Source organism: Marmota flaviventris, chromosome 3, assembly GCF_047511675.1.
Source record: "Marmota flaviventris isolate mMarFla1 chromosome 3, mMarFla1.hap1, whole genome shotgun sequence".
Lineage (NCBI taxonomy): Eukaryota > Metazoa > Chordata > Mammalia > Rodentia > Sciuridae > Marmota > Marmota flaviventris.
Genome location: NC_092500.1, coordinates 43,121,096 through 43,409,453, shown reverse-complemented (window position 1 = coordinate 43,409,453; position 288,358 = coordinate 43,121,096). Strand labels below are relative to the sequence as shown.

Below are 288,358 nucleotides of genomic sequence, written 5' to 3'. Positions count from 1 at the left end.
CCCTACCCATTCTTCTTCCTCCACTTATCTTCCTTTGGATTGTTTGTGTTTGTTCATTTTTTTGTTTTTGTTTTCTTTTGTTCTGTTGCAGTACTGAGTATCTAACACAGGGGAGCTCTACTCCTGAGCTACATATCCAGACATTTTTATTTTTATATTGAATTGCCAAGGATGGCCTCAAACTTGTAATCCTGCTGTATCAGCCTCTTGAGTAGCAGGGATTATAGGCACGTGCCACCACACCTGGCTATGATGTGTGTTTCGAATCATAGTATAGTTTTTTTTTGTAAGATGAAAATATATTGCGAGATTATTTACTGAACTTGGTCCAAGACTTCAATGTTTAGATAAGTCAGGATACTTTTAAAAAATTGCATGTAATATAAAATGTTTCTGTTATATATGTTACATATTAGAATTATTTATAGTCTTCAACACAATATTTTTTTGTTTACTATGGGAAGATGTCCAAGTAAATTATGTTTTTACTTTTCAAGTATTTGTGTGCAAATAATAAAATATCTGGGACTCCATTCAAATTTCTTTGGCCACACATATCCATTCAGGATAATTTGGATGTCATTGACTCATATTTCATTGTTTTAAAATATTTATTTGATTCAAGCTTCTTTCAGTGTATGTGGTGTTTCCTATTTTATTTTTAGCTCAATCTTTGGTAAGCACATTTGTAAAATACTGATAATGCAAAGAATATTTATAAAATCCATAATTATTTTCTTTAAATTTTGAGAAAATATACACTTTATTTTTACATTTTTTAATAAAATTATTATATTACTATTAGAGTGACTTGAAGATACATTGATTTCTTTTTAAAACAAATTCTGACATGTTAAATTTATTAAATTATTATTTAAGGATTATTAAGCAATATTACTAAGTATAAAGTTGTCTTTGGATCATATTTGTGGTTATATTAGGAGAAAAGGAAATTTGGAATCTGAATTCTAAATCCTCTTAAGATTTCAATCTTCATTTCATTTTGCCTTATCTTATGCTTATGCTATACTATCCAAAATCAGCTTAATCATAATATTGTCATGGGGAAAATATACAATAGATAGCCCTTACTCAACACCAAATCTGTTAGGTCTTGAGTTTTTAAATACCACCCTCCAGAACTGTGAAAAATAAATGTTTATTATTTAAGCCACCCAATCTATGGTTATCTGTTACAGTAGCATCAACAGACTAAGACATTGGAATACCATTGTTTTCACAAGGACAATGGACCCTCTTTAGCTTAGCTTATTATTTTATCTAAATGCCTACTACAAAGCCTCCTTGTTTCTGGAAAATTTTCAAAATTTTCATATAACACATCAAGACTATTGATATCTCCTGACTTATCAAATAATAAACAATTTTGCAGTCTACTGGCATAATGATTTTATATATATATCACAAATACTAAAAAACCTTGTGACAAAAACAGCAGGATTTATTATGTGTAGGTCCTCTGAACATGGATCTTTACAAAGCCGCAACTTGATTGCCAAAGGCAAGTATGTTATCATCCTTGACTCTCTGAGGCTGTGAGGCTAACAATTATCAGAATTCCCAGTTCTGCAACAGTAGGATGCAGCAAAAAATGTTTCTAGCTCTGTAACATTTTAGTGCACAAAGAAGCCTCTTGATAAATCACAAGCCTTGAACAATGTATAATTTCCCTATAGTTTAACTTCCTGATTGCAAGACCCTATATAATAAACTTTCAGAGCTAGTTCTAGGTTACTATTCCTCAGTAAGAGGGCAGTGTCCCACGTGGTCCCAGCTTGCTTAAAAATGTTTCTGTTTTCTTTGTTTCTCTCCATCTCCTGTCTCCTCCACTCAAGATACTTTATTGAGGCTGCGTGGGTCGTAGCAATGGTCCTTTCAAAGATAGTATCATAAGGGGCATCCCATTTATTTTGCCTTATTCTGTTTTTTACAGGCAAGTGACTTGATCCAGCCCACACAATGGAATGAATACAAGAAGGTGGGACTCACTTGGAACCATTTCAGAGGCTGCCTGCTGCAATGATATTCTCTTTCATAATTCTAGAAGGTTAGTTCAATTAAACAATAGTTACTAAGGTGCATAATGTGTGTCAGGTAGTAGGCTGAAATAAAATGATGAATTATGGTGTTTGCTTTGAAGCTTCATAACCTATTTTGGAAACCAATGGGTCTGATGCTATAGCACAAGCTCTGTGGGAGTACAGACTCCTTACCCAGTCTGTGAAATCAGGAAAAGCTACCCAGTGGAGGAAATTGACTATCTTTTGACACATAAGAGATGGCGACAAGGCAACATATTAAGTAGAGGAAAACATCTTTGCAAAGTCACTGGACATGACATAGCATAGTGCATATTGGTATGCACTCATTATATTGCCCATCTGGGCCCTTAAAAGAGACTGCAGCATGATATGTTTGCTCTAGAACAAGTACAAAGCACACCACAGTAAAGTGATATTAAGCATCATTGTTCAGCTCACTTGCCCTTGGCTCCTGCTGAGTGCTCAAGCTGCTTAGGACGAATTCCTAGAGGGATACTCCTCAGAATCTCTTGCTCATAACTGACAGCAGCTAAACCCAGGCTCCTGGGGAAATTAACCATAATTACAAATTACCACACACAAATTTCAAAGTGATATGTGAAGATGGAGAACCATCAACAACTGTCCCACAACCCTGCTTTTTTTCAATAGGCAAAACACTCAAAATACAATGATGTTGCACAGTTTCTTTATCTATGGGAAAGTTTACATTTGCACTATTTATGAAGCCAGTTAATGTTGCAGAAACAGTTTAACAAAATGTTATAGCAAACCTTTTTTATTTACTGTTGAGGAGCACTTGATATTATGAACTCATCCTCTTCCTCTTCTACCTTCTTTCCATTTGGCTCATATGGCACATGCTTTGCTCATTTATGTCTATCACATCTGAATGCTCACTTGGGTATATGTGTATATATATCTTCTCAAATCTTCTATAAATCAGTAATTGCTAATCCTTAAAATTAAGCTGAATACCATATATTTATCTAATGTCAGAATCTAAAACACAAATCCAGATTGTATCTGATTCATTCCAGTGGAGAGAGGAATCTATTAATTCTTGAATAATTAGGTTTCCTTCATAAATGCAATTATCTCATTTCTGCGTATCTGCCTGCTCTGGAAAGATTTAATTGTTTATACCTTCTAGCTCCAACTTTCCCATGGTTCTAAAATTACATGGCATCAATTATTTCCCTATCTCTACATGACTTAATAGCTATAGGGTTTGGGGGACTAAAGCAAGGGCAGGTACTCAGGGAAGAACAGATGATGTTCTTTATCTTAACAGAATCCTGAACCTTCCATGTTTAAAAGAAGACAAATTTCTATGAGAGTATCAGTGGTCAATACTCCCTTAGGCTTATAAATATGACACTGTATAGAAGACACTTCACACTATTCTGCAAAAGGAAAGGAAAGTGGCAACAAGGAGGAAGGAAGGAAGAAAATGACTGTGGAATGCAGTAGATCAATTCCTTAAGAGGATTAAACATACAATTACCACATGATTCAGCAATTTCAATTATGGTTATATATTAAAAAAAATTAAAAGCAACAACTAGAACCAACCCTCGTAGAAGCATTATTCACAATAGTTAAAAGATGCAAATAACCCAAATGTCCATCAATGATAGAAAGGATGAGTAGATAAACAAAATATGGTATATCCACACAAGAAAATACTGTTTATTAAAGGAAGAAAATTATGACACATAGATGAACACTGAAGACATATTTCATCTCATTATGTGAAATGAAACAGGCCAGACACAAAAGGAAATATTCTGCAAACTTCCATTTATGTGAGATACAGAGAGTAGTCAAATTCATAGAGACAGGAAGTGGATTGGGGGCTGCCAGGGATTGGGGATGGAAGAAATTATCGTTTAATGGATACAAAGTTTCAGTTTGGAATAGTGAAAATGTTTTGCAGATGGATGTTAGTGATGGGAACCCAATGTGAATGTAGTTAATGCAATTGAACTCTGCACTTAAAAATACTCAATGTGCAATTTTTATGCACATTTTACTACAGTAAAAACAATCAGGTACTATTCCAAAAAGTGCTATCATTAATCAACTTGATTTTGTGTGTGTGTGTGTGTGTGTGTGAATGTATCTGCCCTAACATTGGGCAGATCAACTGTATGGCCTTTCCAACTACCAAAAGTTCTGTCATGAAGATTTCCATAATTAAGGACTTCCTTAAAACAACAATATTAAAACTACACAAGTCAACAAAGAAGACATTCAACTTGGATTAAGGGCAGGTATCATTTGGGAACACAGATCAAGGCAGATTACCTGAGTCTATAAGCAGTGCCACAGTCTGGCTGGGCACAAAATAACCGAGCAGCCACGAGGCACTTGTAGGTTCAAACAGGAACTCCTTTATTGCCTGAACTTCCTCACGCATGATTTCTGACCTTTTAAAGAGGTCCTAGAGAGCTGTTCTGCCCCTTCCTCCATGTGAAGACACAACAAAAAGTTGTTGTCTACAAAAAATCAGATTCTCTCCATGAACCATGTCTGTCAGCATCTTTTTAATTTTTTTTATAGTATAGATGGTTTTAATTTTTTTTATAGTTGTAAATGGACAGCATTGCTGTCTTTATTTATTTTTTTATGTGGTGCTGAGGATCAAACCCAGTTCCTCACACATGCTGGGCATGTGCTCTGCCACTGAGCTACAGCCCAAGCCCATCTGTCAGCATCTTGATATTGAACTTCCCAGCCTCCAGAACTTCGAGAAAGATATTTCTGCCATGTATAAGTTACCAGTCTGTGGTATTTTGATCAGACTGAGTGGAATAAGATAACGTGGAGTTTCCTATGAAATAAAGGAGATAATATTTGTAAAATAAGTGAAAGAGAGAGCCTGGCATGCATATGTGTAAAGATGGAAAATAAATTGTTTCTTTAATAGATTATGATCATTTCTATTCGAACAGTGAAGATAATTGTTTAAAATGACTAACAAAAACAATTTGATTAATACTTTAAAGGTCCCTGGGGCAGAGTGATTATGCTCTTGGCTGCAATGGTTTCTTTACTAGGGATTTTTATCTGTCAGCAGCAGTAGCTGAAGTGGGCAATTATCTCCATTAACCTCTACCAATGTTTATCATGATTGTTGTGCTAAAACAAGATTGAGGAATCCATTCAACTCAATGTAAATACACTTGGTGACTGATTCAAATAGCGTATTTATAGTAAAACTAATATTTTATGGATTTTTCTTAAACCTTTCTTTTCAATCATTTTTATATGTACTTTATAGAATGTTATTATAGGCAGTTTTAAAGCCCCTTCAAAATGTTCTAGATGTGATACCTATAAAAGTTCATTTTCCCCCACAGAAACCACCATGTCATTTTTCATAAAAAGAATATTGCCCTTTTCTACAATTCTCTTCATAGCCTCAACTATGGTGTAATACTACCATCTCAATGCAAATGATGGAGGAATTTGTTTCAAAGATTCTAGAAACAGTAATCACTGTTTCTAGAAAGTTTATACCCCTAAACTCTAATCCTCTTTTTATTGGCTTTCCTCATGTTTACAAGCAAACTGTACTAGAGCTACTGAAAGCTGGTAAAATAAGATATTTTTTTAATCTAAAATTGTCATTAATAAATGGCATGTAAAGTGAAGTCGATTATCAAGCACAGATTCAATTCAATAGCCATACAGTATATTTGGATAATTATGTTCAAAGATTTAGAAGTGAATAAACACAACCCCACTAAAAATAAAATGGATAAAAATATATTTTTATTAAGATTAAATATATGCATTTGAAACATAGTTGAAGTTGAGTAGGGAAAGGTCTTTACCCAAAGATCAAATAATTTCATGTGAACAAATAAAGTTAAAGGTGTAGTAAATATGTAGTAAATTAGTAGTAAATTATTAAATATGTGTAAGACACAAAATTCAATGTTGTAAAACACATATGTACACATAAAACTAATAAAACACACTGCAACATGAAAAAAAGCACTAGAGGAACCCAGATGAAAAATGTAGGGCTGCTGTAGAAGAGTTGAACAGGTGATATTGGGAATTAGTTTTGGAAAATGAATCTCATTTTATGCCATAAAATGTAGAAGAAAGATTATATCTGAATTTACTAAGCACCTTATTATCTCGTTCTTATGACAGCATATACTAAAAGAGATGTTTATAATAATATCAGCCATGATACATTCTTTCATAAGTGAAAAAGTATAGGCCCAAGACTCCTCAGATAGCTGAAGGTTGGTCATAGAACACTGTTTTTATATTTTCTCTGTAACATTTTGTTTCTCAAAAAAAGTACAAAAGAGGCTGGGATTGTGGCTCAGTGTTAGAGCGCTTGCCTCGCACAGGCGAGGTGATCAGGTTCGATCCTCAGCACCACATGAAAATAAAGGCATTGTGTTGTGTCCATCTATACCTAAAAAATAAATATAAAAACAAAAAGTTTAAAAAAAATACAAAAGCCTGCTGGTTATCTGCAAACCAGAGAATTCAAAAGCAAAGCACTAGGAAGAAAGTGCTTTGTAGAGGTTCATGAGTCAATGTAAAGCTGCTTTCCAGGTGAGAGAACTGTAATGTATTTCTGTTTCTCAAACATTGTTCTCCATTTCACTTTCATCAGTTTGCCCTTAACAGCTGTTGTATGATGATCATGAGCGAGCACTAGTGAAAATCAGAAGAGTTTGATACAGATTTTAGTTTAATTATTTATTTTACTTTGATATTTTAAATTTTGGTGATAAGAATTCAACATGAGATTTATCCTTTTAAACTTTTAAGCAAACAAAACATTCTTGTTAACTATAGGCACAGTGTTTTACAACAAATTTTTAGGAGATATTCATATGACATAACTGAAATGTTATATTCATTAAACAGCAAGTCCCATTTCTCCCTCTCCTAAGACACAAGCAGCCATCATTATACTGCTATTTGGGCTTATTCACTTAGCATTATATCCTTAAAGTATTTTAATGCTTTTGCAAATGGCAAGATTTCTTTCTTTTTTTTAAAGCTGAGTAATATTCTACTATATGTATGAACATCAGATTTCCTGTATTCATTCACATTCATCAATTAACCTTTATGTTTTTAATATATCTTGGGTATTGAAAATAATACTTCAATGAACATGGAACTGCAGATATCTCTTCCACATTCTGATTTCCATTCCTTTGGATGTATACCCAAAAGTGAGATTGCTAGACCATATAGTAATTTTATTTTAATTTTTTTCAGGTAACTCCACATTGTTTTTCACAATGGCTGCATTACCTTACATTTTCACCAATAATGAAAAATAATTCCAATTTCCCCACATCCTTGAATTTTTGTGTTTTTATAGCCATGCTAGCAGATGTGAGATAATATCCCATTATGGTTTTGATTTCCATTTACTTATGGACCATTTTCATGCTCCTTTGAAAAGAATGCCTATTAAAGTCCTTTGCTTATTTGTAACCAGGTTTCTTGGTGGTGTTTGTGTTTTTGTTTTGCTTTTGCTACTGAGTTCTTTGAATATTTTTTTTATATTTTGATTATTAGCCCTTTAATAAATGCATGGTTTTGAAAATTGTCTCTACTGATTATTTCTTTTGATGTTCAAATTTTATTTCATCTGGCATATCATTCTACTTCTCTATTTTTCTTATAGGCTTATAGTGTTTATAGTTTGGGTTTTATATCCAAAAAAATCATTATCAAGACCAATGTCATGAGGCTTTGCCCATATGTTTTCTTAAAGGACTTTTACAGTTCCAGGTCTTAGATATAAGTCAATCCATTTTGAATTGATTTTTGTGCATGATACAAAGTAAGGGTACCACTTTATTAATTTACATGTATATATACAGTTTTCTCGACATTTCTTAAAGAAAACATCACATCCTAAAATTAAGTGGGATTTATCCCTAGGATACAAATATAGTGAAACATATACAATTCATCTAATATGATGTACCACATTTACAGAATAAAGGATAAGAATAATGATTCTTAAGAATCATAAAGGTATGACAAAAATTCAATACCTTCGAGATTTAAAAACTCTCAATATACTTAAGTGGAAAAGAAAATTACCTTATCCCAACATATTATTAGCCAAATATGAAAAGCTCACAGCTATCATCATGCTCAATGGCTATACTGAGGAATAAATGTATTTTCAAGGAAATTAAAATGTACATACTAAACATTAAACATTGATTTAAAAAAGTATAATGAAACAAATAAAAAGAAAGACAAGTAGTGTTCTTAGACTGGAATAATTAATGTTGTAAAAATGTCCATAATATTTCATGATATCTATAAATTTAGTAAATTCTCTGTCAAAATCTATTGGTATTTTTACAAAAAAGAAAAAGTTTTCTAAAATTAATATGAAATCACAAGTCTAAATACCCAAAACAATCTCAAGGAAAATCAAAGCTGAGATACCACACTTCCTGGTTTCAAAATGTTTGCTAGCTATACTAATGAAAACAATATTGTATTGGTATAAAAATGTGCATACAGACCAATAGAACAGAATAGACAACCCAGAAATAAAATGATGCATATATGATCAACCAATCTTCCACTGTGTGTCAAGAATATACAGCAAGGATTTGTCTCTTTGACAATTTGTTGGGAAAACTGGATATCCAAATATATATTTATTTTGATATAGGCAATTCCATGCTGCATTAAATTGGCCATTTCAAAAAGCAAACTTACTGCCCTTCACATACACCTTGATGTTATTTATTTCTTAAATCACATTTATGTTATTTTAGCTTCTACTCTAGAAAGAGTGTTGTGACAATGACTATTTTCCACATTTTTAATGATATTTAAGATAAATATTTAATATTTGTAGCAGTAATCCATTGCCAAATGTTCTAAGAAAATGGAGATATAAAAGAGACTATCTCAAAGAAATACAGACTTACATGAACTGCTCTTGAAAAGAAATCCATCCAGAGGCAGGTTGTCTTTTCCCTAGCACATTCCATGGTACTTTTTACTTTGCTTCTCAGGGTCATGATGTGGTTCCTTCTGAAACTTTGCTCCATCTTCTAGCATACTTCCTATTCACAACTGTTAATGCTTGCTTTTCTTGTAAGACCCATTCAGGCCCCACTCTATCAATGATTGCCTACAAATTTATATTCATGAATATTCACTTGGTCTTAACCATCAGTTAAAGTTATACCTGACCAACTAGAACATTATTTCCATGAAAGAAATGTCTTTTACTTTTTCAACCCCTCACAATAACTCCCACTCACTGGTTTTCAATTATGAACAACATAATGATGAATGTACTAATAAGGAATATATATATATATATATATATATATATATATATATATATATATATATATATTTATAATATAAATAAATATTTTTATAATATAAATAAAATTATTTTTATAATATAAATAAAATATAATATAAATATATATTTTATCCTAGGGAATGCAAAGTTGGTTCAAAAATATAGAAATCAATAAATAACCACATCAATAGGCTTAAAGACAAGAATACATATATATGCACATATGTATATGTATATTTATTTATTTATGTCTTCTCAACATTTCTTGAATCTGTGTCTTCTCTATTTATTCTTTTATTTGTTTTTATTTAGATACACATGACAGTAGAGTATATTTTGACATATATACATGCAGTACATGGAGTATAGCTTATTCTAATTAGGATCCCAATCTTGTGGTTGTACATGATGTAGAGTTACACTAGTTGAATATTCATGTATGAACATAAGAAAGTTATGTCTGATTCAGTCTACTGTCCTTCTAATTCGCATGCCCCTTCCTTTCCATTCTTCCCCCTTTGTCTAATCCACTGAAATTCTATTCTTTCATCACTACCCCTCCTTTGTTGTGTGTTAGCATCCACATATCAGAAATGCAGTTTTTGAGGATTGGCTTACTTCATATAGCATGATAGTCTCAAGATCCATTTACCTGGAAATGTCACAATTTCATTTTTCTCTAATATTCCATTGTGTATATATACCACATTTTTTTAATCCATTCATCTGCTGAAGGGCACCTAGGTTGGTTTCATAGCATAGCTATTGTAAATTGAGCTACTATAAATATTGACATGGCTGCATCAATTTAGTATGCTTATTTTAAGTCCTCTGGGTATATACTGGGGAGTGGGATAACTGGGTCAAATGGTGGTTCAATTCCAGTTTTCTGAGGAATCTCCATACTGCTTTCCAGAGTGGTTGCACCAATTTGCAGTCCAACCAGCAATGGATGAGGGTACTTTTTCTCCAACATTCTCACCAATGTTTATTGTTACTTTTATTCTTGGTAATTGCCATTCTGAATGGAGTGGATTGGACTTACAGTGTAGTTTTAATCTACATTACTCTAATTACTAGGGACTTTGAACATTTTTTCATGTATTTGTTGACCATTCATATTTCTTATTCTGTGAAGAGCCTGTTTAGTTCTTTTGTCCATTTATTGATTGGGGTATTTGATTTTTTTGGTGCTAAGTGTTTTCAGATTTCTTTATACATTCTGGAAATAAATGTTCTATCTAAAGTGCAGGTGGCAAAGAATTTATCCAACTCTGTAGACTCTTTCTTCATATCCTTGATTCTTTGCTTTGAAGAAACTTTTCAGCTTGATACTATGCCATTTATTGATTCTTGATTTTACTTATTGCACTTTATGAGTCTTGTTGAGGAACTTGGTTCCTAAGTTGACATACTGGAGGTTGGCCCTACATTTTCTTCTAGTAGGTTCTGGATCTCTGGTCTAATGCCTAGGTTCTTGATCCATTTTGAGTTGAGTTTTGTGCAGGGTGAAATATAGGAGTTATATCTCATTATGCTATGTATGGATTTCCATTTTTTCCAGCGCCATTTGTTAAAGAGGCTATCTTTTCTCCAATGTATGTTTATGGCAACTTTGTCTAGTATGAGATAACTATATGTGGAAAAATTCCAAACCAATATCCCTGATGAACATAAATGCAAAATTTATTAATCAAATACTGGCAAACCACACACAAAAACATATTAAAAAGATAATGCACCATGATCAAGTGGGTTTTATCCTAGGGAATGCAAAGTTGGTTCAAAAATATAGAAATCAATAAATAACCACATCAATAGGCTTAAAGACAAGAATCACATGATTATCCCAATAGATACAGAAAAAGTATTGACAAAATTCATCATCCATTCAAGTACAAAATACTAGAAAAACTAAGGATAATAGGAACATACATCAATATTGTAAAAGCTATATATGCTAAACCTAAGGCCTACATCATTCTAAATGGAGAAAAATTAAAAACAATAATTCTAACAACTGTAACAAAAAAGGAATGCCCTATATTTCACCAATTCTACTCAACATAGTTGAAACTAAGAAATTAAAGGGATGTGTTTAGGAAGAGTTTAAACTATCCCTATTTGCCAAAAACATGACCCTATATTTAAAAGACCAAAAATTTCCTTGAGAAAACTTCTAGAACTCATCAGTAAATTCAGCAAAGGGGCAGAATATAAAATTAATACCAATAAATCAATTGTATTCCTATACAGCAATGATGAATCAACTGAAAGAGAATTCAGGAAAACTATCCCATAGTTTCAAAAAAATTAAATACTTGGGAATTAATATAACAAAAGAGGTGAAATACCCCTACAATGAAAACTGCAGAACAATAAAGAAAGAAATTGAGGAAGATCTTAGAAGATAAAAAAATCTTCCAAGTTCTTAGATAGGCAGAATTTATATTGTCAAACTGACCATACTACCAAAAGTGCTATACAGATCCAATGACATTCTTCATAGAAATAAAAAAAAGTACTCATAAAATTCATTTGGAAATATAAGAGGCCAGGAATAACCAAGGCAATCTTTACCAAGAAAAGTTAAGTCAGAGGCATCACAATACCAGACCTTTAATTATACTACAGAGCTATAGTAACAAAGCAGCATGGCAGGCACCAAAAAAAAAAAAAAAAAAAAAAAAGACATGAAGACCAATGCAATATTGAAATTTAGAATCCCATGTATAGTTGGAACTTTGAAAATAGAGCCAAGAAGTTAAAGATAAATCATAGAAACAGGTTTTCAGGACGCAATAGTTATGATTTGTATAAATGTCCCCCAAACATTCATATGTTGAAGGCTTGGTCCCAATACAGTCACGTTCAGAGGTGGGAAAAGGTGATTGGATTATGGGGGCTCTGACCTCATGAATGCACTAATCCATTGAAAAATTCATAACTGACTATTATGAGATGGTAGAAACTTAAGAGATGGAAACTAGTTGCAGTGAATGGATTGTATGCCCTTGGGTACCATATTTTGCATGTAATCCCCTTTTCTCTGCTTTTCAGCTTCCATGAGGTAAGCAGCTTGACCCTGCATTCTGTTTTGACATGATGTTCTGCCTTGTCTCAGGCCTAAAACAATAGAGCCAGTCAAACATGGTGAAAACTCTGAAACCGTGTACCAAAATACATCTTCTGACTTTCAGTTGTTTCCTCAGGTATTTTGTCACAGCAACAAAAAGTTTACTAACATAGCAATGAATGATTAAAGCCAAAGACATAGACAAGAAGCTGCTGAGAATGATTTATGAAAGAACCATAATATAATGTTGTAAAGGTCCTAAAATCTAACAGTTCAAGTCAAGCCATATTGAGAAATGAGACCTCAGATTATTCAGATATTCCTCAGATTCAGATATTCCTCAATGCAAATGACTTCTAATATTTTCTAATAGGAAAATGAATAATTATACTTGGGAAACTGTACTAATATTAGTGAACGACTTCTATACAGCAGACACATTCTGCATGTCATTTCAAGTAATTGTCTCATTCTCTTTAATTAACCTTATTTGTAAAAAGGAAAAACTGAGATTTACAGGGACACATGAATTTACCAAAACTAGTAAGTAGTGTACCTGAAACAGGACATTTTGCTCCTCACCAAAAGTATAGTTTTCCCTACTAATTTTGGTGTCCTTCCATGAAGGACATTATCTTAAATGAAAAGGTATCTTTTATGGCTACACAGAAATACTCTCACTCTGAACAATGGTTGCTTCACATCTGATGTTTGCACATGAAAGTGTTTGTTTTAATCTTCTGTTGAAATCTCTGTCTCTACAGTTTTGCTTTGGGATGGCTCTTCTCATCATCAGTTCAGTGTCTTCTTTATTGCACTGTGTGATGGGGGATCTCTCACTACTTGACTCATCTGAGAAAAGTCCTGGCTTTCCTGTTTTGCATTTATAGGAATCAATTTCCATAAAAATGAGACAAATTAATGTCTGTGAAAATAACTGATGTTAAAACAAACTGATACTGGAATAATATGAGTTGAATATGCTGGAGAACAATTTAGCCAAATAGTTTTTAAAAAAAAGTAGGAGCAAATTAAAGTCAAGCAGCTACCCCCTTACCCATGCTTTTTTTCTTTTTTCTTTTCTTTTCTTTTTTTCTTTTATTTTTTTGTACTGAGGATTGAAACCAGGAGTGCTTTACCATTGAGCTATATCCTCAAGCCTTTTATTTTTTATTTTGAGATAGGGCCTCACTAAGTTGCTGAGGTCTTTTAAATTTTCTGAGGCTGTCCTTGAACTTGCAACTCTCTGTCTCCCAAGTCACTGGGATTACAGGTATTTATCCCCAGGCCAGGCTTCCTGGCTTATTCTCTTATAAAAGGCTTCTTATCTCAGGGCCTTTTATTGTTCACCAGGTAATGTTGCCTACACCCATAAAGTTTTAGGGAGTCAATTATTATTTAGGTATTTCTCAGCTCTTAAATTGCCTTACAGATGCATGATGAATCTGACAAAGATGAACACAGGAAAAAAAAAGTAGTAAACAGAGATTGAAATTGGTTAAAACGACTACTAAAGTGTTGCAATAATGTCAACCCATATTTCCCCAGCAACTAGAGATTACCGTTCCTTGAAAATACAATAAAAAAACAAATGCCATTCTTTATAACCTTTGGGAAGTAGTTAAATCTTCACAAAGCAAATATGTCTAAAGAAACCCTTTGGGTACAATGAACCTTTTGAAAAAAAAAATAACAATTTGTTCCAGTTTCCTTTTATAGGCCCTTACCATGGGGAAAGGATGATCCTTACTACCCACATACTTACCTGGAATCAAAGAACACTTGAGTTTTCTAACAAGCCCTTTACAAAAGCATATGTTTCTTCCTTGTATTCTTATGATAAGACTGTTTTTATGTGGTGGAAATATTCCAAATGTAAACAAAGAAAAATTAAGCTGAAAACTGCTAATGCTAAGTTTAGGGCTTGCAGAAAATATCAGCTAGTGAAGAACAGCTGCCAGAATAAGACACTTGTACTCATAAAGATGATTTTTCTTACAAAATTTGAAAGAAATTGTAATGATGAATCATAAACCCTGCTATAAATAAGTTATGACTGCAAATTGCCAGATACAGAAATATTCTCATTAAAGTCCATTGTCTTTCAAGACAAAATTGCCTCATTTATTATTTCAGTGGACTCAAACCAATTTAGAACAATTAAAGCCTGCATTATCAAACATGCTTGATATGCACTGAAAATACATTAAAAGAGAAACAGGTGCTATTTCAATCTAACAGGATCAATCACTGACTATCTACTATACAACGCATGCCACTTTCTTGTGGAAGCAATTTTGAGTGTCTCACTGAATGAATGCCAATTTCCAATGAGCCAAAGACAGACAATAGGGCATCAGCCTATGTCAACTCGTTCATTCATTCATTCATTCTGTCCTACTTTTCTACTTCCCAATTACACACCAGGTAGTTGGTCAAGCACATTGGAAATCTGAAAGATGAGAAAAATATTGTCATTTAAATTTGTGCATACTCTTTAGAAAAGCAGAAATAGTACGCAATCAAAGAAAAGTGATTTGAAGTTGAAACTGAGTGGTAATTGTAGGGTTTGGAACTTAACAGGAATGAAAACAACTTTGGTTGGAGAAGCCACGAAAATCTATGAGAAATTGACATTATGTGAACTAGGGTCTAAGGACCATTGGAAAACTACATGTAGATATTAAAGAAGAATATACCAAAAGGGATGAAGAGTGAAAAACAGAGGGTCTAGAAATATAACCTGAGGAATTTAGAGTAGATGGAGCACTAAAGTTAGTCAGGATAAATAAGGCTTAAAATTCAGAAAAAGATTAAAAGTTTAAAGCAAATGATCTAAATTTCTTTAGTAACTATTGAAGCATGATTAAGAATATGCATGTGAATTGATGTGACCAGAATGGACAGGAGACATAGGAAGATTTATTCATGCTGCAAATATTTCAGTATTCTTTAAAATAAAAGAAACATTATATAACTTCTAAATTATTTTGTGGAGAACGAGAATGTGATGATAAAAGTGTGTGATCAATCTGAAAAAGCAAAAATGAAGAACATAACTTTGAAAAGAAGTGATTTCAAATGAAATAAATGCTAACAAAATGATATACAATAAAATTGAAGGATTCATTAAAAATACCTAAAATTTATATTGGAAAACAAAAAAAGTATGAAGATTAATGAATTTAGATCTTGATGCAGAATTTAGGAAAGTAGGAAAGGAAGCCTGGAGACTATTGAAAGGAGAATATCATTGAGATTACAAGTATTAATGAAATAGAAGGTAAATAATATGGATTTTAAAATCAATTTTTAGATGCTCAATAAAAGGAGATACTTCTATCATGATAAGGAGTGAAATTGAGGGAGAATTTTCAATAACTAGTCAGAAGAGTAAAGGAAAATATTATTAGAAGTGTTGAAGGCATTAATTGAACCCATCTAAGTATATTGTGGACAATTTTATGTCAAAGATTAGAAAATATTGGGCTGGGGTTGTGGCTCAGTGGTAGAGTGCTTGCCTAGAACACATTAGGCACTGGGTTTGATCCCCAACACCTCTTTTAAAAACTAAATAAACATACAGGCAACAATAAGTGTTGGTGAGCATAAGGGGAAAAAGGTATACCTATACATTGCTGTTTGGACTGCAAACTGGTGCAACCAATATGAAAAGCAGTATGGAGATTCCTTAGGAAACTTGGAATGAAGCCACTATTTGACCAAACTCCTTGGTCTATACCCAAGGGACTTAAAAACAGCATACTACAGGGATGCAGCCACATCAATGTTTATAGCAGCACAATTCACAATAGCTAAACTGTGGTATACCAATCTAGGTGCCCTTCAGTAGATAAATAGATAAAGAAAATGTGGTACATATACACAATGGAATATTACTCAGCATTAAAAGAGAATAAAATTATGGTGTTTGCAGGTAAATGGATGGAGTTGGAGACTATCATGCTAAACGAAGTAAGCCAATCCCCCAAAACAAAGGCTAAATGTTCTCTCTGATAAGTGGATATTGACCCATAATATGGGGAGAGGGACATGGAGAGAATGGAGGAACTTTGGGCAAAAAGTGTGGGAGAGAGGGTAGAAGAGGGGCATTGGGGTAGGAAAGATGGTGGAATGAGATGAACATCATTACATGTATGTCGGCACATGTGGTGAAACTCTATATTGTGAACAGAGAAATGAAAAGTTGTGCTCTATTTGTGTTCAATGAACCAAAATGCATTCTTCTATCATACATAACTAATTAGAACAAATAAAAATAAATAAATAAATAAAATAAAGGTATTGTGTTAAACTAAATAAACAAAGGTATTGTGTCCATCTACAACTAAAAAAGTACTTTTTAAAAAATTAAAAATGTAAATAAAACAGATGAGCAAAAATATATAAACATAAAAGTATCACCCAAACTGACACAAGTAGAAATAAAAACCCTTAAAAATTGTAGAACTATTCGATTTGTATGTGTAATCAAACAAGAAAATAAACTTAACAAATGTACCTCCTAACCAATAAGTTCTTTCAAGCATTCAAGGAAGAAATACTTTTCATAATGTGTATGTATATGCACACATTATCATGTTTAGCAAGGATATTATAAGATTTAAAATCAAGATCTAAAAATTGGCAGGCTCCATAAAAGGAAAATCACCAATTCTTTTAGACAGCTTTTTTGCTGATGTGACCAAAAGACCCCACAAGAACAATTAGAGAAGGAAGAGTGCATTGGGGGGCTCATGGTTTCGGAGTTCTCAGTACAGATGGTTGGCTCCATCCCCTGGGACTCAAAGTGAGGGCAGAACATCATGGTGAATAGTATGGTGGAGGAAAGCAACTGAAGACATGGCATCAGAAAGCAGAGAGTGAGAACCTTACCTAACAACCTCCAAATATAAACCCCAAAAGGCACACCCCAGGGACCCACCTCCTCCAGCCACACCTACCTGCCTTTAGTTACCACTCAGTTAATACATCTCAGGGGATTAATATACTGATTAGATCTGGGCTTTCATAACCCAATCATTTCACTTCTAAACTTTCTTTCATCATCTCACACATGAGTTTTTGGGAGACATCTCATATCTAAACCATAATATCATTTAAAATTGCACATCTTTATCATATCATATATCAATATCTATTTGATTCATATGATGTCTTTAGAAATGAATTTGTTGGCTGGGTGCATGGCGCACGCCTGTAATCCCAGTGGCTCAGGAGGCAGAGGATTGTGAGTTCAACGCCAGCCTCAGCAAAAGCAAAGTGCTAAGCAATTCATTGAGACCTGTCTCTAAATAAAATACAAAAGAGGGCTGAGATGTGGCTCAGTGGTCGAGTGAACCTGAGTTCAATCTCTGATACCCACAAAAAAATAGAAAGAAATAAATTTGTCAAAAAAATATGTAACATATTAAAATGTGTAAACTGTTGACATTAAAGAAGATATCAATAAGTAAAAAAGTTATGGTATGTCAATAAATTAGAGATATTTAAGTGATGTCAAATTTTTCCCAAATTACTTTATGACAACAGAATATGTGTTGAAACTATCTAAAGGGTATGTGTATGTATGTACATGTGTACTAGAAATTTTAAAGATGATAAATGCAAAGGGAAAAACTAGCCGTTAAATAGTGATCTTAGAAAACAGGTTCTGAAGAAAACACTTTAAATATTCATACTTAATGGTTGAGTCTGACTATCAAGAAAGAAAATAGAAAAATGGGATTTGAAGCAAATGGAAGCAAATGTATTTTAACAAATTATCAACATAGTCACTGTTTCACAAGAAATCAGATAGTCTTGGCCACCTCGGATGAGTCTGAGCGGGTTGTTAGAGTAACATAATGCCTCAGAAGACCAGACAAAAGAAATATGGAGAAAGACTTTATCTCCCAACTTTTTCCTGTGTATTATCTCTTAATGAACAAATTTGATGTCATGGGGAGTTAGTTCTGCCCCCTTGCTAGTTGATAGGAATGTCTTACCCCATGTCCTGCTATGTGTGGTACTTGTGTTAGAATTGAAAGCAGTGGGAGAAGCCAGAGAACTCTGCAGGTGATGACCTGACTGGTGAACCCAGTTGTCCCACACAGTCCAGTCAGGTAGCAGCAAGCATCTCAAAACCAAGGTAACACATGGATGCTTACAGTACATCAAAGGGGGAAGAATACACCAGATAGAAAGATTAAATATTAATTTCATGTGGTTATCATTTTCTGGTATTGAATAGGTAAATAGGTAAAAAGAAACAACAATAACAACAAAAATAGGTCTTTGAAGTACAATAAGAAATATATGAGGTGCTGAGGATATAGCTCAGTTGGTAAAATGTGATCACTTTCCATGCACAAGACCCAGCATGAAGAAGAAGGGGGAGGAGGAGGAGGAGGAGGGGGAGGAGGAGGAGGAGGAGAAATATATGGGAATAATTTATGATAGAGAAAATTTTATGCTACTGATGATGATCAATTTATTGAGTTAGGTATTAGTTATAATACTATCAACTTTATTAAGCTATTTGTCAAATTTATTTTACTTGTTATGAGTTTGAACACTATATCAACTAAATACTAAAATAAATAAAAGTATTCTTATCAATTTTATGCATCTTCTTTTCCATTTGTAACACTTCTGAACTTTAAATTCAGCTTATCTATAAAATATACTTCAAGGATTTTGATTAGTTTAGATTGAATCTATAGATCAATAATAGAAGTGACATACTAATAAAATTGATTTTCCCAACCCATTAACATAGAATTTCTTCCCCTTGAGTTGTCTTTAATTTCCTTGTCCAGTGTTTTATCTTTTTCACCATACATATTCAGCATTTATCTTAGTATTTCATTTTTGGTGTTATTCTAAGTGTTATTGCTATTCTTAATTTGCATTTTGAATTCCAATTGTTAACTGCTAGTACATAGATATGCACTTTATTTTTTATGTATTGGCCTTATATCCTGAAATTTTCTGAACTTATTTATTAATTCTAACTTTTGTTTTGTTCTGTTTTATAGATTCTTTAGGATTTTCTAAGTGGCTATTCATGTTGTTTATCAATGGAGACAGATATATTTCTTCTGTTCTAATTTGTTTCCTACAAATCCTTGGAAAACACAATTTTATTAAAAGTATGAATGTGTAGGTTTCAGCTTTAGATTAAATGAACCAAAAGTATCTTTTAGGATTCCCTTAAGGTTATTAATTACAAACATTGAACGTGAAGCTGTGCCTTTAAGATACAAATTGAATGCCACTCCTGGGCCAGTTATCTAAGACCCTTATGATATTCTCTAGGAAATCATTTCCTGGATTGACCATCGGCCTATCTTTACTCATTTTGATTTTTAATTTTCCTACAGGACTTGTCCTCATTGTGTGGGTAGTGAGCAACTCTCTTATTTGTCCCAGACACTCTCTATTTTACCTCTGATAATCTTACATATTAAAAAATAAAGTCTCTGCCCCACAATACCAGGACTAGATCATCCTTAAAGCACAATAATAAAGTATCTTTAAAAAGTATTGTTCCTGCTATGAAAAAGTCACATTAAATATTTATGGAAATATTAATACTAGCGGTTTAAGGTGTTAATGAGCATGAAATGTGACTAATCAGTCTTAGCTATTTTATCACATTTCAAATCAGTTTATCTTCTTTTTAGAGATCTCCCTCTATAATTTGAATATATTGCAAAATTTAAGCATTATTTATATAAACATCATTTATATAAATTATTGCATGATTATTTACATAGCATCATCGTTTACATACCAACATTTATATCAAATACACAAATACAAGTACGTTCCTCATTCTATAACTAAGAAAATTTTAGTTTTCCTTAAATAATCTCTGTGCGTATAACTGCCTGGCAATATTTGTGCAAAGTTAGAAAAATCGCTGGCATTGAGGCAATATATCTGCCATTTATCATATCTCATTGAGAAATGAGCCTCATTAAATTTTACTGACTGTGCCTTCTGAAATTTTCCATTATGTTTACCTTTTCACCTGCTGAGAGAAACAGCTAAACAGTAAGTTCACTTTTGAGGCTGCTCAGACCACTCAAAAAGAAATGGAAATACAAGGACTTCTGTAGATATAATTTTGATTTATGCAATGGAGATATTTTTCATAATAGAGTAAATACTTCTTCCCTCAGGGTGTGGAAGATGTCTTTATATAAGGATGATGTTATTAAACCCAATGACCAGAAAAATAATAGGGAAAATATTCTATAAAAGATTCTGTAGATATTTAATAATATGAAAAGAATGTCATGATGTATTATCTAGTGGGAAAAAATGAGCAGATTATAAAGCAGTATGTGATTTTTTTTACACTCTTTTTAAGTACCTATCCAAGTGTAATAACAGAGTCTGAAATGACAGAGTAAGTAAAATTTCACCAAAAGGCTCACATGTTGTTACTGGGGATGTGATATAATGGCAGATATTTACCAACTTTATTTTCCTTCTGTGTTTTTAAATATTCTACAGTTCATACACATTTTATAAGAAACTCAGGCAACTAATCAGATTATGAAAACTACTGGTTTCTGAATATTTAAATAGCTAATGTCAAAGCAATGCTGTACCATCAAACAAGGAATTTTAAATCAATTTCTGTCTCTATCTGTTATTGATTATATAACAGGGTATTCAACCTTTATTATCCTTAGGATTCTCATTTACACGCGGAAAAATGTTCAGTCTGGGGCACTGGGTATATGAAATGAGATTATAAATGCAAAGATATTTTGAAAGTTCAACTGATATAGAAATACTAGTATTGTTTTGATATTTTTTGTTATTTTATGACTTATAAGCTATATTTAATTTTCTTAGATTAAAATTTTAAATTTATAGCTGGCTGGTTGTTATATTAGAAAAAATAAAAAAGTTAAAACCTATGTTAAAATACAAAACTGTAGGTGATCTTTAATCAAATCCTTAGTGGAGCATAATACATTCCCTGTAAATGTATTCCTTTGCTGTTGTTGTTTTAAATCTTAAGTAATAGTTCTAAATGTACTTATTTACTATTTATTTGTTTTTCTATTTTGAATATGTGAATCTTCAAGAGCTTTATTCTTTTAAAGCAAAAGGAGTCAGATCAATTTAGACATTTTCATACATCATGTAAGCAAGGAAGAAAAATCTGAAAATTTTGTTTATTCTTATACTTTTCTGAAATTACTATGTTAAAAGAATTTTTAAAAATTGTTATCTTGAAAGATAGCTATCTTGTTTTTCCACCACCATTTTTTTGGGGGGGGAGATATTAAAAGCAGAGACTGCAATAAATGTGCCATTTGTTTAATGTTTATATGTTCAATTTCAAGTAACCACGCAAGAATGAATTCATTTGTAAATGTTTAGGAAAAATGCTTAGAGAATATGGTTCTGAGAACATTCAGTGACCAAAATGTTTAAAATTCATGTTGATTTCATTGGTTCTATTAATAAAGTCTCACTCTAGTGTCTATTTCAGCTTTAGTATTCTAGCTCAATAGCAAAAAAAAAAAAAATCAGGTTTCTGATTTTCTACTTTTCTTTCACTATTTATTCAGTACCAACAAGAATTTGCATCCACAGGAACCACAGTACTTTACTAAATGTGAGAACAGAAAGGAACCGAATATGAGTTTTCTGCCATTAATAAGTACAGATTTCACACAGCCAGATTTTTGCATCCGATTAAGAAAAAAAAATCTTATTTTCTTTTGCATGATAATATATTGCTGTGTATTCAGTGCTCATTACATTTCAAAGCTCATCCCCTCTCCCACTGTTCACCTTCTACAGAATACATATACAGCCTCTGGCAGCATTAAGTCTAATTTAGGTTCTCCACTTGTCTGGGACAAAACCTAAATCCCTTATGCAGAGAGAAGCTGTGCCAAATTGAAGCATTTGAAGATGCTGAAATCTCTAAGAAGTGCTGATATAGTTTGTAGGCCAAGTTGACTAGGGGCACTTTTTAGCAGTATTTTAGTAGATGTACATCAATTAACAAAGATTGATACCTGGGTTGCCATGTGTCCTCATGTTTATACAAACATAATTCAATAACCAAAGTAAACATTCTTTCTGTCTAGTAAACAGTTCTTTCTTTTTATAGTCACATTGCTAATACAATATATTGTGATCAATGTCAGGTTTATTCAGGAGAAAATGGTTAATTGTTCCCCCAACCATCTCTATCTCCAAATATTTAGCAAAATCTTCATGATGCAAAGTAGCTTTTCACACTGTCCTAAAATCCTTCACCTGAACTAATTCTTACCCTTTGGTAATGTGCCATTTGATTCTCTGTCATGCTTAAAATAGAATTGCAATGAAAAGGAACAAACATGGTTACAGTTAATGAGCTATTACTTGGGTATTTGAGCATAAAGAGACTTCAAGACTTAAGGGAATGAGGAAAAGTACAAATAAAAATGCTTAATGAGAAGCTAATTTTATTTGCCCATGAATATTTTATTGTTTATAATAAGTTCTTTGAGTGTCATATTAATATTTCTTTGAAAATTAAGAACTTTGAATATTTTCTCAGATGTAGCTCATATTCATTTTCCTGAAGTGTTGTATATTGATCCCCCTTTATTTTAGAATTATTTCCTCATAATATTCTCAATGAATCACATATGCAAGAATCATTTGAGGTCCTGTGCCTAGAACATTGCCTGGAATTTACCTGCATAAATTAACTTATGACAATCCATTTGACTTGGAAAATCAAAAGATGCAAAGATGTTATGTATATATGTAAAAGTGAAATATTAGAGAAGATAGATGCATTTCCTATATGGGTGAATTCAACTTACAGATTTCATGTGCTTAGCTTTTCATCAACATGTGCTCAAAATTTTTATTATTTATAACTTATTCAAGTTATCTCTTAGATTATTCCTATGCAGGTTTTTTCATTGGCTTTTCCACTGGAAGTACTGAATTTTATGTTTTAATCATTATTCATAAAGTTTTGCATACTTTCAATAGATTCTTCTGAAGCAGTACAATTACGTTTTGTAATTCAACTCTCAAGCTTGACCTATTATAACCCGCAAATCCTCTTTGAATACCCCTTTCAACAATCTTCTAAGCAAATTTGGTGAAGTTTTCCCACTCAGTGGAATAAGTAGGCAAGTCAGAGGCTTTTCTCTCACTATCCAACTTTCAAGGTGAGTACATAATATTAATAACTACTTGCAAAATATGACTTAGTTATAAAATAAAAAGTTTTTAATTATAAACTAAATTTATTCAAAAATAAGAACTAGTAAAGTATATATTCTGTTCTTTAGTCCTTGGGAATATTTTAAATGAAAGAACTTGTGTAAATTTGGGTAACATTATGTCCTGTATATTCCATAAGATAGAAAACATCCACCTCCCAGCACTATTTAAACATTGCTGGCGAAAGGAAATGTCCCTTTTCGATTCTCAGTGCTCTTATTAGCTGTGTGCTACACAGAGGCAGCCAGTCCCAGGTTGAGGCAGGAACCATATTTACTAATGCTTTGACTCCTGAAATTTTAGCTTCTTTGACATTAAGTTAACAGTTTACGTGGTCTTCAGTTTTACTTCTGATACAAACAAGCTGTATCATGAAATACAAAATCTGTTATGTGCTACACAAGATACAAATATGGCGTGATATCTTTCCTTAGGCAGTATCCTATAGACAGACCATATAAACACAGAGTAGTTCTGCACAATGGGAGGTAGAGTGAGTAAGCCACAAAAGTGTCACAGAGTCCAGGGAAAGAATGAATAAGTCTAATGGGCAATGTCATGGAGTCATCTGAGCCTAGTAGTGAAGAATGCTTCTGAAAATGATTAATATGAACACTGTAGAAGGCATGCCAGAAGAATATTGAGCTTAGAAGAAGGAAATGATGCAAATAAAATCACAGAGGTGTGAAAGAATCATGGACCACATTGAGAAAAATAACACTACCCATTTAAGGGAGATGTACAGAGGAGAATTTGAAAAATGAAGTAACCAAGTAACATTCAAAAGTAAACCAAGAGAAAAAAAATAACGTGGTGTTGTGTACAAATCTCTTGCTGTTAAATTATATTCACAGGCCAGTGAAGAAATGTTGCGGAGAGAGAAAAAGAAAAGCCTGCATATCAAATATGTCAGCTGATTACACTGTGTTTGGAAAAGCCTTGGCTCATAAGCCTGCTTGCGAAAATTGTCATTTTGCTTGGAGTAAGGGGAGAAGATGAGAAGCAACAAAGAAGATTGAAAAGTCTGAAAATAGCCTGGTATTTTGCTGGAGAGTGAAGCAATGCATGTAAATGTAGAAAGGGGAAAGACTGGAGATTTTAAAGAAATTGTGTCAATTCTGCATATGCTCCACCATGCAGCACAAGCACAACTACAGGAATTGGATTCTATCAGGAAAACTCACTTGCAGAGGACAGCATGAAAATGGTGGCCTCTGAGCCACTTGTATAAATAAGGCTTGTCCATCTCAAGCATTGTTTTTTATTCCTCAAAAATAATTAAATGAACCAATAAATAAGCTAATTAAAGATATAAGAGAAAATGACCACCCAGAAATAGAGGAAGTGATATTTTTATTAGTATATAAAGTTACTATTGACCACATGCCAATGTTGTCAACTAATTTAAATGGAGATAAACTACCCTGAGGCTTCTGCAGGTCATAAGAACTCTAAATAAAATCCCAGCCCACCTACATATAAACAGTACTCTACTCACAATAGATCACTGAATCTCATCTCTCCAAACCTATTATTTTTCAAAATCAGTGAAGGGATGTGCCAAGGTGTTAGAGAAGTCTAATCTCACACTGTCATCACATAAAATGAAACTGTTCTTAAACTAATATACCCAGAGGGAGAAAAAAATGTCAAAACTCCAAAATAAAATCTGAAAGTTCATATACTGTAAGATGATTAATCAATAGAAAAAATTAAAAATTAAATATTTCACATATGTAAATATGCATCCAATTTTGTACAAATTTAAAGTTCTTGGGAGGACTTGTTGAAAAACACATTGAAAATTAGAAAAGAAAAAAAAATCTTCATCTGCATTAACATGTTAAACTGAAGTGATAGTTAATTTTTAAATTATGCAAACGGTGGAACCTATCTATGAAGCACTAAAAATTTAATACTGTAAATCTCCATTAATTAAACTAATGAAAAGGATACTTTCAAGAATATAACTCCAAAATGTATAATAATTTTAGAAGGAATAAGCTTTCCAACTACTCTGCAATTGAAAACAGTCACATCAATGTAAATAAGTTATGTATTGTGATATTCATGAATTACTAAAATGAATTTTCATTCAATACTTAGTTAAGAAATATCTTTAAATAATCATAGCCAGTATATTTTGTATATTGCAGATAAGTCTGAATTTCTTTCAAAAATTGCTATAGATATATTAGTACAATTAGTGTATGACTTGAGATTGAATATTATTGATTTTATGAGTGAAAAATTTAAAATTCCCAGATGATCAGATGATAGTTACACTTTTTATATTTAAAAATCATATATTTTTCTTCTTGTAAACAAATTCTTAATTAGCACTGTTGAATGGGGACTATACTAGTCCAAAGAGAGAAGAAAGAGCACACAATCTGTTGCATTTCAACAAAGGAGATCCATACAAGCATCCACAAAGATGTTCTGGACAATCAGCAACTCTGTAAACACCAGCCAATTTCTTGGTTCCTTAACTGGAAGACTGATAGTGCACTGGTGTGCACCTCGAATCCCAGCAACTCAGAGGCTAAGGAAGGAGCCTTAGCAGCTTGGCAAAACCTATTCTCAAAATGAGAAAATAAAAAATGAAAGATACTGAAATAAAATCTGCACTTGTGTGAAACAGTGCACATTTATTATCAATAGAGACAATCTAGGGCTAAAATGAATGCTATGGTGACAGACCACCTAGGTTTAAATCCTGCTTCTACCAGTTACCAGCTGTATAGCCTGGGGCACAGTGCCCTGCCATGCCATTGTGGAGCCCAAGACCAAAGGAAAATGGTGTGTTCTCATGTACCCAGAGATAAAAATCCTCTTATATTTCAAACATGTGGAGAAAGTTAAAGGCAATCTCTTCAATATGTATAAACACAGATGTTGATATATATCCCTATATATGTAGAATCTTGAGGCTGAACAGTATTCCATTATGTATACACACCACATTTTCTTTACCCATCCACCCATAAACAGACAGTAAGCTTGATTCCATATCTTGACTCTTATGAATAATGCTGCAACAAACACACACACACACACACACAAACACACACAGTATGTATATGTATCTGTATATGCATGTTGTGTACATATATAGGGATATATACAGGAAGACATATATATGTGGGGATATATATGATGAAAGAATAATATTTAATTTATATATACTAGAAGAAACATATATAGGAATATATAAAGAGACAGGAATAATAATAGGAGAGTTTTTATTATTTATTTATTTATTTATTTTTGCGGTGCATGGAATGATTAAATAAAGCTAACAAATGTTTTTTTGTGTGTTTAGATTATTTGAAATCTCCTCTCAGCAATTTTCAATTACCTGGTATATTACCATTAACTATAGTCATCATGCTGTGCAATAAATCTCTAGGATCTAATCACCCTAACTGAAAAGTTTTGTATACTATTACGAGTATCTCTCCCTGCCTGCAGCACCTAATAAACACAATCTTCTTTCTATTTCTGGGATTTGACTTATCAGATTCCACATATATGTGAGATCATGTAGTATTTTGATCCCATGAAATATGTCAGCTGATTACTCTGTGTATGGAAAAGCCTTGGCTCATAAGCCTGTTCCTAGATCATTTTACTTAGCATAATATCCTACAGATGTATCTAGTTATCTCAAATAGCAATGTTCCCTCCTGTTATAAGGCTGAACAGTATCCCATTGTGTTTACATATGCTACATTTTCTTTACCCATCCATCCATTAATAGACAGTAAGCTTGATTCCATATCTTGGCTATAATGAATAATACTGTAATGAACATGGAAGGATAGTTTTCTCATTGATGTACTAATTTTATTTCCATTAGATACATACCTAGGAATGGAATTGCTGGTTCATATGGTAGTTCAATTTTTAATTTGAGGGTAAACTTCCATGTTATTTTCCATAATTCAGGATGTGCTAATTTATATCCACACCAACAGTATAACCATTTTAATAGTTTCCTTTTCTCTGTATCCTTGCCAAAGACTTTTTCTCTTTCATCTTTTTGATAACAGCCAGTCTACCAAATGGGAGGTGATATCTCATTGTGATCTTCATTTGTGTTTCCCTGATGTTTAATGATGTGGAGTATTTTTAAATGAAATTATTGGTCATTTGATTGTCTTCTTTTTAGAAATATCTATTATTGCCCATTTTTATCTGTGTTATTTGTTAAATTGCTATTGAGTTGTTCAAGTTTCCTGTATGTTTTGGATATTAACCTATTGTCAATTGTATGGTTTGCAAAATTTTCTCCTATTTCATGTATAATCTCATTACTCTGTTGTTGTTTCCTTTGCTGTGTAGAACTTTGGGGTTTGATGTAATACCATGCATCTATTATTGTTTCTGTTCTCTGTACTTTTGAAATGATATCCCAAGAATATTTGTCAAGACCAATATCTTGGAGATAGTCCCTTATGTTTTCTTCTGGTAGTTTTATATATAAGTTTCATGTCTACTATTTAAGTTTTTTAATATCAAATAAGAAAAGCATCTAGGTTCATTTTCTTGTATGTAGAGATTCAGTTTGTCTAAATCATTTATTGAAGAGATAATGCTTGCCCCATTTTGTGTTCTTGGCACCTTTGTTCAAGATCAGCTGACTAAAGTATGTTGTAAGCATGTGGCTTTTTATCTGGGCTCTCTATTCTGCTCCATTGGTCTGTATATCTGTTACTGGGCCAGTAGTGTGCTGGTTTATTACACATTACATTATTACATTTTGAAATTAGGTAGTATGATGTCTCCAGTTTTGTTCTTTTTTCTCAAGATTGTTTTGACTATGCAGGGTCTTTTATGTATTCTTTGGAATTTTAGGATGTTTCTTTCCATTTGTCAAAATAACTTTCGTTAGAATTTGAAGTTAGAATTTGAAGATTGCTTTGGGTAGTACGGACCGTTTTGAACTGGAGTCAAGTGGATCATTGGATTAACTAGGCAAGTTACTCCATCTACTGAAAAATCATTTGTTTCTCATTAAACACTTAGAACAGTATCTGATAGCACATAATAAGCACATAAATAATGATATTACCACTCAGTTTTATTTTACATCTATCATTGTTTTTAGAAAACTTGATTTTTCCAAGTATGATTTTCTGGGAAGTGTGTATTCCTTGGAAATATGTCTCAGGTGGGATGATCTCAGAGCAAAGATTAGGGTTATAATTGGTTATGAAGAGAAAAACGCATCCATCCTTAGCATGTCTTCTTCACACTTTAAAAAACGGATTATAGAAAAGTGATTTTATAAGGACCCTTTATAACAAAACCTGGGAATTTAGTGAAAGAAGCCTGACGAAGCTGGAGAGAAGGAATCAGCTTCCTTTTCTGAGAACATTCTAGAAATAGGTTGCTTTTCAATGTTTTTAAAGAATATGTTGATACAATTAATTATACTATTATGAGGTGGAGATAGAAGAAAGAGTGTGACAAGAAAATGGTATATTGAAAAATGGTGGCCAAAATCTGGTGCTTCTCTGTTCTGACTGCTTCTCCCTACCTATTTAAGCCCAGCTAGGTGCTGCCAAGGTCTGTGGAGGAATTAGAATTCAAACCCCAACCTTGGGGAAAACAGGCTTTCTGTATTTATGACTTGATTATCAGTATGAAAAGAACATTTAGTGTAATGTCAATAAGATATTATTTTTCAACAGCTCCAAACAGGGAAATATATTATTCTTAAGAATTTATACAGAAATAAAAATGTTATTTATGTTTTCTGAGAGATCTTATTTATTTCTATACTTTGCAAATCCAGAGTACAACAGCAGAGTTCCCGTTCATAAACATTGTAATCAGGTTGAAGATTTCAGCCACAGCAGAGAGTTCTCAAAATTGATAATACCGGAGCACAGTAGCAGAACAAATATCTACCTATGGCAGCAGAGGACTCTTCTGTTTTTTCAAAAATAGTTCCACTGCAGCTTTGGCATTCATATCAAGAGGCCTGGACAGTTTAAAAGACAGAAGAGCCATCAGGTTTTGCTTGCACATTGGCTGTTGCATCAGACTGAGTTTTATATTCTTTGACTGTTCTTTCAGTAATTAGTTCATTTACATATACAAAAAATGTAAATGAGGAGTCTACTGCTTCTAAAAGAATGAACTAACCTCGTGAATGACTGAATAAATGAATGAACCATTGACAGAAGGAGTACAAAATGTCTGACATGTTTTCTTATTCTTGACACTCTCTGTTAATCTTCCATAGCAATAAAACTTACTCAGTGAGAAAGACAATTTTTCACTGGTAAAAATAAAATTAACCTAAAATGTCACTGGAACATTTTTGAACTGGGAAAACATGCCACGTTGAAGAAACTTTTTCTGTCAAATAGTTGATTAGAAGAAATGACAAAACCAGCTATTAATCAAAAAAAGCTTCACATTTTAAAATAATCGAATAATTTTTCTAAGCAAAGAAAAGTATACAGGCGGGGATTGAATAATGTAAATTACATTTAAATAATAATTTCAGAATCATCCATATAAATTAGAACCACTCAGTACAGATCATAAAGGACATGTACTCTACCAATAAGGTTTAGTATGGTTTCTTTTTCTTTGTAGCTGAAGCACTGAGTTTTAAAACATAAACCAGGTGGGTGTGGTGGCACATGCCTGTAATCCCAGCACCTCGGGAGGCCAAGACAGGAGGATCGTGAGTTCAAAGCCAGCCTCAGCAAAATGGAGATGCTAAACAACTCAGTGGGACCCTGTCTCCAAATAAAATATAAAATAGGACTGGGGATATGGTTCGGTGGTTGAGTGCCCCTGAATCAATCCGTGGTACACCCCCCAAAAATAAATAAACAAATAAACAGTTCAAACAGTAGATTGATTACATTTCCTAAATTGTTACTTCATGAACATGGGCAAAATGTTTGATTTTCTTTGCTTATTTAAAATTTTAAAAGTGTATACACTGCTTTTCATCTGACAAGCATATATTTTGGGAATTTAATGACAACTGTAACATAATCTGTGTCTTCAATAATTTTATAATTCAAAGGACTAAACACCTGGGCAGACATAAGGCCACCAGATATATGCTGATACATGCAGGAAAAATCTAGACTTAGAATAATAGGGTAAGAAAACCTTTCTTTGTGTATATGGCAACTAGAAAGATCATAACAAATACAAAGTTAATTATAATCTGCTTAATAAATAGAGTATTCCTAAAAGGCTTAAACTTTTCAAACATAACAAGTATGATGCCTGCTATAACTGCAGTTCCACTTAAGAGAAACTGTCCCAAATCACTTCTCCAAGCTACAGTTTATTTTGACTGTGTTAGTTGGCTTTTCATTGCTATGACAAAATGCCCAAGCAAAACAACCCCAAAGAGGAAAATTTTATTTTGACTCACAGTTTCAGATATTTCAGTTTATTGTCAGCTGACTCCATTGCTCTGGGCCTGAGGTGAAGCAGTATATCATGGCAGAAGGTATGATGCAGGAAAGTTTTTTCAGCTCATGGCAGCCAAGAAGCATGGGTGGCTGGGGATGGAATTGGCCAGGGACAAAATATAGTCCCCAAAGGAACATCTCAGGGACCCACTGCTTCAACTAAGTTCTACTTCTTACAGTTTCCATCCTCTCCCAAAATTACTAATTAACCTATGAGGTCAGATTCTTTCTGAACCAATCACTCACTTCCCAATGCTCCATCTTTGAACATTGTTGTACTGGGGACCAAATCTTCAACAAATGAGTCTTTGGGAGATGTTCCAGATCCAAGCTGTAAGTATCACAACAGAAATATTGTAAACCAATTATATTAACATTCTTTAAAAAGTAAAAGTAATGTGAGGGGGAAGGGAAAAAAGAGAGAGAGAGAAAAGTGTCACAGTAGATTGGGTAGAGAGAGGTGATGGGAGGGGAGGGGAAGGGAGGGGGGGATAGGGAGGGCAGAAGAATACAACTGACACTAGTATTGCTGTATGTATATACGTGGCTGTATAACCAATGTGATCCTGCAATCTGTACACGTGGAAAACTGAGAATTCATACCCTATTTGAATCAAATGTAAAACACTTGGCACTTTTCAGCTGAGGTTCATAGGATGCCTAGGAAAATGCAAAGAGAACCAAAAACATAAATAATGTAAAGCTATAAAGAAACAGACCATGGGAGAAGAATCACTATGGAGATGCCAAGTTGAAAGTGAGGCAGGCAATAGTAGAAAAGAGATGGCAAAACCAGGGGAAGAGAAGCAATATTGGAAAAATTAAATGCCCAATCAAAAGCATTAATAAAGGAAGTCTTTGTTCTGAGGTTTTAGCTTAGATGTAGTGTCAGCCTTTATATGATTCTTTAAGTGTCTCCCTCACATTTCCTGATTTTCCTGCTTTTCTTACTGATCATTGTAATTTCCCTTTATTCAAAGTAACGTATCTGTCTCTTGTAGTAAAATTGGTCTAACAGAAGTTATCAATCTCCCTTACTATTGTTTGCAGTGTTGAAGATCAAATCCAGCACCTCACACATGCAAGGCAAGCACTGTAACACTGAGCTATAACCCCAACCCAAATCTCCTTTATAATATGCAAAAATATGTTTTAAGAATCCTTCAATCATTCCAATTACCTTAGTAAGTATATTTTTCAATGAAAGAAAAAAAAAGTTTAACATAAGACAGATGTAAAATAGAATCATATAAACTAGATTAAGTGAAGCGATAAGTATTCAATTTTATTTATAAAAGGGAAGAGAAAATACATCTTTTGCTAGTAACCTGATGCAAGAAAATATTAAATGGATGTGGAAAAGCCTTGTATCTACACTGGTTCTTGCTCACTAATCAGAACTTATATGCATCCACTAGGCGAAGGGCTCTGCAGTCAGTCTGGCCAATCTACATAACATTATCAATTATCACGGTGAGTGACTCAGAGAATCTTTCCCCTAGACATTTTAAAGACTTCATTGAGTTTCTCAAGTAGACAGAACCAGGCCCACTCTGGATTCTCCTTGATTTAGTCTGAAAGGATAAGGAGAAGCAGCTGAGCCCCTAGTGTGTAATGAGCTGCATCCTCTCCATAAACCACTTTCTTAATCTTAGTGAAATCTCCATGACTTAGATTTTTCCTTTCTCTGGAAATAAGAAGACTGACAGCAGAAATTTATCCAAAGTCACACTGCTAAGGTTGAATTTCAAGTCTGTCTGACTCCAAATCACATATCTTCCAAATCCATGAAGAGATTTTTCATCTTCATGCTCTTCTTGGCTCTCGCAACTGTCACTTTGACCCAGAAGCTTGACAAAGGACACCAAGAACTCCCATTATTTCTCTGAGTTCCATAAGTGTAAAGATGATACCAGAGAAGGAAGTGTTTAAGGCTCAGTAATGGCTCCCTGTTCTAGAGAGGTCCTTCTGGACTGATTTATCTGTTTTCCTATAAAAATTCTCATTGAGAAGTTAATACTCATAATCTCACAGAAGTCAAACAAATTTGGATAATGGCCAGTAACAAAATTAAAAAAAAAAAGTGCATATTTTACTGCCTCCATACTGAGCCCTTCTCTTCCTGTCCTAAGTAGAGGAGGAGGAGAATAGGTTAGATTTCTGCTCCACTTTTCCTGTTTTACACTAGCAATATGCCTAGGTTACTTTCTCACCACATATAAGGTAGAGGTAGAGAGACACAATAAATTTTGTCCTAGTTCATCCCTTAGAACACTTTGTTTGGGTTACTTATTACTATGTACCAAAACATCCAAAAACTTAAGTGACATAAAATAACACCTGTTTTCTTAGGCTCACAATTCTGTGGGTCAAGAATCTGAGCAGGGTACAATCAATTGGCTTGTTTCTGAGCCATGATGTCTGTCCTTCAGTTGGGGGTAGTTCAAAATCAGGATACTGCTGAAAGTCATATGTCTTAGACTTCAGTTCTTCTCCCTGTGGCATCTGCTCAGTCTAGAATTCCAGAATGACTTCACATTGGTGGGTGGTCTCTAGACTTGAAAGGCAGAACAACTGGCAGTTAACTGGCAATGCTTCCTTTTTTATATATCCTTCTCACATGGCTATTTTGGATTTCCTCACAGCTTGGAGGGCTCGGAGTAGTCAGACTTGTGAGGTGCTGTCCAGCATTTCCAAAAGAGAGCATTTCAAGGGCAAAAGGCAAAACCTAAAAGATTCTTAGGTAGTAAGTGCAGAGATTCTCTACTGGTCAGTGAGAAGGAAAACATAGCTTACTTATCTCCTGCAAATCCTTCCTTCCATTGTGTGTGTTTCACTGTTAGCATATATCCCCCCTTTAATAAGCATTTTTATTTTTTTTAATTAAAGATCAACTGTGTGCTATCCACAGTGTTTATATGATAAACTAATGGGGAGAATAGTAGTTCCACATCAAACTTACTGTGAGAAAAAAAAAAAAGAGTTATTTATTTCTTTGATCCTTTTTGGCCTTTTATTAAAAATGTTGCTTTCAGGGATGTTTTGACAATTAAATAAGACAGGTAAATTGTCTCACATTGTACCTGGAACATAGTAGATGGTATGTAGTCAAATTTTTCTTTTCCAAATTAGAGATAATTATGGTTACTATGTTTAGTTTGGGGGGGGGGGGGTTGAGTGTATTAGGGGAGGAGGATAGAGAAAGTAAAATTCTATTTTGTCAATGCCAGTATCAAAACAGAAATAGAATTTTTCATGTTCCATTTTTGAATAGTGATAGATGTGTTTATCTGGGGACATTGAGAACCAAGTAAGTTTATTGCTATTTAATAGAGGCAAGAGAAAAGCAACCTGTGAAAACACGCCAATAGCAATAATTATTTGGGTCTGGTACTCTGTGTTGGCTTATGCATAGTTCTTTTCCCTTTTATTGCAGTCTTCTTATATCATAGTCATGTTTGATTATAAAGTCATTTTTGTATGAAAAAACATTTTTATGCCATTTTATTACTAACAAATGGGCATCCTGTTAAATTAATTTTTGTTTTAAATTCTGTGAGCCTTATCATAGTATTTAGTACATAATAAGTACTTTACAGTTTATGTACAAGCAAATCAGAATAAGTAAGGACAATGAACTAATAATAATATAAGGACTTTGCATTTTTATTATATATTAATTGGAATATTTGTTCCTATTGATAATGTAACTATGTAATTTCTATTTTAAAATTTTAAGTATATGATAAATTCCTTCCTTGCAGTAAAAACAGGATGTTAAATCTAGACATATTTCAACAGAGGTCAGTTGCTAACATGTTGAGAATACTGTGGGAATCCCTTCTATCTTTGGAAACATGGTCCCTCTGATTGTATGAAAAAAAAATCACAATACATTAAGTACTGGACATTATATGGAATTTAAACATAGTTCCTTCCTTATAAATACCTGAAATAATTATAGGTTTAATTTTATTTAAAATTTAATTTTAAATAAAATTATTTAACTAAATAATTTCAGTTAAATACCTTTTATTTAACTAAAATATAGCCAGCCTACCAGTAACAAGATGGCCAATTTAGAAAAAAATTGCCAACAGCCTTGAAATGACTGTGTGCCAATTACATAAATGTGACTATGAATCTAAAATACAAATGGAATGGCACATATTGAAAGGATGTCATGGAAATATTTTCTATTTGAATCTAAATTTTCAGAAACCAGGTCAACTGTATCTAGTAGCTTTTCTGTAGAGTCCAAAGGGATTTACTTCAGCCTAGGCTGTCGTAGGTAGTTTTCCTAAATGAAAAGTGTGCCTTTAACAGTTATCCCATCCTAAAGATCACCCACCTTTAAACTATCCAAATGTTGTCAAAACTACCACAAAGAAGAACTCATTAACATGACAATACTGATAATGTAAAAGAACAGATTGATATACCCTTTTGTATATCAGTCACACATTATAACTCAGAGAAAGACATGAAATATTTTCTGTGACTGCAAAATCTCACAAACTCTCTACTGTGATTATTAAATGCCAGTATCACTTAATAGTACAAGAAAAGCATCTCTTATTTACATCACATACCCTTGGGTTCATGTGGCCACATGAAACAAAAATCAATAATTATACTCAAAAAAGAAAAAAGCTGTGGCACTAAAATTGATTTTTGAAAAGCGGGAGACCACGTATCTAATTGTAAACAAAAAGTTAAAAACAAAAAATGCATTAAAATAATGACTCTAGCCAGGCACTGTGGTGCATGCCTATAATCCCTGTGGCAGGGAAGGTTGAGGCAGGAGGATGGCGAGTTCAAAGTCAGCCTCAGCAAAAGAGAGGTGCTAAGCAACTCAATGAGAACCTGTCTCCAAATAAAATACAAAATAAGGCTGGGGACGTGGCTCAGTAGTTGAGTGCCCCTGAGTTCAATTCCGGTTACTACCCAAGACAAAAATAATTACTCTAAAGAGAGATTTAAATGTGGGCCACACACAAATTGATGGGTAAAAACCATTTAAAATATGTTCATAAAATCCATCAAATTTCCAAATGATTTGAGACAATAATGGAATGATTTAAATAAGGTATAACTAAGTAAATTTTTATTTGCTATAGAAACTAGACTAACTTATATAAAGCAATTAGAAAATGCAGGAGATCTGTTGTTCAGTGCTAAACTGTTTGGTACAAACTATAGGCCCCTTAGAGTTTTAGAATAGAAAAATTAATATATTATAGCAAGATTCTGCAAAACTTCAGAGGTTTTAACTCTGACCCTTAAAGGATGATTATTTGGATAGGAAAAGAGATAAAGACACATATTTATACATCATCTTGATAGAAAGACTATATGGGAAAAATGAAAGAAGTAAATAATTTTATTATGTACAATAACTTGTTTTTCTTGTCAATAAAATAGAAATAATAATTAGATGATATTTTTATAAAAATTTGAGGTGATTATATACAAAGGATTAGTATTAAACCTGATACATTAACCTAAGAAGTTAATAAAAAATGCTGTTAAATATTAGCCTAAGAACTTAATGATGATGGTTTAACAAGAATTTCTCAGAAATCTGTGTAATATAAGCAAACATTATTAATCAATTACCACATAACAGTAATTGTAAAGGCTTTTTCTGAAACAGAGCATAGTTTTCTGTTACTGGAAGTGAGAGACTACAGTATTTGGTTTCTTATCAGAGAGGCAGTTGAGCAATTTTAATAATGGGGAAAAAGTTGAATCTGAGTCCTACAGTTCTTCTTACATCCTGCATCCTACAAGTTAGCATGCCTTTATCATGGATCAGCCCGAGGTTTCTTAAGAAGAACCATACTAAGGCTCTGGACTGTACAAAACATTGATTCTTATTATTACAAACTGCCTCAGAAACTTGTGAAACATTTGCTTTGTTAAACATTGGTTATGTGTGTATGTGTTTTTGACAGGGTGGTGTGACAGATGTAGATTCCAAGGAATGTCAATCATCTGAATGGAGCTAAACCTACCTCTTTTTTCGAGGCAAATGGTTGAGTTTTGTATTAGGCCCTAGCTAATTTTTTCCCGCTAGCTTTTAGTCATTTTTTTTTCAAAATGGTTGCCTAGTTTGTTCATTTTTCTGAGACAATTGGTCTAAGAAAAAGATCTATAAACTGATTTAAAGTGTCCAAATACAATGAAAAACATTTCAGTGAATGCAGTAATTTAATGACCCACAAGTTAAATCAATGAGTATGTTTTACATGTATCCTTATGGAAAAACTTTGGATGCCAAACATTTATATTTATGTTAATAAACATAGCCTATTGAGTTTGAGATTTATGTAATATCCATATTAAATAGTTAAAACTAGTTTTCAAATGGGTCATGGCTGTAAGCTATAGTTCCAGAACTTCAGGTCAATAAAGAATGCATTGAGAATATTCCTGAACATGGATTATCCTACTAAACAAAATCTTATCATATTTACATAAATGAAGAAACTGCTGTTAGGAGATAAAATTTAATTCATTCTTTTTCTGCTCATGAAAGAAATTTTTTTCTAATAAAACATAAGTGTTTTGCCATATTGTCTAATGTAAAAGTAACAGTAATACTCCATGGATTATTTTAGATTCTGAAACAATACTTTTTTAAAGATCTTAAACAATACTTTTGTTAAATTGAAACATATATATGAAGAATGTTCTGGTCTAGAGATTTGCAAAATTTTTCTTACAGAGCTGGATGGGAAACACCTTAGACTCTGTGGGTCAGATGGTCTTTGTTACCATTTGGCCATAGCCAGTTGTAGAAAACACATGCAGAAAGGACATAGCAGTATTACATCGAAACTTTATTTACAAAGCAAATGGTAAACTGGTTGGATTTTCCCCACAAACTTTAGTGAGTTAACCTTGTTGTAAGTGAGCAATTGAAAATACCTGTACCCAAATCAAATGGCCTCTTAGATCCCTAGTTTTAAATGTGTCATCTATAAAACTCCTGAGGTTTTACTCAGGAGGACAGGCTTTCCTTTCCACTACCCAGACACAAAAGCCACAGGAGTACCTTCTTCAGAAGCAAAGACTTCCTATTTAGAAGTAAATGCTTGACTAGGTCTGCAGAAACCTCTTTAGAAACTTGACTCTCACAATTAAGACAATGTGGAGGAAGAAAAACACAGCTGCGTATGAAACTGTGGACCAGCAATCAGTGGAATTGCTGGTTATTTTCTGTGAGGACAATGGATCTTAATTTAGTTCTGCTCTCTTCTGTCTTCACAGTACATACTCATCTTTATTCTATAATGACGTATGTTTAATATGCTGTTGCTCAAATTTTCATGATAGGTGCATTTTGTTTTTTGAGGATAATTTGGTTGTTGTAATTTAAATGATTCATGATATCAAAAATTCCCTTATCCCAGGATTTATTTTTTTCTTATGAGAATCTGTAAGATCTCTTTCTGTGATTCCTAACATAGAACCACAGGGTACCAGGCGCTTAGTAAAAGCTTTCTCAGTGTGATGAGGTACATTTTTATTGGAACTAAAAATAAAATCTCACTGAATTGAACATATTGAACAGGATAAAGAAGAATCTGTCCTCGCTTCTGGACAAGAGAAAACATCTTGGTTATATATGTTTGTCATGTAAAGTTACTCTTTTAGACATATATTAATCATTTACCTGCTATTGACACAAAGATTGTTCCTGATTATTGACCACATCAGATAATGGTATGATGACCATTTGGGAACAAGTCTTTGGTTAGGAAAATTCCTAGAAATTGAATAAATAGAAATAATATTTTGAGTTTTCTCCTTTAAACTTTGAATAAGAAAGAATGAAAGAATGTGGTATTTTTATTTCAGTTTTACTGTTTTGATATATATTAATAGTAATTCAAAGTTGCTTGAACCTGCATTTTAAAAGTTTAAAATTTATATGCTAATTTGCCATTTGCAGTCCTTCATTTGAAGTTTTATTCTTTCAACCAATATTTGATATTGTCCACGTGTGCTAGATAGAGTCATCAGAAATTCATGAGAGACACAAGGTGACTGTCTTGTAGGAACTTAATTTGTAGTATGCAAGAGTCTATCTAACCATTGACAGATCATCACTGAAGGTCTTCAAAGGAATGGAGTATGTAGCAATGAACAAGACAGAAAAGTTCTTTACCCTAAGAAGAAAGATAGCAAACACTAGGAGTTAACATATGATACACATTGGAGGTTTTAATTTTACTACAAAATAAGAGTAATACGGCATACAATAATCAGGAACAATGAAGTGTTGAGGAAAAAGGCTGTTTTCCTTAGAGGAATCTGATAAGGTAGTGTTAGTTAAGACCTCAGTGATAGAAAGAAAGCTATTATGTTAACATCTGACTGGAACATCTTCTATCCAAATCCAAATATAACTTTATAAGTTTGTGAAATAAGAATGAATTTACCGTCCTGGAAGGTTAGGAAAGCAATCAATGAGGTCAGAATATGGAAAACATATGTGAGTGAAGGGACATGAAATCAGAAAGTTAGGAAGGGACCAGACTAGGAAGGATGTTGGAGGCCAAAGTAAGAAGATGGATTTTTACTTGAAATATAATAGGAAACTCCAGATGATGAGTAGGAAGTGATCAGAAAAGAGCTGATAAATTGTGAGATTATGGAGCGAGAAGAAACCTTGATGAAAGAGCTAATCCAGTGGACCCAATGAATACATAACACTAAAGATACCAGATTATTCTGAATGTGGTGACAGGTTATATATTTATAGCATGCCCATAGTGCACTCACTTGAAGTTCCCTAGGTTATCAAAGAGCTTGGACGGAACATACAAGCCATTAAAAGATAAGATGATATCAGGCCTAGAAGAATAGAAAGAGTAAAAGCAGGTAGAGCATGCTGCAGACAGAATGCAGTGATGTTGGAGGTGGATGAGTGCTCCCTTGGAAAGGTGGTATGTGGGCCGGGAGATTGCCACCTTGCCACCAGTTCTATACTGAGAGAATGTTGGTGTGGTAAGCAGCTTCAATCCCATAGACCCATAACTATCATTCCCAATAACTTGTATATTCTGGGGATAAAAACGTTTTACTCAATGCCAGAAGGGTGATTTATTTAGTGATGAGACTGGGAAATGAGTTTCCTGGGAACAGACATGACTGGTACTTTTTGAGGGTCTGGAATAGATGAGAGTAGAGAAGGTAAGGGGTGCAAAGAAATGAGTTTTTGAGTACAGGACAGAACCATCTTTGATCAGGGTTCTGTGCAGAAGTTGCATCACCTTCAGATGAAACACAAAAACAGTAATGGTGATTCCAGGACTTTAACCTGTGGTGAAAATAGCCACAGTCCTTAGTACCAAAAAAATAACCACAGTCCTAAGTACCAAGAAGACCCAGCCTTTTAAAGATTACTATTTATTTTTTAAAACAACTGAAGCATGTACTAGACACTGATGGATGCTAGGACTACAAAACAAATATGAAATGATCCCTTTCTGCATGAGGCTTACTGCCTAGAAGAAAAAGGCAGAATATATGTATATGTTTAAGATGCTTAGAGATTAACCACAACTAATTACATTTAAATGCCTAAGAAGTTAATCACCCCTGTGCTCATTTTTAATATTTCAAGAACCCAACACTAAAATGATGTTTGATCCATTGTGCAGAATCCAATGCTGAATTCCAGACTGAGTAAGATTCAAGAGGTTAATAAAATGTGCATTCATGAAAGATTTTAAGGGTTCTTTGTATAATAGGAATTCTAAGAAAAATGTTAAATATACCTGGATTAGGGTGCAGGTACTTCAGCCCATTTCTACCCCTTACAAGGAAAATGTCCCCTTATGTTACTTACGGATAGTTTGGTTCCTATTCAGAGCAAACCGAGTAAGGTTGTTTGCTTGAAATATATGCCAGACATGTCAGAATTACTCAGGTTTTTTTCATGAACTTCTTTTATGACAGATCCAGGCCACAGACGTGAAGCTTGGCAAGTACCTTATAAATTATAGCTGTACTGAAGCCTACAGCAATGGCACTCAACTCAGGCCCACCTTCCAAATATTCTTGCAAAAATAAAAATGATACAGTTACCTAACATAGAAAGGCAAAAGGCAATTTCAAAAAAAAAAAAAAAAAAGTGTCAAGCTTCCCATGATAATCTTAGATACTTTATAATATGTTTTATTTTCCTTTCAAAGAAACCTGAAACTGTCACTATTAATAGAAAACCATGTCATATTACATAATGGTTTTCTTTAAAGTTTTACAGCCCATTTTTTAGAGTCCTGGCACAGTTTTTAACAAAAAAAATCTCAGCCCAAAGAGATATGATAATATGGTCACTCTGTCTCGTATTGAGTGTTGAATTTGTAATCTTTAGATTCCCAATGATAATGTTCTGCATTGTTTAGATTCTGTTTTGTAAAAAGGGCAGGAAAGAAAGGACTATTATTACTTGGAAGAACAATCTATTTCTCTATGCTCACTAATTTAGAATAATTGTTCTATGTTAAATGTTTAGGCCAAACAAGAGATTCTTCTCAGATGTTTGATTATGGTGACAAATAAAGATCCTAGTATAAATATAATTTTCAACTAGAAAAAAAATCTTCATTGAAGGAGTTTGGGTTTTGTTTTAAACAGTATGATATAAGAACCTATGTGTTTGAGCAGTAGATTAAACTACCATCCTTTGATAAAAGTTTGTGGAAATTGTGTGGCTTCATTTTAAAAGTCACTTACAGTTTACTTGTGTACACTATAAAAAAAGAGAGAGAAATGGATTCCAAATGAAATTTTATGAACTGTTTTTAAGAATTTCTAAATTTTTTTCACCTTTGTGTTATAGACTTATTATATATTCTAAGTGACTTTGAAAATTTCCATATTTTTTTTCTAAGAAATATTTGTCAGTACAGGAATACCCTCAGGCTACCAAGAAAGAAGAATTTCTCTTTTTCTCACTATTTGTTGTAGGATAGCTTCTCTGAGCAAATGAAGGTTTTATAATCATCCAACTCCAAAAATCCTTAGTGAAAAAGCATGTTTCAAGCTAAATAATCTGGCTTTTAAAGTATAGCCATTTAGTATTTTACAGGCAGATATAAAATTATATAACTAGTTCTACTTTTTTTTTTTTCTTAAAGAGAGAGTGAGAGAGAGGGAGAATTTTTTAAACATTTATTCTTTAGATTTCGGCAGACACATCATCTTTGTTTGTATGTGGTGCTGAGGATCGAACCCCGGCCACACGCATGCGGGGCGAGCGCGCTACCGCTTCAGCCACATCCCCAGCCCTGGTTCTACTTTCTTAGTACTATAAACTAGTATCTTTCATTCTTCCATTCTTACTTTCAGAATAGCTTTCAAATAAATAGTATACTTAGGAAACAAGTTTATCACATTGATAATATACTTTGTCAGAAGAACGATTCCAATTGGTATACCAGTTTTCTCATGAACAGTATTGAGGAGAGCCAATATGTCTTTATTTGGAAACATTTATGCTAAACATTTTACACTTAGAGGGACAAGAGTGAGAAGTTTATTCACTTCTTTTCAAAATCAATGTAAAGCAACAGAAAATGGAATTTTTAAAAATACTGAAAGCAAACAATATATCAAGTTGGAATTTAATATATAGAAAAACATTCTTAAGAAATGAAAGTGAAACTAAGTAAAAGGGAAAACAAAGAATTCATCACTAGCTGACTTGTACTTGAAGATACTTTAAAGGAAGTCTTTTCTTCAAGGAAAATAATTTCACATAAAAAATCAGACTTATAGGAAAGGATAGGTGTCAAACGTGAAAAATATGTAGGCACGCTTAAAAGACTTTTCTTTCTATTTGAAATTTATTTAAAGATAAAACATTGTCTATTTTATGTATCCACTACAAAAGTTCATCTTTAAACATGGAATGGAAATAGATTGTTTACAATAGTTAAGCGTTCAGCATCAGGAACAAAATCTGACTTCATGGATTCTGTCAGAGATGTTTGAATTGGTAGAAAAGGAAAAATAAGGTATGAATTGCAAAGTTTTAAAACTGAAATTCAAGACTCTTCCCTGTATAAGTGCAAAATAACTTCCTAAAGTTATTCCCCACAATTTTGCAACATGTTATAGAAGGTCCAAGACAGCCAGCTGCCTTCTGCGTTGCTTTTAATGATTATACTTTCTTAGGTCTTCTTGATGTGGTCACTACCTAGAATGAAATTTTCATGAATTCAACACCTTTCAACTATTTTTTGTTTAGTCCAAACCTATTCATTATTTGAATTTTTTCTCAAAAGAAAGACCATGCTGGGAAATGAAAAGAAACAAATCATATTCCATTGCATGTATGGTTATGTCCAAATGAACATCAATATTATGTACAATTTTTAATGCACAAATAAAAACCTTATAAAGCACTTTCTTCCATAGAACCTTTCTTATTTTTTTTTTTTTTTGGAAAATAAAAAATTTTCTTTTGCTTTGAAACTCCATGACACATTGCAAGAAATTTCCAAAACACATTGCTTTACTTATGCACTATCTTACATTCATTGGTTAAACATAAGCAAAGACTGTATGACATTTACTATGTTATCATCTCTCTCACGACACATATTTTATGGATATAGTGGTGCACACTTCTAATCCCAACTACTCAGGAGGCTGAATCAGGAGAATCACAAATTTGAGGCCAGCCTCAGCAATTTACCTAGACCCTGTATTGATGATGAGACAACCTTATTTGTATTATCACTAATCAGTGAATTAATGAAATACCCCAGTCACCCCCAAAAGTATAAGGAACACTGTCATGAAGTCTCAAGGAATATTGGAAAGTATTGTTCAATGACATGACAGGGATTTGGGGTATAAACTAGGCCATGGCCTCTACCTTGATAGGCAACATATGGTTTATGATAAGCCCCCCCCACACACACACACATAGAGAGAGAGATTAAATCTAACTATGAATATCCCTAAATATTGTGACAAAACAACATGAAAATATTGGAGTTTATACCTATATATGTTATTCTAATGTGTCCCTATCATGACTTAATGAAATAGTTAGGTAAGTTATCAACCTATTCCAAAGCAGGTAGGTGTTACTAACTTCCATCATGGTCGCCTTTATGCAACACAACCATCCCCAGTGCCTTGTGAACATATGTGTTAAGTGTTGAAGCACATCAATTGATACCTTAAAATGTATGCACCTCGTGAAAATGTATTAATATTAAATATATAAGTTTAGGATATTGAACCATTTTTATAAACATATTTATTAAGGCTTTCTTCTCAACATACATTCCTAAATGGATCATAATAACAATAATTAAAATTTAAAATAATGATGATCTGCAATAATGGGAAGCAATTATTGTGGTAATAATCTGTGGAAGATAACTTTAAGCAGCTAATAGCAAAGGCAAAATTATAGGGACTGAATAATGGCAGTAATCAAATGAGCAGTTTCCTTGCTAAAAATGCTTATTTGACAGCAACCTGGTTAATTAATATTGTCAGTTGCAAATCAATTCAAAAACAAAGAAGTTTATTAGCTAAAATAAATAAGCCAGAAACTTTCCAAAATAATTGAGAAAACTACTTCTAAGCACCACAGAATACCCAATAAATATTTGTAGAAATATACCTCATGCAGAAAAATAGGTAAGAGATACAGATAAAGAGTTCAATTACTAATTACTAATTATGATACTCATTGATACAGCTTGTACCCTGTAACAAGTATTAACTAATTTTAGTTCCATGAGATTAGTGACTTTATTTGGTTTACCACTATGTCCATAGACAGCACTTTGCACAATGTTAAATAATTATTGTCAAATATATGAATGAGCCAATGAAACATTTCTGATAATATTCTTTGCAATGGGAGGATTCATGTTTACTCCTTTTCAATACAAGAACATTTTCCAAGGCAGAAGTATAGAAGCATCAGTAAATTGCTCACAAGGCACCTAGCAGACTACTTTTTTCTTTTTTTTTTTACATCATTTTATTGAACAACATATTGTCCGGGGGGAACTGGAAAGCTTAGCATATGGGTTAAAGCATTCCTTTTAGTGTTTCACTGTAGCACCACACAGAAAAGTTTTATAAGTCCCATGAAAATAGTAATTCAGACTCTAGTCTAACTATCTCTATAACATTTGATTTTTTGTTTTCACTTATGGCGTAGCCATCTTGAGAATTCATATTACAAAACTTAAAAACCTGGATCAACAGAGCAATTCAAATAGCAAACTGTTCCATCCATCAAAGGCTCTGTGTTGTAGAAGACAGTGGAAGGACAGGACTAGCCCACTCTGGTATCATAATTTCTTGCCATTAGGACCTTGTGGGGGACTTACATTAAAAGAGATTTTATGAGCCCCTCTCTTCAGTCCTGCCATATATGCTCCAGACTTCATGAGTTTCCAATGCTTCCACTCCTTGAACATATTTGGTTGATGAGTACTGATGATGATGATGAGATTAAAAGCCTTTTATAAAAAGAGTATTAAAATGTTTTATAAAGGAGTATCTGGTCTAAGCAAAAAGGGGAAAAAAATGAAGATTAGAAAGACAAAACCTTTCATTATTGATGACAAGTTAATGAGAAGGCAAAGAAAATCATGCCCATGGATGTGAAAGGGTCGGCTGGGGTAAGATACAACACAAAGTCAAATTTTTACTCATTGTCTCATACATGTTACCTGTGGCTAGTCCAGGGACCCTGCCCAGATTTTGGCTGAATTGGGCTGGATGACTACATAAGAAATTAGCCAGAAATGGGAAAATGAATACTGAGTTTTATGCAGTTTGATAAAACTGGAAAAACAGCTATGTGACTTCCCAATGGTTCCACAGAAGAAGTTTCAGTTCATAGAAATAAATACCAGATGACATGCATATGTAGATTTAGTTGGCCTGAGAAGGGCAAAATGGGACAAACAAAGCAGGAAATACCCATACGCAGAATTAGTTATCCTGTGTCAGGGCACAGACAGGAGGCATCTCCACTTTCCCAGCTTCTTTGGTGTCTGTGGTTTAGTCAAATTTGTGTTCCTGCGACCAGAGTTCCTCAGAGGAGGAAGAGTTAAATTTGACTTATGGTTTCAGTCCAGTCCATAGTTGGCTGACTCCATTGCTGTGGACAAAAGATGATGCAGAATGTCATGGCAGAAGGGCTTGGTGGAGGAGTACTTCTCTGCCAAGAGGCAGAGAGAGCAAGGGGAAGGAGCCACAGGTAAGATGTACTCTTCCACGACATGCCCTAGTGACCCACTTCCTATGTCTTACCTGCTGACCCAGTCAGTTCTTTCAAGTTATTTATTCATTAAGTTGATTAATCCACTGATTATATGACAACTCTTATAATCTAATCTTTTCACCTCCTACTTACTAAAGACTTTCTGGGGATACCTCACATCCAAACCATAGCAGTGTGGGGGATCAAAGGCCCCTCAGCCTCCACTCTCAGTATGAGGAAGCCATTCAAAATTTCAGATGGAAGGTCCCAAATTCATACTGATTCGTATCTGACGAGCTGTAGCTCATACATGCAAAAAAACAATGAGGGAAAGCCCAGGATAAATGGAATGAGTTTTATGGAGCTCAGATCTGGAGCTTAGAAAATGTTCAGTATTTTGAAAAAAAAAAATTTAATTACCCATAAAATGCTGCAAGTGGTATAGTAGGTATAATGTCAGGATTAAATGAATAAATATTAAAAAGATAATTCAGACATATATAAAACCCCTTTGTTGCATGTTTTTTTTTTCTTTTTAAATCAGTATTCCAGGTAATATTATATAAAATTACCAGGATCAACATCAGTTGGCTTTCTGGGTTTTCCTTTTTATAATGAAAATGTTGGGGCTGACCTATGTGTCTAATTGCATGTCTGCTTCTCCCAATGAATAAGGGAGCAGTATAAAGAACATAGCTTTGGGGGAGTTAATGGAAAAGAACAATCAAAGAAAACAACCCCAGCAGGGTGCAACCTAAAGTTCCTTAGATCTAGGCAGGTGACAGTAAAAAACCAAAGTGTCTCTATCTGCAGTTACAGGAACACAACCTGTCACCAAAAATCCTAAGAATAATGAAGATCCCCAGGTAATTTGAGTCTTTGTGTAAAGAAAATATAGCTTGGCATTCAGGTAATAGATCATTTCCTTGCTTCATTCTTTGAACTATGGGATATAGACCACTCCCACCCATTGAAACATGGTAGAGGAGCAATACATCCTGATTTCCTGAGTCAATGTCAAATTAAAAATCTTTGTCCCATATGATGGTGTGGGTGCCCAAGAGTTAGATTCAGAAGATAATGTCCCTTGTATCTGACATCACTGGGCATTAAAAAGATCCTTACCTCATTTCAGAGAGAAAGGAGAGGGAAGGAAGAGGAAATTTTCTTAGGATTTGTAAGTCCCACTCCAATTTTTAGTATCTTTTTAAAAATTTTTTTTGTAGTTATAGACAGAATGCCTTTTTTTATTTGTTTATTTTTATGTGGTGCTAAGGATCAAACCCAGTGCCTCACACATGCTAGGCAAGCGCTCTGCCACTGAGCTACAGCCCCAGCCCCAAATTTTAGTATCTTAAAAGAAAAGATTTTAGGCTTTAAAATATCAAAAAGATCAGAATAGTGAAGAGGCTTGCAGTAAACATAGTTTGTTTATTGGATAAAGGATATTTGAAGACAATAGATTAAGCTTGGGTTGATAGAATTTTGTGGGGTAAAATGGGTAAGATCCTAAATAACCAGGATGATCTTGTTCCTCATCTTTGGAGCAGTCAGAAATGACAGTTAAATGACTGTAGGAATGGAAGTTCAGATATAAGGTTGATGTTCTTGCTCTTATATACAATCCCAGTGTGTGTGTGTGTGTGTGTGTGTGTGTGTGGTGTGAACTTTCTCTGTATCCCCATCCTGCCATCCCATATTGTATGCGTCTTTAGAGTGAAGCTGTATTTTTAAAATATCTTTATGTTATGGAGCCTGACCTGAATCACATAATATCTTTATATTATAAAGCACTTAATAAATTCATGCTTATTGCATTAAGGCACATTTACTTGAGTGAATGCATGTTATTCCCAAGATAGGAAAAGTAAATTAAACAATATTACTTTGATTTAGCCAACATGCATAAATACTTTGGTTGAAGAAGATAAGATCTTTGTTATAATATAGTGTGGGTAGAGTTTAGGTCATTCATCTTTCTAACTTGCATGTAAGAAGCAGTGAGGTATAGATTTGAAATGATTGCTTAGCAACTTCTCACCTCTAATGAAGAAAATTCTTAAAGACACTTCAAGAAATGAATTGGAAACACTGTTGCTTAGAACTTAATTTCTAGCTCAAAAATGTCCTTGATTATAAAATTCAGTTTCACAATCTGATGTCTGACTAGTTATGGACTACATGGCTTGCCTGCTAGTAGCATAGCATAGAACAAGCAGTAACCTCCATTTGCCTTAATTGAACTCAGACTTTGCCTTCTTATCTCTGTCACACTCAATGCTAAAGAGATAAACCTGAGTCAGCTTTCTAAGGGAACAGATGAACTGAAAGGCATATGGAAAATATGGAGCCAAAGAACTCACTTGTTTGGAACCAATGCCAGATCAAGCTAAGGGGAAAAATCACGTGGAACAAAGACAGTCATTCTTGATGATACTGTGAGTTTTATGTACACAGTATAACTAATTGTGTCATTTCTCAGCTTAAAATGTAGGGAAACATGCATTGGTATTTACAACTCATGGCTTTTAGAAGGGATTAAACTAATTTATCATGTTATGATTCTTCAGGGACACAAATAACTCCCAAAAGCAAATTGAACCAGAGGTACACTGGACCAGCATTCACTGGCTCAAAACAAATAGTGTGTGCATTTTTTTTCCATTTTCATTGTTAATGGTATTATGCAGGTAGCTCAAATTCAGGCACAGTGGGAATATTTACACCATGGAAATCTACAAATAGTGTTAATCAGTTTCCCCTCCCAACCTCAGAAAATAGCTGTTGAATATTTACCAGTATAACATAGACTAAGATGAATAAAGAGCCCATGTCTTCATGAATGAGACAGTAGCAACTTCAAAGCCACTTCATTACTGCTTTGTAGAATAAAATCATAATCCCCAAAGAAAATACATTACATCTATTTGATTAGCCTCTGCCCATCTTTTAAACATGATAGCAAATGGTCCACTGCAGCCATATTGAACACTTTGCCTTTTATAAGATAGGAGAAATTTTCTAGTGGCTCTTTTTGTAGACATTGTTCCCCTCTTCTGGAATAACCATTCCATTTTGTCTATCTGATCCATTCCTGCATGGCCTCTTAGATTCTCCTCAGGTTATCTTTTGTTGAATGATCAAGCAGCCTTAGGTCATATTTCTCTAACCTACCTCTCTGCTTTGTTACATGAAGCACAATCCTCAAATATTTGTAAAATCTTAGCTATCAATCTGTTGTTACTTCCCTTTATTGAGTGTTGAGGTACTTGAGAATACTTGCTGTTTATTTTGCAAGGTTCAAGTATTTCATCATATTTCCTGTTATCTAATAGGTGTTCAATAAGTTTCTTCATTTTAATAAATATTTACCATCCAAGAACATCAAGTTCTTTTACATTTTAGCCATTTCATACCTGCTTATTACAGACATGTCATGGTTTGGATACAAGATGTCACCAAAAGCTCCCCTGTATGAGAAAATGCAGAAATAGTCATAAATGAAATGATTAGATAATGATACCTGCAAACTAATCAGTGGATAAATACATTTGATGGATTGATCCTTTAAAAAAACTACTGTACTAGGCGATAACTGTAGGTAAATAGGGCGTGGCTAGAGGAAGTAGATCACTGGGGGCATACCTTTGGGGTTTATATTTTGTCCTTGGCATTTCACTTTTCCTCTGCTTTCTGGCTGCCATGAGCTAAGCAGCTTTCCTCTGCTGTGCCCTTTCACCATGATTTTCTACTTCACCCCAGGCCCAGAGCAATGGAGTCAGTGGACCATGGACTGAACATTGGAAACCATGATCCAAAATGAACTTTTCCTCCTCTGAGTCGTTCTTGTGGAATATTTTGGTCCCAGTGAAGAAAAGCTGACTATCACACCATGACTACTTTCTGTCCCTTTACTGAAATGGGCCCTTTACTGAAATGAGATATCAGCAGTAAAATCTGATGAGAAGAAAAAAACAGAGAAGAAAACCAATATGGCACCCCTAGATCACAAGGCTCTTGGTAACTGACTGAACCAGGACTCAAGTCCAAGGGTACTGACAGCAAATCCAGTCATCTTTCCACTGTTTCTTTTTATTTTTTACTCCAGTTACTCCAACTTTATTTTCCTACTACTGAAAATTCTAGCATAAGGCATCTACTCCCTGAAGGTAAAGGGATTCAGTAAAATATCCTCGATAGTTTTATGACTTAATGCCTTAAATTTCTAATTACAGTGTGAGTCCATTTTGCCCTTTCTTGGAGTTCCTCAGAGACATTCCCTTTCGTCATCTTATCATTGAGATTTATTGGTATCATTTCATTTACCAACTGCCCTTTTCATTTTATATTGGGGAAGATGTTCAATCTGGCATCTTCCCCAGCTGCAATCAATGTGCATAAGGCCACAGCTCCTCAATTGGTTTCAAAGCATTTTCCTGTTTACGAGGAAGAAGACAGTTTAAGGTTTCTGACGGTACGTTTCAAGTGGTGCTGCTAATTCATCTGCAGTTCTCCGGGTCTTGGTTTCTTCATATTGATCTTTAAAAATAGACTTCCTGATGCTACAAACTAAGTGGACCTAAAGAAAAGATTAAAACCATAGATGGTGCATTAGAGATAGCAGGTATCCTCTTACAGTAGCTATAAGTATGAAAATGAATTTGATCAATAAAAAGTTAGATATTTTGGCCATAAGAAATTAGATAATCCCTATAGATGACAAAGTTGTATACTGGGATCGTTGTACATTTCCTATTTAGTTTTTTAAACTGCTTTTAACTTAGAAAACAAAAATTTCCTTGACAGTACTTATAAATACTTTTTATAACCTATTAGAAAAACTATTGCTTAAAGAGCAATGTTTTCAGAGTAATTGTCAAAAGGATTATTGCAGGCTAAATTCATACAAAATAAAATAAACTAAGTACAATAAATGTCATTTATTTGAACCCATTATCAACTTTTCAAACTGTGCTTTCAAATATTTTTATTTATAATAAAATACATAATATATCTTCATTAGAAAAATTTCCCTCATTTTGTTTCCATATGAATGTTTTTATTATTATAATTTTATTTAACATTTATTTAATATTCACTAATCAATTCTAAACAATAAGCAGTTTTTCCACTTCTTCATTTAATTTGGCTCTGTTCTGACCATTCTTGCTTTCCTAGTTTTTGTAACAAAGATCACCTAAAAACTTGAAAATTCTAAAAATGGGGTTACTTTAAAATACTCTCACAAAACTAGTAGAAGAAAACACCTAAGGAACTACTCTCAGAAAAAAAATCCTGTAGCTTCTAGAGCTTTGCTTGCTTTGCTCCCTTGATATAACTTGTTATTTTTTAGGTAAAGTGAAAGAAAATTCAAGATTGACTCCATAGATTTGTACTGTTCCATTAAGAGATATTTTAAGTAATTTTTAGCAGTATTTGTACCACAGCATGCCCAGTATCCAACAGGAAGAAAGAATGAGGTAAGTGTTTCTCAAAGTGACAGTTATAAGTGACCAAGACAGAGGGAGATGAATCACTTGGTCATCATATTGATTTGAATTCTTGGAGGACATAGATCTTAAATTTGAAGGAGAAATAAATTTGAAGGACAATTTCTGCAAATGGATAGTTCTTAAGTCCCTAAAATGCTCTTGAAATAAATGGGACACAAAAGGAGGTTGCTTTACCTTAAAACAATCTCACCTACAATCTTGGCAGACTTCCAATTCCCTGAGACTTACTGTCTATCCTGTTAGATCTGAGTGTTTTTAGGACAATCGACTATTCTGTAGCTGTAGAATCAGAGGATTTCAGTTTGAAAACAAGCCTTGTCCCTTACTGGATTGTGGGCTTTGGGCAAGTCACTGATCTTCTCTAACTCTAAATTTTCCTATCTGCAAAACAGACTCTGTTGAATTAAAATCGACACAGATCTCAAAGCCAAATGAGGCACAATGATGTGATGAAGAGTCAAACCAAAAACAAGTCCACTTTCTCCATAGGGCTCTGTTTCAGGACCCAGTAGAAAATATTCCAATAAAGCATCCAGTCATTTCTGGATGTTTATTATGTAGTTCAATAAAGCACTTCACACACAGTAAGTTCTTACTAATATTCACAATTTGCTTATTACCAGGAAAAGTAGGCAAGGACTCTTAAAAGTACAAAAAAATTCCATCCTGCCAAAGATGAGATTTTCATCTCACTAAATAACCTTGGCCATCTCACTTAGTAACTCTGAACCATTTGTTGTTGTTGTTTTCTTTTATGAAGTAGAAAGAATTATCCCAACTTTGGTTATGTCATGGGGTTATAAAAATGAAAATAAACTAATGTAACAGTGCCTGTTTTGTTATCTAGGAGTGACCTGTGTGTATGAGTAGAAGAGTGTTTTGTAAGCAGAGAAGTGCTTCACTGTCACATTCAGAGGAGGGGACAGTTAGTTCATTGGTTTATCCAGCCCATACCAACAGGCTTTATGCGTTGTACCAAGATAGAGGATACTGAGATACATAAAACATGATCCCCTAATTTCAGAATGTACACCATCTGGAAGGGGTTGTAGACTGAGGTCACTGTGGCTCACATGTAGTATCATCTGACAGCGTACCTTTACTTAAATTTTGAATTGGAAGATCCTTTAATACACTCTTTACCACATTTTCAGCCTCTCTTTTCTTCTTACATTACTCTGCTTTAGTCATACATGCTAGGTGTACTTGTCTCCAAAATTCATTGTAATTTGGGTGCTCCTTCCCTCAGTCTAATGAATATTTCAGTATATACGCCTTATTTGTTTTACAGTTTGACTCTAAGATTATATTCAAGAACTAATGTCACCATGCAAGCTGTGGAAATAATGTTAGTATCATCTTATTTCTATGCTTGCCTCAACACCCTTTCTTTGTTTTGCTTCCAAAATCTGTACATCTCCTAATGTTTTTTTTTTTTTTAATTTCTTTGTTACATTATAGTTTTAACCAAATATAGCCTTTCCATTAAGAATGAACTTCTCTAATTTCACTCTGAGGCCTGTACTTCCCTCAAACTCAAAAAAAGTAATTGAAATTTTACTACTAGATTAGTCTAATCTTTACCATTGCTCCCTTTCTTATTTCTATAACATTCTATATTCTAATTTCTATAACATTCCTCATGCCTATACCACTCATTTGGGAGTGCAATCATACATGGGAACATTTTTTAGCTATTTTACGTTAGCATCTTTTAAAACCACAATGTTTATTTTTTTGAAAGCAGAAATTGGGTTTCAAATTCTGTTTCTGGGCCTTCTTCCAGTGAAATCTTCTAAAATAAATGGAAAAATAAGCAATGCAGGATGACAAAGTTCAATATGTGACTTCTAGTACATAGGACAGTTGTATGCATATAGAACAGTTATATAAATATAAATTTTAATATATATAATAAAAATTGCACTTAATTATGTCATCCTTAAACACAAACACAATGACATTTTAAAAAAAACAAGCAAAAAAATTCCTAAACCGTAAACTAATTTGCTAAATCAACTCAGTGATTTACAATAGTTATTAGTATAATATTATTTGTAGTGCTAAATTATGCATTATTTTTACATAGGACTATCCAAATCCTCTGATGTACTTAATAACTTCTTGGTTTTACATATAAACTAATTTTTCTGAGCTTATGGATCTCTTCTTTATATACTCATTCTTTAAAATCCTCTGCAAATAAAGGTTGTTGTAAGAAATTTTGTGAAAACCTAAAGACTATTACCTTAATAGTTTCAAACAACACATAGCTAGTCTGCAACTGTCTGAGTCTCCCTGTAATTCCTAGGAGACTGTAGTCCATTATTTGATATGTAACATTTTAGGGATCTATTTAACCATGCATAGGCAAGTCAGTTTTCCTTCATGGTTTTATACTATATAGGACTAACCTCTTTATTCATTTTCATTTTTTAAATAGCCCATTGTATGCTGGTCATAAGATTATCAAAATAATTTCCATGTAGAAAAATACAGATTTAGATGTTTTGAAGTATTCTCTTAAAGAGTGATATTATATGCAAAATTGCAGAGTTACCAGAAAACAAAGATTGCTGTTGAAAGATGATTAGACTTCAAATGACAAAATTTGTTTTCTGCTTTGTTAGTAATAATTATATGATTTTGGTTGGATTTGGTAACTTGTTTAGCTTAATTTTCTTATCTATACAATAGAGTAAAATAATGTTATCACTCAATAAAGGTAATTTGGGAGAATCAAGGAAAATATTTTAAGTGTAAATGCTTGCAAACTTTGAGGCATTACAAAAAAAATGTACATAATGCAAATGCTAAGCAGCAACAACTGAAGACTTATATTTAGCACCATCTATATTTGGACATCTAGAGGACAACACACATAGAATAAAGGTTGAATGTACTAACTGACCTATGGAATTAGGTCAAGTCAAATCACAATACTCAGTACATTAAAAAAGGTAAGAATTAAATATTTGAATTGTGAACATATAGGAACAAAATAAATCTTGAAATAAATTCAAAATCAGAAAATTCCTTATGGTGAAAGCAACAGATGAGATGTGACCAATTAAAGGATGATATAATTGTTATAATTCTAACCGCAAGATTCAGTGTCCAAACTTCAGGGAATCTATCCAAACAGAAATGTAGCAAATAATCAGCAAAAGCACTAAAGCTCTGTAATTGGTAGTATCCAAGGCAAGCAGATGGACAGCATTCATGAGAGCTCACAGTAAAAATTCAATCTAGTCATAGTAACATTAAAGTTGATTGGAAAAGGCCCAGTTATTAGAATAATTGGCTAATCAATGTGAAGTAAAATAGAAAAGAAGTATTTCTTTGTCCTTTTTTTTAAAAAAATAAAGTGTACAAGTTAAAAACAGTGATGACTAAAGTGTAAAGAATGTAAACAAAATCTTTGTTGGATAAGCCACAGGCAGTTTTGCTGTTTGACCACATGGCAATGGCCAAAGGAATCTCTTTACCACACTTTTGAAATTCAGGCTGGTACTCACATATTTCAGAATGAGATCAAAAATGGCAATAATAAGCTCAGATACGACTATTAGAAGAATTTTATTCCACTTCATTATATTTCTTGTCATTAGTGAGTTTATTGCATATTAAGTAAGAAATTAAGAAGCATACAAGGTTATAAAATTGAAAGTGTCATAAGTGTTATATCAAAAGCTGGTGATGCTGTTAAGCTTCTACATTAGACAATCACCTATTTTCATATGCCAGAGAGATTTTCCTAAGAAAGTGATAAGTAAGTTGAAATATGCAGAAGAAAGTTAGAAGTTAAGTAGAAGGAAGATGAAATTGGGAGGAGGCATTCAGGCCAAAGAAAAGTACAGCCTCATTCAAAGTTCAGTGAGTCTGGAGTACGAAGAGCAGCAGGAAGAAGGAAGCTACACAGATAGGTAGGATCAGTCTTTAAGGTCTTGTTTGTAGGCTCTCAAGTAATTTCTTCCCATGTATCGTGGCACATTTGTAGGTGTCAAAGCAAGAGATGACTTGTCAGACCTCACATTTCCTTAAGCATTGTGGTTACAATGTTAAGAAGGGACTGAGTGACAATATTGGGCATGGGAGTGTGGTTGGGGGCCACCATAGCAGGCAGGTGTTCACTACAGGCAGTGAGACCTAGGGAGACCATTACAGCAGCAAGTTCATGTTTTTCTCATGGGCTCATTAAGGCCAGGGCTTATGATGATCATGTGTGTGCAGTTTGAGAACAGCTTCAAGGAGTAGAAGTGAAACAGTCATGGTGGGGTGGTTCCAGAAACTGGTTCAAACATAATTGTCAGAAAGGGCATTTGGAATTGCCCTGCCTGATTATAGCACAAGGTTCACATTCTTCATATGGGCCCTTCAGAGCTCATTTTGAAAAGAATATGTACAACTCAAGAAAAATTTGCAGGAGTAGCAATGAAAGGGGAAGAGCAGGGAGGTTTCAGAGACAAGTTTCCATTTATTTCTCAAATGGGGCATTGGGATTTGCCCTTGATGCAGTATCAGATTCACATTCTTCATTTTGTGCCTTTAATTCCAAGGCTAGTTTTGTCACAATATGTGGAATTTGAAAAAAGCTCGTAGGAGCACTGGAAACACTAGAAGCACTAGGGCAATGGCAATAGAGATGGAGAGAAAATTGACTTGAGAAATATTAGCAGGCAAAAATCAATTCACAGTGCTGAACTCTACATTGAAGGATAGGAGAGGGCAAGGCCACAGGTAATTCCAAAGTTTCTGTCTTGGATGTTGATCCTTGTAACACAGGAAGACTAGCAATTTAGGGTGCATGTGGTAATCATGATTTCAGAGATGTTGACTTGAAAGAGCCTTTGAGACATCAAGATAAAAGTATTGGAAACCTAATTGGGATAAAAGTTCCGGATTTCAGAAATTTCAAGCTTGTGCTATTTGTATATATTTGGCAGAAATATGGAATGTTCAGACCCATTTTAACTTGATAATCACTTAGCCATGTTGTGAGAATCTTCTCAAAACCACTTGGCTTACCAAGTAGGTTCACCAAGAGAACAAGACTTACTCATAGTTTGGGGTTTCTTGGATGGATGTGACCAAACAGCAAAAGGGACCAGGTAATTCGGAGTATCAAGAATACAGTGAAATATGAACAATAGACTCTAACTAACACCGAAATATTTGAAGACAAGAAAAAAGGAAGGTGGCTGTGGAATTAAGATGCTAATGCTGTCAAGCAGTTGAAATGGGAGAAGTTTGAGATCAGAGTGTGATGTTGCTAATTATTGATCAGAGATGAAATAGCCACAGATGGCAGAAACATATTCTATCAGAAAGAAGGCAGGAGAGGTGTGGAAAAGAAGCTCATTAGCAGTAAAGTCAATGAGACGAAGAGCTTGCACTTTGAACAGTCCATACCCTTAATGAAATGATGAAGAGGAAAGATGAAGAAGTGAAAAAATAAAGAAACAACAATTGACATGTGATTTCCTTGCTTAAGCAATTCAAGGAATGGGGAGTACAGACTGTTGTTCCAGGAGTTTTAAAGGTTATCACAATAAGCCCTTTGAGTTCTCTTGGTTCTGCATTTTATCACAAAATATTTGTACATTAAAATCTAGCACCTCTGGACATTTTGCATTCCAGTTGAAATTAAACTCATCTCTCCCACCACCTCCAACACACATACCAGAAAATATAGCACAGAAAAAAATATCTATTTTGACTGTTTTGATCATTAGGAAGCAATAAAGACAGTCACAAGATATTTCCTAGTAAGCTCTTGGACAGAGAAGGGAAATGTAATTAAGATGTTGAATAATTTAGTGACGTATACTCTCCAGAGCATATCTACTTTTACTGCTGTTGCTATTTCCAGATCCTATTTTCCAGCCAGTGGGTTTTTTTTATGAGTTGTGATATTCACTTGAAACCTGAATCATTCTCAGAGATCCAGCTCTAAAATGGAAACTAGGGCTTTTCCCTCCACCTGAAGCTCACATCAAAGAATTAGAGCTGCTGTGTCAACTGCTTTCAAGCATTATGGAGGCCAAAGCAAAGGAAATGCTTAAGAATAAAGTAACAGATGTTTTTAAGTCACAGGTTACCTGGACTTGCCCTGTGAAAACATCAATGCTGAATTTTCAGATCCCAGAATAAATGCTAGTTAGATATGTTAGGTAGCTAGTCAGCCATGAATGGGTAAGTGGGGAATAGACAACGAAGGGTGACTGAAAGCCACAGAAGGCCTTATCTGACAGATAAGCACCTGGAACTTGGGGCTTTGTTACAACTTTCCCCAAGAAAAACTATTGCTTCAAGATCAAGTCACACACTACCAGGTGGCCGGGACCTTCTTTTACACCAATTCAACTCCCAAATAATATCTTGATTTTAGTCCATTGAAGACCCCTTTGGACTTTTGAGTTCCAGAACAATAATATGATAAATTTGTGTTGGTAAAATCACCAAGTTTATGAAATTTATCACAGCAGCCATAGAAAACTAGCACACAGCTTTGACTTGGGGCCCACAAGCATTTTTCTGCCTCAGGATCCTCATCTTTCTCAACAACTTTTCCCAATTCTCTGTCTACATCAGTGATTAGCATTGTTAGCAAGTCCACTCCAGTTAGTTCACATCATAGGATTCTTCATTACTTGGTGAAAATATTGACATTTTAAAGACAAAAAATTATCCTGTGAAGGAAACACAGAAAATCCCCACATTAGAAATGAAGGAGTCTTCCAGTAACGTTGCAAAGAAAGATCTACCCATATGTTCTCCCCATTCCTAGATTGCCTTCTGTCTTCTGTCATTGCTTACTAAATGCATTCAGAGTCAAACTTGTTTAATTATACATTTTTAGTGCCCCTAGGTCTGTTTCTAGGGTATATCCTGGGACTTTAATATACTTAGTTTTTTGTTGTTTATTAAAATAGTTCTTGAAGTATCTCTTCTTGTAAGGTATTCCACATGACTCAGAAGAGATATAATGATCATCTAATTTGTCTCAATGAATAACAATATCACAAATGAATAATTCAGTTCATTGCTAATAGTAATAATCTAAGTCATTTGTCACAAACCTTACTAACTAGTATTTACTGGAGTAAAAGGATGAAGATAATTCTGAAGAGAAAATTTAAATTATTAGATACCTATGAAATTCAAAATCAAAATTTATATCACTCAGTACTGTATGACTTGCAGTTATCAAGTACTGAACTTTGAACAAAAATAATGTCAAGGGCATAAATGGATGAACAATGTTTTTATATTTAGAAATGCTTAAAGAAAATAGTTCAGCTAAAAATGTTAAATAACCCTCTAGAATGTTGGTTACTCAATAGTCTCATCATTTTTCTCCTAAGAAAGTAGAAAATTTCCATTTTTGTGCCCAAGATACTAATTTTGAAGTAAATAAATAGCCCTCTGTCTAAATTAAGATATATTAAACTGATGTATATGGTGCATATTTCATATATTTTCCACATCTATAGTTTTCATACTAGAATTTTTCATCTGAAGGCACAGTCTGAATTATGAAACATGGATAAGGGTTTGATGGATGTGTCCTTTTCAAATTAGCAATGTTAATGATCCTAGTTATAATTTTCATCTTTAAACTCACAAGACCTAAATCCTCAAGCAAAATATTATAATTAGAAAATAGGGGTATAATAAATAGATTTTCTTAAAGAACTATTACAGAAAACATTACTCTGGTTTAGTAACTCAGAAAACAACTTTAAAATGTATTTGGAAGAATCAATATATTCATAATCTAGTTATAGAAATCTCTTTGTCATGTCCTTTGCCCAAACAGGTTAAAATTTTAGATATTATTTGTTTTGATAGTTATTTGCAACTCAAAAATCAATACTTTAGAAGATCATGGAGTTGCTTATTTTTAACAAAGTCAATTAAGAAATTATTTTCATTTGGTTTTTAGAGCTTTAATACAGTTGAATAACATAGAACATCTGCTTCATAAAATAAACAACTTTTATCTGTTTTGTCCTCTAATGTATCCCAAGTACTTAGAAGAGAGACAGTAAAATAACCATCAATCGATAAATATTTTTACCATAATCTGAGATAAAAAGATTACATATTTAACAAAACCTGTAGAAAACAGTCTTTCATCTCTTGATCTTTGGACATCTGTGTTCCAATGCTTATTCATTCTATTCATACTTACGTGCATAAAATGTGTTATTTATTTACAATCACATCAGAATATAACAAACCATGAAATAATTATTTCTTTTTTTCTTTTTTCCTTTTTATTTGATGTGCATTCCACATCATAGTCAAATTCAAATTAATTTTTTTTCAAGTTAAATTTTTTTTTAAGCCTAACTATTCCTTAAAGAGCATTTTGTTTTCAAGTACCTGAACCTTTTACAGGAAGAAAAAGTGTTTTCTAAAATTGAAATTTCAAAAGAAAAAATCTTTGGATTTCACTTTTAAGGACAATGACATTTATAAAAACAACATACTTGAACTTTTTACTAAGCACATCTTCATAGGAGAGATTTGCTTCCAGCTTGAGAAACATTTTCTCTCTGATACTGAAAAATTAAAGTGCTATTAATTAGTGAATATTACTTTTCCAAACAAAATGATAGTTTGCCATAGACATCTGGTTCCTTCATGTTTCTTTCTGCCTCAGAATAAAAGTACTACGACTAGGGGATAACCTCAAATTGAAAACTAAAACGGTCCATTGAAAAATGCAAGTCTCAAAATTATGTCCTTTCTGATCATTGATATTTAATGCAGAAACTCTATACAGCACCATACAAACCCAAAGTACTTACATTATTACCTATAATCTCCCTGACAGAGCAGAGTGCTAGATAAAAGAATAAACACGTTTTATAATTATACCAAAACACACTTTATTGAGCTGTAACTGACAATAAAAAGGTATAATACTTAATGTATGCAACTTGATGAGTTTGTAGATAAAAATATACCTGTGAAACCACCACTGCCATAAACCCACCTATCATGTGTGTAATAAGAACACTTAAGATCCACCCTCTCACCAATTTTTAAATTATTCAGTGCAACAAGGTTATCTACAGGCACTATTTTGTAAGGTTTATGTCTAGGATTGTTCATCTTGTATAGCCAAAATTTTGTGCTCTTGGTCCAGCACCTCCATTTCCCTTTCTCCCCAGCCTCTAGAAACCACTCCACTCGACTTTCATGGATTTGACAATTTTAGATTCATCATATAAGTGATAGCATACAGTATTTTTCTCAAATGTGGATGAAGAAGATCTACAGAAAATGTTATTTTCAGCGTCTGCTACATGTCAGTGCGCAATTTTCTACTCAGCTAGGCTGTATCTCCACCTGCTGCTGTCCCTTTGTCATAGGCCAGCGCCAACTGGCAGTGCTAGTTTCTGCCTCTCATTTGCAATGGGGCAGGTAGGGATCTTCCCAGGGGAGGAAAAACACCTCCCAGTAAAAGCATTCTTTCCAGCAGCTCCTCCATCCATGGCCATCTTGGTTGTTAATTTCTTCTCAAAACAGTACCTAAACAGCTTGTGTCTCTATATGAATGTTCCAAGTTGTCTCTATTTGGTGTAAGACCCAACAATTCTCTTCTTGTTTTTGTGGCATCCCTGGAATTGGGTTTGGAAAAAGAGATGACAGACCCTATTTCTCTCCATCTTCTCAGAAGCTGAGCTAGATTTAACTTCTCTGAGTCTCCCTTTCTGTTAATTTATTTTTATCAACTCTCCTCAGAGGGAATAAAAGATGTTTTTTAGACTTTTGTTTTTGTTTTTAAAATATTTGGTATTTTTTTAAAACTTGCCAAGAAACAACAGTATTGTGCAGGCCAAGGCTCAGATGTGTTTAAGGTCATAAAGGGTGCTACGTGCATCTCTTGGTAATTGTTTAGTATTTTAAAATATTATGAGTATTATGAAGTGAAGATGGTGACGATCAGGATTAGGCTAAGAGAGAGGATACTTATCAGGGATAACTTTGCATATAAAACCTGTAAAAAATTTTAACAGTATATTGCCATTACTACTTTTATGAGACTAAACCAAAGTTGTTGCATGAGCATGTCCTAATCCTAAATAATAGAATATATTCATGTGACTCTTATTTTTATGTTGCTTGCCATGAGCCAAGCTCTGCAACATGCTTCTGTTTCTCACTTAGGAAAGTGATATTTTGTGCTTTCTGATTTTGTCCTTTCTGATGCTTCAACTTTATAAAATGTGAAATGACTTACCCAAGGACACAGGTCTTGTATCTAGATCTTAATACTTACTTACCCTTAGAAGATAGCTGCCATTCTCTGAGCAGAGTTAACCCCTAAAATAATGAGGAATATAAGTTAGCCCCCTTCCTCTTACTTCCAGTGCCCTCTTTCTGATTACCAGCTACCCATGGGTCTTTTTTGAGAGCAACTTCCAAGAAAATGCAAGTTTCACAAAATTTGACATTCACTGGTCCCATGAAACCTCACCTCTGTCACATCCTCACAGTGTCTTCCTGGGTGACTGCCCAGCTAATTGGATTTGAGAGGATTTGTAATAGATAAAGGGTTATTTTGTCTGTCCTCCCAAAGGGTATTTAGATAATTATCAGCAGCCTCAAGTGGAGTGCCTTAACTCAAGAGAATGAATAATGTGGTAATTTCCAGTTCTGAGGCAAGGGTAGGGTCAAAATATTTTTGAATCATGGTGTGTGGGAGTGGCAGGAATTGGTCCTGACACGCACTGAATCACACTGTGTAGGCAGCTCTGCCCACGCTGCCCACATGACAGGTTAGTCTTCTCTCTGAGTTGTCAACCCAAAGTCACAGGTATATAGACATTCAAAAGACAATTTCAAAAGAGAGAAGTCATTAATTTTAGGATCACTGGAAAACATGTACATTGATACACATATTATTTATGTATGTATATTATTTATGAAGCACCCTAATATGAAGTTTAATTATTTTCAAAGGAGTTTTTTAAAGGCATATTAGTAACCTGATTTGCTCTCTACTGTATATTCATATTTCATGAAAAAACTAAGTTGACTGATAAGGTCAACTAAAGTCACAATTTTGAGTTTTGCTTATTTTCCAAGTGAAGTTCTCCTCAGGGTCTAAATTGCCCCACATGACCTAGAACCCTGGTCCTCCCCCTTCTGTTCACTCAACTTGTGCCACAGTGGCTTCCTACTCCTTGATCACACCAATCATGTTTGGGCCTTTCTGTTCTCTCGGGTTGAAGCTCCCTACCACAGGTTTCTTTCAGAACCTGCCTTCTTCGATCACCCTATATATTACGGGACCATAGCATCCACTTCCTGTCCCACCTCTCTATTTACTTTTTATCTCTTATGACCATCTGAGGTAGAAAAGCATTTATTTATGTGTTTTGTGTATTTTTCCAGTAAAATGTAAATTCCATAAGAATGAGGACTTGATCTGACTTTTTAAACTAGTGTGTTAAGGAAAATGCCTAGATTATAAAGCTGGGAGGCCAACGCTGTTTTTAATTACATTCCATCAAGTAGGCATAAGAAGCATCAGATAACTATATTTTTGCAATCAGATTAAATCTAACTCCATGCTTTTTTTCTTTTCTTTGCCACTGTGATAAGAAATGCAACCACAATCATTGTAGAAATGGTCCTCCTTTTTTGTCCATAAGATTCTATGAAGATACCAGGGCCTTCTGCAGTTTGGAAATGGTCTTTTCTTCTCACTGAGAGCTAAGGATGCTTTTTTATTGCATATTGACATTTTTCCCTGGTGGAGGTAGCATGCAAAGAATATCAGAAGCTGCCTGACCACCTCCAATTCCAAGCCTGTTCTCTTTTACTTTCCTCCAACATGAGAGGGTTAATCAACACTGAAGCTTCAACTTCCCAGCCTGTATGGGTGCTTGATTCAGCCATATAAATCAGTCTGGGTGATAAGTTGAAAACATAAGCTCACTAGTATTGCCTTTCACCCCAGCTGTACCCCATTCTGTATAAAGTCAACATGCTAAGATTGTCAAAATATGGAAACAGCAAGAACTTTCATGCTTAATGACATTACTGAATATCTGAGATAATGCCAAGCACCTATGAACGAAATGTTATGCCAGAAAAGTAAACATCTACTTGCTGAAAATATTTTAAAATTCTGTCTTCTAGAAGAATACATCTCTAATTGAAATGCCAGCTTAGTTAAAGCAATCTTTGTCTAGCATGGTAGCCCTGCTGCCTAGGGTCATATCTCACTAGATATGTCCTACAGTCATTTTCCTTATTTTGAGCTGTCATTTGGGGCTCTCATGATCAAATGAATACAGTTATCTTAGCTCATTTTGACTTCTATAACAAAGTACCATAGACTAGGTAGTTTATAAACAATGGAAATGTGTTTCTCAGTCTTCTGGAGGCTTGGAAGTCCAAGATCAAGGCATTGATATTCTGGTTCATAAATTATGCTTTCCAGTTGTGGAAAGAATAGGGCAATTCTCAGTGGCCTCTTTCATAGAGTTTATTTATGAGGGTTCTGCCTCTGTTTCAATCAACTTCCAAAGGCCCCGCCTCCTAATATCATCACATTAATGGTTAGGTTTCAACTTATGTAATTTAGAGGGGAACAAACATTTAACCATAGCACTTGTTATTCCTGGTAACCTGCCAAAAACTTGCTTTCTTTCCAGTCTTAGAAAGGTTCACCCTTTTCCAGAGTTAGTAAGTCTAGCCTTATCCTTTGAGCACTTTTTTCTTATCTGCTTTGGAAAAATTAAACATATTCATTGAAAAATGTTCTTCAGGCCTCTAAATCAGGATATATTAAAAGTAGGTGTGGGAAACCGTTCTTGTATGTGATTTGAGCTAGCTCCCTGGCTGGGTGTGAGGCGCTTAGACAAAGCTGTGTCAGAGCCTTCCCCACCATTCCCCAGGTGTGAGGGCTTGTCCATGTGGGGGTGTGACTGACCACTGACCTGAAAACCAGTCACTGACCCTGACCTTGGAATGCTGTCCCCCTCAACCTTCATTGGATGGAATTTTCCCCTGAATTTTTTGTTCCCCAATAAAAGCTCACTCTCTGGTGTGCTTCTCTCTCTCTTGCTGGTCTCTTGTGTTAACCTCGCTACTGCATCAGGTGGCTAGAGGCAAGAGCTGAGGGAAGCTGACTCTGAGCTGGGCAAGAAAAAGGTAATTTGAGAGTTATGTGTCTTTAATTTGAACTCAGTAGTTAATTTCTTTTTTTATGTTTTAATTTTAATTTTTTTTAGTCATACATGACAGCAGAATATATTTTGACATATAATACATATATGGAATGTACATATATCAATCATTTTGTCTATTCTATTCTGCTGCCCTTCCTATCCCCCCTACTCCTCCCCTCCTCTCCCATCCTTTATCCAATCTAATGTGACACACTTTTTTTTTCTTTTTCTCATTACAACATCACAAATGTATTCTGTATAACAATGAGGTTCTCCTTCCAACTTCTGTGCAACTCCCCTTTTCCCTCTTTTTCCCTCCCACCTCTCTTCCTTATTTAGTGGTAGTCTACTTCTCATGCTCTTCCTCCCTATCCCATTTTGAGACACCCCCCTTATATCAGAGAAAACATTCGGCATTTGTTTTTTAACATAGTTAATTTCTATGTTTCAAACCTCTAGTATGAAGCTAGCGTGCTGGTCGCACGGCTGAGGTAGGATAAAAGGAGGAATGAAATAGAGAAACTACATACTAATTCAAGTTATATTTTTCATATTAATTTTTCTAGTTACACTATTACAAACTATCTTCTCTGGGTGTTGGTATTTAATTCATCCAAAAGGTCAATATTAAAAACCAAGGTCACTCTCAATTACCAATCACTCAACTGAATTATAGATACACTCAATACAGCAATGGTTAAAATAACAAGGGACAACTTCCCATATTTTAAACTTTACTGTAAATGATAATCATAGACACAAGTAAATTATAATTTGAAAATAGATTTTTATCACTAGGATTAAAAGTCCCATTTTAGCTTTGTTCAGCCACTTGAAATGTCCTTCAATCCAAAAATCTCATTATTAGGCTCGTCTAAAATAAAATTGGAAAACCTGTCTCTTTGTTCAGGAATAAGCAATATGTGTTTGTAGGAATAATACAAAAACATCACCTGATTTTTTTTCTGGCTAAATAAATATGCTGGGCTTACTTCATCTTAGAAAGATAAACCATTTAACTCCACTACTTGCATCTGCAATTGCCCTATGTCTCTGTTCCTCTTTGCATCAAATCTCTGAACTTCTGTGTGTGCTGTCTCCACTTCTCCTCCAGTCCCTCAGACCTATTTTAATAAGATTTTCACTTCCTCAGCACCACCAAAGTGGATCTCCTCACAGTTCCAATGACCAGTGCTAAATTCAACAGCCACTTCTCACAGTTGATTACACCCTCCTTCATTCATTCTATTTATAACTTTGTGGGTTTCTGCATTCTCTCGGTTTTCTCCTACCTCACTCTTTGCTCATTCTCAGTCTTATTTGCTGCTCTGACAATCTCTTCTTAGTTTTCAATGTGAACGTGACCTGGGAACCAGTACCCACAGCGCCCCCGCCCTCCCTGTCCCCGCTGTCTCTACCCTTCCATATCTAAACACCCCTAGATGATCTCACCCATCTCCCTGGCTTTAAACACCATCTTTATGCTAACAACTCCCAAATGTACATCTTAACTCAGAACTCTTAATTAATTTGCCTGCTCATATATCCACCTCACACCTGAAGTCTTCACTAGGGTATTTAATGGAAATATCATATTTAATAAATAGAGAAGTAAAACAATTTCAAATTTCATTTTCCCTAAATTTTAAAAATACAGAGTTCATCAACTTATTTTGTTGGAGTCTGTAAACAAGTCAAAATAACACCTGGCATTTAGCCAGGGGAATGTTAGAGTTCGTAAACAAGTCTGGATGGTGCCTGGCAAAATGCCAGAGGGAGTGGTTTGAGAAGTAACAAAAGCGAGCCATTAAGTGTGGAGATTTCTTATTGGTTCAGTGCTGTATCGAGTTTATGCTAATTAGATAAGTTGTGTGGAATGTATAAATACTGCTCCGGTCCTGCAATAAACGGCTCCCACTCCTGCTGTATCAATCAACACAAGTCGTTCGTCACCCCCCGGTTATTTTGCTGCAGCCGGACTGCAGCAGATGGTGGCCCGTACGGGGAGCCCCGGGACACTCGGGGGTAAGTGACGAAAAAAAGCTGCCCGTCCATAGATAGGACGGGAGCAAATCTGCTCGTCCCTAGGCAGATAGGGCGAGAGGAAAAATGGCCATTTCGAGAAAATGGAGAAGATTGATACAGTATGTTTGTGTCTTGTTTTGTCTTAAAATGTTGTATTGTCTTTGTGATGAAAATATGGAAGGGGTGAGAAGTAAATTACTAAGGGAAGAAGGCACCCCAGTGGAACCAAGAATAGTTAGGGCATGTGTTGATAGAAGCCCAGGAACTCTAGTCAGAAAGAAACAGAAAGTTCAGAAGAAGAAAGATTATCAGAGGAGGAAGGATTATCAGGAAAAAAGTTGCAGCAGAAGGTTATTTCTAAATACTTTTCGTTACCGGAGGGTGCGTGAAGCGGAGAGGCGGCTGCCGAGTGTGCAAGCCGGTCACAGCGCAGCAAGGATTTTCCAAGAGGCGGCGGCAACTGGCTCTTCCTGGCCTCCTGGCCGGGGAGCTGGCTCTTCCACTGCTGCGAGCCCAAATCTAGACCTGACCTGGAGGCACAGTCTCGCAGGCTCTTGCTCCCTGTGCCTGGAAGCAGTTTGAGTCCAGGACACTCCCCAGGGCCATCTGGGGCTGCCCAGGCGCTACAGCCAGCAGAAGACGCTACTGGTGTCCCTGATGTTTGGTCATTTTCAATGCCAATAACTAAACTACAATGATTCTCCCACACCTGGAAGCTGATGAATAATGAGTACTATTAATGCTTATTTCAAATGCAAAAAAACCTTGAGATAATGTACTAAATTGTTCAGAAGTTTGTTTTCTTAGTGCAATGCTACAGGATTTTCTTTAGCCATCCGGAGTTCCTGCCTTCGTCCCAGTGCCGGTAAAGACCAAGGTGGAAGAATTTCCAGTGTTGTTGAGAACCGGACGAGACTTCGGATCAAGCTAGCTGCCTGCAGAACTTACCTGGACTATGATTTAAGCTAGCTGCCTGCAGAACTTACCTGGACTGTGATTTACCTGGACTGTGAGTTAATCTATTGAGACACTGCTTTATCTGAACTGGGATCTATTGAGACACTGCTTTACCTGGACTGAGACAACAAACTGTAATCTATAACAAATTGTAACTCGGTATCTTTGCTAAAGGTGTCATTGCTGGTATAATTTTTCCAAGGGCTTCTTGCATGGAGCCATCAAGTGGCTTGGTATTGTGGCATTTTGTATCCTCCCTTTCTGTTTGTAGCAGGTTATTTGTGGTGTTTGTGTAAAAACCACTATGGTCGTTATTTAAATTAAACAAAAGGGGGAAATGTTGGAGTCTGTAAACAAGTCAAAATAACACCTGGCATTTAGCCAGGGGAATGTTAGAGTTCGTAAACAAGTCTGGATGGTGCCTGGCAAAATGCCAGAGGGAGTGGTTTGAGAAGTAACAAAAGCGAGCCATTAAGTGTGGAGATTTCTTATTGGTTCAGTGCTGTATCGAGTTTATGCTAATTAGATAAGTTGTGTGGAATGTATAAATACTGCTCCGGTCCTGCAATAAACGGCTCCCACTCCTGCTGTATCAATCAACACAAGTCGTTCGTCACCCCCCGGTTATTTTGCTGCAGCCGGACTGCAGCATTATTTTCCAAGGATTCAATCTATACATACATAAATATAATAATCCACTTTTTGCATCTAACCAGTTTCTTCATTTATTGAAATTTTCACAGATATATACATAGTTTTTAGGGGTGATGCTATAGATTCTCTAAAATGAAATTTCTAAATCCATTCCATAATGAATTCATCCCATAATGAATGAATTTAGAAATTTCCAAATTAGTTCAATAATGTTTCAGAAGTATTGACTAAGCTTGTTCTTCTTCCAACTCTGCTCTATTCTCAATTCGAAGAAAAATATGCCAAGTTATATTCAAAGGAAGATTTATTCTAATTTTGCACATTTTTATCTCAGAAGACAGCAATCCAACATAACTGCTCTTGTTAACAACATTGATCACTGCCTTCTTCCCTCTCAAGCAAAGTGAGGATGTGAGTCCATTTGGCACAGGTTTGTGAACAAATGATCATGTGATCATAATCATTATTTTAACCAGTTCAGAATAGAAACCAGTGAAAGAAGTAGAAAAACAAGCTACTTCTGGAGATTTGAAAATTTTTTAAAGAATTCTCAGAAACTAAGAATGTCCTAATATCACACCAAAGATTATGTCTATCTTAGGGTAAACTTGGTATGACTTGGCATACTTGTAGAATTTCTTCAGTTTACCATATAGAATAGAAATAATATGTATTATATTTTTGTGTTCTTTAGGAATTATGCTAAGAATTCCCAATATTATTGAAACTTTAAATTACCAAATAAATTCTGTTCATTTCTATTCATATAGGATGTAACAGTCCCAATCTATTGAGACAGTCTATAAACAATAAGAAAATTATTTGAAAGTATGTCTATGTTGGTTGTGGGATGAATTTGAAAGGAAGTTTTAATTATCTTTAAAGGTAATTGGAAATGAATTTTAAACACTCTTGTTAAAATTTTGTTTCATATAATCTACAACAAATAAAATCAATTCTAGAGGAAAAAAATTGGGCAAGTTGTTAAAACTATAAAAATTCTTTATAAAAGAAACAATGATAACATAATAATTATAATTATAATAGCAGTTCACACTGAGCAAAATCACTGAACACAGTACTATGCTAAATATATTACACGTATCACCTCATTCAGACTTCATGACAAAATTATTATGTAGATATCATTATTATAAACAATTTATAAGTTTTGTAAAATGTATACAACTTATCACTTTCCAGAAGCATGTAACTAGTAAAGGATGAGAATAGAATTCCAACTCAAATCATCTTTGACTCATTACCATAAGTTAAATAGGTTTATCTACAAGGCATAAGAGATATAAGTGGAACAAATTACTTGAATTGGTTGTGGGTAGAAGGCATCCTGGGAGATCAGTAATATGGATTTCTGGTCCTAGGAATTAATTATGGGACTGCTGTTGAAAAATAGTAATTAAATATATATATATATATGGGTGTGTACATGTATATACACACATATGTATTTATATTAATATATATTTATACATATATATTTGTTTGCATATATATACTTTGTGTATATGGTTACTATATATAGTAACCATAGAGTCTGTGAACAATTGAAATAAATTGCATTGGTGTTGCTCCTGACAAAGTCCAATAGATGAGACAGGTAGCAAGGATCCACAAATGGCCAAGAGCTATGTCTTCCGTAGCAATCCAACATAACTGCTCTTGTTGACAACATTGATCACTATTAAAAAAATAGAATCTATGAAAAAGGCAATGCTTTACCCTAGACAGGTAAGGAACCAAATAATAAAATGTTTCAAATGGGCAGATGGGCAGGCTTTAAAGTTTGTGGGTGTTTCCCTGAACTTTATATTATAAACAACAAGGAGAGAAGGTGGTGAGAGATAAATTTCAGAAAAACCCGTCCAGGTAACAATTCAATTCTCAAATATTTATTAAGAATCTTCTGTGGTTCCTGGAAAAGTGTCAGGCAGCAGAGATGGGGTGATAAATGCCTGTTGGAAGGACAATGTCTATAAAAACAAGGCCTAACTAAATCTTACCAGGATCCTTGGCAATAAAATAAAAAAAAGTTGAAGACAGCAGCTTAGTTTACTTACAGCTTCCTGTCAGTTTAGTCATCTTAGAAAGAAGGGAGTGAAGTATTTCAAAACTGAAAGCAAGCAACTGAATGTAATGATTTTCAAACAGACTCCAAAAAATCTATTTCAAAATTAAAGTAGCTTAAAGATGGTTTGAAATTCTTTCTCAGCCCTTTTCAATTTTCATAGGTCCTAAAAGTTGGTTAATTTTGTTTTGGCAGAGCTTAAAATAGTGTAAAAAAATGTTAAAAAAAAAAACTGCCACAAATCAGTAAAACAAAGATTTTATTTAAGACTATTACAACAGAGGGTTGGGATGGATATTGAACTCAACTCTGCTGAAAGAGAAGTGAGAGAGTTTTTAAGTGCTAAGATAAACTAGTGAAAACGTATTGGAGACTATTAGGTAGAAGATTGCTCAATGTGACTAGGTCGTCTGTGTTTAATGATTGATACTTGCTGAAGTTGGTTCCTATGTTCCATAAAAACAGGAAAATAGGAAATCTACTTTCTTGATTACATTTCAAATACATGGCTCCCAGGTCTTGGAGGGGGGCAAAAAAAAAAAACTGTGTTGAACTGGCAAAACATTGGGAGAAAATTTACACACCAATGGGGCAGGGTAATAATTCATACTTGCAAGTTTCCTAGTAAATATTCTGAGAAATCAGGGACCTACAGCCAAGAAGAAACCTAAGTATGGTTTACACAGGCTGAGAAGAAAATTAAGGCCATAACTAGCAGTTGATGACTCAGTATTTTTTAGGAAACACTTGTGATCATGAGGCAGTCTCATATTTTACCTGATTTAGTTAGCTGAAGGATTATTTTGGTGATTGATTTGAGACTACAGAAATTCCTGCCTGTGGCTCTCTAGTGGACAACTCATTAGGGAATCCCTTCTAAGTATTAATTCTGTGTGTCCTTTTTCTACATATCCAACATATCAACATTTAGACACAGACATGCCAACATTTAGACATATATATATATATATATATATATATATATATATATATATATATGTAATATCTAAATACATATTTGCCATCCAGGAAAGCTGTCATCAAAGGAAAACTGTCTTTCACCTTAATATTTTGATGCTTAATGTTGTTGTTATTATGCTTAGAAGTATTGGTTCTAAATAATAAGTAAATAAAATTAAACTTAAGAAATTTAACTTTGGGCCTGGGGTTGTAGCTCAGTGGTAGAGTGCTTGCCTAGCATGTGTGAGGCACTGGGTTCAATTCTCAGCACCACATATAAATAAATAAGATAAAGGTCTATTGACAACTAAAAATTTTTTTTAATTAAAAAATTTAATTTTAGACAGTGAATCTCAATTTGACATCTCTTCTAGGAATTGTTAAAAAACAAAGAGGCATATTGAAATGTTACAAAATGTGTGTGGAAGCAAGGAAATAAAAATAAGTGACTGGTTAATGTGGAAAATCCCTAAAGCATAGTTGACATTTCTGATTGATAATCTCCCTAACCTAGTTAAAGGTTAGTTGGCAGTGACTGATCAATGAGGCTTAAGTTTTATTTTTCTAGGCAATCATCAAGAGTCCAGTTTTGGTTTGTTTATGCTAGAACCCAAGTCTGCTATTATGTTTTGTTCTTGTAACAATACAAGAGAATAAAAACTTGTGCAAATAATTTTGCAAAAAGAAAAACAAAACAATGTGTAAAATAAAATTTTATATGTTGTCAATCATTGGTTGACTTTAAAAGCATGCAACTTTAATAGCAATGTAAATGTAAAGAAAGGTTATAATACAAAGAATCCTTGTTTCTTTGTCAAAACTAGAAGAAACTAGAAGAAAATGAAAACTGGGTATCTAAGAGTTGTTGAAATTCATTCCTCTGTAGAGAAAGTGAAAATTGATGTCTTCTATGCCTCACTATCATGCATTACAAAACTTTTGAGGTCCTCTTGTGAAAAGAATGTCTCTGTTGCTTATATGTTGAATTTATTTGAACATGGTTGATTAAACAGAATTATAGAACTGCTTCTTTACCTTCAGCTTATCTTTTTATTTATTTCACACTAAATGACCCTGCTTCAGGAAATGTTCAATATCAGTTGCTTAATCTTATGCCTTTTCTTTGTTTCTTTATATTAGAGGAGTGTGTGTGTGTGTATGTGTGTGTGTGTGTGTGTGTGTTTAACTGTTATTATCTTAGATTCTGGAGCTCTCTATTAGACATACATTCAGAATTCCCATAATTTTTAAGTTTCCTGCCAGTACCCAATATAGTAAGGAACATCTACTGCAACAGGAGAGGGCATAATTGAAAACATTTAAACAAAGATCTTTTGCTTCCAGAGGGACCAAGTTACCCTAAAATGTACAAACTCAAGAAACACACACACACACACACAAAAGGAGTTATCCATTGTATACTCATTCCACACTTAATTCTCTGCAATAAAGTTGTAAGACATTAGTATTGTTTTACTTTGTGTTTAACTAGCAAATTAAGTATATCTTTTAGTAACATAACTGCTCTTGACAATAAGAAAGAATTGTTTTGTTTTTTTAATTTTTTAATTTGTTTTAATTCATTAAGCATGACAGTGGAATGTGCTTTAATACGTTATATATAATGGTGTATAATTTCTCATTCTTCTGGTTGTACATGATGTAGAATCACCCCTGTCATATAGTTATATATGCACATAGGATAATAATGTCTGATTCCTTCGGCTATCTTTCCAATCCCTATACCCCTTCCCTACCTTTCCTCCCCCCAATTGTGAATTAGCATCCATGTATCAGAAAGCAGATTCCTCAGAAAAGTCGTAATGGAACCACCATTTGACCCAGCTATCCCACTCCTTTGTTTATACCCAGAGGACTTAAAATCAGCATACTACAGTAATGCCCCCACATCATTGTTTATAGCAGATCAATTCACAAAAACTAAACTATGGAACCAACCTAGGTTTTTCAACAGATGAGTGTATTCATATATATATATATATATATATATATATATATATATATATATATATGCCTTAAAAAATAATATATATATGCCTTAAAAAAAGAATTGTTTTAAGTGTTATTTTAGATCATTGCTAAACAATATTGCAGGAGAGTAAATAAAAAACAGAAAATTTCTTAAAGGAGTAGAAGGACTGCATTCACATTATGATCAGAATTATTTTAAGATGCTAGTATTTTGAGTTGTTTCATGCCCCTTTAGTGAAATTTTCACTAATGGCAAAGCATTTTGATCATTTTCACTCTGATAAGAGCTCCTCCCAGATTATAGGAAAAAATAATTCTAAGCATTTACAAAATGTAACAAATAAAAAAAAAGGAATTTCTTTACCTCATTTTTTCATTATATGAAATGCATCAAAAAATGAAGACACCAGTTCCATGGAATTATAATGCTTATGTATTATTTTACAAACAAATGTGCCTCAAATATGGAATCACATTTGATAATTATGAAAAGAAAATAATTTTCTAATAAGCATTGTCCCACTGGTAATTGATTGACCTGTATAGAAATTAGGAGCTTAATATTTCTAAAGTCCATAATGGTTATTTTGATTCTCATATCTTTTTGAACTTAAACACCATTAACAAATGATCACAGACAAAAATATATGACATTGATATGACAATTTGTCACATGCATAAAATTATTGTTAGCAAGAGTATGTTTTCAAATTATAACAAAGCTAAGAAAGTTGTCTCAATAATATTAGTTTTGTTGATTTTTAATGAAATATAACATTGACATAAAATTTTTATTTTTAATATATTATCACAAAAATGGCATGTTATTTGATGCAACAATTCCATTCTTAGAGTAATTTTCAAGAAAAATATTCCTGCCAAAAAATAAAATGAATGCACAGAAAAATGATCCATACTTTTTACTTATTAAACAGTAAAAAGAAGTCATTAATAGCTTAGATGAATGGATAAGTATAGAACATCAATCTAATGTAATATTATGCTTCCTTTTTACATTTTTTACACTCATCTATGTAGTAAAAACAATCTAGAAAAGAATGCTATCCTGTTACATGCAATTTCAAGTATCTCTTTTCCATGATAGGACATACTAAACTAGACAGACACCTGTGGATGATTTTTTGTTTGCTCTTTTTCCTTTAGTTTGTTACTAGTATGTGTTCATAAGACTCATTTTTTAAATAATATATGCCTAGGCCTTATTCAGATGCCCCTTATTTCAAAAGGATTTGAGTTGAGCACTGGTATCTTTTTTACCTTAAAGGACATCAACAATATTCTGATGTAGAGCCATGCTTAGAAACCAATATGATAGATGGATTTTTTCAGTGGCAGCAATCACTGTTCAGCTGATCTGGTGTGCTCCCATGAGATGTATGTAGTTAGGATTCAGTAGAGCAGCTGAGACTAAAAAGGTAAATGGAGGCCATTTGAGGCATGATGAATGATAAGTTACTTGTGCATACACACACATACAAACAAACATATGTATATGTGTGTGTGTGTGTGTGTATATATATATATATATATAAACAAAATGAAATAATGAGATAATAACAAAATGGTAAGAGGCAAATTGACGAAATGAAAACATTATATTTGTGGATGGGAAAATTACAGAATTATAGTTAAGTTTTTCCTCTTTATTGATTTCTATTGTACTTTTTACATCTCTTGTTAAAGGACAACTTTCTTTTTAAAACGAAAAAAGTATGCTGGTGGGTAATAAGCCAATATATTTACATCCTCAAGTGATAGATTAATAATTAACTCCTGTGTAGTGTATACAGCCCACACAAAAGATGAATTAGGAGAACTAAAACCTTGTTAACTAGATAAGATAATCAAATTTTTAAAATCAGTGAAAACTAAACATAATCTTAACAGAGGGTCCATCAGTTGTGCTTCTTGCTATTTACTCAATGAACTGAAAATGTATGGCCACATAAAAACCTGCATATAGATATTCATTGCAGCTTTATTCATAATTGCCAAAACTTGGAATCAATCAATTTCAGGAAAAATAAAATTGACATTAGTTCAAAAGACAAAGTAAGACTTTATGGAGGTTGGGTTTTCCTAGAATTAATTGAGTTCAGGTCCATCCTAAAGTGGGTCTGGGGGATTCCTATGGAATGGTTGTTATTTTTCCCAATCCAGCATGCATAATTTTAATAGATATGTTCAGTAGCTGGCAGAATCCCTACACTGATTCCCTGCCCTGTGGAATAAGTTCTATGATGGTGTGAAAAGTCAACTGGAACCCGTAAGAACTGCTAATAAACCAAAAGAGATCCTGAATTCCTAGAGGCATTGCCATCATCCAAGAATTGAAAGTTGGAAGGGTGGTTATTGTTACAAAATCCCCTTTCAACTAGCCTGTATGGCTTATGCAGAAGAAAGATGGATCTTGGGCAATAAACTATTAATATAATAAATATAATAATAATAATATAAAATAAATAATAATTATTTTGATTTGGAGGATGAATTATTAATGTAACAATGAATTATTACTACCATGATTGCTTTGTCAGATATGGTTTTATTGCTTGTGTAAATTAATACATATCCTGATACCAAGTATGCAGCTATTATCTGACAAAGGTCTTTTCATCCATACTTATCTATAAGACCCATTAAAAGCAGTATGATTTCAGCTGGCAAGATTTAATCACTTTTCCCTTCACAAGATCACTGGACCATGTCATCAATGACATTTTGTTGATTAGGTCTTAGGGGCAAAAAGTCACCACTATTCTACACTTATTGGTAAGCATTTATATGTCAAGAGGTGGGAAATAAATCTGTCAAAAATCAGTCTTATACCTCAGTGAAATTTCCAGAAGTCTAGTGGTGTGTGCCATGTCATCGAGATATTCTTTCTAAGGTAAAGGAGAAGTTGTTGCATCTGGCACTGCAACAGCTGAAAGTGAGGTACAGTGACTAGGGAGGGTCACTTTAGATTTTTGAGGTTGGTCCAAAAAGTTGCTAGTTTTGAGTGGCACCCAGAGAAAAAGAAGGCTTTGCAACAGATCCAGGCTTCTGCCCAAGTTATTTTGTTACTTGGGCCACATGATCTAGTAAATCAACTGTGCTTAAAGTGTCAGTGACAAATAAGGATGATGTCCACAGCTTTTGGCAGGAAACTGTAGACAAATCATAGCACAAGTTCTTAAGATTTTGGAGGAAAGCTGTGCTATCTTCTATAGATAAGTCCTCTCCTTTTGAGAAATGAATTTGGCCTTCTATAGGGTCTAGTAAAGACTGAATTTGGGGGCCACCAAATTACCTTGCAACCTGAACTTCCTATTATGTATTGAGCATTATCTGACACATCCAGTCATTAAGTTTAGAATGCACAGAGGTTTTTCACTATCAAAATCAAGCAGTGTATAAGGGATAGCACCCCAAGAGACCCAGAAGGCACAAGTAAGTTACATGAAGAAGTAGCTCAAAAGCCCACTGTCTCAGCTCCTGCTATACTGCCTTCCATCCCCCAACCTGCACATGTGGCCTCATGAAGAATTCTGCTGCTATTACATAGCAGACAAAAAGACTTTGGTCTGGTATATAAATGATTCAGCATAACATGTGGGTACCACCTGCAAGTGGACAGCATTAGCACACAGACTCCTTTCTGGAACCTCCCCCAAAGGGCAGTGGTAAGTGAATTCCTTCCAGTATGCATTATCTAGCAAATCTGATTGTTCCTCTTGTTTTGAAGGAGAAATAGCCAAACAAATGTAGAGTGATATGTGAGTTGTGAACCAATGGTTTGGCTGGTTGGTCAGGAACCTGGAAGGAACATAATTGGAAAACTAGTGACACACCTCAATTTTTTTGAATGGGAAAAAGTGTGAAGATACTTGTGTGCTGTGTGAATGCTTACCAATAGTGAACTCATCAGAAAAATATTTTAATTGTGAAGTGGATAGGACTACTTATTCTGTCAATATGAGTCAGTCTGTCTAATGGCTGTCATTACCCGTTGTGTTTATGAGCAAAGATTCCATGGTGGTAGGGATGGAGGTTATGCACAAACTTTCACTCATCAAGACTGATCTAACTATGGCCACTGCCAAGTGCCCAGGCTCCAGCAGAAGAGACCAACACTGAGTAACTGATATAACACTATTCCCTGGGCTGATTAGCCAAGTATCTTGTGGCAGGTTGATTATATGGACCACCACCATTATGGTGAGTGATTTATTCTTATTGAAATAGAGACTTACTCTGGATATGAACTTACCTTCTCTGCATGCAGTGCTTCTACCAACACTATCATCTGTGGATTTACACAGTGCCTTATCCACCATCATGGTATTTTACAGAGCATTGATTCTGACCAAGGAACTCACTATGCATCCAAAGAAGGGTGGCAATGGGCTCATTCTCATGGAATCAACTGTTCTTACCATGATCCCCACCATCCAGAATCCACTGATTTGTGAGTGTGGCAAATAACGTTTTGATGTTTATAGTTCTAGCTATTTAGCAACAGCTTTCAGGGCCGGGGCAGATTCTGTAGAAGGCTTTATATGTCCTGAAACCATATCTAATTCGCGGTGATCTTTATCCTATAGGTAGGATACATAGTTCCAGGAAACAAGGAGTGAAAATGGAAAAGACACCATTACTCATAGTAGCCTATTAGCAAAATCTTTGATTCTGCTTCCTACAACTTTATGTTCTGCTGGTGTATATTTCTTACTTTTAATGAAAAAAATATCTCTACCAGGCGCCATAATGAGCCAAAGACTACTGTCTAATCACTTTGGACTCCTCATGCCTCTTAATCAGAATGCAAAGAAGAGAGTTACTGTGCTGTGCTGTAAAGCTGACTGGTCCTGACTACCAAGGGAAATTGGACTAATACTCTATAGGCAAGGAGGAATATGTCTGGAAAACATCCCTTAGGACATCTGTCATTATTATATCTGGTGATTAAAGTCAATGGAAAATTATGACAACACTGTCCTGGTAGAAATACTGAAGATCAGAGTTATCATCACACAAGGTAAAAGAAAAAAAACAATTACCTTGTGGAAGGCAAAGGAATATAGATTGAATGGTAGGAAAAGGCTGTTACAAAGGTGAGTATGATCATGTCATTAGCATTCCCTCCTTAATTTGCTATGCCTGTGTTCTATATGTGTGTAGAAAATATTTTCCCTTCCTTATTCATTTATCACGTAATATGATATGCAAAGATTTTATATCACAATATTTAAGTATTATTAATTCTATGTTATAGTATTTAAGCTATTGGATGTTAAAGAGAAGAATAATTATCATTGAAGAATTTTACTTCCTCTTCTGGAGAGGAAGGTAGTATATTTTCAGATGAAAGCAGAATGGTTATCACAGTCAACTTCACAGATGGATGCAGAGTATCGGTGAGGAACTGGTTTCAAACACTATGCCCCAGGTTACCAAAATCTGCATATGTTCAAGTCCCTTAGCGTCTACATATAACCTATGCAAATCTTCCTATGCATTTTAAATAATTTATACATTATTTATATATCTAATACAATGTAAGTGCTATGTAGAGCATTGTTACACTGTGTTATTCAGAAAATAATGACAAGAAAAATGTCTGTACAAGCTTAGTAGTGAGGCAGTTTTTCCTAATATTTTTTTCATTCTGTGGTTGGTTGAACCTACAGTTGTGGAATCTGTGGTTACAGATGTTCATTTTCATTATGTTAATCAGAATTATGATCTTTGTATCGTCCTTGTTTATAAATTAAGTATGACTTGTGGAGATGCTTCTGGGTGTGAAGGTAACAAGGATTGGACGGACATGTGATTTTATGTGTCAATTTGACTAGGCCAGAAATGTGATTAAACATTTTCTCTAGATGTTTCTCTGAGGGTATTTCTGAAAGAGATTAACATTGAATCAGTAGACTGAATAAAGCAGATTGCCCTCCCCAATGTGGGTGGGTATAATTCAATCTGTTGAGTGCTTGAATGGAACCAAAAGGTAGAGAAAGGAACGATTCAATCTGTCTGGCTGACGGTTTCATTTGGGATATCAGTCTTCTCCTGCACTTAGGCTGGGACTTGAATCACAAGCATAACTGGCTCTCAGGTCTTTGGATTTGGCCTGAAATTTACAGCATCAACATTCCAGTCTTAAAGCCTTCTGACTTGGACTAGAACTTATACTACCAATTTTTCTTGCTCAGACCTTCACACCCAAACTGGAAATACACTGCCAGTTTCCTGGATCTCCATCTTGCAGATAACAGCTCCATAATTTCATGAGCTGTATTAATCAGCTTTTCATTGCTGTGACCAAAATACCTGACAACTTGAAAATATTTCTTTGGGGCTCACAGTTTCAGAGATCTTAGTTTGTGGTTGGTTGACTCCATTTCCCTGGGTCTGACATCAGACAGAATATCATGGTGGAAGGGCATGATGGAGGAAAGCTTCCCAGCTGTTGGCAGCCAAGAAGCAGAGAAAGAGAGAGGATGGTGGAAGGTGAGGAAAGGACTTACGTGCAAAGAACCAGGAACAAAATATAATCTCCCAAGAACACACCCCCAGTGGACTACCACCCTGTAGTTCATTCAAACTATTAATCCACCAAGTGGATTAATCCACTGATGAAGTTATAGTTGTCATCATTGCCTAAAACTCCTACTTCTGAGCCTTCCTGTACTGGAGATCATGCTTTCAAAATATGAGGTTTTCAGGGATCATTTATAGATCAAACTGCAACATGAATAATTCTGTAAAATAAATATCTTTATCTCTCATCTCTCCCCTTCTTCCATACACATACAAAACACACAAACACACACTCACACACACACACACACTCACACATACACACATACATAAATATGTATATAAGAAGTGATCTAATTCTTCCAATTATGTTCCATGTGCCTAAATACCACCCCCTTACCCCCAGTAGTCTATTCCCCTGGATGGATTAATCCATTGATGAAATAGGTGCCTCATGATCCAATATCTTCCCAAAGGCCTCACCTATGGACATTGTTGCCCTGGGAAACAAACCATAAGTTTTGATAGGACATTCCATAAAATGTAAAACATCTACAGTGTACATAAACTGTGGACTTCAAATGCAACAATGTATAAGAGCAGGTTCATTGCATTGCATTAGATGTACTATTGTAGTGTGGGATATTCATATTGGGGAAAGAAGTTCATGTATGGGGCAAGGATACAATGAAACTCTGTATATCTTCTGTTCAATTTTGTTGTGAAACTGAAACTACTTTAGAAACTAAATTGTATTTTAAAAAGTGAATGTTAGGAGGGAAAAAAAGTAAATGTTAGGCTGCCTGGGATTCTCAATGAAGATGGTCAGATTTTTTTGAAAATCTTAATGTTCAAATTGCATATTTAGTCATCAGTCACTTGCACAGTGATGAATAATAAAAGAAAGAATGTGACACTAAATTACATCATTTAATATTAGATAATAATGAAACATATCTTCAAAATAAAGTTAGTGTAAGAGAGAATGGGAAATAATATAATTTTAAAACAATATTAAGGATTCTGAACTATGTTAGAGAAAATTAGTATAGATCTATCATTTAATAATGCTTAATCATGTAGATAATTAAATTTGGGCTCTAGAAATTGGGAATAAAAAAGGGAAAGAACTTTTTTTAAGTAAGGATATCTTTTTAACCACATATTTTAGTCATTTTAAACTCCTAGGAATTTCAATACTTTAATGGATTCAGCTATCTCTAAATGTTTTTAAGTATGTAGTGAATTCTCTGGAGACCCTGTAAAATAGTCTGTTAACATATTCATTGTCTTTCTAAGATAAGTTCACTATAGCTAGTCTATTAGTCTGTCTTGTGATTTATTTCAAAGACAAAATGAATGTCTTCGTTTTTCAGTCATGACTATTAAGTCCTGATTTTTAATCAAAATTTGAGAGCAATTATCATCTATTCAAATGCCTTCATTCCCTTTCCTAGATATTTTTCCTTCTGAGAGTAAATCCTACTTGACACCATCATTAGAAACAATGTATAAGTAATTATATTTGGACATATTCCCTTTTCTAATCTCAGTTTTGTTTTTTTTTTTTAAAGAGAGAGTGAAAGAGGGAGAGAGACAGACAATTTTAATATTTATTTTTTAGTTATTAGCGGACACAACATCTTTGTTTTGTATGTGGTGCTGAGGATCGAACCCGGGCCACACGCATGCCAGGCAAGCGCACTACCGCTTGAGCCACATCCCCAGCCCTCTAATCTCAGTTTTTAAAAATAGTATCTTAATAATCAACACTGAACATTTTTAGATAAAGAAAAATCTTGCTGATGTTCCAGGAAAGGCTTGGTTTTGACATTTTTTCTCTTTCATTGTATTCTTCTCCTACTCCTGGATGTTTTCAAAGAATTTCAAAAGGCAAATATACACGTATCCTCACAATATAAATAGAAGTCCACCTATGTGTGATATGTGGCTGAAACAGAGGTTCATATCCCAAAGCTGAGACAGAAGCCATCTGTATGACGGAGTATTTACAACAAGAAGCTAGGTAAATATTTAAATCATAAGAAACTATGGCAGGGACAATTATCTGTGGCAAACACATAAATAAACAGTGCTGCCTCCTGAGCCTTAACTTTACTAACAATAAGATGAAAGCAAAAATATTTGGCTCTAGAATAGTGATGATTAAGTTGGGAAAATTAAGTAAAAGTTTATTATTAATTATAAAATGCCATCTAAATATTGGAGAGCATAAGAAGTAATAGTTTTACAACCTGAGAATTGAGAGAGAAATTAGGCAAGCCAAGCAAGAGGAGGAAAAGGAAGAGGAAAGCACTGGCTGTACATCTAAGACTTGAATGAAAGTGAGGGCTGCATGAAATTCTTTCATCACAAATTCTTTATTATGTATGAGTGTCTGTTATGGTGCCATAAAACATAAAAATAGTAAAGCCTGTGAAAACTGCAACACAAAGAAAGAAGCCAAGGAAAGAATATGAATAATTTAATCAGATAAATTCAAGTTCATCCCCAGTTCATTTGCCTTTTATTCTTCATTTCAGTTAGTTACATGTCCATCGGTTATCACCAAGGTTGTGCATGCATCTTGAAATGTTCACAAAAGGTCCACGATACAGGGGGTCATAGTTAGGTTATATATTATATTCAGAATCCCAGGGGAACTAATAGAGTCCAGAAATATTGATTAAGCAAGATGAAAAATTCTTATATAGTTTCAACTGCAACAGTTTTAAAGACAAGTACAAGCTTCATTTGCCACAAAACTCACAAAAATTAATTGATTGAAGAATATCTCTTTTATGCAAAATATACATTTTACGATATAATTTGATTAATATACTGCTATATACTGACATTGTTCCTTGATCATTTAATAAAAAAATACTTTCATTGCCAGAATTTTATATTTCTTAATATTTATAATTGAGGTAACAACGACAAAAGACTTAAAACTACGAATACTGTTCATGAATTTCTTTTAAGCCATAACAATTTTCCAGAATGAAACAAATATGTGATTAAAAATAGGTCAGTTTTGATAAATAGACAAGTAAAAAGGTTGCAACATAATTGACAAGCTGATAACATAAGAGGTTTATAAGAGAACAATATAGTCAATGCTTATGAATCCAACCCATACAGTAGAAATAAGAGAAATTAAAACAGACCTATACTAAATCAGTATTACTGCCTTGTATAATTCACAGCACAACCTATAGCAGGCCCATGAGGAGTAATTCAAAGCAGCATGGGCTTTACTTGAAGCTTCAAAGATGTTGATCATGAGTTTGGCTTCCCTTGACGTGGGATGGCCAAGGGCATTGACCCATGCATACGTGTTGGTATTTACAGTTGTTTCATGGACACTGGTCAGTCCTACAAGCAGAATACTCATATGGGGAGCACCAGATGAGTTCCAGCCACAGTCCTTTTATAAGCTTTAATAGCCTCGTGAAGAAGCGAGGACCTCCTCCACGTATAACTTGGTCACATCAGGGCACATGCTGCAGCAGAAGCCTGTTTCCAGTACAATCCTTGGTATGGCTAAATTCCACTGTCCCTTTTTCAGCAGTCAAAAATCCATGATAAATTCTGTACAACACTGCAGTCAATAACAGCAGCACCAGACAGCGTATTAATTCCTTTACCATAAATCTGTGGGTAATTACAACACTCTATGTATGGTTTTTATCAAAATGATCATAGTATCTCTAAATATAGATATTTCGTCTGGGTAAATACATTGTTGTACAAGATCTCTGACATGCAGGTCATGCTGTAGGTCTCAGGGATATAGAATAATAGATATTTCTTGGCCAATAATAAAAATGACAGTTGTCTTCCTATCAAAAAATAACCATGAGAATTAGGAATTACTCTATAATCTCAAGGATCCTAAGTGCCTTAAAAATATTTTTTTTTAATTTCTCAGTTTATCTTATGGCATTTTCTTCCCTCACATGCCCGATACACCAGACACACTAGTGCTATTGCATTTGGTAGGGATGTGTAAACAGACTTTCTTCTACTCAGACTAAGACTCCCTAGGGATTTTGTTGGCGTGTAGTGACGAATGCTGGTTGCTAGGTAGTAGAAACTGACACTGCAGCAGGCAACCAAGTGCTGTGGTGAGATTGCTGCTTAAATCCTGCTTGTCGAAAATTTTCACAGTGCGATTAGCTTAGGTAGTTTACAGGGCATCGTTAATTTGTACACAAAGCAGAGAGGCTGCTCCAAATAGCAAAGGAGACAGGGAGACAGGATGAGGGATCCACTACTGAAATCATGAACACTTTCTCAAGGCATTTCTACAATTCATGGAGACAGATGGCAAATACAGTTAGGACAGGGAGCTAAGACAGACGGAAACAACATACAAGACAAAGCACCTGATTAAACACTGCATGAAAATCTGATTAGTCCTTTGATTCAGAATTTTAAGGCTAGTCAAAAAAGCCTCCTGTGAACACCAGTGACCTTTGACATTTGCACAAAAATTAATAAGTAAAAATAAAGGAAGGGGCCAAAAGACACGAGAGCTTTGGGTGATATTTGGCACTCTGTCTCTGAAAATGATGACAAATTCTGGGACAGGAAAAAAAAGAAAAGAAAATGACTCCAGTACCAAGCAGTAATTCCTGACTAAACAATGCAAGCCTGGTTGGCAGTTACCTTTCTCTCATGTTTTGTGCCTTCCCCAAGTCATTAAGTAAGAGATCTGGCCTCAGCTTGCGTGTAACCAGTAATGACAACCTCTTTGCAGTTATCTGTGTACAAACAACCAAAGACATTCAGAACTCCAATATAGCACTTTTGAAGTCAATCAATTAAGAACTTAAGCTATTTTAAACAAATATTTTTATCAAAGAATACGGAGAAAAGAAACATCAAGGAAAAATTCACCCTCCTTGTCCCACAATCCATGCAGAACAGTCGATCAGTGAGTGATTTCATATCAGGAGGATGGTTCGATGAACGTACACATATCCTGAGCCATCCACAGTTCCCAAACTGCAACACTGCTTTCAGATGATAGAGACAAGATGGTCCATGCATATGAGCTGACCAGAGTCATTATTTTGTGCAATCGAGATAGGATCCCAGACATCTTCAGAATGATTTAGAGTCACAAGAAATGAAGTTCCAGTGAAGTGGTTGGCATTTGGATGCACACTGTTTTAAATATATCTCCCTGAAATATGTTTATGTATTAGTATACTGGCCAATATCTGACACTAGCTGTCATTTTATTGCAAACAGAAATCAGGGCAATTAATATGGAGAAGTAGTAGCACTACTTTAGATAATCTTTGAAGCCAGAATAAGATTTGTTAGCTACTCAAGTGGCATTTCTGAATTCAAATAGTAGTATCATGCAGGACTTACACTGTATTAATGGAACCTGAAGTAACTCTACATTTAATTATTTCCATTATGGGGTAAACAGTACTTGAGTTAATACAATTTATCTGACTGATGCAGTTTGGTTTACAAGATAGATGGGATGGGAGATCGAGAGCGCCTCAGAGGACAAGGAGAGTTGTAGGGTGATGTTACTGGAGAGAGCCTCAGAGCATTGCCTGCCAAGCCCGCTATGTTGTTTAAGCTTCGGGATTTTTCATATCCTTTTATGAAAAAATGCACAGACGTCAGTTGAATTCAACCAGAAAATAGACAGAGACAAACAATACCATGCAGGGTAATCAAACGTGCTATTTTTGAGCTCAAAGAATTTGTTTATAAAGAACTCAATATTAAAACAATTTATAAATCTAAAAAAATGAAATTCACTAAAGATGTCATCCCCAAAAAACTTAAAACAGCTATCACAAATATTCTCACCCACATTATGGCTAGTATTGACCTAATTTTGGCGTATAGAATACCAGAATGCTTGGGAATTGGGCAAAGCAATTTAAGTAAGATATGGATTTCATGTTTTTAAATTTCAGAATGTTTTTCTGAAAATAAAAGAAAAAAATGAGCTATTTTTTTTCTCTTCATTTTATTACTTAGTAAGCTAATAAATTATGCCTAACTTGAAGTGGACAAATCTTTTTCCAGCATATATTTTTTCAGCTTTATAGGGTTAAAAGGATGATTCTTAAATAATGGCATTCAGTGCCATTATCCAGGTGGTAAAGAATGGAATGCCCAGGACTCATCATCTGGATTAAATTAAAAGTAAATTAAAAATGAAGTAAAAGAATTATAAATTGAGTCATAATTTCAGTGAAATAAATCTGAATTTGACAACATACTGTTTTCAGCTAACTTTTTCTCCTTCCCCTTGCACCCAGGAATTTTAAAAAATAATAATAATAGTTTAATTCACCTTTTCTTGCCATTATCTTTCTTCCTAATCTTTTGCTGAAAATTGCCATGGACAAAACAGCCTCTCACAAACATTAGCCCAAAGGCTTTCCTTACCCACTCAAGCAATCCCCATCAAGGGATACATATAGTTTCTTTTATTATAAAATATTAGAGATAATTAAATGAGATGGGGAGTGCCTAGTATAAAGTTAGAAGGAGGACAGCTATTGACTAAAAAATAGAAATCATATTACACAGCTTCAGAAATGAACATTCTTATAACTCTGTAGAACAATTGTTATTGAGCAGGAAAATGAACATCCTTTTGGGCAACCAAAGTTGATCAAGTCCACACAATTCCAGTGAACTCTTTGTATCCTTAAGGCTACATAACATACTCTTTGGGTTCTCGTTAGCCCACAGTGTACTTGCTGATCATGGAAGAAAAAAATGAGTCTTGTGCTTATTTTTATGTTATTTGCAGCTACTTATTTCTTTAATTATTTTTCATAATCCCTCCAGAGAAGAACCATTGCTATTCCTCCTCCTTTTGCTGGAAGAGAAGTGGCTTCTTTGATTCATTGATATATGAGAGTCCAAGACAGATATGGATATAGATTGCAATGTGAGCTCTATGACAGAGTAAAGCTGGACTGATTAGGAAAGGGAATATGAACAAACTCTTTCCACATACACATCAGCATACATGACATGCATTTTATTTGGTTCTTAAGAGCATGTGCTTATTTAGAACAATGTAAAACTTACTGTATATGTACTATCCATGAATAGTTTTATTGTAGCTAATATGCTTTCTTTTAAATTAAAACATAGGTAGTAGGTATAAGGAGATTGTTTTTAAAGGAACCTTTAAATTTTCTTAAAACTTATGCCTAAATACCTTCATATTTGTAGGTTAAACAAATGCAATTGGAATCCAGTAAATTTTCATACACTATTATAAGGGGGAAGATTTAGAACTCTAAAATAAAATCAGTAGAGAGAACAAATTTAAAGGTACATGAAGGTATTCTACACAAAATGAATTTCTGAGTAGAAAAAAAGAATTTATAACCTACATTAAAGGAAAAAGAAGAAGAAATAATGAATTTATGGTAGATATGAAAGATAACACACTAAAATGTTTAAGTAAGTTACCAGGAATGTTACTAGGTCTAGAAACACATAGCTATTAAAAAAATAAGCAAGAACGAAAAAGAGTTGACACAATAAGGAATGACAAAGCCTAAAAAGCTCATGGATAAGTTTCAGATTCTCACTGATAGAAAGAATCTGTGTTTGTGAAATTAAGTTGCATGTACAACTGTTACATGCAAACTAAATATCTTATTAATTGCTTTGCTCATGAAACTTTTCAATTTTACAGTAAAACTTTAGATTTAAATCATACCTTATAGTTTGCATAATTTCTATAGACAGTTTAAAATACAAAATATTATCTGAAATGGAAGTAAAATTCTGGCAAGGTGCTTAAATACATAATCTTGGTATGAACATGGCATATAATACTTTATTGGATGATGCACAAAAATGTAGGTATTTTAATCACATATATATAAAAATGTATTATATATGTACACAAATAAACATGTACATATACATAGTAAGTTAAGAAGTGCACTTCACTTAGAAAAGTATGTTCAGTATGTTAGTATTATTATAATTATTTAATGTATGTACATATATGTTGCTCAAATACTAGGGTAGGATACTAAGTATCTCCAAAAATATTTTAAACACTTTGCATTATGTAAATTTATAGTAGTAAACAACCAAATCCATTTAGATGATTGAAGTACATTTTGGTTTAAGTAACATATACAAACAATGAAAGTAATTAGAATGGAGAAGAATCCAAAATATTTCTTGTCAAAAAAACAAAAAAAAAGTGTCCTTTGTACTCTCTTTTGAGCCTTAAAGATGTAAAAGCAAAGGATCAGAAGAAATGAAAGAGGAGTATAACATAAGTAGTGAGATATTTAAGAGAAAGAGGCCATCACAAAATAAATAGTGTACACTTAAAAGGGTAATGAACTAACAGGGAAAACCGGAAATGAATAACAAATATGCACATTATTTTAAAAATCCAGTTGCACTAAAATGAAAGTTTGAGTAGTTTTTCATTCGAATTTAGTCAGTTTTCATAAGAAATCATTATAGATGTTTTCTTATTATGCTATTTAAAAAAACACCTGCCCATCCATTTTTATTAATTCAACAAATATTTATATTCCTCTGTGTCAGGTCTTATTTAATGCCTATTAGAACTAGTAATTTACTTAAAATTATGTTTATTGGTCCTAAAGAAAAATTCTATACGCACATTTTCAAATATAGATGTGACTTTTCAAGTGATTGAAATATAGATATGGCTAAGGATCTTGTACCTTCAAATCCTTGAGACATTTGGATAAACTATTAACAAAAACAACCCACATATTGGATGAAAGATTTAGAGTATGCTCAGTACTTTGAGAAGAAAAATACCTTATAATTTTTTTTAGTCATAAATTGCCTATCAAATTTATTCATAGAACCAGTTAGTGTGTTTCACTTGTCATAATAAAAAGATAACTTCAAAAGATTGTTGAATACATTATATTAAAATAATTAGATGAGTGATTTAATATTTACATATTACATTACAACTTCTCCCATAGGCAAATGACAAGCCAAAGAAAGGAAGAAAAAAGGTGAAATGCCTTTCAGAGATGACAACCAAGTAGGTTATTATGATAGGTATTTCAAAATGTTTATAGGGAGAGAAGATGTAATAGAGGTAAAGAGCACCATATGCTGTGTCTTTCCCAGAAAATGATGAATGAGCATTTTACATCATTTCATATTATTTCCAGAACTTACTTAATTGCTAGGTCACCTGTTAGGGTCTGATTAAATGCATGCCTACCTTTCCTGATCCCTCCATCAGATGCACACGTGTAATCACCTGTCGTCAGTAGGAAACATGTTTCCCCTCTTCTGTTTTTGTCTCTGGTACTAGAGCGTCTGATGGGGAGCCTTTCTGGGGGTGACAATGGCGGCTCACTTCCTGTACTGTCGTCACCTGATAACACTGGTCACAGCGCCATGCCCATTGACAGACAGTGACGGATGAGGAAATGAGACAGTACAAAGAGTTTACACTGAATGCCCATAGTACAGTCACTCGATATACAAAACACAATAATCACATCACGATAAGAAAAATAATTTTCATCACTCATCACAAAGAAAAAAAAAACTACATGGAGCAAATGGAAAGATATTGAAAAAGAGAAAAATGTTCTTTCTGCAATAGTAACTCTTTTTTTGGATTTTGTCTAAAAGAAAATTGGCTTTCACACAACTGGTATGGACTCAAAATAACTGGGATAATGAATTAGCACACATATTTGTTATGAGCTAGCCATTTACTATGAATAGGAGTTGTTTTAAAATGGAGTATAGTTAGGGGAAAACTCTTCAAGTAATTGTTTTTGAAGTTCCTTAAGACACATACTTTTATCATTTTCTTGAAAATTTCGTGAAAGTAATTTTCCCCAAAAATCTTAATAAAAATAATTCCAAAGCACAAAACTTTATGTCCAGGTACTCTATTTTGAAATAGCAAAATATTTTTGAGCATTGAGTGAAACAAGATAGACTTCTTCAAATGTCCTTGAAATAGCTATCTGTTTACTTCTGTATGCTTGCCAAAGACTTTCACATCCTATCAGCCTGGATACTAGCTTGTCATTCCAGTGCTTACCCGAGATGAGAGTGTGTCCTCTTTTCTCCATGCCCTTCTTAAGGGCTCTGCATATTCTGAGAACTGTCTAATGAGAGCAGAAATACCAACTAAACTCCCCCTTTCATGAAGACATTCTAAACAGTTTTTGGATATATACTGACAGAATTCACATAGCAGTCTATTAAATGAACATAAGGACTCTGACTAAAAAATTTTAAAAGGCAATTGAGCTCCCACCACAGTGTTTTTCTGTTTGACTCATAAAAATTCATGGAAGCTAAGGAGGGGCCTATAAAAATAACACCTGCTTTTTTTATTTGTTTGCTTCATTCATTGGTGTTATTTCTAAATGCTGCAAAATTATTCACATGGGCTCATCATAAGTCACTTTTGCTACAAGAAAATGAAGAATTCTGCTTCAATTACAGGGAATGCATATACCTTAAATTTTCATAGTTGGATAAGAAACTAGTCAAACCATTGCTCTACAAAACCTTCCATCTGAACCAGTTAAAATAGACTAGAATTGACACTATTGACTATCACTTTGGCATACTGAATGTCACCTTAGAGTCAATTAAATCTAGTTTACCTATGGCAATGGAGGAAAGGAGGGATTCAGCTAATCTCAAGCAATAAATTATCCAAAATTCAATCCTGGAATAGAGTAGAGCTCAATGCATAGTGCATTAAAAAAGGAAATCCACACAAAAAAAATCATCTTTGTTCATCCAAAGCAGGTCATCTGTGCCCGAATAATGGTGTGTGATTATATTACATACCATCTCACCTTACCAAAAGGGTTATATTTAGTTACCCTATCTAATTTTATAATGTTAAAAATTTAGTCAATCCTTCAGAATATTACTAAAAAAGACATTTGTTATTGAAAGAGTTATCTTCCATATCACCTCTTTGGTGGTTGGGCCTTTGATATGCAAGCATCCATTTCTCTTAATTAACTGCTTCTTGTGAGTTAGGTTGAGATGCAGAGCACCATGTGGCAGAGATAAAACTGAGACAAACACACCAAGCCAAACGATATGGAGATCAACGTTTTGAGAATGAAGGATGAAAAATGTCCAATATCATACCATCACGTCGTGCAGAGAAACAAAGAAACATTGGCACAGAAGCAACAAACAGGCAAAAGAAAATATTGGCACCATCAGCAAAGGGCATTCCCACTAAAGCAAGAAAACTCTATAGACCAGCTATGTTCACTTCTATTGGGGGTTCATTTAGAAAAGCTGCAGTCTAGTTGTCTACAGGCCTGACATAAACACACATTTTATGAAGGAATAGGACTGAAAACTCATAAACATTTGCAGAAAATGAGAATAACTACCTTCTTCCTAAGGGACATACTGGTCTATAAAGTATTTAATGACATGCATTTGAAATTGTGTCTTACCTGATCTGTTATGTTCCAGGAGTCGGTTGTCTTTGCCCAGACATGTGTCACTCTGTGTGCTATTGCAGGCCACATTTAACTCCGTCTTGCAAAATGTAGGTGAGCTTGCCTGAGGGGCAGGAGGAATGTGCTTCTTTCTTTTTCTTGGAAGTTTCTGCTTTGCCATTGCCAAGGAGTAGTACATTCCAAAATTGTTGACAATGACAGGCACCGGCATGGCTATTGTCAGCACTCCAGCCAGAGCACACAAGGCTCCCACTAGCATCCCTGACCATGTTTGGGGGTACATATCCCCATAGCCCAAAGTAGTCATGGTCACCACAGCCCACCAAAACCCAATGGGAATGTTTTTGAACTGCGTGTGCTCACTAGCTGAAGGGTCGTTAGGTTGAGCTCCCACTCTCTCGGCATAGTAGATCATGGTAGCAAATATCAAAACTCCTAGAGCCAGGAAGATTATCAGCAGCAAAAATTCGTTAGTACTAGCTCGAAGAGTGTGTCCAAGCACCCTCAGACCTACAAAATGGCGGGTGAGCTTGAAGATTCTCAGGATCCTCACAAACCTTACCACCCTGAGGAAGCCAAGGACATCTTTAGCAGCTTTGGATGACAGCCCACTGAGTCCCACCTCTAAGTAGAAGGGTAGGATTGCCACAAAGTCAATGATATTCAAGAGATTTTTGATGAACTCAAGTTTATTGGGTGAAAAGACAATACGGACTAAAAATTCAAAAGTAAACCACACCACACAGACTCCTTCCACATATGTCAAGGCAGGATCCGTTTCAATTTCATACTGTAGAACAACACTTGTGCCATTGATGACTGGTTCTGTCTTGTTTTTAACGATATTGAAAGCTTCATGTGTCTCCAGGCAAAAGGTTGTGATTGAAACCAAGATGAAGAATAAGGAAGCAAAAGCAATAAACTGTAGAGAAAAAGAAAGAAAAAAAAGAGTGATCTGAATCCTAATATACTTTGATCCAAATCTACATGCATTGCTCACTGTAAATAAAAACAAAAATCAGTGTATCTGGGGATTTCGCTTAGATGCTACTCAAATAAAAGGAAAAAAATGGATAGGCAACATTAATTAGAGTGCACATGCAATGTTTCAAGAGTTTTCTGATTATATGAAGTTTTCCTTTATGTTGGAAAATAATTTATTGAAACATTCGTATGAGAAAATAAAACCTGTTAAGGCAGCATAAAAATGACTCTGAACAAATTTTTAAAAACAGCAGGCTGAAAAAAAAAGAAAGAAATTTAGACAATGGTTCTAGATATTATTTGTGATCATAGAACTTGTCATATATTAGATCAAGTTTTAAACCAATAAATATAAGGTTCATCATACACTGATGGAGATTTGGAAGTCACCCAAATTTAACAGAATCTTTCTACTTATAAATAAAATGCTCTAGATATTACTAGGAATAAACATGAAACAATGTAGTATACGGCACCAATGAAATCCTATCAAATTAAAGTGCAGATTTGTCAAATACAGCGAATCTAGTGAGGAAAAGTAAGGAAACAAGACTGAAAGGAGAGAAACTGAATTACAGAAGGAATTAAAAGACATTTGTCTTCTACTGAAAAAGAACCTCAAAGTGTTAGAGTCACAAAGTTAAAGTTTTTAAAAAATTCAATTCTTTATTTCATGTCTTCAGTCAATAATATATTAATGGTCACATACCTACTCATACAGACTAATAATAAGAGATTCCCACTTATAGTTCTACCATTACCAGGCACTATTAAAAGCAATTTACATGATTTATTTATATTAATCTCAACACTATTATTACCCCATTTTACGCTTGAGGAATATCAAGCCTGGAGAGTTGAAGTCACTCTTCCTAAGTCATAAAACACAAAATGATAATCCTGAGAAACTAACCTGACAAGATTCTGTTCCCTTACCTTACCAAGTTCTCAAATGTAGAATACAAATGTGTTGGAATTCATTTACTTAGGCTGGGATCACACACTTCTAATATTTAAGATCTGAAAATGTGAAACCCAGTTGTTATAATGAAAGGCATTGCTGTAGCAGTATTCGAAGCTTTCAAAATAACTGGCAGACTTCTAGTGTGCTCTCAAAATGCTCTCAGATGTAGCATGCTAAATGAACAACATTCCTTGAACATCTAAACAAATGAAGTACTCACGAAAAGGAAATTGCCTGTCAAGTGGAAGGAAGCCTTTATTGAAATAATAGGGTGTAGGGTGTATCCAAAACCCAAAGTGGAACCCCAGGATCTGCTCCTCAAGCATGCCACTGAGAAGAGATGATCCAGCTTTTAAGATGGAAATTGCCTCCTTTTTCACCTGGTTGAGTTTCTTTATGTGAGGGCTATGCAAAAGGACTAAATAACCAGGATTGTGCTACCCACCTTAAAGATAAGCACCCTAAATTATGGAACTGTTTCTGAGTTGTGTGCCGGTGGGTACATCAGGATTATGGAATCATATGACTGCCATTTTCATGGCTTTGACTTGCTTTCCCATGAACATCTTCTAACTGTCTTTGTAGCATTATGATCCAGCCATTAACTTTTCCAGATGAATTGTGAGATAGTAAGTAAGTTTTCACTCAATTTTCTCTTTGTGCAAATAAGTGCACAGTTCTTAAAATCAACTAGGTATTGTTAAGACTTAGTATAATTGGGCTGGGGATGTGGCTCAAGCGATAGCGCGCTCACCTGACATGTGTGCGGCCCAGGTTCGATCCTCAGCACCACATACAAACAAAGATGTTGTGTCTGCCGAAAACTTAAAAAATAAATATTAAAATTCTCTCTCTCTCTCTTAAAAAAAAAAGATTTAGTATAACAAATATTAGCACTTTAAAAGGTGGTATCTTTTAGGGAAAGAATCAATTATTCTGGATCATAAATTGTTTCATAAACCACTCCTAATTTTGTCAATAGAATTTAGAGTTGCATTTATTTCTGATTCAACCCCAAATCTTATATTATTAGAATTCTAATGATACAAACTTATGGACCTTTCCCATCCTGGGTCCCCACTATTCACCATAGTCTTCAGCATTTCAGGCTAAATATCAAAACTTTTAGTGTACAAATTCTATCTGTGAGGCAATTGGAGAATATAAGACACCTAAACTGCAATTTTCTTTTATGTTTCTATTTTATTTGGTCATTATTTTTTTCCACTAATTCTGTACTTTCAAACTCTGCCTACATTCTTATGGTGAATTTGAAACTTTCGAGGGGTTTTCTCTTTCAAAATCAATCTCAGTGTGCCTGCCTATATCCACACATCAGAAATAATTTTATGGTGCATATTGATACTTATAAATATAAAATACTGAGTGAGACCTTTGCTCATCAGAAAATTTCCTACCACTCATTCATTCAATAAATGAGTACCAGGTGCCTATGCCGTAGGTTCTTAAATTAACAGCAGTTGATAAGACACAGTCCCTTCTTTTTAGAAATTCATAGTGTACCAGGGACATAGGTATGAAATTCATTCATCAACACAAAAGTTATATAATTAAATTGTCATAAATGTGATGAAGAAAAAATGCAGGATACTTTGAAAGGATCAAAAAAGAACTCTATTTAGCCTGAGAGGTCATTGAAACCTCTGACAAAATGCCTACAAATTGAAATTTGAGGCATGTATAGAAGTCACCCTGATGGAAAGGGAAGATTTGTACATCCCACGGTAGAAAAATATTTTTTAAAACTTCTAGATTTTTTTGATACTACTTTCTCAATTGATCCTTGGCTGTAATATTACAGAGCCACAGATTTTTTCATATCTCCCTCTATTGTGTAGACTGTGATGTATACATTCCAATCTAGCATGGAGACTCTGCCTTTTTAAAAGGATTACCCTATTATTGAGGAAATTTTAATATATCAGAATTATTAGCTGGGTCTTAACATAAGGCTATAAGGTCACATTAGAGAAGTCTAATTACTGGCTGTTGGGTTTTGTTGCACTATAGAATTCTCTTGTCTTAAACTATTGTACCAGCCACATTGTTTGATATGTGAAAATAGGAGGTAGCTATTTCAGTGGTTTTTAACTTAAAGCATTATACAAATTTTAGAACATATGTATGTGTATATTTTTGATAGTTATCAATTCAATATGAGCTTTAGAACCTGATGTTTATGTTCATTAAAGAAGCCATTACATTGTGAGAAGGTCAACAGAATCTTTGTGGTTGGAATGTAGTGTCTTGATTCATCTTATACTTGGAAACAATTTACGATTTCTACCCTGGAAGAGCAAGGTGGTACAAAGGTTAGATTCATTAGAATATACCCAAAGAGTGTACACAAACGTGAATCCCTCACATGAGACATCAGACCTTATTGTGTGGAGAGAGGGAATCTGTTTTAACAAGCTTCCCAAGGGGATGCTCTGCATACTAAAGTTTGAAAAGAACTTCTAGTGTGCTTTTCAGAAGATTGATAATATAAGTTATTAAATGCATTGGAACAGGTTTCAAATTACAAGCAATTATAGCCCCTTAAGAGAATCATCCTGAAGTCTCCATAGTAATAACTCTCCTCTTTCTAAGAAAAGCGATGTTTTGTGTATGTTTATGTGTTCATGTGTATTTTGACCTATTTATGATTTCTACACAAATGCTTATGAGTGGAATACATTGTCTGAATAGCTTATAAATATATTCAATTCTAAGACACAAAACTTTAGAGACCAAGTGTTGTCTGTTTTTATAAGTCATTTGATACTTGTATTTATCAATATTAGCATTATTTAAAGAACCACATCATGTTTTTTCTATTTGTATAATCTCATTTGCTATTATGAAAGCCCTAAATATCTTCAGTTTTAAGTATTTATAAATCTGCCGGGCAGTGATATCACTATAATAAGAAAATAAAGAATGTTAAAGAAAAAAACTTTGTTTTTTGAGGACAAGACATAATCATCTCAGAAGTAGATGATTGTTTTGATTAAACAAAAACAGCTGGATGTATATTTTTCTCTGTGTAAAAACTAAGGATATTAGGCTAGAATGAGAAGGTTGTAAGACAGAACAAAAGTATGCTTCATAATAATATGATACACACTTGGAAGTTGGCTTCTATGGGCTTACGAATGGGAAATTGCATGAGCAGTTAAAAGCCTAAAGAGAAGGAAGAAGGAAAGCTCCAAAGAGAAAGAACAAGAGCCCATAACCCCTCCACACGGTACAGAAGCCGAACTTCGGAGATTACTGAATTTTAAGATAATGCTTTACAGTTATGCCTTTATCAAAAGCAAATTGATGTTGATAATTGTGGGAGGCCATCCTCCACATGATTTGAGTTACCTCCCTGGCTGGGTGAGAGGCGCTTAGACACAGCTGTGTCAGAGCTATTCCCCACCCTTTTCCAGGTAGGAGGGCTTGTCCTTGCAGAGGCGTGTCTGGCCACTGCCCCGAGACCCAATCATTGCCCCTGACCTTGGGATGCTGCCCCCCTTAACCTTCATTGGATGGGATTTTCCCCGGAATTTCTTGTTCCCCAATAAAAGTCCACTCCCTGGCGCCTTCTCTCTCTCTCTCTCTCTCCCTCTCCCCCCTCTCTCTCCCCCCTCTCTCCCCCCCTCTCCCCCCCTCTCCCCCCCCTCTCCCCTCTCCCTCTCCCCTCTCCCTCTCCCTCTCCCTCTCCCTCCCCCCCTGCCTCTCTCTCTCTCTCTCTCTCTCTCTCTCTCTCTCTCTCTCTCTCTCCCTCCCTCTCCCTCCTCTTCTGTAAACCTGGCTACCACATTAGGTGGCTGGAGGCGGGAGCTAGGAGAAGCCATCCCGGAGCTGGTTTAAAGGTAATTAGAGTCTTGTCTCTTTAATTTAAAACTCCCTAGCATTTTGCTCAAGGTTCAAACCTTCTTTAACGAAGCCAGCACAGGTCGCAGGCTAGAGATGATGCTTTAAGTAATGAAAGTATTGAGTCAAAGGAGAGAAAAAAGATAGACGTCAACCATGGTAGGCAAGACAACCACAGAGGTTAAAAAACACAGAAGAGAAAAAAGAATGAAAGTTATCAGGAGAAATTTGGCCACCATGAGAATCCAGGGAGATTTCAAAAGAATGCAGCCAGTGAAATATATAGAAACCCAGTTTGTTAGAAATTTAGTTTGAGTATGAAATAAATGGGCAATCATAGGAGCTTGGAAGACCTGGAATTAGCCAAAGACAAACACTTGGACTGCATTAGGACCCTGCCCTTCATCTGAACTTAATTCTAACCTGTGTGAATATAGAAAATGGCTTCTTTTGTTTCTGGCTCACTGAATGGAGTTAAAAAAGGTAAATATGAGATTGGATAGAACTATCTTAAGAAAAATAGCCCCAGCAGCTTGGGAAGCAGAGGCAGGAGGATCATAAGTTCAAAGCCAGACTCAACAACTTAGTGAGACCCTGTCTCAAAATAAAACATAAGAAAAGGGCTGTGGATGTGCCTCAGTGGTTAAGTGCCCCTGGGTTGAATCTCTGATGCCAATAAATAAATTAATTAAAAAAGAAAAGAAATGGAGAGGGGGGAGACTTTATTTCTCCTCAACTGATAAATCATTAAGGACTGAATAAAATTATATTTGATTTTTTAATCTCCTGCTCCTGGAACAGTCATTACTATTTAGTGTGGAAAGAAAAGTGAATAGAAGGACGGAAGAATTAATGAAAAAATAAGTAAATGAGGAGGAAAATTAGGTAAAGCATATTTTGGTAGGCATTAAAATGATGTGAACTAAAAGGAAATTACAGAAATTAAATAATAAAGTATGAATATTAAAGAAAAATAGCAAAATATATAAAAGAAACCAAGTGAACTGGTCCATTGGTCCAGATATTGCCATTAGTAGCTCCCACTCTTTCTGTTAAAGTATGTGTTAAGGAGAGGTTGGTTAAGGGTCACATTGCCGGGCTGAGGATGTGGCTCAAGCGGTAGCATGCTCGCCTGGCATGCGTGCGGCCCGGGTTCGATCCTCAGCACCACATACAAACAAAGATGTTGTGTCTGCCGAAAACTAAAAAATAAATAAATAAATTAAAAAAAAAAAAAAGTCACATTGCCATTTTTCTTCCTTTTCCACGATGGTAATACCACCAACTCCTAAAGGCATTACAGAATGAAATTAAGTGTGTTAAATAATTAGTATGTTAGAAAGTAAGGTGTATAGTTTAAACTGAATGCATGAGCTGATGTATCAGACCAGAGCATTTCAGAATGGAAATATTCTGTTAAGAAATTGGTTGTGAGTCCAACAAGTCGGGGCTTTTCTCTATGAGTCCTGCATCCATGGTTAACTGCAGAAACTGCCTAAAACACTTCCCACCACATCCCCTCATTGGCAATCTGGGGAGGAAGTCCTCAGAGCCCATGGAGAGTATTATATCAACCCACCACAATGCAAATATTCAACTAGATTTCCAGTTATGAATAATAGGCAGAGAGAAAGTGGAGAAAAATGGATTTGTTTTTATTTTCCTTATTTTTATCTTCCCTGACGGCACTAAAGTAAATGAAATAGCTCTATAACCTACAAATGCCAGACTTTCTAAACCATATGACAAATTGATTAAGTATCTCTGTTCTGCGCTCCTGTAGACTAAGATCACTGATATTTGAACAGTTTTTACACAAATTTTTGTTACTGATTCCATATGACCACAAGTAACTCAAAGATAGGGACGGAAACATTTTATCCTCAGAACCAAGGACAGGGATTGACCAAAAGCAGTGCTTAGTTCCTTTTGCACAATTAGAAAAGGAATATATTTTTAAATATGTTGATTGAGTATGCAAATTTCCATTAACCCCAACACAGAAAGTACTTTCTCTCTCACCCTCCCTCTCTTTTTCTCTCTTTCTCCCTCCCTCTTTCCCTCCTTGCTTGCTCACTCTTGCTGTCTCTCATTTTTCTGTGTGTTTGTGTGTGTGTGTGTGTGTGTGTGTGCGCGCTAGTGACTGGGCATTGAGTCAGGGACACTTTACCACTGAGCTAATCCCCAGTTCTTTTTTTATTTATTCTTTACATATATATATATATATATATATATATATATATATATATATATATATAACATTAGGATATATATTATCATAATCACAAAAGCATGAAATATAATTTGCTCTAATTTGGTCTCTAGCACTTCCCACTTACCCCCTTCTCACTCCCCCTATTCCCTTCTCTCTACTCTATGGATCTTTCTGTGATTTATTTATAATATTTTTTAATCAGTATCTTGTGGGTATACTGGATGTTGGGATTCACTCTTCTATATTCATGTATGTACATACAGACCTTCTGCTAGATCCATTCCCTTGTTCTTCCCCTTCTTCCTGCTTCCTTCCTCCTTCTCAATCTTCATTGTTCACTGTACTGAATTTTCAGCTATTTTGATGATATTCCTTCTTCCTTTTGCCCCCTTTCTTTTTTTACCCTCTCCTCCTCATTTTGGATTAGCTTCTACAGATCAGAGAAAATAATTGACCTTTGACTTTTAAGGATTGTCATATTTCACTTAGCATGGTAATCTCCAGATCCATCCATTTATGAACAAATGCCATAATTTCATTCTTCTTTATGGCTAAATAATACTTCATTGAGAATATAATGCCACATTTTCTTTATCCACTCGTCTGTTGAAGGACACCTAGGTTGGCTCTATAGCTTAGCTATTGTGAATTGTGCTGCTTGAAACATTGATGTGGCTGCAACTCTATAGTATGCTGGTTTTAAATTTTTTGGATATATATACAGAGGAGTGGGATATCTGGGTCATATGGTTGTTCTATTCCTAGTTTCATAAGGAATTGCACACCATTTTCCAGAGTGGTTGCATTAATTTGCAGACCCACCAACATTGTATAAATTTTACCTTTTCCCCCACATTCTTGCCAACATTTATTATTATTGGTATTCTTGATACTTACCATTCTGACTGGAGTGGGATGAAATCTCATTGTAGTTTTGATTTGCATTTTGCTCATTGCTAGAGATGTTGAATGTTTTTTCATTTATTTGTTGACCATTTTTATTTCTTCTTTTAAGAAGTGTCTGTCCCCAATCCTTTTTGAGACAGGGTCTTGGTAAGTTTCTGACAGTCTCACTAAATTGCTGAGGATGGCCAGGAACTTGCAATCCTCCTGCCTCAGCACCCAGATGTCTGGGATTATCGTTTTGTACCAACAGGGCGCAGAATTTGTCCTTGAAAAGTCACTTCATCCTTCTATTAATTCATGATCAGAAACCTTGACCTATACTATAAAACTTAAAGGGTTAAACATGAAGAAATATGAAAGCTACCTCTATTTTGTGAATTAAAGTCAATGAGATAATTTTATATTTGAAAATTAACATTATTGGGAAAATTTTAGAGAGTTAGTGAAAATTCGTACTATTGAATTTCCATTTTCATAATTCCAATGAGGTTCATCTATTTTTAGTTTGTATTCTAAGGACATTATACATTTTCCAGATTGGAATGCCTCACTCCTATTATGCTCATGAAATTTTTCTTCCACTGTGTATGTGTGTGTGTGTGTTCCTAGGAAAGAAACCCAGGGCCTTGCACATGCCAGACAAGTGCTCTTCCATTGAGCTATACCCTCTAACCCCAGCTTTTCTTTCTTAAATAATGAAATAGAGAGATGAGAAGAAAATCAAGGCTTTCCAATACTGAAGTATGTGAAGCTAATGCAGCTCCATGATCCAAAATTTCCACTTCTAGAAATTTACTATGATAAAATATTTATGTAAAAATACAAGGATAGATATAGAAGAATACACAAGGAAGCATTGCTTGTATTTCAGAAAATATAAATGTCCATGAATTGATGGTCTGTAAATAATGTAGCATTAGAAATTAGAGGTAGCTCAACATGTATGGATATGGGATGATCTCCAAGGAATCACGTTAAAGACAAATGGCTTTGATACAGCAATAAGCAAGATCTAATCCCACATCTATCTTTATGCACAACTGAGGGAACAAATGGACAGAAACACTATATTCTTAGCAGTGCTTATTACTGGGTGCCAGAATGGCACTGGATGGATGTTCTTAATGGGGAATCCTATCTGCAAAGTTCAAATTTTCTACAAAAATTTTAATGTATTTATAAGTTAAATTTTCAAATAAAATTCAAGAAACAAATAATGGTCAAGTGTGGACTTAAACTTGGATCATTCTGAAAGATTATTAGGCTGCTTTTATTAGTCCATAGAAATTATACATCAGAAATTTTTCATTTTTCTTATTTCCTACAGTATCTTTAATTTAGCAGATGCTCTTAATTGTGTACATATTTCAGTCTCAGACACTAGCTTTGCCATAATTAACAGGAGTGTGGTTTTGTTAACAGAATTGTGGTCTCTAGAGAAACAAAGAAGCAAACAGAAAATCTCTTTAATCAGGAAGTGTACCCTCATGGGTCCCCTAAGCAGGGACAACTAGAGACCAGTGTCTACTGCCAGAGTTGACAGTTATTCAAGCTTCCTCTGAGGCTGGAAAAAACAAGTTTTCTTCATCCAAGGCTTATTATTTAAAAGTAGATCCACAGATTTCATGGCATTTGTGACATTGAATTAGATCAAAGGAAACTGACCATTCTTCAGTGGAATCAGCACATATAATTACCAAATTAAATCAGTACAGAAGATAAGCATTCACATATCTACACATGAACATGTGTATGGCTATAACACGTGCAATTTTATCCATATTTATTAAGTCTTTACATGTATGGATATATTTATTATATGCACACATAGGTTATATGCAGACATTCATATATAATAGAGATAATGTAGAAATTGAAATGAAATGATGTAACATTCACTTCTCACATGAAGAAAATGCACCCAAATGTTGCTTTTGACCACTGACATTTTCTCTATTATATATGAATGTCTGCATATAACCTATGTGTGTATATAATAAATATATCCATACATGTAAAGACTTAATAAATATGGATAAAATTGCACGTGTTATAGCCACACACATGTTCATGTTAATGTAGAAATTGAAATGAAATGATGTAACATTCACTTCTCACATGAAGAAAATGCACCCAAATGTTGCTTTTGACCACTGACATTTATGTGACCCCTGAAAAATATCCTTCACTCTATGTTTTAAAAATATTCTTATTCAACATAAGTATATCACAATCCTCCTATATTTTTATTTATAGTCCACAGACTGACTTGATTTACATTGTCATTATTTAAAGGTAAGATCTATCTACTCCCACCCAAGTGCAATTTTCTGTAATACAAGCAGGAGAGATTTGCATATATTATTTGTATTATTACAATGAATTATGGCATACAAAATTAGGTAACTTGAATTAAATGTTATAAATTATGAATACACAGAACCATTTTACCTCCCTAAGTTTCATGGTAAAATTTAAAGTGTTTTTTTGTAACTAACATATCTCATATGAAAATCTTCTGATGAAGTGATTTTTATAAAATGATCCCACTGAGAAGGGTGGGATGTTAAACTGAGAAAAAATCACCATCCTTCTCAGTCATAAGAACAATAGAAAACTATAGTAATTTCATAACATGAGATAGAATTGTAATTGCTACATTATAATTATTGAAAACTCACCCCCCCCCCAATTTCTCTTTTTTAAAAATCTAATGTAAACTTATTTTTAAACAATTTGTCTTGGGATGCTATGACCTACTCCGCCACTATCTTGGGTTAGAAAGTCACATTATTACGCCCTTCCTACCATGAGTCCCAGTGTGTCTTTCTAGAGACTACAAATCACTTACCAAAATGAATTATTCAAGAACACCACTTTTACTTAAAGGAAGGTCAGGGAAGCAAAGGGTAAAGTTGAAGGTAAAGTTGGGTGACTACTTTACAAGCCCCTGCCACAGAGATGCTGTAATTCTAACAAATTGTTTCTTTCAGCACTCTGGCACTGTGGCCCAAGCACATCCTACACAAGGCCATGGACACACATTTTCCCTACAGGACCACCTTTGCTAATCCATGTACAACAAAGTATCCAAAGTTTCAGTTTCAAACACTATTGTTCTCTTTTTCCCTGTCTCCTTGTCCAGTAATCTTTTCTACGAATAGGATATTTCATCCAGGTAACTGAGTCCTACTCAGCCAGACCCAGTCATAGCTTTCACAGAGCTCCACAATTGCATATTTAAGTTAGTACTTTAGACATCCTCAAGAACAATAGGATCCTAAAGATTGTGGGTTTTTTTTTTTTTTTTTTTTTTTTTTTTTTTTTTTTTTGTAGTGGGCATTTGCTCCTTGTTGCCAGTCAGCCTAGGTCAGGACCCCTCTTGGCGCCACTCCAGTAGGTATCCTCTTCTTATAAAAGGGTGAAAGACACTAGAGTCTTAGCTCCTCCTCTGCCTGAAGGTCTTGAGCATATTTACAAATAGTTGTAAATTCTTCCTAGAGGATAGAGGCAAATTTGTTGTGCATCACAAAAAAAAAAAAAAAAAAAAAAAAAACAAATAATAAAGATTCTGCTTGCTATAATTTGGTTGCAAGAAACAGAAAACCCTTATGTAATAATTGGAGAGGATTGCTTGATTATGTGATTAGAAATCAAAAGGACAGGGCTTCTGGTGTTGCTTGTATTGGCAATTTAAATTTATCAACAGATATCACATTGCAGTCTGGGGACGCATAGACCTGAGATCTTTATTGGGGTCCATAAAGTCAAAGCTAGCTTTGTAGTAATACTAAAATATTTTTGCCTTTTCTCTCCCATTGCCTTACAAGATTACAGTGGAGTTTTTTCAAGTCTGCACAACATATGGTGTTTCAACAGATTAAATATGAAGGCAGGTAAGACAGCCCATTCTTCCTCTACTAAGCCAGGCATGGAAAATATTTGCAAAAATTTAGAACAATGCCACTTTGTTCATTTTATTTTTTTCTCTTTTTGAGTTACTTTTCTTTTTATAAACTTAGTTGTTTTTCACTGAAAACATTGATCATATCACTGGATAAGCTCCCAGTGGCAGAAAATAAATGTCTCTTAATCCTTTTGTGTATAACTACTTGGACCAACTAATGACTCTATTATGATCTTCTTAATGTCTCCAAGTGATCTTAAACACTACTATAAAATAAACCATGCATTTACTTTGTTAATAATTTTTTAAAATACCATGAATGAAGTAAGCTCTAACCTAAGGAATGTTAGAAATATGGAATAAGCAGAAATGTCTAACCCACTGCTTCAATTTGTTGACATGTTTGAACTCATCTACATCCTTGAATCCAATTGCCATCAAAGCATCCACAAAAATACAAACACCAATCTCCAGTTTATACCTACTTTTTGTGGTTTATAATCATAATTTCATACATAGGCTCTTCAGGCTCAACTAAGTGATAAGTGATATACAGAAAATCAAAACGGGAACTTTCACATTTTATGATTAAAATTCTCAGAACTTCAAGTCACACTTGCCTAATATATTGTTCAAATGAGCCCTTCTTTTTCCATTGTATATTTCTATTCTTTTGAACTTTTTGGTAACAATTTTTCTTCCTCAACACTTCTGTATGTTCAGACAATGAATTCTGTAGATTAACAGACTCCAAATATTTCTAGCACTTTTCTCCCTTCTCTCTAGTCCCAGTGTCCATAGCTTATACATCTTTATGTGGACCTTACCTACCTTTCCTACCATTAATACCACTGTCCACATGGTGTACCAGACTTTCTAAATTATGTGCCTTTGTACATGCAGTTCCTTTTTGCCATACACCTCTTTCCCTCGTATGACTGGCAAAAAAACTATATAGTACTCAAGATGCAATTCAGAAATCTCTTGGTCTTTGGAAAACAATCTCTGAAACTGAGGCAAAATTAAGCACTTTCATGTTCCTTATTCATATATTTACTATAGCACTTTCTTCACTTATATAATATTTTATTTCCTGCTTGTTTCAGTGGCAGTTTCTAATTTATGTTTTATGTTATTAATGGTATTGAGGTAGTCCTTAGTAAATATTAAGAAACAATGGCAAAAACTCTGACCACATCGAACACACAATTTAACTCATTTTTGGTTCATTGATTCACAACCGTCCAATCTTCCAAATGAAGTGTTAAGAAGGCTCCTAGAAACAGACACAATAGAATGAGAACAAAGTATAGACTACACAGAAAAACATAATGTCCTGCTAGTTAGGAATAGATTATTCTGTATGTGAAAGGAGCAGGGCATTATAAAAGTAGAGCCCTTCAAGGAGGAGGGATAGACAGTCAAAATACACCAAGACCAAGTAGATGAACATGTCCATTGGTAGATATGTAGGCCCTACCTTGGTTTTCTTTATTAAAAAATTTTTGGTAAAGAAATAGCAGGAATACAAACAGAGATACAAAAAATTGTGGTATATATGTGTATTAAGAATTGTAATGCAAAAAAAAAAAAAAGAATAGCGTTACCTTAGATTAGGTAGAGGAAAGTGAAAGGAGGGGAAGGCAGGGGATATGGGGATAAGAAAGATAGTAGAATGAAACAGACATTATTATTTATGTATGTATGTGACTGTATGACCAATGTGATTCTACAATATGTATACTCAGAAAAATGAGAAATTAGATCCCATCTATGTATGATATATCAAAGTATATAAGTGCCTTCTACTATCATGTATAACTAATTAAAACAAAAAATTTTAAAAAAGAGAAAGAAATAGAAAATACAGATCTGAAAAGATTAACGAACTAGTTGGTTCTGAAAAGTCTCTCTCTCTCTCTCTCTCTCTCTCTCTCTCTCTCACACACACACACACACACAAAAAAAAAAAAAAAAAAAAAAAAAAAAAAAAAAAACTAGATTCACAGGGATTAAATTGGCTTTCTTTGGGTCTGGGGATATAGTTCAGTTGGTATAGTGCTTGCCTTAAATGCACAAGGCCCTGGGTTGAATTCCCAGCACCACAAGAAAAATAAATAAATAAATAAATAGGCTTTATTTATAGAGGTTAACACAAATTATTACAAAATTTTAGTTTTTGTTCTGCTGTAAAAAATTTTTTAAAAATGGTTTGATTCTAGCAAACCTAAACAGCTACTCCGGTAATAACAGCACCAGATCATATTTTTGAAACTGTAAAGTAAGAGCTTAGTGTGAATGCTAACACCAAATGTTCCCAGATGTTCTTACTAAAATTCTCTAAATCACAGAACTTTTCTTTCCAAACCAATCAGCAGGCCACAATAGCTTTATGATTGGTTATTATTGTTTTTAACCAATCTACCCCCAAAATCTAACTGGGTATATTTTCTCCCAGGAGGCTTCAGTACAGTAAGAAATTCAGGGATATGTCATTGAGAGCTGCTCTGCGGGATAAGAAAGTGAAAATAAACTGGTAATTGTTTCCAGATGTTAGTAGCGATACTATCTTGAAATGAGAAAGGTGGCAAGCTTAAAAAATAAGGTGCATTTTTCTTGTAAAAATAACAGCTAAAATTCAGTGAAGGCTTCTGTCCTAAAGATTTATTTTCATCTTGTTAAATCCTACCAACATATTGCATAGCACATTCTAGTATCCCAAGTATCCCATTTTGCAAGGAAACAAACTGAACTTTACAGACAAGGATCAAACCCCTCTGTTTTATAACATCGTGTTTATTCTCTGGATGTGCATTTTGTTGTTGCTGCTGCTTTTTTGAGACAGTATCTTACCAAGTTGTTGAGGCTAGCCTAAACTCAAGATCCTCCTGCCTTAGCCTCCCATGTCATTGGCATTACAAACATGCACCATTGTACCAGGGTTTGAATGTACTTTTTATTTTTCTTGTTATTATTTATGTATTTATTAGTAAGGATTGAACCCAGGGGAACTCTACCACTGAGCTATACCCCCACCCTTTTTTAATTTTTTATTTTGAAATACGGTCTTGCTAAATTTCTGAGACTGGTCTTACACTTGCAAGCCTCTTGCCTCAGCCCCCTGAGCAGTTGGAATTACAGCCATGTGACACCATGCCTGGTTGTACCTTTTTTTTCTTTTTTCTTTTTTCTTTCTTTCTTTAGAATTTCCAGCTCTATTGATCACAAAGACTTAGAATAGAAATACTAAAATGTTCCTACAAATGGTATTTTATTCACATACACATATGCTATCATGTTTGCATACATGCACAACTTTGATAATCAATAACGCAAGAGCAATAAAGCCAGAAGAATGAAATTCCTAAGCCTTTAGTCATCACTTGGCTTATGGATTTTTTAAATGTACTGCTTTTCAAATGGTATAATAACCAAATGCTGATTCTACATAAGCAAAGAAAATGCAACAGATGGAGATCAGGCTCAACAAGTGGTGTGTTCGTTATTTGGACAAAACTATACATTTTGAAACTAAAGCATCTAGAAAATTGTGTAACTTGCATGAATGGACAAGTATGAGTTTGGTGCCTCTTTTCCTTTTATATATTTCTTTTTTAAGCTCTATTTTCTAGCTAGAGAAAGAAGGGGATGTTTTCATAGATTATTTAGCTCATTTCAGAGCTTTCAGAGCAAGGTTTATAGGACTTGCCCTTGATATAGAGACAACAGAAGGAAAACTGTTGAATATTTAATAAAGCTAGAAAATACTACATTTAATATTCTCTTGAGCTTACACGGTGCTGACTGAGAAGAAAACCCAAAGTGTCTCTTTCACCTGTAGTATTATGACAATGCAGTCAGTAAATCATTCTCTAAGATGACATCCACAACTAGAAAGGCTACATTCTAAAATCAAAATATTTTTTTAAAAAATGGATGCTGACAGCTCTTGATTATTTTGGGAAAAGATGACTGTGAATTATGTTTTAGTGTTTCATTTATGTTCTTTTATGAACGCTTTATCTCTTCATTTTAAAATTTCAACAGTTTTAGCGACATCCAGAATCTTATCTAAGCTTTGTTTTATTTCATTCCACTTTGTCATTTTTGTTTTACTTTGTTTGGATAAAAGACAAAATTCGGAAATACTAAGAAGATGAGTCATCTAAGAATCTTTAATAGTTGTTGTACATACAATGTACTTTGTTAATTTTGGTTTTACAAATATAAAAACTCCTTTAAATAAAGTAAACTTTTAAAAAAGATTAGGACTGGAAAAAGGACCCTCCTATCTAAAATGTCCTTTTCTAAGATTACAGTCATTCACTGGATTTTTAAAATATCCTCCACATTTTTTTAGTTTCTATTTTATACATTTCTTTATAGGCTATGGAAGCATATGCAATCCAATTCAATAAATATTTTTGTCCAATTATTAAAGATTCTCTGTTTTGAGATTCTGGAGAAACCAAGATGAATTCCTATATATAATAAATATGTGATTACATATTATTGGGGGGAACAAAATAGAGAAATGCCTCAAATAAAGGTAGAACACAGTCCATGCAATAAGAGAAAAATGCTGGAAAGTTCACCACAAATTCACCTCAGCCTGTTCCATCCACAGTTCTCCATTTAAGGCACCTTACTCTTGAGGTCATCAATTGCAATTCCATCACCAAATCCAGGTTACAGATGCTATCTTTATGCTCATGCAATCAAAATTAGCAAGTGCTGAGGTTCCTTCCTGTTAAGAGACCGATCAACTTCCAGGATACCCTGTTCTGATTTTTTTCTCCAATTTCTCTGAGCAATGTTTTTCAATTTCCTTTCCTGGATCCCCTCCCTCACCTGATCTCCAAATTCTAAAATAGCACAGAACTTGTGTTCAACCCTCTCTCTGTCTAGGGAACTGTTACAGTCCGAATGTTAGAACCTACATCTACTTGTTAGTGATTCTAAGTTTGGATCTCCAGCCTGACCTCTCTGAGCTCTAGACGCTTTCTTTGCTCAATTGCTTTATTGTCATTGTCACAAGGACAAGATGTCAAATAGGTTTACCAAACATTTTTTTAATCATTATTTCCTCACAAATTTGTCCTTCCCTTCAACCTTCCTATGTCAGTAAATAAAACCTGTTACTAAAGTCAAAACAGAGAGGTCATCTAAATGCTGCCCTTTTCCTCCCTACATTAGTGTCTAATTCATTAATTCACCTGAGTGTATATGACAATCATTTCTTTAGGCAATTGCTGTAGTCTCCTAATTAGTCTCTTCACTCCCATGCTTTTGGCAATTGTGGTAGTTATATATGTAAATATTCTCACAAAATGAATTTAAAACAATGAACAATTATTATCCCAATTTTCATATCAGTCAGGATGGGTGGGTCTGGTTTGGGGCCTCTTCTGAAATTACAATAAAGATTTTAGCCATTTAGTCATCTGAAGGCTGAACTGAGACCATAGGGTCTAGTACTGTTATAGCTCGCTCATACTGTTAGCAGGAAAACTCAATTCCTCACTGGCTATTGGGAGAAAACCTCAGTTTCCTATCATGTACACCTTTCCTTTGGGCTCTTTATTAGAGAAATAGAATAAATAGATAGATAGTTGGCTCATTCAATTAAGAAAGTTGAGAAGGCCCATTATTTGCCTTCTGTAAGCTGAAGGTATAGGAAAACCATTGGCATAATATTCCAGTTCAAGTCTGAAGGACTAAGGACCAGGAGAACAAAGAGCTAGAGATAAATGTCTCCATTCAACAGTAAGTCAGAGAGCAAATTCAGTTTTCACTATCTTCTTTTCTCTATTCAAGCCCTCAAAGGATTGAATGATACCCACTAAAATTCCAGATGGCCTTCCTTTGTACACAATGCCCCAATTCAATTGCTAATCTCTTCCAGAAAGACACACCCCAAAATAATGTTTGACCAAATAGCTGGGCATCCAGTGGCCTAGTCAAGTTGCACCTGAAAATAACCATTAAGTGTCTTTATCACATTACCACATGACAGCTGCTATTCTCAGAGCAAGGGATTCAAGAAAGAGAATAAGGGAGAAAATAATGCTTTTTGTGGCCTAGCTTCAGAAGTTATGAAGCTCCATCATTTCATCATTTTCTACTTGTATGCAATAAATCTAAGTCCAGTCCACATGAAAAAAAGGGTAAATTAAATTCTACTTCTTAAAGGAATAAATGCCAACAATTTAAAGAAATATATTTTGCATGTCTTCAATTTTTTAATTGACAGATAAAATTGCATATACTTTTCATGTACCAAGTGATGTTTTGAAGCATGTATACATTATTAAATGTCTAAGTCTAGCTAGAGAACCTGCTTTACATGACAGTTATCATTTCTTAGGAAAAGGAATGAACTAAGCAACAGAAATAAATGCTCCTGATCTCATCATATACAATCTAAAAATGTTGATCCCATGGAAGTATAGATGGTGGTTACCAGGAACTAGTGCAGTTGACCATGGTTGGGGAAGTAGGTGTTGACAAAAGAACTAATTTCAGTTAAACAGAGGAATAAACTCAAGAACTCTATTGTACAACATGGCTACTGTAGTTAATAATAATACATTTGACCCTTGAGCAACATAGAAGTTAGATGCACTGACCCTTACACCATTGAAATTCCACATATAACTTCAATAAAAATCATTTAAGGCATTTATTAACAAATGCATGAAACTTGTAGACTTTGCTTGAAAAAGCCAAGTTGTAAACTTTTATTACAAATGACAAAATAAAGTTCCTAGCAATGTCAACCTGACCAGATATGGAACAACTTTAAGCCATTTAAAGGTATATTGAGAAAAAGAAGGTGTTTTTATTTTTTAAAGAACAAATTTGTTGCTACCAGAAAGAGATATCTTTAAATGAAAATAACTTAAAAACCACATGCTGCAAAGAAAATGCTGATAGTTTAAAAAGCAAAAAGTAAACACATAGGGTCTTCAGCTCTAATCATTAATCAATGATTAATAAATTAATAAATGGTGCTGGAATTTCACATTTATTTCTTGTGGTTATATGACCATATGATGGTGGATATGCTGTGCCTATGTCCATTCAGCACCTCTGTCCCTATTCAGTCTAAGATGTGCACCCATTCTTAGCTGGTGGACTGGCTTTTTTTTTTTTTTTTTTTTTTGTCTCTTTGCCATTTGTGATCAGGGATTTGTGCATGTCTGTGTTGGTAACTGAAGTTGCCAGAGTAAAGATGTTGCAGTAGTGGCTGACCCTGAGTCTCATTTCCTTTGTTTCCCTTCTCCTCCTCATTGCCATCCTCTTTATAGTAAAGGGCCTCTGTGGAATTGTGGTCCATGAACCACGCTACATGCTCTGTGTCACTAGTCACCTAGGTTTTCTGCACCCTGGTTGTTAGCAACCTTCATCATTTCTCCCTGCACAGACGGGTTGGAATCAAGGACCACAGGGTTTCTGGAGACAGTAAGGTGGGAACTCTTGCCTGAGGCAGGACTAGTGTTGTTAGGCCAGGCCTTTGGGATATTCTCTGATCCCTTGTCCTTTTCCACACTCTCCCTGGTAATTATCTCACTGGTAACTTTCTACAACATGGAAAGTGTCCATTATGGTTACAGTCTATTGCTTATTTACTGCTTTGAACTGGAACCCCTAAAGGGCCTATAACATTTGCTGAATTCATACCCTTTTCTCTTTAGCAACAATAAATGCCACCATCTTTCCATCTTTGATTGTGAAGGTACATTCCAGAGTTGTTCTTTATGGCAATCAGATGTACAAATACATCATCCTTGGGTCATTCTGTTAATGAAAAGGCATCTGCTTCTTACACTGAACCATTTGGCAGTTCTAAAAACTTTGTTGTGCCTGAGGGAAGGTGCAGCCTCCCAAGTCACTCATTCCTGGACCACTGTCCATGGTGCTAGGCTTAACACGGGCACCATTAAAGGCAGCTCACTGTCTCCACATCGATGTCCATGGTCACCTTGATGGTGAGGGAGAACCCTGCAGGAGTTGTGGCTCCTCCACAATGTGGTGGAAATAAGACCTGTGGCAGTACTGGGGCTACTCAGGGGTCTCTAGGGCCTACTTTCCATTTGCTCTACTAATCAAATTTTGTTTATAACTTTTGAATACCCAAAAACCTGCCTGCTAATAGCCTACTATTAACTGGAAATCTTACCAATAACATAAACAGCTGATTAACATATTTTGTGTCCTATGCCTCATATGAGGTGAAAATTATATGAGAACCAGGAGAGATCACTGGAATATAATCTACAGTTTACTGGAGAGCTGACTAGCTCACAGGGAGTGTCATCACTTGGCATTTTAAATGAATACTCAACAACACCTGAGCTCACTGCAAAAGCAACAGAAGGTGACTATGAAAGTATTAGTACAGGATATACTGCAGTTAATTTTATGCAGTTATGATTTAATACTGCATGTTTATATTTGTTTACATTCCTCTTGACTGAAAATGGTGCCGAGTATGGTTTGTGTTCATGTGCATGAGTTTTGATAAATTTTATCTTTTAATAATATATTTGTGCATATTTTATGAAAGTAAATGATATTTTTGCATCATGACATAATTAACTATTTCATATTTTTACAATGTTTCCAGGAAGCATTATGAGTTTTTTTTCACAATTTTGTAAACATCAGAAAATATTTGCATGAAAGTGGATCGGCATAGTTTAAGCCCATGATGTCTGAACATCAATTGTTTATTATATTCTTGAAAAATGCTGAGAAAATGGATGGTAGTGAAATATTTAAAAATAAGTCTTTGGGGCCTAAAAAAGTGCAGGAACTTTGCCCAAAATAACTCCAAATCCACAGCGGCAGGTGGTAAAGTATAATGATAGGGTCAAGCAAGTGGATACATTCACTCCAGGAATTATGAATTTATAAGGATATTAATGAGGAGAACAACATCTGAAAGAAATCTAGGCGAAAAAGATTCACTTTCCCAGCAAGAATGAAGGAGATTCAGAAATTCTTGGGTAATTTACAATGAGAAGAAGCCTAAATGGACAGACTGTGGGAACAAACTTTGCTTCAAATGAGGAAAGTTTCAGAACAGGGCCATGAAGTTAGCAGCAGCCAATAAAGTAAATAATCAGCCTTTTTCAACGAATGCTAAGAGGAGGTGCCTCTAAGTAAAAGCAATCTCAGGAAATATTATGTCTCACTTAGGCAAGGAAGGGGAAAGTGGGAGGAAAATTAACTCTAATATGGATGTGTTAGTCTGTTCAGAATGCCATCACAGAATATCACGATTTAAACAAAAACAAAAAACAAACAAACAAAAAACAATAACAAAGGAAATCTGTGTTTTTACACTTATGGAAGGTGAAAGTCCAAGATCCATATGCTGATAGTGTTGGTATCTGGCAAGGTCCCTCTTCCTGGTATGAAGATAGCTACTTTCTCCCTGTGTCTTCCCACTTCCCCTTTTCTCTTCTTTTTATTCAACAGCAGTCCTATTGGATCAGCATGCTACCCTTGTGGACTCATTTAATCTTATCTCCATATACAGTCACATTGGAGTTAGGGTTTTAACATTTAAATTTTATAATGTGACACGATTTAGTCTGTAACACTGGATTATTTAAGTTTTAGTATAACACAGTTTGAGGGTTCCATGGGATCACGAAACAGAAGAGAAGAACGGTATCCTACACTGTTGTAATCATGGTAAATAGCTACAAGAGACTATTAAGAGGGTGGGGACATTGAGTGCAGGAAGTGGACCTGAAAGGGAAGGCAGAGTCATTATCAGAAGTGGAGTAGTTGAGGAACAGTGGGGTGTTGAACATTGGAGGCGATGAAATTTAATGGAGAAAACTCCAGGTTGATTATTATTATGAGAAATTGAACATTTGAAGTCATTAAATTTTCAACTTGTATTTTGTGACTTGGAATGAATTAGTGCCAAATAATTGAGACTTCCCAGGGTAACTCCCTGCCTTATCTGTCCCTGGAAGGTCAATCACTCCACATATTAAAAAAACGATTTCCAACACCAGAAATGAGAAGCTGGACTGCCAGGTATGTGTTCTCAATGGGCAGAGGATAATGGTGAAGCAGAGTTGAATAGGCAAAGCTTAGTAGAAAAGACAGGTGGTAGACTGTAATTTTGTGGAGTAGAATACCTCAAACACTGCATTAAATAAATAATCATTGTCAAGTTGGTAGTAAATAAAATGTTTACAATCTTGATTTTCTTATTATACATTTCATCAGCAGAGCATGCACATGGACCAGAGACAGGATAAATTTTTCCATAATTTATGAAGAACATGTTTAGGCAGGTGAGAAGCAGATGAAAAAAATGAGATTCAAAGGCAGGACTGGTCATGTATGTTTACACATTCTTAGCTTGCCAACGTGTTAAATTTCAGAATCAATATTATCTTTTCTCAACAAATTATTCACCTCAATTTAGATGGATGTTAAACTTTACAACAAAAAATTAAATAATTTTCACTTTCTTGGTGTTACAAACTGATTAATTAACCATAGGTGACTAAAATTGGGGATACAAAGAAAATATCTCATTTGGTTTGAAATTTGATTCTGTTTCTAAAACCATACCAAACTCAGATATCTGAATACTGAGAAACTGGAGTTGATAAAAGATTTGAATAATCTTTGTTAAATTCTGTTTTGAAACACCTTTCCTTGGCCCTTTTTCTTCCTTTGTTTCTTACTATACTACTCTTAAGCTACTATAATATGAAGTCCATTAGACTCTAGAAGATTTTAGTGCAAAATGAGTCACATTTTAGATAAATATTATCATCTCCCTAAAACATCTGTTTTTTCATACAGATCTATTTCACCAATGTGCCTGGTTTAATAAGGCATTCCAATATTTTTTGAAATAATTTTAACTTTGCACTTCCTGGAAAAAAAAGCCTAAGTTTAGGGAATCCTCTTTATCCGAAAATGTAAGTATCTAATAATTGCAGTGGGAAGACTGGAAAAATATCTCTCTAAATCATAAGGATTTTACAGAGGATACGAAGATAACATTTCTGATTTTTTTTGTCATTTTTATTAGAAAATAAATTTAAGTGTCTTCCCATTCAGAAGCTTTGTTCTGCTACTGTCAACAGTGGCAATGATTTTGAATAAATATGAATGCTTTCAAAAGCAGACTTTGATGCCATTCCATGGTGAGTGGTTGTACTCAAAGTTGAACTTGCCTGAGGAGCAATATCTCAGGTTTAGCACTATGTGTATATGTGGGGTGCATATGTGTATGTGGTGTGTGCATAGGAGACCACAGATTTCACTAAAGTGATCAGCAAACAAATAAACAAGCTCCCTCAGAGATGGTGAGATAATACCTTGGTTTGAATTGGCTCATTCCATCTACAAAGACAGACAGAGAGAGAGAAAGAGATTTTTTACTCCATCTCTTGCCATGTGATGATGCTCTTTGCCACCATAGGACTCTGCCAGCAAGGCACCATCATCAGATGTGATTCTTCAACCTTGGAACAGAACCATGAACCAAAATAAACTTCTTTACTTAAAAAAGGACTTTGAAATGGCAATAGACTTTGAAATGGCAATAGAAACTGTGTACAGAAATGTCATTTCCTAGTTTATTTCTTGTGACAGGTTATGTTGCTTTTAACTTTTAATTCAACCGATCAAATTTTTTATATTAAAGTTTCATGTTGGATTTTGTGAAGTTAGCTCCATTAAAGCATATAATTTCACTTTTAACCTAGGAAACATTTTCTAATATACATTATGTAAAACATTAAATTGTTAATATATATTCTACTACATATATTTGAAGCATAGCACCAACTCACATCAAGATTGATAAAGCTTTTATAAAACTTATGTGCCTGTGAGTATAAGTCCCTAAAATAATGTAGGCAATTAGATAGGTGAATTTCTTTGTTATTTCATCATTTATCAATTTTTATTTACTAACTTGATTTCCTTATGAGGTAGAATTAACATTCCGAAATCAGAAACTAAAAATTTACATGTGATTATCGGTCTTTGAAAAACTGAAGTTCAAAGATAAAACAAGACTAAACCACAGGAACTTAATGGATGCCTGGTGAAAACTGAAATAATTCAAAGGTCAATAATTATTGGTTCAGTTCTTTTCAAGAAACAGCTAAGACTAGTAAGCGTGTAGTAATTCAGTATATTGGTATGTAAAGTCCCAATTTTATCTCATTTTAACATCATTTTTGACATTCATGAATGTTACTTTTTAATTTAAGTTAAAATTTATCTTTTTTATAAACAGTTTAGTATTATAAGTATTATAGCTTTTATTAGTTTTTCTCTAAAATTTTAATTTTGAATTTTCCAAAGACAATTAATATACAATATAATCAGATTTTCCTTGACTTTTTTAAGAAAAATTATATTCATGATTTCAGTTTGCTACATATTACCAATTTTTTTTTTAATTTTTTATTGTTGGTTGTTCAAAACATTACATAGTTCTTGGTATATCATATTTCACACTTTGATTCAAGTGGGTTATGAGCTCCCATTTTTACCCCATATACAGATTGCAGAATCACATCAGTTACACATCCATTGATTTACATATTGCCATACTAGTGTCTGTTGTGTTCTGCTGCCTTTCCTATCCTCTACTATCCCCCCTCCCCTCCCCTCCCCTCCCCTCTCCTCTCTCTGCTCCCTCTACTGACATTCATTTGTCCCCCTTGTATTATTTTTCCCTTTCTCCTCACTTCCTCTTGTATGTACTTTTGTATAACTCTGAGGATCTCCTTCCATTTCCATGCAATTTCCCTTCTCTCTCCCTTTCCCTCCCACCTCTCACCCCTGTTTAATGTTAATCTTCTTCTCATGCTCTTCGACCCTACTCTGTTCTTAGTTACTCTCCTTATATCAAAGAAGACATTTGGCATTTGTTTTTTAGGGATTGGCTAGCTTCACTTAGCATAATCTGCTCTAATGCCATCCATTTCCCAGCAAATTCTATGATTTTGTCATTTTTTAATGCAGAGTAATACTCCATTGTGTATAAATGCCACATTTTTTTTTTAATTTTTTATTGTGGGTTGTTCAAAATATTACAAATTTCTTGACATATCATATTCCACACTTTGATTCAAGTGGGTTATGAACTCCCACCTTCACCCCATACACAGATTGCAGAATCACATCAGTTACACATCCATTGATTTACATATTGCCATACTAGTGTCTGTTGTGCTTCGCTGCCTTTCTCATCCTCCACCCTCCCCTCCTCTCTCTCTACACCCTCCACTGTATAACCCTGAGGGTCTCCTTCAATTACCATGCAATTTCCCTTCTCTCTCCCTTTCCCTCCCACCTCTCATCCCTGTTACATGTTAATCTTCTTCTCCTGCTCTTCATCCCTACTCTGATCTTAGTTACTCTCCTTATATCAAAGAAGACATTTGGCATTTGTTTTTTAGGGATTGGCTAGCTTCACTTAGCATAATCTGCTCTAATGCCATCCATTTCCCAGCAAATTCTATGATTTTGTCATTTTTTAATGCAGAGTAATACTCCATTGTGTATAAATGCCACATTTTTTTTATCCATTCGTCTATTGAAGGGCATCTAGGTTGGTTCCACAGTCTTGCTATTGTGAACTGTGCTGTTATGAACATCGATGTAGCAGTGTCCCTGTAGCATGCTCTTTTTAGGTCTTTAGGGAATAGACCAAGAAGGGGAATAGCTGGGTCAAATGGTGGCTCCATTCCCAGCTTTCCAAGAAATCTCCATACTGCTTTCCAAATTGGCTGCACCAATTTGCAGTCCCACCAGCAATGTACAAGTGTACCCTTTTCCCCACATCCTCGCCAGCACTTGTTGTTGTTTGACTTCATAATGGCTGCCAATCTTACTGGAGTGAGATGGTATCTTAGGGTTGTTTTGATTTGCATTTCTCTGACTGCTAGAGATGGTGAGCATTTTTTCATGTACTTGTTGATTGACTGTATGTCCTCCTCTGAGAAGTGTCTGTTCAGGTCCTTGGCCCATTTGTTGATTGGGTTGTTTGTTCTCTTATTGTCTAATTTTTTGAGTTCTTTGTATACTCTGGATATTAGGGCTCTATCTGAAGTGTGAGGAGTAAAGATTTGTTCCCAGGATGTAGGCTCCCTATTTACCTCTCTTATTGTTTCTTTTGCTGAGAAAAAAAATTTTTAGTTTGAGTAAGTCCCATTTGTTGATTCTAGTTATTAACTTTTGTGCTATGGGTGTCCTATTGAGGAATTTGGAGCCCGACCCCACCGAATGTAGATCGTAGCCAACTTTTTCTTCTATCAGACGGCGTGTCTCTGATTTGATATCAAGCTCCTTGATCCATTTTGAATTCACTTTTGTGCATGGCAAGAGAAAGGGATTCAGTTTCATTTTGTTGCATATGGATTTCCAGTTTTCCCAGCACCATTTGTTGAAGATGCTATCCTTCCTCCATTGCATGCTTTTAGCCCCTTTATCAAATATAAGATAGTTGTAGTTTTATGGATTGGTCTCTGTGTCCTCTATTCTGTACCATTGGTCCACCCACCTGTTTTGGTACCAGTACCATGCTGTTTTTGTTACTATTGCTCTGTAGTATAGTTTGAAGTCTGGTATCGCTATACCGCCTGATTCACATTTCCTGCTTAGCATTGTTTTTGCTATTCTGGGTCTTTTATTTTTCTATATGAATTTCATGATTGCTTTCTCTATTTCTACAAGAAATGCCGTTGGGATTTTGATTGGCATTGCATTAAACCTATAGAGAACTTTTGGTAATATCGCCATTTTGATGATGTTAGTTCTGCCTATCCATGAACAGGGTATATTTTTCCATCTTCTAAGATCTTCTTCTATTTCTCTCTTTAGGGTTCTGTAGTTTTCATTGTATAAGTCTTTCACCTCTTTTGTTAGGTTGATTCCCAAGTATTTTATTTTTTTTTTGAAGATATTTTGAATGGAGTGGTTGTCCTCATTTCCATTTCAGAAGATTTGTCGCTGATATACAGGAATGCCTTTGATTTATGCGTGTTGATTTTATATCCTGCCACTTTGCTGAATTCATTTATTAGCTCTAATAGTTTCTTTGTAGAGTCTTTTGGGTCTGCTAGGTATAGAATCATATCATCTGCAAATAGTGATAATGTAAGTTCTTCTTTTCCTATTTTTATGCCTTTAATTTCTTTCGTCTGTCTAATTGCTCTGGCCAGTGTTTCGAGAACTATGTTGAACAGAAGTGGAGAGAGAGGGCATCCCTGTCTTGTTCCAGATTTTAGAGGGAATGCCTTCAGTTTTTCTCCATTCAGAATGATGCTAGCCTGAGGCTTAGCATAGATTGCTTTTACAATATTGAGGTATGTTCCTGTTATCCCTAGTTTTTCTAGAGTTTTGAACATAAAGGGATGCTGTACTTTGTCGAATGCTTTTTCCGCATCTATCGAGATGATCATATGGTTCTTATTTTTAAGTCTATTGATGTGGTGAATAACATTTATTGATTTCCGTATATTGAACCAGCCTTGCATCCCAGGGATGAATCCTATTTGATCATGGTGTACAATCTTTTTGATATGTTTTTGTATCCGATTCGCCAGAATTTTGTTGAGGATTTTTGCATCTAGGTTCATTAGAGATATTGGTCTGTAGTTTTCTTTCTTTGAAGTGTCTTTGTCTGGTTTAGGTATCAGGGTGATGTTGGCCTCATAGAATGAATTTGGAAGTTCTCCCTCTTTTTCTATTTCCCAAAGTAGCTTGAAAAGTATTGGTATTAGTTCTTCTTTAAAGGTTTTGTAAAATTCTGCTGTATACCCATCTGGTCCTGGGCTTTTCTTAGTTGGTAGTCTTTTTATGGTTTCTTCTATTTCCTCAATTGATATTGGTCTGTTTATGTTTTCTACATCCTCCTGACTCAATCTGGGCAGATCATATGACTTAAGAAATTTATCTATGCCTTCACTATCTTCTAATTTATTGGAGTATAAGGATTCAAAATAGTTTTTGATTGTCTTCTGTATTTCTGAAGTGTCTGTTGTGATATTGCCTTTTTCATCCCGTATGCTAGTAATTTGAGTTCTCTCTCTTCTTCTCCTCGCTAGCATGGCTAAGGGTCTGTCGATTTTGTTTATTTTTTCAAAGAACCAACTTTTAGTTTTGTCAATTTTTTCAATTGTTTCTTTTGTTTCGATTTCATTAATTTCAGCTCTGATTTTAATTATTTCTTGCCTTCTACTTCTTTTGCTGTTGTTTTGCTCTTCTTTTTCTAGGATTTTGAGATGAAGTATGAGATCATTTATTTGTTGGTTTTTTCTTTTTTTAAGGAATGAACTCCAAGCAATGAATTTTCCTCTTAGAACTGCTTTCAATGTGTCCCATAGATTCCGATATGTTGTGTCTGTGTTTTCATTTATCTCTAAGAATTTTTTAATTTCCTCCTTGATGTCTTCTATAACCCATTGATCATTCAGTAACCTATTGTTCATTCTCCAAGTGATGTATGCTTTTTCCTTCCTTCTTTTATCATTGATTTTCAGTTTCATTCCATTATGATCAGATAAGATGCATGGTATTATCTCTACTCCTTTATATTGTCTAAGAGTTGCCCTGTGACATAATATATGATCTATTTTTGAGAAGGATCCATGTGCTGCTGAGAAAAAAGTGTAACTGCCTGATATTGGGTGGTATACTCTATATATGTCAATTAGGTCTAGGTTATTAATTGTGTTATTGAGTTCTAGTTTCCTTATTCAACTTTTGTTTGGAAGATCTGTCCAGTGGTGAGAGAGGTGTGTTGAAGTCTCCCATGATTATGGTATGGTGGTCTATTAGACTCTTGAACTTGAGAAGAGTTTGTTTGACGAACATAGCTGCACCATTGTTTGGGGCATAAATATTTATGATTGTTATGTCTTGTTGGTGTATGGTTCCCTTAAGCAGTATGTAGTGTCCCTCTTTATCCCTTTTGATTAACTTTGGCTTGAAATCTATTTTATTTGATATGAGTATGGACACTCCTGCTTGTTTCCGAAGTCCATATGAGTGATATGATTTTTCCCAACCTTTCCCCTTCAGCCTATGTATGTCTTTTCCTATCAAATGTGTCTCCTGTAGGCAGCATATTGTTGGGTCTTGTTTTGTGATCCATTCTACTAGCCTGTGTCTCTTAATTGGTGAGTTTAAGCCATTAACATTTAGGGTTATTATTGAGATATGGGTTGTTCTTCCAGCCATATTTGTTTATTTCTGTTACTAAACATAGTTTGTTTTCCTCTTTGATTATTTTCCCCCCCTTTACTGTCCTACGTCCCACTGTTGGTTTTCATTGTTATTTTCCATTTCCTCTTCCTGTAATGTTTTGGCGAGGATGTTTTGAAGAGATGGTTTTCTAGCTGCGAATTCTTTAAACTTTTGTTTATTGTGGAAGGTTTTAATTTCATCTTCCATCCTGAAGCTTAATTTCGCTGGATACACAATTCTTGGTTGGAACCCATTTTCTTTCAGTGTTTGAAATATGTTATTCCAGGATCTTCTAGCTTTCAGAGTCTGTGTTGAAAGATCAGCTGTTATCCTGATTGGCTTACCCCTAAATGTAATCTGTTTCCTTTCTCTTGTAGCTTTTAAAATTCTCTCCTTATTCTGTATGTTGGGCATCTTCATTATAATGTGTCTAGGTGTGGATCTCTTATGATTTTGCACATTTGGCGTCCTGTAGGCTTCTAGGATTTGGGATTCTGTCTCATTCTTCAAGTCTGGGAAGTTTTCTCGTATTATTTCATTGAATAGACTACTCATTCCTTTGGTTTGGAGCTCTGTACCTTCCTGTATCCCAATGACTCTTAAGTTTGGTCTCTTGATGTTATCCCATATTTCTTGGATGTTCTGCTCATGGTTTCTTAACAGTCTTGCTGAGCTGTCTATGTTCTTTTCCAGTTGAAATACTTTGTCTTCATTGTCTGACGTTCTTTCTTCTAAGTGTTCTACTCTGCTGGCAGTATTCTCCATTGAGTTTTTAAGTTGGTTTATTGCTTCCTGCATTTCTAGGATTTCTGTTTGTTTGTTTTTTATAACCTCTATCTCCCTGTATAGTTGATCCTTTGCTTCCTGGATTTGTTTGCGTAATTCATTGTCGAGGTGATCTTTCATTGTCTGATTTTGCTGTTTAATGTCTTCCTTGATACTCCAGATCATCTGAAGCATGTATATCCTGAATTCTTTATTTGACATTCCATCTGCTGCAGCTGTTACCTCTTCTAAAGTTGCATTGACCTGCATTGCTTGTGGTCCTTTCTTTCCTTGTCTTTTCATACTGTTTGCGTATCTTTCCTGCAGGCGCGGGCGGCGGCTCTGCTCTCTCCTTATTCCAATTGGGGTGTCGTGGCTACCACGCCGGCAGGTCACTGGGCCTGTTCTGGGCGCTGGCGGTGGCTCTGTTCTGCCCCTACTCCAATTGGGGTGACGAGTGTACCACGCCGGCAGGCCACCGGGCCTGATCCGCCGGTCAGTTGCAGGTTTGCCTACCCTGCAGGCGCGGGCGGCGGCTCTACTCTGCCCCTACTCCAAATGGGGTGACGTGTCTGTCGTACCGGCAGGCCACTGGGCCTGTCCCGCTGGTCGGTTGCAGATCTGCCCACCTTTCGGGCACGGGTGGTGGCTCTGCTCTGCCCCTACTCCAATTGGGGTGTCGTGACTACCCCGCCTGCAGGTCGCTGGGCCTGTTCCTGGCACGGGCGGCGACTCTGCTCTGCCCCTACTCCAATTAGGGCGGTGTGTGTACCACGCCGGCAGGCTCCTGGGCCTGATCCGCCGGTCTGTCGCAGGTCTGCCTACCTTGGAGGCGCGGGCAGCGGATCTGCCCTGCCCCTCCTACCACGCCTGTGGACCCCTGGGCCTGATCTGCAGGTTGGTCACAGGTCTGCTCTCCCTGCGGGCACAGGTGGCGGTTCCGCTCCGCCCCCACTCCAATTGGGGTCACGTGGCCACCACCCCGGCAGGGCCTGATCCGGGCGTGGGAGAAGGATCTGCTCTGCCCCTACTCCAGTTGGGGTGACGTGTGTACCACACTGGCAGGCCACTGGGCCTGACCCGCCAGGCTGTCACAGGTCTGTTTACCTTGCAAGCGCAGGCGGCGGCTCTGCCCTGCCCCTCCTACCACGCCCAAGTACCACTGGGTCGCGGGTCTGCCCACCTTGCGGGTGCGGGTGGCGGCTCCGCTCCGGCCCCTCTCCAATTGGGGTCACGCGGTCACCACGCTGGCGAGCCTCTGGGCCTGCTCCGGGCGCTGGCGGCAGCCCGGCTCCTCCCCTCTGGCTCGACGACAAATTGAGGAGACTCGGGTGTCTGTGCCTCACCCCCCCTACCAGGAGACCAACTGTTTCTGTCGCCGCTGGTATTGATGATGTTCTCTCCTCCGCCGCTTTCTGATGACATCAGATCTCTGCCATGTTGGTATCCTATGCGAATGGCAGCCTTTCGTTCCCCTTGCCGGGCAACCAAAGCAACGGGTGAGTCCTGACCGGCCCTCAGCAGGACCCGGACCGAGAAGCAGTTTCCGTGGGCTCCTAGCCCTGGGCCAGGGCAGTTCCGGGAGCCGGAACTCGGCCGCTCCGTGCTCGGTGTAAGCTCCTATAAGGGTAGGCTCCAAGAAGCAGTCCCCGCGGGCTCAGTTCCGGGAGCCGGAATTCGGCCGCTTAGTGCTTGGTGTATGCTCTGATAGGAGCAGGGTCCAAGAAGCAGCCTCCGCAGGCTCCACAGCCATGGGACAGGGCGGTTCCGGGAGCCGGAACTCGGCTGCCCCGCGCTCGGTGTTCGCTCCGATAAGATCAGGTTCTAAGAAGCACCCAGGCACTGAACCCTAGCAATCTGTCTGCCAGCCGCAGGCGAATGGCAGCCTGAAATTACCTGTTCTATGGCTGAATGAGCTGCGGTCAGTCGAAAACAGGGATGGTGACGTCAGCTCTCCAACATGGTGGCTGCTGGCCTCCTCTGTGGTCTGACCGGTGTGGAGAACCGAGATGGACCACTTCCTTCCCCCGTCTCAAACCCAGAATTCAGCCCTGAGTACGGTGCTTGCACGGCTGGCAGAAACTGCAGCGCTGTATCCCTGCGTCGCTATCTCCTCGTTTCCCAGCGCGCGCTGCAGACTCTAGCCGCGGGGCGATTTGCTGAATAAGCAGTGTTACCCTCCGTGCGACAAACCTCTCGCGTTTGAGTCCCCGTAGCCGATCCTCGTGCGATGGAAATCCTTCCTCCAGGTTCCGGAGCACCCCACTATTGCTGGAAATTCCTAACAAGATAGCCTTTAGCCATCCTGACTTGTCATACTCCCACACAGTGAAGCAGCTCACGGGGGCAATGCACTCCCCTCGCCGCCATCTTCCCTCTCCAAATGCCACATTTTTTAAAAAGTAAAATATGCTATTAAATCCTTATCTTGAAAGACATTTAAAATATCAAATATATGTCTATCAAAAGCATAATATTGTTTTTCCTTTATAGAAATAGAATAATTCAAGGACCATAAAATTTATGATAGCAATATTCTCTTTACAGTCTCATTTATCATTTTCTGATTTCCTCAACGTTCACTCCATACTATTTTTACAGTTAACTAATGCTTATAGTGTCATAATAAAATTTCTGTGCTTTCTTAAATTCTACAATTTTATTATATTATTACAAATATATTCAAAATTCATATATTTCTACAAGAACTGAGCTATATAATGTTCTCCTCACACTACTGGAAACAATATTAAGCTTTTTGCTCAACAGAGCAGATCGCTTATAAATTTGTATTATATGGATGTTGCAAACTATGACAAATTAAACCGTTTCCTAGGTAATTTAAACCTTTGGTTATAATTGTGTCCTGGTTGAAATAATTTATTTGCATATTAAAATGAAAGATTTAGATAGTAACAAAATAAAATAACTAAATTTCAATTAATTTTACTGAGATGAATAGGAATTTGACTGCCAGAATGACATAGTTGTATTACATGGATGCTCCTTAAGCCAGATGTAATGTCTCTTGAAGTAATCAGCCACCATATAATGAATAACATTTAGATATTAATTTCAGGAAACCCCTGCAGCAAGTTCAGAGGTGGGGCTTTGGGGAAGTGATGATCTCTTGAGTGTGCTGATTAACTGACAGTGAAAGGACTACTGGGAGGTGGGTTCTATTTTGGGGAAGTAGGTCATTTTGGGTGTGAACTGGAAGGGTTTATCTTCTCCCCAGTCTCTTCCTCTTTCTCCCTCTGCCTCCTGGCTGCCATGAACCTTTTATAGCGATGCCCTTCCATCATAATATTTGTGCCTGGAAGCCAGCCAACTTTGGATAACATCGTCTAAAATCAGGGTCCAGAATAAAACTTTCCTCTTTTAAGTGTTTTTGTCAGACATTTTGGTCACCACAACTAAAACTGTCTAATGCAAGAACTAAAATGTCAAATGCTAGGGAATGCCTGATGGTACAGAACAGAAGGGCTAACTATTCTTCACAAAGTCATTATAACATTAAGATAAAATTAAAGGCGAAGTCTTGAAGGATTGGTACAATTGAAGGATAGCCTATTTATCTTAGTTTTGATTTTGATCTTCTTTCAGCAGAAGATATTTTGAGTATAAGTTCATAGACAGGAAGAAAGAAATCAGCAAAAAGGAAGAGTTTGAGTATACAGGATAAACACACATCTGTGAAAACATCTTAAGTGAAGTTAAAATTAAAAGACCATTGAAGCATGTCAAAGAACTAAAACACAGCTTCAATTATATATAATCTAAAAGTCAAAACAATTTTCATCTCAGGTTTCATATATTGTTTGCACTGAATGACTTCAATAGGCTGAGATTTCACTACCCAATATAGCTGTTGCAGAATAATTTCTATGGACAAACTTTATAAGTTTACAGAGATCTTAACTGAAGTTCTTCCTATCTCGGCATAACTGGGCTCCATTAAACAAACTTTATTACCGAATACTTACAAAGAGAAAAGGAAACCCTTTATTGAACATTATCCAGAAAAAAAAAAAGAGCACACCCTTCCATACTTTCAACCTCTATGTAGAAGCCCCATGATGATCTAAGTTTACAAACCTTTGAAATAAATGAAGTCTCTAGTCCATAGGAGTTAATATCTCCTCCATGATGTGGCTAAACTGTTCACACCATTCCTATTCCAGGAAGACCAAATAGAATATGTTTGGGTCAAAGAGTTGATAAGCCTATAAAGTCAGATTCAGCAACCCCACCTGTACACAATAACAATAACAACAATAATAATGATGATGATAAACACAATAAAATTGACTCCTCTGCAACAAACTTCACAAGAATTAGGAGATTTTTCCCTCTAGTTTCTTTACTTTTTCATAAAACAAATCATTACCATATGAGTTAAATTAATAAAATATACTTAATGAATAAAAAATATTGATAAGTGAAAATATTCTGGCTAGTTTTTTGATCAGTGCAAGACATATTTTGATGATATATTTTACGCACTCTTTAAACTCAGAGTAAAATATTAAAAATTGAAAAGGCAGAGTCTTTCAAGAGGATGAAATACGTTGAGAGGAAAATTCCCACATATTCTAACACGTGCATTGCCATTTCATTTTGATTCTTGAGATAGTCACAAACAGAAATTTAAAAAATTATATACATAATCTCAAAAACAAACACTATAAAATGATATTCATATGTTAATGCATAATAGATTCAATTTATATGCACCCTTTATAAGACATATGGGTCTTAATTTATTTTAAAGAAAACAACTTTATAAATTATAAACATATTAAAATGACATTTGTGGGAAATAATTGACGAGTATCAAATTTTGAAAAACTATTTTTCAGACTAAGATGCTAAAATAGAAATACCTACACAGAGACAAAAAATTATATATGCATACATGCTTTAAAATTAATAGTCTATTTTCTTTGCTACAGATGTACTTTTCACATTAAAGTTTATTTTTCTGAGTTCTTTATTTTCAACTTTTTTGTGGTTTTCCTGTACCTAATTATGTCTTCATGGTATAGTACAAAGTAAATTTTACTGTAATGGGGTTGAATTATATTTTTGCCATTTGCCATTTGTGTAACTCTGAGCAATTTACTTAGGCTATTTGTGTCCCACTTTAAGTGCAGAGATAATGGAACTCTTTATATAGTTGCTATTTGATCCTGAGCATGACCTGATGTATGTAAAGGCATTGCATAATGCCAGGCAGGGTCTCTTCTAGCATAAAAGACACCTTGGTAGCACTTAAAAAAAAAAAAAAAAACCTACATCACAGCCCTGTAAACTTTGAAAATGTGTTCAATAAATATTATGTTTCATCTCTTCTTTTTAGGTATACCAGATTTATGAATAAAAGGATATCCTAAAAATATTGGGATGCTTTTGTCCTATACCTTTTTATGTAAATGATTCAAAAGGAAACAACACATTTTTTTAAAATCTCATATGGTTTGGTATAGAACTCATACTTATTGAAAAGTATGCTCTATCCCCCATCTATAATATGTAATTTCAAAAAATTAGAAAACAATGAGCTATGTTTCCTGTGAAAATTGTACCCCAAGGAATCATACTGAGGAATAATGTCATTCTTCAAGTCCATCATCAAGTGAAACAAACAATGAACCCTCCACAAAAGTGAGTTGGATAATAGAATGGAAGATACAGGGAGTTTATTTATATAAATCTATTGGTATAAAATCTCAAATACAGTTTTTTTTTTCAATACAGAGTCAATTTGATAACGTGTAAGTCTATTGATATAGAATTTATATTCATTGGAGCTAATGTGGTATTACATATAGCTTTTCATGTTTCTGCTGCTGCCTTTGTTGCTTTGCATTGTAGCTATTCATAGCTGATAAACATCATCTAATCAAAAGGAAGAACCATGGATCTTGGTACTGTGAGCACTATGGTCAGACAATTGTGGTATGGCCTTTGATCTAAGTAAGCAGACTTTAAAAGATGGTAAACACTGGTAAGTTATCCAACATAGGTGATTAAAATTGATATTTAAAGAAATAAAGATATATAATGATGAAAGGAGAGGAATATTTTCCTCTAATTATCAGAAAAATGGCACTTCAGAGATACATCTGCAATCCTTCCAGGAGACCTGTTATTTAAGTATGTGTTACAGATCCTTAATCTCTCTATATTGCTGAAGTCTTAAAGAGAACAGTTGGGAAACCAAAAGATCAGAAAATGTTAAAATATTCAAAAGTCAAAAACCAATAGAAAGCCTCAAGTAAGTCCTATATAGAAAAGGTTATTTATGATTAGCTTTTCAGGAACTTTTCTATAAAACTCAAAAAATTCTCTGTATCTTGCTGAGTGCCAGCGAATGACAACCTTTACTTGCAATTTTCTTTCTCTGTCAGTCAGTTTAAATCAGAACTTTAACACTATTTCAGTAAAGGTTTTTGAAGTAGAGATCTTGAAAGGGCTTTGATCTGACATGATTTTAAGACACAAATCTGTCAGAATTGCCAAATAAATATAACTTGCCGACTATTATGGGATTTCGGATCTTTTGATAAGACAGTTTCCATTGAAGTGGGCAGAAGGGTGCGCATTCAAAAGAATAGAAATGCATCCCTTGTTACACAGATGTCTGTTTATGTCAAAGAAAAACAAGTATGATCTAAATTGCAGCAAACTGAATTGATAGACATAGCTCTCATTCTCTGGCTTCATAACTCTATACAAAGTTGTTTATCTGCTGTGACCCAATAGTCTATCATCATAAAAGAGCTACTGCCATTTCTTGGATTATTTTGTCTATGTTCACATGACTCTAAGCTCCTTTGAAACAAATGCTACCATACAGTAGTATAAATAATGCTGATAATGACTTATAACATTCAGCTATTTTAAAAATAAACTCAATACTAACACAAGTTATTCATTGGCTAAATTCTGCTGAGATAACTTGAAATTGTGAAAACTACATGAAAAATGCTTTCATAATGAAAGAAAATTTCCATACCAACTTATTATATTTTTGTAAGTTTGTGAATAATCTTGTTTCTTTAGATAAATAAGGTTTTCTCTAAATTAAATATAAGATAGAACTCAATGGAGGGGTATCAAAGTAGTTAATAAAAATTTTCTCTCTATAGTTGCAACATTACATTTGTTTCAGATAGACATATATTATCTTATTTTGGGAGTTTTGTTTATTTCCTTACTTAAAATATTCTGCACATTTAGAAAGACTGCACCTAAATTTAGGAGGCTGTGAATTATTCATATAAACTGTGCAATTAGGATATCTGTTTAGAGAGGAAAGACTATAAAATTCCAGAAGTACAGATAGATGATTTTTGAATACTTTTATTGAATAAGCCATAGAAAAGATTTAAAATTCCACAGAGCATATAAATTTATGGTCTATTTGCAGTCCAGATAATAATTGGGTTTAAAATATTGCCATGTCTCAGTTTATAATCTTAACTTTATGCATCTAAATAAGGCTAGATATCTGTAAGCCTAATTAAAGTTGTTGTTTATATTGAAGTTATCTCTAAATATTCTGAACTAGTGAGTTTTCCCTATGTCAATTTCATATACAACAGCTCTTGATCATCAATTAATCATTCTTTTTATGGCTCTGCATATTGCCTGCCTATTGAAATTATACACATTTTGAGATGAAAAATTGTCAAAAAGGAGACGTTAAAGAAAAATGGACTTATAGTTTACAATGGTGGTTTGGCTTGAGCATTGTTTTAGGAACTTGTTATGTACACACACACACACACACACACACACACACACATTCTGTTATAAAACAAGTCATAAGAAAAATAAACAGGAAATCAGCAAGCTGAGAAAGAAAGTCTAACCAAAGCCTCTTACAAACATCTTTTTGGTCATTTGGATAAAGTTCCTATTGAAATTCTGCAAAACTCATCAACTCCTGTTTCGAGGATAGAAACCATAGAGGAATGCCATAATCAGATTTGAGACCAGGGCAGGGAAGAAGATAGGAAGAGGAGGTTCAGATTCTGTGTTCTTTTCCTGGAATGCTCATTCTAATACCCTAATCATTATGAATTTCCTACTATTTAATAAATTCTGCTTTCCTTGACCTTCTGGATATTTAGTATTATGTCAAGTTGCCTCAAGGCAAAAATTGAACTAACTCATATTTTTAGCCTGACTTAGAATTTGTTTTTGGTCTGTCACTGAAGTCCTGATCTCTTAGGCATTGTGTATAATTCAGAATTTGAACCTGATCTTGGTGACCATTTCCAAATTTAAAAATTTAAGCCTGGCCTAAGAACTGATCTTTGCTCAACTCTTAATCATTTCATAAATATTAAATATCCACCATGTTCCAAACACTATCTAAGCCAGTGAAACTACAAAGATGTACATAACATATTTCCTATCCTGAAAGAGACCAAAGTGCTAGATCAAGAAGGCCGCTATGTCTAGAGTGCAGTGGTGTAATAAATGTTATGCTGGAGAAACACATTGTGCCTGTGGAAGTACAGAAAGAGGCAGATCCACCCCAGCAGAGGACACAGGGTGGCCGACTAGAATTAAAGTTCAGATTAGGGAGGGAGAAAAGCATCTCCTGAATCAAGAAATTGCAAATAGATGGATGTGTGAAACAGTATTGTTGGATGAAAGTTCTCTTGGAGGGTAGAGAACTGTGAGTCTAGAACAATCTGACAAAGAGAAAATTGTTTAAGAATCTTAGTGTTAGTCAATGGATTCTGAATTTTATCCTTAAAACAACATTGGAGATCTGTGCAAGAGAGGGATAGGATAGGATCTATACTTTAGAACTGTTAACATATGAAACAGCTGTATGTCATCAGTTAACATTTTTTAACCTTGTTTTATCCATGTTTCCCAACTCACATCCCAGTAGGCCAATGTTTCTGAATAGATTTTGCTCCATAAAGATATGCTATGATTCTTCTCCTTGTCATTGTTTTAGAAGAAAACACCATTTCAGGATCTAAATAATCTACTTAAACTGCTTGAAGAAAAGTTGAATGTCTCCAAATATTAAACCCAAGACAACAGCATGAACATCTTCTAATCTGATGGCTAAAAAGTAATTAGTAGACTATTCATTAGAAAAAAAATTGTAGAGCCAATCTTGACTCTGTTGGGGATGGTTGGATGCAGGTGACAGTTATGGCTATATTATCTATATCTAAAATGTTAGAGTTCTAAATGTTGAGCCTTCAGACTTTGTAGTCTATGAAATAAATGAAACCTTTGTTGTATTCATACTCCAGGTAAAAAGAATGATATGGCCATGCGCAAGTTAACTCCTCAACAAGTTTATCTAGGAAGAACCAAAGTGTTGGATCTTTTTTTCAGTATCCTTTTACAATGTCTCCTTTAGGACAGAGACATAATAAATTGATTAATTCCTATGTCAACCGGCCTTAGCAGAGATAATGTTTCTATTTAACCTTAGCAAATGACCTACTCTAACTGTAAAAGCAGTGGTAAAATCTCCAAGTGATAAAACTGCTAGTCCAAAGAGCTTTCAGACCAAAATGAAACAAATGAATGTTGGTTTAACAAACACCTTCTTAGTTCTAGGATATATAATCTTAATGTTTACACAAAGACACACATCAGAGAGAACGCCAGAGTAATCTTAGGAAAGCCACATAAATAGGCCTAATATATACTTAAACACTGAGACTCTCTACTGAAAATAGACTTAGGAATTCTGAAATGTATAATCAATGCCTTAATTTTTTCTTGAACAGTATTATAGACTCTATATAGCCATCTGTACAAATATATTACAAGTATTATTAATTGCATCTTAATAAAATTTGGGAGTTTTTTATTTCCGGTGGAAAAAAAATTTAAATATACTCTAGTCAATGATAAACTGAGTTAATGTATAAGAAATGTAGTGACACTAACTTGTAGTAATAAGTTTTTAGCATAAGTAAGTATGTTTTGTTTTCACAGGTGCTAGTTTCATTATTATTTTCTGGGGAAAAATCAATTTCGGCATCATTATACTTAAGTAAGAATGCAATCATTTCTGTTTCTATGTAGTAAACCACATGAAAATCAGTTTCCTAAAACTTAACAAACTCCTATGTTTATGGGTCTGAATGACTCACACAATAATCACTTTCTACACATGATCATTTCAGTCATATCTTATCTAGTGCTGTCTGAGAAAATTTAGGTTTGATTCCTAATGGGATATTCCACAGTTCCTAGGAACAAATAATTGAGAAAGCAAGGTAGGATTTCTGATGCAAATCACTCCTTGGCACTACTCATTTGTTCTTTTATTATCTGGTGCACAACAACTTTGAAGGACAAAAATTTCCTCTCTTCAAAAGGATTCCAAGCATACATCTTAATTTTTAAGTATGAATGTGTCAACTATCTTAAAATAAACATGCTAATCATGAGAATCTTAGAAGGTAGGCTTAGGCAATTTAGGACCTATTTGATGGGTAACATTCTTTATTAGAATATATAAGTTATGAAAGGATGAGATCTCCAAAACATATTATAGGAAAGAAAGATACAGGTTAAGGGGCAAATTCATTGACCCTCACTTCCTCTAATATTTCTGACAGGAAAGGAAAAGGGAGAAGAGAATATTTAGGAGTAGCAACACATAATATTCCGGCATCCTGAAAGGTGACTGGTGTTGGTAAAAGTCTAAATATTACATATTTGGTCACTCTTTGAGTTATGCAAGTAGATCCCTAGTTAGAATTATTTTCACATTCCCCTTTCTACTGTGTGACTCACATTCTCTGGCTGTACTTTTTTGTCACTTATTTCTGTGCTCTGTGCTGTTACTCTAATACTTTCACTATTATATGAGCATCTTTAACAAAATATAATATATTCAGTCCTTCCTAGGCACCTTGCTTATTATATTCACTAGAGAGACTGATAAGGACAAGATGCCATAAACTGTGAATAAGTGTAGTAAGAGAGAAAGCAGCCTGAATGAAGACTGGAGAATGCTGAGTGTGTTCCTTCCATGTATCACAAGACCAGAGTGGTCCTGGGGGACTAACCACCATAGGAGACACCATATTATAACTCAGGTTCTCGGGATACAACCATCTAAGGGAGTTCAACTTACAACCTCACTCCAACATATCGATTTGAATGTTCAGTTCAATATTTTCACATAAATCCGTCTTCTATAATTGTAATGACTTTTAAGAATATGTGGTCCTGGGATAGAGAAAGCAGGAGTTGTTGAATCAGAACAGCTGTTGCCTTCAGTATGATTTCTCTTTCAGGTCATAACACTCAATACCTATAGAGAGGCTTTGGTATGGAAAACAGCTCTGTTCTAAGCACTGCACATTTTTCATCCTAGGGCAACCCTAGCAGCACATTCTTCTATATTTTTCATTTTGTAAATGAATAAAATGAGGCACAGAGAGAATGTAACTATGCATAAACAGAAGACACATAGACTAGAGGTGGTGGAGCTGGGATTCTAATTCTAATTGAGTCCGCTTCTCAATTAAACAGAAAAGTGAATCAGGAAAGCAAAAGAAATTAATTAATGGTATTGTGTGGATGATTTAAAAATATTTTATATTCCTGCTCTATTACAGTTTCAATGTTTTTCACTTGAGATCATCTTTGAAGACCACCAACAAACTGATTTGGGTGTAGCTAGAGAATACTTTAGTAAAAGTAGGATACATTTCCCTAAGTTCTGTATATACTTGATTTTAAGGTAAGGGCATAGTGGATTTTTGAAAGAATATTTCTTTATATTAGTCACATGAGTAAGTGTTTAAACACAAAAGATTCCTATTTTACCTTGGGAAGTCAAAGTTAGACTAGGAGCTCAGAGAAAGTAAAATGCAGAATTGTTTCTTTGAACATAGGTACTACTAGACACTGCCAAACGGTGTATGCAATGTGGAGAAAATTTTCTGGTGTAAATATAAGAATTTGGGAATATGCTAAGCCATATTTATGGTCTATGCATCCTCCATTAAGAAAAATTGTTAAGCCTGAACCAAGAGGAACCTTTAATTTTTTATGAGAACATATCTGCAAATGTCCTAGATTTCCCCAGAGAGTTTCCATGCCCATCCAAGCCTCCATTGCTGAACAGAAAATGTATGCACTTAGGTTTTGTGGGACTGGGGAGTTAGAAATCAAATGCAGGGCCTCAAACATCCTAGCCAAGTACTCTACCACTGAGCTAGGCCCCCAGCAATGGAAAACCATTTAATATTTTAATTTCAAAAGAAAATAATCTATTCAAAAATTTAAAATTTAAAAATTTTAAGAACATACTTTTATTGTAATTTGGCACATTTATTCTAAGTGAACAAGTGAATGAATAAATCCAGAATGAAACATTTTGATTTATTTGTTTTTAAATCATACAGGTTTGTATGTGTATATGCTTTTGAACTGTTGGATTGTCATCACTACCTTCAAGTTAAATTTATCACACAGTATAAATATAATAGTCTCTATACAAGGCTGCGATTCTAAGTAGAAATAAAATTAAAACTCAGTCACAGGATACCAAAACCTTGGTTGTTGGTAAGTCTCTGAATGGGGAATAGGCATTTGCCACTTTTTGAATCAGTTTCTCAACAAAAAATAACAAAAAAATCAAAAGATAATTCTCTGAGCATATTTTTTGGCATTTTGAGCTACAGAAAGAAAAATGAGCATCTAACTTTGATAAATATTTGAAAACATTTCCTTCCTAAGTGCAGTTTTCTAGGGAAACAATGTGTTCCCCCACTCCTGTTTCCAGGGCTTCCCACAATGCATCCGCAGTAAGAATAAAAAGGAATGAATGAGATTCTGGGTCTGACAGTGACTGAGGAAGAAGGGGCTGAGGTCTGGGGCTGAACTGGTCCTTCAGTGAATACTTTCTCCTAGCAAAGGAGAGTTTTGGGTTTTTTTCCTTTTTTAAAATTTCGAAATGTCTTTGTTTTCCTACAGCCTTGCTTAATCTCCTGTTCAGTTCTTTTGGCAATGAATTATTCTTCCAAAATAACAAGAATTTTATTGAATATATTTTTAATCACAAATGTACAAAAAGTAATCAAATTACTTTCTAAGAAAAAGCAGATGCACTGCTCAAATGTTCCTTTCTTGGGGGCATTTTACACTAAGAGTAAGGATTGATTTGTCTTGAATACATGAGAAAATGTGTGCATTCACAATCATGCATGCATAAGCCACACCTATAGTATTAATGTAAAAGAAATAAAGTCTCTAGAAAACTGTGTAAGTCCTCTCTCAATATAAACCAAATAGCCAGACATAAAGGGAACAGAAAATTCAATCTAACACCAGAGGTTTTAATGTTTACAACAAAAACAACAAAGCTTTATTGAATGTGCATAATATCTCCATAATGGAAAGGTTATACTGGAATAGAATTATATCAAATGACACATAACAGACCCGTTTTCAAGATCTAATTATCCTACCAGGATTAACTCAAATGCAAATTCTATACTGAAGCCTTCCCTGGTCCCTTTAGCACATAGAGTCTTTCTCTGTATTCCCCTCTAGCACTGTGCCAGTTATTTAGCATGCTCTCTCTCCCCCACCTCCACCCTCACATACACAAACATGCATACATGTGTACACAGCACTTTGATGGTCCTAGACTAAAATTCAATTCTTGGATAGCTGTTTGAGTTTGTAAATGACTACCCTTTGAAAGCATAACCCTTAGCACATAGTGCAGAACTAAGCACATGTCAGAAGTCACGCTGATTGACTGATGGATTTAATTATTATTTCTTTATTTTAACATGGCAAATTCCCCCTGGAAAAATGAATATGTGCTAGAACAGAACAAAATGTGTGATTTCCAGGGTTTTTCTTATTTTCTGTATTTATATTCTATCGTCCCCCTATAACTCTACATAATGACTATATATACTCAGCATCCATCTTTCTAAAAGTTTGTTTCTTGTTTGTTTGTTTTTAAATCAAGTTTGGCCGAATAACCTCTCAAATCCCTGGAATAGTATTTAAAAATAAAACCTTCCTACAAAAAATATGTACATATCAACTTGTTTTAATAATTGATGTAATTGGTCCTATTCAAATTCTGGGAAATTTAGATTTTGTTTGCATCAGTATGTTCCTATTAAAGTAGATGCACAATAGAACACTCTTATTTTTTATCCTTTTTTCTTTCTTCCTTCCTTCCTTCCTTCCTTCCTTTCTTTCTTTCTTTCAACTGATACTTTTTAATCATTCATGTTGACTTCAGAAGACTCCTTGGCCAAAGTCTAGCTTTGTAGACACAATAAAGTATATTAACAAGACCTAAGGCTGATTTGACCAACCTAAAAAAGAAAAACAAAAAAAAAAAACATTTTTTCTACTGATCTACAGTTCTTTCTCAATGTAATAATTTAGTTGATGGGGGATAGTTCATAAATATTTTATCTACAAACAGCCTGATTCACATCTAATCATAAATTTTATGAGCTCTCCTAGAAAACATTAGCAATAAAAATCTCCATTTCAGTTAACAGAGTTATGCCTATATAATGGTTTGAAAATATAAGAACAAAAAATAAGAACTTCTGTACCTCAGAAAGGAGAAGCACAAATACTTCAGTGGACAGACAAACTAATTGAAAATCACGATGTGTATCTGAGAAGCTTAGAAAGTAAATAAAACCTTTGTTAGTACATGTCTTCTGGTATAATTGGTACCTGGAAGTCTGTGCTAAACTCAAAGCCAGTCTTATATGGGCCTTTCTGCTGGTTTCCTCTCATACATGTGTCTTCCAAATGATTATTTATATAATTATGTATACAAGATGATCACAGTTTCCTAGCTGAATGCATTTTCATACACTCTCCTGAGAACCACTGATTTTTTTTAAGCTTGAATGAGTTGCCTTTCCGATAACTTTTTTCAAAACATGCAAGAGTCACAATAATACTTGTTTCTTTCTATTCGCTCACAGGAAGAGTGTGAAGATCAATTAAAGCACTGCTTGTGGACAACTTTGAAAAGTGCTATATAAACACAAGGTACTACAATTTTGAGGAATAATAAGTTATTTCAAGAATGTTTTAAATCTAGGAAATTAAAGATACTTTAGAAGGTATAGGAGTTATCTATTTTTAAAAATCCAATAATTTTATTTAAAATTACAATTTTTTCTGGTTTTGTTGTTGTTGTTTTTGTTGTTCTTGTTCTTGTTCTTGATTTGCAGTGCTTGGGATCAAACTCAGGGCCTCAGGCTGCTAGGGAAGCATTCTACCACTGAGCCACATCCCCAGCCCTACTTAAAATTGTAGAATGACAATGGAAGTGAGATTTCTATACTCACTCCTATAGACACCACCAACACCAACATTTTATAGTAAAAGGAAAGTTTTCCTTACAGAACAACCACTAAAAAATACAACTAAAATTACAACAATTAATATCACTCTCAACAAGCATGGAGCAAGGTTGGACTATATTCATTTTTTTTTTTTTTTTTGGTACCATGGATTGAACCCAAGGGTGCTTTACTACTGAGCCACATCCCCAGCCCTTTTTATATTTTATCTTGAAACAAGGTCTCACTACATTCTTTGGTGCCTTGCTAAATTGCTAAGAGACTGGCTTTGAACTTGCCATTCTCCTGCTTCAGCCATTCGAGTTTCTGGGATTACAGGCCAGCTAGACTGCATTATTTCTTAAGCACTACATTATATGCCAGATTATTTTTCCTTTTTGGTATTTGGGATTGAACCTAGGGATGCTCTACCACTAAGCTACCTCACAAACTCCCTTATAATAATTTATTTTACTTTGAGACAGGGTCTCTCTAAATTACCAAGGCTGGCCTTGAACTTGCAATCCTCCTGTCTCAACTTCCAGAGTTCCATGGTTACAGACATGAGTCACCTTCCCTGGCAAGCCTGATCTTTTGAAAATTTGTTTTATACAGTGATCTCATTTGAGTTTTACAATAAACCTTAAGGTGAAAATAATTTTAATTATTTCAAAAGTAGGTTACAGTCTATCTCAGGTGTGTGCAATAATGTGCTCAAATTGAACAGCATTTAACTACTAGAATTTCCATACTTGTCTTCTACATTTTACACTTCACCATATCATGAACATTTATTTTTGTCAATGGTCAAAATTTTATTAGTATTTCTTTCATTTCACCTCCTAAAATGAGAGAGACATACATATGTAAGGATAATACTAACCTATGTGGGTGTGGATAGGAGATGTCACTCTATATGTACGTCGATAATTAAAGTTTATTGTGACAGCCACTGTGCAATAGGACAAGTAAAATTGCTAACATCAAAAAAAAATATATGTATATACATATCATATGTATATACTTATATATACACATATACATATTATATACATATATTATATATATAATATATATAAAATAAACAACCTTAGGAGAAAATAATATTTGCAACATTTACTATCAGGATTAGTATCCTTAATACATAAAGAACCCTGCTTAATAGAAAACTTTGCAATTTGTTAAAAACAATATAAGTAGCAAATTTATAAGAGAATAAACACAAAAGTCTATTATATATGATTTAGTGTTTACTTCATTAGCAATAAAAATTTGCAATTTTTTTAAACAATATTTGCCATCAATCAAATGTATGTATGAACCATCTATGGGTGATAAAATGTATAGATGTTTGGTCTTCTGGTAGGAGTGTAAATTGGCCATTTATTTCAGATTAATTTAACGATATGAACCCAAAATCTTGAAAAGCTAAATTCTATTTGATCCAGGAATTCTTTTTTTTTTTTTTTTGGCAGTTTCTTAAAGATATCATTTATACATAATACATGAGAACTTATTCATACAAAACTTGTGCACAGATGTTTATAGAACCTCTATTTATCATGTCCCAAAATTTAAAACAACCCATGTATGCATCAACAGATGAATGAATAAACAAAACATGGTATATTCATGCAAAAGAATACTACTCAGGAATAAGAGAGATGCTCTATTACTACACTGAACAAAATGAGTAAATCTCAAAATATCATACTGAAAGAAGCTAAATAAAAAATAATACATACTTAATGCTTTCATTTATATAATTTCAGAAAATGCAAATTAACCCGTAATGAAACAAAAGAGATTAATAGTTGCCTAGGAACAAGGCAGAAACATAAATAGAATAAAAGAGGGAGTTCATAAAAGGGCATAAGGAAACTTTGAGGGATACTGGGTATATTCATATCCCAATTGTTTTCATGATATACACATCAAACTGTATAAGTTAGTTCAATGCATGTAGTTATACAGTACAAACTGCAGTGAAGAAACAGCTTTGGTGATAAATACAATAATAACAGATAATCGATGTTTGGTATCTTTCTTCCCAAATATTTGCTTTTATTTTTAGCAACAATTTCAATACCTTCATTTAAAGGAGTAACTAAAATTCAGGTTGTGATGAATTGTAAAAAGATGCTTAAATTTGTGCTAGAACCGGACTGCTTGGTTTCAAATTCCAACTCTCTCAATTCCATGATACTTAAACTTTTTATGTTTTAGTTTCCTCATCTGAAAAGACACATAGTAAATAGCGATATAAATAAGCTACTATTATTCAATATATATTCCTTGAACATGTACTATGTGCCTAATTCTGTGGCAGAAAACTAAAATTCTTCTCAAAAAGCCACCTACAGGGACTGATCATGGATATGTTAAAAAAAACAATTAAGCTATAAGAACGTTCACTGGGCTGGGGTTGTGGCTCAGAGGTAGAGCACTTGCCTAGCAAGCATGAGGTACTGGGTTTGATCCTCAGCACCACATAAAGTAAAATAAAGATATTGTGTTCACCTATAACTAAAAAATTAATATAAAAAAGGAATGTTCCCTGCAAAAATATCAAAATAGCATGAATACCCATGCAATAAAGAACAATTTAGGTAAATTCTGGTGCATTCATATATTGAACTACTTTGTTATCAATTAAAATGATATTCTGAAAAAATATTTAATGATATGGAAACATGTTCATACATTAAATGAAATCTCAGGTCACAAAAGAGTATTGAAGATAATTCTATTGTAATTTATATAAAAAGTATATGTGTTTCATTTCTGCATCTAAAGATAAAGATATCTATAAGGAGAGATACAAATAGGTATATAGAGATAGAAAGTGAACTAGAAGCCCAGAGCTGTGGCTCATGCCTATAATCTCAGTGGCTCTGGAGGCTGAGGCAGGAAGATTGCAAGTTCAAAGATAGCCTCAACAAATTAGTGAGGCCCTAAGCAACTCAGTGAGACCCTGTCTCAAAATAAATTATAAAAAAGGCTGGGGATGTGGCTCAGTGGTTGCATGCCCCTGGGGTTGAATCCCTGGTATTAAAAAAAAAAAAAAAAGGAAGAACGAGAACTAGCCATAGAATAAAACAGACATATGTATTACAAAAGTGGATGCAGAGATTAAAAATAAAGATAACTACATAGAGTAATAGAAGTATATCAATAGCAATAGACCATATATTCATATACATATGGATTTATTTTTGTCATCATATATATTATATATACATATAACTTTTGAAAATGCTTATCTATGGGAAGTGAGGATTAACATTTTTATGTGTTATTTTTAAATTTTATAGAATAAATATGAAATACTTGGTAAAACAAAGTTATTTTATACACACACTCACATGCACACACACACAAAGGTCATCATAATTTTAACAAAAACAGTTCCACTCCTGTTTTCTTTTAGCTATTTTAATTCATAGCAGGAAAAATAAATTAAGATTATTTTAATCATCTCCAACTACACTTTAATTTGTTTATTAGTTGTATTCGATTTATTGATAACATACTTGAAATTTTCCAGATTTATAGATAATCACTTTGGGTGCATTAACTGGTCAATGTGTCAAGAATGTAGGGATTTAGTAGTTAATTTGATCTGATCAGTAAGGGTTCAAATTAAAGCTAAAAGAAAATAATAAATTAAGAGTCATTAAGATAAAATTTCTAATTCTATTTCTGCTATTTAGTAAGCATAAATACTTTAATGTTTTCTAAAAATCTCCAAGTCTAAATTTCAAGAGGAATGTGGAGCTCTCAAATCAAAAATCAAGTCTAAATTTTAAAGCTGAAATCAACTGTTCTTCTACCTTAACAGAGACATTTGAATAGTGATTCTGATAATATGCATAAAATCTATGGCTTATGTAAGCATTACGGTGTGGTTATTATTATTATATTATTATTTAAACATAAACCCGAAAATTATCAACTCAAGTTCATTATATTTGTAAATCAGAATAAAAGAATTAAAACCAACATTTTTAAGCCTTTAGGCTTAATTATCTTTAAGAAGATTATTTTACTATAGTAAGTATATAAATTTTGTACTTTTTCAGGCTCTTCCTTTTTTATTTATTTCTAATTTGTCCTAATTAGTTATGATGACCATGGAATGCATTTTGACACATTGTACACAAATAGAGCACAACTTCTCATTTCTCTGGCTGTACATGGTTCAGTCACACAGGTAGTGTTGCTCTTCTTTTTTATAAACTAGAAATGCACTGTACTGTAAATAGGGGAAAAATCAGAAATAGCAAAATAAATAAAATAAAATTACATTCACTAAAACTCAAAGAATAAATATATTCATTTTTGTTCTCTTCATTCTCTCTTCTTGAACAAAACAAGAGTATGTGTAAGCACTGATGTTCCTAAATTGGGTGCATCCTTTTGATTAGACTCTTCTGCTTAATTTCTGATTTGAGAGCGCCACACTTCTCTTTAAGTATCCTAGAATTAAACCACTTCACATATTCACAACGACAGAAAATGTAGAGGTCAAAGAAATTAATTTATCCCAAAAGTATCTTATGGGCATCTCTTCTACCAAGTACAATATAAAATTAAAACCCTACTTTATGGGAGGGCTCATAATCTACTTGATTTTACACATAACCGCACACATAGATACACAAAGATAGAAGAATATATTTCAATATGCAGTATTTCAACATATATATTCATTTACATATATGTTTACATATGTAAGTTAAAAATAAAGGATTAAAATCCTACATGTTGTCATAGGAAATTACAAAAACAGGACATCAGCTGATTTCTAGCATGTTTTAATTGATTAGTATCACCCTGGTATGTATGTCAATTCTGATATCAGGGAAATTGTTGAGTTTTATGCAGTAGCTCTTGGTCTTCTTGGCTAACTTTCACCAAGAGTATGTTTAGCTGCCAGGTTCTTACAAGTGTGACTCATGTCTACATAAGTGAATCTCAAATTATTCGCTGTATGCTCCTGATTAGGTAAAAGTCTGTTATGATTTGAATATGAGGTGTCCCCCAAAAGCTCCTGTCTTAATGTAAGAATAATAAGAGGTGAAATTATTGGATTGAAAGAGCTGTAATATAATCAATCCATCCGAGTTTGAATGGACTGATTAGGTGGTAACTGTAGGTAGTTCCAACATGGCTGGAAGAGGTGGGTCCTTAGGGGTGTGCCCTGAAAGGGTTCATCTTTCCTTCTGTGCCTTTCACTGCTCTTTGCTTCCTGGCCACCTTGAGTATATGAGCACTCCTCTACCATGCCCTTCCACCATGATGCTTATCTTGGGCCAGGAGCAATGGAGTAGACCAACCATAAACTGAAACTGTGAGCTAAAATAAACTTTTCCTTTTCTAAGTTGTTCTTGTCAGGTATTTTGGTCACAGTGATGCAAAGCTGACTAAAACAACCTCTCAAATCTGAGAATCTTAAGCATTCACATTCTAGTGATACCAACAACATGATCACTGCCACTACTACCATTCAAAAAAGAGGAATAAGAAGAGACAGGAGGAGGATCGGGAGAAGGAAAACTGTAACAATGAAAAAAACTTCTAGCATTTATTGAGCATATACTGTGTGTCAGGTCTGATGTATTTTATCTCAGTCATTTTACTCAATATTTACAAAACTATTTGTAGGTACTCTTACTCCATTTTACAGATGAAGATATGACTTAAGGCTCCTATAATTTAGGAAGTAGCAGAGCCAGAATTTGAAATCAACACTTAGATGATATATATATCTAGATATCTAGATATAGATATAGATATAGATATATCAGGGTGTTTGTTGACCTGTATCAAAAGATGTTTACTCCCAGCCTCTCATAATAAGTCTCCCAGAGACAGATTCCTTTAAGATGGTTATGCTCTTTTATCTACATATTTCCTTGTTCTTTGAAAATATAAAGAACTAGGGAATTAGAAAATTAAAAAATGACTTTAGAGTTGTGGCTTCATGGTAGTGATGGTAAAATATTACATTGAGATTCAAAAAACCCACTGGGTGCTGTAACACATGCCTATAATTCTAGCAGTTCAGGAGGCTAAGGCAGAAGAATCACAAGTTTAAAGCCAGCCTCAACAACTTAGGGAGACCCTGTCTCAAAATAAAAAATAAAATGGGCCAAGGATGTGGCTCAGTGGGTTAAGTAACTCTGGGTTCAATCCCTGGTACAAAAAGAAGAAAAAAAAAAAAAGATTAAAATAAACCAATTTCCTGCCCCCTCGACATTTCTCAGTTAAATTTATTTTCTACCAATGAGTAGGCACCTCACTCATTGTCCTGCCAAGTTTTAAAATTTATAATTTTAATATAATTCAGCTTCCTAGATAAATAAATAAATATATATATATATATATATATATATATATATATATATATATTTTTTTTTTTTTTTTTACTTCTTAGCATGCTCCATTCATGTTTTAGTAAAGATGTGGCTGTAAGAAACAGCAAAGTTGACTTGAAAATGTCTCTAATCCCAAATTCAAAAAATTAGTACTTTCCTTCAAAACCACCTGGACAAGCTTTCTTTGGCATGTGTAGGAAAAATGGGGGAAGAGGAGTCAATAGGTCAGAAATCTGATCATTAAAGGACAAAGCCATGTGCCAAATTAGTTCAGTTGCAAATGGCTCAGGGCTATTGAGCCATCTGCAGTCCCTGTCACCTATCACTTGTGCAATTTAGGCCAAGGTACCAGGACATGCATAAGGAAAGAACAATGAAAATAATTTAGTTGACACAAGAAATAAGATGCATTTTTTGTACTTTAATTTGCTTGCTATATTTTACTTCCTTGGTGTTTCTTCTCTTGGAATACTAAAATACATATGAATAAGACAGATCTTTCCAATTTATTCTCAACCTACATTTGGTCATGTAGTAGACAAGCTCCGTGAGTCAGCACCAGGCTTCAGAGTTAAGAGGTATTTTTAGTTCACCTTCAAATAAGTAGAATACAGTCTCTTAAAAGCTAAATTCACTAAGGAAAAAGAAGAAGAAAAATTTTATTTTAAGATAAATGACAAATTTTAAAATATGAGCAGTTTATATTCCACATATTAAATAAGATATTAATATATAAATCATTTATATTCTTAGTAAAGTGGGATTTCTTAGTAACTAGATCAGAAGTAAATTGGAATCAAATTACTATAATACATATTTTTAAATGTTTGCAATGTTCCAAATCATTTTTGATTCATTTCAGGTCATTCATGTAGTTATTTAAAATATTTATTATGTAACCAGCAGGAACTCAACATTCATACAGTCATTCATATAGTCATTCAAAATAATTATTAGAGTTCACTGCTAGGTACAGAGGATGTCAAGATTAATGACACTTTGTTAACCCTGCCCTTATGGAATTTGGAGCTTGAGAAGTAAAATATATAAACAATACTTACAACTCCATCTGAGAAATGGCATAATGAAAGAATGTTCATTATGTTGAATGACTCTGTTGTCACAAAGACCTGTGAGCTAACGAGGGATATTATCTATTTTTCTGTATTAAAGATAACGTTGGCATCTAGGCCATAGAAGGACTTCTCTAAGGCCTCTGAGCTAATTAAAAGCAGAGTGATGATGAGAATCTCTTTTCTAATCACTCACCTTAGCAATAGTACTTGGCACCTCTTCCAATTAGTCAAGATCATATTCTAGAGGTTTCAATTTATAAACACTCTGCTACTATTTTAGGTGAGCAGAGTAATATATGTTCGTGTTCATAACATCCTCTACTGAGAAATTGTTCCCAAGGTTGATTATTTCAGTAATATTTAAATCTCTAATGATCTTGTAGACGTTGTACATTTTCTGATTAATTACTTTCTACGATGTTTTTATATTCTGAGATTCAGGATCTGTATTCAGGATCTCCTTTAGAAAGGAGGCTGTCTGTATGACAGACTCATGTCCTTTGGATGAAACCATGGTCCCCAATCCCACTCTCTCCTTCCTCCATCAACTCAAGATTGCCACAAGTGACAGAATCATAAATTTCATAACAGACATTGGTTCTGGAAAGAAATATACCTAACAATCTAACATTTCTTATAGATCTGAATTTGTATCTAGTCATGATCTACTCATAATACTCATGACAATCATCAGGTATATAACAGGGCAACACATTTATCTTAAAAAATTATTGATTTACTAGGTATATTATAAGGATTTAATGAGGAAATGCACAATTGTATTTAGTGCAGGTTCTGGCATGTGGTGAAATAAATAGTGTTCACCAAATAGTACAATTATTAAGTCGGAAGTTTTAGTTTTCTCACCTATGAATATTTAATCTACCTCTTAACTGCCAGTTCATTGACTATCCTGGTTAACCAAAACTTCTATTTTTTGTATAACAGATATGAATTGATCCATGTACAAAATATCTGAACATCAAGGCTAGAAATGTACCTTTCAGTTAGGGTAAACATAGGTCTCAGTTTGTCTTGGGCAGTCATATAGTTATGCCATCTTTCACTCTCAAAACAATCTAAATTTGTATGATATATTATATGGTCATTCTGCAAGTACACTCAAGACCTCTGTCCCTGCCCAAAGATCTGCATGCTTACATATTGCCCCCCCCCAGTATCAATTCCCAGTGGTGTTTTTGGCAGTTTTACTTATTATTGTAACTTCGTGATTCAATAAAATTTACATAATCTGGAAAAATATTATGGAAATAGATACAGTGGAATTAAAATTTTACAGAAACTAATGAAAGTTCTATATTATTGGACCTGAGAGAAACTTTAAAAGATTAGGATGCAGGACTAAAAGTATTTTGAGACATAGATGTCTGCATTCATATTATTTTCTAGGTTTCTATAAGTCCTTGCTCTGACTCAAAATTTCAGAGAATGAAAAATAGAACATGTAAAATTTGTTAGTAGATATATACTCACATGTATTAGACTTCAAAATAAACTTGCAAGGAAATAATTGGTCTAAGTCCACTAATCTAATAAATAACAATGCTGAATCCTAAACCAGAATATATCTTAAACAGAAGTTCTTGCTTTTATTTGCAAGATAATATTCCCCACATGCCCATATGAAGAGACATTATAAAGGCCAGAGTAGGCAAGAAAACACAGGATCCGACTTAGATATTAACCCCAAAGGTTATGAATTCATCCTAGAAGATCAACTGCATCACAAACTAAGGATAAATCTTTATGATAATCCATCAAAATTCCTTTGAAATGTGTATATATATATATATATATATATATATATATATATATATATATATATATATATTTTTTTTTTTTTTAATTACTAAAGAAAAAATGAATGGATTAGGTACATATGATAATTTATGATCTCTGGTTATATTCTACTGAAAATGAAGTGCCTGTATATTTCTGCTGTAACACACTAATGGAGTGTATTTAATCTGCAGTCAATCAATGCATGAAAGTTTGTTAAGTAAGGAGCTGTCATTGCCTTCTCAGCAATCACTATTTAATACTCCTAAATTGATATCTTCTCTGAGAACACTGTGCAATGTAACTTTAAAATAGGCTTCTGTTCCATCAGTAATTGAATTGAGCTCTTCTTTGAAAGATTATCTTAATTATAGTGAAATGAGGAAAACAAATTGAAACTTAGTTAGATTTAAAATATGATTTATGAATTTTAAAATATTGAACACTGTTTTATACATGTTTCATTAACATTAATGGGAAATATGCAGCTAAAAGAACATGCAACATCTACAAATTTTCACTTAAGTGGTTACTTTTATTCCTATTTTTGTAATGAGTGGGGAATTTGGTAGGATTATTTCAAATGGAGCTGGTATCCAAAATGCTAATAATGTGTTCTGCTCCAGATGAACATATCTATACCTATGTTATTCATCTTGGTAGCCACTGGCTACAGATGACTATTTAACTTTAAAGAAATTAACACTGAACAAAATTTAAAATTTACCTCATGGGTTGCATTATGCAGATATCAAGTTTTCAGTAAACACTTGTTGATTGTGGCCACTGTATTAAACAGTGCAGATATTAAACACTGAAATTTCTATTGGACAGCCTTAAACTAGGTTTTAGTGGAAGCTGCTGATAGCTCTAACTTGTTCCATATCTAATATCCAACATAAGACCTTCTAATAAACTGGAATAAAATATTTTAAAATAACATATTATTTTATTAATACACCAGTCTATTTGGGGGTGCCTTATAAGGAGCTCCAAATCCTCATTTCAACAGCCTCCATGACATCTCTACTAGAAATTTCTATATGCTTCAAACATATTGCTATCAAAAATTTTGCTCATCGTCTACATAGTCTTCTTCAAAACTTCTGTTTTCTTGCTTTTACTATTTGTATTTATGCAACTACCATCTCCACAGTTCAAAAACTCTAGAAAGTCATATCTTTCCTTTCTTTTTTCTCTTCACCTTTCTATATGACCAGACTTCATAAATTTCAGCACGCATTGTGTGTGTGTGTGTGTGTGTTGTGTGTGTTGCTTTGTCTCTTCCTCCTCCTACTCTCCTAGCCTCTAGCCTATCAATCTCCTTTCTGCACACCCATCTTCCAAAAAAAAAAAGACAACACAGCCTTCTGAGAGCATAGATACGAGGACAGATCTAACTAAAGTGTGATTGCTAACTACCTATAAAATATGAACACTGCACTAAGCAGCTTTATAATCATTTTCCCATGCTGCCAATGCCCCTCATTATGCCTTGAAAAATACTGTGGTGATTTTAAGGAATCTCAGTGAATAAGTTCTAGAAGTCTTTTCCAAGTTCTGAGTTCAGGGTTTTTAATCTTAGTGACCTTCAGTTCCTGCATCTATAAAGTGAACGAAAGAAAACTTACTTGTAGGGATAACTTAGAGATCAGAACTAGAGCATGTAAGAAATTGTTGCTGTTAATTTCATCAACCACAGTAGTAGCAGCAGCCTTATCACCAATTTGACTCTAGCCTCCAAGTCTCTAGTCACATTCTCAAAGACATTTGAATAGACATATCGGTAAAGAACCCTGTGTTTCATTTCACTGGAGAAGAAAAATGGATCAGACAATGCCCCATCCACTTGCCATGACCAATCATATCAATAAGGAGTAGCCTCAGGATACCAAGTACCTTCTCATTACCAGTAAATATTACTCAGTAGTTGTATAAACCAAATATAATAAATGACCTTAACTTGTTTTTATAATATTTCTCAGCTTAGTGCAAAGATTTCCATTGTACTCTTTCTACATCCTGATACAGATATAGCATGTACAGTTTTCATGCATGTATTATTGTTGCAGTACTGAGGCTGCCCAGGTGATGATATCCCATTAGTAGTAAATAAAGTTTAAATGAAGTATTACTATAAGGCTTATTTCCACTGGCTCCACACATGTACTTAGGGTAATGATGTTCATCTCATTCCACCATCGTTTCTATCCCCATACCCCCTCCCTTACCCTCCAAACCCCTTTTCCTATCTAGAGTTCATCTAATCCTGCCATACTCCCCCTCCCAACCCCACTATGAATCAGCCTCCTTATATAGAGAAAACATTCGGCATTTGGTTTGGGGGGATTGGTTAATTTCAATTAGCATTATATTCTCCAACTACATTCATTTATCTGCAAATGCCATGATTTTATTCTCTTTATTGCTGAGTAATATTGCATTGTGTATATATACCATATTATCTTTATCCATTCGTCTACTAAAGGGCATCTAAGTTGGTTCTACAGTCTAGATATTGTGAATTGTGCTGCTATAAACATTGATGTGGCTGTGTCCCTGTAGTATGCTGATTTTAAGTCATTGGGTATAGACCAAGGAGTGGGATAGCTGGGTCAAATGCTGTTTCCATTCTCAGTTATCAAAGGACTCTCCATACTGCTTTCCAGATTGGCTGCACCAATTTGAAGTCCCATCAGCAATGTATGAATGTGCCTTTTTCCCCACATCCTCGCCAACACTTACTGTTGTTTGTATTTTTAATAGCTGCCATTCTGACTGGAGTGAGATGAAATCTTAGAGTAGTTTTGATTTGCATTTCTCTAATGTTGAACATTTTTTCATATATTTGTTGATTGATTGTATATCATCTTCTGAGAAGTGTCTGTTCAGTTCTTGGCCCATTTATTGGTTGGATTATTTGGTGTTTTATTTGTTGTTGTTGTTGTTTGTTTGTTTGTTTTTGGTGTTTAGCTTTTGAAGTTTTTTATATACCCTAGAGATTAGTGCTCTATCTTTTGTGTGAGGGATACAAATTTTCCCCAAGATATAGGCTCTGTATTCACCTCACAGATTGTTTCTTTTGCTGAGAAGAAGCTTCTTAGTTTGAATCCATCCCATTTATTGATTTTTTATTTTAATTCTTGCGCTATAAGAGTCTTATTAAGGACGTAGGGGCCTAATCCAATATGATGAAAATTTGGGCCTACTTTTTCTTCTATTAGGCATAGGGTCTCTGGTTTAATTCTTAGGTCCTTGAACCATTTTGAGGTTGAGTTTTATGCATGGTGAGAGGTAGGGGTTTAATTTCATTCTGTTGTATATGGATTTCCAGTTTTCCCAACACTATTTGTTGAAAAGCCTATATTTTCTTCAGTATGTTTTTGGCACCTTTGTCTAATATAAGATAACTATAATTATGTGGGTTAGTCTCTGTGCCCTCTATTCTGTACTATTGGTCTACCAGTCTATTTTGGTGCCAATACCATGTTGTTTTTGTTACTATTGCTCTGTAGTATAGTTTAACTTCTGATCTAGTGATGCCACCTGCTTCACTGTTCTTGTTAATAATTGCTTTAGCTATTCTGGGTCTCATATATTTTCAGATGAATTTCATAATTGCTTTTTCTATTTCTATGAGGAATGCCATTGGGATTTTGATTGGAATTGCAATAAATCTGTATAGTGCTTTGGGTAGTATGGACATTTTTACAATATTAATTCTGCCTATCCAAGAGCAAGGTAAATTGTTTCGTCTTCTAAGATCTTCTTTGATTTCTTTCTTTAGCATTCTGTAGTTTTTTGTAGAGGTCTTTCGACTCTTTCATTAGGCTGATTCCCAAGTGTTTTTTGTTTTTTTTCCATTTTGTTTTGTTTTTTTAGGCAATTGTAAATGCCTAAATTTATTTGATTTTATATCCTGCTTTTTTGCTGAATTCATTTACTAGTTCTAGAAGTTTTCTGGTGGAATCTTTTGGGTCTTCTAGGTATAGAATCATATTGTCAGCAAATAATGCTAAAAGTTCTTTTCCTATCTATATCCCTTCAATTTCTTTTGTCTAACTGCTCTGGCTGGTATTTCAAGAACTATGTTAAATAGAAGTGTTGAAAGAGGGCATCCCTGTCTTGTTGAAGTTTTTAGAGGGAATGCTTTCAATTTTTATCCATTTAGAATGGTGTTAGCCTGGGGCTTAAGACAGATAGCTTTTACAATGTTGAGATATGCTCCTGTTACCCCCAGTTTTTCTAGTGTTTTTAATATGAAAGGGTACTGTATTTTGCTGAGTGTTTCTTCTGCATCTGTTGAGATGATCATATTATTCCTATCTTTAAGTCTATTGATGTGATGAATTACATTTATTGATTTCTGTTGAGCCAACCTTGCATGAATCCCGCTTGATATGTTTTTATATTTGATTTGCCAGAATTTTATTGAGAATTTTTGCATCAATGTGCATTAGAGATATTGATCTGAGGTTTTATTTCTTTGATGTATCTTTCCCTGGTTTTGGAATCAGGGTGATATTGGCCTCATACAATGAGTTTGGAAATGCTCCCTCTTTTTATAGTTCCTGAAATAAATTGAAGAATATTGGTATTAGTTCTTCTTTAAAGGTTTTGTAGAACTCAGTTGTGTATCCACCCTGTCCTGGGGTTTTCTTGGTTGGTAGGCTTCTAATGGCATCTTCTATTTCATTGCTTGAAATTGATCTGTTTAAATTGGGTATGTCATCCTGATTCAATTTGAGCAAATCATATGACTCTAGAAATTTGCCAATGCCTTCAATTTTTTTCTATTTTATTGGAGTACAAGTTTTCAAAATAATTTCTAATTATCTTCTGTATTTCTGTAGTGTCAGTTGTGATATTACCTTTTTCATCATATATGTTAGAAATTTGAGTTTTCTCTCACTTTTCTTCATTAACATGGCTAAGGATTTGCCAATTTTGTTTATTTTTTCAAAGAACCAACTTTTTATTTTGTCAATTTTTTCAATTGTTTCTTTTGTATTGATTTCAGCTCTGATTTTAATTTTATTTCCATTTTCATTCTTAACTTTCACTTGAGGTTTTTGATTCTTTGACTTCCCCACCAAGATTCTCCTACAGCAACACTTAAGGAATGGTCTACCACAAAAGTTGTCTTTAGTTTCATAAAGGCAACTTGTTATTAGCAAAACTGGAGAATTTGCTGAATGATAACAACATGTTTGTGACACTATCTTACCAAGTGCATCTTCTTGAATTTTGTCTTTCCTCATATCCAGTTCTATTCTAAGAAAGAATAAAATAATGCTTCAAAAAGCAGTTTTTAAACTAGAAGTTTCTGAAAGTAGTACCTTCATCTTCACAGAAAGTATTACATTGCTCTAATTTGAAGTGTCTAACATGAAAATTATGTCTTTATTTTGTCTCATTTTGTTTTTAAAACAAAGTTTAGAAGTTGTTATAATAAGTGAAGAATTCTCTCTCACTGATAATAAAAATATTTATGTTTATAAAAAATAACCTACAAATGAGGGTAGGTTAAATATAAATATATATATATATATATATATATATATATATATATAGAGAGAGAGAGAGAGAGAGAGAGAGAGAGAGAGAGAGAGAGAAGAGAGAGAGAGAGAGAGAATACTATAAGAACTAAAAGATTAAAATGTGTTTTTTAAGGGATATATGCAAATACTATATATTTTTCTTGCAGGTCAGAACCTATAATATCTTATTCATTATATATTTTATGATAAATGATCAAGAGTTCAATTATTGTAACTAGTTAATTGGAGTTCCATATTATTTTCTGTAAATATTAGCCTCATTCTGTTATAGCCATCTGTCTCAAACTGTGTTCTCTGGGCCAACAATATCAGATCTACCTGAGAGGTTTGCTTAAAATGCTGATTCCTGGTTTAATATGAATTCTGGATGTGTGGACTGATCTGCATTTTAACAATATCCCCAGATAACACTCAAAATGTATAAACACTACACTGCATTATTTGAAATGAGAGCAATTGAGTGGCAAAGCCAAAGGCAGTTGAGAGGCCACATGGAACTTCATCTCTGTCCCAGAAATCATACTGAAAAAATAAAGCCTTACTTTAGACATAGTACATAATCAGCCCGTATAATTTCCCTTTCTGATGACAGATCTGGTTTTCTAATTTTCTTGGCAAAGTTTTAATAGTTAAATAGAAAAATAGACTAATGCTTATACAGTAACATTTAATTTATAAAAATATTTTGATCAGCCCAGCACAGTGGTGCACATTGTAATCCCAGTGGTTCCAAAGGCTGAGACAAGAGGATTGCAAGGTCAAGGCCAGCCTCAAACAAGTAGTAAGGTCCTAAGCAACTTGGTGAGATCCTGTCTCAAAATAAAAAATAAGAAGGGCTGGGGATTCAGCTCAGTGGTAAAGCACCCCTGGGTTTAATACTCACTACCAAAAACAAATTTAGTTTTACTCAGTTTAACATTGCCATGGTGGGGGGAAGCTCATTTTTCATTGCTTTAAAAATATAGTCAAATATATTTTACTCAATTTTTCATTAAAATTCATTGATGACAACTTGTATAAATATCTTCAAGGCAAATTGGACGAACACATCTATTCAGGAAAAATAAGACTCCCTTGGGTAAATGATGACTATAATACTCAATTGTACAAAACTAAGCAACACAGAGAAAAGAAAAATCTTATGATTAAGGAAAATAAATGACTAACTGCCAGTCTTACCATTTCCTCACTTCTCCATATTTCTGCCACAATTTCTAACACAAGAAGGCAACATATCAAAGACATATGCAAAGACAACATTGTTTCAATAAAAAGAACAAGTTAATGGCTTTGTTCAAAATTAAGCCTAATTCCAGTAGAAGTTATTCTTGTATATACTGCTTTATCAGCACATCCCAAATTTTTATCACAAAAATTACTGTGACTTTAAAAGACAGTGAATCCAATATGTGATTATAATTTGACCTTTAGACTTTTTAAAATTGGTTCAACAGTTCTGTGTTCCTTTTCCTATATTTATACCTTCTCAAGAAATGAGGATGGAGAGTGAAGGGAAAACAATGAAATTGTTCCTTTTTTATCATTTTATGAATTCATAGAACCAAAAATACTCTGTCAGTCATAAACATAAAAAGAAATGTGCATATTCAGATGGAATGGCAGCAATTCATAAATTAAATTCAGGAAAGTCTCCTTTTAGAATCTGTTCTCTTTTTTTTCACAGCATCGATGGTCTCAGTAGTGTCAACTCTGCATATATTACAAGATCAGTTTACTTCCCTAAAAAGAAGTACATTAAGACATGTTCTTCCCCTCATGCCATTGTGGAAAATCAATTTCTATAAGATGCTAATGGCCAAGCAAAGCCAACCCTCCCAGATGTGACATCCCTTCTTGTTGAAACCTGGCATATTCACCACTGATAGGATCACCCATGGATCAGGGGGATATTAAAAGACTTGAAGCCCTTTTCCACTTTACTCGGGAATGAAAACAATCATCCAAAAGTGCAGACAACATATTAAAAATTAAATTATCCTAAATTTAAAGGGTTAAGAAAGTTGTCAAAGATACAAAATTTGCAGTGGATGTTTTTTTAGGCATTGTGACCAGAAGACAACTTGACATTGACTAGAGTTTATTGCACAATTTAAATGGATAATGGCATTTACAATCCATAGTTACCCATAAACACAAGCTCAAGATTTTCAGAAAAAAAAAGTAAGCTTAGAATTATTATTATTTGCAGTTGGAAACATGTTTATTGACCAGCAAGAAAACAAATAACATGAGATTGCTTCACTGGAAGGTTCCTCTTAAAGAGTTCACTTTAATATATATTGAATTTGTAAAATTGCATAGGCTATGAAGTGCTTCACTAAGTTTCTTTTAAAATTTATATTATTTTCAGTTAACTCAAAAGCAAACTCTTACCTGCTATTTGAGCTGGGACTCAGGATATCAGGACTGCACATACAGGTAGGTACAACTTAGCTGCTTGTAAAAGTATATGATTTCTGTTTTAAAGTTGCCTTTTGATTTTCCAATTAAATAAAATGATAAGGACACACAAAGAATGCATTAAAATTTTAAAAATTTGCTCCTCCTAACTATTCCATCAACTGATATTTTATAAATGAATCACCATAAAACACTGCATTACCTAGATACTACATAATTAAATCAGTTGTAATTTTCAAGTTGAACAATGTAACAGTCTGATTTGTCTGAAGGGTTATAATGATGTAGCAAAATGATTCTACTCTTCCATGCTCATAAGCAAATGCTTTTGCTCTCATATTCTCCTAGCTTAAATTCTGAACATAAAGGTCAAAATTCACCTCCACCCCTCAAAGTTATATTCAGTAATATTTTGTCTTCTTATTTAAATCAGTTGGTAAACACAACCCCTCTCCCACTCAGGGAAATGTCTGACTTGTAAAGTACTTGTTTCTATTTAACAAGAGTTTTGACCTTTCTACCAGCAAGGTTTCCATAAGGACAATTCAAGCAGACATTGAAAAGTATCCAGGAATTTTTTAACTGAATCAGAACTGATAAGGATTAATTAGCTACATCTGTCCTCCTGACAGTCCTGATGTGGGAACAATAATCCAATGAAAATTCTGTCAACAGAAGCTGGCAGCGATAAAGACTTGCTGCTTCCCTCTCGAACCCAAACCCACATGGCAAAAGCCTTATAGAAAATAATGTCATGATATAGAGGATGTGTAACCCACTGTGCTTAGAAACATAAGGGAGAAGTCTAGGAACATCTGGGTGTTTTTAAAATAGCAAAGATTAAAAATGAATTAGTAACACTGAATGTCCTCTTGATATAAAAAGAGTCAAAGTTATGCTGCCACACCCAAGATGAAGCACATCCAGCTGAGGATGAAGCTCTGTTCATTCATGTCTGCTTTACACACAACAGGATTACAAGGACAGAGAAGGACAAGGATGGAGAAGGCTTCGTAACTCATCATCAGTACAGAAAACTATGCAAACATACTGTTTCTCCTGCTATTCCTGATCTTCATCCTTAGTGAGAACAAGCAACTACTATATTGCCTTAGGTTAAGATTCATGGGTTTGCTTGCACAGTGCCCAGGCTTAGAAGGGCCCCATGCTTGATTTAAAATGCCTTTGTCACCGTCTTGAAATCCTTATCAATTTTTGGAAGGATCCCCACATATTGACTTGTCCCTGAGCCCAGTGTACGATGACACCTGACCTGTTCCTAATCAAGTCACTCTTGCATCCCCCCAAAGGACTATCTCATATCTTGTTTTCTTTCATTTCTCAAATACTTGCTCCTTTTCTCTTCTTCTCTTCTTGATGATTTGGGCATATTATACTACCACAGAGAAAATGAAAACAATCGAAAGAGAATTTTCACCTTCCTCCTACAACTATATTTGAGTAATTTACTTACGGCTACACCCAAATAAACTCTAATGTCCTGTTAAATAGGATGAATAGTTCTTTCTGTCATCTAAAGCCACATAATCCACAAGGTACATAAATTTACTCAATTCCTAATTTATACAATCCCATGATAGAACAATAAGTCTACCTAATTCTGGAATACAATATTAGGAAGCCCATTTCACTTTCAAACCTGACCCACATTCTCTGTTTTAGCCTTTATTAGGACTAGAGGTAATATTTTTTGGACTTCTATCTATCTGTTAACTCTTTGCCTTCTTTCCAGGAAAAATATAATATATACTACATTTAGGTATCCTTCCAAGACCTCGATAACAATAATTTAATAAATATTTTCTGAGTAAATAAATGAGATTAATCATTTTCTTAAATATTTGCTTATTGAATCTACTAAATAACATTGAAGTTTGACTTTTTCTTAATCATGACTCTCCTAATGTAATTATGACCATTTATTCTCCACATCATTAGAAAATAATGTGGACAGATGCTTATTTGCCATTTTACTATCTATAGGAACCTATTTCAAGTAAGATGGTGGTAGCCAAAGTCTCAGTTTTCTTGAGAATGTAATTTAGAATGGCTTGGGTAAAATGTAAAAACTATTAATGACTATAGAATTCAGGCTTCACTCTCCCTATAACACAAAGCCATCTGCATCTTCATTTAAGTCCTTAATTTCCCCAAACATTACAATGGATAAATCATATAATTTGCATTGCATTATGCCCCTTCCTACTAAGTCTTCTGCAAACAACTTAGACCAATCTTACTTTCCTTTAGAAATAAATATTCAGTTCAATATCCCCCATGTCTATAGAAGATTCAATTTACATAAGAAAACTGGAGAGAATAAAATAGATGCATATTTTCCTTGTATTCTAGAACCTTTCATTTAAAAAAAAAAAAAAAACACATTTTGGAACAGCTTTGGGGGAATTAAGTGGGGAAATAGCAGAAATCCCAGTGGCTTCCCCTCTTTCTTTCTAAAATAAATCAGCATTTATCTTTCTGATGTTTTAAGTTTTCTCATAACATTTTGTTCAAAATATTCTTCTGCTAAAAAATGGTTTTAAGTTCCCTTACAGTTCCAAAACCTGAATTAAAAAATTGTTTATTATTTTAAAAAAATCATATGATCAATTTGTTATTCAAAAGATCTGTACTGAAGTGAGACAATATGTTTCCTCAAAAGAAATATTGTGTGACAGTAAATCTAAGTAATTAAGCACCTTTTCAAGAAAAGGGAAAATAAGAAATAAGTGGCAAAAATCAAAAACCCACAGACCCCCAGCACCCTACCCCCATCCTCAAACACATAAGAAAGGAGCTTTTTGTCAAATTGAATAAATTCAAAAAGCCCTGAAATTTGTAGATTAAGACATAAAAGCTTATAATCAACTATCAGTCATAATACTTAAAACCCAAATACACTCTCATTGATTTTAGACCCTTAAGAAATTTGACTTTAAAATAATGAGGAATAATTTAATTTTGGAAAATGGTTTTTTGTTTGGTTTGGGGTTTTATTTCCTTCTGTGTTTGCCTGGTGCTGGGGATTGAACCAACCCAAGATCTTCCATAAACTAAGCACACTCTCTACACTGACAAACACCCTCAGCCTGAAAGATTATTCTTTAAAACAAAAAATTTAATGAGATACTATTCACAGTAAACCCTCACATGACTTCAAGTAGCAGCTTTAATGATAATTACCAAAACCTGAAAACAGCCAAGATGTCCTTCAATAGGTGAGTAAACAAACTACCATATACCCATACAGTAGAAAATTATATGGTGATAAAGAAAATGAGTTATCAAGCCACAAAAGGGGACAGAAAAACTTAAATGCCTTTTGCAAAGTAAAGGATGCCAATATGACAGTTGGGGGAGACAGAAGAAGATCAGGGAAGGTAGGGCTGGGGAAGGAAGGCTGGGAGGCATAGGTGAGAACAGATGAATTCAAAGGTTGTGGAATTATTTCATATGGTGCTGAAATTGTGGATATATGTCATTACACATTTTTGTCAAAACTCATATACAACATCAAAAGTAAACCTAGGATAAACAGGGACTTTAGTTAATATTAATGTGTATTCAATGTTGGCTCATAAACCATAACAAATATACCACACTAATGCAAGATATTAAAATCACAGGAAAATAGCTTCAGGGGAGTGAATGGAATATATGGGAACTCTCTGTACTTTCTGCTCAATTTTCCTGTAAATCTCAACAGCTCCAAATATAAAGAAAGGTCTATTTTAGAAAGCCTATAAGGAATGAAAAGAGAAAACAAAAGTATACTAGTGAAGTAATCCTATCTTATAAAAAAAAAGTATTAGAAGCCATATACATTATTATTTGTTTTTTAATGGCAAAGATCTTGAAGACAGGTGGACCAGCATTTTAATTTAAACTTCACTAGTTTTCAGCTGTTAGAGCTGGAACAAAAAAAAAAAAAAAAAAACGTTTTTAAACTTTCAATGTCTAAGTCCCCTCGTTTACAAAACAGAGATAATATTTGTACTTAATCCTTGTTTGTTTTTCTGAGTATAAAATTTGTAAAAAACTTAATAAATTCCTTTTATTGTTCTTATGAGAATAAGAACAGTAGCAAGTTATGAGACGGTTCAGGTATAAATTTGCTACTGTCTACCTTCGAGTTCTGTAGTAAGAAAGCTTTTTACTTACATTATTATGAATGTGTACAATTAAGAAATCTTTCTCATTTCGAAGCCTTAAGGAGATGGTCAGTTTATAGCCATAAGTCTTCAATCTGAACCTCTTTGTAAGTAGACACAAATAACTTAAAGACATGGTTATCTTGTTGAATGTTTTATATTAAAACATATTTTCAACATTTAGTAGAAGTATTCTATTGTTTTCCTCAATTAAAAAAAAGAACAGCCCTTTAAATACTCACATATCTTCCTGGGCACTAGTATTACTGTGCAATCTGTTGGTATTTGTCAAATATTTATTTCACATTACTCTGGTTGGTTGATTTAAGTTTTATTTTCACAGAGAACTGCAGAGAAGCTTTTCAAACATTCTAAACCTATCCTAAATCCCTTTTCTCTCTAGAATTCTTAGATGGTGTTGATCTGAGAGGAGAAATTGTTTCTAAGCAATCATACTGGAAGAATTTTGAGGTTACACAAAATCACAAACAATGTGTGGTCTGAAAAAGGCTCAGAAACATTGCACCTTTACTCTGGAGGCCTGCTGATACCAGAGTGGGAGAACTTGCCCTCAGGAGAACTTGGAAATGTTCTGTGCTCAGTGTCCTGCTGATTCACTGTTTGACCTTGCTCAAGGACTCTCTTTCACTGCGTGTGGTAAATGAGCAAAAAGTGTCAATATCTCCTATGTTCTTTAATATAGCTTATGAATTAATAACTTTATCACAAGACAGATCTTAAAAAGAATGCTGCTAAGAAATGCAAAGTATCACTATTATTTATGCAAAATGCAAACAGAGAATTGGAATGTATTCATCTAAAAAACCATGAATAGTGCTTAGAGGGCTGGCACAAATGCAAGGGGCCATTTGTTCTGACATAAATTTACTTTCTATTTCTAAGATTCGAATGAGAGAAAGAAATTGAATATTGCACACACAAACCCTCAACTGTACAATGCATTCAGGGGTCTTGGAGTTGAATTTAGTTCTCTTTCAAATAAAATTCCATTTTCACACACTTTTGTTTTGTCCATGAAAAGCCCAGCTGCTTGCCCAGCTGTCTATCAGTCATTCTTGACCATGGCTTTATTTGTGGAATTCTATACTCTTGCTATTTCCTTCAGAGCTAAAAATTATAGACATATTTTCTTCATTTAAAGGTCATACAGAAAAGTTTCTGATTCTATGAACATGAAGACTATTAGGGAGACACGATTTAGATATACTTATAAAAACATGTGTATCAGAATTCAATCCTGATTGTGTTCTTAGGGTTTTATATCATAGCTGTCAAATAATCAAATATCTAAAGATAAAGAGCTCGGCTTTTGTTCAAATACTAGATTTCTATTATTCCCATTCTAATATCAAGCTTCTATTGAATAAATTAATATACCAAAATATGCACTGCAAAAAAGAATGTCACATTTCTATGACTTACAACATTTGTCAGAATGAGCACAATGACTGTGAGCTATGGAATAGCAGCACCAGGGTTAGCTTTCTCTGACACCAAAGGATGGTCTGACCTTGGGAAAACATCTAGGCTTCAATTTACACATAAAAATTGAAGGAAATGGACTAGATCATAGATTTCAAATTGTGTTACAGCGTTTCTGAGTCCTAAGAAGGTATTTTAGTGAAGATTAAGGTGAAAGAAAAGAAAAACAAAAGAAAGTCAGATAGATGGGGTTCTTACTCCCCTAACTACTAGTACAATTCTGCATGTATTTATATTGAAATTCATAATAAGACTTGGTTTAACAAAAATGCTTCCTCTTCTGAATATACTTTAAATAATTGGCAATTATTTGATAAATATAAAATCATATTTAAATTGATAAATATAATATATTTGATAAATATTTAAAAATTATGATCTTCTATTGTTATCATGGTATTATGCATTTATATAAATTCCATCATGTTCACAGAGAAAAACATTCTGACAGTCCAAATCAATTGATAAAGTCATCAGGAAAATGTATAAAATAATTAATTAATTACTTAAAATATTAAAAATTAGATATATATAATTTTGTATACTTACTATAATACGATTTTATGTGGAAATAATATTTATAAAAACATATAAACAACTAGTTTGGAATCTCATTAACTACTCTATCATGTTTTCTAGTGAATCATATTGCTACTACTATTTCAGTGTTTTTCATTCTTGATTTAATAATGAGAGCATACATTTTAAAAGTATTGATAAGGAATATAACAAATCTAGAGTTACAATAAAAAAATCTTGACAACATATTTTAAATATACTTTGGTCTTAGGAACAAATCTGACAAAAATACAACATAAAATAGTATTTTTTTACTCTTTTTAGATCATAAATAACAGGCAGGCTGTATGCACAGTTACTGATGAGAGTGAAACTAGAATTTCAAGTAATCAGATTTCAAGAGACATACAACACAAAGCACAGTGGGATTAAGAGGCAGTAATGGTGTTTAAATAAAGCAGAATCACACATACAAGCATCAACTTAATTAGGATCAAAGACCTAAGTCAAAGCCTAAAGAAGAAGAAAATATGGAAAAAAGTCTTTGTGAAATTGCATAAGGAAACTTTTTTTGGATAGTATGCAAATCTTGTTACAAAATCAAGAATTTATAATTGTACATTATCAAAAATAAAATCTTGTTTTCTGTTATATTAATAACATGGTCAAGGTAGACAATCTAATATAAGAAAATATTTGCAAAATACACATCTTTAAGGACTTGCCACCAACATATGTAAAGAACTCTTATAACAATAAGAAGAAGGCCAACAACCCCATGAAAAACTGGACCAAAGATTTGAACAGATAGATACTTCACCAAAAAAGAAGAAGCATGTGATGAACAGGAAAATAAAAAGATGTTCAGCATCATTAGCCAACAGTGAAATACAAATCAAATCACAATGAAATATTACACAAAACTACTAGAATGACTGGAAATGGCAATATGTCTAGTGTGGCCAAACTGGTGCTTACATTAAAATTATGAGAGAAAATCAGACATTTTTTCTGTCTTCCTTCGTGCAAACACATGCAATCACACCATAGTTTTGGGTGGAGTCACATAAGCAATTTGGTATTGGTCCTACATATACATTCATAGCAAATTACTTGCATTAAGAGGGAATATTTATTCTGGAATAAATGAATCAGGGTAATTCTGTACATATAGGATCATCACACCAGTGTGTAATTAGTAAAAGCTAAATGGTTAAGTGGTAACTCATTAGCAACTCAGTGGTTAAGTGATAGCTTGAATAAAATTGTATTTAATTTATACAGTTGACTCTCTGTTGTATTTTTTTACGAAACCTAGATGTTTCACATTTAGCATTCAGTCCCTATCCTTCTCTTATTTATGGGTTTTCTAACCTTGAGTCTAGTCACAAGTGAAAATTATACAGAAAAAATACTAAATGAGTGTCAAGAGACTAAAGTCCTTATAACCTCTGTGAATCTGACCTTATAACCTCTTTGAATCAATTAACCACAATGGCACTCAATTTCTTTTTAAGGGCTCTTTAAATGTTAAAATATCTAATTCCATTGGATGACAAATGGAAAGAAAGGAAATGTAGTTCCCCAAGCCACTTATGTCATGACATTTAATTTATGTTATTAATAACATTTTAAAATTTAAAAACCTTTAACTTTTAAAAATGTTCCTCATATGTTCTACTTTAGTCTACAAAGCTACTATTTTATATATCATTTCAAGTTGTTTTAATTTCATATATTCAACAATGTAACATATTAAGGTAAACTAATCCATGCTTGTATACAAGTAAACATAAACATACATTTATCAATGTAACTTGCTACTGAAAACTCTCTAGTTAATAGTTTAAAGAAGAGTAATTTTATCCATATATTATTAATTTACTAAGATTTATAACATTTCTTGATTTTTCTGGTCAACTGTAGTAAGTGCTATCTTTGCCATAGATGAATATTTAACCAGATCCATCACATACACAATTTTCTACTGTATTAGAAAAGGAAATCAACCTCCAAAGTAGAACCGGTTGAAAGATATTTGATCATATTCTGGTACATTAGTTCATTAAAATACTAAATTATGTATATTAATTCACTTATGGAAAAGAGTCACTTTAAAAGGCATGATATTCGTTCATACTTATTATAACAGTATTGATAATTTTAAATTAGTACTTAAATTATGACTTGTTATTTTAACTGAAGACTTGCTTGCCATTTCAGATATGAGAATTGTTCAGATCCAATTTGGCCCCTGGTGTGGGATTGCCGGCCTAATTCATATTATACAAAGTTGATAAGACAAACTTTCTAATGAAGGAGATATCTAACCCATGCCTAATTATTTTTCTGAGAAGTATAGTTAATTTTCAGGTTGCCCAATGTTCATTCTGAGGCAATTTCACAGGTTGGATCCAGTCTGGGAACATCTACAAAAAGATTTGATGTGATATACCAAGAAGCCACATTTTGTTTCAGAGGTAACTCTGGGGTCTGTTACAGACTGTAAGGATGCAGTTTTGGATATAACTTGGCAACAAATAAAGAATTTGCTTCAATTTAAAAGCATAAAGAAACCTTGATTTCCACAAAACGAATGTCTCTGAAAGAGAAAATCTGGCTAGTCTCTAAGATTACTTGTTTTCTTCCTAAGATATAACTGATTCCTTAGAAAATTGAAGCATCAAGAAGGAGAGTTTTATATTATCCACACAGGTTTCCGAAAGCTTCAGGTGTAGTAACATGCTACAGGGTTCACTCTTAATCTCAATACCAGGGGAAAAGAGTGAGAGCAACCACAGAAATAGAAATAAAAATTCCTATATATTCCTCTGTAGCTAAAATTAACAAGCCTTGAAATGGCTAGAAAATGAGATTTCATTTAAGAGGAAGGAACAGCATTTAGATTACCCAATCATCAAGTTCAAAGCACTTATCCTAGCAATGCAAACTGACAGCACATGCACATGCATAATCAAATAGGAAACAATAATGGTACACCTCAACGGACCACCCAGCAGAGGAAAGTCAAGGACCCAAGGGACATGTCAAGAATAATTTCTTCACAATAATGGTCTCATGTTGCATTTTGTCACATGGTAATTTCATCAATGGAGAGTGTATGAAGATCTCAAGCAACAAAAAATCTTTATTCTCGGCCAGGTTTTTCAGTGGGGAAAGAGGTGTCCGGTTATAACCCTTCTAGTGGTGGAAGCTTTTGCTAAACAGCCATATTTTTGTGTATACATAGGAATGAGGAGAGAATGAAAATGAGCTATTTCCAAAAAGTAAGTAAGGACAAAAGGAAAGAATTATGTAGTAAAGCAAATTTCACTCTTGTTTTTTTCCCCCAAAGGAAAATTCCATCACTTGGAATAGCTTTTCGAATATAATCATTAGATGCAAATGAGATGACTAAGGTGACATCTGCACTGGTTGCATACTTCTAATTTTGGAGAAGCCCAGTAGCATCATACCCAGGAAGAAAATATGCCTGTGGCCAAAATGGCGCTCAACAAAAAGCAACCGTAATGTAAATGTCACCTGGACACTTACTCCAGGTCTGTATTCTGTAGAACTTCCTCCATAATGTCCTCTAGCAACGGCCAAACCCAAGCAAGTAGGCATCCTAATTATGCATGTATATATGTACACACACATATTCATGCTTCCAATTAGTATTTTCATTTATTTCTAATTACATAAGCATATATTTCTAATTATGTATGCATATACATCTATAGTTTGGCTTTTTGGTTTTGTTTTGTTTTGTTGTTTTTTAGATCAAAGTTTCATCTTAAGTAAGCTAATTTAAAGCAGTAGAGAAAAAACAAGTATTTTCTCACCAACATAGTTGAGGAGCTTTCAGGGGATTTAGAAAGTACCTCTGCCCAGGAAATACAGCCCCTCCCCTGCAATATTACAATCATATCATTTGTTCTAAATATTTTTCAAGTATCAATTTATTTATGGCAATACATGAGATGGAACATTTGTTTGAACCTCCCATATGGAGAAAAACAAATTGTAACTAATGCTTTGTTCAGCACAGGTCTTCACAGCAGGGGGAAGGTCATTGGATGACTCAGATAGGCACATGCATGACAGAGAGAGGATGCCAAGAGTGGATACTGGGAATGATGAAGGCAATTTTCAGTTTTCCCTAAGAGGGTGCTGAATTGTTTGCAAAATAATCTCCAAGGATAAGTCATAGACTCTGCAAGTGCAGATAATTAAAAGGGTAAAATAAAAACTCACATGGAAAACAAACAAGCCATTGAGTGTAATTGGAAATTTCCAGCCATGAGTCACACTAGGCATATGGGTTCTACATCCCCACTATTATGTCTCCCTATTATGCATGGCTTATTTTCCTCCTTGTTTTTGTTAAGTAGAATTGTTAAGGAGAGCTTCTGATGTGTTCTTATCCATTATCTTGAAATCTGAAAAAAATAGCCACTCATAAAATTCCACCATAACCTTGCATAAGACATAGAAGCAAGATCAAAAATTATATGGAAAAAAAAAAGTTGTATGCCCTGGGATTGATTCCTATTTCTTCACTGCCATTGTTATTTATATAGTAACCATTCTTCGGGATATGCTAAACCTGTTTCCTCATTTGCTTATTTGCCTGCACTAAATGGTGCATAAATATCCCCTTTTAAGATGAGGTGAAAAAAGTTTGACATTATTAACTTAAAGCAAGTAGAACTGAGACCACAAATTGAGACTCCAAAAACCCATTTCCACTGTACAAGGTGATACTCATATAGAGATCAACATCACAGGTTCCCTCCAAAGACATTATCGGAAAGAAACAATATTAATGACTGAGTATATCTAAACTAACTTAGTAGCCAGAAAAGCATGTTTTTTAATGTCTCCTTCACATGTAAATTTAATAGTCATAATAATAAACTTTTACCTAGTATTTACATTATTCTGAGTCTTGTTCTAAATACTTTTCAAACATCATTTTATTTATAATATATTTGTGTAGCAGATACACATAGGAAACTGACACCCAGCAAAGTTAAGTAATTTGTCCAAGGAAATACAGTTAAATAAATGAGAAAGTCAGAATTCAAACTCAAGCAGTAGAACTTCAGATGCAAAGCATTGTACCATCAAGTAGTGATTCCTTTTAAGTAATAAAGACATTTTCTCAACACCAGTGACAAGGATAACAGTCCATTTATTCAATGTATGTTTTTTGAGCATCTATCATATTGGGCATTGTTTAGATGATTGATGTGAGGCAAGAATCAAAATGTGTCAAACTCCTTGCCTTCAGGAAAGGTATGTTTTAATGCTGAAAACAGAAAAGAGAAACATAGGCAAGATATATATTAGTCAGTTGGAAAAAAAAATGAAGCAAATAAACAGACCAAGAAAAGCTAGGTACTATTTTAAATCTTTTCATGGCAGAGATGACATTTGGGGATAGAGCTGAAAAAGGTGAGTGGAAAACAGGCAATCTAGCAAAGGAACAGCAAAGCAATGGCTCTGAGGCCCAAGAATGCTTAATCGTCCTGAGTCGCTGTGGCAGCTGAATGAACAAAGGGACAGATGGATAACAAGTGAGGCCAAAAATAAGTGGAGGCCTCCGTCCCATGAGCTTGGAAGAATTTTGACTTTTACTTTGTGAGTGATTGGAAGTCTTAGATGAATTTGAGCTGGAGGATGTTTTTGTGAGTGACAAAAGAGAAGGCAAGGAAGACCCATTGGAAAGCTACACCTGCACAAATGCAGGGGAGACAACATTGGCTTGCCTTTCAGCAGTGGTGATAGATGGAGAGAAGCATCCCATTCTAAAGACTTTCCGAAGGCACAGACACAAGAATTGGATATAAGGATTGAGAAAAAGAGAAGGATAATATGTGATTTGAAAGTTTCTGTTCCACACAAATCAAAGGATAAAGCTGCCCTCTAGTGAGATGGAGAAGACTTTTAGAGAAAGTGGGTTAGACATTATTGGGATTTCATTTGGGAGGATGCTGAGTCTGCAATTGTGGCTCTAAGGCAACTGGTAAGACATGTCATTGAAGAAGTCAAGTGTATAAATCCTGTATTCAGGGAAGAAGAATCAGACACATTGTCATAGAGATGTCATTTATATTTCTTATACTGGAGGAGATCACTTACTGAAAAAAAGTGGGAAGAGACAGACATACAAAGGCAAAGAGGGGGAATGGGTTTCAAGAATGGAGTTCCTGAGGATTCATTCAACCATTAGGGACACTGAAGAAGAAACAGCAAAAATGACTTTGAAGAAGCAGATAGAAGGAAAAGGACAACCGTATGACACGGAAAACAAACATTTCAGGCAGAACAGGATGATCAACTATTGAGGCTTATCAAATGCTGTTAATAAACCTATTTTGTCAAGGATTGGTGATTCGGTTTTAGCAACACGGTAGTGAGAGGTGAACTTGGAAAGAGCCCTCGTGATGAAATTGGGAGGTGAAAGCCTGAAAGTGATGGGTTCAAGCAAGACTCAGAAGACAGTCACCAGAGGGAGGGCTTTTGGACCAGGCTCTGGAGAAGTTTCTCTCTAAAATAAGAAATGAGAGAGCTGGAGATGTAGTTCAGTGTAGAGCACTTGCTTAGCATGTACAAGGCCCTGGGTTTAATCCCCAGCACCATCAATCAATCAATCAGTTAATAATACACAACCACTAATATGGATTGAATATTAACTATATGGCAGGCACTGGGTTGGGTCTATTGATTATGCCTTAATTACTCTTATGATTTATATATCTACATTACTATGGAGAAAGTCTCAGTAATGGCACAATTAATATACTCTATTTCAAAAATATTTTAAAATTCAACACACTACTACTTAGGGAAATTCGGTATTAGTCAAGTACCAATACACTAATGGATATTTTTTAGAATCAACTTTATTTTCTCTCAGCAAATTTAAAATAAATTCTGCTTTTTGTTTTTTGCTAAGTTCTGCCAAAAAATAATACATGAGGCTATGAATAGAGTTGAAAGGGTAGAGATAATTGCTCCTTAAAACAAATATATAATTTATTATAAAACCAAATAGAAGTAATAGCACTAAATAATTTATATCTTCTATGTGTTTTCTGAAATGTTTAGTCTATTTTACTAACCTCTGTCAGAAAAGGAAGGATTTCTTTAATTTCCAGTGAATGACATGGCCAGTCAATCTTCTCAAACCATTGTTAGATTTATGGCTTCAATCCAACGGCAAAGGAAAAACATGAAATGCATTGGTTTATTTGAATAAATTTCTTGCAAATACTTTCAAGTAACAAAACTGTAATTTTCAAGTTTAAGAATCAGAAGAGTAAAAGGAATGTGTTGGTGACAACCCAAAAATATATGTTTTAGAATAAACTGTAAGAGCAAACAGAGAAAAATAATTCCTAAGTCATTAGTCTTACCTTTTCTAAAATATTCAGGAAAAACTGAAAAAGAATTTCTTTTACCTAATGCATATTAAAATATGGGATTCTCTAGATATTCTTATTTTCTGAAAGTAGCAAGTAGAATCCTGCTTATAAACCTAATTTTCTTTTAAATTCTGTATTCACATCAGAAAAGATTAAAAAGAGAAAATAGGGAAAGGAATTGCCAACTTTAAAAATGAAAAGTCACCAGAATCATCCCTAGCAATATCACCTTTGGGAGCTGCCACATTTCAATCGATAGTAAGAAAGAATGTAGAATACATCAATAAATAAATACTAAGAAAATATTTAGTACAATATTTTGTATTATTTTTTACCCACTTTTTTACAAAAAATGATATATTTAGTTAGCTTCTTTCCAAATATAACTAAATATATCAAAATATTGATAATAATTAATTAACAACATGAACTTTTGACTCAGAATGACTAGTATTTAAATAAGAGGCATGCAACTTGCTAATATGACTTGGGGCAAGTTACTTCTCTGAGCATTAGTTTCTACATCTATTGGATAGAAAATACGTGTTTCTAATGTAATGAATTGTTATGAAATAACATGATAGTATACACAAAGCATTTAGGCAAGGAGTCTGGAACAGCGTAAAATAAGAGCTACTGTCATGATATTCCCTGGCCTGGTATTACATTTCCAAACCCATAGTGATCGTGTATGTCTCCCTGCTCCTTCAAAACTGTTAATGGGTTCAGAAATATCCATGCACATTCTTTAGCCATTCACATCCTCAAATATATAGCTTCTTATTATATCACTATGTTGTCAAGTTTGAGAGAACATGTTAATAACAAATTAGAGGAAAAACATAGGGTGACTTGGCTCTGGTTAAAGCTATATATAATCGTGGTATATTGTATATTATAATCTATAAAATAGATATACTTATAGATGCTTATTTGTCTTTGTCCTCTTTTCCATGCCCAATGTGGAAAAGGAGACCCTGCCTTTTTTAACCCTTCATAGTCTCTAGATCAATTTCTCTAATAGTGTTGTTTAACCATTCACCTTAAATGCAATTATTTTAAAAACACATTCAGAGTTGAGACTATGGTTTCCACAACTAAGCCTTTAACTGCCTTTATCCATTCCAAAGTAGCTGCTGAATTTCATAAACCCAACAATTACTACTTGCTTCTCATAAGCCCTCACAGCTTCTCACAAATGGATCTTTATTTGCTTAAATCTATAGTAAAATAAATAGGAAAAAGTGTTTTCATGAGCCACTGTGGTAGCTTCAAGGCTAAGATGGTTTTGTTGGACAGGAATAATTGAACATTATTCTAAGAAGTTCAGCTGAAATTCACACTATCACATAGCAGTTCAACTTTGCAATATATATACCCCACTCCAAAATAGTATTTTAATATGCATCCTGGAAGAAAATAAGGAAATATGATGGCAACTTTCACAATTTCTCTACTATCAAGTTCAAGGTAAGATGGAAAGTAATAGAGTTATATGCTAGCAAAGAAAGTTTAGACTCCAGACAAATTAAAATCAATATCTTAGGCATTTACTGAAGCAACTGTGAGCAAGTTATTTAAGTTTCAGCTTCTTACCTTAAAATAAGGCAATTATTAAACATCTAGAGGATGTTAATGATATTTAAAAATGGATACCACTTAACACATAGTAAACTCATAAATGGAAACATCTTTTATGTATAACTGATCAGAGTCTTACAAAAAGACATGGAAGATTCTAGAGAGACAGCATGAACTGAACATAAACCTCAAGACACCCCTCCTTCACCCTCATGATTTATGGCTCAAGATAGTATCCAAAGAAGACAAACTGGATGTTCATTTTCCTCTGAACTTGAAGGGAATCCAGAAACCAGGGTCTTGTAATTTTTTGCAGCATGGTATGCTGAGCAGATAACTTTTGCCTTGAAGATCTTGAGTGGATTTCAGGAGGTCATGATTATGTGGCATTTGCAAACCTACAGAGGAACTGTAATTAGGGACACATTGCTAACCAAATTTGAATATAAGCAAATATTTAAGGTTGCATGGCATCCTAGCAGACATGGAAGAATCAGAGAGCTCCTTCAGAGTATGCCACATCAGAAGATTTCAAGTCCCCTGAACATTCATCTCAAGCCAAGAAGAATAAAAACCAATTGGACTGAAACTCTCTCCTAATTTGTCAGCACTTATGAGATCCTAAAATCCTGACCTGATGTCTTCTAATAGGCAATGGAACCCAGAAACCTGTGAGAAAACTCTCAAGCAGAAGATCTCATAGCCAAGGCTTTTATTTTAAAATAGTTCATTATGAAAACAGCTGGTGACAACCGGAAACAAATAAAAAGCAGTACAAGCATATAATAATATCCTTTAAATATTAAAAATAATAAGAATTTGTAAAAATCAGTAAATGAAAGAAAAGAGGAAAACTTTTAGGTATTGGCCCAGATCAATAAACAGAAGTATGTCAAAATAATGGAGGAAAATATACAAGAATATAAAAGAATCATGAGAGAAAGGTTGAATCTGAAGAAAAATACAGGAGATTTGATATGCAAATAAAAAGAATTTCAGATGAAGGAAAATGAACAGATGGAAGAAAGAGAATAATCAAGCCAACAATAGACAAAACATTTTCTGAACTGAAGAAACACTTGAGCTGCAGATTGAAAAGGTTCACCATGTCCCAGAGAAGATTAATGGGAAATAAACACATTGTTATATGCATTCTAGAAAATTATTCTGCATTTCTAAGATGAAGTAACCTCTTTTAAGCTTCCATGAAAAGTAACTTTTTAAATAAAGTGTATCAGTGTAGCATTCAAACTTATCTGAAATATCAAAAAATAGAAACTAATGTTCACAGCTGATGGTAGTCATGACCTAGTACTCAGAGGAGACACCTACAACCTGGGAAGATGAAAGAAGAAATCTTCAGATATGCAGAGATTCTGAGAATGTCATCTATGCATCCCCATCAAAGGAAAATTCGTAAGAAGTTACCAAATATCAACTGAGCAAGACTGTAGACCCTGGAAGAGGAAACAGATAGAGTGGCAAGCCACCTGCCTTAGAAAGTATATACATAGATCTATATGTATGATTTTTATTTGCTTAAATCTATGGTAAAACAAATAGGAAAAAGTGTTTTCATGAGCCACCGTGGTAGCTTCAATTGAAGTGTGGTATTCTAATTGTGGATTCCTTTTGGAAGTCTTTTTTATGGAAAGTGCTTACTTATAAAATATGTTGCATATATAATATTTTATAAATGCAATAAGAAAAGAATATCCATGATCCAAACACCTAACTGTTCCAGTACCTTAACCCTAGACTGTGAACCTGTCTGACCACAGCAGCAGAAACCACTGTCATTTTCTTGCTTTTTTTGAATTTGTGCTTTTTTAAAAAATACATGGACATGTCTCTATACACTGCATGATTTTCTTGTTTTTAAGATTTACAAAAACTAGCATTCGAATGTCTGTGGTTTCTGGCACTCATGTTTTATGCAATAATATGCTCCTTAAATCCATTCATGCTTTTCTGTAGATGATTTGATTTCATTTCAGAATAATAATCCACTCTATCCACCCAATGCAGCTCATCCAATTTCCCATTGAAGAACTCTGGGGGTCACCAGTTACAAAGAATATTGCTTCAAGCAATTTAGATACACTTCCTGATGAAAGATTTCTCAAGGAGTAAATTTAAATATATCAGCTTATTATATCCTGATAAATATCCATTCTAGAAGGTAAAGTTCCCTCAATACTGCTAGCTATCCTAGCAGTGGTGTTTGGAAAGGTGGACAATTTCTGAACACTCTCCTAATTTAAATAGTAGAGATTCTTTGGCAAGATAAAAAGTATGAAAATATTGAATGTTCCATCCAGTTTACACTAAATTTCATTCTTCAAACAATTTTTAGAAACCTTTTCTAGAAAAATACAAAAAAGGGTTTGTTACAATTTCTTTTTGGTTAAGTTCATTGTTTATTTATAACTTTACTTAATATGAGAAATACACAAAATGAGCCAGAAAAAAAGATTACTAGAATTTTAAGAACAGTTTATCCAAGTCAGCTACTTCTGAAGCAACATTCATAACTCAGCCTTGAATTATCAAATATCAAAAAAGAACCAAATTTTATTTTATCTTATTTTATTTTGGTACCAGGGATTTAACCCAGGGGTGCTTTACAGCTAAGCCACATCCCCAGTTCTTTTAATTTTATTATTTTTGAAACAGGGTCTCACTAAATTGCTTAAGGTCTCACTAAGTTGCTGAGGCTGGCCTCAAACTTGTGATCCTCCTGCCTCAACCTCCTGAGTCGCTGGGATTATAGGAGTACACTACCACTTCCATCAAGAACCCGATTTTTTTTAATATTTAAAAGTTTTGTGATTTTTTTTCTTGTTTTTGTTGTTAACGCTTCCTACAATTGTCCTATCCCTGTGTATTTTACTATCTCACGTCTAGTCACTGCATTTTTATTCTCTCATCTAAAAATTCAACTATGTTCTTTCCCTACACATTTCTCCTTTTTGCTTTATTTTCTGAAACAGTATTTCCTTTAATAACTCCTCTGCTGCAAATTCCTACAATTTTCTCCATTTATCTCTAAGATCAAAATGTTCCTGGATTGGTAAATGTAAGCTACCAGTTCACTCAGAAGCAATATTCCCAAGGTGTAGGTTCCACACATAACAAGCAATCAGAAAATGTAACAGCCATATAATGAAGCACTGAGACCCACAGTTTAGTAGAAATCTTGAGTACATTACTCTTAAATTAATTGCAAGCATAGGAAAGATGAACACTGATAAAAAGTAACTATGCCAACACTAAAAATTCAAAAACACAGGAGATAAGCACTAATAAATGCCTAGAATATACAAATATTCAGTTTCTTCTTGAAAGTCACCATTGCTTTGATATTCACATCATATGAAATGGGAATACCATAGAAAATTCTCAAACTTCACAGGCAGAATCAATGCAATCTAATAATTAGGTAAACTGCACTCAATTTACAGTTTATCTCAAACCATAAGCAGTAACAGAGTGTGATTCAGAAGACACCCAAAGAAAGAAGGATTTATAAAAAAAAAAAAAAAAAAAAAAAATGGTGCTTGTAATTACTTATATAACAAACCTAGAACATCTGGAGTGTCCAAAGTGAACAAACACACATGGTGGTGCCTATCATTCGACAAATTCAAAGGTTTTCAAATTACAGCACTGACATTAATCAAAATGTTCGCCTCTAGGGATTTGGACCAGTAAGGTGAACATACTTAAGTTTCATAATAAAAGACCTCAGCACTCTTATCTTGAAAGTTGAATTCCAAACCTAGATGCAAATTTAGCAGTTATTTAGATATGAAGCTTCTGACCATCAAAACTTTAAAGTCACTATTTCCCTGTGTAATTTTTTTTTTAAATGAAAAATAGAGAATTTACTTCAGTATAACCTTCCAAAATATTCTTTCATGGAGGATTTGTATTTATAATAAGGAATCACACCATCCTGTGCCAGAAAATCCTGGCCTGTTAACTTTCCCACACTGCAGGCCAACCTTCCTACCAGCAGCTCAAATGCCATCCCACCCTCTCTTCAAATGCAGTTGAGAATGACTAAGCACACATGGGCTGCCCACTGGTTTATAAGGAACCATCAGCTAAATCTCAGAAAACCATTTTGCAAATTCATAATATAGTAGTGCAGAGATGGGAGAGCCCCTGCTTAATTTGTATTGTGATTCTGAAGTTTAGTTGCCCTGTGTCCACAACAGTCCAATGATACCTTTTATCCTGCATCATAAGATTACTGTACTGTACTGGTAAGACATGGAGTTTCTGGCCAGCTAAAGTCTCTTGAGGGAAGAGATTTGCTGCTGTTGTTGTTGTTGTTTAAATCAAAACAATCCAGCTTAACTAAGAATTATTTATTGATAAGCCTATTTTCTTTCCTTACCCAAAACACACACACACACACACACACACACACACAAACATTTATGAAAGCTTAATTCCATAGACAATGGCTTAAGGTAAATTTAAGTTGTCAGAAAACTTAAGTAATCTAATTTACATTTTACATTTACATTTCACACAACTAAATTTTTAATTTGAAGCAGAATGCCTCTCAAAAATTAATGAAATAATAAGTAAAATATTCAACCAAAGTGAGAATGCTTTTCACTTTTTGATTTAGAGACTAAAAACCAGGTATAGCTTGGTACAATTTCATAAAAGCTATAATTAAGAAAAAAAAAAATTTTAGATAGTAGCCAGGTTTGACCTTTCCTCCTTTTGCATTTATAGCCATTAGTGAGCAAATGTGGTAGGTTTTTTTTCCCTAACATCTTGTTGGCACTATTTATTTATGCAACAAATATATAATGTAAAACATATAATAAATATCAGGCACCCTTTCCAGCAATAGCGATATTGTGTTGCCCAAACTGGATTAAGATTTGCCATCTTGAGCCTGTTATTTCAATTAGTTTTAGTGTCTCTCTTACCAAAATACTTCAAAAGAACAACTGAAAAGAGGAAAAGTTTATGTGGGGCTCACACTTTCAGAAGTCTCAGTCCACAGACTGCCAATTCCACTTCTCTGGGCCCAATTCCCCTCCCTCCAAAGAAAACAGTATTGCCTTAACTTAAGCAGCATATCATCACAGAAAGGCCCAGTGAAAGAAAGCTACTCAGCTCATGGTGTGCCAGGAAGGGTATGGGTGTACTATATGGGGAACCCCTAGTGACCCACCTCCTCTAGCCTACACTTACCACCAGTCAGTCCATTCAAACTAAGATGGATTAATTAGGTTATGGATCTCATAATCTGATTACTGTACCTCTGCATTAACACAGGAATTTGGGGGTATACCTCATATCCAAACTATAACAACGCATCTGCTACTATAAGTACTATCAAGAAAAGTAAAATGGAATGAGGAAACATTGGAGAAGGTTAATTAAAGGATTAAAACCCAAAGAGATACCACTGATCAAAGCCTGACTGACGTGAAGAACTGAGCCTTCCTCTATCGCATGCGAAAAGGACCTGTTTTTTTTTCTGTTCCTAGAGCTACTCATATTAATCCATTCATCTAACCATTTACTTGTATTGTTCTTTCTCTACAATATTCTAAAACTCTTCTACTGTCTTTTGGAATCCAAGCAGTTCTTTGCATATTTCAATGCTTTCTCCAAAACCCAGTCAACATTCGCCTTTACCTCTCGTGAGTGGCTGTCCCACTTAACTGGGATCTATACCAAATGTCATTGCACTTAGAATCTGAAAGAGAAGAGAACTGGTGCTTTAAAAACTTCTAATGTGAACCAGGAGATCCATATGTTATCTAATTTAAGAGTCATATGCTTCTATAAGAGATGTTGTCATTCAGCTTTTCAGAAGATAATTGAGCTTCCAAGAGATTCTGACCACATACCTTAAAAATGGCAAGTCCGAAATTCACATCTAGGATTTCATACAACTCTGAAGTTTATATATTTCATTTTATTTACTTAATTGCAAATATATTTATGATTCTATATTTTAAAAATGCAGTTTGTCCCATGTCTTATTTTCAAGATTAGGAGGTGGTTGCTTTTGCCTACAATTTTGTTCCTCTTCTCCTTTGAGTATTGAATTCTTCAGGACCCAGCATGCCACAATGCTTTCCCAAATTAATTCAGGTCACAATGGTGTGTCTCCTCTGAACTCCTAGTAGACTTGGAATCAGAATTGTACAAATTTGTACCCATTTATTGTATCTTCTGTTTGACTCTTCATCTCTCTTTTTTATTTATTTCTTTATTTCTTTATTTTTGCATCACAAGTCATCTTTCTTTTAAGCAAAATTATTCAAGAATCTAATGAAAACTCTGGATAATATCCCCCAGAAAAATAATGAGTATAATTACAATATTGTGCATATCTAAAACCGTGGGCTCTCTGTTTTGAAGCCATTTGTTTAAACTTCTGAAGGAAATTACATATTATTTGGGAGAAGCAACTATAATTTATTTTTTTCTTAAGCTCCAGCCGTGCCTAGCACAGTGCTGAATAAACACTAAGTGAATGGCCTGTTGCGTTAGGTAATTTAAAGCGATACTTGAAGTGATAGCTTTCCAGCATAAACCCATCTAATTCCATTTTGCTAAATAAAAATGCATGCATTTTGCAGAATCCAAAGTTTAGGGGATCATGATATTACAAAGGGAGCCCAGTTGGATTCAGCAGCATGGTTTCAGGGTCACCAAGCAGCAAATTCAGAAACTGGCTGCAGAATCTGGATTTACATGTTGCATAGCGATATCTGAAGGGAACTGCAGGGACAACTGGCTCATCCTGGGCTTTCAAATTTCCTGCCTCCAAGAAATAATCAGAACAAAACTTCTTCCTAATGATATTCCATTTCAAACAAGCCTATAAATATTCCATATAAAAGCATCTAATAAAAATCATTCTTATTAATTCTTCTTCCAATTCATATACACCATTTTCTTCTTCAGATTTAAATAATGTAAACATTCTTAGGGAACTGGTCACATATACATATATTTTTTACATCTAGAAAAATACTAGAAGAGCAAACCAATATTTTAAAATAGCCAAATTGGAACAGTAGGAATAAATAACAGAAAGATGAAATGCAGATCACTAGATTTAAAAAAAAAAAAAAAAAAAAGCATAATTAAAAGTGAAACAAAAGGGTAACATAGAAAAGGTTAGGCTGCCAGATGACCCTGTCCCTAATATCCTCTGTCCTGGACGTCTCTATCCATACCCAGGACCCCCATCCTTAGAAGGCACTTCGAGCTGACCCTTACCCATGCACACACCTGCAATTCATAGTTGATACAACTTATTCCCTGCAGTCCCCTCCCTCCAAAGAAAACAGTCTTGCCTTAACTTAACTTCAGAGGGGGTGATATCTCATTTGCTCCAACTATAATTTCCAGCCTAGCATTAAAAAAAAAAGAAAAAAAAAACTTCCTTTTACAATTGTTCTCCCTACAAATCCATTCACATAGCAACACATTTATTTTTTCTTCTGTTTCAGGCACAGTTACTCCCTGACTCTCATTATCACCAGTAATTGGGCTGCTTTTTTTTTTTTTTTTTTTTTTTTTGCATTTCAGTTAAATTTTTTAAAAGGGGGAGTGGGGTGGGGGAGACAGAAAGAAAGAACTTCCAGATTTAATTACACATTTGTCTCCGTACACTGAGAAGTTTCTGGATTTAAAGGCTTAATATTTTTTGTGCTTTCTGATGCTCTGAGAAGGTTTTGTTTTGAATTCATTTTGCCTACTCGTTTCAAGATACACAAAGGAAAAAGTCTGGGGAAAATACAAGCTGCACTGTCAACAGGCTGGCCCAGTGCTGCTTTTATTATGCTGATGCAGCCACCAATAGAATCACAGATAATTTGCATAACAACCTGTTCCCAAAAAGTCTACAGCACTGACTTTCTTTTGTTTCCATTGTTAAGACCTTGGGAAGTCTGACAGAGTCCCAATGACTTTGGAGGCCAGGCACTATTTTTCCATATCCCAACTACCTTGCTGAAGTTTTCATCAGTATTCCTTATCACATGTAACACTGACAAGTGTTCAGGATTTTTTTTTTGTTTTGTTTTTTTAAAAAGGAAATTAACAACCTGTGAAAATAAGCTAAAAATTTAGATAGAGTTTCTACATTTGGAAAGAGAAATCTGAAAGGGCAATAAAGCTTAAACTTATAAAAATACAGATAATAGTATGTAATAACAGTTCATATTTAAGTGTTCAAAACAGTGTGTGCTGTAATATAGGGCTATAAAGCTTGGCCATTACACTATTGAAGAGGTCACTGCTCACCCATACCACAAATTGAATGGCATCCCCTGAAGCTGCACAACCCAGAGATCCACATGGTGATTATCATAGTCAATTGTCTATACAAGTCTTTCATCTCTCTGTCTCAGTCCTCATACAAGATCTTAAAAGGTAAATGGTAAAACTTTAAGAGAACTTCACAAGATCTCTAGGTCTCAGTAGAGCAGATATTATAATCTCCTTTAAACAAATCTCAGAGAATGCAAATGACTTAAGTTCTTTCTGTTAAATGATCAAAGTCATTTACTGGGCATCCTTACGAATAACTTGCAACGTGCCAGATGTCAAGGGTACAGGTGGGGACAATACATACTTGTCACTGTAGAAGAGCTAACATTCCAATGGGAAAATCAGATAATGAACATGGAAACAAATATATACAATAACTTCAGGTTTTACCAATTTAACTGCTTCAAGAGATGAAACTATGGAATGGATAACTGGTATATGTAAAGTACTTGGAGAAAGCCTTTCTGAAGGGTGATCTTTGAGATCCAACCTCAGAGCCCAGAAGTATCAGGAGGAAAAGCATTCCACGCAAGAAGAAATTAAGGATCAAGATGTGAAAGAAACTGGGAAAGAACAGAAAGACCAGGATGGCTGGAAATCTGTGAGAAGGCAGATCTTAGGAAGAAGTCAGAGGAAAGGTTGGGTATTAGAGAATATGGTAAAGAGGACAGATTTTATTCTGGTTACAGTGGAAATTAATGCAGAAGGCTTTAAGAAGGGAAGCAATTGCAAAATAAGATAACTACAGAAAATAAAAATACACCATATATTTTTAAAAACTAGAAGAAAGAATTTTGAATGTTTTCATCACAAAAAAGTGATAAATGTTTAAGGAGATAAATGTTTAACCCAATCAAATAATTGTATAAAGTATACAGGTATCAAAATAGCACATAATACTCCATAAATATATACAATTTTTGTTTTTATGTATCAGTTAAAAATAAATATATTTTTTAAATGAAGGGAAGCAGTGATATTTGATTGAAGCTTCAGATAACACGCCAACTAATATGGAAAAACCAAAATGAGAAAAGGACAGAGGTGTCAGCTAGTGGCCCAGTGTAGTAATGCAGGAAGGAGACGGAGGTATATATTGCATTCCTTTCTTCTACCATCAGACAGAACACCTAACTGGGCAGAACATAGTACAGATTAACTCTGACATCCTTGAAGTTTATGCTCTCATGATTTATACACAGAAGAAAGCACACAGGAAAAGAGAAGTTTGCTTATCAAAACAAAGATGGTGCCTCCGTTCTACTTTTGGTCAACTTCACTGTCATTCTCCTGGCCCAGGAAGAATTCTCCTAAAGTATCATGGAAACACTAAAATTAAAAATTAAAAAGAATAAAATGATGCACCAAGTCACTGAAATGTTTCATGGAATGTGTTTGCTGCATATCCCTCCCATTGTACCCTCCAAGGCATTTTCACTCAATGGCCCTGTCAAATAAATTAATATTATGTACAAATTGATAACTGCCAGACTAGGATCTGAGGATGCTCAGAGTTGTTTCAACAATACAGTCTCTTTAGAGAGAGGCTGCCAAGTGAGCCATTTCATATATAATCTTAAAATTTAGGCTTTCTTTAACTTAAATTGCATGGATTTTTCCCAAACCAGATCACTTAGAAACATGCATATTCTGTGTCTCTAATAGGGATAATGAAAAGGATTTAACTAAAAATAGCTAATACAAAATATCACTTTCATATTTGTAAAATATTTTCTCATATAATGTATCCTATAATCCTCAGACTAACACTGTGGTGTAAAATTATAATAATTATTATTATCTCCAACATACAGATAAGTAAACTGCTTCAGGGAAGTCGGCAGCTTCACCAAGAAAACTCAGCCAACACCTGTGTGAGGCCAGAATTTAAAACCATTCTTCTGACTATCAAGGTCATGTTGGCTCTATCATGCTATACTGTTGGCATTTGGAACAGACTCTTTCCCCAGAAGCTGCCTGGTGACAGGCTAGAGAAGATAGACTTTAAAATAGGCATGCCCAGCAACTCTGACACTTGAGAAGCTCTTTGTAACAAAATTTTCAGTTTCCTTATATAAACTTCACTTTACAAACATCTATTTTTTTTCTTTTGAGGATTAAGATGATATATTCGAAAAGTGAAGTATGATATCTGAAGCAAAACAACTCATTAACTCTTAGTTTAAGAAAGAGCTGACCCTTACTGTCGAATGAAGAAGACACCCTAATTGTCTTTAGGATTAAACTGTAAAATCAAATCAGGCATGAGGGGAACCAGGCAGTTACCATGCTCTACATAAAGCTTTCAAAAACGATTTCCAGCCCATCCTCTCCATCTCACTTATAATTAATAGAAGACAAGAGATTTAAGTGTAATGAATACAGAATGAATAAAACAGAAGACTACGCCTCTCAGGAGCTTTAGTCTAATAATTCTAGTCATATGCACTTTAAGAGTGGGTAGAACAAATCATTTTTCAATGTCCCCAAATGTTCTATTATTTTAATAGTTGCAGAGATTCCACAATACGGCAGCGCGGTGTTGTCAATACTCACAACGGATTTATGATACAGCATAGACCAAAGATTCCTTGGGCACCCTGGCAGTGAGGCCTGGCAGACAGCATCCTGACTGTCTTTCCAGCAGAAGCTGTAGCTTCCCTCTGCTGGCATCCTATAACCCTGTATTCTGAATCATGCAGGATTTACAGCTGGGAGTGCATGTAGCAGCACTTCCTCATAATGCCATTTCTTGAGTTCAGCCAGTTTTTCACACCGTTGGAAAAAAAACCATATGCTGTCTCCCAAGTCCTATGGATTGGCACTCTTATTGAGCTTCTGAAACTGCATGGACTGAGGCCACAAACGAGGCCAAAGCCATCCAAAGAATGTTCTGACCCTGCCACAGAAGTACTAAAGTTGATGAAAGATTTTGGCAAGAGGAGAGACTTTTATAAAACATTCCTTGGCATGTGGCTATTACTTACTCTGCCAGGAAAGGCAGTGGCCACTCAGAAGCTCTGGAGATGATTCTCTCAGTTCTTTGCAGTTTGCATCTTTTCATTTCCTTTTAATTATTGTAATATGTTTTCTCCTATGTACTAGGTTGGAGAATGAATCCACAAAAGACTTACCTCTATACACTTTTTAACAATAAGTAATGCTTTGAATTGAAAATGACTGCCAAGAGCCGTGGGCTATATACTAGATCACCAGCCTGCAGGACTATCAGGAGGTGGTGGAAATTTTGAGAGAGGGGCCTGATTGGAGGAGATGGGTGGCTAAGGGAATGTCCTTAAAGGTTATATACTCTCTCCAACCCTTACTGCCCACCCCCCCCCCCCCCGCGCCCCACCTACTTCCTGGCCACCATGAAGTGAGCAAGTTTGCTGGGCCACATCCCCCCCCTGCCATGATGTTCCAACTCACCATGGCCCACAGTGATGGGGCCAAGTAGCTCTGGACTTAAACATATAAAAGTGTGAACCAAAGTAAATTCTTCCTCCTCTAAGCTTATTTTTTTTTTCAGATATTTTCTCATAGCAATGGAAAGCTGACTATACTGTATATTTACTGTATCCCCTTCTACTCCATCTGCAGTTAATAGGTGCAACTCCCCAGCAGCAGCCTTCAGTGCAGTGTCTGCCTTCCACATCCTCCAGTCTTCTATGTTCTCTTTGGGCCACAGGTGCATGCTAAAACTAGCCTTGATACCCTCATCGTTAGCCCTTAATAACATTCCAGGTCTTAATGCATCTCATCCCTAGTGCTTAACACTAAGTTAACATGTGTTAAGATTTCCTGACTTGGATTTTAAATACATATTTCATTTCAATGGATTTCCTATTAATTACACCTGATTGTTTCCAAAAAATTTTTCCTTTTGAGTCTCATAAAGAAGACCAATGTCAGCTGATTTGGAACAATTGGCTAACAAGTCCCCTTTTTCATTCTACAATTAGTTACTGAGCACAGGGCAGGGCCTAGCGTGAGATGCTAAGGACAAGGCAGTGAAAAATAGAAATGACTTCTGCCCTTGGGAAGGAGCTAAGCAAAGCAATCACACACACAGCTAGAAAATGTAAGTTGTCACATGTGATAGGAAAAAAAAAAAAAGGATAGTGGGAGGGAGTCAGGGAAGTTCCCCGGGGAAGTGATTGCCTTTGTCACAGGACCATAATCACTCTTTTTTGTTTAATTGTGCTTTTGATGAGCTATTGAAGGCAGAATGTTGTATGGGTTTGGTTAATAGTCACCATGTGATTCAGATACTCTGCAGCTGTGCTGGGGAGAGCTAAGTTCTGTTTCTTTCTTTTGGAATTTCCTATGGAACAGAGCAATCATGCCCTTGGCATATTTGATGAATAAAAAAGAAAATGTTATTCGTTTGCCTGCTCAGTTATAATGTCAGAGCAGAATTCTCCATTCTGTTTCTGATGTTCTCCATGATCTTTGACTACCTCCACTTCATACAGAAATAAAATTAGGCTCTTTATATTGAGTTCACCCAGTGATCTCTGCAAGAACTGGCTAAGAGGATAAGTCAGAACACAAAGTTCTGGATTATCAGCTTCGCAAACACTGACTTGGTGTGGAGAGTGAGTGATGAGAATCTCACACCGAGGTGGTTGCTGACAATGCTTACAAGTTAAACCAGGCAGTGACCTAGACAGAGTACTTAGAAGAATGGTTCAGGAAAGAGAAAGACCATTTGGGAAAGTCATCAAGGTCCACCACCACCAAGACAAAACTGTCAGTCTCTAACCAAGAAGAGTGGAGACTTTTCTATCCTCCTGCCTCCACCAATGCCAAACACAACTGTAAATCTCTTCCAAGAAGAAGAGAAACATTTCTACCCTCCTATAGACCAATGGACATCTGCTAGTATGAAGGGAAATGGGAATTGTTTTGTACCAGTCTTAACAGAAGACACCCTACAAAAACTGGCATCCAAATGTCACAACAGTCCTATAGGCAGGCACTACAATTCCTATTTTGCAAACACAGACACCAAATCCCAGGCCACTTACATGGTTGAAATAAACATCCATTCATAACTCACATAGGGTGGAATCTATGAACAGTCATGTGGTAAAAGGACTAAGGAACTGGAGAGCAGAGGACCAACCGAGCACAAACTTTCCATCTATGTCTGAATGATCTTATGTACCTAATCCATATGAAAAAAATCAGTACTGCTACATTTAAGAGGACAAAAACAATATTCATCTCCTCATGTTTTCAGTATCAAAGAAAATCATGTCAAAGCATATCAAAAGCTATTAAGCATGCTTTTTAGTAAGCAAAACAGAATTCAAGGACAAGGTTTTCTTAGTTCATCTCCTAGGGCAAATAAGGAGTAATACAATTAAAAGATATCAAAGCAAGCCAGCAAGTACAAACATTGTTTTGGGTTCATCTATGGAATATTCATTATCTTCTAATATTTGCAAAGGTTGTATAATGAAACATCAGATACTAGCTAAAATCAAAAAGCTAAAATATCAAGCAGTGTTGTAGGTCATAGTTTTACCAAAACAATTGATATTTTGGAACTTTTATTTTAATCAGAGAATTTTTTAATTCAGGCCTAAAGCCAATCTGCCTTGGTAATTTGCAAGGACATTTTATCAAGTATTTTAGTTTTTAAATCGGGTCTTTAGCAAACTCTAGGTAAAATAAAGTCTCTATCTAGACAAGTCGAATAATTACATTAATTATATTCTTTTTAAAAGATAGTATGAATTTTGAAGAGAAAAGTTTTAAGATTGGCATAAAGTCCTAGCTCATTTTTTAAAAAAATGAATGCTTCTCTATTATCATTAGTTAAATTTAAGATTTGAGCCGTAAATACGGGTATAAAAGAGACATGCATGTTAAAATATTCTGCTTTTCAAGGCAATTTTTACTGCATATATTAAACCTAAACACGAAGCTTATTTTAGTTGGCTTAGAATCAATGATATGTAAATCTAAATAGAGTATTGCTTGAAACCAATTCTATTCTTAATAGCACAAAAATATATACAATGAGATACTTCTCTTCTAATTAAATGTTTTAAAAGTACACTTAAAGAGGAGAGCAAACAAACAGCTTGGTACCCACCCACCATCCTATCCAACTACCTTTACCAAATGCCTCTTTTGAGACTATATAAGCCATTTATAACCCTTAGTTCTGCTTTGGTTCCCTTCCCTTGTTGTTCTTTTTGCCAATGAAAACAATGTAACAATATCTCCTTTTCTTGATAAGGGAAGATCCTGAATGCATCTGCAAACAAGCTTGAAAGGCTTGATTCTGGACCAGTAGGATTCAAGCCAGCCCAGTCTGTCTCTAGGTATTGGGGACCCCCACCAACCAAAACCCTCTAATTCTTTCTATGCTTGGTAAAACAGCTGGGGACTTGATTATCTTAGGAACCTCAGTTATCCATGAACATTGCTTATAATCACATAAAAACAACAGAAGAAACTTCAAAACAAGCCAGGACTCAGTGCACTGAACACCAAGAAAATTCACCTGAAGAAATTCCAAAGATTACTTGTTCAAAACCAAAACTGGATGCCACTTTGGCAACAAAAACAAGTCATTCTTTAATGAGCACTACAATTGCAAAACACTTGTATACCCTGTATTCATCTAGCCAAGTGAATAACATCTCAACTGAGATGACTAAAGGAAGATAATACAAAATTCCCTAAAACAACCCAAAGCTTTCAAATTCCACCACATGAATGTTTATATTGTGTTCTATATGCTCTTATATCATCACTCTCTTCCCAAATCAATTTTTGACATTGTATGTAACTCCAGAAAAAGCAATATATACTTTACTGATCAATTTTTATGCTTCAAAAAACAACAAAGATGTGATTATTCCCATTTTACAAAACATGTCCAGGGAATTTATATACCCTCAAAAAACCTTTTTTTTTTTTTGGTTGTTGTTAAAGGGCTGCAGGATTACTTGATCATAATCCTCAGGTCAGTGAAGATTTACTATAGAACAGATATACGATAGCAGCTGGTTAGCTGTTTCATACCTTCAGTGAGAGAAAAAAAAAAATTTAAATTACAACAAGAGGTATTATTATACGTGATGGAAATACAAAGTACTGCAGGAAGGACTTTTAAGATTTTTTTAAGGTTATTAAGGATTAACTCTCTAAGATAGTTTAAATACTTAATCATACACAAAGACAAAATAATGAGCTTGGGCAATCCCTTGCAGACCTATGATTCTGCAGAAATGAGCCATGACACACGTGAGTCTTTGAAGATAAAGATATTTTCTACACATTAACGAGGGATAAAGATGTACAATTTCCATATATTGTGATTAAATATCCATCTCCCACCAAGATCATAACACCTAAAAAATGAAATATATTTTGGTTTTTCATTAGTGATTACAATGTTTTATACAAATATTCATAATCCTTCCTCTGAAGTGTGGCATGTTTGATCTCTTCCTCACAAGGCCTATGGAGCAGACCTTAATCAGAATGGATCACAAATGGTAAATGGGATAGCAAATAACATCAAATAGGTTCAGGTGATTGGTGTAATTTCTACCATAATGGAAAATAATTATGACAATTGGGAGAGTCATGAGCCTATCAGTGTCCTGTAACTATTTGCTTGTAAGTGTGACTATTCACAGTATCAACAAAGCATACAAAAGTACAAGTCTTAATTGAGTATTTTGGAAAATAATCTCTATGTTTTGAACTTGAGCCAAAATTAGAACCATTAATTTTGACCAATGAACCAAGCATTTAGGACCACATGATTATATTGTTATTCTTCTTAATAGATATTTTTCAATATACACACAAAAAAATATTCAATAGAGTCCCTCCAGCAACGATTCAAATCAAGCAGAGAAAAAGGAACAGATGTGTCTGTTGGCATATCTTTATGGAATGGTAGAATATTTCATGTTTAGACATTTCTTCTTCAGAAAATATTAATGCTGATCCTGAGCCACTGCATTCTAATTCTGTTTTAATATCACTTTTTAATATTACTTTTAAAAAAAGATTTAGATAGGACTATTAGATCATATACAGATAGTTATAAAGTAAATAAGTTTTATGTTAACTGCCATTTTATGTTAACTGCACCAAACTTCACTTTTGGATTACCTTTTTCTTTTTTATGTGCACTATTATCAAAACTATACACACTCAGGCCACTGGCCAGCACCTTTGAAGAAAATTAATTTCTCTCTCTTATTCCTCATCAGAATTCTGGATTTTTCCCTTTGTAGATTCATCCATTGGGAAATCAAATGTTTAAATATAAAATTCTATTACCCTTTAGACTTATAAAGTTTTTTAATATATATAACTTGGCTTTTTATAATAATCTCATAGTATGGATTTTATTTTCTTTCTTTTAAATAATGAGGGAACTAACATCAAGTTATGCATATCTAGTGAGCTGTTGAGCCAAGACTAAAACCCAAGTGCCTCTTTTCTCAATCTCATGGCTTGCCAATACACAAAACAGTTAATAAATTCAATTGTATAGCCTAGCACAGTGCTACCCGGACTAGTATAAAATGGATATTAGCTTCACTAAAGAGAATAAAAGTAATAGTAAGTTAATGTGTTATCTCACTCATATGATTGGCATTTTTCAAAAGACTAACTTGGAAAACTATGCTCTTAAGACAATGAATTTCCATTATTAAAATATATTTATTCATTCACATGTTCACTCAGTAACCTTTAATTAACTAGTACAATGTTTCAGGCCCTGAAAGAAGACAACTTGAATAAGACATTTTTACATACCTAAGTATTTCCTAAACATCATTGATTAGGGTGTGATAAATAATAAAAAGAGGTATCTACAGGTTGTTATGCAATCAACAGTGGGGGAAGCAATTCTTTTGAAGGCTTCATGTGCAATGTGATGAGTGAGGTCACATGTGTTTGACGAATTTGCTAAGAGGGGCGCGGTGGGTGTTCCAGGCACCTGGGACCTCATGAAGAGGACACAGGTGGAAAATAACACGAGATGTGGAAGGAACCACCTGTCATGCAGAATAGCTCTAACAATGTGCAGGACACATAGATGAATCTACAAATGAAGGACCTCATGGACGGAGCTGAAGACTTTGAATTTAACCCTGAATGCTATAAGAAGCCACCAAATGACTAAAAGAAGAAAGTTCAACATAAGATTTTTGTTACAAAAATATTACGCTCCAAGTAAGGAAAATTAGAAACATCCCTTTGGAGATGCATTTGAGGCATGAAGGACTTCCCAGTATTCCTCCATCACATGGTAGAGAGACAATTTTTCCATCTGGCATTTTCATTGAATGACTCTGGCACACAAAATATTTCATAATTTTGACTAAATCAATGCTATGTTAAACATGTCCTACATTATTGTACTATATATTTTAAAATATTTTGCTTTCTAATTTGTCTCAGTTAGTGTTTTGGGTTTGGCACTTGTCTCAAAGATTTATGAATGGGAACTCACAGTGGAAATTACAGAACACAAGTACTAGCAATCTCCGCATTCTGGCAAAAGCCACATTTTAACAAAGTGAGAATTAGTAGCTACATGGCAGCATTAGTGGAAAATGTAGCTCAAATTAAATTCAAGCAACATCGAAAATTACAGGATCTCTCACTTGCTTTCAGAGAAAAAGGTCAGTTCTCCTACTGTTGACAAGAAGAGAAAAAGGAGCCTTATATTTAAGGGAAATTGCCTAAGGCTTTATGGAACTGTGGAGGAAACTGGCACTTCCAGTGATCTACTTTATTTAATTCCAGTGTTTGGAATTAATAACTGAACATGCCAACCGCAAAACATGAGGGAAAAGGATGGGAAGAAAACTACCTAGATCTTTCTCGGATAATCAAAACACATAGCGTCTCATTCCCAAACTGGAAAGCTTCAAAGAGGATCATGAAGCCAATTCATGCATTGCCCATAGTAATGAGAATAATAAAGATCAGAGTTGGCAGAGAAGGCGATGTGGGGCAGCAAAGGGCATTTCTCTAAAATGAGGAGGCAGGTGAAATGAAAAAATGTAACATTTTAAAAAATGATGCAGTTGAGCAAATGCAACGAGAGGAGGATTGAGCCCATCAAAAGAAATCACAGGGGGAGATTTTTACCTCACATCTCAAAGTAATTTTTCAAATAAGTTCTCAATTATGGAACTGATAATGGAATCCTCTTCTCATATATAAGTAAAATATTAAAGATTTATATGTGGTTTCTACATATAAAGGAACAAAGTCTATAGCCTTCTCTCCAAACTAAGAAAGAAAAACAAGCCAAAACCATTAATCAAGGTCACAATGATGAATACATTTTAGTATGAAAGCAGTATATAGATGAAAATATCTAGTAATAAAATAGGGTGTCTCTGTTTCAAATATAATATTATAGAAAATTCTTATTACACACTATCTCTGAAATCTATTTTCTACTATTTTTATAATGGATCCCCTTTTCTTGTTATAATATCTTACATCTGGAAATATTAACATTACAGATTTTAAATGAGCATGAAATGATAAATAAAAATAGTCCACAATCACAAAATTAACCCATGAAGAAAAATAATTCAAAATTATCCAAAAGAGTAGTAAGCCAATTTGTATTTAATTCTCTATGATCTGCAATAGAAATCTACTCATTTGAAGGTAGAAATATATTCAACATAAAATTATGTGTTGATGAGTGTCTAAACAAGCCTTTTCTCTGCAGAAAACTGTGATGGAAGCTGTGTAAGGTTGAGAAGTCAAATTCTCACCAGCCAGCTTCATAGCTGGTGTGCAGGAAGAAAGCATGAAGTGTACATTATCATATGTGGACCTCTCAAGGTTTCTCATTATTCCATGATTCCAACACCTAGCTTATAAATGAATTAAAACTTTAAGTCAACAAATACCCCCACTAAATAAATGTTCAAAACAACTGAGTATTTGGAGTACAAAAGTAATCTGTCCTTTTAAGTTCAAGCACTTACTCAAAGAAGGGACACAAAGAAAGCATAATTTGCTACAAAGACAGCAGATCACATTCATACCTTAGGAGTCACGGATTTTTACATTTATTCAAGCCATACTCAAACTTCTTTGTTCAAGAGACCAAAAGAAAATCAGACCTGGAGTTTTGTAATTCAAATCCTACAAGAGGAAATAATAAGCATTCAAGCCTCCGAAGAGTTTTTATTCACTGAGAAGTTAAGGTCTAACCTCATTAATTTCATTTGGAAGGCATGAGGAGATGCATAGTATCAGATACTGATGAGTGGAGAGACCCATTCTCTACTGATGTATGCTTTATTTCCAGTTTTCTCCAAAGAAGATACAATTAGCCTTTCACCTGCTAATCAGATGCATGACTTCATGCCTCTCAACATTTTGATTGATATTGATTAATGAGACTAAATTTAGGTTGCTACCAATATGAAAATATTCATTGACTTTTACAAGCCAAGAAGGTGGTTGGATAACCTGTTAAAGCATAGTTCATACTGAGTTTACCAAGGTGCCAACTTGAAACTCCTATAACCTAGTTATACTTACTCTGTCCAGTGGTGATGTGCTTCACCCCCAACGCCCATCAAGTTACTATGTCATAAAGGGGGTCCTGAGTCTCATATGCAAATGAATGAATACAAACAAGCAGATCCACACCGTGGAATGGACTTCTCTTCAAGCACACTACACAGCCAGGAGCCAGGGCACCAACACATGATGGAAGATTTGTTCCTCAGCCAATCAGATTGACCATGATTGCCAAGTTAGCCTGGGAAATAAATCAGGCAAATACCCAGGGTTTTGTTTTGTTGTGTTTCAATGGATGAAGTGACTAATACTGAGCTTATTCTTCCCTACATTTAGTTTATCAAGGGCTAAGTATTAAAAATGTGTTCTTTCATTGGTTTTTATATATTTTTTTCTCTCTCTCATACATTCTCATTTCCTTAAAGTCAGGGCTGTGCATATATACTCATTTGATTTTCATTCCACATGCTCAGCACACAAGAAGTATTCCATTTCACAACCAGAAATAGATGAAAGTGAGAGGGGAAAGCAGAAAAAGAACTAGGGGGAGAAATAAAATGATTTTCATCTCTTCCATGATGTGGATATCATGCAGGAAAATGATGGAAAGTGTGTTCTAGAGAGGGGGTGCTCCAAATGGCCATGGTGATCAGTATACCAACAAAATATTCATGAGATGATATATGCCTAGGACCTTGCTGTACCTTAATATATGATAAATTTAGGACACTAAGGTAATTTATGTATTTGCTTGACTGGATAAATATACAGAAATATATGCAGATATAAATCTCAGACACGTTGTGCCAAAATCTTAGGTCTATATAACTATTTAAATTTTATATAATACCATGATATGCCAGTAGCCTTAATCCAATCTATGAAATAGGTCTTTTTTATTTTTATCCTTTATGATCACCTGTCATGTTTTAAACATGGGAGGAATATCCTAATTATGAAATGCTATTCCAAAATAGGTCCTATACACTATTCTAAAATTATGCATGTGTGTGCATGTGTGTGTGTATAAAATCACTAATCACAACACATTTTGAGTCTTAGTTCATATGACTTTATGAAGAGGCACATATACATATTTCTTTCAAGTCTTTAGCCTCAATTATGTCGATCTCCTCTATGTTGCTTTAATACTCTCAATGGCAGCCATTATAACTATATATCAATCATGCATTTACTTGTTGTTCTTTTCAACTAGTCCATAAACTTTTGAGAATTTTTTCTGTTTATCTATCTCACTGCAGGATCTAACCTAGACTAACACAACAAACATCAACAATAACTCTATGTAAAATAAATGAGTGAATGATGAAACTAAATAATCAAAAAGGAAAGACAGTGGAATGAATCTGACACAACTTTCCCATGTACACATATGAATACACCACAGTGAACCTCATCATTCTGTACATCCTCAAAAAATTAATTAAAAAAAAAAACTTCCTACTTTGTGGTCACACCAACATTAGGAAATGGAAGGATTATAAAGATGAATGATATCTAAGTTACACTCTTAATGTAGTTACAGAAAATATTATAGCATAGAAAGTGAGGGACACATCAAAAAGAAACTTGTGTAGGAATGTGGTTAAGAATTAATTCATTTTCACTGGTTTGGATGTTTAAAGCATGTGATCCATATTTCTAAAGGACAAAGTCTTTTTATCTCAGCTGGGTATCTTTACTTTTTGAATTATAAAGCATTGTCTTATCATATGAAGGATCTCCTCATAGTAAAAAACAGTGTATATGCTGAATATAGTAAAATTAGGCAGAAAAACAAGATAGGGAAGAGCAGATTTAATCTTCCCTTTAGCTCACATCAGCTCACTGGCAATACTGAACTGAATGACCAACATCTGCCATTCACAGACAAATCAATCCCATCTGTTAAGCCTCCTGAATTACTGCTATTTGGATGCTCCAATGCAATCGTATAAAATACCCTTCAGGACATAACTAGAATAAACATATGTGGAGAAAAGGCTTAAGGCCTGGGAGCAGTTATGGCACTTTATGTATTATCTACCAAAATGAGCAAGACTATATAATTACAAATTATCATACATGACAGAAAAAGTCAGCTAAATCGCCTCAAATAAATACAAAATGACTCATTGCATGAAGAAGGAAACATTTTACAGGAAAGAGGACTACAGTTTTTATTGATATCTTGATATAATTGGGGGCATTCAGATTTTTTCCCAGAAATAAAAAAAAAAAGATGAACTTAATCATAATTTATCATATATTTTCCCAAAGTATACTTTATTTATGCTATTATTAGCAAAAGTATGCTTTTAAAAATTGTTGGATGATCAGAAATACTTTTTTTAATGCTAAAGGACTACTTAAAGCAGTAGTACATAGTTGTGGTTGCAGTGGGTAGAAATGTTCCCCAAATAACATCCCCAGACTTATAACCTTACATGTTCCCTTCCTTGGTAAAAGGTATTCTGCAAATGTAATTAAGGTTATAGGGCTTAAAACAGGGAGATTATCTTGGATTATATGGATAGATCCAATCTGATCTTATGAGCTCTTAAAAGCAGAGAACTTTAGCTAAAGGCAGAGACAGCCAGAAAGAAAAGTTAGAGAGTTCAAAGCCTGAAAGAATAACTTATGCTATCATTGCTGGAATCAGACTCCCTGGAAGGGGAGTCAGACAGACTCTAGGAGCAGAAACAGTTCTCTCTTAAGCAGCAGGCAATAAAACACAGGGGGAACTCTGTTCTACAAAACAAGGAATGGATTCAACTCATATCTCAGTGAGCCTGGATAGAGCTCAACGGAGGTGACACTTTAATTTTGATCCTGGAAGACCTCGAACAAAGATTCCAATCTTTGTATAGCCAATCTCTGTAGAGACTTCTGACCCATGAAACTATGAGGTAGTAAGTGGATATCATTTTAGCCACTAAGATCGTGGCAATGGATTACAGAAGCAACAGAAAATTTATACAGAAGCCGCGTCTCTGAAATCAGACTTTCTGGGTTCAAATATCAGCCCCATCGCAGAGACATGATCTCAGAAAGATTACTCTTCTTACACAGGTTTCTTGAACTTTACAGCTGACTATAACTTCAGGAAAGTCATATCTCCACTTTAAGGCTCTGCATTTTCACTGGCAAAACTAAATTAACAAAAGCATATCTTCTTCATATATTTGTTGGGGGAACTGCTAAGTAAGTACCAACTACTGCAAGCAAGGTGCTTAGTTAGCACAGAGCTTCATATATAAATATGTGATAAACAAAAAAACAAATATTCATTATTTCTATTTAATATTGCATTTTTGATGTATTTAACTGGATGGTACTTTTATCTGAAATGTACTTTGAAATGTATTAAAAATAAGTAGATTGATGGATTAAAAAGGTTAAATAGACACATGACAGACGAAGTATAATATAATGTGAATGGTAGAATTGAAGTTATGGGTATGTGGATGTTTACTCTAAAACTGCTTTGTATAGCTCACAATTTTTAATATAAAAATTATATAAAATTGGAATAAAACAAAATTAATGAATGCCAGGGGCTGTGGTTATAGGAAAAAAATAACCTTATGTGGAAGTGAATCAGATAGTTGTTGTTAGCAACATTACATTTTGAAATGAACCCTGGGTTCCAGCACTACCTCCTTCCCTTGCTTTTTCTATGCCCTTTTTCTGAGATGCTAAGAGAATTAAATTATATCAGGAATGTAAATTCTCAGTGTAGTATAAAAATCTTACACAACTAATAATTCTTCACAAAGTGATACATTAGTGTGTTTTAAAATAGAGTCATTAAGTCTAATGAAATTATTTCACCAAACGTATAAGAAAGTGTAACATGAATTTCATGACAGCTCCCCACTTAGTGTACATCCCCTCACTCTTCTGGTTGCTGAGCATTGCTTTCATTCCTTTCTCAACAATCATCTCTCAAATTGACTTGCATGTTCTCAGGTTGATTGCTTGGAATTTTCAAGCAAAATTACTATGAATTCTTGGTTACTAAAGAAAGGTAGTTACTAGAAAGATTGACTACCGATTTTGCTAAATGTATTATGTACCTCATTTTTATCCAGAAACCAAACATGTAATAGTTCTTTTTATTTTTAGTACAGTATATTTATATAAAATAGTGGGGTTTACTTAGAAATATTCATAAACCCACACAACATAGTTTTCTCCATTACAATCCTCAGTATTTCCCCACTCCTGTCCTTTCTGCCCTCCCCCTAACCCTCTTCTCCAGTCTAGTATTAGTTCTTTTAATAATTAGCTACTTGTGACCAAAGGTTTTAATGTAAGTTTATTATATACAGTTGGGTTAAGGATTCTGAAATTACAGATATCTTAGCATGATACTAAACTCTCAAATCCAGTCTACAGATGCAATTTCTATTGTTCAGCAGTTCTATTTTGTATGAGTGTTCTCATATGCATAAAATGGAAAATTCACTTTCAGATTTTATGAAATTCAATGTAATTTTTGAATTTACTTATTTAGAATGTAGAATTTATATCTTATATGCAACTGTATTAAATACTAATGATGGATGTTTGGAAAATATTCATAGGATTTAATAATCATATGCTGATTACAAAAAAAAAATTCAATCTATATGATTTCTATTTTGGGTACTACAATGAGTGATAAACAATAATGAGATTGTAAAAGCAAGTAAAATAAAGATATGTAAGCACTGGATTTAATATGCATCTGGGCCCCACCAATAACCCTTAGAATAATATTAGGAAGATATTGTTCTTATGTAAGTCAATTTTTAAAAAACCCTGTGTGTGCAGGTGTGTGTGTGTGTGTGTGTGTGTGTGTGTGTGTGTGTACTCCCCTCACGTCCACTCAAGATACATGGGAAGGTTTACTTAAATTAGCATTTTTTAAATTCATCTATAATAAATTGCTAGCTCTCCTAGATGAATGCAGGAAGTGATATTTCTAGTGTTTATGTTAGAGTGGTTATGATTGATTATTCACTACTTTCTTTAAAATATGCATTCTCACAGTCTGCTAAAATATAAAGAAAAAAATTTAACCCAATGAACAATGTTTTTCATCATATTTAGACAAGTATTGAGGAAACACGTTGATTTGGTAAAGTTCAACTTGAACATAATCAGCAGAAATAGACTCCATACTACAAACTAAATGCAAAAAAGTAAAAATGTTTTAAATTCTCTCCTGAAAGCACAACTACATTGCACACTTACCACTGAACCATTAAGTCCATGGTCCATGTATGACTTGGACCATGAAGACCAAGTCAGTAATCATTCTATATGTAAAAGGATAACAGACATAAACTAAGTGAAGAAACTATATGCGGCTCAACAGCATAATAACAAACAATAGGTAGAGAGAACAGGGGGAAAAGCACAACTATAAGAAGGAACTGACTCCAGAAACTCTGTTAGCTAGCAAGTTGGGAAAAATTTCATGGAATTAATATATTTACTTGTATCTTCATTCTTCCATCATATTTTCACATGAAAAAATAGCAAAACCAACATGGCTCAGATCTATTTGATATTGAATTTAGTCTCTCTGCATTTCAACTAGATGACATTCTAATTTATCTCTGTATAAGTTAGATGGCCCATTCAAACATTGATTAGTGAGGATCATTTAGTAAAGAAATGAGGTGTTATTCATAGACGTGTGAAGAAGATTAAGGAAACCAATGAGTGATGGTAAATAACCAAGGAGCATTCATGGTGGAAAGTGAATACCATCCCTAGGCCTATGAGACAAATGAGGGTGACAGTCACCAGGGAGAGCTGTAGCTCTTGAGATGCAGCCTTTGTTCAAGGACGATAGCCATTGCCAATTTAAGATCCAGTGAGGAAGAAAACAGAGGAGTCAGTACAGACACCTCTCGTCTCCTGGTCTCCTGGCACTTGTTCCAACTGCAGAATTCTGCTGGGTTACAGAGGGCAAAGAAAGTAGCCCATTATAGACACCTCTAGAATATAAGGAAAAGGAAGGTGGAAAGAGGCTTGGAGAGACAAATAAAGACCAAAAAAAATGAAGATCTTTTATATCTTTCAATGCATTCTTTTAGGGAGAAGACTGACAAAAAATATATTAAAACATGGCACTATAGGAACTCCATATCAGTCCCCTGCAGTGGCTCAGTCAGATGGCTGGATAATTCCCCTACAATTAACTGAACCAGGCCAGCCTTCCCCTAAGGTAATATATTAAAATATTGAAGTGGTCAAAGGAACTATTACCCATCTGAGGGGAAAGCATTCATATTTTTTACCATTGAGAGTGATGTTAGGGTTTTTTTCACTCACCCTGATGGAGGATGTTCCCTTTTATTCCTAGCTTGTTAGGAACTTGTATTATATAGAGTCATAATTCCCTCCCTCCCTCCCTTCTTTCCCTCCTTCCTTCCTTTCTTTCTTTTCTTCTTTTCTCTTCTTTTCTTCCTTCCTTTCTTTCTCTACTCTGGCTTACTCTGGGAATATTACATTGTTTTCCTTTGTTATTTTGTTAACAATGAATTGGTCAATTACATTGGTTTCCATGCTAAATAAATCTAATTTGGATTTCTAGGATTAAACCCAATGATCAATATATATTATGCTTTTTATATATTGTTAAATTCTATTTGCTAATATGAAGTCTATGTTCATAAGTGATATTGATTTGTAGCTTTCATATCTTGTAAAGAGCTCTGATTTCAAATCACAATAAAACCATACAATGAGTTAAGAAGCATTTCCGCTTCTTCTGCTTTTTGTAAGAATTTTTTAAGAACTATTATTATTTCTTTTAAAATTGTTTGCTAGAATCTACCAGTGGAGGCATCTAGGCCAGAGATTTTCTTGGCAAGAAGATTTTAAGTCTAAATTCAATTTCTTTAATAAATTTGGGGATATTCACATTTTAAATTTATCTTTTATTTGTTCTAATTAGTTCTACAGGACAGTAGAATGTACTTTTGACACATCATACATAAATGGTATACAATTTCTCATTCTAATTGTGCATAATGTAGTCACATATGTACGGAGTAATAATGTCTGATTCATTCTACTGTCCTTACCGCCATACCACTTCCCCTCCCTTCAGTCCCCTCTACCTAATCTAAAGTAAGTCTATTCTTCCCTAGCCCTATCCCTTATTGTGAATTAGTATCTGAATATCAGAGAAAACATTTGGCCTTTGGTTTTTTGTAATTGGCTTATTATCAGCTCCATCCATACTGGCAAATGTCATCATTTCATTCTTCTTTAAGACTGAGTAATATTCCTTTGTGTATATATAATACATTTTCATTATACATTCATCTGCTGAAGGACACCTAAGTTGATTCCATAGTATAGTTATTGTGAATTGAGCTGCTATAAACATTCACGTGGTTGTGTCACTCTAGTATGCTGATTTTAACTCTTTGGGTTTTAAACTGAGGAATGAGATGGCTAGGTCAAATGGTGGTTCCATTCCAAGTTTTCTGAAGAATCCCCATAACACTTAAGTGGGCTCAATTCTTAACACCACAAAAGAAAAAAAAAAGTGAAAATGGGTTTGGAAAATGAAATTTGTAAGGCAGAAATCATAAACACCATTCAAGGAATTATTTCTACTATATTTTTTTAGCTTTAGTTTTTTTTAAGAAAGGGACATAATTAATTATATAACTGTAACTAAATTAAACTACACAATTTATTTATATAACTTTATATAACTATACATTATAATTATGATTTTACATAATTATAATTTATATAATATTTATGTAATTATTAAATTAAATTATATAACTATGTAATTTTAAAAATCACCATGTAGCAATGAAAGATAAATTAAAAAGAAAATGATGAGAGGCAGAAACAGGAGGAAAATTATTGAAATGGTGAAGAACTGCATTTAAAAACAACTCTAGAAAGAGCTTCACTCTGCTGAAGCTGAATTTGAAAAACAACATGAAGGAGTTGATGGTAATGCTGGGTTTTGTAGCTTAAGAATATAGATGATGATTTTTTCAAGCATAACAGTAAGAAAAGCATAAAGAAGAGGAATTTTTATGGAGAAAGAAACTAAATATATCACATTAGGGTAAGGTAAGGTGGCTATATGACATCCAACTAAACATATTATGATCCCAAAATATTTCTCTTTGACATTCACAGCCACTATATTTTATTTGGTAATCCTACATTTACATAATAGAAAGAAGTTGAAATTTGGCAATCCAATGATTTTTCATTCCTTCTAAACTTATCTAAGTCATCATCCACATGTAAGTTTCATGTCATAATAATTGCCCAGTTGTTGGTTCTCCTGTTTGAACTGAAGCACAATTTAATTCTGGATCCATCAAAAATCTTTCTTGAAACTCGTGCAGATCTACTTCTTTCATCTCTCTTGAGTCCCTTTGTGAAGTTCAGGCAGAAGAGTCAGGATGCTTGCAGAGAATGTTAACATCTTTGAAGAAAAAAAATTAAAAAGTGATTTTTACTTAAGTAGATACTTACACAAAAGTTAACATAGAATTTTAAAATAAGCCCTTCTCTTCCCTCTTGTTAGTGGGAAAACTACATTTTCATTGAAATTCTGGATAAAAATAAAATAAAGACTATATGATAGAGGATGAATAATACCTCAAACTTCAATATTTCACTGTAAGTTAAGACCTGTTTCAGAATTAGCTTCCTGATGTTAGAGTCTGTAAACAAGTATGGATGGCGCCTGGCATTTTGCCAGAAGGAGTGGTTTGTGAAGTAACCCCAGCGAGCCATTAAGTGTGGAGATTTCTTATTGGTTGACTGCTGTATCTAGTTTATGTTAATTAAGATAAGCTGTGTGGAATGTATATATACCCCTCCTGTCCTACAATAAACGGTTCCCACTCCTGCTGTATCAATCTACACAAATTGCTCGTCACCCCCCCCCCCCCCAGGTTATTTTGCTGCAGCCGGACTGCAGCATCCTGATCCATACTTTTGTCTCTTATCAAAGGAAAGTGAGTTCAAATTATACTGAAACCAGAGTACAAAAACGTTTTCCTGATTTATCAACCATTCATTTCTTGTTGCAAAGCTCCTTTAAAGATTTTCAACATGTCTAAAGCCCATGGAGACATCCATCCACAAATCATGACCTTTTAAACAAATAATGAGAATTTCAGTAGCATTGCATTCATAATATCCAAGAGTGAAATTTTTGTTTTTCTATTTTACTAGCTTTTACTCTTTCAAGTTCTTCAACTACCTAACAAGCATTTTTTTTTCAGTTATAAATGACTTCCTGACTTTATCCATTATGAAAAGAAGTAGATTTAGATTTATTCTCAGTAATAACACTTATTAAATTAATATTTTCTTTTTTAAAGACCATATAAGAGGTGCGCCTGCTGCCACCTGCATTGCCACCGCTTTGGGACCGGCTGTATGATTAGGCCACAATCTTCAATGAGTAAACATATTCCTCAGTTCTGTTGTGTTCTTGGTCACACATTTATGGAATTTCTGAAGGGCAGTGGAGATTACAGGCACAGCACGACCTCTTTGCAGACAAGTGAACTGTAGAAATTCATTACTGCTCTACCAAGAGGCCCCCATAAGAGTGGTTAACCTGGACACAGACCTATTAAATTGAAAATCCACTGAGCATTTTACAAGAGTTCTGACCTGGAAGGGGTAAACCTCAGTGCACTTCCTTTCTATTGCCCCAGTATTACTGGATTAAAGAATTGCTGCTTCTTGTTAGGAGGCTCACTTCACTTCCCATTACTCCCAACTTCATACTCAAAGCACTGAGAATATCAAGTGGAGTATATTGAAGTAAACTTCAGTTACTTTGCATCATTTCTGTATTCAGGTTTTTTAATTCTTTTATAACCCTATTGAGTGTTTTTTAACTAAATTAACATGGCTCGAATGAACCGCCCTGCTCCTGTGGAAGTTCTGTACAAGAACATGAGATTTCTTATTACACACAATCCAACCAATGCAACCTTGTGAAGCAACCTATGACACTACTCTTGTGGAGAAAGAAGGCATCCAAGTTCCTGATTGGCCTTTTGATGATGGTGCACCACCGTCCAACCAAATTGTCCATGACTGATTAAGTCTTGTAAAAATTAAATATCGTGAAGAACCAGGTTGTTGTATTGCTGTTCATTGTGTTGCAGGCTTTGGGAAAGCTCCAGTGCTTGTTGCCCTGGCATTGATTTGAAGGCAGAATGAAATATAAAGATGCTGTACAATTCATAAGACAAAAGCGGTGTGGAACTTTTAACAGCAAGCAACTTTTGTATTTGGAGAAGTATTGTCCTAACATGCGGCTGTGCTTCAAAGACTCCAATGGTCATGGAAACAACTGTTACATTCAATAAAACTCGGGCACCTGATGCTATTGCCTTGGAAGTGGAACTTAAGACAGTACCTAACTTGTAATACATATCAGACAGCATGTTGCCGTGGTAAATAAGTCTGATGAAGCTTCCATAGGAGTATTGGAAAGCAGTTTTACCAGGTAACAATCTTGACAGAATTTCAATCTCTATGTTTGGGTTCTGATCAACTTGTTCAGACACTTAGCAAAAGATTCTTGCTGTTCACAATTTAAAATGTGCTTATTGTTTGTAACAGTTGACCTTTCCTGAAATCATGGGGTACTGAGTTAATATCTTTAAATCCATTTCCATGCCCGAATCTTACATAAGAAATTTAGAAATATTAGGTGCCAAAATAGCCAGCACATTACTTATATATTTTTAGTATCATACAAAACCAAAATTCCAGGAACTAAGAACACTCTAGACCTTATGTGATTTATCCCTTCAGTCATTTCAAACATTATAGGGCCTATATGATTATTTGCCTGCTCATTTTATGTTTACATCTCCCACATTCATACATCAGGTTTACTTTTACTATTGGGGTTTTTGGTTTTTGTTTGTTTTGGATTTGATTTGTTTGTTTAATTTTTACCAAGTCTTACAGCAATTATTTAATACCTTTCTATAAGTCTGATTTTTTGCTGTTATGGGAAACCACCATTTTGAAAACCTAAGTTTTTACAGAAGCACATGTCTTCAAGTCTCCAAACAAACAAACAAAAAAACCTTACAGTTAATTTAACGTTTGCACCCTGAGGAGCAACCTAACAGGGTTGGCCTGAAAAAAAGAAGGGGAGGGGGCTCTTAAATATTTTTAGTAAAATGTTGCCTTTGTCTCATGCAGAACCTGTAGAATATATGCTCTTTAATTTAGTAAATATTTTTTAAAAGTTAGAGATGCTCTGTTATTGTAGCTAAAACAATTCTTAATGATAAAAGTTCTAAATTTATTTTTCATAATCATCAGAAGTTGTTTACCAACTCTTTTTTTTTTTTTCTGGTTTTCTTTTATTCCCAACCTCTTGAAAAAAAAAAAAAGTGAGTTTCTGCTGACGAATTGAGCAGTCATCTAATGTTTTATCTGCCTTTTGAGCTGTGTAACTTAATATTTGGATACTTGATAATTTTGTTTTATTATGTAATTGATAAAGTGGTGATGTGTATTAATGTTAGTTCAACCATCTATTTATATTGTCTGGGAACATGTGGTTATAGTTCTGTGGGAGAAATAATTTGTCAGTGTTCACCAGCTTGTAAAAACTTAGTGCAAGAGCTTAAACATCTAAATAAATAATGAAATGCAAAAAAAAAAAAAAAAAAAGACTATATAAGAGCTAAGAATTTCAAATCAAGCAATCCAGACACATTTTATAGATAAGGAAAAGATTTTTATTCAACAGAAATCTTTTATATTTGAAAATATCTTCAAGATCTGACTACTAGATAAAGTACAAATTGAGAAATGTGTAACTGAAAAATATGTTAACTGAGTACTTGATAATGACTGAGTAACGTTTGTATGGGTAATCTGTAAACTCATAGAGGCACAGTGGCATTACTTCCCCATCAGACAGGGCAGGTAAACATCCACTGAATTTCTAGTGATTTCCAGGAGTTGAAAATTTACAAGAATCCCTTAAAACCAACTCTAAAACTTACACTAAGTCTTGCAGGAAAACCTTCCTCGTACAACCATTCATATTTCTAAGGTAGAATTCGATACCTTCCTTTAGTTTTCCTTCAGTTGAGATGATTAACTAAATACCTCTATTTTCTTTGTAAGAGTTCCTCAACAATTAAAGACCAGTTACTAAGGTCCACCTGTAAATTTAGTTAGCATTTAAGGCACTCTTTGAAAGTTAGACAGTGGGAGAAATTGTCCAATGAGAAAGGAAGTACATAAGACATAAAAGAAAAGAAATGGATTCTGGTTCTGCTTCTAGATAAACTTAAAAATATTTTGATTTTTCTGTACTAATTTTTGGATAAGACAAAGATTTAATTCATCAAATAAGTATTATACAACACTTACCTATGCAAGAAACTATACCATGGCAATGGAGTAATGAAACAGATGAGGTTCTTGCTTCAAACAAAATAGTGGGAATGAGCAAAAGTGATCATTGGTGGAATAAGATGTCACAGTACCTATCAGAGGGTGTTGGTTACAAGTTATCCTGTATTCCTCAAAAGTGTATAATGATATGCAATATGTATAAAAACCTGAAACATGTCACTCAAATTAAAAGTAGTCTGCCTATTATTGTCTCTGAAGGTGATTAAAATGTACCTGGATCGTTGTTAGAGTCACTTCACAGGTCAGTCATTATCCATTTAAATTTGTATAGTTAAAATTGAAGCATAATGAACTGCCTATGATGATATTAAGTGAATGCATGCCTAATAAAGTAATTTCATACTCCAAAGATATAATTATATTGCATTTTCTACTCACACCATGAAGGCCGATGAATAATATGGAGACGCACAGGCTTCTTTGCAGCACAGAAGGTATGTCTGGAGTCACCAAAACAAGAATAATATGGTTCAACTGAACATAAATTGTTCCTTTTAATGTGATGTTGGGATCACAGAAAAATAGGCATGGAAATTTTTGTTATGACTTGAAAGTGCTTAAATGTCTAAGTGTTGGAAGATGTTTTTACATACCAGTAATTTTTATAGTAATGTTACTGGCCCCAACATCTACAGATCTACCAAGGGAAAGAGAAAATTATTATTCTATTATTCTCTTTTCATAGATGAATCAAATGTTACATTCTGCAAAGCAATAAGATTTGAAACTCTTTTAAAGCAATTGTTATCAGCCCTTCTAGAAACATCTATTCACAGATAATTAATTATATAATTATATGTATAATAAGGTTTCCTAAAGCCTACTCTTTTTTAATTTGTTTTAATTAGTTACACATGACAGTACAATGACCTTGACATATCATACATTTGAATCAGATGGAATATAATTTCTCATTATTCTGAGTGTACAGGTTGCAGAATCATTTTGGTCATGCAGTCACATATATACACACAGCAATAATAATGTCTATCTCATTCTACTGTCCTTCCTTCCCCCCCTTCTCCTCCCCTCCCCTCCCATCACTTCTTTCTACTCAATCTAAGGTGATGCACATCTTTTTTTTCCCCTCACATCTTCATACAGGTATTTTGTATAACCATGAGAGTCTCCTTCCATCTTCCATACAATTCCCTTTCTCCCCTCCTTTCCCTTCCACCTCTCTTCCCTATCTAGAGGTAATCTTCTTCTCATGCTCTTCCTCCCTACCCCATTTTGAGTCACCCCCCTTGTATCAAAGAAAACATTTGGCATTTGTTTTTTAGAGATTAGCTAACTTCACTTAGCATAATCTGCTCTAATGCCATCCATTTCCCAGTAAATGCCATGATCTTGTTATTTTTTATTGCTGAGTAATATTCTATTGTGTATAAGTGCCACATTTGTTTATCCATTCATCTACTGAAGGGCATCTAGGTTGGCTCCACAGTCTAGCTATTGTGATTTGTACTGCTATAAACATTGATGTGGCTGTGTCCCTGTAGTATGCTGTTTTTAAGTCCTTTGGGTATAGACCGAGAAGAGGAATAGCTGGGTCAAATGGAGGTTCCATTCCCAGCTTTCCAAGGAATCTCCATACTGCTAAAGCCTACTCTTAAAAAGAGTTTTAACATAATATGCAATGCAATGTACATTTGCAAGTAAAAAAAAATCATATTTGATTTAAATGTTCTATAATTCTGATTCAAGCTACAGCTCTCCCTAGTTAGTTTAATTAACCAGGTTTTAAATGATTATAATTACATTCATAAAAAGAATAGCTTTTAGTAAATTCATTTATGACCAATGTGATATCATTTTACTCTAAATAAATACAAAATATTTTCCTATTTATGCTCTCAAATGTTATATAGCCCAAGTCACTAAGCCAAGATTTTATTGATTCTTATGACTTAGGGTACAAATTCCTGTTCCCTTCACAATCCTTATCCACAGCTACACAGCAAATGAAAATCAGTTCAGGACAAAACAGATGGAAAATAGCTTAGTTCATTAGGCAACATTCCAGGTGTTTGTTTCTGGCAAAAAGTTAAGGAAAAAAAAAAAAACATTTCTGAATCCCTGACCATTATGTATTCACAGCTGTGTGTGGATGTGATAATAATAGCAGTTAATGTGTCCCTGTTTGTTATAGGGCTGTTCTGTGTTATGTCAATCACAGATTTAAACATTTCCTACATGAAGACTCAATATACAACTTTCTTAATATTGCCCTTAAGTTCTTTCTAGATAAGAGAAACAGTTAAATAAATGCCTATATCTAAACTATACTTTTGAAAATTAATGTTTTTAGTCCAAGAGGGATTTTATAAATCAGTATATAATATTTATAATAACAGTTCTGTCATTGCAGACCTTCTAATGAAATTTTATTATGAAACTCAGAGAAATGTAAGAGCATTCTATATTAGTTCCCTGACTAATGGCCTCCTCTCTCTCCTTCATACCTTACAGAATTGGTGACTATAGCAATGGATGTAATTCTCTGCCCACTTATTCCTTCAGATCAATGGTTCTCTTAGCTCTTTAGAATAATAGTTTCATTATAAGTTCCATCTCCAGTCACCAATCGTGTAGTATATTTGTCACCTTACATGAACCCTGAACATGACCATCCTCTAATTTAAGGTGCTCTCTTTCTTTGTAATAGGTTTGTAATCTATTGAAGAAGAGTTAAGAGTATTTCTTTCTGTACATCACACTTACTGTACCTCTACTCATTTTCTCTAATTTCAGAGCAAAGGTGCCCTTCCAGTTAAAATTAATCCTTCAATTTAAACACACAATGCAAAGTCTCTCATATCATCTGGACTCCACTCCATCTATTAGTTTTCTTTCTTCTACATATTCAACCTTTCTGTCCAATCTCACCTTCTCTGCAGCCTACAGTTAAACCCAGGTCTCTCCCATTCTTTACAATTAAGCAGTCTTTGCTTTATTCTGAATGTTCCCACCAGAGCATTTCCAGGCACCCTGACTTTATCTCCTCTTTCCTTATCCATCAAACCTGTAAATACAGCCACTATAGCAAATCTTCCAATTTCTCCTCTCCTAACCATTCTTCAACCAGCTTAGAAGTAGTTTCTCCTGAAAATTGCTTTGCTGAGGTCATGTGATCAACACTTGCTAAATCAGTTTTAGGGCTTCTTTTTTTTCCCTTCTCTTTGGCTCTCCAACAACTGCATCACTTACTCTCTCCCACTTAATTGATTGTTTCTTTTAAATCTCTGTCAGTGATTTTTTTTGTTTTTGCTTATGAATACCAATTCCTCAAGGATTTCATCTTCAATTCTTTTTGCATAATACTCTGCAAATATCTCTTAGAAAATTTCATATAATGTACTGATACATATATTTTAACTAATATATATGTATATGTATGTGTGTGTATATACATGTATATAAACATATCTATGTACATATAAAGGCTTTTTATAAGTCTACCTGTAATACATCTTTTATAATAAAATTCTTTGTGAAACCAAAGAAGAAATGGACTAATTATGTTAGTTATGAAATTATGCTGTATGTTATGAAAAAAACAAGATGGAAGAAACTTGATGGCATAATCACATCCATTAATAATAGGAGTAGTAAATATTTTATCTCAAATAACTGTATTTATGTGGATCTTAATGATTAAATATTTCAAAACAGATCATCCATATGTCTGAGTGAGGAAAACTTTAGAGTCAATATGACATCTGAGACCAAAAAAGGATATAAATAAGACATAAAGTCAAATTAAATTCCCTTCCTTATTTCACACTTCCAACAAATATTAATCACCATCACATATTCTAGAGACTTCAGACTTGGAAGGAACAACGTACCAAAACCTCTGATTTGATCTTAATACATAAAAGTGTGCTTTCTAGCAGTGTACATTTTATTTCAGTAGCTACCAAAAACAAAAAAAAAAAATACAGAATTGAGTTTGTTTCCTAAAGAGAAAAATCTAATTCATAAAGATTCTGAACACCACTGAAAGCCCACTGTGGGAACATAGTGGCTGCTTAGAAGGGCTGTCGTTAATCACCTGTCACACGTGGTGTGCCCTAGGGTTGACTGACTCACGGGTATTGACATTAACAGACTCCTGCTAATTCTGTTTTTTAAATAATACACACAGGTTTAATTGTAATATTTTCTTTCCAAAATTAATTTTCAACCTGTGAATGACAAATCTGTGAAATAGTTGAGCCAAAAAATTCCCATTTGCACATTCACACTTTCTGGGACTAAGGTTGACTTACTAGATAAATCTCTGGAGTATTTCTTATTTCTTCAGCATAGCAACTCTGAATTTCTTGATGTTGTATTTTGCTTTTAGGAAAGGTGAAAATACCACTGTAAACAGACTCATTCATTTATCTTGTACCCACAAAATACTCCACCACTAATTGTTCTCACTGTCTTTAACTTTGGTCTTAAAATATCTTTTATACATATATGTGAATTAACAATCCCATGTGGAAGAGGAGAATGGCAGTATAAATAGGCCTGAGGTTACAAGGTATAAATTTAGGCCACCTCTTTCAGAACCACTTGGCTACTTGTGTAAAATATATATTAAAAGAAAAAACAGATTCTTGGAGACCCCAGGAAAGCAAGAGTCTATATGTGTATATCTACTGGGAAGTGAATCCAGGAGTGCTTGAGCACTGAGCCAAACCCCCAGCCCTTTTTTGTTATTTTTATTTAGAGACAGGGTCTCCCTGAGTTGCTTATGGCCTAAGTTGCTGAGGCTGGCTTTGAATTTATAATCCTCCTGCCTCAGCCTCCTGAGCCCCTGGAATTACAGGCATGTGCCACCACACTCGGCAAGAATCTATATTTTAATAGGCTCCCAAGTTGATCAAATGCACAATAAAGTTTAAGAAAAAGATGCTGTTATTGTTTCTATTGAGTTGATTCTGAACAAGAAATCCAAAAAGGCTTTAAGACATCAAAAATGCTTGTTCTTTTAAGAAAATGGAATACCAGTTCAAGAAGGCTGCTCACCTGAGGAAACATCGAAGCAAAGAAGGAAGTCTCCAATGAAGTCCTAGAGACCTCAGGGACCTGATAAATCACATTAGTTACTGTCTACTTTTTTGAGATCCACGTGACTGCCTCTGTTCTCTTTAGAATTAAAATAACCAACTCACTTCGCTTCATTCTGCCGCACAATAAAGCATTCATTTCAAGCATCCAAGTTGGCCCAGATAAAATAATAAGGCCATGCCTTGGAAGTGAAATGAAAAAGAATAAAACATGAACTCAAATTTTAGCTTTTCCTCACTGGCTGTGAGACCAGTGAGCAACGCTGTCTTGAAAACTGCAGCAGGTGGAAGCTTTGTGGCAACCAGGAGAGAGGATACGAATTCTTCTTTTAAAAAGAGCTCACACTTGAGTGCAAAGTTTTCTCATACAAACAATTTTTGCATGACTTTACTTCAATTATAACTGTTGTTTCATATTCCTAAATATTACCCACACTCTGTCTTTCTGCTCTTTCTCTAAGTATGTTTTCTGGTGGTGACTGTTATAACTCTTCTGCATCAAAGTCTTAGAAGACATATGTCAAAGCTATCTCTTCAACTATAAAATAAAATAATATTTGACTCAGGAAAGATGAGTCATACTTTTACTTAGAAGTTTTTCTGAATTCCTGGAGCAACTTGTGAAATTACAATTTTTAGACTTTTTTTCTTCTAAACCTGCTGATGAATGAAGTACCATAGTAAAAGAAAAATTGGAAGCATATTTGAGCTATAGATTCCTCATAGGTAAAACCAAGATCACAGTATCCTCCTTAAATGATTCACAAGATTGATGATGGTAGGGGGTGGTCAATGAAAATACATGTTATCTATTGCTACACAAGAAACCGTCCTAAAATGTAGGAGTCTGAATCAAAACCACATTTTAACTCAGAATTCTACAATTTGGACTATGGTTAGCTGAGAAGTTCTAATGGTCTCCCTTGTGGTCACTCCTCAGGTGAATCTAATGGTCTTGGATGGTCCACAAGGGTCTCACTGGCATGTCTGATGGTAAACTGGGGCTGATGTTCAGAGCAGTTCTATTCTTCTCCACATGGCTTCTCCAGCATGTTATGAGAAGGCAAGCCATAATATATAGCCGTCTATCAAACCTTTGCCTACCTCATATTTATAAATATCCAGTTAGAGAAAACTCAGTCTTAGAAAAGTTGAGTAACTTGCTTAAGGCTATGCAGTTGCACTGTGGATGCCTGAATTCAAATTCCGGGTCACCCTCTAGAAGCTGAGTACCTAACTTTTTAATGAACATCCTGTACAACCTCCATCAAAAAATCCTGTAAGGGAGTTTTGGCCCCTATGTTGTAGATGAGGAAACTGTAGCTAAAAGATCTTGTTTAAAAATCTCACCATAAATAGCAGATCTAAGACTTGAACCTGGGCTGGGGATGTGGCTCAAGCGGTAACGCGCTTGCCTGGCATGCGCGGGGCACTGAGTTCGATCCTCAACACCACATAAAAATAAAAAAAATAAAGATGTTGTGTCCACCAAAAAATAAAAATATTAAAAAATTTGTGTGTGTGCTCTCTCTCTCTCTCAAAAAAAAAAAAAAAAAAAGACTTGAACCTAAGATGACAATCTGATGTCAGAGTGAAACAAAAAGCTAGTAAGTCAACTAATCCCAGAAAGTGCAAATGTGTAAATGGTATTTTTGTTGTTGCTGTTAAACTATTTAGTACAACAAAACCTGTATACTACACAATTTATAAGGCCCTGAATATATGCTCTCACTGATCAACTACCAGTTAATAAGCACTCTCTAACATGACAATTCCCATCCTAAACTTGGTGACTTAAAACAACAGTCATTTATTTTGCTCACGGACCTCAGTTTGGAAACAGGTCTTTCTGCTCCGTGTGGCATCAGCTGCTGGAGGCTTAAGTGGACACGAGAATCCACTTTCATGATGGTCCACTCACAGGTGAAAATCAGTTCAGACTGTCAGCTGGGAGTCAGCCAAGGATTGGCTAGGGTCCTTTACCCTCTCCTTGTGAGCCCCTTCAAGGACTGCTTGGACTTCCTCCTGGCATAGTAGCTGAATTCAAAAGGCAAACATCCCAAAACAACCACATAGAGGCTGGTCTGTCTTTTATGACCAGTCAAGCAGGGAAGTCACACAGTAACACTTTAGGACAGTCACAAGTTTAAAGGAAGGGAGCACAGAGCAGAAAAAGTGATTAGATACTAAAATAACCATTGCACTCATTTTACTTTAAAAGCTATAGTACTTTAACCCCAATTAATAACTTTTGGCCCCTCCCTAATTCTGGAATCTGAGATCTTGTACAAAATGCTTCATGATGGGTCAGCCTCAGAGGCCAACAGAAATGGTGATATTAAAAGACTATTATCCTGGAAGTCAGCAGAACAGAGATCTAATTCCAAAAGAGTCAAGCAACTTCTTGTACAATTAAAGCCTCCATAGACTTTAGCTCCCTCATCTATAAAGTGAAGGAATGGGTCTAGGTGACCTCCAAGTAATTTGTTGTGACTCAAGTGACTTGTCCTTGATCTGTTCTCCCGCTCTTATGTCTCACACTTTATACTCTAGTGCCCAGCCAGACACAGAATTTTTTTTGCCTCTGAAAATCCACTCTGTGAACAAACCCTCATACCTGCTACTGCCACACTCTCTGAAGACAATCTGCCATCAAGAACTTCCATGCAGTAGCACTTTATCCCTCAGCTAGGGCAAGTGACAGGGAAACACTAGGTTTGGTCACTGATCTGGATGTGGCTATAGCTACCTGCTGCTTCTGAAGACTGACTTCTTATGGTCTTATTTTCAGACTCAAGCCCTACATTCCCGTTCCTGGAGTAACAGACCCTGTCCTTGATCCTAAGCTCTCCTTGAACTTCACCTGAGGAAAAAGATTTTAATAGAAGTGCCTGATCTTCTGACCTGGAATTCCTCACTGCCATCTGGTCCTTGGTTCTCACATTTGTTCTTCATGATTTCATCTTTTTAACAAAAGCATCCAGTAACTCCATCTATTTTTCACCTTGATTTTTGCTTCCATCGGCAAAAATAATAGCAGAACCTTTCCACAAAATCTTCTGTAAGCTCAAAAACTCTTATTATGTACGGTATGTTTTGATGGGAGTTTTAACCAGACATATAAAACTAATTTAAGTGTCAGCAATATTTTTAAAATGCATAGAGGCATACTCTTCATCTGATAATAAAAATGACATGCAGAAGGTAAAGAATCATTGTGTGGGAGTAAAGATTGCCTAAGAAAACATTGCAATTCCTGGTGAATACTCACTTTATATGACTGACATTGCATTAGTAATCATGATAGTTTCACTTGTCTCTGAAAGGGAAGAAAAGCAGAACATAAATTTTATTGTACGAAGACAGATTCATCAAGTATATTGCTTGATGAGAGTTAACCATGATGTATTTTTAAAAAATTATCATCTTCTTTTTAAATGAGTGTGTCAAAAGTATCTATGGGGCATTAAATATTCTGAATTACAAATTATTGAAAGACATAGATGATATCATTAAATATCTTTAAAATGCAACACAGTAGCAATCATCCTGCATTTGCATTGTTGTGATAAAGCAGATAGATTCAGTGAACGGGGAAAATATTGTCCCACCAGTACATTAGTATTTTATTTGTTAATTTATTAAACAGTGGTGACTGTGAAGAATTAGGGCGACTATAATTGCAAAACATATTTTTACAACACACTGAGAAGACACTCCACAGTTCCCTCACCAATTTAACCTGTTCTTATTCTTACATAGACTATTTCATAAATACTTAAGCCCTGTAAATACTTCATAGACTTCTTTGGACCCTCAAAGTCCAGCTGGTGTTTCAATTGCAAAATGTCCCTGGTGAATGGCCTCCTCCTTTCAACATAAACACCACATCACCAAGATCCAGCAAGCAGTGTCTCTCTATTTTCTAAAACTGTGCCCACAGCTCCTTGCCAACTCCAGTCCCATTAAGCCTACACTACTACGGATGAGAGAGTCAAGGGAAAGGCTATTTACAGAAGTCCACCACAGAATTCATGCAAATCCATTGAAAAGTTCCGATCTTCAATGTGTTTGTAGTGGAAAAATTACTGAACCAGAAAGCTAAAGCCTCGCCTTTAGCTGCGATCCAATTGCAAATCCAGAACCACACCATATGCCTGCCCACCTCAATCTTCTCATTCTCAAGCTGCAGGGGTTGGGCTGTCTTGCTCAGAAAAACTCTGGATCCCTTCCACAGAAATAAGCACCTAAAGCCATTACATTTTCTGGTAAATAGTACAATATATGTGTTCTAAGGACTTTTGTGGGGGATGGGACTTAAATGTGAAATATTTCAAGAATATACGAAAATACCTAATAATGAACACTTAAGGGCCCATCCAAAATTAATGTATAATAATATTGTATTATATTTCTTTCAAGTCTTTTGTTGAGGTGGTGTAGTTTGTTTAAGAAATAATACATTACAGCTAAAGCTAAAGTCTTGCTGTCTCACTGGTTTTTCCTTTCTCACCAGAGATAATCACTATCTTGTAATAGACGTATTTTCTTTCCTATGCAGGGATTTTTAACTTACAGATATGTCCACAAAAAAAGAGATAGAATTTATATGATAGTTTCATGTGACTTTATAAATGGATATAAATGACACATCTTTTGATGAGCAAAACGATTACCAGGCTTCTGCAAGTGCCTGATGTATCTCAAGGATAAATCCTTAGAAACAGCTATTAATTCACAGGCTATGTACCCCTTCCCTTCAGTAAATATTGATGCATTAATCTGTGAAGCAATTGTAATAATTTTCACTTCCACCAACATCTTGCCAATGATTATCATCATGAACACATTAACTGGTTTTGATGTATATGCAGCAGAGCCACTAAGTGGTTTAATTTGTATTTCCCTAGGAAACAGTTTCCACTGTCTCTGTGCATGGTGTGCTGTGGTCTGAGCAAGAGAGACAAGAACGTCGTATAAACAAAATAAAAAGTACGAAGTGTTAAAAAGGAAAAAGGATTATTTACAGAAAGATTTTATACTAAGAAAATCCACACAACTGGAGATGTAATAGTTCAGCAAGTTTGCTGACTATACTCTCAATACTTGAAAATTCCCAACATCTCTATAAAAATTAAATGTTTATTTTTATTTTAATATTTTTAAATAAAAATTATACTTTTGTCAATAATAGCATTGAACACAATGTGGCACCTAAGGGATAAATAAAATGTGTGCAAGACACAGTGAAAAACATTAAACTTTATAATAGTTTTTAAAAATGAACTCAATAAATGAGGAGAAAAATATTTTTCATGGGAAAGAAAAAAATCTATCTCACATTAATCTATAATTCCAGTACCACTCTGACCACTATCCAAATAGGGTTTTCTTAAAATTGTACTATTTTACTATTCATAAGAAAGGCTATGTCTTTCACTAAACTAGGCTGTGATCTAATTGATTTAAAGTCATTTCACATGAAAACAAAATTAAAACAACTCAAGAAATAATAGGTTATAAAAGATGAAAATAAGGAATAAAAGCTATATTCATCCTAGAAAAGAATTTGCATCTACGGTGATGAAAAAAATGCTTATGAAGTTAACATTGGGCTTAAAATTTTAGGCAAAAGTTGAGTAGATGGGAAAGAAAATAAATTCATTCCTGTAAACTGAAAGAGCCTGAACAGAGAGCATAGCCATGATCCTGGCCTGATCAAGACCCCAAGCCTAGTCTCCAGGGGAATAGTAGGTAAGAGCCTAGAGCTTACTTCACCACATTCAAACATTTCAAACTCCAAACTCCAGCCAAGAAAAGACCAAAGTAACCTCGTTTTCAGATAACCACAATATATAGCAGTTTGTAATGGGGAAGATATTTCTAGAGCAACATCCAAAGTTTAGGATTTGAAGGATAAATATAAAAAATATTATAATCCAACCTGTAAGCACCAGACTTAGGAGCTTGGATTTCATTATAAACACAAAAATTAGAAAAACGTTATCTGTAGTTTAAAAAATTGATTGGAAAAAAAAAATGTCAGGTACAGTGACACACTCCTGTAATCCTAGCAATTCAGAAGTCTCAGGCAAGAGGATTGCAAGTTTGAGGACAGCCTCAGCAACTAAGATATTTTCTCAAAATAAAACATATTTTTAAAAGTTGGGTGTGAGGGCTGGGGATGTAGTCCAGAAATAGAATTCTCCTGGGTTCAATCCCCACCACAGCAAAGAAAAAATCTGGCATTCTTTAAAATAATAGAAGAGTCAAAAGTTCCCAGCCTAAAAATATGAAAAATGTTGGCAGAGATGGAAATTCTAACTACCCTGATTTAATCATTACATCTTGCATACATGTATTGAGTTATTACATTGTACTCCACAAATATGTACAAATATTATGTATCAATTAAAAAAGAAAAACTAAAAAAATCTATAGCATCCTGGTTGTAAATAAGACAGCACATCTCCCCCTTCGCTGTCTTCTTCTCCCACAATGTAAATATGTTAAAACATCACACTGAACTTCATAAATACCTAAAGGTATTATTTGTCACTAAAAAGAAAATAACATGTTTTCAGAGATGGCACAATATCCTCCAAGAAATACAAATCTATGACTCATTGTCACATGCAAATTTGACAAAATCCAAATTTTATCCTTTTCATGACTAGTAAAAAAGTAATTGGGATCACCTCCACCCAAATGGACAGAGGCCAGCCTACTGCTAATTGTATAGCTGATAGAGAGCAAGTGTTTCATTTTGTTTTGTTTTTTTCTTCTAGATACATTACTATTATTATTTTTGCCTTTTTACTTAAGTCATTTGAATAAAAAATACTAACTTTTTACTATAGTATATCAATATTTCCTTTTGGAAGATTAAAATGAAAAATAATGTGTATTTATGTTGTATTTTGTGGTAAAATACTCTTCCTTTTTCATTTGCTTTTACTGAAAACATAATGAAATGCTCATTGCCAATCATTGCTGGAGTTTTAGTTACTCTGCAAACTTGACCTAATTTCTTCAAAGAATATCAAAACATTTTTTCGACTTGATATCCCCTAATATGTATCTAGGAAGTAAAGAACTAGTCAACATGCCCAATTCAGTACTTGTTTCTGTTGTTAATATCATTTGGTCTCAATTCCAACCCAACATTTTGAGGATTTCCCCCATCTAACAATGAAAATGTATTTTAAAGATAGCATTATTTCTTACATGCCTTAGGTCACATTGCATTTCATTATGTAAATAAGTGTTAACATCTTTTGATGACTAATGTGATCAAAAACAACAACAAAAAAATAATCTTGGCAGAAACTGAAAATTGATATCATCCTATCCTTATCTACTAGAGTATAACCATGCAAAAGATAAGTAATGAATGGCCAATTTTCAGTCAATGAATTTTCTTAAATTGCAAGTCTACATTTTAAGAAAAACCTTATCCAGTCATTAGAAAGGTAACAGTATAGAAAAAAAATATAGGAACTCTGTGTATGCATGTGTGTGTATTTCAAGTATACAATTTATTTTGTAGGTTTTTGACATTTGCTATTTTTCTTTTATTAGTAATATTTATGGGCAAAAGTAAGAATTCTGTGCCCACAAATTTTCATCCACAAATCAAGACTAAATATTAATCATCTCTCATATCTTAGCCTTTTGAAAATCAGATAATTGATTTCCATCAAAAATATCCCATTAACATAATGAAAACCAAGAAAATCTATATTACTGTGTAATAAGGTTTTATGTTCACTGGAACCTTTACCTGTGGTAGAAAGTTTACTTTGCCAGCCTTCTAAGAAGCCACACTAATGGACAATTAGTAAATGTGACACATCTGCCCATAGATATCCTAGTTCAAATCTCTTATTAAATCTCTTTAATTATCATTAGTGGTTCACATTTATAAATTAAACAGCCAATGCTTGTTTTCATTTATGTTTTGAACTATGTCCCAGAACTTAGAGTATCAGTAAAAGGCATTGTAATTGCCTGCTTAGGAAAAACAACAACAACAACAACAACAATCATAGATATCTGATAATACAAAAAGCAGAATAATAAATCATAATGTATATATGTAATCATTAAATTTTGTCTTAGAAATACCAAACACATTCTTACTCAAATCTTGGACTGCAATAAAGGATATAGTTTTATTTAACCAACAATCAGTGCTTTTAAAATACTAAATTTGAACATCCTCAGATTGGGCACACACTTTCTAATTTTCAAAGTGTATAACACTCCTTGCCATCTTAATATCAGCCATTACTTGTTACGTCTCTGACCTGAACTCATTTTACGGCAACAAAATCTAACATAAACTGCCAGAGTCTACTAAAGCTCACTTCCACTAAATGCATATTACTAACGCTAGCTTTGCTTACTCGTAGAACACAAAGCCATCACATGTATTACTGAAAAATTCAGAAGCCTACTCAGTCTTGATAACCGAAAATGACTAAGAAAACATAACCTCAATAACCTTTGTTTAACGGTTTACTCCACTTTTCACTCTACCCTTACTGCCCACACTAACAAGTTGTACATTGTATCAATAGTGAACTTATAGTTCTATAACACGTATCATACTGTCATGCCTTGACAAGGTTTGGTCTCCAAGCCAGAACTATTATATTCATCATTCCAAATTAATTCACTTGGGAGAATGCCTGTTGAAGTACAAATGTCCAGACCACTCTCAAGAGTTCCTTGACTCCTACAGGCAGATTAAATTATCTTTCCTCTAAGCACTATCAATGTTTCGGGATTATACTGTACTTAGGTAACTACATGGTCATCCACTTAGAGACTGTGAGTTCCATCAAAACAAAACTATCCAAACATATATATCTGCATATACTATGAAAAAGCCTTCAGAAAGAAAATGTTACATTGATACATTACTCTAATCAGGATATTGCAGTCATATTTAATATAAATAACCTTTGAGTATTTATACATTATTAAGTAATGCATTTCTAAAGAACAAAAATACTTTATTTACTAGATTTGTCTTTGCTGGTTGCAAGGATAAAAATGCATATCATAAGAAACTCAGCTATATAAAACATAACCTACAAAACCTCACAGTAAAATTTAGAGATTGATGCAGTTTTCTATGCACTTACAATTCTTAAATCAACATTCAAGATACCTATTTCCACCTTTATAGTGGATTAAATGTCCTGTATGAACTCAGGGAAATGAGTGAGTACCAAAGATTATTTTTACCTTGACAGTTTTTGCCTGAAGCCAAAAGACTTCGGGCTTCCACTCTGATAATTGGACACTAACAGGAAAACCTTGCACAGAAGATTAAGTAAAGGAGAAATAAACTCTTTCATTTGGAAAGGTACATCAAGCAAACATAACTGTCTAGACCCTTGTGGGTAAAGATAAAAATAAAATTCTTCCCCAAGAATCTGTGACCACAACCTAGCCTGCTCACGGGTTTGCAGTTGGGATTTATGCTACTTGCAGTCTCTGAGTCCTGATCTAGAGAATTTAAGCTAAGGTCGACCTGGAAAAACAAATGCAAATCCTCACTGAAAGAGGTCAGCTTCAAAACTGACTTCCCACACATGAAAATTCCAAGGGAAATGGTAGCTCATAGTTAAAATTCACAGCCTGAATGAAAACCACGCTATCATCAGTAATAACCAGCATAATGTTTATAGAGACAGGCAGGTATGTGTCTGTGTGGGTGTCTGTGAGTGTCTGTGTGTCGGGTGGAGAAAAACAGAGAGACGGATTTTAGATAATGCAAAAAATTAAAACATACAACAACTATTGGGATTATCTCACGATTATTTAATGCTTTTAATATATTTAAAATAATTAAATCTCTAACAATGCTTGATATTACCAGAAACAGATTTGAAAAAGAACAAATAGAACTTATAGAAATAAAAAATGTAATAATTATTATAATGCATTTGAAGGATTGACTGAACATGTTACTCTAAGAGAAAATTAGAAAGTTTAGAATAAACATTTGAGATACATACAAAGGGTCAATGAAAAGGAAAACATGAAAAAATAATACCGACACAGAGGAAATGGAAAAAAGTCTAATACACCTGTGATTATAAGTCTTGAAAGCACCCAATGTCACTGTGAACCTCAAATTGAGTTTTAAAAATAATAATCCCCTCAATAGAGAAGGGGGAGCTATTCAAAGAAATAATGCCAAATGCATTTTCAAGATAAGGGTTAAAAGATTCAAGTCTCAGATCTAAGAAGATCAATGAATATGAACCAAAATAAATAAAAAGAAATACATTCCTAAGCATATTATAGTAAAATAAGGATTGTCAAAATGAATAGAAGATCTTAAAATAGAGAACAAATATAGACAATCTTCAAAAATGGAGGGGTCATTACTATTATTTCTGGTTTCTGAACAATAATAGTAATCAAAATAGAATGTTTCCTTGGTTAACCAAGAGAAAATAATTGTCAACATAGGGTTCTATTTTCCAGTGGTGTATAGGTCAACTTGTTTTTTAAAAAGCAGTAATTGAGAAAGTATATGGATAAAAGAGTCTCACTAAAGGAAATTTTCATTTAAATATTCAGGCCTAAGAAAAAGTATCTCCCATTTAAGATATGGTATGTAAAAAAAAAAAGAATGATAACAACTTATTGGTAAATATGTAGGCAAATCAAAATACACATTGTTTGCATGAATTGGTATTAAAGGTGGTTAACTGTATATTTGTGTGGGGTGGGAGGTAAATTGACTGGAATTAAAACACTGAAAAATAATCATTCATAAGTGGTTAGAATAATCACCAAGTTAAAGATTCCAAGGTATTTAATATGTTGTGGAAAAGAATAAAGACCCTTATAATAATTTATATCCTCAAGTGAAATATGTGTATTGTATGGGCTAAAGCAACCATATGAAAAAATTGCCATAGGTCCTATAACTTGCAAAATTTAAGACAGAAATAAATTTGAAAATAATTTATTCAAAAAGACTAAGGGCAGGGGCAGAAGAAAATGGAAAAATATCAACGACAAAAACACAAAATTCTCAGAATATCATGAAGTCAAATACTGTATCATTTCCATTTATTTCAAGTCCACAAAAGGTCAACACTGAACTACATATTGTTTAGAGATGCATGTAAAGGATCTGTCATGGATGGGGCACATTGAAGGAGATGATTCCTTGGGGTCCCTCTAGTCCCCAGTATTTAATAATTTAGTCAAACATGTAGCTACTACATTCATTGTATCAGGAGAAGTGATTGTGAAAGTTTCACATGGGATCATCTGAAATTCTGGTATCTAAAAGAAAATTCTTTAGACCAAACTAGTACTTTTGGAGTGAGCTACCTAGGTTTGGGGAGGCTTGGTTGAGAATTCTCATTCCCAGGGAATCACACCTGTGTCCTCACAGTCAGGCTCCCAGCCTGATGCCCTCATAGAAGTTCACCAGCTCTCACATCATGCAGAGTTTACACTTTGGCAAATGTCAGGCGGGTAGGACTCTTCGTCACTGGCATTTACACCATGCGGAAGATAAGCTACAATAAATCAGACTGACTAAACTCCCCAATACCATCTGGTGCTCCTGTAGCATAGATAGATGCCATCATGTTTTAAAAAAAGAAATCTGACTGCCAATGGTGTGTCTTGAGTCATGAAATGTGTGAGCTGGTCACCCAAATAAAGTAGGGGAAGAAAATCACATGAAGTTTTTATAATTCCAAGCTATTTTCATTTGATGTCATTTCATAAATCATATGGTACTGCTGCTATAAAACTAAATACAACACATATAAATAGATAACAGAAAAAGTCTGTGGCTTTCTACAATAGCTACAACATGGTAACTGCCAAGCAAGACTTTTTTTTTCCACTGAACATTTTGGAAGCTATAATTTGTTTCTATGTTTCTGTATTTATTGGCTCCATTAAGAAGTACCTTTCACGTTTTAACACACTTTTTCACCTATATGCTAAACTATCTGTTAAATATGAAGAAAAATTCATAATTATTATGAGGTAGATACTTAAACAAATTCAAGGAAAATGAAAAATGCTAAATCCAATGCTGTCTTCAACCCCTTCTCCCTGTAAAATGCCCCTCTTTATCATGTCTACATATTTTGAATTGAATATTGCAGTAACAACCAGAAATGCATAATTGGATTAGGAGTTAGTTCTATAAAATGAGGAAATTGTATTCTGTAGTGCTTATAATGAAGACATTTTTTTCGAATGCTCTTTAATAGCTGATTTGGAAGCAATTAAAACAAAGAAAACAAACACTAGCAATGATCCTCACCACCACCACCACCACCACCAGAAGCTAGCATTAAAACAAGTTTTAAACAAGAGTTATGGACAAGTAAGACAAAAATGAGCATGTCATCATTCAAGAGAACAAGATCCGCCCTTCCATGAATGTACTTAGGATGGAGTCTCAAAATAAATTAACACACCTTTTCTTTAAAGTCAGAGCTCATGGCTAAGAAATCAGGACAAAATGATGATAATTTGATTTTCTGTTGGCAAGGGTTTATATCTTACCTTATATATAAATTCACATGCTATATGTGCCCACTGACATCAGAGGCTTGCTAAGTCTGCAGGTAAACCTAACTCGAGACATTATTCATAGGGAGAGGACAGGGGATGAGGTAATGACCTAGACATTGCCCAAGAAACTGAGGCAAAGTAGGAGAGGTTAGGGAGACACAAACACTGGGCTAACAACTTTAGATAGAACTTATCATTTTATTTCAATAAGGCTTCAAGGTAGGTGTCATTTACAAGTGAGGACAACATGAAATTCCAAAGAAACAGGACTGCTTACATTTGAAAAAGAAGAAAATGTTGTCATCAAGGGGCTGTAACAAAAACAAACAAACAAACAACAACAAAAATTAGGTACCTAAGATGTGGCACAATGCTTTTTAAGGAAAGTGAAGTTGGGCTTCAATGTTTAGAAAGAATTCTCCAATGGTCTGATTTCAGATCACCAAGGAAGAAAGAGAGACATTTATTCCTCAGAGGTTGTGAGTGTGGAGATGTTGTAGCGCAAAGAGTACAGACATCCAGGACATCAGCTTGATATATCCACAGTAGCTAGATGTCACACCAGGGCCAAATACACAGGAATTAGAGCAAGAGTCAGCAACTGTGACCCGGGGGGCCAAATATGACTCTCTGTCTAGTCTTTGTAAAACAGATAAGCTAAGAATGGTTTACCCATTTTTGATGGTTAAGGAAAAAAAGTTAAATAAAATTATTTCATATCATAAGAACGATAGGAAACTCAATGTCCATAAATAATTTCTTTTTAAAAACACAGCCTTGCTCATTTTTCAACATGATGTCAATGGCTGTTTTCAAGCTAAAAAGCAGAGCTGAGTCTAGCTCTCACAACCTGAAATATTTACTATCACAACCTGAAATATTTACCATCTGGACCATTACAGAAAAAGTCTTCTGGCTCTGCTCTAAAGGCATTGGATATTAAATTCAAATTCTGATTTTTTTTTTTTTTTAGCTAGGTGATCTTAAGAAATACCTTAAGATAAGTGTTCTCATTTTTAAATAATACCTATCTTAAATGTTTACTGTGAAGCAAAATGTAAATGATCTAAATAACTTGATCTAGTGTCTTGCATGTAATGAAAGTTCAACATATTACAGCTAATATATCCCTATTTAACCACAGCCTATAATTTCTATAATATAGTTTGAGTCCTACAAGCCAATTTAGAATTTCTGAATATCATTATCATATCTAAATAAAGTGATCAAATTATCATTTTCCAGTAAAGCAACGAATGTGTTTATGAGCCAGTGATTAGTACACCTGAAATTAATATTCTATAAGATATTGACTCTGCCATTGTATCAGCTTATTTCAAGAAATATTTACTGAAAATCGTCCATGATCTAAGGCCAATCCAAGGTGCTGTTCCAGTGTTCCTCATGCAAACCCTGACAGTTGCTTCCTGAAACAGTGATTCTTCCTTCTTCCTCACCAAGAGAACTTCAGTTTTATTAGCAACAACAATATGCCCAGATGAAACAAAGTAAAATTCTACCTTTCTTTATCTGTCTCAAAGCTAGGGATGATTTTGGTAATGAGAAAGAAGGGGAAGTTGATGGACAAGGTCTCCATTTTTTGGTTGGTTGGCCCTTTCTGTTTATTACCCTTAGTCCTTGTTCTTCCTCCTCCCTGAACTGTCAGCTCATGGCTGGAGCTCTAGCAGTCATTTTGTGCTTAGGAGGGAAAGGGTGAAAAAAAAATATTCAAGAAGCCTAGGCCTTGACACTCTTGAGCTGCTAAACCAGCAACAATCTACCTCATAACTTCTTGATAAAGCAGAAAACAAAGCCCTTATTTTGTCTTTTAGTTTATCTATTTCCTCTACATTCATCTAATCTCTAACATACCCACTGTCCAGGAAATTTTTATCCATGTATTTCCTTTTTCCCATGCAAACATCAGGAGGACAGTTTCACAATCTTAATCAGCTTGTCATTATTTGTCCCTGAATAACATTCCATAATCAGCTGATTCCCATGCGATGTAAAGTCATCAAAAGTTCCCATGTAATGGAAAAAGATAGAGAATTTTAAAAAAAGGTGTGCCATTGCTTAGAGACAAGGAATTTGAGATGGGAGCTTTATAGACTTCCTGCTATGCTACTAACAGTGATGATGTTAGCTGGATATGTCTCTGACGTGGGAGCTTGAACTTTGTGCTGCAAATCTGAAATACAATTGCATTTGCACTTAAAGACATTTTAAATGGAAAATTAAAACTTAATAAACCTTTGGTTCACCCTATTACTCTGGAAACATTTTCCCTTAGAAATATTAGATTAAACGGCAAGGAAGCTTTATTGATGTCAAGTCCATTTAAGTCATGTCTCATTCAGGCAGGTCACTGATTCAAGCTACATTTGTATCTGGCAAACCTTTACCATGAATCTAATCCCATGGGTCTTACACGCACAGTTTACATTTGGAGTCATTAGAAGTCAGTAGGAGACATTTACGTTTTCTCATAGTATTCAGTAACGGATACATTAATTTTATCAATAATTTAGTTCGTTAATTTGTTATCTGAATAAGTCTGTCGTACACCAAAATTCAAGCTGTGAAATAAAACAGCAATAAAATCAATGTTGTTGCTTTGTAAAAACAACAAAAATGTAGTCCTAATTTTCAGAACCAATGGATCCTAATTTTTAACCTAAATTGAAAGAAAGGAAAAAGTTGTCAGCTTTGCTGACCACTTTAATAAGAATAAAACCACAAGTATATTTGGAAATCTTTCATTAAATCCCTGAAGATAATATTTTTAGATGTGCTTCAAGGGAAAGAAAGGAAACAGCCACACATTTTTAGTTAATAGGAAAAGCAAAGCAACAGCCTCCTCTTATCTTTACATTGGGTGTATCTTTGGTTGTTCCCTACCAAAGGGCCTGTGCTTTGAAATCCAAAGCAAGGTTTTTTCATGGCTATGACATTTCCCATGACATTTATTCAAAAAAAATCAATCTGGCTTTTAAAGCAGTGGAAACAGGGTCTTGTGAAATGAGGAAACCATAACAAGGCTTCAGCCAACAAAGTTACTTTGATTTTTTTTTCCCCAAAAAACCTTCTGAGAAGCTTTATCTGAAAATGGATCTGGGTAGTTACATTTCAAAGGCAAGGGCCATCCAAGAGGCTTTTTATTAACAGCAGGGTTATCTTCTTCCATGAATTTTATTTTAGGCCTTTGAGACTTTGAATATAATCAAGTTACAAAGTCAACACTGAGCAAAATTTAATTTGGTCTTGTCCTAATCAGACTCAAAGGTTAAAGACTCCTGCGTAAAAGTCTTAGAGGCACAGGGTAAAAATATGACCTTGGTAGGGGCAGAGCTAAAGATTGGTGCAACACCTTTAAGAAATAACTGAGTTATAAAGGATCTTGTGGTGTTTGTTTTCTTCCTGAAAAAGATCCCTGAAGTTCAGATAAAACTTTTAAGAAGTATTCTACAGATGGCTTTGAGGACAGTGGTCTGAGTGATCACTGTATTCAGAACCCAGTCAAGTGAATTAATATGATCTCGCTGCATAACCGAAGATTTATTATCATGGGGGAAATGCAGAAGGAGGTTCAGGCCTATTCCTTTCTCACACCAGTTGTTTCAATCCTGGACAAAGAATTTGAGACTCTCAAGCCAAGTTTCTAATGTCTGGCTAGAAGGCAACCTTCATTAGACTAGAAAGGGCTCAACTATCTAAAACAGCAGCTCATATATGGTTACTATTTCCCATTTGATTAGTGGTGGTTAAACTACCATATCTTCTAAAGAGATTTTTATAATTACATATTCCAAGTCCATGCCACAAGAATCTTATACAGGCAGAAATCTACATATTTTAAAGTCCTTAAGATCATTTTGTAGTTCAGCCAAATTTACAAACTACAGCAAATACGAGTTAATTGAGGACAGGGACAGTACGATCTTCGAATCCAAGTAGGATTTACAAAAGTGAGTGTTAACTGAAAAACATATAAATAAATGGACAGCTGTTAGGCTGAGTTGTGATCCCCCAAAATTCATGATAAAGTCCTAACTCTCCTGGGGACCTGAGAATGGGACTATATTTGGAGATAGGACCTTCAAAGAAGTAATTAAGTTAAAGTAGAATTATTAGGGTAGGCCCTTAACCAGTCTGATTGATATCCTCATAAGAAGAAATTTGGACACAAAGAGACACTTGGATGTGCACAAACAGAGGAAAGAAGATGCAAGGACCCAGCAATAAGGTGGCCATCAGCAAGACAAAGGAGAGTGGCCTCAGAAGAAATTGACTCATGTAACACTTTGTTCTTAGATCTCTAGCCTCCAGAACTGTGAAAAATCTAAATTTTGTTATTTGATCTATCTGGTCCATTTTGTTATGGCAGTACTAGCAAACTAATACAGTTAGAAAAAGAAAAAAATCAAAACCTTAAAACCTGCATTAGAATTTACTATAAACTAGCAAAGGATCCTTTGCATTTATTAACTACATTACTCATTTCAACATGAGACAAAAGGCATTAGTATTTTTCCCAAGATCACATAGCCAGTAAATTTTGAGGACAAAGTTAGAACATAAGTTTACCAGGTTATAGGATTATAACTCAAACAATTTACCATAGCCCTGAAATTTCAGTGCTTTTTCTAGTAATATATCCAGATTTACAGCTGCCCTCTAAAACAGCATCCACTCTATAAAAAAAAAAAAAAAAAAAAAAAAGGAAGCCTACATGTTTAAAAACAATTTACTTTTCTGACAAATTCACATTGATTTCTTCTGTATTCAGATGCCTATTTTCTAAGTCATATAATAAAAATACTCAAGGCTTAATTAAGATCCATGTGAGAAATACATGCATTTACCATCTCAGTTAAATGTACCCTCCTAAGAGTTTCACAAGTGATATGTATAGTGGATAACAATGACCACAAGAACCAGTTTTAACATACATAATTTTCAAATATAATATTTATTTGAAAATCCCATCTCACCTAAAAAGGAAATGAAACAAACAAAATATTGAACAGAATGTGTTCTTAAAAGAAAACTACTTCAAAAATAAAAATAAACAGAATATTTTATTTCCTTTTATTACTAGGTTATATGAGGTGACAACCCTACATATTTGGGTACTAATGAACCCATATCATTCAAGGTTATAGATCTCATGTTGCATGTATTAATGCACATTTAAATATCATAAATTCAGAAGGCCTTTTCTTTAAAAAAAGAAAGCCATAATAGGAACAATAACATTTATCATGCGAAGCTTTATATTTTCAGTATTAAAATGAAGTCTTGAATCTAAATAATAAATGTCTATAGATTTATTCCAATAAACACCCATTAAAAATGTAAATGATATTTATACAAGTAAAACTGATTTTACCAAAAGCCACATGGGAAGCTACTTTCAAGTAGTAGTTCAAAAACAAAGAGTACAAAGACCTGTGAAAATAGTCTGTCTAACAGAGCACTCTGATATTTTTTAAATGAGGAACTCACTTTGCCCAACAGCAGAATCTTTTACAGAAAAAGGTTCTACCAAGTGTTAAAATTATGAAATTGAATCATCCCAATTTCGGCTTCGTAAGGATCTTTCTCGCCATTTTCTCCTCCAGCAACATAAAGAAAAATTATTACTTTAATCATTTTGGTAAATTTTCTGGTTCAGCAAGTTTTATAATCCGGAGTTGCCACACACCGTCCCTCAGCTTAGACACTGCCCTGCTCTAGAGAGTGTCAGTCTCTAGCAGACTGGAATGTGAATCGCGCCCCTCCAGCCATGTAACACTGTTTCTAACTAGGGAATGCTTTTCTGCTCCAAATTTTCATAGTAAGAAGAAACAGCCATATTCTTCTATCCTTGGTGAATTACTATGGAATCTTACAGTGTGAAAAAAAGGCACCAGCAATTATGAAGCAATATGCAGGCAGAAAAAAATGGGAAGTGATACATTAATAGAACTGAGAGAAACATAAATTAGTTCAAGATTGTGAATTCTGTGCTTATATTCCCAGCATGTACACCACCCATTCAATCAACCAATAATAATTAGGACTCACAGGGTACAATATTAAGTGAAGTTTTCTTTGGGGATTATAAACAAATAAACAAAGATATTAAAGTCTCTGTCTCTCCCTCCCCTTCCTCCTCCCTTTCCACTCTCCATCTCCTAATCCTAGTGAGTCTTTCTGCACGACCAAATATTCCATTGTTGACTCTTTCAAAAGTAAAACATTTGTTAAAAAAATTAAACGTAGACTAAACATTTTTCTGAAATTTATGTAAAACCCATCTCAGCTAGTTTAACTGAATACCCAATCTCCATTTCCTTATTTATGAAAGATAGTTGGATTCCAAGGTCTGCTTCTAAGGTTTTATGAATGGCCAGCATTGTTGCCTTCCACCTAAATGATGACTTTGCCCTATGACATACCAAGGTCACTGATTCAGGGTCTGCCTGCTCAAGATCCTGGGACTCTGCCAGCACACAAGGTAGCACCTGATAGATATGACATTTGGGATTATTTGATTATTTCTAAAGTTTTGTTCTTTCTTCTCTTGATGTCTAAGTGTCAGAGGCCACATCTTTCTATTTTTAACATTATGATATTCCTTTACTTGACTGATATCATAACTTAAATAACATGCGAATTTAAAATGGAACAACCAAAGCTTCTAAATCTGTATAATAAGAGGCTTTCCCTGTGAAGTATTAGGACTGCCTACGCATCCTCAGAAAACCTCTTTTTCTCCCTTTGTTTGGAGTCCATTTTTGTTTTTTCAAAAAAACCTTCACCCCTCACCCTACTTCCAGGTTAATGGAAGGAAATATTTTCAGCTCCTTTGACAGCACCTATCTGGGGCATTCATGTGGTCTATGTATTTTACTAGAGTTTTCAAAGGCCAAGGCCATGACCTACTTCCTCTTTATTTACTGTACTTACAGTGGGGAAGATCTTCCCTCTTATAAGTTGTCCTCACTCTGAAGACCTATTTGGCTCATTGTAAAAGTGGATCTGCAGGTTCAGACCTGACTCACTTTCTCTCTTTCTCCTGCAAGAAGCCTGGGCATGAGTCAGTGTCTGAATAGGGGCAAAGTGGTGTCCTCCCTTTGCCCTAAAATCTAAAGCCTCTGCTGCAGCTTCCCAAGCAGGGACGATTACAGGAGGTGAGGACCATAAGAAAAAACCGGGATGGAGGTAGTTGTTGTCAGGTGCTTTTCCATGATTAATGAAGCTGATGCTTTGTTTCCTTTTTGTCTGGACTTTCTTGTGTATCTAGCTTCCTTGGCCAAAATTGTGGTGAGAAAATGGATTGATCCAATTATCTCCAGATAAAAGAGATATTACGTGAAATCATTACAGAAAACAAACAGAGCTGTTGGGAGAAATCTGTCCCTTAAATGGGACTCCTAATCTTAAAATCAACCATATGGTGAAAAAGAGCACATTTCAGGTGGAAAAGTTTCATTGAATTTTTTGCACATTAATAATGTGTTTTAACACTGATTAATGACTTACAGTTAAAGAATACTCTAAGCATTTCATTTAAGAAGTTGGTGGGGGTGCTGGGGTTGTGGCTCGGTGGTACAGCGCTTGCCTGGCATGTGTGAGGCGCTGGGTTGGATTCTCAGCACCACATAAAAATAAATAAAGGGGCACCAACAACTAATAAAATATATTTTAAAAAAAAAAAGAAGTTGGTGGCATAAGCTCAACTTCAAGTTAGAAATATCACCACTGTCTTTAGAGACTGATTTCAATGATTTGAAAAATAGAGATTATGTAAAAAGGAAGTGAAACCTAAAAACTTGAAGTGCTAATTGTTTGTTAACCCTTACAGTTTTGCTAAAAACTGTAACTATAACCCTGTTTCAAAGCGGACATTAAACTTGCTGTTAAGTTTGCTGCTTCTACTGTGAAACAAAACATGCATGTTCTAAAAGTACCTTGAAGTAAATCCTACATTTCCTTTACTTAAGAATTTTCAGAGAACTATATAAAAGAAAGGCAGCAGATGGGACCTGGACTCAGGAACTCTCTGAGCTCTCTTCAAAGAATTATCCTTAATGCATCACTTCAATTTTCCTGTTATGTGACTAGCTTCACTTTAAAAGAGAATGCAGACTCAGAACATAAACATCATTAACTTTCTATTTTGGGGGAAAGAGCAGTACCTTTTCCTATATTTTCTTTTATTTTTATATTTTTTAATTTTTTTGTTCTTTTTAATTACACATGACAGTAGAGTATAATTTGACTTATTTATACAACTATGGAGAGTACATCTTATTCTAATTAGGATCCCAGTCTTGTGGTTGTACATGATGTAGAGATTCACTGGGGTGTAGTCATATATGTACATAGGGCAGTTATGTCAGAATCATTCCACAGCCATTTCTATTCCTTCCTCGGCTCCCTTCCCTTCATTCCCCTTTGGGTAATCTACTAAACTTCTATTACTTTCTATTACAAATCCCAGTAAATAAATATTGCTTACATATATATGTTATATGTACATATATATGTGTGTGTGTAATGATATATGTACATACTTATATATGTATATATAAATATGAGTAAATTAATTGCAATTATTAGTCATTAAAATTATAAGAACTAATTATAACTGATTATCTATTATGTCAGATAATTAGTGAAATTCAATTGTTCATAGACCTCTATTTGTAAATGTAGTTTTTCATTTAATAACTATCATTTCTGTCATTTCAGGAAATTCAAATGTATAGGTGTCTTTTCAAATATATGTTAAGTCATCAAAACATGTAGAACAATGATTCAAGACAATGTGAAGTATTAGGCCCATGGTTATTACATACTATGGAAGGTGAAAAGGTAGAATACTTGAGCATTCTAATTATAGATTATTTAATTACACCTATTTTTCTTAACAGAATATTATCTGTATATCCCTGCACATTTTCTGAAGTGCTTAGTTTATAGTAATATGCTGAAATTTATAGTAACAGATATCAGTAAACTATACAAAACCTCTAACATATTACAATGAATAAATATTGCTTATATAAAAGAGAACTGATTCAAAGATTTAATTTGCCTGTAAACAAAAACAACATGACATGTCAATGGATTAAACACTCCAATCAAAAGACAGAGATTGGCAGAAGATATTTAAAAAAATGATTCAACTATATGCTGCCTCCAAAAGACACATTAGATTCAGAAACACATTCTTAAAACTGAAACGATGGAAAAAGATATATAGCAGATACCATGCAAAGAGTAACTAAAAGAAATTTGGAGTGGCTATATGTATATAAGACCAAATAGACTAGTAAGGCAAATATTGTTATGAAAGATAAAAGGAGGCATTTTATAATAACAAGAGAGTCAAACCATCAGAAAAATGGAAAAAGTATAAACATATTTACATCCAGCAACAGAACTCCAGAAAACATGAGGCAAAAACTGATAGAATTATAAGGAGAAATAGACAATTCAACAACAATGGATTAGATCTCAATAATATCCTTAGATAATGGACATAACTTCTATACAGAAAATCAAAAATGAAAGAGAACACTCATAGGACTTTAAACATTGGACCCAACTCTATATTCAACACCAATAGAATAACATTCCTCAAAAAAGCACATGGAATATTCTCCAGGCTATATTTTGTGGCAGAATAAAACAAAACTCAATAAATCTATAAATTTTAAAATCATACAAACTATGTTCACTTACTACAATGCAATTAAATTAAAATTAGTAATAGAAGCAAATTTGGAAATTTTTAAAATAGGCAAAGATAAAATAATATGCTCTTAAATAATAAATGGGTCAAAGAAGAAATCATAAAATAAGTTAGGAAATACTTTAATATGAACATCAACAACAAAAAGATACATCAAAACTTATGAGATGACGCTAGAGCAGTCCTTAAAGGGAAATACAGCTCTAAACACAAACATAAAAAAGATCTCAAATCAATAACCTAAACTTCCACCAAAAGAATATTAGAAAAATGAGCAAAGAAAGACTAACAGGCAGAGGAGAAAAAAACAATGAAGATGAAGTAGAAATAAGTGGAAAAGTAGGAAAACAAGAAAGAAAATCAACAAAGCTAGAAATTAGTTCTTTCAAAAGAGCAAAACAAATAAACAAACCTCATCTAAATTTAGCAAAAGAAATAAAGAGAATATAGACTCAAATGACTAAAATCCAGAATGAAAAGTCACCATACTATACTTATAGAAATAAAGATTACAATGGGATACTATAAACAAATATAAAATAAAAATTAAATAACTAAAATAGACAAACTACCAAAATAAACTAAAGAAGAAAAGAGAAAATGTTGATAGATCTACCATAGGTAGAGACTGAAGTAGTAATCAAAAGCACCCACCAAGAAAGATGAACCTACCCAGGTTGTCTTACTAATGAGTTCTACCTAAGGTTTAAAAAATAATTAGTACCACTCCTTCACAAACTGTTCCAATACAAGGAAGGGATACTTTTTAAGTCATTCCATGAGAACATTATTATACTGATACCAAAATCAGAAGACATCAAAAATACTATAAACTAATATTCATTATAAATGTGGATCAAAGTCTTTCTCAAATACACTAATAAAATAAATCGAATAATGTATAACAGAATCAATCATAATAATTAATATACTGGAATTCATTTGGAAATGCAAGGAACATAGAAGAGCCAAAACAATATTGAAAGAGAGCAAAGTGGAAGGTAACTTTAAGTTACTCTCACTTATTGATCACAAAATTCATTACAAAATTATAATAATTGAGACAGTGAAGTACTAACATAAGAAGAGACATGTAGATCAATGGAACAGACTCAAAATTACATAAATAAACTCTTACATTTATGGTCAATTGATTTTCATAAGAGTGCCAGGACAATTCAATGGTGAAAATAATCACCTTCTCAACAAGTGGTGCTGGAACAACTAGACTTCTACATGCAAAATAAAATTGGATCTGTAACTTGGACCAAACACAAACATTAACTAAAAGTAGATAATAGACCTAAATGTAAAATGAGAAAACTCCTGAAAGAAAACATAGGGGTAAATTTTTGTCCTCTTGGGGTAGGCAAAATTTCTTAAATACTACATAAATCCATAGAAGGGTTCTTGGCATATAATTTCACCATGTTTCTTTATTTTTCAATCCAGTTAAATAATGTGTATTTCATGTAAAATGTGTCTGCTGTTGTATTTTGGTTTAGATCTTCTATCTTTTTACTGTACTTCTTTGTCACATTACTTCTTTACCCCTTGATTCTTTTTTCCTGTCCTCCTTTGGATTCATTTAGTAGTTCTTAAAATTATTTCATTTATATTCATTAATGTTTTAGTTACACATTTTTGTGACTTAAAGTTACCCTCAAGATGCCAACGTGCCCTGTTAAGGACATCTTAAATTACTACTTTTACCACTTTCCAAGCAATTCAAGAATCTTGACTTGCATAGATTTATTTCTTCTTTTTTATTCTTTTGTGGATATTAGCATACTATATTTTAGTATCTTCATAAATTATAAACCCTATAATAGATTTACATTTGTTGCTTTATTCATTGTTTTTGATATTTTTCCTCATCTAATTCTCTTCATTCCTTTCTGCAGCTCTGTGCCTACATTCTGAAATAATTTTCTTTGGTATGAAGAACTTCATTTAATATTTATCATACTGTTAGTATTCTGGTAATAAGAGCTCTCAGCCTTTGTTTATTTGAAAATGTATCCCTTGAATTTTTGAATGATATTCTTTTTTAATATAGAACTCTAGGTTGACATATTTTGTTTGTCATTATACTTTAAAAACATTATTCCATTGTCTTCATTCTTCTACAATAGGTTAAAATAGGAACAACAAATTTATTACTCCATTGAATTCAATAGTTCTGTATGCTTCTAAGAATTCTCTATGAAATTTTAAGAGTTTATTTTTATTTGTACTTATCATCAATTTGAATATGATGTGTGCCTAAATCTGTTTCCTTTTCTCACTTTAGTTCATTGAAATTCTTGAGCCTGAAATGTATTAGTTTGGAAATGTTTCAGCCACTATCCGTTTAAATACTGTTTCTGGCATTTTTTCTCTTCTTACTCCAGTTTTACATGGTTTATACCATTTGACTATGTTCTAAATACCCCCTAAAATTTTTATGGCATTTTTATTATATTTTCTTTTTCACTTTGGATGATTTCCAATGGCCTGTCTTATGATTTCACTAAACCATTTCTCTGATCTCACCAGTATCTAGCCTAGTGACTTCTTAGGATCTACATTAGTAGAATATGCATTTGATTTTGTTAAAAATATAAAATTATATTTTACCCATTACCTTCATTTCTCCTTTGTTTACTTTAATGTGTCAGCTGTGGCTAAAATTCATGTTTGTTAATCCCAGGATCTGGATCATCTATGTGTCTGAAGAGACAGCCTTGTAGAATGGGAGAAGATATTTTCAAATGATTCAGAGGATTAGAAACAAAAACATGGAACTAAAATAATCCAACAAATAAAAAATAATAATATTCTAATAAAAAAATTGGCAATAAATCCAAATAGCCATTTCTTAAATGACATACAAATGTCAAATAGGCATACAAAAAGTGCTCAATATCATTAATCATTAGGGCAATGCAAATCAAAATCACAATATAATCAGACCACTTCAATTAAAATAGCCAAAATGTTGTTATGAATGTGAAGAATGGGGAATTCTTTTGGTACTAGGGAATGAACACAGGGGGACTTGATCACTGAGTCACACCCCCAGCCCTATTTTGTATTTTATTTAGAGACAGGGTCTCACTGAGTTGCTTAGCACCTCGCTTTTGGTAAGACTGGCTTTGAACTCAGGGTCCTCCTGTCAACCTCCTGAGCTGCTGGGATTACAGGTGTAAGCCACCACACCTGGCAAAAAAAGAGAACTCTTACACATTGTTGGTGGAAATGTAAATTAGTACACCCTTTATGGAAAATATACAAAATTTTCCACCAAAAAAATATATAGTAAAAAGAGAACTACTATATGATCCTGCAATCCCACTACTAGGTGTACATCCAAAAGAGATGGCATAATGTGCTGAAGAGATGTCTACACACTCATGTTTATTGCAACTATTAATAATAGCCAATATAATGAGTCAACTTATGTGTCCATCAATGGATTAATGGTTAAAGAAAATGTAATATATGCACCCAGTGCCACGAAAAATAAAATCCTGTCATTTATGGTAACAGGAATGAACCTGGAGGGCAGTATGTTGAATGAAATAAACCCGGCACAGAATGTCAGATATCACATGACCTTACTCATGTGTGGAAGCTTAAAAAGTTAATCTTACAAAAGTAAACAGTAGAATTGTGGTTATTAGCAGCTAGAAAGAATGAAAATGGTAGATAGAGGCTGGTTAACAGGTACAAAATAACAGTTAATTAAGAGGAGTAAGTTCCAGTGTTCTATAGCACAGTACAATGACAATGCTTAACAATAACTCACTGTATATTTCCTAATAGCTAAAAGAGAAGATTTTTAATGTTCCTAACACACATACACACAACTGGTAAGTGAGATGATGAATACACTAATCCCCTGATTTGATCATCATAAAATACATGCTTGTATCAAACTATTACATTGTATCCCATAACTATGTACAATTACCATGTGTTTGTTGGTTTAAAAAGCAAAAACTAAAGTTGAAAATCTTTTCCCCAGAACAGATTCATCCTTTCTGCTATTAGTCAGATAGTCTGAGAGGCTAAATATTTACTTCAATAAGGAAATTAGTTGCATCAGAGATGTTTTATGTTCTTGCATAATTCAATACATCTATGGATGTAAATGTCTAAGGGTAAGTAAGACCTGCCAGTATGTTTGTTTCAGACCTCTCCCTTTATAGAACTTTGTTGCTTTAGCAATGAGACAGTGTGTGAGATTTCTCTCTGCCTTTTCAGCCCCAAATTAAATGGAATCATACAAATGTTACAATGCTTATCTTTACCTCATTAAACTCTCACAACCTGGAGATTATTATTAAAATTTCTGTTTCACCTATGAAGAAACTGAGCAACAGAATAATTAAGAAATTTCCAAAGAATGTTCATTTGGTAGTGACAGAGCTAACATGTAAACCAAGGAAATTTCAGCCTATTCACCAGGCTCTTAACATTTGCTCACCCATTCCTGCCTTTAGTAAATATCCTAAGTGTTTAAAAGTAGAAATTTGTTAAATAAATGTACCACTCTATGGAATGTTATATAACCATTAAAATTACCATAAAAATCTATATTGTGGTATAAAAATTGCATCATGTATATATAGTTAGGTGAAAAAAAAGAAACAAAAATTTATTATGGTATAACTTAATTTTTAGAATATAAAAACTGGGCACTAAATGAACTCATGTACATGTTGATAAAAACATGAATATTTTAAAAATATAAAACAATATACATCTAAATGGTACTGGTGCTTATCTGCAGGCATACATTTTTAGGTGATTTATTCTCTATTATCAGTATTTTTATTTCTACTTCTCTTTTCTATTTCTATTTGACAACAAATATTGATCAAATATACATGTTTCTATTTGTAAAATGAAAACTGTTTAGTAAATGAAACAGGAAAGAGATGGATTAAAAATTCCCTAGCATTTTTTCTCAAAAATGTAAAATAGTTCCTTAAAGTTTACATTTTTCTCTTTAGAAATAATAGCAATTTAAAATATGAATCATTTATAAATATAAAGCATGTAAAGAAAATCGTAAGTAAACAGGAATGACAGAGCAAGGAAGCTGCACAAAGAAAAAAACTTGGAGTTTAGCACATACAAAGATCCAAACAATAAAGAATAAATACATAAAGACTGATAACTAAAGTCAACTTAGCAGAAGGGTCTTTCTTCCACCCAAACTGGTTTATAATTGTATTATGTTTAAACAGCTCTATTATTGGTGATTTTGTTGCTCAGAAAGATTAAGTTATCAAATCATGTATATTGTCCAGCAAATTTTAAACTTTAAAAGTCTATTCCCAAAGTATAGTTTTCATAATTACTGTGGTTGTTATTTTTCTTTCTTTTGTTTTGTTTTTTCTTAGTGAAATTAGAGAAATAAAGGGGAAAAAGAAATTCAGAGAATTCAAATTGATAGAAGAGGGTAAAGTGAAAGATTTGCAAGCTAGCATCTACATCTTTTTTTCCTGCTAAAATATCTTTTTACTTTCAAAAGCATTAGTGCTATGAGGACATCATTGATTATTGTTGAGACCATAAGGTTCTTAAACCAAAGACCTGATCTCTTGTGATCACCAATTGTTTGCTTTTCCTGGGAAAGAAAGACAACATAACAGAATAAAAGGTAGAAATCAGTTACTTTGTCTACATTAAATTTTCCAAATGTTCTAATCCACTATGATCAAGTAAAAGAAAAACAATTTCATTTTCTGTTCTAAAATCATAACTACTTTCTTTTCCCAAGTCAAGGTCTAAGTGCAGAATATAGCAAAGAGGTAGGTGATGACCTAGAAGTAATTAGTACTTTATGCTTTTACAATGCTCTTTCTCATACAGTTTCAAATTTTCCTCTGAGTCAGCTGGGGCTAGTATCTATACTTTACAGAATGAAACAGGTGCTTAATTAAGGGACTTGCTCAAGGTCACACAGGTAGTAGCAGAGAAGCCCAGGAGAAAATCTATATCTTCCAATGCTCTTTCCACAAAACTACCTCTAGTTACAAGAATTCCTTGATTTAGGATTCCCATGAATCAAGAATCCTAGAATTCTAGATATAGACAGACACAGATAGGTCATCTAATTCAAACCACTGCATTTAAAGATGAAAGACTCAAATGTATTCACTGCACTAAATATGTTCCATTTCTTAGAAAAACAAAACAAATATATATGTAGATGTATACATATATACACACATATATACATATATGTATATATATATATATATATTATTTATATACAATCTATAAAATTATGTTTTCTCCCAATATATTGACATTACCCATTGTACATGAATCAATAAGACTAACGTGTTATCATGATGCAGCTATTTTTTTTTCTTTTTAAAAATATGTTGTTGATGTTGCCCTTTGTCAATAGTTCTCATATATGAGCTTATCCAGATTTCTAGGCAATATTCATTTATTAAAGTTTCTGTCAGTTACAAGTCCTGGTACAGTCCAGGATCTGAGTTCTCTGCTCAGGATCTCTCAAGGTATTAGCTAGGCTGCAGTCTCCTTTGGGGTGTGAAATCCTCTTCCAGATTCATTTGGATTCCTGCTAGAACTCTGTTGCTATAGTACTGAAGTTCTCATTTTCTTGGTGTCTGTCAGCCTGGAGTCATTAGCTCCTAGGGGCTGTTCTCAGGTAGTAGCCATCTGGCCTTCTCACTGCAAAGCAACTTAATTTCTCTTGATTTGAATGTCTCTTGAATTTTTCGATTATCTAAGATTTAGACTTTCTTTAAGGCTTGCCTGATTTAAGTCTCATCTACCCTGAATAGTCACCCTTTGAATTAACTTAAAGTCTACTGATTAGGAGTCTCAATTACGACTGCAAAATTCTTTCACCTTAACAATATATAATATAACCCAATTACAGAAATGATATCCCTTCTGATTAACAGACCCCAGCCATGAGAAGGGTGTGACAGAGGAAAGATGCTCAGGACCTGACAGTAAGGAAGAAGATAGAGAGTGAATAAGGTGCCAGTGACAAAATATAATTCCCAAAGTCATGCCCCTAGTGACCTACTTGTTCCAGCCACACCTTTTCTTCCTAGAGGTATCACCTAGTTAATCTATTCAAATGGAATAATCCACTTAGGTTATTGCTCTCATAATCTAAGAATTTCACCTTGAACATTCATGATCTCACACATGAACTTTGGGAGACACTTCATATCCAAACCATAACAACCAGCATAAGGCCATCTTAGAGTTCAAACAAAAGTACTTAGCATTACATATCATACTAATCCCAGTCTAATATACAAATAAGAAACATTGCATATTTTTCATTGCACTTATTCATTTGTCCTCATTTATGAAAAATGTCCAGTGTCTGAAATAAGAATAAGCCTGTTCAAGGTTTCCATCTACAGAGCTCATATATAAATTGTGGTATTCAAATTTGCATTCTGTGGCATGTCCTGGCAAGAAAAAGTAAAGCAGAAAGTACATGAACTTTGCTCTGTACCTTCATTCTCCCAGCTGCTGAGAAAGCATCAGGCTATTTGTAAATCAATCTTTGCCTTTCTAATAACCACCAATAGTCCATCGAGTGCCATCAACCTGGAAACCTAATTTTAAAAATAATGGAAGCATCCTCTGCTACTTGATAGCAACCGAGATCTTAGAAAGTGCTGGACTTTTACACCGTTTCGTTGGCATTTAAGTGCATGAGTCTCAACCAAGTTCAAGCTTCAACACTGTCAGGCTGCAACTGCAAGGATACAGTTCCACAAGATTGCTACCCAGCCCCATTTCCTGAGTGTCTTCTTCCTTCTAAATCCCTAGAGCACCAATTTAGGGTTTTCTAACCCCCTGATGGGAGCCAGCTTTGACAAGGTAAAATTATTACAACCACAGATCCAGACAGAACTGTGAGAGAAGCAAAAGTAGCAATTATTAAACCCTTTCAGAGATGCCAGACCTAACAGAAAACCATTTAATAACCAATTTCAAGTATTCTGTAATATGCTATATTTTTCTTTTACATGCCATCTATACTATTATATACCTACTACCAATTATCATACTAATAACTACTATCACTTAGAATACTGTCACCAGTAAAAAATGTTATATTTGCCTATGAAATTATTTACTAATTTTACTCCATAATCATTATTTGAGCCTTCTTTTATCCTTCATTATCCATCAAAAGCAAAATGCTCACAAGTCAAAGAAGAAACAAGTATTTTTCTACAAGATCATAACTAAGTTATTTAAAATGAAATCCATCATAGTTTTAATTTCACTCATTCTGCATTCCTATGTCTGACATAAAAGAAGCACATCAAAGGAAACTAGTTATGAGAGCTAATTTAAAGATACAATTGAAATTATTTTACAATTTTCCTGGAAAATAGTGAGAACTACAAGTGAATCATTTCTGTTTCCATATTTGGGGCTATAAAATGCATTTCCCACCTCTCCAACTTTGCTCATTCTTTTACAAACAAATTTAAGTGGGGTCGGGTGAAATGCATATAAAAAATATCACATTCTTTAGAAATCCACTTCCTCCTGTTTTTCATATTGTCACAAATCAAGCTTTTCTCACTAGAGCAATCCCATGCCTGTGACTGACTGCCTACTCATTAAGACTCTATATAAATATATATCCTTTTGGAAATACACACAATATTTCAAAATAGGACTTGGTGGTGGACGTAAAAATGAATTTTAAATAGAAAGTTCATCATAATGAAGTTTTCTAAGATGCAAAAACTAAATTTAAATTGAAGACAAAAAATTTTACATAAACTTGTTACTACAATATTCATCATGTTATTTGAATATTTAATTATTCACAATGTTTTGGAGTTCAAGTATGCATAAAAAATCTGCCCCTTACTTCATAACATTATCCTCATATATAAATCTCTTAATCAATCAAACTTTATTTGTACTTTCTCTTCACTGAGCATCAGGGAAAACTTTAGGAGGATTTTAACCATTACAATTTGAAGTAGTTCAGGGTATTTTCATTCCCCACCTTCTGAGTTTCATCTTTTATCTTTACAAAAATACTTTATTCTTCCCAATTAAAAAATCATTTTAAAAACAAATTTCTTTAATATGAATTCTGATTAAGTTTAGATTAAATACTGTTCTTCCTCACATTTCTAACATTTTTTGAAATGTTAATGTTTAATCTGTTAAGCAGACAATTTAAACAACAGCAAATCTGAATATTCTAGATCATTAATTAAACTTTATCAGAATTCTTGAATATCATTGTGACTAAAATGTCATGAAATGAGTGCAGATATATAAAACTAATCTTCAGATGTTCTAGAATACAATAAATGAATGACCATCTTGATCACTCTTGATGCTATAGCACATGGATTCCTCTAGTAAAAATAAAATAAATAACAACAAATAATCTATTAAACCTTGCTTCATTCTCACTATGAGAGAGATGGAAACTAACAGCAGTGTTGTATAGCCAAAAAACGTTTCTTATTTAGACACAAATGAATTTTCTCTGTGAGAGTACACGTTGTCTCTGACCCACTCCTCTTCAGATATTAAAATGCTCATTTACTCCAGCCTTCATTTGGAGTTTAAACACCATTAAAACATCTTTTCCTCCATTCTTTTTATTTATTAAAAATGTGTCTGCTGAGTTGTACATAAAAGGTGATCTATTTCTGGCAGGCATCCACCAAAATTTGGTTATTTATATCAAATGAATTCAAAAGAAATCTCCCACTTGAGAAGTGAATATATTTTATTGAATTAACTATGGTTCTACACATAAGTGCTTATCTATTTATGTGAATAAACATCTAATTATCTGACATGGTTGAAAGGATAGGGGAAAAGAAAGAAATTAATACCATATCAACTCCTCAAAGCTGGTGAACGAAGAGAATGCAGTGTCTGAGAGCAGAGAAACCTGCTTTCTGCCTGCTCTATAGAACCTCCAGGGAAATAGCAGGAGAAAATAAGAAAGAGAAGACAGCCTTGTAGAAATAGGCCAACACAGACCACAATGTAGACATCTCCACAGCAAACCTGGAAAGAAGTGCCACACTCAGAGGGCCAGGATCAGAGTGAGGTGAGCCAGTGGTGACCTCCAGCACAAGATGCAGCATCCGCTGATAAGGGTCTACTCTCCGTAAACCCAATTATAGGACCTGCTTTTCCAATAATTTCTATCCCACAGGGTAAAAACAAGTAAACAATAATTAAGTTTGCAAGTTAGAATAAGATAAATATCATTATAGAATTGCAAATAAATTCCTATGGGGGCACAAGAAAGGGTCGATTACTTCCATGGTGAACTCCATTTAGGGATTACATTATTAGTGCTATTCTTCATGTAATTCCAGGACCATTCTCAGGATATTATAGGACTGCATGCTTGGTTCCTCTTTAACTGATGGATGCCAGGGACTCTTTGCAGTCAGTAAGTTACATGGGACAGTAATGTGTGTCACTTTCAGATCAGCGCACTTAACTGCTAATGTGAGAGTCCACAAAGCTTTTTCCTTCCATTCTGGAATAGTAAAAAGCAACTTTGAAATGGTAATCCCGAAATTCCTACAATTTTTGGGCCTTCTCTGTTACACAATAATGGACATAAGATATCAATAGGAAATAAAACTGTGTCTTAAACTACTAAGACTCAAGAATTTTATTTAATTGCAGCATAACATGACCTATCCTGAATGAAATGATATATAATTCAAATGTTCAAACACCATTTTTTAAAAATATGTTTATTTTTTAGTTTTAAGTGGACACAATATCTTTATTTTATTTTTATGTGGTGCTGAGGATCCAATCCAGTGCCTCATGCATGCTAGATGAGCGCTATACCTCTGAGCCACAACCCCAACCCCTCAAACACCACTTAAGAATAGGATTGGCAGATAAATGCAATGTCCAGTTAAATTTGAAAGTTGCTACAGAATTCCAATAGTTTTGTTTATTTTTATAAAATAGACATTTTTAAAGAATTTGTGAATTGGAATGAAATGTTGGCATTGTATTACCTAAAGGTGCTGTCAGCTACAATCAACAAGGAACAGCAACTCAAATTGGCTTAAAGTATTGAAAACTTTTTTTTCTGAAATTTTATAAAAACCAAAGGAAAAGAGGTCATTAGATTTATTGACTCATCAGTTCAGCCAGGTCACCACATTGCCAGGTCAGTTCAACTGTTCTGCTCTATTGGCCTTGTTATTTCATCCTTAGTCAAACAGCAATCTGTTACCATATCCAGATATAGTGTCATACAGAAATGGAAAATTAAGTTCTTTTTTTGGCAGTAGATGGCTTTCTCCAAATGTCGCCTTGGAGGCTTGCCTTGAAACCTCATTGTCTTATTGAACAATTCACTGAGAAGAGGAATGGGATTGTTCTTGGACCAGTCAGGTCTGCCACTATCTGGGTTGGAGTAGCATCATTTGAGACAAATATTTATATAAGGAGATGGGGGCTACCTTAACAAAGTTGGGAGTTGTCCTCCAAAGGAGGACATGAGAACAGAGGTAAACAGCAATGTTTCATATTTTATATATTAACACATGAGTTGATATGAACACAGACTAAATATGTTCTCCTAGAATCAAATGCTCAAGCCTCGCCTTGATGCCTCCTTCTTCTTCAATGTGAAATGCTCAAGAGAAATACTAACTGATCTTTTCAACCTTTACAATAAAACTTATTGCCAGGAACATGCTGGAGACATGGCCCGGATTTGGTATACTGATGAAGTCGTCAGGAGACCCTTCTACATCACAAATGAGTTAATGACTCACAGCAAGACATCTACATCTGTGTTTAGTGAGGCAGCTTCACTGTACCACATAAATTAATGCTCATGGAGAGATCCACTAGCTCTTATGAGAAAATTGACCTCTTGTAAAAGAAATCAGGTGATAGGTAAGAATGAACTGAGAATTGTTCCATAGGATGGCAACATGACTCCTGAAACTCTGAATACAATCAAGATCAAATTCAATTAGCAGAGTTGCTGTTGGTATTGAAGGCAATGAAGATTTGTTTCTTGAAATTGTGTTTTGTAGACTATTCAAAATCTTCTCAGAGATTTCATTATAAACTAAAAAGTATCCTAGATTTGGATTCAAAAATTCCAAGTTTGGAAACTGGATTTGCTGCCTACCAACTATGCAAACAAAGACTTCTTCAGAGCCCTAAAATTCTCAATTGAAGATCAAATCGAACAGAACAATAATCAACATACACTATCCTTTAAAAAAATTACATAGGATTGCAATGAAGAACAATGAGATAACACACATGAAACCATTCAGAATACAGCTTCACACAAAGACATTTCTGTCTTTGACATAAAAAAAATTCTACTGTCAGTGTGAAATAACAAGTTAAGACTGTCATTTCATAATGGTGCAAGCATTTAAGCCCTACTTATTCAAGAGGAGAAAAGAGCCTGCACAGAAAAGCTATGGGACCTATCAGCTAATAGATTAAGTAATAGACAACAAATATATGACTACTCTCTCTTTGGGGTTGACGGTTTCAAACTTATAGAAAAAGAATGAACCAGGAGGTGGTCTCATTTCAAGATTAAATATGAAAAACAGAAATATTCTAAAGGAAGGAAGAGGAGAATAAGAGTTAAATCTTATTATAAAAAATTTTACCTAAATGTTCCAACAACATTCTGTGCATATACCACTATGTAATTATACAGTTCAACTGTAAAGCTGAATCAGAGCATTAGTAAAAAGGAGGCTTTCTGGAGGAAATGACAGACTATTTTACTGATCTATAAGCCATTCAGAGGGTAAAGAATATTTAAAAGTGAAAATCAATTGGATCTCAGAAAATAAATATGATCCTTTTATCATCTTCATCAATTTTAGTGTTTTTTTTTCATTTTGGACAGAATTTATGAGGATTCAATCTTACATACACTTTAAGAATTGTTCCTTATATCAGAGAAAAAGAAGAAACCAACAAAGCTTTGAAAAAATTTCATACAATTGAATATCAATTCCAATTATATGAGAAAAAATATTTAACTCATGTAGCCCCATGATTCCAGATGTAGAACATGTATAAAAACTTTTGTACAGTATATAATAAGTAATATATAATTATGTAATAATAAAAATATAAATATGTTAATTATAGTATTAATTCATATAATATGTATAAGCTCTAGATTATGATTTTCCATCTATTTTAGTACATTCTGTGTCAATTTCATTGAAATACTTGCAGAATTAAAAATTTGGGACTTAATGGGTTATTAAAGCCAACTTATTTTCTCTAGACTAATTCATGCAATTAAGTTATCATGCTTTCATCTAAATAAAGGTGTAGAATAAAGCTGTCTATTTGTACATTATAAATGTTAAGTTTTTATTACTGGTGTCATTGAAAATATATGAATATTGATTTTTCAAAAGATATTTCTGCTACTGTTTCACTAATAGACATAGTTTCTTCAATTTAACTTTCTGTACAAACTCTAAAACTACAAATTGCATTGTATCTTTACCACTAATAAAAAGAATTTACATAATATCATATATTTTCATATTTTGTGCTAACTACTAAGAATAGAAATTGGCATAAATGCACTAAATTAAAACTCCAAAATTTATGATTTTATTTCTTATGTTTTATTATCAAAGGAGTACATGCTCTACATAATCATTTTTAAAGATAGATGTTTAGAAAATGTTAAATTTTCATAAGTTTGTTTGCTAATTTCGGCATATAACCATTCCATCTAGTTTTAACAATAACTATATTATAGGCATCACATTCATTTTCTGTTTCTACTACTACGTATTCCATGAGAAGACCACATCTGTTTGTTTGTTAGAAGACCACATTTGTTTTGTTTGTTTGCTTTTATTATATAAATAAAATTATTAAAACATATTAGAACCTTAAAAATGTTGAGTAGGTGCCATTAATTTTTAACTATATCAAGCCTCCTTTAAGGTTCAGACTTGTGCATAAACCAGGTCTGTTTCATCAAGGGTTTTGCTGGTATAAGGAAAACTAACAACTTTAGTATGGGCAATTTATTGGTAAATATTCTTAGTTCCAGTTTTAATTTTTTTCTTTTAGTTTCAGGGTATATTATTTCTTATTTTGTATACTGACTGAACTTGTCTTAATAATAAATTTTCTGATATCACATATTTTTTCTGAGGCCTAGTGTCCTAATTGAAGGTGCTCAATATTTTAATATATACTTGAATTAAATTTGGTAGGATTATGTTTAGTAATCTGGTATTCTATATTTATAACTAAATTTGATATACAGTTTTGACTATCACATTCAGAACAAGTAGATGTTCATAAAATTTACTTGAAAGCTTTTAAAAAATTGCTTCCAATGCTCTGAAATACATAATATATTGTGAAAATTGTCATTCTTTGAACATTTAAAACTCATTATAAAACTTAACAGGTTAGAATCCCTTAGTGGAATCTGAAGTAACTTCTAATGTCTTCCATACTTAACATTTTTGATAATCGTGCTTTTAAAAAACATCAATTTCTTCCCAATTTTCTTGTTTACCCATATATTTGGAAGCAGAATTGTTCTCATACTTTTTGTCTTTCTTCAAACACATTCAGTACATGCTTCAAAATAAATACTTCAAAGAGAGCCTTATTGAAACAAGGGAGTCTCTTAAGAGTCTTCAATGGAAATTGAAGGGAAAAACTCAATGGTTCCATTTATTTGAAATCAATCGAGTTATGATTCCAGATACAAGGATTTAGAACTTCATTAAATTTCTAAAAAATACCAGTAATTCACCATCCTCATTTCATGAATTAATAACTCTGATAACAAAATGAAATGCTTTCCAACTTCCAACATTATTTTTTTTACCTTTCCACATGCTAAAATCAGTTCTTTTTCCACTCTCTGTTTGTACAGAACACATCTGCCTATCTACAGCAATGACGATATAAACAATCCTAAGCAATAATGGAGAGTAAGCAAAAGTTCATATTACTTTCATCTGTGCCTTTTATTTCTTCCTCCTGCAACTTAGCAGACAGCACCTGGCTACTGAGGACTCCCCATGGGAGAATCCTTACTGCCTGACCTTCTTTCAAGCAACCCCTTATTCTCGAAACCTTCTCATTCACATCATTAAACCTCCTTCATCTGCAGAAATATAATAGTATACAAGGACAAGAAATTGTTAATTTAGTAACCTTACAGATACAGATTCAAGCCCTTCTCAGTGACTTCTAGATATTTGAGCATGGGTAAGTTATTTAACCTCAACAGATCTCAGTTTAACGGGTAAGTTACTTAACCTCACAGATCTCATTGTGTCAACATCACAGTTTTACCACAATGATTAACAATAATAATTCTGGGTAGGCACAGTTCCAAGGGCTTCACATCTCTTAAGCTATTTAAACACCATTACACTCCTATTAGGAAACTACTATTATTATCTTCCACTTTCAGATGAGAAAAAATGAAGCAAAGGGAGGGAAATGACCATGTGCAAAGAAATACAGGTGGTTAAGTGTTGGAGCTGGAACTGCAACCAAGGTAGGCCCACTTTTAAAGCCCTTCCCTTTCCACCCTCTAACTTCTGTCTCTCATGACTGCTGCAACAAGGGATTGGGTATAAAGTGTCCAGAGAACTGCCTGGCCCTTGGAAAACCCTGAGTACATGGGATTTTCTTCAATCTCTTACTCAAAACCCCAAAGGCCAGAAATATTTCAGAATTCCAAATTTCTCAGATTTTAGAAAGGCAAACAGTATCTAAAACATGTTATGCAACACCTCCAGCAGGGTCTGGGGCAGCACCCCATAATCAAGTACATTAATATTTCTACAGCAATCAAAATATTCACACTAAGTGGGATAAATAAAGAAGACTAAAAATAGGCTCACCTCACTTCAGGACAAGTTTTGCTACAAATCAGTTAGTTTCAAAATGTGCTATTTCCAGAGCTTTTTAGATTTTGGTATGGAGAACAAGAGATTTTGGTATGTGGGCTTTTCTGTGCCATGCACTGTACTGGGTGCAATGGGCATGAGATGGATGAAGCACGGTGAACCTAGCAGCAGAGCTGGGGAGTCAGGATGAATATATTGTCATCCAAATCACCTCTCCCCCAAATTGTTCTCTGCCTCTGACCTTTTCCAGACCCTCCTTAATGGAGTGGTTAGCAGTATAATCCCTCATTCCTGATAGAGTTATATGTCTGAAAAGAAATGAATGACACATGGTTGCATGCTAACAGAGACATTCTGAAATCACATGCATTAACTGGACAGGAGTGATTTCATTACTAGAATTTTCTGGTTTCTTAGAAAACCTGAAATTTGATAAATTCTTTTTGCCAAGCAAATAGTGCCTCTACAACCAAGGTAATTTCTAAATTACTTACATTATATTATATTATACTACTATATTATAGAAAAGAACCACCAAAATAAAAATAGTAAAAATTTTCAATGTCCAATCTAAAATAATATTAACAACAACAGAACTCATTGTGCCTAATGTACTAAAATTATCAGTTATACTCAGGAGGGAAGTAACCAGTTTCTGGCTCTGGGAATGACAACACCCTAGAGATGAAAGCAATCTTTACATTTGAAATTTTTGCAAGGCTTTGATGTATCTTTGAAATATTATCTACATGTCAGGAGTTTTAACATATGATTATGCTTCTTTCCAAGTCCAAATGAATAATCTCTCTCTTCTCATCATAAAAGGGACATGAGGTTATGAACTATTGGCTCTCCCTGAGATGTCTCCACATCTTTGATAATAAAAATCTGTTTAACTCTAGAATTTGAAAGTACGATTGAATATTATTCGTATTTCAGAATATTTTCTCTAATAAGGAACTTGAAGCTGCTGTTCTTTCTATGCAAAATTTAAGCTAAAAGTAAAGTGTAGATGGTCCAATAAAAAGTTGTTTTGCCTTTGAGAAAACCTATAGTTGCTCAAGATCGCTATTAACTGTGAACATTTCTACATAGGCAAAAATGACTGTTAGGTATTAAGGGGAGGTTCCCTGTGTTGTTCAAATAGAAGCATATTGTTTCTATTCATGTAATGTTTCTTCAGCTGGTTGCTCCATTTCCTTTTTTACTCTTCTATCCATTCTTCAAACAGTATTCAATGATGGTTCTAAAACTAAAAGTCTGTTTAGTCATTCACCTGCTAAAAACACTACAGGAATTTATCATTCTTAAGATAAGCCTAAACTACTGAAGGTGATTTACCAGGCTCTCCATGATCTCCATCTGCCTTTGCAATCTCTTCTTTCTCCATTATACCCTCAGATTCTTAGAGCTCTAGCTATATTCAAATCCATGTACTTCCTGAAGAACTGCACACTCACCACTATCCACCTGAAACCCTTCATCTTACAACTCACGTACATCCCTGCCCCTGCCCACTTCTCCAGCCTGATCCATCTTCCTTCAGTAATCTTTACAAATTTCACTAACTATAAGTTTTCTCTGGTCATCATGACTTGGTTGGATGCCCTTTCCATGCTTCCCATATACCTATTATATTACCTATTATATTATATTTGATAGTAATGCTGAGTTAGCTTTTGTAGATGTAAATTCTACAAAGATATGTGTAGACTCTTATGCAGCTCCATCAACAAACATAGAGCTTTCCACTTTATAGAAAATGTTATGGTCTGGATATGAGGTATCCCTCCAAAACTCCAGTGTCCATGCAGGAATATTCAAAAGTGAAATGATTCAATTGTGAGAGCTCTTACTTAATTAATCAGTCCATCTTAATTTCAATTGAGTGACTGGGTGGTAACTGGAGGTGGGTGGGTATGACTGGAGAAGGTGAGTCACCAGTGTTTCCTGGAAGGTTTCATCTTCCTGTGGCTCCCTCCCTTCTCCCTGCTCTCCTGATTTCTATGAAGTGAGCAGCTTTTCTCTTTCATGCCGTTCTGCCATGATGCTCTGCATTACTTTGAGTCCAGAGCAATGGAGTTGCCCATCTATATAGACTGAGACCTGTGAAGCCCCAAATAAGCTTTAACTCCTCTAAGTTGTTCTTATCCAGTATTTTAGGTCATCGTGATGCAAAGCTGACTAATGCAAAAAATAATACATTAACTTTAGCAATTATGCATGCCATGCCTTTTTAGGATCTGGATATTTTCTGTACTATTCTAGAGCAGATACAATACATATCAGTGCCAAATTAATAATCTCATTCAGAATTTCCAGAGATATAAGTTAGTTGCATAAGAAAACCTGATATAATAGCCATGAATTTAAACATTAAGAATAGCACTTACCATTGGATGAATGATTTCTAAGGGAAAGAAATTTATGCATGTTTTTTCACTTAACCCTTACTATTTCCTCCTTTTCAGCAAAGAAAGAGGAAACTGCTTAGAAGTCATTAACTGAATTGACAGAGCTGGTACAAAAACCCAAGTCTAATTTCCCCAGGTGCTTCTTTTCTCTACCTTATTTCACTGGATAAAACGCCCTGCCACACAGTATTTCTTTTCTAAATTAAGGAAAGATAGAGATCACCAATCACAGTGATCTCTTTTAATTATTTTATAGCACGTGATGAAGTTTGTGTGAAAAATATTATTCTGGTCTTATATGATGCATTGATGGAAGAGCCACTCATGTGTCTAAGGCCTGCTTCTGAAACCATCTGCAACTCCACAGAGAGACATTAAATATTTGCAGTGGTTATGTATCCAATCCTCACTATTCAGAATCAGGACTGAGCATGATTTTGACGGTTATATCCTCATGAGAGATTTTTAGTATATAAGTATTCATTAATGAACATGCAGATACAGGCTCTAGCTAAAAGGTAACAAGAGGTACAGGGCTGGAAAGATACACAGAATCGATTCTGGAATGGAAAGAGTAGATTCTGATTCTGAAATTATTTAAGATTTGTCATATTCTCATAGACGGAAGAATATAATAAAGGGTTTTAAAAGGACTTGACTTGCAACCCTTTATTGGAATGGTAAGGAATGCCACACTGAATCAGATGATAGAGGATAGAATTACAAAAGACATCCTTAGGCTGTAACATTGATAATATGTCCTAAGCTTATATGATAAGTTTGCAAGCTTACTCATTTTCTATATATTCATGAAAACAAAATACTAAAATGCTGTGGTTTGAATGTGTCCCTCAATGGTCTTGTACTAGATATTTCATCCCCAATGCAGTAGTATTGGGAGATGGAGGATTTTGGAATTTGGATCATGGGGACAATACTGCCATGTATGGACTAATGCCATTATCTTGCATTATCTTGGGAGTGGGTTCCTTAATATAGGAGTGGGAGTGGGTTTCCTTATAAATGAATGACTTTGGTGCGCTCACTTGCGCTCGCTCTCTCTCTCTCTCTCTCTCTCTCTCTCATACTTGCATACCCTCTCTTTTCCCTTCTGCCATAAGATGATGTATTAAGAAAGCTTTCACCTGATGCTACACTTTGCCTCCAGAACCATGAGCTAATCTATTTCTCTTCTTTATAAGTTGTTCTGTCTGTGGTTTTCTATTACCGAAGCACAGAACTGACTAAGACCTATAAAATCCTCAATCTACTAAATAAATGTGCTATTACATTTTTTTTGTGTTGCTTTGTTTATTCACCCAATGGATTTCCAATTACAAAAAAAAAAAATACAGGACTATATTTTGGTGGACTTGCAATACTTAAAAGCCTACAGATGCTACAATTTAAGAACTTTTCATTAGGTTTCTTTGAGAAACTTTCTTGGAATTCTTGAACTATATAGCACATTTTCAAGAAATTCATTTGTTCTCTCTCACTGCACATTCTGTGCCTCTGCACAATACTCCAGTCAAAAGGATGACATATAGAGCATGTATTGAGGCATTACTAGTGTAAATACCTTTCTTCTTATTCCTCTTCTTGCCTTAAAATCCTGCTCAGTTCTGGTATCTAAAGGAAAACTCTTCAGATTTTCAGGTCTGGGTTAGATGCTCATTTCATGAGTTTTTAAGGTATTCTGTGTATCTCTCTCATGAATTCATCAATCTGCCTATTTGACTGTTTACTTGTCTGCTGCGTCCCTAAACTCACATTTGACTGTATGATTCCTCAGAGCAGCAATAATCTACAGAATCAAAAGCACTTCACAGGAATAGAACTCACTAAATATCTAATTAATGAATAAACGAAATTGACTTGGCTATTTAATTTTTCTCACGGATATCTCCTCTCTGTGGTGTTCATTACAGTTTAGACATTAGAGATGAGATTTTTGGCAATTTCACTCTTCCTTTAAAAACTGACATGGACTTCCTAACCTGAAACACCTTCAGTCCCAGGAATTTTATTTGCAAAAGCTGCTCTCTACCTTAGCTCTTTAAAGCAGTTACAATGATAAAGTTTTATAAATTTAATAAATGACCACTGGACAAAATTTAGAAATATGGAATTTTAGGACAAAAATAAGTGACCTCAAATCTCCATAATTTAGTTACATAAAGTATAACCTTTTAATAATTAACATATTTATCATATATTTATGTAAAATATTAATAACATATCAAATAAAGCTTTTTATGGTGTTTCACAATAAGTAATTTTCCACATTCTACTTTTTTCCTAAATAATTTTATTGATAAAATACAGTAAGTCTTCAGTATCCATGAGAGATTGGTTCCAGAACCTTATGAATACCAAAATCCATGGCTGCTCAAATTCCTTATATAAAGGAGCACAGTGTTTGCATATAGCCTAAACATATCCTCCCATGTACTTTAAATCATCTCCAGATTATTTATAATAGCTAATACAATGTAAATGTTATGTAAATTTTTATTGTACTGTATTGTTTAGGGAATAATGACAAGAGAAAAGGTCTGTACATATTCAGTACAGATGCAGTTTTTTTCTGAGTATTTCCAATTCTCATTTGTTTGAATCCACAGATACAGAACCTATGATACAGAGGGCTTAGTCTATTTCTTCATACAGATTGTCATATTTTACATATGTCTGTCATCTCCTATTGGAAATTAACATGGCTATTATAAAATTTTCACTATTACAAACTAAATTTTCAAGGACTATTTTATGCAAAAAATTTGTCTTCCTCATATCTGATATACTTTCTTATAAACAATCCCTAAAAGGATTGTGAAACAATTTTTCCAATTACAAAGCTAATAGCACTTCACCCCTCTCCAGTGATTGAAAGGACTGCCCTTACCTGCTCAAAGATGTCTAATTTTCATGTTATTGTTCTCAGTTATTAATTCCCTAGTTTATTAGTATGTTTTTGTTAGTAGTGGCCAAACCCATAAGCAGACAGTGTTGAGCTAAATCATCAGTTCACAAAACTAATATTTTCCCATCCTAATCCTGAAGTTAGAACACATAACTCACAGTGTTCTTTTCCATTTCCTTTGATCAGGAAGCCTTACACATTATACAATAAGTGACTCTCAAGCAGTGTATTTAAACATACCCAAATCAAACTCAGATAAAAATTTACTCTTAAAAGATGCCATAAGGACAGTACTTTACAAAAGATATTCCATGAAACCATGTTTTCTAAAGGGAAAAAAAATGAGATTGGAAAATAAGCACTTTTCTTTTTTGTTTTAAATGATATTTCTCAGAGGCTTTAATATACTACGCACTGCAAATCTTCAAATGGAGATAAGGTGTGACTCATTACTCAAACAGAATTTGTTTTATATGATGTAACATCTCAAAGGGTTATGTACTGAAGAACACTTCTGCCTTGGGAGGTTATGCCATTAGTATGACATTGTCACTGTTAAAACATTTTTGAAGTCCCCTGCTGGACCTGACTTCAAGAGACAGTCCCAAACACTAAAAAATCAGTCTGACTGAGTTATATTTACAGTGTATGCTCCTTTGTGCCAGCCCTTTTCTTTGTCCTAATTTTCTCAGGTACATTCTTTCAACTGACGGCTCCTCCTTACTTACTAAATCACAGGGAGCTACAGTGGGCCACACAGGCACTGCCTCAGAGGATGGTTGTTTGCAGAAGATACACGGTGAAAGCCAGAAAGTGACTATGGGACCCAGTTAAAGGTAGAGGAAAGAAGCAACTTTACCCAGAGCATGCCATTGAGCAGACCTGCTTAATTCAAGTTCAGCTGCCCACTTACTATTGTCTGCCTGATATTATCACAAGTAATAACATAAATAAAATGAACTAAGGTCTATAAATGAAAATTATGAGGACTCAAATTGCCAGAAGTTAAGGATGCATATATCCATCCATATATTTATGAACACACATGTAATCAAAAAATTTTCAAAATATCTCATAGTGAGTTACTAAGTTTTTCTCAATTTATATAACCTGTGTGAGTAATCAGTCATAATTAGAATCCCTCTTTTTTGCAATATTAATACTATTTTTTAGTAAAGTATTTTAAGAACAGGCTATCAACATGCAAACAGAAGTTGTATAATAGCTAGTAAAAATAGAAAAAGGTACAGGGTCATTTGAAATTTTTTGGTTCAATAATGTTTTAATAAAATGATATTAAATTTCACTTTCTGTAGCCCAAAGACTACAGAAATCACCTCTGGTAAGAACCCAACTTTATCTTCTTTTGCTCTGATAGTAGTATCACTAGGTAACCAGCTGCTTCAAAAATTAGGGTTAGAGCTACAGTAGGCACTGCACAGAACCATGAATATGTTTAGTCAGAAAATGTGTATAGTACTAACACTAAAATAGTAACAAGGATGCAAAATTAGAGTACCAGAAATTCCTGTTTGAATTGCCTTTAAAACACAATGTAGGGTTGCCAAATTTAGCATACAAAAATACAGCATCCTGGTTAACTTGCTAATTTCAGATAAGCTACAAATTATTTTTAGGGTGGGTCTGACCCATAATTTAGTATAATTACATTATACAGATATATAATATATAATTATATTATATTGTATTATTAATTAAAAATTCTTGTTTTTTATATATCTAAAACTGAAAGTTAACCAGGCACCACATTCTAACTGATAGAATAAAACATAAAAACTAATAACAAGAGTGACAAACTACAAGAGCCCAGGAAATTAAGGATAAAAATTAACAACATGCCAGAATCCAGTATGTAATTCATTGATACAAAAGTTATCTCAGTCTCCTCTGTACCATTAGGTCATTCATTCCCTACATCTTGTTCAGAAAAGTAGGGAATGTTATCTCATTTCTATACAGGGGCCACACCTAACTCAGCGATGGTCAGGGCATTGATAGAGGAGGATTAGCTCTGCTTTACCAGCTATTGACCAAAAAAATGTAAATAGTTCTCAAACTCTTTCCCATACCTCCTGGATTTTCTGCCAATGGAAAAAAATGGTTTCCTTTTCCCAAGCCTAGACATATAACAAGGCTTTGATAAATAGTATTAATTATTAAGACAAAAGATTCTGAGCATCAGCCTGCCCGTTAGCTTCACATAATAGTAACTATCACTTATAGAATGCTCACTTTATGTAAAGCATTCTGGCATGCACATTAAATACATTATCTCATTTAATCCTCATAATACCCATGTTATAAGGAGGTTCTTTTACAAAAAAAAAAAAAAAAAAAAAAAACTGAAATAGGAATTTAAATCATGGAAGATCATGAGACTAACATGTTGTAAGGTCATATCCAAACCCAGCTCTTTCTGATGCTAGTATCTATACTCTTTGCCATCACACGGTGCTACTTTGGAAAGCAAGATTACACAGAACATAAAGGAATTATGAGGAAATTGAAGATAATTCTTAGCCTTGCTGCATCCCAACAGTAGAACTAAGGATGGGGAATCTAGGGGGAGAATTCCAAGACAAGTGTAGGATAAAACTGGGAGTAGAATTAGAATCTGCAGAAAAAAAATAAAAGTGAAAAAACATCCTGAAATTTCATAGTAAAGACTTCCCTTTAAAATCACCTGCTTGGGGCTGGGGATGTGGCTCAAGCAGTAGCGCGCTCACCTGGCATGCGTGTGGCCCAGGTTCGATCCTCAGCACCACATACAAACAAAGATGTTGTGTCCACAGAAAACTAAAAAATAAATATTAAAATTCTCTCTCTCTCTCAAAAAAAAAGAATTTTTAAAAAATCACCTGCTTTACATTTTCCACACAGAGAAATAGATATTGACTCAACAACTAAACAAATACAAAGGGATTGAAAATTAAAGAAAAAAAAACTTGGAAAAAGAATTGACCTAAATGAGAAAATAACCAAGCTATCTAATAATAAACTGTACAAAATAGAAACATGGTATAAAATTAAAATATCCACTGGGTATAGCAAAGAACAAATTTAACATACAAAAAAAAAATATCAGAAGACAACCTAAAATGTAGAAGGCTATAGAGTTTTTGCAAGAATGTAAAATGGGAAGGAACAACACAAAATTGGTAAGATGACAAATGGAAAACAGTAACCCTATAAAAATAGGTGTATTAATTTAAAAAAAAATAAGATACACAACAAGGGACATTTCACATGGCTGTGAGATTCTCTGATTTCACCATAACTTAACAGTCTGGTCTTTTTCGGTAGCTCCCCACACCCCTCTACCCCTAGTCCCACCTGTCTTCTCTCAGTTCTTCCAACCCACTTTGCCCTTGTCTCTCTAAGCCCTCTATTCTACCAATTAGCTTTTCTTAAACACTCCTTTACCTCCTTTGCCTCAATTCCCATCTCTATTTATGTCTTTGCACAAACGTCATGACCCTTCTTGGGGTCTTCTTAGACCCCAGATTTAAGATTCCTGCCTTGGTTCATAACACATAAGAATTTTCATATACTCTTTTATTCTCTCTACACTTCATTTTTATTTCAAAATATCAGACAGAAACAGCAGTCTTTAGGAAATACAATTGTGCATCCAAAAACTGCCGTACTAAGCCAAGATAACTTTCATATTTGAATGCAACAGAATGATACCCCCTCAATTACATGAGGACCTACAAAAATACACCAGGCTCAAGCCCTTTCTAAAGAAGAAATTAAAAAATATACAGCATTTCACATAAAGGTGTTTCTAAATTGACTCAAAAATGAGGAAATAATGTCAGGAAAACTATTATGGCAGTTAAATAAACAGATGTAAATATGTCTAATAATCATAACCACAAAAATAGTTACAAATTATATGTTTATAGCAAAACAAAAAAATGTAAAATATAGATTAGTTACAGCTAAATTACAAACTGAATTATTTTTTATGTATGATATACCACAAAAACTAAGAAAATAAACTTAAGGGTTATTTCAATCAATGTGAATTTGGTAAGATTACTATACATTTGATTGATATGCTAAAAATAGCAGTTTACTCATATCATCCATAACTAGATAAAATATATTGGTCAGCAAAGAAACACTCAAAAAAAAAAAAAAACAACTAAACAGAAATTGTTCAAGAATAGCCTAATGCAATGGTACATGCCTATAATCCGAGCAGCTCCAGAGGCTGAGGCAAGAGGACAGCAAATTCAAAGCCAGCCTCAACAAAACCAAGGTGCTAAGCAACTCAGTGAGACCCTGTCTCTACATAAAATACAAAATAGGGCTGGTGATGTGGCTCAGTGGTCCAGTGCAGCTGAGTTCAATCCTTAGTACCAAAAAAAAAGAAAAAAAAATGGTCAAGAATAATGTTTGAAACAAATATTTAGAACCTATATTTAATAAACTAGGAAATCATGTTTTGAGATTAAAATCAAATCAGATTTGGAGAAAAAGGACCATTTTCTTCCTCAGACTATTTAACATGTCTTTAATGATCTATCGTAAGAAGTATTATTCTTATGATATAAGAACACCTTTTGTTTTTAAAATAACTAATTAAGCTACAAAATTCTCTCATTATAAAACCATGAATTTCTTCTAATATTCTTTTGAATATCTATTTTATTCTATAATTTGTATTTTGTGTACTATCTTGCAATGGCTTTTCCTAAAAACAACAGTTTCACTCCATCTCTGTTATATACATATAGCAAGTTTTAATAAATGGAAAGTTTTCTCATTCCCATTATAATGTACATATTTTTCTTTAAATGCTTTTCTCTGTCCTGCTATTGGCCCCAGCTCAGATGGACAATTTGGGCATAATTTGGTTTTAGATGTAATTTGTCTTCTTCACTGTGTTGGTCTAACACAGTATATTCTAGATTGTATGGGGGAAAAATTTACCTTTAGATGTTCATAATTTATTAAATAAAACAAATAACAATAGTACAAGGACAGCAATCCTTTTTCCTGCTTTCTTTGTCTCGATTTCTTGCTGCTGCAACATCCATTCTTTAGCATCTTTTCTTAGTACACAGCACACTTCAGTGAAGGTCTTACTCCCATATAATTAGCAGGACATTATTGTTGGTCAGATGTTTGTCTCCCTAATGGGGATGTGGCATTTGCTCCCACTGGCAATGTCTCTATGTAAAATGTAAAGCATACTAATATGTAAATATTATTTCAGCTTAAGAGTATACTTTCTATGAAGACTCACAAACATCTGTTAGAGGATCAAAGTTCATGAATCTTACAAATGTGTTCTCAGTGGGTAGGTGACAAAGTGTCACTGTTGTCCAAGTGTTAATTTTCAAGAATATTTTAATGTTAGTCTCACAAGCTTCCATGGCAATGGTAAAATCACGCACTATACATAGGCTTTGAATTTTCTCACTTGGATTGTATATTTGGGGACTGGAGTACATAAAAAGTAGGAAGGGGGCTGGAGTTGTGGCTCGGTGGCAGAGCACTTCCCTAGCATGTGTGAGGGACCAGGTTCAAGCCTCAGCACCACATAAAAAATAAAATAAAGGCAGTCTGTCCATCTACAACTCCAAAAAAAAAAAAAAAAAAAGTAAGAAGGGAAGGTGGGATCAAAGAAAACAAAAAACCTTGCCTTGTGGAGAAGAATCAGAGAATACAGCTCTGTAGGCAGGGAAAATCATGAAATTATTCAGATAGTGATTAAAACCTGCTGAGAATAATAAGCTTTAGTGATCTATTGCACATAATGGTGACTACAATAAATAATAATTCATTTTTATTTCAAAATTGGTAAAAGAATAAATTGTGAATGTTTTCACCAATTTGTTAATTAGTATGATTTAATCACTCCACATTGTAAACATATCAAAACATCAAACTGTACCTCATAACCATATACAATTATTCTTTTTAAAACCACTGAAAAATATTAAATAGTGTTCACAACTCTGGGAACCAACAAAAAGAATGAATCAAAGGCCTATACAAATTACCATCATACACAACCCATTTGGGTCAAAGATGAACTCCATGTACAATGGTGGTCCCTTAAGGTTAAAGAGAGGCTGAAAAATTTGAATCACCAGTATTGATGGCAATACTGTAGTCATGATGATCACATGGTAGCACAATCACTCAGGTTTGTGGTGACAGTGATGCCACTGTGATGCCAATTTTATAAAAGTACTCTATGTACAATTACATTTAGTACATAATACTTGATAATGATAATAAAAACCGTTACTGGTTTGCATACTTCCTATACTATACTCTACCATGGCTTGTTGTCATAAGAAAGGGCAGCTCCATATGTATTACTGCCTCTGAAGACCTCCCAGTGAGACAAGATGTGGAGCTGGAAGGACAGTGATATTAATGTTTCTCACCCTGTGGAGGACTAGCTTAATGTATGTGTTTAGTTTTCAGCAAAATTTTGGAAAGAGAAAAAAACACAATAAGAAAATTTAAAAAGAAAAATAAACTTACAAGCTAAGTATATAAAGAAAGAATCTTTTTATACAGCTATACAATGTGTTTGTGTTTGAAGCTAAATGTTTATTACTAAGAGTCAAGAGTTTGAAAATTAAAATATTTATAAAATAACTATTGCAATAAGTGAAGTTTAACTTATTATTGAAGAAAAATATATTTCATAAATTTCGTGAAGCGTAAGTATGCAGTGTTGATGGAGCAATGTTCCAGGCATTCATATTCACCAGCATTCACACACTCACCCAGAGCAATCTCTAGCCCTGCAAACTCCATTTGTAAGTGGCTTATGCAGGTATACAAGCTTTTATGAGTTACATTATATTTTTACTATACCTTTCCTATATTTAGATAAGTGCAGACAAACAAATGTTTACCAAGGTGTTATAGATGGTTATCATGCTCAGTACACTAACATGCTGTACAGGTTGGTAGCCCAGAAGAATCAGGTTGTAACATACAGACTAGGCATACAGCAGGCTGTACCAACTAGGTCTGCATAAGTATATACTCTACAATCTCCCCACAAAGATGAAATCGCCTATAGGATGCATTTCTCAGGATTTATCTTCTGTTAAGCTACATACAAAGCTGTAATCAAATTCTAGCTAAAAAAAAAAAAAAAAACTTATCTTCTTACCTAAATCTCATTAAAACTGATGAAAAATATCACAGGGATGAAAAAGCAAGAAATGTTGATATCTCTGAACCAAAAAATACTGAGATGTAAAATAAATAGGATTGACTAGTGGAGACTCAGGTTTGAGAGTAGAGTAATGTCATTCAATAATAGGTGCAGGAGAGAACATTTCTTGGGGTTGGGCCTTTTCTTCCCAAAGAAATCTAGAGGAACCTCAAATTCAGAATCGATAGGCACTAGGAGAGGGAGCTGGCGGTAGGATAACAGCTCAGGAGCCCCCACACACTTCCTTTAGTGGCTGGCTATAAATTTGTCCTCAGGCTACAGTCCTGGAAAACAGCTCTCTAAATAAAGTAAGGAAAATAATACAGTTCTTAATTAGGTATGTTGATGTGACAGAGAAAAGTGGAGCACACTTTAATTTACCTTTGGATTTCCTGAAAGTGAATGGAGAAAAAGAAAACTCTACATTGACTAAAACACTATAAACACTATAAAGTCTGTCCCAAATAAATTCTTTTCTTAGACCTCCATAGGACTCCCAAGTTTGCCCATGTGCTTTTATGCACCCATCCTGGAGGATATCCCATGTTTCTGGATGATCCTGTTGATAACCTTCAAACACTATACTATCATCACCCACACCCTCTTTCGAAGGAAAAGATATTGAGGGCAATCAGTAATATAAAATACAAGAACCAAGGTAAACAAATCAAAAAGCATGTTCAGAGAGGAATTAGAGTTAATGTCACAAAAATTTTCAAAATTGACCAATTCATATCTTCAGAAAGATTCAAAAAGACATCTTACCTGTTAAGTTAGTAGTAAGTACTGATATGGAAAAGGAGAAACCAGAAAATAAGAAAGATATTTCATATTTTATTAGGATTGGGATTCATAATTATTATTTGACAATTATATTACAAGAATGGAAAATTCAGCCTATGAGGTTAAATAAGTTTCCTCAAGCTTCATGTTTACCCCCAACCTCAGAATATTATCTTAGTTGAAAGTAGGATATTTACATATGTAATTAGCTAAATTAAGATAGAGACCTAAGATTAGGATGAACTCTCATCCAATAACTATTGTCCTTATCAGAAGAGAAAATAGAGACTCATAAACTGAAAGCCTAAGCAGGGTTCGAGGGAGTGCTATGTAAAGAGAGGGCTTGAAGTGTCAAGGATTGCTGGTAAGCACCAAATGCTAGCAGCAAGCCCCGAAACAGATTTCATTTCAGAACTTCCATAGGAAACAAATCCTACTGATACCAGACTTGCAGCCTCCATAAATATTAAAGGGTAAATTTCTGTTGTTTTAAGTCTCCTATTTGTGATAATCTGTTTGTTGTGATTTGTTATGGCAGACCTAGGCAATTTATTCAGTGTTCCAATATCATGTCTCCAAAATGATATGGAAACTTGGAGAAAGAAACTAACTGCTTTGAAGAAAGTTAAAGAAGTGTTAAATAAGATTTGATAGCCATGCAGGGTACTGAAACATGTTTGAGTCACTCAATTGAACCAAAGAGAAGAACTCATTCCAGACTGTGGGAATAGTACATGAAAATACACAACAATGTAAATACATTCCCTATATTCAAGAATGGAGGGAAATGTAGTTAGAATTAAACTATATTATTGGTGTGGAGTTCTAAGAACGATGACTATGAATATAAGTAGTAACAGGGTTTTGAAAAGTCGTGCTGTGGGATGTGAATTTTAGTTTGTACACAAAGGGAAAGGACAAAGGCTTTTTAAACAAGAAAATAGTGTAGTGTGCTTGTGTTTTAGAAGGAATTACACTGCCTTAAATCTGAAGGTACCATCTTCTTCCCAGTTTAACTCTTTGATACCTGTTTTCATTTTTCTTTTTCTTCTTCATTAGTTTTACTCCTTCCTAGACTTTTCTAAAGGGAGGTTTCATTTTAAGCAGACTTCTAATGAGTATTTTTAAACCTCAAATTTCTATTGCCACTTCTTAATCCCTAGTTCAATTATAGTTTCTAGCTTTGAAATCCATATAGAATACTACATTTGAGTCCATTTTATTCTGTAGACATTATGAAAAATAAATATTACTTTCTTAAACTTTAAACAAAAGTAGTTGTAATACAAAGCCTGCATTTCTTGGAGAGAGGACCACTAATACTTCAGTAACTTGTTATTGTGCAATAACACTGTGACTAAAAGAACCAACCAGAAAATTGTAGAGGAGGAAAAGTTTGAGAGCTCATAGTTTGGGAGGTATTAGTCCATAGATGGCCAGCTCCATTCCTAAGGGCTAATCATTAATTAGGTATACTTAGATGGAAACTGCTAATTCTAAAAAAACTGAAAAGAACAATCCAGTTCTGTACTAATGGAGAGTCTTACATCTCAGCAGGAAATCTTATTTATAAGCCCAGCAAGTCTTTTGCTCTCAGTTTCCACTCTCTCTACCTCTCAATTCATTCATCTGCCTTTACTGTACTCTCTAACTTCTGGTCTACTACATGGATTACATGACATGATATTCTCTGTCAAGCCTCCATGTTTACTCACTACTCTGTTGATCTTCCCTTGATTGCTGGGAAATGCCCAGGTATCTTCTGGGAGATAACTAAAATGTCATCCACTCTATATAAGAGTCAGTTCCTCCCTATTCTTTGTGTCTACCCAACACCAGTTATCTGTATTACATTACAACTATGGATTTATAGCTCTTTTCCTACAGAATTCAAGTGCTCTGAAGCCAAATGGCAAATATTATTTTTTTTGTATTCTTATTACATAACCTAGAACTGGCCAACAGTTGGAGATCAGTAACTGTCAGAACTGACATATTCAAGTGTATTAGAATCATTGATGATTGGTTCACTCCCAGTTTGTTTAATTAAGGGAGAACTGTACATATGCTTGACAAGAACATGCTATTTCATCAGCCAATTAATGAAATCCAAACTAGAGGAAAGACAAAAGGCTATGTTAATAAAGACACCCAGTGTTGAAGTATAATGTCAAGCACAACTGCATTTACTTCTAGAAAACAAATGTCACCAAGAAGCCTCCTAAGACAGATGAATCACAGATTAATTAAATTGATGACATATAAACATAAAAAGAAACAGATTTCAAAAATAATTACTAAATTAAAAAAAAATAGAGATCCAATAGTACATACATGATACAACTAAATATCTAACAGCAGACAAACAGAGAAAATTGAGATAAGTAATTAAAGTCAGCCTTGCTTCTGTACTAAGGCAGAGACACTTTGAATATCTTTAAAATGTAGTAGTGTATTAAAATATGTTTGATGTCACTAGTAGCAGTGTATTAAAATAGTTTGCTTGAATTTTGAATCTGTAGAATTGTACTCTGAATATCAAAGCACAGATAACACCATTATGAACCTAGGGATGAACACTAATTTCACCCACATTTATCCACCATGATACAGACAAGACTTGTTGAACTTGAACCTTCCACTACACATATTATATGACTAAGACAGATTCCTTCAGGACTAATAATAAAGTTCTAAAAACTTTAAAAATTCAAAGGTAACTGATATTTTTTATTCTTTTTGCACAGACAAGAACCATTTAAGGTTAAATTCTGTGCACTTCCTACTCAATCTACTTGAAAAACAGGTTATTACATTAAAGATATTCTAATAACTTTTATAACTGCCCTGTCATTGCTCACCACAAGAAGCCTAATGGTAGTAGGTAGGACAGCTTAAATACTAAGCTAAAATGTAATAACTATAGTTTTTTCTTAAATACTATTGTTACTGGTTTTATCCAAAGTTAATATAGCAACATTAATAAAAAGCTTATTCCTGCTATGATAACTAGGCCATTTCTAATAACTACATAATGTTCACTTTTAGCAAATAATATTTTATCCTAAATCAGTAAACTTAAAAGTACCAAAATAAACAATCTGTATTTGAATGTGCTATATAATGTGCAAATGGAGGCATAAATATTACATGAAATCTGAATAAGATCTGACTTTTTCATTGGACAAAGCACTCAAAAAATAAGTTTGTATTGGTCCAAGTCATTTCACTTAAGCATAATTTATAAAAAAAAAAAAAGTACCTTTAAATGGGAACTAATATTATTTTAATTTGTTGATAATTTTATTTTAAAAATTTTTATAAAAAGATATATTGTTGAAACATGGACAAAATGTTGGTATAAAATAAAAGAATGTCTGTGATTGAAAGTTGGTAGTTGATTGTCTCTAAGTCTCTTTCCATAGATAAAACAAAAAATCTTCCTTCTATTGCTGAAACCAAATCATAGAAAAATCTTTCAAAACAGACTATCTTGGCTTTTGTTCCAGTCTTTAATCATGTCAATAATACATTCAGATTCATGAAGAATGGCAAAGTTCCAAGATCTAATAGCACACCAACTGGGGTCTTCACAGGAAGAATGAACAAGATACTATTTAAGTTATCTTAAGTCATTTTTGGACACACAAAGAACTAAAGAAATATCAGATTGAGGAGAAAAGAAAGACCAGTCACTTGTGACTGCAACAATCATGGAGTAATTTTTTTAAATATTGCCAATAACATTTTGCCCTGAATTCTGTTTTGAATCCTGTAAAATGCACACTGAGAGTCCCAAAATTACACCACTGCTTTACTTTCTCATTATACTGCCTTCTACTAACTGTTAAAAAAAAGTTCAGAGAGAAGTTTGACAGCATTGTATACGCTGACCTCACAACACATCCAACTTCATTTACAGATATCCTATAGCTCCAAACATATTTCTCTAATTCACCAGTTGTCCCCATGTAATCCCACCATGACCTGGTTAATTACACCTGAAAAGACAATGCTCTCTAAAACTCATTATCACTAATAAATTGAACTCAGATTACCTTAATTTTTAAAAAAAAATCTTGGAAACAAAAAAATCAAATAAAAACTGAACACGGTGGCCCACTCCTGTAATCCTAGTGGCTCAGGAGTTTGACATAGAAGGATCATGAGTCAAAGCCAGCCTCAGCAACTTAGCAAGGCCCTAAGAAACTTAGTGGGATCCTGTCTCTAAATAAAATATGTTTTAAAAAGGGCTGGTGATGTGACTTAGCAGTTGAGCACACTAGGTTCAATCCCCTGTACCAAAATTAATAATAATACTAACAACAAACAAAATAAAAATAAAAAAACATTGTAAAAGACATAAATGCAAAGACATGAAGGATAAGATAGGTATAATTTCTTAATTATTTAAATATCTCCTGGAACTTATTGCACATGGCTTAGTTTGGGAACTAAGAAGTCTCTGTAGATTCTTTCAGAAGGATTAGCAGTCTAAGGGGGAAAAAAGGTGGGGGGAAGTGCTTGGGCAGGTTGGCTTTAAGACTTTAAAGGCTATGAGACAATAAGATATAGATCTGGGGAGAAGGCAGCTCTGGAAGACTGCATCAGGAGGTGGATCTGGAAATAAAGAATACACCTAAAATAATAACAGTTTCCTGACATTGTTGAACAATAAAACATGGAAGAGAGCGGAGCCTACCCTAACTATTCCTAACATGCTTGCTGCCTCCCAACTGCTCCAATATATGTGCTTAACATTAAACACAGTCTAGACTGAGTAATCAAGATTGGAAGGGAAAACATTGAGCCCAAAGTCAGAAGATCTAAATTCTAGCACTGCCTTGTCACTAACTAGCTGAGCCTCAATTCTCTTTGAATTGAGACAATTATGCCAGAAGATTGCCAGTTTCCTTCTGATGCTTATCTTCATGAACACTAAACCCTATCATATATCCCTGTCACCAATCTCATTGACACAGTTTATATTTTGGATATATGTAATACAAGCACATATACATACTAATGTTCTTAATCAAAATGTTAATCCATATTCTCACAAGTCTCTTCCATCTCTTATTCATATACAAATTTTATAAACTTATTCCTCTAGTATGTATCTATGTTATGACAGTGAATATATCTTTTTATATGGATACATATACCCTGATATAGAAAAACTATTTTCTCAGAAGAGAAATATAGAGCACTATACAATACACATACATATTCATTTTGAAATAGTCATTAATGAGCACATTAAAACTTAAAATTTATGAAGCATGCTAGACAGTATACTATTCTCTAGGCTTATTCTGATGAGACTGGGTTATGAGATTAGAGCTGAATAATTTGACACTATTTTGTAAACATTTAAATGTGTTAGGCATATCTGTAAATCCTGAAGTGAATAAGACTTTCCCTTCTGTATAAAATATGGGAAGGGGAAAAGGATGGTGTCTTTGACAAGGCACTTTTCAAATGGAAATAAAACTGAGATTATCTAATCAGTTACCCTTGTGGGTGGATGGATGTACACCTGCACTGAATCTTAGACCTAGGAAATGACAGAGCTGATCATCTTTATGGGTTTCATAACATAGCCACAGCAAAATGATTTCCTGAGATCAATATGTGGTTAAGAGAGAGCTGTTTTCAATGGAAACAGGAAGCTAGGAGCTAACCTGTTTCTATGGTAACCAGAACAGCAGTTACCCAACAGCTGTAGGGAAGAAAAGGGCAGAAAGTTACAAATGAAAAAAAAAATCAATTCTGGTTTACATTATTAGTGTGATGGTCCTCAGAGTGCAATCAAGATGGGTATGGACATGTTGTTCCTTCCCTAGCACCACCTAGGATCTTTAGCAATAATTATCTCACATTCGAGAGCTAAAAAGAAGTTTGGATACTATCTGGTCCAACATATTTCCTTCTGGAGACTAGTGTCATCTCCATTTTAAAAAAATGTTTTCAAGACAAAGGAAATCAAGACTTGGGAAAAATGAAATAAATTCTCCAAGGTCATTCAGGAGTGTTGACATCAGGGTTGGTGCACAGGTCTCAAGGGTCCCAATTCAGGTGGGTTTTTTCCCAGTTCTGTTTTCATATATTCTCTACTTTTGCTTTTTCCTCCTCTCAATACCTACATTTTGTTCATCATCTGTGAGAATATTGACTACCTAAAGAATTAATATTAATTACCATCTTTTTAACCTGTAAGGAAAGTATAAAGCAGTGCTATTCTGTCATAAAAAAAAAATACATTGACTGCTTTTCTGGAAAAAAATCCTTTCATGACTCAGAATTAAGTTTGTGTAATATATTGATGACTATTGTTTAGACTATTTTGCCACTACATATTTCCTTCTGGAGACCAGTGTTTATCTTTAGTGCTGTTTCCTATTTCATTTAGATATATTTTTAAAGGTTGCCATAATAAAAAATAAAGTATATGACTCAGAAATTTTAAAAATATAAGACTTGAAAATCACATTTACTTTATTTGTAGTAGTAAAAATAAATGATAGTGATATACATTTTCAAATGGGAAGGGTTGGTCTGCATCTTTATATAAAATTATACATTTCCCTATTTTCCTTTGCTTTGGAAATGAGCTTTCTGACAAGGAAGAAAAATTTCCTTGTCATGCATTTAATTTAATCAACTCAAGACTATCAATATATTCTTAGCAAAATATTAGAAAAGAAGTCAGACTTAATCTGCCCAGTTGCATTCACCTTTGGCATGCCTAATGCCCAGAAATAAACAGATCAGATCACCTACCGTGTGATCAAATATATTACTGAAAATACAATTGACAATTGAAATTACTTGGGTCTTTGACTGAGAATAAGGTGTTCTCTGATTCTACTCAGTGCTCAGGATATATTAACTTAATTAGAATTAAATTTATTTATGAACTCTACCGTTAGTGGCCTGGAAAAGGTCAAAAGACACTTAGATACTTCTTTGGCAAATAAAAATACACCAGACTATTACAGCAGACTCTTTCCAAGCATATTAATCTTGGATTTGAATAGTCATGGGGTTGGCCATGGTTTGCTATTCATATCAAAGGAATTTTAAAAACTTAGTCATACCCCGAATGGTTTAATTGTTTGGTGTAAGTATAGTCTTCGTCATATTGGAAAAGGAGAGCTTACAAATTACTTTTTAAAGATTCAAAGAGCCCTCAGATTAAAAGTCTTAGGCTCTACTGACTGATCTATCCAGATTTGCCATTATTTGTCAATTTAATATCACCTAATTAATTTTTTCAAAGAAGTAATGAGACATTGAAGTTTGAGAAGAAGACAAGACATATGTAGCAAAGGTCTTATTTACCATATTAAAGAGTTTGAATTTTATTCTCAAATTTTTGATAACAATTAAAGATATTAACTAAGGAAAACTATTCTAGCAACAATGTCAGGAAGATGAATTTAGGAGTTTGAAAATAGCTGAATAGACTGATGCCTAGAGATATGGGCTGTTAACAAGAATTTGAATGGTATGTGAATGAACTCTTACTCAAGCAAAGACACTGGAGTAAAGAATATGTGGCAATATTAATATAACAGGAATAGATAAGGCATGGGTTTTTCAATCAAAAAAATTGGGGAAGGTGAGTCAAAAGAAAGGTAGATTAAGGCCCAGGTTTCTACCTTTGTTACAGGAAGAAATAGTGCTACAATGCACCAAGATATGCAACATAAGGGTGAACAAATTTGACCCTATATGCACAACATTGCTCAAACAGATCTAAAGAGAAACGGGAGCTGGAAGAGTAGGACTAGGAGTAATTAAAATACAGTTGGCACTGAAAACCATAGTGCATGAACTTGACCCGAAGAGTTATACATTAGAATGCGAAACAAATGAATCACAGGTTAAACCCAGGAAAATATCAATGTGTAAGAGGTTGATGGAGGAAAAGGAATTGAACCATGATGAAAAGAAAAGACCTTTTTTCTCATAGGAGAAAAGTGAAGTGAGTAGGAACCCAAAGAAGAAATGAATCTCAGATGGTAAGTTGTGTCAGAGATCACAAATCAACTAAGAAGAAGAGGAAAAACAAAAAATGAAAAGAGCTTTAACCCTTTATAATAGAGACCAGTAGTACTTTCACACCACTGTTTCTAATATGAATGTTTGATTGTATTTGTCAGACAATATTCCTGTGTAAGATTTTTTTGAGCTAAACTTATCTTTAATATCTCTGGAATTTTGTTTGCAGTTATTTTGTTTTATTTTTTTAATTCAATCAATATTGTATTTAGGAAATGTTTTATTATAAATAAAATAGTGCAGTTATTGAGAGCACCTATATCTTCTCCATGCATTCCTGCTAATATACACAATTTCTAGTCTAAAGTGACTGCAAACCAATATTTGTTGAATAAAAAGCCATTCTAAAATTTTTATAATTGACAAAAAATTATTATGACTACCTATATTTTTCAATTAATTCCTTTATTTGGAGCAATATTTATAAAATAAAAAGTAATGTTTCATTTCTTTAATTTTAACATATGATGCAAATTACCCCTACCTTATTATAATTTTTCAAAATGAAACATTACATTTAATGCTACTTATCAGTTACTTAGATAATTTCTTTTGGTTTGGGGAAGAGGTAAATGTGATCCATAAAAGTAAATTTAATATTTGAAATGTGGAATCCAATTCCAGATATTGAATTTAAATTTTAAGAGCTTTTAGGGAATATATTTTAGTAAAACAGTGAAGTTGAAGCAATCTAAAATGATAATAAAATGAATATTTCAAGATTTTTAAAAATGATGGATTCATCATTGCAATCCACATGTGGTTAAGGATGACTGTTCAGTGTGCAGTAATGTACATTGGATAAAGGTCAGGGGAACATATGTGAAATAAATTAGACCCATGCACAATCCAGATCTTAAATGTTTTCAAATCCATGAAAGTTTACTTTTGTTTTTCCTATTTTAAAATGCTCTCTGAAAGTAGAAACTGAAAGCTCTATCTGGTAGTCAAAGATATGCCTAAATCACCAAAAAAAAAAAAAAAAAAAGAGTCACACTTTAAACTAGAACAGAACTCTGTCAACTCCTTCTCTTACAGAAAATAAATGAAAAGAGAAACTCATACCTGTTCTCAGTTCTTTAACAAAAGGAACAAAATCTTTGAAATAGTCTCTGGTTGTAGTGTTTCATAATCATACTATTTTTTAACTTCTAAAACATCAGGAAGTTCTATCAAGGAATGTCTGCCTAGTCTGCAGTCTTACTTAAGACAGTGGGTCTTCAGAGAAAAGCACACAGAAACTCCACCTTCTCTAAAACTTATATATTAAATTGGAAACATATAGTGCATACATACATCTTTACAGATTCATCTATGCATCCCTGCTTTTTACTACTTGTAAAAAATCATCACTGGGATCAACAGAATAATCTCTCCTTTCTTTCCTGATCTCATTTTCTCCACAACAGGTTTCCATGACAACTTATATTTGAATATTTTTGAAAATTCTATTTTTGAATACTATTCTTAAGGATAAGAATCGTAAGTATAAAATATAAACTTTTTTTTACCAAATTAACTAGAACAATTTACACTTCTCAAATATGTATTTACACCATAAATTAAAAGCCATAGAAGGAGATATGCCAACTACCAAAAGGCAAAAATTCAGTTTTGTAGAGCTGAAGTAAATATCCAGTTCCTATCACTAGTGTTTTAATTTGACAGTTTAAGTCATGAAATTTAGAAGTAAAATACACCTATTTTATAGATAAATGAATCTTCTTCTCAATATTGGGAAAAGAGAAAGAAAATAAAGAAACATTCAACAATTAAAAAAGTAATTCAGACTGTTAATATTGTTCATTCAAGTATTTCAATAAAAGATGAGCTAATGTAAAGAAAAGTTTTTAAAAAGTTTATAAAAGTGTAAATACATGACTTTTATTGAGAATGAAACTTGTAGCCAGGCACAGTGATGCACGCCTGTAATCCCAGTGGCTCTGGAGGCTGAGGCAGGACAATCAGGAGTTCAAAGCCAGCCTCAGCAATGGCAGGCACTAAGTAACTCAGTGAGAACCTGTCTCTAAATAAAAAACAAAATAGGGCTAGGGATATGGTTCAGTGTCTAGTGAAAAAAAAAAGGATGAAACTGGTGACAGTAAGCCCATAGTTGAAGCAAACCACTTGAAAATTGATTTATGTTTCCTAGAATCATGTTCATGAAAAATATAATTTCATCCCATGACCTCCCAATGTAATTCTATTTATCAAAGTAGTCAGATAACATTAAGCCAGATCATCTGAACTGCAAGTGATGATATAAAATATATTAATTCACTCTTAAATAGAATAATGTCTTATGATTTAGACAACTCTCTGGTTATTTGAAAAAGGATATCCTGAAGACAAAACCCACAAAAGAAAGCAAAACATTAAACAGACTGGTCAATAAAAATGGAAATTTCAAAAAGGGTTCATTTTAAGAAGTTTAATCAAATCCCATATATTGATTCTATTGTTGGGTAGCAAGGTAAAAATTTCACCAAACTCCTAGAATACTATTTTTAAAAATTATAGTTTTCCAAAGTTTGAACTCTAGTGAATATGTTATGTGCCAATCAAAACAGCAATACCGTCTGCAGAGATTTCACAATTCAGTCAGTTATAATCAATGATTTTGGTAGAAAGAGACTGGAAAGGGCATCATGAGACCTCTTGAATAAATTTGATTCTGCTATTAATTTGATATCTGATGTCGGCCATCACTTAACATCTGAGCCTTCATTTACCTCATCTACAAAATAAAAATAACTTATTTAAAGGTGACGAGGTGGCTTTGAAAACATTTTTCAGGTTAGTGATTTTTAGCTGATTTTGCTTCCACTTGATCTGTAATCTGTGTTAATCTCTAAAATCTATGTCCTTTCCTCATCTAAAATAGATGCAGGCCAAATCCTCAATATAATTATATTAAAATCTAAGTAAGATTTTTAAAAAACAAACATTTTCAAGTCAATGGTATACACTGTTGATCAATAATCAATAGAGTTAAACTCCACAGCAATGATAAAGCTGAACACCTATATAACTTGATGACAACAAAATATAACATAAAACTTGAGAATATCATGTTATTTTATGAGGAAAGATAATAAAACATTCCATCTTTTTTATAGCACACAATCTGGAGAAGAAGGAAAAAAACCACATGATGAACCTGAAAACAAATTCAGATTATCTTTTTAACAACCAAGTGGAAAGAACACCGTAATGCTCATCTGGAAACCAAACAACACTGATAAAAGGGTCATAAGCTTGTGATTTAATTTAAATAAATATATACATTTTTCTGAATGCAAACTGTTGTTGTTGAGTTTATAGGATGGTCTTAAAAGAAAGATTTCAAAATTGTATTAATCCTAAATTCAAATTTGAGAATGTAGACATGCTAGAATTTGTGTATGCATTCAATTACCAGATCCCAGAAAGTAACAATGTTTTAAATTGTCTCTTTTGTATTCTACTTTTCACTAAAAACAAAACACATCTGAAGACTTCCAAAGTGGTATCAAAAGTACATTTTCTGACATGTTAGTGGATAGACAGCTTCATAATATTTAAGATGCAGGAATTTCTGACATGTAGAGAAAGACAATAATTAGGAGAGAGCCAAAGTAAAGCTGGGAAAATTCCCATTCTGCCCAAGGGGGTGTCTTTTCTGGGTGGTATAAGCAAACTAGACACAAGCAATTGTAAAGATTTAACTAAGTACAGTACTCTGTTCTCATATATAATTAAAAACCATTACATACTGTATAATTTTTGGTTATTTATATTTCTTTTATTTCCTTTAAACTGCAGAAATCATTATTGGTTACTTTTATAGTCCCTTCATGGGATTTTGAAGAATTAATTGGGAGTGTCAAGGACTAAATATAAGCTGTCACGTAACCTAGAAACAAAAAAAAAGAAAAAGAAAAGAAGAAGAAGGAGGAGGAGGAGGAGGAGAAGAAGACTTGAGGCTAGGATCACAATACAAAAAGTAAAATAAAGTTTCCTACAATCTAAATCACTCAGACCTAGAGAATAGGATCATCAAAGTGAGTATTTAGGATCAACCTATAAGGAACTTAGATATCACCCAGGAGGAAAGGCATGAGGCTTAAAGCTTCAGTGAGTAGGTGGGCTATCTCAGAGGTCAACTCACTGAGGTAAGTAATCTCAATACCAAATTCTTCTCCTTTTGAAGAGACAGGTTAGACGGTATTGTCTTCACAAGATGACTCTCTAGTATTCCCTCCCTCCACCCCAGTCACATACATATATTCCATTTCCCCTTCCTCTGTCCTCAGATTAGATCTCTAATTAGAGCCACTGCCCTGGGTGAGTCAGATATGAAAGGGTCAGGGTCACTGAAAAATGTCACATCAGGATGACCAGGAAATTAGAGACATCCAAGCTAAAGAGAAAAGTTGGAACAAAAGAATGAGGAAAAACACTCAAGGTGAAGGTGATACTAGTTGGAGGACAAAGTTCCAGAATTGTACAGAGAAGTCTGCATGTGCCCTTTAGGTCCCATCTACTAAAGTAAATCTCAGTTTGAGTTAGGAGAAGAGGAGTGGATGGTGGGGAAGGTGGGAAGATAGGGGCCAGGGTCCCTGGCCTTACCCTACCCCAGATGAACTTAAAAAACTCATCTCTAGAGAGCCCCTCTTCTCTCTACCCTTCATCCCAGAGGCCTTTGGTGGAAAAGAACAGAAGTTGGAAAGGGAATTGGGGGAATTTGAAGCAGCTGAGAAGAGTCAATTCTGGCCTTACCCTGGCAGCTCTGGATGAGTAGGGGTCCTCAAAGAGGGCCCACATGCGGGGCTGCAGCCTCCTCCAGCGGCCAGACTTGCCGTCAGGTCCCCCAAGCCCTGCCGCGTCCTCGATTCCTAGCCTCTTGGCTGCCAGGTCCTCGTCGTCGCCAGGGTCCCCACCGATGAGGTCAGGAGTCTCAAAGATGTCCAGCGCCTCTTCTGCGTCGCGGTGCTGCCGGTAGGTCATCCAGCAGCAAGGCTCCACGTCGGTCTCGTCGATGCCCCAGAAGGCCAGCTCTTCCTCGAAGAGTGGCCCGCACACGTCGGCGGGGCAATGCAGCTTGCCTGTGCGGTAGTAATTGAGCACATAGGCAAAGACTCCTGGATGCCGGTCAAAGAAGAACTCGCGGCCGCCTGCAGGGTGGTCGCTGCCGCCGCCGCTGCCGCCGTGGGAACTGCAGTTGCCCGCGCCGCCCTCGAAGCAGCCACCGGGTCCCGGGGACAACGGAGGCGGTCGCGGCGGCGGCGAGAGTGGAGGGGGCAAGGGCTGCAGCTTGTCACCAGCCGCGGTCAGGCAGTCGCCCTGGGGCTCCGAGGCGGCGAGAAGAGCCAGGCGCGTTCCTGGCAGGGTCTTGAGGGTGCTGCGGTAGGTTTCGTGCCGGGTGCCCCCGACATTGAGGATCACCCTCTCGTTGTTCTCGATCTTGCCCATCTCTGTGGCTCAGACATGACTGGGGGAGGCGAACACAGCGCCAAGTTAAAGATCTCGCTGTCAGAAACACACCATGACCCCCACCCCCACACCAACCCAAGAGTCCCAAGATGCAGAGTTAGCAAACAGGCAAGGGGCAAAGGACCTTCCCAAGAGAGAAGCGTCCAGCCCTGTCCCCGCCTCTTGCATCACACCTTTCCCAGATTTCCAGAGAAGGAAGATAGCAGTAAAAGTGTTCTTGACCTTCCATGAAACCTTTCTGCCTGCCTCACACCTTATTCCCTGGGCTCTAATCTCTCCTTCAGCTTTTCATCCTCCACCCTCCCACCCCTTCATCCCTTGTCAATTTTAACCTACCCTGAGTCCCTAAACCCCTCCTCCCTCTCCAGACCCCCCACGCACTCACACACACTTTCCTAAATCCTCTTTCTCTCCCATGGATACCCCCATTATTTCCCCCTCCCCTGGAAGGTCCCTCCCTTCCCTTCTCCTAGATCCCCTCTCTCCTCCTCCACTAGCCTGGATGTAATTCCTTTAGGCAGGGAGTTCTCTCCCCTAAGGCTACTTGACAGTGTGGGGTGAGGGCCCCCAGGACCCTGCGAAGAGTTCCTACTTCCTGCGTACCCTTGGTCAACCCTGCACCGCTGCTCCCTAGCTAGCACTCAGGGAGTGCCCTTTGAGCGACCTGTTCTTGGTTCACTCCTGCTCTCCCTCACAGACCAGGCAAAAAGACTGAACGCAGAAGTCAGAGCAGAAAAATATTCCCTGCTGTTGTCTTTTGCCGAGGAGACCTCTGACTAATTTCCTTATCCAATTTCCTTTTCACATTATTGTTGTTGTTATTGTTGTTAATGTTATTATTACTTGGGAAAGGAAACGACTAACTAGGATCCATCTTTGAGAATACAAGTGAGCAATGCCTCCCACCCATCCCCCCTCTCAAGAAAAACAAATGCTTCGGGGTGGAGAGTAGGGGATTAGCGTTCTAGGAGGGGCAAGGCCCAGGGAAAAGCCCCCGGAGGCACACCCCCTGGATCCGCGAGCTGGAAGTCTGGCTGACAGTGCCCCGTTTTCCAGCCTTTCAGCTCCCTCTCCCCAGCGCTTCATCTCTCTACATTCTTATTGCCTAAAGACCTGGGGGGTAGGGATGCCCGCCTGCGGGGTCAACATGCCCTTCCCAGGAAATCATCCCATTATCCCCTCCTCATCCACAGATACCTTAACAAAACCGAGAGAAAAGTGGTTCTGCTTTGGTTTCAGAAGGGACGAGGTTCTCCGGGCAGCCGGACCCAGTCTTGGTGGCCAGCTGAGCCTCCCTTCTCCGAGGAGAAACTACTTGTTGGCGTTTTCTGGGTTCAGGTGGTAGGGCCGCTTCTCTGGGCGCTGAGGTCGGGGAGACAGCCCCAGCCGGCCGCCGGCCGCGCTCCCCGCCTTCATTCTGTGATCTGTGGGTTCGCCCATCGCCAACCTCCGCGCCCAGAGTCACCATCGCGCAGGGCTGGGCAAACCATGAGCTCGGGGCGGGTCCAGCGGGCTCTGCCCGATCCCGCCGGGAACCGACAGATCGGCTGGTGGCGACAGGAGTAAAGATTGGCCGGAGGTCAGGAGAGCTCACCCACGCGAAGGTGAAGGCGCCCAGCTTGGATTTTGATCTGCAGGGTTTTGTTTCTCCCCCAAAGCAGCCGCTGCTGGAGCTGTCCCTTCAGCACCACGCGCCGTCAGCCTCCAGCCGCCACTCTACCCACACGGATCCTGAAAGGGTGGGTGGGTGGGTCTGGGGAAGCTCTGTTGTACCAACCAGGTTCATATGTTTTTCTTCCGTGAAGCTCTGTCCTCGCCCTCTCTGGGGCTTCTGACTGCTTTATTTACACACCACTGTCCACACCCTTTATCTCCTCAGTGCCCCACCCCTCCCAACAAGTGAGAGAATTTAAAACCCATTGCATTTTCTTCTTAATGACAACTAATTGGAGAAAGAAGTCTACTTATAAGTGACAATGATTCTTGTTTCTTATGCCTTGTACCCGGCTTTGGCTTGCTTTTTTCAGTCAAATGTAAGGAAGGTCTCCAGCGACCACTTCATGGTTATATAAAGCAAAACAAGTTGTAAAAGTTTATTCTAGGAATGCGATGCTCTAGAGTGCAACTTTAGGTTTCTTTGTCATGAGCTAAAGACCTGAGCTGTACATACCCAAATACCAGAGTAATTCTCTAACAACCCAATTTCTCCCTTTCTAAGTTTCTAATGTGCCTTGTTTTAGTTTGCTAATACTGTCATAAATAAGCACATAAACTGGTGGCATAAACAGAAGGAGTTTATTATCTATTAGTTATGGAGGCTGGAGGTCCAAAATTAAGGTATTGTCAGGGTCAGTTCCTAATGAACACTGTAAGAAAAAATATGTTCTAGGACTCTTTCATTGGCTTATAGATGGCCATCGTCTCTGTGCATGTTTTCTGTGTCCAAATTTTCCATTTTTATAAGGACAGCACTCATAATAGACTTAGGTCCACACTAGTGACCTCACCTTAACTTGGTCACCATTATAAAGACTCTCTCTGCAAATAAGGTCACTTTCTGAATACTGTAGGTTAGAACTCCACCATATCTCTTCTTCAAGGTTGAAGGAACATAATTCAACCTTTAATAGGCCTCACCTCTAAATACAGAGCATATGCGTATTGTGTGTCTATTTAGAAAGAAGTAATAGAGAGAGAGCCCTATTTTACAATTTCACAGCCATAGTATGTTAGGATTATGTCTATCAAGTAGAAAAATCACCAGGAAGTAAATGGAAAATGATGTTTTTGAAAAACAAGTATTAATATTGATACCATTGTTTGGGAAGAACAAGAGTTATCAGTTATTAAGAAAGTTTTAGAACTATAAAAGACTATGAGGTAGGTGTGAAATATCAGCAATTCACTGAATAAAACACCTATTTATTATGACATGTTACATGATTAAACAAATCAAAGAACTAAGGCATCATTGGAAGGTCATTGATACTTAGGAAAGAAATATGAGAAAATATAGTACGTACTCAGTTATAAGAAAATCATTGGCAATATGACAATAAATTCATAATAATGTAAATAACAATATGAATGTAAATAAGAACTCAGAATTTCAATTATTAATACATATACAAAAGCATAAACTAGAATACTGATGGAATGACTTTAATTTGCACAATTATCAATCACTGAGGAATTTCTAAAAATACCAGTGATATTAATTTTCAATTGCTAGCAGAATTACAAAAAATAATTATTTCCAAATTCTAACATGCATTCTCCTATTCTCTAGATATATATATATTCATATATTTCTTAATGTTATAAATTTGGTAGAAAAGGGGGGCAAGTAGTTTGCTTTAAAAATAAATGTAGTGCAAACCTGTATGTAATCCCAGTGATCCAGAGACTGAGGCAGGAGGATGGAAAATTTGAGTCCAGCCTTGGAAATTTATCAAGCCCCTGCCTGGCTCAAAATTTTTTAAAAAAATTAAAAACGCCTGGGGATGTACATCAATGGTAAAGTGCCCTGGGTTTTAATCCCTAGTAACAACAACAACAACAAAGATATAAATTAACAATAGTAATGGTAGCAATACAGTATTTATAATAATTATATATTTACTGATATACTATATGTAAAATACTTTTACATAAATTATCCTTTTAATTTAAATGGAGAAAGTTTTCACATTAAATTTCAAGACTATAGAAAGATAACTCATATGGGTTACAGAAAATACTAAAGAAAGCCTATAGTTTTATAATATTAAGTCGCATTATAAGGGATATATGGAGAATCAAAAGGAAAGGAGAAACTGATGTCAAGAGCTCATGAGGAGAGAAATAAAAACCTAATGAAGCTAAGATTATCTAAGCTATCTAGAAATGATCACATTGATGGTAGGATCATCTTTCAGAAGAACTCAGACTTTTCTTGTGATTCATAATGGATCAGATGTGAAATTAGAGAACATGATAGCTAAGTTTGAAAATAAGAATGTGGGAAGATAAAAGGAGAGATGTACATGCCAAGGCAGAATTGATACACAAAGCAATGCATGAAATACTGTCTCTTCTATTTTATTTTTTTTCTGGTCAATACAAGAGGGGAAGATCCTAAGAAAAATATCCAGGTTTCATTATATAAGACAGGAGAGAATAAAAACCCCCTCTAGTTAACTGCTGCAAAATTTAGATAAAAATGAAAAGAATACAAAGCTTTGAAAGATGGTGTTGAAAAACTGAGGAGAAAAAAATAGTTGTGGCTCCTTTGTGGCCTGCATGGAGCCAAGATTCAAAAGACTGTATGGACACTACCCTTTGCAGAGAAGAAGTAGAATGTAGTTTTCCTCATTTCCAGAGTCGGCATCACAGAAGGTTGTAGAAAAGGAACACTGCATCATCATCAGAAGCAAGGTCTGATTTCCTGAAGCTGTACTGTGATTCTGAACGCTAACCTCATAAAAGTGTAATATTTGAATGAATTAACTCACTTGAAATCTAGTATAAGAATTATAAAATATTTTTACCCTTATAAATCAATATACTCATAAACAAAATTCCTCCTCACTATGTTAAAAATGATCATAATTTCCTATCCTTTAGATACAAAACTAGATCAATTAGTACCTATTCCATGGAAATGAATCTTAACTGAAACTTAAGAATCCTTGCAATAAATCTGCATTCTTCTCAAGAAATTTTCACTTAAAAACATGGCTTAACCATGTTTTAGTGACCTAGTTTGTTATTTTTGTCTGTTTTAAGCTAATTTAACACAATGTCTGAGACTGAGTAATTTATGAAATACAAAAATTTATTCTCTCACAGTTCTGGATGGGGAATTTCAAAATGAAGGTGCCAACATATGAGATGGGCCCACTTACTGCATCTTCGCATAGCAGGAGAGCAGAAGAGAAAGAATCTACTCCCTTAAATCCTTAATATCATATCCTCATAATCTGAACACCTCCCAAAAGGCCGCACCTCCCAAGGCAACCACACTGGGGAAAGAAAATTCAACACATTAATTTAGGATGACACGTTCAAACCATAGCATTTATGCAGTACACTTTTTTCTTACCCAAACTAATTACTTGTGATGATTATGATAAAATAGACTCACATATGATGAATTCGTACCCTACAAATTCTACAACTTGGCAAGTTGATTTGTAAGAAGTACATGTTGCATTGGTTGTCAAAAACTAGAGACTCTGAATAAGGATCTAACATAATGTACATAGTTAGCCAACTTGAGTTTACTGTATACTTGGAAAATGAGTGTGCATGTGTACTGAGAAAAGGCATTTTAGGTTGAAGGAAGAAAAAAAAGCCTCAATGTATATAGGGTGATGCTAACTGATAAGTATTTTAAAATGGGAGCTGAAAATAACCTTCTTTTGATGAAAAATTTTAGATCATATTCTTCTATACCAGCCATTCATTTAAATAGATGACAGGCAGATAAAAGGTGATAGATAAACTTGAGTAGGTAGAGCAACCCATTATTAACACAACAGTATTTTAAAGTCGCTAAGACTTACAAAGAGGGAAATAATCAGTAATTTTTCCTAGAGTGGTGGCCCTACCACTAAGGTTAAATTATTGGCAAATTATCAATGAAGTGAACTCTAATTTCTTATTGTCCTTCTTCCTGAATAGGTCATGGATTCTACAGAAAACACCTGACAAAAATTTGATGAATCACCCTTTTAGTACTTTCCTGGTTTCCACTCTTAATTAATTCATATGTTTATGACTTACTCTACTACATCATACATTCTTACAGTTCCTCTCTCTTCACTTTTTCTTTATGAACTCCCATCCATAGTTCTGTGCTTTAAAGGCCAGCAGACTCCCCTGAGAAGCTTTTTTAAACTGCTTAAGTATCTACAATGTGATTCTGATTCAGTTCATTTTGTGCAAAAGGTTGTAAATCGGTGTTTTCAAAAAGCATCCTGCATTTCATGAAACATTATCTATAGGAAGTTGAATTGAAGCAAATGTTTATGAAAATATGGCAAGACATGAGCTGAATATTCCATCTGCAGAATATATTAGGGTGGAGTGGGCCAGGAAGAGAACTAACTTCTATTAAGGACAGACTATTATGCCAATTACTATCTATCTTTTAATCTATTTATCTGTATGTATGTATAGATAAGTGTATATAAAGGCATATATGGTTTTATTACTTGTTAAAATAAGTCCACCAAGGAAGTATTAAAATAGCCATTTTTTTTCCTATTTGGCAAATGGTTGAAGGGAAAAGTATTAGTAATTGCAGTGTCAAAACTTACCTAAGTGATTAAGTGCAAATTAAAAGGTAAAGATTTTGGTTTTAAATCACTTAATCCTCAACCTATCATTTTTACCAACATTTTATTTATGGGGATACTGAGATTGAAATTTTAAAATAACTTCCCCAAGTTGGCATAATTAATAAAAGACAGCTGGTACCATTCAAGCCCACAGGTGTTTATTCTGATGTCTGTGTCCTGGTCAGAGAATAAATAGTAAAACCATGATTTGAATATGTAGAACATAATTTGAATAGGAATTAGAAGATAATAGATATGACAAAAAAGTAAATAACCAACTTGATGTATCACAATTGTTTAGTGAATTGAAAAAACCCATTGTCAAAATAACTCAGAATTTCATCTCCTCCCTCTGTCTAATAAACAACAGCAATCAAAATAGGCAAGTAAAGCAATTAAAAAAAAAACTTTGAATTTGTTTAGTACAAGAGGAGAAGAATAGAAGCTATGAGTCACAAATATTGTTCTTAGAAAGGTTGGAAATAATCAGGTTGGTTTCCTTAGGAAATAAGTGGAAGAGCTTAAGGAATGAGGAGGCTGGAAGAGCCTACAAGAAGACTAAAGTATGTCTAAGCACACTGGTTTAGTTTCAATATTTAGAAAGACATCTAGACAGGTAGAAGAGCAGGCTTCTGAAAAGTTACTCTATGCAGCTTTCAAATGGAATTGAGGGAAGTAAAAATAACATTAAGGCAAATATCATCTCTAAAGAGAAACTGCACTGAGGCAAACGTTATTGGAAATTCTGCTCCTTTAACCAGACCATGGAAATTTGTCTTTTGATTTTATTTTTAAATTATTTTTAATTGGACTGTGAAATAGCACTGATTTGGGAAACAGAAATGAAAAATAACATAAAACTGCAATATGCATTAACACAACGAAAACAACCTTCCGAAAGGAAAAAAAAAAAAAGCTTTAAGCCAAACAGAGACATAAACAGGAAGTGTTTCCAAAAGATATACAACACTTTTCAAATTTCTACCAGGAAAAAAAAAAAAGACACATCAATTTTGTGCCCTATTTATACATATAACCTTAAAAAGTCCAATATTCCCTGAGTGTCCTGAACCATTTTATTGCCATAATGAAATTTGGACATTCAATTAAATTGATATAAGAGCATCTTTCATTGGTTCTATAATCTGAATGTGTCCCCCAAATTCCCAGTCTGAAACTTAATTGCCCTTATGATAATCTTAAGAGGTGGGGCATTTAGGAGTTGATTTGATTAAGTCATGATGAGGGTAGAACCTTCATGAAGTAGAGCAGGCTCTTATAAAAGACTTTGAGGGAGTGGGTTTGGCTCTTACTCAACATTAAAATCTGAGCTTTTTAAACATTGTTACCTGCTCCACAGCTTCCTCTGGACTCTAGAATAGACTGTTCTCTTCATACTCAGCATTATTCATATACACACAGCACCTTTTATTTCCTCTATCAGGACAGTTGGAAATGCAATTAATCACTTGCTCATGTCCCATGTTAGATTGTTAAATGCTGGAATTAAGGATATATGGGCCACAATCTTATATTCACTGTCCAGTTCAGTGCCTGATTTACACATTCAGACAGGATCAAAATGAAGATAATGATGGTGGTGATAAAATCACTGCAGTTGTGTTTATATTGCAATTAGTGATAACAATTATCATTTTTGTGCACCTATCATGTTCCAGGTTTTGTGCTAAATGCTTTACATATATTCTTCAATTTAATTGCCAAAACAATGCAATGGAATATAGGATATGATTGTTCCTATTTTATAAATGAGGACGTGTAGTTACAAAAAGTTTACTTAATTTGCCCTAAGTCAAACCCCTAGTAAATGAAGGCAATAAGAATCTAATTCAGATGCTTGGCCTGCAAAAGTTCTTTTTTCCAATAACATTAGTGTTGAATTTTATTAAATGTTGCAGGCAATGTGGAAGAAATTGGTTTTAATGAGTTTGAGTCTCTATAACTGAGAATTTAACATACTGGATTCTTATCTTATTGGATCTCTAATGTTTCTATCTTGTTCATTCACAATATAACTCCTCTGATTTTAGTTCTACTTCATTTTCTTCAGAATTCTAAATGCATATTTCTTTGCATAATTACACATCCAAAAATATACAGATGGTCTGGGGTTATAGCTCAGTGGTAGAGCGCTTGCCTAGCATGTGTGAGGCACTGAGTTCAATTCTTAGCACTACATATAAATAAGTAAAATAAAGATCCATTGACAACTAAAAAACATTTTTTTTAAAAAGTACAGTAAATTTACAAAATTTAAAAATTTAAATGGATATTTATATATTTACATATCAATATCCTCCTAATTTTTTAATTAATTTGACATTTTTTAAATTAATGTTCTGTTCTATTAGCAATATGTATCAAGGAGAAAAACATCATCCTGCATATGAGAAATCTTGGCCTGTTTTTTATCTGAAATAAGTTGGAATCCAAAAATCTCTTTTTATTTTGTACTTTCTCTGTAGTCCAAGCTGATGTAATTCCCTTAAAATTTTTGTAATTCCCTTAAAATTCAAATTATAAGCTACTCTATCAAACAAAAGACATATTCATAAATCTTTTTCTAAAAGCCTATCTAAACCTTGGGACCCTTGTGAGGCTGCTGTGTTACAAAATCCTTAATAGCCTTAGGAATCTTATTGTTTTATCAGGGAAGGGCTATGAGGCATGTCTTTAAGTTCTTTAGGTGGCTTTTTTTCTAATGAAAGTGTCTATCAGGGAGGTTGGAGATTTAGCTCAGTGATAGAGCACTTGCCTAGCATGCACAAAGCCCAGAGTACAGTTCTAGGCCTTAAAAAAAAAAAAAAAAGAAAAGAAAAGAAAATGTCTGTTAGATACCAACATCTGTCTCTTTAAAAAATTTAAGTGAAGGACCTTATGGCCATATTCAGATTTGATTTCTTACTTTTATATTCTATTTTTGGGGAGAGATTGAAAAAAGAAACAGTTGTATTGTCAAATTAAGCAAGTTCTGGCTCACATAATTTCTCAAAATTCTGTGAAAAACTTAGCTGTTTTTTCTTTGGTGTGTCTTTTCATCTCATATTTTATCACAAGTAGCAAAAAAGCCAGTTGTCACTTTCTACATTCAGCCTGAAAATCTCCCCTGCCAGATCCATGAGTTTATTACTTTCCCTTTTTATTTCCCACATTATTGTAGCCAGAAATGTTGTCAAACTTTCTGCCACTGCAGAACAAGACTCCCCTTTTTATCAGTCTCCAATAGCATTTTTCTCACTTCCTCAAGTCCTCAAGTGTTCTTGATGTTTCCTCAGGTTCTTTCTAGCCTCTACTAACAGTCTTCATAAGATCCTCTCAGCTTGGACAACTACTGGATCCCAAAGGCAATAGCAAATGCCTTCAGTTTTTATTTCAGTAGCATCGCACTTCCAGATCCAAATCCTTTCTGATTGTAGCTGCATAGCAAATTACCCAGAAGCTCTGTGTCTTAAAACAAGAGCTATATTGTTATTCTAACAGTTCTGTGTATCAGGTATTTAGGTAGATGGTGGTAAAGGTGGCTTATCATTGCTCCATGATATCTGTAGCCTCACATGGGTTAACTCACATGGCTGTGCACTGAATCAGCTAGGGCTGGCTGAGAATCTGCCATCTAAGTACATTCAGGATCTTTCTATGGGTGGGTTGTTTCCACATCACATCTCCAGTATGGCACTCCAGGTCAGTTGGACACTTTATTAGGAAACTTGGGTCCTCAAATCAATAGATACAATAGTTCATGTTAAAAACTATAAGGATTCCTATAATGTCACAAATCTGAACTTGAGCTCCCGTTTCAGTGAATTTATTTCTATTTCTTAATGTTCTAAGCTAGTTCCTGCCTGCCTTGAGATCATTTTCTTTACTGTTTCCTCTGCCTGGATTGCAAGTGTCATGGATCTTTTCTTGGATTGCCCTTTATGTCATTCAAGTCTGCTCAGATTTAATGTCATGCAGTGACTGCCCTGACAAAGCCAGCTTCTGCATCAATCACCAGAATCCAGGAGGGATGTCACTTTTCTTAATGAGATGGAGCGTGCGCAGTGGAGAAGTCAAAAGGGAAAAGAGAACCCTCTTTTGCAGGTGGCAAGAAACTATAAATACTTACAACTCTGTTTTCCCCCCTATCATATTCTTTGCATTCTTGTCACTTTGTGGTCTTCTGAAAAGCAAAGTTATACACAGTCTAATCAAATGCCTATTTTTTTTTTCTTCTCAATCACCTCTAGGTGTAGTGACTATAAGGTGTCATTATAAGGTGAAAAAATATATGAGAGAAACCACACAGTGGATGGAGAAAATTTCCAGCATATTATTATTTTAAAATATCTCAATTCTCATTATTTTTCACTGAACAACAGAATACCAAATAAAAAAGCAACTTTAGGAATTTCCTATTAGATTTAGGAAGAACATTCTGTGTGCAGTGATTGTAAGAAGTGAAATGAGTTGCATAGTCATAGCAGATGCTAAAGAAATTATTAGAAAGCAAAGCTTGTGTCATATTGTATGAATTCTTCCTCTAGGCAATAAAGAAGACTAGAAATTTAACTGTAGTCTTGTCGCAATCTTAGAAATGTGCATTCCAGATCTCAAGGGAATATCATTAAACATCAAGTTTCATCACTTCTACCAAGAGTTAGAAAAAGCAAGTTAATTTCACATGCATTTTTTCTTAGTAAGGAAAATGTTTCCTTAGAATCTAACTCATGGGAATCATATTAGAATCTATTACACAGTGAAAAAAGCAATACAGAAATATCTTTGTGCCATTACTGGACTAAAAAAGCACAGGCAAGGCAGGTAACTTGCAGAATCCATTAAGAAAGAGAACCCAGAAGACCTGTTCTGAGGTAAGTGAAATAAAAGTCTTCAGTCTCTTCTTGTGGAGATAAAAGTATTTTATTGGAACAGAAATACTTCCATTGAAAACTGAATGAAGGACCTCTGGCCATAAAGGGCAAGAAGACATATACTTTGCTTAATGGAACCAAAACATGTTCACCACACCTGTGCTACCCTTCCCTGAAAGAGAAAACAGAGTTCATAGGGTTGAAAATTTCACTTCCAGGAAAAAAAGTAGCAATTCTAGGTTAAAGTGCAATAAAATCCGAGTTTCATTTCTAATTTAGATAGCTAAGAAATGTTCTTTATGTTAACATTTCAAGATACTAAAATTATTCCTTTATTTTTCAAACACTTATTCTTGAATATTTTTTAAAAAAGCTGTCCAGAATGTATTTCACATATTCTTAGGGTAAGAAGTGTGAAAGAAGCAAACATTATCCTCTCTATTAAGAAGGATAAACATACTATATTATTGTTTTATTATGTTGTGTTCATTTAATTATTGGTGACCATAAATTGTTGTATATGCACATGTATTTAAATATGCATTTAATTTATGTGTATATACACACAATTACATGTTAGAGTCTGTAAACAAGTCAGGATGGCGCCTGGCATTTTGCCAGAGAAATGTTAGGGTCTGTAAACAAGTCTGGATGGTGCCTGGCATTTTGCCAGAGGGAGTGGTTTGTGAAGTAACGCCAGCAAGCCATTAAGTGTGGAGATTCCTTATTGGTTGACTGCTGTATCTAGTTTATGTTAATTAGATAAGCTGTGTGGAATGTATAAATACCTCTGTTGTCCTACAATAAAGGGCTTCCACTCCTGCTGTATCAATCTGCACAAGTTGTTCGTCACCCCCCCCCCCCCGGTTATTTTGCTGCAGCCAGACTGCAGCAATTACATATGGGTATTTGTATGTATACTTCCAAATCAATTGAAAATAAGGTGTAGATGGCTTGATATTTCATCTCTATTTCATTATATATTTCTATTTGGGATTGGTACGGGGGATTGAACTCAGAGGCACTCAACAACTAAGCCATATCCTCTACAGCCCTATTTTGTATTTTATTTAGAGACAGGATCTCACTGAGCTACTTAGTCCCTTTCTTTTGCTGAGGCCGACTATAAACTTGTGATCCTCCTGTCTCCAGCCGCTGGGATTATAAGCATGCACTACTGAGCCTAGCTATATTTCTTATGAATGAAAATATTCTCGTATATATCCATAACATCTAAGAAAAATAATAATTTATTAGTGTATAAATACAAAATAAATTTTGACATCTTCCACATGTATCTATTAGGACTGTTATTTTTTTCCAGTCCAGAAGCTAATCAATATTCACACATTTGCATGTGTTCTTTCATCTCTTGTATATCTTTTCATATGGAACATCTTACTCTTCCTCTATTTCTCAAAATGGTTTTAAAGAGGCCAAAACTTTTATTTTGTGGTGTGTTCCACATTCTGAATTTTCTTAATTGTTCTTGCATTTTTATTTAAGTAAATATCCTGAAAAGAATATTATACATACAATATTGTGTACTTTTTTTACTGCGTCATGTCTGAAAACATAAAATTTCCAGAAGTACTAGTATTGATGATGCTAAGTTGGTCATTTAGTAACCAACAGATCACCAAATCTCTTCATATACAGCTACATTTTGACCACTGTAATTATTAATTAATCTGTGACATTACCCTTCAGGATCACATGAAAATTCTTTTTTTTAACCTTTCATTTGTTTTAGGATCCACGGGTAATTCTTATCTAAATTAATTATCACATTTGTTGCTGTAGCAAGGGAGATACTATAAACAAAAAGAAATAAAATTACTAAAATTAAGAAATTGTTGCAAGAGTTTAACAGGACATTAGACACAGATGATGAAATTATTAATGAAGTAGAAGGTCAATCAGCAGAAAATATCAAGTCTGAAACTGGTAAAAGGAATGAAATGAAGAAAACAATGTAAGAGATATTTGAGAAAATATGAAAGGTCTAACATGAATGTTAAAAGTCCTGAAGGAAGGGAGAAAAATAATTGGCCAGAAACAATATTTAAATAAATAATGGTTGACAATATCTGAAACCTCAAAAGACATTAAGTCACAGATTGAAAATATACTCCTGTATCTAAAACAGAATTAATAAAATGATAAGCACACTTAGACATTTTAGCCTAAGGGAGGAAGAGAAAATGTTTAAATGCTTTTTTTTTAAAAAAAAGGCATATTCCTTTCAAGCCAATAATAAGACCAATAGATGAGTTATAAACAGAACTGCCAGAATAAAATGACATCTTCAAAGTATTAGAAGAAAAATAACTGTCAAACTAGAATTCTATATACAACAAAGATATCCTTCAAAAATAAAGATGAAACAGATATTTCTCCCTCCCTTTTATTTCTCTCTCTCTCTCTCTCTCTCTCTCTCTCTCTCTCTCTCACACACACACACACACACACACACACACACCCCAGAGAGAATTTGTCAACATCAGATCTACCTGAAAAAAATAATAAGGAAGCTGCTTAAGTACATGTAAATCAATCCTAGATTTTAAAAAAAAGAAATGAATAAAGATGAAAGATAAGCAATAGTAAATAGGTAGCTAAATCCAAATGAATGCTGACTTTATAATAATAATATTATACATTGTAGAGAATGTATACAGAATTAAAAACAAAACAAAATACCATAAAATATGGAGAATATACAAAATCATGCATGTTCTAATGTCTTTCAGTTGTCTGACATATGGTAAATTTATTAATTTATATTATACTTGAATATGCATATGCTATAATGCATATTATAATCTCTAAGGCAATTCATTTACTAATACCAAAGTAATTTTTACTAAAACAGAATGAAAATGAAAAAAAAAACTTGATTAATCCAAAAGAGGCTAGGGGTATAAAGAAACAGTAGAAAAACAATGTAAAAATATTAGAGAAAATTTCACCTAGTAATTAAAACATATTCTTGGTTCATTTATACTTGTTTCAATTCCATCTCTTTCACTCTTTAATTGTATAGAGTCATAAAAATCGCTTGAACTCTGTAATTCTGACGCCATTTGTAAAGTGAGAATGAAATTTGTACCAGTTCATGGTATTTTTATAAACAATAAATGAAATAATGGAAATAAAATATGAATATAGAGTATGCTATTGATAAATTCTATTGCTAATATAAGGTAAAACCAATGTCTATATTTCTAAATGTGCTTAATACTTATCTTAGTTCTTATAATTCAGAAATATAAAACTTATGAGATTAAAAGTCCCATGGAATACCCACATTTGAAATTTATTTGCTATATACTTCAATAATACGTTCTGTTTTAAATAAGGATATAATATAAAAGTTGTATTGCTATTGATGGGTGGTAAGATAATATGATCCTCTTATAATTTTTTAAAGTAAAGTTATTTTTAACTTACACATAAAAACACATAAATTTTTATGTATTAATGGAGGCCCATGTGAGGTTTAAATACATGAATATATTGTGTAATGTTTAAATCAGCTTAAACATGTATTCCTATGTTTAAAATATATTGTACATTATTATTATTATAGTCACCTTGCTGTACAATAGCACAGCAAGGGAACTTCTTGTTCCTATCTCACTATAACTTATTACCCTTTGGGTAACTTTTTCCCATCTCTTTCTCCTGCCTCTGATAACTACCATTCTACTCTTAATGTCTATGAGATCAACTTTTTTAGGCTCCACTTGAGTAAGACTATGTAATACTTGACTTTCTACACTCACGTATTTTAATAGTCTCTAGCTCCATTTATGTTGTTGCAAATGACAGGATTTCATTTTTTTTTTTTTTTTTTTTTGATGGCTGGGTTGTATTCCAATGTGTATACTTACAATATTTTCTTTTTTATTATAATTTTTTGAGGTACTGGGGATTAAACCCAAGCCCTCTTTCATGGTAGGCAAGAGCTCTACCACTGAGGTACATCCCCAGTTCCACATTTTCTTTATGGATCCATCAGTTGATAGACATTTCGGTTATTTCTGTTTCTTGGATATTATGA

The 288,358-nt window shown here is 34.3% G+C and overlaps 1 protein-coding gene and 1 pseudogene across 8 annotated transcripts; one reads left to right on the top strand and one right to left on the bottom strand.

The window, feature by feature from the left end:
• Nucleotides 1-83,900: 83,900 nt before the first annotated feature.
• Kcnc2 (potassium voltage-gated channel subfamily C member 2) lies at nt 83,901-273,074 on the bottom strand. Of its 8 annotated transcripts, none has more exons than XM_027928287.3 (4): nt 272,382-273,074; nt 91,890-92,817; nt 89,654-89,818; nt 83,901-84,010 (listed from the first exon to the last, which is right to left on the bottom strand). In XM_027928287.3, the coding sequence occupies exons 1-4, from the start codon at nt 273,072-273,074 to the stop codon at nt 83,901-83,903; spliced, it is 1,896 nt and encodes a 631-aa protein (XP_027784088.1). The 8 variants fall into 8 exon arrangements, with proteins under 8 accessions (XP_027784088.1, XP_027784096.1, XP_027784113.1 ...); XM_027928295.2 differs by lacking the exon at nt 83,901-84,010 and adding an exon at nt 85,114-85,175; XM_027928281.3 differs by lacking the exon at nt 83,901-84,010 and adding an exon at nt 85,897-86,033.
• On the top strand, nt 200,306-200,809 carry LOC114086851 (protein tyrosine phosphatase type IVA 1 pseudogene; annotated as a pseudogene).
• Nucleotides 273,075-288,358: the final 15,284 nt, after the last annotated feature.

Coding starts and splice junctions, on each gene's coding strand:
- Kcnc2 (XM_027928281.3), bottom strand. CDS start 273,074: ATGGGCAAGATCGAGAACAACGAGAGGGTGATCCTCAATGTCGGGGGC. Junction 89,819..91,889: donor CCTGGAACATAACAGATCAG/GTAAGACACAAT, acceptor CGCTGTGACCAG/TGTTATCAGGTGACGACAGT. Junction 86,034..89,653: donor TGATGGAGGGATCAGGAAAG/GTAGGCATGCAT, acceptor TTTTCATAAAAG/GATATGAAAAATCCCGAAGC.